Source organism: Strongylocentrotus purpuratus, unplaced genomic scaffold, assembly GCF_000002235.5.
Source record: "Strongylocentrotus purpuratus isolate Spur 01 unplaced genomic scaffold, Spur_5.0 spur5_scaffold_6, whole genome shotgun sequence".
NCBI lineage: Eukaryota > Metazoa > Echinodermata > Echinoidea > Camarodonta > Strongylocentrotidae > Strongylocentrotus > Strongylocentrotus purpuratus.
This window is the reverse complement of record NW_022145612.1, coordinates 9,956,890-10,245,247: the sequence shown is the minus strand read 5'-3', so window position 1 is coordinate 10,245,247 and position 288,358 is coordinate 9,956,890. Positions and strand designations below refer to the sequence as shown.

Sequence of the window (288,358 nt, the reverse complement as noted above, 5' to 3'; positions counted from 1 at the left end):
CCTCAATGAACGATTCTTCAAATTAAACCCAACCTATTGATCACCAAGTAAATACAACCTACAGTATGTATATTGTACTTGTTGCATACAATGCGCCAATGGCTGACATAGGTCTGCGTCAGCTGGTGCGACTTTTGACGCAACGTTTCATACTGCCACCATACATAAAAGTGAACGCAAAACATTAGGACGAACAGTGCGTTGGATTACTGGCGCATGTACCATTACTAACAGTTGCAATTGATTTAGCGCCTGTCCCACTGGATACGAAGCACTTTGAGATGCCATCCATCCATTTGGAATAGACATGTCTTCACACTCTGTTTGAAATGTTCAACTGTTGGTGAGGACTGAGGAGGGAGCCTGTTCCGGAGTTTGGGCGTAGTGGAGGAGAAAGTTGCATCGGCAGCTAATTTGTTGCTAAGTGGTTGAATGAAGGTCACTGAAGATGTTAGACGAGAGCCTTCATTATGCTTGGTTAGCGTAGGAACGGTAATTACGCAATCGAATGACACCTCGTGTGCAACCTGCACACTATCTTTATAGAGCGCCAGTGGAAGCGTACCGCTAAACCCAACTCCAGAGGACTATGACCCTAGGGTCTCTTGCCTCAAATGCACTTACCTGCCATACGTACCATCACACACTTATCGTGTCATTAAGCAATATTTCACAGCAAGTTATGTGACGCTATTATGACCAATATGTGGGCACATAATGTATTTTGTCTGCACCGAGACGGCTATATCGAGAATAAGGGCGGTAGGCTCTCTGCTATGCGATTGCGTGAAGGTTATGTTGACTCAAATACAACTGGTGTATTTGGCAGCTTGCGTCTACTGTATACATTTTGAGAGAGTTTTGACTGTAGGCTGCAAACCTGTTGTTAGATAATTATAAAGTTTGGCGTTTTACTATCTACTGCATTATTGAGCCATAGTACTGTATTTGATTTTATTTTTGTCTGTTTCATTTTTCTGAAAGCGAAGTGCAAAAAAGTAAACAAAAACAGGAACTATTTTGGAAACTTTAGGATACCTTTATCATAGTTACATCTTTGCATCGAAACTTGGAACAAAAATCATACTACTAATAATAATACAGCATTTGTAATGCGCCACCAATCTAGTAAACTATTATGAGGCGCAGAGGGAGATTATTACCCTTGCTTTAGCACTCTAGTTTTTCAAGGAATTAATTCCTGCCAAGTACCCATTTACATCACCTGGGTTGAGTGTGGCAAATATAGATCAATCTTACCTGAATATTGAATATCAATGAGCTCTTAATGAAACACATTACACCTAATGGAGATCGGTCGTAGTCGCTGTTTGTTAAGTAGGCCTGATTTAAACATAAAGAAGTCATCATATATTCAGCTCTAATTGGTTTGATGTAAATACAGTCGCTGAGTGGTCGTGAGTAGCCATCCTCTAAAAAGCCTCAAGGCTTGGTTTTTCAAAACTGAAGGAGTGAGTAAAGATTTCTGTGTACTTGACCCTCAGAATACATTACTTCACCATTCCAATAATTACAATAAAGTTGAAAGGGAATATTTGCAAAAATGCATTTGCGTTGCGCTATCACAATGGCATGGTCAAATTAAATAATCCATAGGCCTATATAACTTATTCATATAATTTTTACTTGGTGGCCTAGTGGTCTGCTACTGCAGCATACACTTTGAATGAGCTAGGATTCCTCAGAGCATGAAGGGTTTCTTAATCAAGATCTGTAGATCTAACTAATAATTTGACAAACTTTCAAATTGCCTAACCTTGCCCGCACAAAGGTGTCGGTCCGGATTCTGTAATGGGGGAGGGTTCACCGAAGCCCCTGACAAGAACCTTGCCCGCACAAAGGTGTCGGTCCGGATTCTGTAATGGGGGAGGGTTCACCGAAGCCCCTGACAAGCAATATCGATTTTTTTTTTTTTTTTTTTTTTTTTTTTTTTTTGGGGGGGGGGGGGGGGTACTTTAAAGTGTACCGGTGGTTGTGCGTCATTAAATCTGCCAGTGTGTAAACTGTGCAACTATTTCACTGTACGGATGTGGATGAAAGCTACTTTCAGTGATTTAGAAACATTAAATATGCTGGATAATTTAATTAAAATTGCTTGCAGCAGTGCAGCAGTGGACACGACTTTAAAAAAAATATTGATAAGAAATCTAAATTGTTCACAATATTTTCACAATTATATTGCGAATGACCTTCTCTCTGACCATATTGTACGAGCCCACGTAGAATTACAGAGAGGGAATTACTTATAAACCGATTTTGTTTAGATCTAATGAAACTGCGGCGCTCATGGGTAATTTCACATCGTACGTAACTGCATGCAAAACAAAACGGGACATGGCCTTATCTCAATTCTGTAATTAAAGCCTAGAGAGCAATTCATGAAACCATTTCACCCAATTAGAGTACAATTTCCTGTTTTACCACAATGCCCATGACCGCTGCTCTGGTGTGAACGGCAATTTAGCCATCAAGCCACCAAGAAATGTGAGCCCAGGCATAGAGGAAAGTTCAAGGGAGAAGATAGATGACCTAGCTATATGTGGTAGGTTCAAAGCCTATACTGGCATGATAAATTATGCTATAAAGTTAATTAACAGCTCCAAAACAGTAATGTGTAAGGATGAATATCAAACCAGAATTGAATGCCTTGTTTTTTCTTTAAACAAAACATTGATAATGTTAAGAAATGTTATGCAAATTCCGGGAGACGAACATTGTACATGTATTCATATGGGCCTAATTGGAAAGGTAATCATGGTAGATTTTTAGATGTTAAATGATTATGGGGCCGCTTGACCACTTTATGGTATCGTGAATTTGGTATTACCATCATCCCTTTAATGTAAATATGATGTGACAACCATAAGTAATATACAGTAATATATATGTTTCATTAATTCGTGAAATGTTTGATGTGGCGTTTGACGTTGTGGCTGTTGATTTCGTGGAAAGTTTGTAAGAGAATAGCAGTAGGCGTGGTAATAGTGATGAAAATAATTGTTGGCTAAAGTCAATAGGTATAACGGTCAAATATATTCTTGTAAAGGAAATAACCGTTCTACAGCAGGACCCTGAGTATTAACATTTTGAACATTTAAAATTCCAGGTGTAAAATCTGATTAAATTAGAAGAAAAAACACGAGCAAGATCGGGTGTCACTAGTACAGGCTTTAATATTCAATCTGTCATAATTTTCGTTAGAGATATCCAATTCCTATATAGATTGAATTTACCTGCGCTTGTCGAAATAATCAAATCTATAATCAAATGGTTTATATTAAGTCGTTCATTTTCTCTTTATGTTTGTAATATTGTTTTATTTTTGGATGCATCTTTCATGATTATTGTGAATATATCTAATTAAGCCCCGGGGATCCGGTGCGAGTTCTATTGAATCATAACATGCTATTTTTTCTTCAAACATTTTTTCTTCTTCAAACGTATGTATATAGTGTTTCTTATATCCACTAGGAGACAATGTTGCCAGTGGCAAGAGTAATACGACACGAAATGAGATTCCTTACCCCATTCCTATTTCTGGTTGTCATGGTAATAAATATCCCAATCCTCCTATTAGTTACACACTGAAGACAAACATACTTTACTTTAGAAAAGTATAGATGCCTTGCCTTTTGGAATACTTATCTAGGTATCTGTAATTGACAATCACCTCTTTCGACATGGTGGTATCAAAGTACTGTAATGCCTATACACAGAGGAATTTTATGTGAAGGCCATCGTCGATTTGAAAATGTAAATTGGTACTTTCATGCTAAGGTTTCAGGAACGCAAAAAAAGCATACGAACCAATACGAAACAATACAAAAGCTTGATTTCATTTGCACTTTAAGGAAATAGCTGGAAAGCTCATGAATTCTATTTGAGATAATTGATATATTTATACAGATAAAAACTGATTGCGTTTAATGTTCTTTACACGTTATTTAAATGACGTCTTACTTAATTCGAATACTCCTGCACGTCATTACCCATGTTACTTTCAGGCCTCGAGGAGTATGCGTACAACAAACAAAGTTTCATGTGCTGAATTTACGAATTCCTGCGTGATTATGGCGTAGTAAATTCAGCAGTAGGTGGAATTTAACAATCATCTGGATCTTCAAGGTCCTCACAGATGTTTGCACTACATTCCACGAAAATAAACAACTTATAGATCAAACGTAAAAGATATATTAGGTAGTTCCATTCCCGTACAGTAACACAAAATAATGTACACCAAATATAATTTGGTATACTTTTGTGTGATGTTATGGGAAAGGAGGTACCCCTACAGGGAGCCATATTCCTCCTCCCCTCCCCCCGTAGTTCCACAAGTGAACCTTACTTTGAATAGAGTTTTTAAACTTGTTATAATTTTTTATATAATTGTTGGATTTACAAACATATAAATATTTTATAAATATTTATAGTTAGAGAAATTGAAACAATATTGACTATTAAGTTGTATGTAAAATAAACAAAGGGGCTTTAATAGAAAACAGTAGACTGGTAACCGGTCAATATTACCCACATATGCTCTGCTTTTGTGTGCAGGAGATTTAAAGAAAACCGAGATTATGCAAACCGGGTATTCGATATCTTCATTTGCCTGAAGGAATGGCTTTACCAAAGACGGTTGGGTAGTGCCAAAAGGTGGTTAAAAGTATATTCTATGTAATAGAGTTAGCGCCCTTTGGCACGCACTCGAATGACTTTTTGTTTGGAAACATTATACATAGGGAGATAAAGGATCGCTCCTGAGAGATGATACAGAGATAGGTTCTTGCTATCTCCAAGACACATATCCCTTTCTCCCCTTTTGGATTGATGTGGTATCATGCACCTGTACCCCGTAGATGTGATTATCTACCATACTTTGTTACATTCCCGGGCGGATCAATCGTATTCCTCTATCGTATCCTTATTTAAATCTCGCTTTCCTCTTTAATAACTGTATTGGTTACTGTGACTAGGCCTATAGGTATCTTATTAAATCCCCCTCTTACAGTGTTGATCCCTTCATCATCAATCAGGAGAGAGCCGGGGACAATGGAAAGTCTCCGTTTAAAGGGACAAGTGACGTATCATCCCGTGCAGGGCTCCAGTTTCCAGTGGGACGTGTTCATCGGTTAACTAGGCGTTGTGGCGTGCGCCTGTAATCCAGCTAAAAAAGTGGAAGTTACGAACTGATTCAGCCGAGGACACAGGTTCGAAACTGAGTCACGTCTTTCGGATGGTGACGTTTAAAGGTCGGTCCCAGACGTAAATAATCATATCTGATTGATACACGTCTGTAAAAACCCAATACACACACACACACTCCTTTCACTCACAATATTTTCACAGTAATGCAAGTAATTTATTATACTGTAATTTATTTCTACATAGGGTTTTACATTCGTCTTCAACATGGTATAATAAAGCAAAATTAGTCATTAATTTCCAGTATCATTGCCCATCGAATCAAGATTTGTATTATTGATATGAACAAATTTGTTTCAGAAAAAAAAAATCGATAATGCAAATAACTAACTATACCTATGACGCACAAACTCTAGTGATTCATGGATCAGCAAATTTCAAAATCCTATTCCGTGAGCATAAAACTTAACACACATAAAAAGCAAGTCATCACTATCAATATGTAATATTTTACAATTGTTAAACGAGAAAATTAAAATGTAACTAGACTTTAATTCGTCACTTTGACGAATTAGGTGATACGTATGCTAATGGTTTACATAATAAAGAATGCATTACACGATATCATATTATTTCATGAAATGCTTCATCCATTAAGATCTATCCATATGTCAAGTTTAAATTGTGTCCCCTTGATCATTATGGATCTAGGGAAGATAGATTGAAAAAATATGACCATTGACCCTGCGCAGTAACCAGTTACACCTTTGACTCTAATTTACATCATGAAGATAACATTTTGACGATTTTATCTTATTCAAAGAAATGAAAATGTAATTGATAAATGATTATCATCATTATGATAATGATGATCATGATGATCATGATGAAGATCATAATCATGAGCGGGATCCTGACATCTTATTGACAAAATGAGGGGTAATTTAGATAGCACATAGTCTTAGCTACAGCATACTCAAAAATCAACAAAATCCAAGCAGAAATAACGGCGATATTGCTCGCAAAAGACAGGAATGTAGAATCCAGATTTGAGAAAAAATTATGTCCCACAGGGATGGATTAAGTGAAAATAGGGAAACAATAAAGTAAATAGGGTTGTTTATTACATTATTTGCGATTCTACGTGTTCGAATAATTAAAGGAGATGGTACAGTGAAAGGTCAACAAGAAAAAAAAAGTTCAGAATTTTTTTGGGGGAGACACCCGGACTCGAACCCGGGATCTCAAGGTCGGAAGTCAAGTGCGTTACCGATTTACCAAAACATTTCCCATAGCGATTACACGTAAACGAAAATGGAATTCTAAAATCCCACTTTGCAAGTAAAATATGAGCATGATCCCGGCATATGATCGAAAAATGAAGTACACATTGGAGATAGCTCATTGTCTCAGCTACAACATACTCGAAGCTCACCGAAAAAAAAGTCAAAACAACGGAGATGTTGCTCGCGAAAGACGGAAATGTAGAATGCAGTTTTGAGAAATAGTCATGTCCCATAGACAATACACGCAAAATGTGAAAAATTGACATGCCTCCTTTAATTGCAAAAATACGCCATGATACCTTTGTCAAACAGGAAAATTATGTACACTATATTTGTAGGAAATTATCTCAGCTACAACATATCAAAATTTTGAAGAAAAACAATCGATATTTTCAGAGATACAATCAATTTTCCAAAAATATGCAAACGTCATAATATGCAAATTTAAATTTTGAGTTCGGAGGCCATTATGATGACATCATGAGTTAATTGAGGATCAAATGAGACATGAAATCATATCTCCAACTCATGATTTATCAACATATGAAAACATATTGGGAGTTCATATCTATTCTGAAGAGTTACAATGAATTTTGTATAGGTATGTTTTTGCCCATATATTGTGGATAAAGATAATGCAGATCCGCGCGCGCTGTCAACTTTGACGGACGCTCATTGCGTTATTAAAAGGTGAACAAATTATCAAAATGCTTGGAAAAATGTGCCAAATACGCTGAAATAGAAAATTTGGCAATTCTATGTTACAAAATGCTAGTGCGCACAAAAAACGCGCGCGCATGCGCGTGTGCATGATTTTTTGTCAAATGCTCCATATGGCCTGAAACGTATGCAAAAAAAATTTGAGATGATTTAGAGCATTTTTATTTTTTGCGCGCGCGTAAACGCGCGGACGAACGCGCCCGCGCGCATTTGCGCACGTTTATTGACCTGAAATTGACCGGACGAATATTGATCTTATTCATGATAAATATGAATGAAAAATTACTTTCCGTTATGAAGATATGATCATAAGTTGATTTTCACAAAATGGCGCCTAGATGACGTCATAATGACTTTGAGTCTTTGAAAAGTCAAGCAGTTCTAAGTTAGACTAAGATCTATCATCATGGCAAGTTTCATGATAATGGCTTTATTCAGTCTTGAGATATCCTGCGAACAAATTCGAGGAAGAATAATAATAAATAAATAAATAAATAAATAAATAATAAAAATCTTGACGAAATCAAAAGGTGATACGTCTACGTACGTATCACCTAATTAAAAATAAAATGTCATTTATTATTTTCTTCCAATTTGAACACGATAAAGAGGTTGATACTTCGAGATTGATGAATCGAGCTGATGTTTTTTCGTGATGGTGTAACAGTTGTCGGTGTAGGTTTGTTTCATTGTGTTGTGTTGATTACGACCGCACCATGTTATTCTAATATTCATATTTACCTACATTTTATCCTCTAAATTTGCTTTATTACCACATAAAATGAACAATTCAAATCAAATTTCAGTGCGTATAAAGGATCATCTACGTCACACTTGCTTGCTAAGACTTCCGACAAAAGTCAACTCAAGCCAAATACAATAACCATGTCCATTACATTGAAATGTGCAAACATTGCAATGATGTAATTAGTAACACTAACATTATGCAAAGAGGGTAATAAAATCGCCCTAAAGTTACCCCTATCCTCTGTGGCCATTTATGACAGAACTATGTATGTTCACATGAAAGGATAAACGAGGGCACAGCTCCGTTGAGAACCACACACAATGTGGGCGATCTGTCAACATCTAGTGAAGATCATCTCTGACCGCTATCTAGTGTACAATAACATCGGTGTTCCTATTAGCTAGAGCTTGGGTTTTCAGTGTAAACAAACTACCTGTGACAAGTCCGGCACTTCAAACTACCTCCTACTACGAGTGTTGTCTAAATCATATACAGTGGTCGTCCAAGTAGTCCTGTGGTAAATGGTCACACACTCCATCATACATTTACACTGCGTCCCTTTTCATTGAGCCTTGTTGGTTGTAGACAAGTCAAAACAAAAAAATACCTTTGAGAATATTCTTAACGGCATGACACATCAATTTATTATAATTTTTTTCATAGCAATGACACTGATGCATGGAAGCGAACTGATAGGGTTGTAAAACCCAACGACAAGTACAGACACACCTATAATCTTCTTTGCCAGACATTTTTTCTACGGGTCTTCTTTGTATCTATGTAAAATAATGTAGGTTAATATCAGTTTCCTTCATTAACTTATCAATAATAACGTCATGTATAATCCTATCGTCCATGTCCCTGGTCGCGTGATGTATTGTTTGCCCACAAGGATACACTGTTATAGAATCTTGTTAAGTTACTATTGTGTCCCTAGACGGATCATTTCAACAGATGAGGCCGTGACCTCTGAGGGCCTAATACTAGGATTACCTTTGCCCTAGGTATCTTATTATCATGGCTCCTTTGATACGGACAAGACTATTTCCTTCATAGTTTCTGGCAGCATCTTTGAACTACCGCAACCCGTATGGGGTCGGACAGGGTTGAATGTTTGACCTACATATCTTTCTCATCTATTGCCTTGAATTGCAGCAGTTTAATTTTTGTATAGAGAGTACCCTATGGGACTCATTTTAGGACTCGTATGTGTTCCAATACTGGCGAATGCCTCTGGTCGTTGGCAAAGCGTGCCTCCGGAAAAAGAGTGTTGGCGATGTATCGTATGATTTTTTTTCTCTCTCTCTTTCTCTTTCCCTAACTCTCTCTACCACAATCTCTATCTTTTTTTTCTCTCTGTCTCTACCTTTATCTTTTTTGTTTCTCTCTCTCTCTCTCTGCCTAACTCTCTCTATCTATCTTTTTCGCCCCTCTATTCCCATCTCTCTATTTCTCCCTCTCTCTCTTTCTCTTTCCCTCTTTCTTTCCGTGGCCCCTCTGAAAGTGAGTCGTCCTATCTACTCGATCACTGCAAGCGCCCCCACCCATTCTCCCTACGCCATTGGTTTGCACTCTTGAAATGCAGTGCCTCTCGTCACTTACGCCTTCTGCTTTAAGTACATGAGGCCTATTATACGTTTTTACATCGTATAGTTTATTTTCGGCTGACCTTGCCCACGAAGGCCAAGATAAAAAAAAGGTTACCTTTTCTTGTTGTCCAAGACATCATACTAAGCCTTACATCATCAACAAGAAGTCCTTTAATCTTGCCATCTTTAGATTCCCTACTAAGTGTAGGTGCTGGGATGGTCAGCATGAGCTTGGTCACACTGTCCTTAGAAAACCTTAAGTTGAATCAATCAAACTCCGATGGTCTTGAGAAAACAACGCCAGACCCTGCTCTCGCTTTAAGGACGAGCAAAGCCAGAAAGAAACAATAAATTGATTGATTTATTTTGTTATTGCTGTTGCCTTCGTCTAGAAGGTTATCGCACTGTTTACCGACTGATTGCCAATAAGAAAAGGTTGTGATTCAAGAATCAAATGGTACAAATACCAGACTGAACTAATCCCGCAATTTCTCCACTTCCTATTTGTACGTGATCTTCTTCACTAGACAAACTGAATTTAGCCCTATATGCTATCCTCCCTTTTAACCTCTCACGACCTTGTTCTTTCTCTCCTTCACTGGGCTTTCATGTCAAAATCTTGAGTTACATTAAAGATGTGCACTCTTGATCTTAAAGAGAAGTATGAGTTCTGGTAACTGTGAAAAATTAAATTGTAGGCTTTCTAATCATTTTTATTTCAATATGGAAACATATCATGTTAAAAAATGTCTCTTGAAATGGGAGCAATCTTCGAATGCTTCCATGATCGAAATATTACCACGAATAGCTTTGAACTCTTGACCAAACTTCTTAATCGCCTGTATTTGTAGAGCCATTTACCCTTTTCTTTGTGCAATGCATTTCACTGTTGCGATTTCCAGCAATTTCTGATCATTTTTTGATTATTTTGGTATTACCTTTATAACTTTAGTTCTCATGTATAAACCGACCTCTTCAATAGATAAGACAGTTCTATCTTCATAGAAATGGTATTTAGAGTTAATCCAAGCATAAGTAAATGAACCACCTTAGAAGATTTTGTGTAATCATTATACTGAAGGACATTTCACCACTTGAGCTCGTTTTTCATTTCTCTGTCCAAGTCTCAGTTGTTATGCCAATTTAGAGCTTTAATTGTGAGATGCCATTGACCGTGAAAACTCAACGCAGCTATTTTGACTTCGACTCAGGTGTGCCGCTATATTTGATATCATCATACTAATTACTACCCCCCTTGACACTCGTCATAACCGGACAACTACCCCAAGTCAATGATCACACGAATACGATAGGCCGAATGAAATCCAACTCTCTTCTTTCTTGAGCTTTGAATGTTGTTTGCTTGGCTGGGATATCCTGGAGCTTTAAGTAGAGGGGTAGGATGAAGAGAAAGAAGCAGAGGATGTATCGATCAAGTGTACATCTTCACATCTTTGTGCCAACAGTGTCAGAGAGGAGCGCGGCGGAAAATCCCTTTAGACGTATCGATTGCGAAGCGATCCGAGCAAATCCGCAAGACCATTAGGGAAAGGCTATGCTCTCTGCCTGGAACACATCAAAAAGTAGTCTGACTTGCAGACCAAGCCATATTTGATTCTGTGTCTATCTCACGTGAAAGTTTAAATGAAAAATGTTTACCAGGGGACATTTTCAGCAAAGATAGCTAAAATGGGATTCTCGCCACATCCATGTAGTCTGTAAATAGGATTATCCTAGTCGAAAGAAATTATATTCTTGAGTTCGCATTAATTGGAGATTATATTTCAAAAGTTTCAGCTCTTAAGAAGACTACTTCAAAATTTTGGCGCAATATTCAGTAATTTAGCAGGACATTAAAAGAACCCGCCATGAACTGAGGCATGTTTTAATTCTAGGTGTACACACGGGATGACTGTGTCGACTGACGTGTTTGTACGCCTACGATCAATCCTGGTAGCCCGCAGAATTGGACTAGAAAACAAGAATGAAGTGGATTCCAAATTCGGGTGCATATCTCTGTCAAGTTTACTGTACTATCTGGTCATAGGAGGCGTTCATGTTTGTACCTGGCTGGGTGCACGCAAATCAACGTCACACCGGTATGGAACACACTGCGAGATGGCTTAATTACGGGCCGGAAAATGAAACGTTATCTTCGGAGTAACACCCACCTTAGGTTGCAGGCATACCTCCAAGCCCGATCCCGCGGCAAGAAAACACCACAATGAAACAGAGGAGAAAGAATCCACACGAATTGTATTTGATGGTGACGACAGATGAGAGTCTATTTGTGCTGACCCCAAATTTATTAGAGCTGAGTGTTTGGCAGCATGCTGTTGTTGCTGAATGCTTGTCTGCTTTATCATAAAGATCTATCCGTCCTAACGTTGTATACAGAGCAGAACACATCTATATAGAAATGCTTATTACTTAATTTATAAGTATAAATTTACATGTAATGTGACTGATTGATTCGTAATATATTTTGAAAATTTGACTACAATATGTGGTACGACTCTAAAATGATTTAAATAGTTTGAAGAAGAAACAAATCAGTAAAAACTAACATTTTAAACGTAGGACTCTTGTTTGTATATATCCGATTTGAATCTCGCCATAAATGTCCCAATGGGGACGTGCCGAACCATTTGAAGGTTATTTTCTCTAAAAACGGAAACCTGTCAACGCCATGTTTATTCAATCAAACTCGGAATATTAAAAATACAAGATATGGAAGTATCCGTTTTCACCTTCAGGTGGCCATCCTTGGCAATGTAAAATGATACGAGAGCAATAGGAATTGTCAATCGCCAATGGTCACATGTACGATCAATATTTGAAGGAAACCTTCAACTACAAACCTGTACATATTCTTGAGGACACACTGAACTTGGTAGGTCGAACGACGTTTACAGATTGAATAAAGGCCTTTAAGTTGTCAAACAAATAAACAAATAAACAAAAAAACATTTAGATTCTTGTACAGGTACCAACTCTGTTCGCCCGTCACATTCACTTCGATTCAAAATTGCTGATAGGTCCTTGAAATGCCTAATCCAATATCAATACTACGTTTTAATCACGATTTCTTAAGTATCATACAAGTCGTTGAGTATTGTTTATTATTGTTATAGACATGCCAATACTAAAGTCTTCCACATAGAGTCAAATCTATATCATTTAGAATTCATAGATATGTGAAAACTCATATATATTTTCAATATCCATCATTTAAACATAAATGTTCTTCAACATCAGATATCGAACAGGAACTGGTCGTTATGTCAGGATTAAATTCATTAATGTTGACGTCTTGTACATAGGCTATTCATGGCGCCAAACAAAGCAGGATGGTAAGTCATCAACAGGGGGGTGAAGGTCAAATGCACGAAGGACGATGACCGTCTATTCCCGGGCAGTGGACGGTTATGAATTTGTCATTTACAATTACCGAGTCCCTTTGAACGGTGAAAATAAATTGTCGATGCAAATATAAAGTGACTTTCTATTCTCCTAAATGTACTTTGTTACTTTGAATGGGGAAATAAGGCGCCACAAGAAATGCTTTGTCGTAAATGGTGCATTCACTTTATCAGACAATCGTTAGATAAAACACAATCGTATACTGATGTCTTTCAGAAGTAATACAGTATTTACTTTTTATATTCAACCTATTTTGCCAATTTGTTGGGTATAGGTCTAGCATTTAGGTCGGCCAATCACTTTACATCCAAACACAGTTGTATATTCTAGAACATGTGCTCGATGTTTCGTTTCTTTTTTTGTCATTGATTATCTAAGAATTGCGCGCGCTCGTTCGTATTTGCAAATTTGATGGGCACAAAGTGCAATGGGGAAAATCGTTTGACGTTATCACCAGTAGTATATTCACCCTCATCAGAAGGGGTTCAGATTTGAAAAGGAAGAAGTGGGGTGTTGGGGGAAGGGGTGTCGAGATTGAATTTACCAGTGGGGATAGAGTAATGATATCAAGGCCGATAATGAAATGTAACGAACACAGAGGCTACCTCAGATAATTTTATAGCTATTAGCATTTTAAACCCCGACAGTTATTCTGATTCATCGAAGGAATTATAACCCCCCCCCCCACCCCTATACGGCACAATCCTTTAAAAAAACATTTCATAATTATAAAACAAGACAAGCAGTAGAAGTATAAATTATAGGCACCTTTTTGACGTGTGGCATCATTTTTCGAAACTAAGATAAGTTCCATGGTGTCTACCTTCTAGCACATTGCGGCTAAAAGTATACTTCCGTATGGGTGAAGCTCGAACGTTCAAATGATTACGTAATGATCTACGACTGCTCACTGCTCATTGAGTGAACATATATCTTAGCTTATGCAGAAAACATAATTTCCCATTCTGTTTTCGGAGATGCAGTTGTTGTGAACAGAAAATATATAGACAATATTCGAATCGACAACAGGAACATATACAAAATTTGTACCGATTTTCTGATTGCTATTCATCGTGCATATTTGCTTTTCACGCAAACATCATGAATCACTGTAAGTGTGCCCTTTAGTACCCAGTCACGACACATTAATTTAGCGATTATCGGCATGCGAACCCTCTTTACTTGGAGGCACCCTTAGCTACAACGACAGGTGGGCAAATATGCTTCTGACATCTGAATGAACTGACGTGGACTGTGACAGATCTTAGTTGAGTGTTAGAGTGACTTTTGACTCATGGGCCACTGGAGCATATTATAATAGGAGTGACATTTTAAGCAACTTGACCACGACTAACAGAAATTACCATGGGATTCAGTTGCGCAGCAAGAGGAGTAATGGGGACACGTGCCCCTCTCTCGGCTCTATCGAGCGGCGAAAAATATAAGCATATAACAAGAAAAAAAGGCGAGAAAAGGGAAAGAGAGAAAAAGGAGAAGATAAAAAGAACTAGAAAAGAAGGCGCATTGATCAGCTCCCACACCATTAATCAGAAGCGTTAAAGATGAAGTTGAGTTCTGGTCATGCGATTGCATCGTGAAAGAAACGGTGTGGAACCGACCAGAAAAGGTTGATCATCTAGCATATAAGAATTTGTGTGTATTGCAAGGTTCTGGAATCATCAAAATGATAAGAAATTTGGCCAAGTCTTGGTAAAGTTACAAACACTTGCACAGAAAGATGTATATGGGACTACACGAACACGTGGCGTAAAAAGCCGGCCCCCGATTTTTACGATGTTACATGCATATTTAGAATAAGAAGGCATTTGAAGAGCCATGCTTTTCAGGGAACATGTCTTAACTGATGTTCTTCCACACTTGCATAATAAGAATGAGTAATGCTCACAAATTATTTTTCACCTCTTCCCAGAACTCAACCTTCTCTTTAAGTTCGCATTCCATCTTCCGAGAAAGACCGGTGCTCCCCCACCCACCTATTGTTCCAGTGCCCCTCAATGGATGGATTCACTCTACGCCCCTGAGTGGAGTTAGGTACGGAGATTCTTCCCGAATGAGGTTCCGAATCACGTTATATCTATATAACATGGTGTTGGGGGCATTGCGGTATTAAACATAAAAGCCCCAAATCTCTGCGAATCGTACTGACCTCACTGAATCACAGACTGGCCACAGGTATAATAAAGTTGATACCTGCACATTTATCATTAATCTCCACCCCAAGTTAGCATAAATATGCAAGAGGGAGTCTGATTTATCTTTGAGTCAAGTTTAGCAGTATTACTCAAATCAATAATAAATTATTTTTGTACTGATGTATAGGCTTACCTTTCCACATTTTGTTTTTCCCCCTTTAATAACAAATATAAAGCTTCCAAAAAGAATTGCAGAATGAATTTTTCATGATCAATGTATATACGCACTCTCACTGGGTGTGAGTGTGTGTGTTTGGTGTGGGTTCGATGTTTCATTGCTAAAGTGAATCCATTATTAATCCAAAGGTCCACAATGGGCTGAAATTTGATGATGGGAAATAAGAACTGACAGCCTCGTTTATAGAGAGTAGAAAATGTCGGAAAGTTTCACTTGAAACGAATTTAACGTCAACATCATTCAATTCTTGCTGCATTTGAAAGGCCATTCAAATGTACCCAGTGGCGTTATATAGAGACATGTGATTTGTTTGTCCTTTCCTTGGTGTTCTGACCTAAAAAAATGAAAAGGTGAACCATTTGCCTTGACGTAACACTGTTCGTAATGACGTAGCATGGGGAAAGCCATTGAGGGTGGGGGAGGCACTGAAGTGATGGGGGGGGGGGGGCAGAGGTCTTTTTTTTCGGAAAATGAATTGCGAATTTACAAGGCTACTGATTAAGGAGAGAACGCAGGAGGTGATCCTGTCATCTTGTTTTCTCGGCCTTCTCCCTTCTCCCTTTCGCTTTCTCTCCCTTTGTTCACAATTCAGTGGGGGAAGGGGGAGGGCACGTGCCCTTGTGAGAAAATGCAGCTACGACACTGTCTGTTCATATTTTACGGGTCAGATGCTCCGCCTCCCACTCGTGACCAACATCAGGAATGATACATAATTAAATATACTCTGCCGGAACTGAAAGATGAGACTTTAAATCATCATTAAAAAATTATGAAACATTCTGTTTCATTCTAAAATTGTTTCTGATCTTCTTTGCCTCGTGAAAATTAAAATGCATTAGACGATGAAAAATTATTTCCAAATTGCAACTATCAAGCAACGCGTTATAACGAAATGATGTACTTATCTTGCATGTCTGCGTGAGGGTATATGTCCAGCACAAACTATGTTATTCCCATGCAGATGGCCACAAGTTGCAACAAACTGTATCAGCTTGCAGAAATTGATATTATCCAAGCTTCAACATGATATACATGCATGTATCATTTAACGCAATACAAATATTGCCTTTTTGATGGGATGAATGTTAACGATAGCAAAAACAAGTAACATTCTTGTAAAATTCTATTTACTCATTGCCTACTGGAACCGGATGGCTATTGTATTAAACCTGTAAGGAATATGAGAATTCAGAAGTCAATGTGTAAATTAGGATACTAATTTTAAACATTCCTCAAAATTTGCTTGGTTAAGAATCAAGCTGGACAATATAATTGGTAAATCGCGATTTAAACTTCTTCTGGGCACATTCAAGCATTCTCTTGCAGCCACATATTATGACCGTTGTCGTTGTTAAGAGGTATTTGAAATATGAATAACTTGTCACTCTTTATTTCAAATATTCCTTTGTTCTTTATCGTCTGCAAAGTGATATGCGATCTTACTTTGTAAAAAAATGACTGTTACAATGCCTTAAGGAATGAACACAAGAATATTCGTAGTTAGTTGTTGTCCAAATCTCAGATCGTGTTCTCTCGTCTCATTTGGGACTACGACGCGATACAATGTTATAATCAACAGCAGACTACAGGCGGTCAAGATATGTTTCACATCTGAAAAATAAGTCTGTGACAGACGTAATCACACTTTTTCATTCAAACTATGATGGATTATACTCCCGAATCTGAACAGGGATGACTTTTATTTTTTGAAGAGCTGGAGTATTATTCTAATCCATGAGTTCTTCGGTGTATTACTTTTATCATACTTCATCAAGCATAAATATTATCGTACTTAAAAAAAAAGAACGAATAATTATGGCATCGCGTTTCTTCTTCTCCTTGTTTTTTATTATTCTTCTTCTTCTTATTTCATGGATGGGTCTTGGTATAGTGGTTAATACACTTGAATCTCGGTCCAAATGTTGGGGTTCGAATCCCAGCCAGGCACCAATGCCCTTTAACAAGACAGCAATCCTGATGAGGCCACCCTCCGTGAATAAGACCCAATTACTATTTTCATTATTTCTGATAAAGTGCTGCTCAGGTGGTACAGGTAATTGCACTGTTCTAAATTTAAACGAATGATACTTGTCACAGAACACCCTATTGACTTGTGATCCATAGACGGACAATCAGTGCTACACATCATTATGTAACTCCATCATGTGAAATGGGCATTATGTCAGATTTTTGACTGGCATTTTATTGCACGTTTATGAGCACGGGTGGAGGATTACATGATCATATCACCAAGATTTAGCTTTAAATACGTTTACTCAGTACAGCCCCGCGGAGGAGGATGGTTCACTAGGGGGCTAACGGCACGGACATGACCTCTCTCTCGGGACAATTCTAAACATAGCAGAGACGTTGATATCAATATTGCGATGATAATGACATAAATGTAATGTGTAAAGAGGCTCAGCATTATCTAATGGAAATTGTGCTCAGAAACGTTTATTGCTGATGATCATATCATGATGGTCCCAAAATCCAATTTGCCGGAGACTATTTCAGATGACCGATGCTGTGGCAGGAAATCTGAAAGGAGCATTCTGGTAAATATCTTACCAGATGCACAAGAATAGAATATTTGGAGAAAAAAAATGAAAAATTAGATATTTTTTTTCTCTCCTTTAAGTTTTTCTGTTTTGTTTTTGCCCCCACTAATGTTGACTGTAATACAACCCAGTTCCCTGCGAACAAAACAATTTAACAATTATATATTTTGTTTTAGTTCGTCTTGTGCCCCCGATATTAGATTAACAGTTCGTTTGCTCGTTCGCACTGCACAAAAACATAACCAACAGAACCGGGATCAGATCCTTGCGGTGTAGGTCTACACATACTCATCTCGGACATCAAAAAGATATTTATAAAAAAGAACTGATGTAATATATTGATTACGTTTGTAACCAACAGTTATTTGCCCATTGTCTATAACCAAATTGTGTATAAGTGTCTATTTGTATTGCAGAAGTGCACGTTTGTCAATTTTAAAGATTTCTCATAATCTCATAGAGGGAATAATTATGACGTCATCTACCATCGCTGCAACAGCCGAAAGGGGATAATTCGAAGTCCGACATGTCTAGAACTATGACAGCCCACTTATGGTACGTCCTTGAACGCATATCGCTGGCCGCCATTTCTAGAAAAATCGATAAAGTACGTGTGATGGAGTTAGAAAGTTAGGTTTGTAGACAAGAAGCTCCAGATCGGTACAGAGAAAGAGAGATAGTAAAATAGAGAGAGAAAAGAGAAAAGTGAGAGAAGGAGAGAGAAGGGGGGGGGGGGGGAGAGAAAGAAGCTTTCATATATTGATTTTAACCTCCATACATAACATTATTCATTTAGCATACCATATTCCATAAGTCGAGAAAAACGCAGGTGTTCGTAATGGCTTTTCTTTTTGCAATCAAAATGAAATATGATGTAATATTCACAAAATGTTTATACTATTAATACAAGATGATTTATTATCTAAATTTATGCTTTAATAATTAAGTAGCATTATTATTTCTTGTATTGCGTCATTGGAATAATGTTGCATATACCTGTCTAGGCGACTCATGTTCTCTCATCCTATTCCTTTTGCCCCCCCCCCTCATTTACCCCCATCCCCATCTCGTAGATGTAACGACACCCCTAATTTTAACGGGGAATAATACCAACACAGTAAAGAGACAAACTGACAATGGAAAAATCTATATTACTACAAATCGGTGTATCGTTTTCCCTACAACTGTCTTCAACAAAACATCCGAATAATAACGGTTAGGAAGAAAGAAAATTGTGTGGGCGATAGCCTCCCCCCCCCCCTCATCCTCTGCCCCCATTATAATGCCCAGTTAAACATAATCATAATCAATAAAAACTAGCAGTGGGCCTGCGATACCGACGGGTCTCGACCTGCCCTGGCTGGTTAACTCTACCTTCTCGTCTGAAAGATATTCCACCCACCTGTATATCAATTTTAGGATACGCCATTGTTTCTGCTATTAGAAGAAGAAAATACTAACCTTGCCCTAACCATAGCAATCGGCGGGAAAAAAGAAAACTGGGTCTCTTTAATGTATTTTCCTAAAAACATCTGAATTTATTTTCTTCCTTACACCCAGTGTTTCATTTCAGAAGCATCATAATAATGTTGTATTCAATATTCATTGAAAATTCATACAAATTCATAGAAAATTCATTAAAAGATCCTTTAGATTTTTGAATTTATTTATTCAAATATCTTACTAAAATATCCGTTTGTCATGTTTCTTTGTGAAAATACATACTTTGAAATCGATTACCTTATTAAAGCGATCTTAACATCATTAAAATGTATTTTTCTATTTCCTATGAGCCAGGTTAGCTGTCTGATTTTCCTCAAATACATATAAATTGGTATTTGTTTAATCTGATATCTTGTAATTTCTGTTTTTATCGAAAGCAATTTATTTGGGTATCCATTCTCATTAAACTGTTTTCAGCCTTGGCGCTTGGATTGTAAACACGACCTCAAATGATAGGCATGAATTAAATGTTAAATGTGAACAGATCTTAAAAAGGCAATCCAGTCCCTATGAACCCGACTTAGTTTGGCTCTTCTTCAAAATGAGGCGAAGGAAAAGCGACATGATACACGGTAGTCAACAGATCCTTGTGACAAATGTAAAATGAACTTGGTTAAAAGCTGATTTCCGCTGTTTTATTGCAGACGTCGGACTGAAGTGATGCTTCAAGGTGAAGAGAGAGGCGTGACCAGACATTTTCCCCATGAGGAGGAGGAGGAGGATGACGGGTAAAAGAACACGCGGAAACGACCGCAAGAAGAAAATGCGATCACGGTAAATAAAAGATAGGGGAAACAAACCCCAGCTTCTCCGCATAGCACACCTTCACTCCATATGTTACCCTCATGGACGCTGCGAGAAAAGTGCATACTACTTTTCATCTCAAATGATTAGTGGAGACAATTATATAGAGCTCTGTTTAAGAAATGATTTAGAATAAGGTATAATTAAATAGGACCTTGCACTTCAAATGCGACGTCATTGTATGTATCAATACAACCCTGGATTTAAAGCGGTTATCCACCCCCCCCCCCCCTCCTCCATCTCTCCCCTCCCCATTTGGCTAGTGTGAAAAACTGCACAGGCCAGATTTTAAATTCGATTTGATAAAAATGCACTTATTGAACAATGTCTTGTCACAAACGCAGCCTAACATCCTTTCGCTATTTTATCTTCCCCCCTCTCTCTCTCTCTCTCTCTCTTTCTCCTTATCTCTTCTTTGCATTTTAATACTTTTCGGAAAATAAAATATATGATTTTGTAACGATGAAAGTATTTCCATTCTTTTCAAGGTCCGTCTCTCTTTTTCTGTGCAATATTTTTCATCAATTAAGCAAACGACCTGTTTCTGTTTAAAAACTCCGCCGACAAATTCGTTGCACTAACCATACAAATATTATAAATAATGCAAATATCAATTTTTATTTTTATTTTGCATGTTATGCAGCTTGGAAGAGGATTGTTGTCATGGCAACAGTGACTAAAAAACCTTTTAAAGTGATTAAATCAGTCTGATTCATAGAATAGGGATTTTCAATGCATTTCCGAAGTAATCTGTATTTGCATTAATTTCACTTTCAAGATACGAAGCATTTCACAATAATTCAGAACAAAAAATACAATGCACCCAGAACATTTTGACCCAAACTATTCGATAGAATAAGAGGAAAAAGCGAAGCGAAGGAGAACAAAAAAAAATCGAGCATACAGTATTGATTATTGTCATAGAATTGATTGGAACCTATTTTCTACATTCATCATTTATTGCTGACGCGGGACTCATTCTATTGTTCCTCGTGCCCCGGCATTGATTAAAAACCTACTTTCAGGAAGAAGGGTTGATGGAGAAAAATATAACGATATTATTAAAATTTAATATGCAGAAGAGGCATGACAAAAAGAGCGTGTACAAAAATGTGAAGAAAAAAAAAATCATGTTTGCATACAGGTTATTACAATTATTATGATTATCTTTTTTTTTTAAAGAATTTTTTTGTTTTTGTTTTGTGAAAACTGTATCCAGACCGTGTCTTTGTTCGTCTGTAAACATGGTAAAAGTCACTGAATACGTCATCATATACATTGCTCGTCGATATTCGAGCAAACGATTGTATTGTCACACGAAAACAGGTCACAATGGCAAGGCGAGTGTTGATACATATTGCTTGTTATCAAAAGAATGCCTTTCTTTCATGTTGCTATTATTGCCGCCATTAAAAATGAAATTCAGGAAAGTTTTTTTTTTCTTCTTCGTATTCCTTTGTGACTTGCGAAAACACATATTCCCTGAGACTTGCCTTTTGTATTTGTTACCTGAAAATAGTTTCCCTATATTATTGAATCACACACGACATAAGAGAGGAAGAGAGAGATAGAGAGACTAAAAGAGAGAGAGATATATACAGAAAGAGAGAGAGAGAGATATATACAGAGAGAGAGAGAAAGAGAGAGTCAGAGTAAGAAAGGAGAGAGAGAGAGAGATATATATATACAGAGAGAGAGAGAGAAAGAGAGAGTCAGAGTAAGAAAGGAGAGAGAGAGAGAGAGAGTAAGAAAGGAGAGAGAGAGAGAGAGAGTAAGTAAGGAAGGAGAAGGGGTGGGGGAGAGTGACGAAGGAGAAAGAAAGAGAGCGTCCACTGCCAGATAAAACAATGCCTTGAGGGTTCAAACAGGTTGATCAGTTGGTAAATAAAGGGAGTGTAGCAACCACGAATCTGACCCTTAAATGCACACGCACACATCTTGTTCGATCGTTCATACTGACGGACGAGCAAATAAAAGGCAACTTTCCGAAGAAATCAAGATATAACGTTAAAAAAAAACATTTATTTGTATCATATGAATATTGTTTTATTGTGATTCATTTTCTATTTCAATTTATCGTGTGACATGACAAATCACAGCGATATTCATTATCATTTTCTTTCATAATTTGCCCATGACAGTCAAGAAAAGATTTTTTTTATTAAGAAAAAAAGAAGAAAGATTTGGGTCTTTAAAATAATTTGAAAATTTGCCTGCAGTCTGATATTTTATAAAATGGTTATATAGTATTACGCTATACAATAACTGAATCATATACGTGTAATTCCGTGGAAAATAGATATTTTAACCACATACCGATTGTTTTAACAGTTGTAGAGTAAATTCTTGAATGTTATTTCGAAACGTTGAATAATAATAATAATAATGTTCAATTCTTATATAGCGCATATTACAAAATTGTCTCTATGCGCTTAGATACGAGAGAGAGAGAGAGAGAGAAGAGAGAAAAGACATGAAGAATATTGAGCTTTCACCGTTTAGCAATTACAATTATCAAATCAATTACAAAATTCACATGTTTACTATATAAATTTAAATTTAAGACTGGCATGAATATTTAGGGTTGTGAAGCCAGAAATCCGATGAAACTAAAAATGGTCGATCCAGCAAAACCATCTAAAACAAAATTGGATGAACTCTTCCGATTAGTGGTAAATTGATCATAACACATTACATACAATATTTGACAAATATCTTGCCTGAAAACCTTGCTTAGATGGATAAAAAACGAAGGTACTAGGAGGTTCGGCAAGAGGCAAGGTCGAGTGTACCCTCGGCATATTTCTGATCTCCCCAATTATTTCACATTGCGAGTTGCAGATTTTACTTGATAAACTCATTAAAAAAAAAAAAAAATGTCTGCCTTAGTCCGTAGGCCTATAGGTAATCGAATTTGATTTGTTCTATCGCCTGGTTTGGGATGATATAAAAAGGCTAAGAACTAAATTACCGTGAAAGAAATGGTAATAATATTATTATCCCAACTCCTAACTTATAATTTGGCTCGTATTATATTAAGCGGCTTTTTTTCCTTTCGACCTTGTAAGCCTCTTGTTTTAAAATACATATTTACCAGTATGGGATTGAAAATGAAACATCCACACAATAGAATTGGTTTTTAAATCACACATCCGTTGTATAAGCCCCCAAAAGGACACTAACAATTCCCTCTTTTCTTTACGTGTGTATGTATTCATCGATATTATGTGAAAACCTCTGTATTCACTTTACCCCTTCTTGTTTTTGTAAAGGGTCTGTTTATATTAGAAAATAAATATATGAATGTGACAAAGTATCTTGTAACTTTATTAGCCTAGATGTTTGATGGATGATCAATAAAATTGAATTGAAATTCATTTAATTCTTAAAAGATGCGTGAATATGCACAGCCCTTGGCAAATTGGTCCACATTTAGGGGTAGCTATTCAGACAGGGTTAACTGTAACATATTTTAAAACCTACCGTCAATTCTAACTGTACAACCATACTTATATTGGTTAGGGTCATCCCCACCTTTTATCTTCAATCATGTAAACACACCAACGACTTACCGGTCCGATTTCACAAATCCCGGTTTATTAAGGGAAAAGTTGTGACACGATTTATGTCCCATTTTGTTGAAAACATTTCAATCTACTATTTCGTTAGAAAAAAACATGCAATTTATACTAGATTAAATGTTTGCTTTCGTCATGTGTTGTAATGCATTTGTTTCTATCTTCTTGTGCGTGTGTGTGTATGTGCGCGTGCGTGTGGGCGTATTTATGTGTGTGCGTGTGTGTGTGTGTGTGTGGCAGGGGATGTTTCTTATGTGCATCATACCCTTGTCACTTCAAGCGATCCGGCATGTCAAAAGCCGTGAAGTATACATGTACTTCCCACCAGACTGAGCTTGAGTAATATGTGACTAGCTCTTGTAACACGGTACGTTTGTTTGCAGCAAAACACTTCAGAGACAGTTCAAATTTAGTCGCGTCGTCTAAACTTTAGACATGGTTGAAAAATAAAGACACTTCACGGGCTTAGGTCATATATGAAGTGTCTTCTCAAAGATAGAATGACTGTAATGTACGAGACTTTCAGTGTACAAAACATTTATTATACTCGACCTATAGAGCGACATAGTTGTTGTCCTCTCATTTATTCATTCATTTATCATTCCATCTTCATAATTATGTCTACAATAAGCTACTACTGTATATTAATCCACAAAACTGGATACAAAACTCGGGCCAAAATAAATTCAGACCATAAAAATTATCGTAGTCATATAGATTACCACTTGTCTACATTTCGTCCCTATTTTCACGAAGTGACGGTATAGTGAGGAAAATCGTCACGCAGATATATTTGTAATTCAAATAATGACCTCCAATTCTAAAATATAATCACATTAATCATTTTTTTCTACGCGCTCAAAGGTCATTAATCATTTTTTTTATTGACAAAGTGACTCATCTAATACCGGATATATTCGTAGGCAGGCGCGTAGGCAGGATTTTTGCAAGGGGGGGGGGGGGTAAGAGGACACATTTTTTTTTTTTTTTAATTAAAAAAAAAAAAAAAAAAAAATCCAAAAGGGGGGGGGGGGGGGTTTACAGAAGTTTAGGGGGGTTTACACACAAAAAATTACCAAAGGGGGGGTTCAACCCCCCCCCCCCCCCCCCCCCCCCCTGTGTACGCGCCTGTTCGTAGGTATTGATCAGCAGCTAAATGTTAACCCTTGAATCTCCAAATTTGCTCGATGCGTGCCCCTCCTCCCAATCATGAAAATAGAGACACGTTTTTGGAAAATTTGTTGGACACTAACTGCACGCCAAAATATTACCCTTTGTTTTATATCTTGCCAGACGTGCATACATGGTCTGTAAATAAATGCATAAACATATAGCTAGTAGAGTAGAAATAGTTACGTGAAACGGAAGCCGCGCTTGTTTAGAGGTCAAATTCATGGAGCACCGAAAACCATCCTCCCTTTGAAATTGTATGGGGAGGGGAACTATTTGACGCTCTATCAATTGACCTTTGAGCGCGTACACAATCACGTGCCACAGCTATCTTTATCAATACGCTATGCATAATTCGATCAGTCGCCGCCATTGCCTCAGGGGTGACAGCACATTATCACAATCCCTCAATGAATGAATAACTGGCTCTTAAAATCCAGACAAGTCAGGCTTTTAAGAAAATCGATCTTGAAGTATTTTTTAAACATCTATACATAAATGGTTTCATGGCAGCCGGCTGAATGTGAAATGTGACATGAATGTAATACCAAACCATGGCTCTCCGGGGCATGCTGTATCTTCTCGCCATTATTCAACTTAATTTAATTTTTAAAAAATTGTCCCCTCTGTCTCTCTCTTCATGATACAATTTTGAATACTAGATAACTTTCACATGTTGCGAATGTTCTAAGATAACGAGTTCCATAGGATTTGTCCCCGTTTAGGTTCGTCACGATTCATTGCATGTTTATTTTCCATAGAATATTAGAATATTTTTTATTTCTTATACGTTGAGATATTGTATTGTCATCATCTCTCCTTTTTTGTATAGGCTTATGCATGCTTATGATAAACGAAGGCCAAGGGGTTAATGATAACATGTATCAGTGAATGAAGTTACATAATGCAGCGAAGAATCCAAGTAGTCGGTGTTCTAGGGAGCATATCCCCTTCTCCTTCGGGTCGACAGGCGTGCGATATACCCGATTCATTTCGCTTCCATACTAATTAATTTCTGAATATGCCATTGCACTTGTATCCTTATATCGTTTTGTTCTGCATCTGAACTTAAATCTAATCATAAGACTATTCGTGCATGTGTGTGTCTTTTGGTTGTATATTTGTGGTAATCCTCTTTCGCAGAGCAATTATGCTTTAACGGTAATTTCAAGGTAATACTTTACGTGGATCACATGATTTATGAATGTCTATAAAAGAAAGTTATCATCTGTATATTCAACTCTGTTAGAGCTGTCTTATCCCAGGTTTTGAGTTGTTGCCTTCCATATATCACATCAAGGTTAATTATTGTTACTTGACTTTTCGATTTAAATTAATGTGATGACAATAAATAGGTTTTATTGATGTTAAACGGCTTATTCGCATGAACAAAAACATTTTCAGGAATACAGGATAAGAAGGTCAATTTTTTCATGAGAAAAAATGATGTGTCTTCTTTAGTTTCTTTGTGCGGTGACTCTGGGTCACGACAGGCCAGTCGGTTAATAGGATAAGTGGACCACGGTTGTCACTCGTTGGGCCATCAAGTCCCCCTTTTTCCTGAATAATAAAAGGTGTTGATTACTCCCCCTCACATCAGCCCTCAATTCATGCCTGCCTGACCTAGCTGATAGCATTGCCTCCATCCGATATCCCTCCGAGATTAACAGTTTAAGTGATTGAAGTACGTGAGGGATAACATGTCGCCGGCTAGAATACAAATACACACATACACTGAAAGGGTGATTGCAACAAGTGCATATAGCTGTTAAAATTACATCATGGACTTAAAGAGAAGGTTGAGTTCTAGCTGGTAGGAGTGAAACATATTTCGTGGGTTTTCTCTTTCTTTATTATGCTAGATTGGAAAAATATCGCTGAGTATGTCCCCTGAAAGGATCGCTCTTCAAGTGGACTTATATCAGAAATGTGATAAGAAATATATGAAAAGTTTGGAGCAAACTTCCGGGCCACGTGGGTGTGGAGTCGCATATACCTATTTCTGTTTGCAGTGCATGACTGTGATTGTCAGAAATATTGAGAAAAATTGTTTTCATTATTATAAGCATTTAAAAACCTGCCGGTTATACATCAAATCTTATGTACAGCACTATCAACCTTTCCAGTCTGGTTCCAGACAGTCATTTACGATGTAATTGCATGGCTAATACTCTACACTGTCTTTAAGTCGAAGCAGAGGGCCTCACCAACATTCCCAATAAAGTAAGTTGTCCGAGTATTGTTGCAAGGGTTACAGCTTACTTTACATTGCGATAGTCATGCCACTTGTAATATGTTCTTTGGCGGGTATGTGATTTCATGAATTTTTTAGCCAATATTTAGTCGAAAATGACGGTCCACATACGCCTTATAGAGTATGTTGCAACAGTATACTTAAATGAGGTTATACTACGACAAACAGTTTACAATTTTTTTTTCTGGGCTAAGAATTGTCAGCAAGCATTGAAGGGCGATACAATCTGAAAAGCAAGCTGCTTGGTGAAAAATCAGAGGAACACATTGGTGAAAACTAAAATTAAATCAAATTATCAATGAGAAATGTACAATCAATAATGGCTAGGAATAGTGCCTGGGAGTTTTCCCGAATAGGGAATGTCATTGTGATGTAGAGATAGCTTTAACATTTGCTCCTTCATGCACAATAGTTAAAATAGTTTTCCTGAAATTTCACTAGCGTTGAGGATTTCTTTGTATTATAGAGAACACATAACATTGCGTAATCGACAATTATTGGGATAGATCTCATGAAAAATTTACTCAGGATAAAACTGAAAATTCATGGTGTTCTTTATTGCACAGGAGGTGAAAGAGTTAATCCTAAATACATGAAATACGTCTCCGTCGAAAGTATCTCCCAACTTTATATTAACGTATAGATTGGAAAACTTAGCTTCCAAGTAATTCTTAAATTTCTTCATAGTCGTCCTACTTTAAACTTCAATTTTTTTCTTGTGTATCTTCCTCCTCTTCCTCCTGTTAAAAGGTTGGATGGCCTTTTGTCGACTTTTTTCTCAGCGAGCAGGTTCACCTGAATCTTAAGTGATATTTTCTCCATAACTATATTAATGTTCGGCATACAAATTATTTGCTTTACTACCGCGATGTCACTGAAATGATTTCCGAATGGCATATCCATTACTCAAAACAGACATGGAAGAATAATTGCATTATAGATGTATAATATACACGTATATATTTCAATAACAGAGAATAAGGAAGAAGAGTCAGAGGAGCGCGAAATGGTGCAACTATTGGGATATACCGATGAAAATGTTCATATACCGAGAAAAAAATAGTAAGATATATGAATTTAAGCAAAAACATTTAACAGAAATTCTTTTAATGCTAAATATACAGAAAATTCTTTGTCCACGTTTGTGTTATAGTAGAATCTACTCGATTGTTGTAAAGAATTGGGGGGGGGGGGGCTTGAACCCAGAAGATAGAAATCGCGTGCTCGATTTGTAATTGAAAACAAGACAGAAAAGGTCTTATGGAACCCACGGGAGTTGAACCTTCCATGTACTGCTTGGAAGGCAGCGACTACAATCGGGCAATAATCTACTCGTTCATATATGCGTTGCCACATTGAAAGGGAAAATACTAATGTCCTTTCTGGTAATCAAGGGCATTCGGATTACCCTGACAATTTTTCGCTTTTTCGAATATGACTTGGTAATTTGAGATAAGTGAGAAAGTGGTACTCATCATCAATACATGGAGTAGGTCAGAAAACAAAAAAGCATCACAAATGAATGAGGGAACTAAAACTTCAAAACAGAAAGGTCATGAAAAACAAATGAATAATAACATGATCCCATTTATTTAAACATTTGCCATCTTACCTTTACTTTCTAATGAGTCTCAGATATTTTAAGTGATGGAACCCCTTGTAAAAGAGTAAACACTTAGCTGTTCTAACGTTTTCATCGATCATGAATAATAATAGCCGTCGCTAGATCAATTTCTTGAGTTGCTTTCATGATATTGTTTGCCAGTGACTCACCCCTTTTATGGGAAATATTCAACTTTTAGAATTGGATACTTTTTCCAATGTTAGTCTTATATCTTCGTTCTTTAAAAAAGAATGAATGCATAATATGTATGAAAAAACACTTGAAATTTGAAACGATTTAAGATAGAATTTACTTTCATCCTTCTAGTACTAGAAAACATTACAGCTTTCGCTACCGTAAAAGGCTTTTGCGATACAATGTTCCTCGTTTTCTCTTTGCAGCTTAAAGGAATTGAAACCCAACAAAGCTTTGTTGATAAAGCCTTATTTATAATTTTGAGTCAGTTATAAATATTTTTAAGTTACTTCTTCTAGATTATTTAGCAACGAAATAAATCTCTCCATAAAAATCACTTTCCTTGCTAGACATTCTCCTGTGGGAGTCGCCATTGTGATTAAAATATTGATGTCAGTTGAGTGCATCTTTTGAAATACCCACTGACCCGTAGTTTAGTTACAATGTAGGGCACTAACCTGTGAATGCATGATAATGTTCTCTCATAACTTATTGTGAAAACATATTTGATTTAGTTGTTTCAAACAGTTGAACAGTTTCTTTTATTTAGCAATATTTGGCATGCAAAGGTTGTTGCTTGGTCTGATAAATCTCTGCTATTTATTCACAATGTAACATGGATGTACATGATTATGTCATCATATCTTCTGTTATTCGTATTTTCCAAAGTCTTTCTATTTCTTTTAACTTTTCTCCCCTGTTTTCTTGAGGCATCCTTTGTTTATTTTGCCTTTAACATACCTCTTCACCTTGTTATTTTACCGGCAATATCACTTGATTGTAACGGGATAAGAGGTTTGGAGATACAATCGTGACGTCAGGAATCCAAAATAGAAATGACCGTTGATCATTTAGTTTTGCTAGAAATAATCCATACGTTAGAAAATGTATTGATGTGTTTCTACATGAACCTAACTTTTTATTTTAGATTATGACAAGACATAACTCTAAGTGTCTGTCGGCGATATTGTAATTTAATTCATGGGTGTCGATCCCGGGGGGATGGGGGGATATATCCTCCCCCCCCCCCAATATTTCAGGTGGGGGGTGGCCTGTACAATCACCCCTCCCCCCCCCCCCCAATAATTCACCATAAAACTTTTTTTTTAAATGAAGAGAAAAATTAATGATGAGAGTCCGATGAGAGTAGTTAATGGTTAGCCAATAGTTATTATTCGCAAGATGACCATCAATATACACATTTTGCTATCTCATTTTCATAATACATACATATTTAGGAAGTTAATAAGACAACCGTATATGAGACAAGAATAAATTGAATTCTCGCTCATACGGCTTCATCAGGAATTGATGAATTTATTCAATTTGTTCAATCAACAGCATCATAGAAATGCAGTGCGTCAAAAGCAACGAGCTAAATGTTAAGCGCGAAGCACAAAAGTAGCAATCTGCAATGCACATCAGACAATCCTGGACAGTGTAAACATAGATGAAGTCTGTGACGATTTCGTGATGAGATCGGAGACAAGGAGAAAGATTTTCGGACATTAGTATGACTTATAAAATAGTTCACTAGTTGATATGTCGTTTCCGTTCACCCTTTTTAAAATTCACGTCATTGTATCTTTATTCTTATTTTTTTCACTCATTTTATTTCCTGATATTTCCTAAAACATTTTTCATTTTTGGAGAAAGATAATTATGTCACAACTTATTTGTGACACAACTTATTTTCAGTGGGGAAACTGAATTCAGACAAGGATTAATATAGAGAACAGTACAACGAATCGTCTTCTTTCTCTAATAATTTAGCGAACAGGGCAAAGCTGTTAGGGGGGCTACTGAATTCAGACGTGGATTAAGAGTAATAATCAAATGAAACGTGAAAGCTTCCGCGCTACGCGCGGAATGGGCGAAAATTAATACAGACAAGGATTAAGAGTAATAATTTATTGAAACATTAAAGCTTCCGCGCTTCGCGCGGTAGGGGGGAAACTGAATTCATGAAGGACACGATACAACAAATCGTCTTCTTTCTCTAATAATGTAATAAACTGTGAAAGCTTCCGCGCTTCGCGCAGGAATGGGCAAAAATGAATTCAGACAAGGATTAATAGTCGAGAATGGTACATCGAATCGTCTTCTTTCTTTAATAATCTAATGAAACGTCGGAGCTTCCGCGCTACGCGCGGAGGAAGGCGAACTTCATTCAAACAAGGATTAAGAGTCGAGAATGGTACATAGAACCGTCTGCTTTCTTTAATAATCTAATGAAACGTCAGAGCTTCCGCGCTACGCGCGGAGGAAGCGCAAGGAAGGGGAACTTGATTTAAACAAGGATTAAGAGTCGAGAATGGTACATCGAATCGTCTTCTTTTTTTATAATCTAATGAAACGTCAGAGCTACCGCGATACGCGCGGAGGAAGGGGAATTTGATTCAAACAAGGATTAGGAGTCGAGAACGGTCCAACGAATCGGCTTCTTTCTCTAATAATTTAGTGAAACGTCAAAGCTTCCGCGCTTTGCGCGAGGGGGGGACTCCCCCTCCCTGCACCCAACCCCCTAGGAACCGCGCTTCGCGTGCTCACTACCGCTCCCCTAAAATTAAATCCTGGCTACGCGCTTGGGAGGGGGTGCAACTTGCCACACGCTTCTACCACTTTGGTTGCTTCGATCCATTGCCGAAAATATTTTGGCACCTATCATCCCCCCCCCCCCCCCCAACCACGGATACAAATCGACACCCTTGATGAAATTCATAAACTCTCAGAAGTAAATGAATGTTAAACTTGTCTTCAAATAACCATGTTAGCCCCCCCCCCCCCCCCCCAAACAAAAAACCAAATCCCTTGAAAATGCTTTAGTACTGAGAATGAAATAATAATTCTATAGTATTAGGCAAAGAGAAGGAAGATACTGATTGGGAATATGTTAAAGATTTACGTGCTTTAGTATTATTGTAAGAAGTTGAAGGTCCTTTATTATTTCAAACATGTTGGAAATGCATCTTTAGTATTTGTACTACTCAGTACGCTGGAAACAAGTACATATTCCTTAAACCTGATGATTTTATTTCTTTAGTCTCTCACTTTCTTCGATTTTGTCTTCAGGCGATTCCCAAGATCATGAATAGTCATTCGATACGATTGCAGAAATCGGAGAAATCAAGAGGCTACATTATTCACGTAAAGCACATTATCCATTCCGAAGCTGGTTTTGATGCACTTCCTGTCTCAGTATCACGTTTCTTATTTTACTGAACGTTTGGAAAGGTTGCGATGTCATAGATTGGATAGGGTTTTATCCTGGTGACACACTGTCAAATATAAAGATATTGAGCTGAATGCAAATAGCTCAACGATTTAGAAAGGGGGAGCCCCTTCTTAGCACACTCCTATTTTTTTCCTTCTGTTTCTCAGTAATCATTTTGTATAGACAGTTCCTACATTGTCTCATGACCACATGAGATTCCTTGTATACCATCAAACCTCTCTCTCTCTCTCTCTCTCACACACACACACACACACACACACACACACACACACGCCCACGCACACACACGAACATCCCACACACACGCGCACACACACACGCACATCCACCCACAACACATCTGTACTCTCTCCCTCAATTCCTATACTCGCCTGTCTAATTGTCGCTGCCCCTCTTTCTTTTTCTAATTGCCCCCCACCCCTCTTTAAAACAACATGCTAAGAAGGATAACAAGCTGAGCAATGTGCGTACAGGCTATGACTATTTTAGGGCTTTGTTTGGATTAATAAAATTGTCATCATTGTCATGTAGAGATATTTTAATCGAAAAATTAGCTCGATCGGCCGAACGTTGGAAGAATTCATTTCAGATCAGATTCTTTTTTTTAAACTAAGCTAATTTAACTCTTCTGTAATAATGTTCCTTGAATCATATCGGTGCTGGCGCTCCTGCACTTTCAATGCATTATCTGAACGCAGAAAGCCACTCGATCCGGTTTTTTTTTTTACTGCGGTACTGTACCTTCCTGACATGAAAATGAATCACTGTGAAAAGTAAAAGATTGATGATTATGACCCGATTTATATGTTGATTCTTTTTGTGAAATGTCCAAGGATGAATGCTAGATTTACTAGGTTCATCCATTTGTCTTCCTCTGTCTTGTGTGTCGTTTCAATTAAATTGTTTCCATGTTCAACCATTCGACATGCATTGTAGACGAGAAAGGATACAGTCGCAACAAAATGTAGTTTCCAGCAACTTGAAGAAAACAATTTGTCTCTGGAGGCATACACAGAAGACCAAACTCGATGAATATGATAATTATGAAATATGAAAGAAAAATGTAGGCTAGCAAAATAGAAAGAGGAATTGAGGAGTGAAAGCTAGGAAGGGAGATGGGTATAGAGAGATACGAGGGAAAGAAATAGAGAAAGAGAAATGAAGGAATTAAACAAAATACAAAACGTATTACCAATAACATTATTTACCGTAATGAAAGGATACTGGAATGTTGGATAATATATAACTTAATAAACAAAATCCTGCTTAGGTCTCCAACTTCATCAAAGAACGAGAAGATGGACGTTTCTAAATATTAAACGTAGGAGAATTTTCCTGCTTACTCTGTCTTATCTCATTTATAGATGTATTTGGATAGTGTTTCATCAAAGAGAAGGTTGGGCCCCATTTCACAAAGCTTTTCATCAGTGAGAAATGACAGTTTTTGTTATGAGCTAGTGAAATCCTTGCTTCTGATTGGTAATCAGCAGATTGTCACTGTTTTTTTGTCATTTGTCAATGAAAAAAAGCTTTGTGACATGGGGCCCTGGAATTTGTGAGGAATGACTTGTGAGCTTTCTCATCTGTATGTACATGTGCATTCAAACAATATCATAGCAATGTCCCAAGAAAAGGATTATTGCTCTTAAAGGGCTCTAAAGTTTATAAAAACCCCTAATAAAAGTAAGACGCGTGCCACATGTCTTTTGTAGTTCCTAGTACCCATATGTATTAGGCCTACTGTTAATAGTTTGTGCTTTCAGCAGGAGATAGCCAGTTTGTAATAGCTTTAACGATTCTACCACCTTCCAAGAGGCATAGACGGCATTTTCCTGCTTACATCATCAACCAATTAGAATCACTTGAAAACTGTTACATTCACAATGTACTTGCATGACCCGTAGGCCCTACTCAAATTCATCTTTTAAAAATGAATCTCCAACTGTCTAAAAAAACGAATCGTGTCCCAGGCGAAACATACACTTAAGTATGTATGTATGCAGATCCTATACATTATTGATGAGGAAATAGAAGACAAGTATGCTATGGTTAGAGAGAATTTATATTTCATGAAACATAGAGAAAACAATCATTGGATTACATCCAACCAACTATTAATAATACAGTGCCGAGACGAAAGTATGAAATTGATATGACCGAGACTGCAAGGCGTTAGTCGTGGAAGGGCATCGAACGAGTGAGAAATTCTTTCCCAAGTGAAATGTTTATATGGCACATTGTCATGATAATAAAAGGTGGTAAAAATAAAATAAATAGTGGCAGACAGATTATGAAAAGAATTACGACTGTACCGACGTTGGGAAACGGATCATCATAAAGCATTATTACTCTATTCAGGCATTAAGGAGTGAAATTGTCTTTAAAAATTGAAATTGAAATTTTGAGGGATGTGGTTAAGGAAAGTCTGTAATAACACGATCACAAAGAATTTCGGACAATCAACCCAAAGCAATTCCAAAAGTTTATCCAGCACTTATTTTAAAAAATGCGAAAAACTGCAATAATGTATTAAAGAATCCGAGCATAATTTCTATGGGTAATACAATAGGGTATTGAAATTAACCTTTAGTTGATAATTCTTGGGATTGCTTTCCAAGGGCGTATCCAGGATTGTTTTAAGGGGAGGTGTTTTTTGCCCAATTCGTAAGAAAATATTTAGCGGCGAATCAGCCAGCCGGTGACTAAGCGGGGGGGGGGGGGCGAAGGGGGTAAGGAGCTTAATTTTTTTTGTTTTTTTTTGTTGCCCAATTCGTGAGGAAATATTTAGCGGCGAGTCAGCCAGCCGGTGAATAAGCGGGGAGGAAGAGTGGGGGGGGGGGGCGTAAGCACTAATGTTTTTTTGGCTCAATGGGGGGGGGGGGGGTGAACACCTTTCTTTTCCCTCAACATCCCCCTTTGGGAATTTTTTATTTTATTTATTTGTTTTGCCAGGGGGGAGGGGCATAGATAAAACACAGATCATTCTAAAACAACCCCTGTTTGCCAAGGGGGGGGGGGGGGTTGAACACCTAAAACCACCCCACCCCCTTGATACGCCAATGTTGCTTTCTTTAAGAATATTCTCAAATGATCAACAAAAACACTAAGTAGAAGATGTAATTGAAAAGAAATTTTCCGTGAAAGTCTGTTTAGTAGGGTTGCACAGAGTAGAAGTCATCAAACCATAGAAAGCATGGGACAAGTCTTGTATTCGTGTTCCGAGTTAGTATTTTTAATCAGAGTTAACATATCCTACAAAATTCAAAGAATATTGCAATGAATGTAATTTAGTATTGTTATTGTTGCGTGTTTATTATTATAATAACACTATACAAGAAATATTTAATTGAACTTTACTTCAAGTACTCGCCTGACTTTTTGAGGGGGAAAGTTGGATAGCCACCAATTGAATTCCGTTGTTTTCTTGAGGCGATATATGTTCCTTCCGTAACCTTAAGTTCTCGCCATTTTAATGATCGTCGGTATTCAAATTGCCAGTAACACAATCCCGGGTGCTCACTGATTGCAAGACCTATCTGACGTAAAATCAAATATGTTCGAGTTCTATTTGCAAATGCTGACACCCAATACTTAATTTAGACGGCAAGATTTCGATTGTTTGTGCAGACATCGCTTTATTGAGAGCGGTTGCGTTGTTTATTTTTAGGAAAACTATCCCTGACAAGGTTTTTTGTGCGGAGGAATTAATTCAGGGGCGGTTTAAGGAAAGCGGACTGGTCTGGAGAAGGTTCCTGTCTTGCAGCCCTCTGATATTTCCTGTGGGGACCGTGATAAGTCATACATGGTGGCTCCGACTTCCTGATACAAAAGTCATGTTCGACCAAACACGTGGTTAAGACTGGAATCCAGAAAGGGTTGACGGACGCTGCTTCAAGCAAGGGCACAGAATTTTAATCTTCCGACCAAAAAAGTTGTGACGAGGGCGAACCAGCCAGCCTTGATTAAACTTCACCTTGTTTGGCTCAGATCACGCTATCTATCGACTCCGCTTCTCCGATGTTCATTCCACATTGCCGTCTAATTCGACGGAGTTCATTATAAGCAGTCACCTATACCGGTGACACCAGGGAGAGAGAGAGAGAGAGAGAGAGGGAGAGAGAGAGAGAGAGAGTTTGGGGGAGAGGGGATAGAAGAAAAAGAAAACAAGGAGTGGGTTGAGAGATGGGAAGGGGACACAGGGAGATAGAGAGAGCATCAGAGAGAATAGAGAGAAGAACAGCAAACAAATATTGCTCTTAAATTTCGGTTAGTTGTAATAAGATGTTTGGAATTCAGTTAAAACTAAAATGAGCGTTAGTTAGTCAACGTAAAGGGGAATTGTGCCACATTATGCAATTCAGAATATTGAATTTCCAAATGTTTCATAACATAATGATTCAATTGTGGCCCCTCTCCAGTCCTAAACCAAATAGACTCAGTTTCTAAATATAAAAAAAAAAATTGAAATTAGAACAAAAGTTTGAATATGATGTTCTAATTATCAAGCTTTATTTAAATTCGGATCCCCAAGCTTCGTGCAGAAGGATTTTTTTAAATCTCAATACTTGTGATTCTGTATAATATTATGAATATAACATATAAAATCCAGTTTATTACTTTCCACATTTCTTGACCGATATTCGCATTTCATTAACCCGAGAACTGCAAAAGGCCAAGGGCACCGCCGCAGGTAGTATAAAAGAATTTATGAAATAATTTATAAGTACCCGATATGTGGGCGAGCGTGTGTTGAAAAGAGGTAAAATCACATTTTATGCCGTGTTTTTTTTTTGCTATCTTATTTTAACATGAACATCGCATGTCATCTGAACGAGTCGTCTCCTATCTCTAATTGATTCTCTTTTCCATACATCATCAAACCTTTGTAATTAAGCTCGTGATAGAGAGGCGGTTCGAGGGTTTTGTGAAAGTAGGGGGAACAATTAAAAAGAATGCACAATTAGGATTAAATTGTTGTTATGTTGTCGTTGTGTATTTAGTGTGCCAAAAGGAGGGGGCAGGGTGGTTTTACTGGTTAGGTGACACTCGGTGAATTCAGTAGCTTGAGAATTGAAGATCAATTCATACCGACGTTACTCGCGTTATAAAAGAGAAAAAGCACACTTCATTTAATAGCCAGTTAAGTCTTCATTACATGCATCTAAATTATCACGAATACATCGTCTTCAAAAAAGAGCACTTCGAATTTGTGCCAATCCTCATTATCTAGCCCCTTCTTTACCTTTATTCCGCCGTTTTTCAACATTAAATGTGTATGACTCAAACAAATTATCGATTGCTTCTTTGATGCACAAGTTTTTTACGAAACACCTCCCTCCTTTTCTTATTCAAATGTTTTGTTTAAACGAAAATGTCCATGCTTACTCTACTCGACAGTCGGCCAAATTCCGTCTCTGGAAAACAGAAACTAATATACTTTCAAAATCAGTTCGTTACCTTGGCCCCATTATCTGGAATTCCTTGCCTTCTGACATTCAACTCACACAATTCAATGCACTCTTTAAAAAACGAATGAAAAGATTCCTTCTCTCTAAATGATCAAATTAAATAATGTCAATTTACCTTGCTACTCAGCTTTGTAGAGTGCTGGAGTGTGGCGTCGCAACGGTCACACCCCTCCGGCTGTCGTTAGCATTATTCATAATTCATTTGTAAACAACTACTTTTTTTTTTTTTTTTTTTTCTTGTTTTGTTTTTGTTTTTGTTTACCCTGGTGATCCCCTCCTTACAAGCCCTTGAGGCTTTTTTCGGGACACCCTTTTCTTTCATTTATTTGTATTACTAGCTCTTATGTATGTATTACTCTGTTATTTTGATGTAAACATGAAATTATGCATGACATACTGTAAACTTGTTTGATTTTTAATTGTACATATCGGAAGAAATAAATGAGAGCTATATGCTCTCTCAATCAAGTCTCCCATTTTCCCCTTCAAAATATGACGCTGCTTGGGGAAAGTCTTCATTGACTTTCATCTTCTTAGCATTATCATTAATCAAACAATATTCACTATAACACAACGCATTCACCTTAAAACCTTATTTTCATAAATACTATCGAAATGTTAAACGATTTGTGTGTATATTTTCTTCTCGACCATGTTGTCTAGAATGATGTCCAAGTTCTGGACTATCATGAAACATAGTGACGTTAACCACCCTCATATAATCAGTGACCGTGGGTGAAAGCTAAACTTAGCTATATTGCTCGCGTCCCAACTCCTCTGGATGTTTTGAATGTCAATATGAAGCGGAGGTGGCAGAAAATATACTAGAACGAGGCAACAAGGTGTTGTTTTGCTTTGACCCATCAAGGTGCAAGGCATGTGAAACACGAATTAAATCAAACACACAGTCATAGAATACGGATGGATATATTGGAAGTACAATCGAATGGTAGGCCGAATTGTTGTAGGTCAATGAAGACTGTTAAGACTTAATTTTTTATACTGATTATAGGCTATTAATTTTAATTTGGGATCAAGAAATAATTTAAAAGAATTGACAGTACATCAATGCTTACGAGAAGGGTAAATCACTTGGGAACGCCGCGACTGTGGCGTAAGCTTATTGTCAATTGTGTGTACTTTATGGGTGTTCAAAGGGGAAAGAGAGGGGGGGGGGGGTGGTGACGCCCCATTTATTCTATAAGACATAAGCCATTAAAAAGGACTGCCCATACAGTTGATAAATCTTCGACACGTTTGATTGTCATTGTAGCCATTAATTGAACCCTTTTGACATTAGGTCAATAAGCGCAGATCTCACCCATTTTTCAAGCGTTCAAGTATTTTCTTTACGTATTCAAACCCCTCGAGTCTGGTTTTCGTCTCTGATCTTCAGATCGACGTCACATGTTTATGACATCATGCGGATAGCATCACTAGCAAGCAGTAAACACATAGTGGGTGGGAGGGATGAGTCAGATATTATCAGACAACTGTGATGGTGATTCAGCTCATGCTCTACGGCCCATATTCTTATCATACTTTACAACTTTGCTTAAAAGGAATTGCATTTGGGCCAGGGGCCTACGTCTTTTTATTCTGCGTTTGCGTGTGAGTGTGCGTGTGTGCGTGTGTGCGTGTATGTGTGTGCGTTGCGTGTGTGTGCGCGTGTGTGTGTGTGTGATTTTGTTGTGTGTGTGTCCCGGGTGTGTGTCTTTTTTAGTTAATTTTTTTATCTTAGGGAGGGCGCAAACTGAGGCACAATATAAATGAGGTTTTCCTCTCTTTTTTTTCGTACAAGGATTTTCGAAATAATGTTCGATAAATGAACTCAATGAAAAAAATATAGGTAGGCGATCACTTAGTTTTTGTCGCAACTGTGTTTTTCTTCTTCAGGCTGTAATACATTGAATATTTTACTAATACATTTTGGTTTGTTTTCCTACTATTTTGACAGCGTCCTTTTTCATCATTTTTTCTCCTAGTTCAATTTATGCTCCGCCTTCGAAATAGAGTTAATTGGAATGTCAAAATGCCACTCCATTTATTTTACGCAACAAGTATGTTACCTTCTTGCTATAATTCATCCTAATTTGTCTCTACACAGAAATAGAAATACCCCTTCACATCGTGAAAACTGCCCGGTTCTCGAGCGTGAATTGTATGACCTGGGGTTATTGGGTTGTAATTAGGACCCGGTGACGTCTTCTACCTGTCTCGTCAGAAGGCAGAAAGAGTCAAAGAGGGGACGGGAAAAAGTGTCCATGTCCAAAAAAACGCGTAATTTGATTTTCCCGCGAAGAAGACTTTTGCAGCTGCGCGCTCAAACGTCACAGCACTCCGGCTAAGCCCGTAGCATGCAAGTCAAAGGAAGAAAAAGAAAAATTTAGTAGACTTAATTTGGTTGAAAAAAGTGGACATCCTTAAAAGTCACGCCCTACTTCTGGGGGTTTCCAATGAAAAGTAAAGAGACAGGACAATGCCGGACCGTGGAGAGATCGCTTTCATTACTTAGATAGATCTTATCGATGGACCTGATTCGAGTGATTGATTTTTAAACATCTTTCCAAAGCATGCAGAACATGATTGACACGAAGATAAGTAGCCTATGGGACATGTGAGAGGTCAGCCCGGACGTCAGAAGTGCATCCTGGCTAACAGATTTTAACCAAGAATTCTGACTTGCTATGCTGACCGGAACCATTAGGAATAGGCCTATTTAACATTTAACTCTTAATTTTCCAAGAAAAGAAAGGAAATACAACGGGTCACTGTGAAGGGGGCGGGGGAGTTATCAATCGATGAAGATAGAAGTGGTGTATAAAGATTATATAAATCATAGGGTGGTCATTTTCCAAACGAGGGGAGGGGTAGGTGGATGTAGCTGGGCAGTCCCGATTCCCTCCCTCTCTCTGCTCCTCTTTCTCTCTCTTTGCCCCTTCCCTCCCCATTACCATTTCCCATTGCGCTATTGCATTGCTTTAAATTGATAAATGAATCAATCGACTCATCTTGGGAAAGGAAAGAAGCAAAATCCCAACAACGCGTCAAAAATCGAAATACACCATCCCCGAATTGTTTGGCCACGATTATGTGACCCCATGATTCGGAGAGGATTTTGTGAATTTGTAGGGTTAACATAGGGGGCAGGAAACAGGATGAAGGGGGTTGGCCGATCAGGAAGCGAGGCTTTTATCGAGTCATGAATATTTCATAGGGGGTATGAAGGTCAAAGATTAAAGGCCTCCGAGTGTTTTGATGAGATTGCCGTGTTCTGTTCTCCGCCCCACCCCTCTCTCTTTCTCTCTCTCTCTCTCTCTCTCCACTTTCTCGTTTTTCTCATTTCTTATCCTCTATATATTTCTCTTTGAACGTAAGTATGTCTATTTTCCTCTTTCCAAGTAAGTTTCATGCTACGCTTCTTTGAGTAGGCCTATGATGTATTTCAACCGGTTCCCCGAGATTACGCGCTTGATTCAGAATCTAGTTGAGTTCATGTCATCCTATTTTAGACGCTCTAGATATAGGAGGATGCATAATAATTGATCAAGAGCGGATCTATGGTTCTTTAGGCATAATTCATAAAATTTTCTGATAAAGTAATGAAAATTTTTGTATTATGCCCCACTGGCTATAAGAGGGGGCTCGGATAATTGATTAATACCTCTTCCCTAAATTTGCAACTGTAATAACTATGCGGTGAGATACCTAAAAGACTCCTGAAGACGAAGTACGTGACATTTGATGGCTGGCTACCTAGTACCTAGCCTCTGCAAGATGATTGAAAATTACCGAACTTGATTGCAATAAAACGTGCTCCTTACCTTAGCGGGGGAGCCACGTCAATCAACATGTAACTAACATTCTGGAAGTATGTACACTCTGTAACGTTTTCATCGCCAGGATTACAAAGTAGTACGTTTATCCAGGAGAGAGAACTGATGAAGGCAAGTAAAAACGAGATGGAAACTTGGGGCTTTTTAATAAACATGTCGACTCGTGAAGATTTTTTAATGCTCATTAGCTCGAGTGATATACCCTTGTTTCCCACCCAAGGCCATTCAATACTTTATCTTTCTCTTAAAGGTTATGTTTCCTATTGAGAGGGAAGGGAAGGAGAGAGAAAGAGAGAGAGAGAGAGTAGGAGAGAGATATAAGGAGACAGAGAGAAAGGGGGCTGAAGAGAATAGTTAGATATGAGTTTAGTTTAACGATAATCAGGATATACAGACAAAGGGAAAGCAAAAGAGACAAGCACACTAAAAGAGAGAAAGAGAGAGAGAGAGAGAGAGAAAGAGAGAGAGAGAAGGGGGCTGGAATAGAATAGTTTGAGAGAAAGAAATGCATTATTTCACATTAATCAGACGGTTTGGATTTCACGATCTTCAGTAGATGTGAAATGTGCATGACGATAAACGGGATAATAATGCAGAAAGAGGGAAAGCTAGAGAAACGGGCAGAATTAGAGAACAAAAGAGAGAGAGAGAGAGAGAGAGAGAGAGAGAGAAACACACACACACACACATAAAGAGGGGACTGGAAGAGAATAGTTTAAGAGGAAAAAAAATCATAATTATACATTAATCAGAAGGTTTGGATTTTACGATCTTCAGTAGATGTGAGTTTAGCATAACGATAAACAGGATATACAGACGGAAAGGAAAAGCTAAAGAGACGGGCATACCAAAAGAGAGGGAGAGAGAGAGATTCAGAAACAGAGAGACAGAAATAGAGAGACAGAGAGGGGGCTGGAAGAGAATAGTTGAAGAGATGTAAATGCGTTATTACATTAATCACAAGGTCTGAATTTTATGATCTTTAGTAGATGGTGATAAACGGGATATACAGACAGAGGGAAAGAGAGAGAGAAAGAGAGAGAGAGAGAGACAGACAGACATAAATAGAGGGAGAGAAAGAGAGAGAGAGACATAGATAGAGGGAGAGAGAGAGAGAAAGAGAAAGAGAAAGAGAGAGAGAGAGAGATGGGGGAGCTGGAAGAGAAAAGTTTAAGAGAAAGAAATGCATTATTTTACATTAATCAGAAGGTCAATGAGAAATGTGCAAGACGAAGACAGGTTTTACAGACAGAGGGAAAGCTAGAAAGACGGGCAGATTTAGAGAAAGAGATAGACATAGAGAGAGAGAGAGAGAGAGAGAGAGAGGGGAGAGAGAAAGAGAGAGAGAGAGAGAGAGGGGGGAGAGAGAGAGAGAGAGAGAGACAGACAGACAGAGAGAAGATATTTAGAGGACATCTAAAGATATTCAACAAATATGAACTTGACAAATTACTCTGTAACCATCAGTTTACAAATTGATATGGAGCAATCAAATATCTGATTCAAATACAAGCAAACAATTTTTTTTTCATGCTTTCAATGTCATCCGTTTCGCCTTTCTAAAAATTTGTTGATGCAATGTTCCCTTAAGTGATAAACAATGCACAAATGCCTGTGAGAATGACATTAAAAACATATCATATTCTGCCGACAGCGTACGATGTTTCTCTAGAATTTGAGCAGTCCACGTGCCTTGAAATATTTATTACGCCATAATATTGAATGTTCAAAAATAGAATGAATATTTTTCAGTACGAAATGAGAGACTTTTTTTCATCTATCTCTCCATAACTATGTACTATTTCGATGATAAATTCCTTATTCAAGGTTGTTTCTTGTATTCTAAATTTAATTGTGACATTTATGACAACCGCTCGGATTTTATCGAGATTCTATCGACCTCTTTCTGGAGAGCTAGATCAGTTTAGAGATCTACACTAGCGTTTTAATGGGTGATAAATTGCTTCTCGAAATATCTTCTTCTACTTTCGAAGGACAGCCATAATATAATTTCATATCCAAAAGTGGTGTAATGAAGAGTCATTGTAGGACATAAAAAGACACACGGTCTGAATTTCTTTGAAGATTCTTACAATTTTGCTAATATTCGATATCTCAGTTGTAAAAGTGCACAGTAAAAATTGAATAGTAACATCTATCATATTTTGTTGTGGAACAGAAATAGTTTACACTTTGAAAAATCAGTTCAACATTTTAACATCCTTGTACATATTTCTGGGAAAACATAAAAACTAGATGGACAAAAGCAAAACTGTTCCCTCATTGAAACGAGTTTTGACCCTTTTTTTTGGAGCAATTACGAATGTATTCCTTGTGATAATGTTGCACCGTTCGTGTTCTTTTTTAAACATCAACTTTGTGATTTCATAACAAAATAGCTGAAAAAATAATTTCTTTTATAAGAAATGTATTTTGATAGAGGGCAATTATGCGCTACCCTATGTTTGAATGAACATTCTACGTTAATGACTTGTTGCCGTTGACAAAACAAATTGAATTTGGTTAATGGACCTACTAACATTACCTTGAATGAAGAGAAGAGTGGACTTGCCCTTTGTGTCATTCTGATGTACATGTTTCTAGTCTTCATTTTTATAATGATGTACAGTACCTACAATTTTGTTTGTCAAACTAGTTTTACATCCATGATCATCAAATGAGATATCAAGTTCTTTTTTTTTTGTGGGGGGGGGGTGTGTTGCTGTTTTACTCGTGCTCAAAATATTGATTTTTAAAGTTCACAATTATTTTTAAATTCTATTGAAATATGTCAGAGATTTAAAAAAAAAAAAAAAAAAAAAAAAAAACTTTTGATCATGTGAGTTCACGGTATTTTCACAATTTCAGTAATAAGTTTGGTTGTTGTTTCATGTAATCAATAACATGTAATCTTCACAAAAATATATTATAATGCTTATTAAGGTCTTGTTTCCTTTACAGCTGTGGATGAATCCGAGTAAATACTACTCTTTTTCGAAGTCAATCTTTCTCACAATCCCTTTAAGATAATGATATTATCTACGTCTCAAGTACTACAAGATGACCTCTACAAATAGGCGGAAAAGGAGGAGGTAGATTGACCTGACAACACTCCCATATCATAAGGCGGGTCGAAATTCAAAGAAAAGTTAACGCTTGGTTAAGTTCTATCGAAAAACGTTTGGCGCGCAATCACGCCGGCAATCACGAATTGCCCGTTCACCGTGAAACAATTAGCTCACTCTTGGCGTTTAACCGCCTTCCCACACACACGTGATTGTCAGGAACTATCCTTTGAACACCGTATCTCTGAAAGGGGAAAAAGACACGGAATTTTCTCTGTTCTTTTTCAAACAAGAATTCGTATAGTGTCTGTAAGATATGGATATTTTGTTTAAATGTGAAAGTGATATGATGTAGGTCACCCGTATGCACTAGTAACATTTAGTTTTATATTTCTTGTTTATTCATGTTTTCTTTGATTTTCTCATTTAAGGTTTCACAAGGACCTTGTGAGTATATTTCATTTTGAAAATGGTTCTCAAGAAACAATTTACATTTTTAACATCGAGGTCGATATAGTGATTCTCAAGAAAACATTAAAAACTCGCATAACCAATTATATTGATAACTGTGTCACGTTTTTTCTTTAAATCTACTACTACATTAATGATATTGCATGGGTTATGGTAGCACAAACATGTTTGTTCATGTTTCATTTTGAAAATGGTTCTCAAGAAACAAATTACATTATTAACATCGAGGTCGATATAGTGATTCTCAAGAAAACATTAAAAACTCGCATAACCAATTATATTGATAACTGTGTCACGTTTTTTTCTTTAAATCTACTACTACATTAATGATATTGCATGGGTTATGGTAACACAAACAACAAACACCGAACATGCAGCCCAAAAGCTGAAACTGCTCAATTTACATCGAAATACATTGATGTGCAAATGAATTGAAATTGACATGCTTGTTTTGTAAGATATTAATTACTCAACCATATTGAAAACATTGTATCATTTATTAGCTTGCTCTAGACAATGATGAACAACTTTTAAACTAAATTTGGAGTCTATTTTCAATACGTGCAAATTTGTTTTGTCAATGTACATACCGAAAAATCGCATCTACGAATTCTTTTGCAAACCATCGATCAACGCTTTACCCTACATGGTGTAACTAAGTCAAATGACAGGTGTTAACCTTAGATCAAGGCGATAAGTGAGATAATTTTCTAATTGATTTGAGAATTGTTAACCCTTCAGGTCCCTTATTTCCCTACCCGACTCCGTATATACAGGGGCGGATCCAAGAGGGGCTTATTTTTCCCCAATAATTCCCCCCCCCCCGCAATGTTATTTCGGGAATCCCGTGTGCCCTTTCAGAAGAGCACGGTCTGAAAAAACACCTTTGTCAAGCGTAATATGATATAAACCAAAGGAATTTTACAAGGGTTTCAATATTTATTTACAAGTGTTATCACCAGAAAAATATCTTACAGTCCTCTCGAGTCTCCAAAATGGGGGAGGGGGCGCCGTCGGCCTTTTTACCACTTAAAAGGTTGATTTTCTAATGCCATTTTCATGGGGCTGCATATTCCACCTCATAGATCTACCTTAATGATTTTATGTATGTAAGTACTATACATTTCTTGAATAACACGATCGCTAAAATATTCAAAAACTCAACCCAAATGCCATCTTGACAGCCTTAATTATCGATCACTTTTAGAAAGTTTCGAACCTTACGATAAAGCATTACGTCCTCCGAACCTTATTCTACTGAAATTGCCCAGGAACTGATTTCTTGAAAGTCTTTACGATTTAAAGAGGGGATATGAAATACATTCGTCCATCCAGTTTGGACCTTGAACTTTAACCTTTACATCAATAAGGTTCGGGTCACTGAAATTAATTCAGATAAAGGAATGAATGAGGAATTTATACCCGATCGACATAGTCCTCAATGCCTTCCGAGGAATATTGAGAGGAAAACAACAGATAATGACATGTTCAGTTTTAATCTGTGGGGTCCATCGTTATGGGTAATAAAATACTCCCTGTCAAACCGATTATGGTCCTGTCATCCTTGCTTTGTATCAATCTATTGATAGAATGATGATGGTGAGTTCACAATACGGAAAAAAAGACCCTCTGCAGAATAACAAATACTACAGACCTTTTTCTTTATTTTCACTGGCCCATTGGATTATGTATGATTTCAATTACTGGGGAAAAGTAACTCATATCTAAAGGGATTTTAGATAAGATAAAGCAAGTTGAAGCCTAGGAAATAGCAACACACATGCAGCCATTCGCTTCTTTCATGGGCCTTAAGGACTAAAAGATATTACAAAACACACAATAAAATACCTTAAAGTACATTTTTCTTAAAACATAGAACATATTTCCAAATAAATTTCATAGAGGCAAGAAACTGTACAGATGAAGCTAAAGTTTGTAGCTATACTATGAAATTGAATACATGTATCTTTTTTAATTATCGACCTATATCTATACTCCCTGTTTTCTTAAAGATTTTAGAAAGAGCTGTTTGTAATCGACGTTTTATGTTTTTAAATAAGTGCAATATTATCACAGAATGCCAATATGGTTTCAGACCTGGGCACTCTACATCTAATGCAATTATGCATTTTATTTATAATGTATTAAAAACTTTTGAAAATAATTATATTTTAATGGGCCTTTTTTTAGACTTAAGTAAAGCATTCGACACATTAGACCACACTATTTTATTGAAAAAATTATATTATTATGGTATTCGTGGAGTAACTTTAACATGATTTGAAATTTATTTAGAAAATAGAAACCAATTTGTACAAATATATAAAGATAAATCTAATACCGAAAAATGTAGATGTGGAGTGCCTCAAGGATCCATCCTTGGACCTCTCTTATTTATTATTTATGTTAATGACATGTGCAATATTTTTGATAAATTGAAGTTTATTTTATTTGCTGATGACACAAGTGTTTTTATGTTTCATTCTAATGTCCAGGTTTTACAAAATGTTTTTAAGCAAGAAATTTTGAAACTTTCTAATTGGTTACATATAATAAATTGGTTTTAAATTATGATAAAGCTAAGTATATGTTTTTTACAAATAAAAATATTGATTTTAACAACCTTCATTTGGGAGTAAAATAATCATAAACTTGAACGTGTAGATAATCTGAAGTTTTAAGGTATTGTAATTAATCATAAATTTAAGTGGCATGAGCATATAAATGTGGTGTGTAATAAAATAGCCAAAAATATTGGTATTTTATATAAAGTTCATTTTTATCCCTTAAATATTCTGAAAATGTTGTATCATACTTTAATAACACCATATTTTAATTACTGTATAGTTACATGGACACATTTTAATAACAATAATATGTTAAGGTTACTTAAGCTTCAAAAGAAAGCAATACGCAATATCACTCATTCCCAATATTATGCTCATTGTAATCCTTTATTTTGTAAACTTGGAATTTTAAATGTTATCGATATGCATAATTTTTATATTGCATTTTTCATGTTTTAATGGTAATTTGCCTACTCTTTTATCAACATGTTTTAACTTGAATTGTGATGTGCATAATTTTAATACTTGAAATGACCTAAATTATCACCTCCCCAAGATTAGAAAGACATGTATGAAAAATTCGCAATTTTTTAAAGGACCATTAATATGGAATAGTATACCTCAGGAATTCAAAAAATGCAAAACCCTCAATCTTTTTAAAATTGAATATAAACAATTTCTGTTAAATAAGTATAATAATCAGTATTAATAGTATGGGCAAGTTTGACACTTTTTAAAGTCTATTTGTACATAACAGTATGTTTTTTTTAATGTTCTTTTGTTCATGTTTCTTTTTTCCTGTATGTATGTATTTTGGGTATAGGCTTTCATATAAGGAACCCTTCCTTTCTGCCTATCCCAATCATTCCATTCTGGATTTGTATATGTTTTAAATGTTTTTATGAAGAGTGTTGAATAAACTTTGAATTTGAATTGAATCTTTAATACATCATTTTTTCATGTAACCTCAGAAAAAGCAAATGAAAAACTTGAGAGGCGGTGGCGTTCTGATGCCAAACAGGCTGTTCTTTTCAATGTAAGAGTTGGTCTCAGTGAAGGTTAAGGATTTCAATCATTGAATTGAGTAATAAAATATATAACACAACTGTCATAGTATATAACAACAATGTTCATAACCATTTGGTAATATAGACTATTTAGCTTGAATTTAAACACTACCTAGCTTACACCTTAATCATGCCTATATTAAGGTCACCCAAGCATGAAAAAGGACTGGCAACTGTCGGAGGAGAGAAAACTATCCCCGGGAGGCGCTGACCTAAAAAAATGCACTCTTGACCAAGAAATCCGCCATGATTGGCTGGTAATTATTGATACAGGTTTGTAACTGTTTGTTTGCTTCAGGGACGTAATGCTACAGTCTTTCTGCGGTCAGTCAATCTCACTCCTCAATCGGAACACGGGTTTGAAAGGCTTCTGTAAGAACTGTCTTGTGTTGACATATCCCTTTCTCTAAGATTACACCTTTTAAAGACCGATGGTTTGATATGGCGGGTCATGTGTCAGATCAACGTCGTATAATAGATGTAAAAATCGATGATTGTTTTTATTCAATAATGGTACTGAATCTTGTTTTATTGTGGTAATTGGAAGGTTAGTCCGAAATTTCAATCACGCTCATACACAGTCATGATATTAGTTTTGTCAGCTATACTAAATCCCTACTCTGCCAAGTGCTAACACAATAATTTGTTATGTGGCACCGTAGATGTTTCGATCAAATTATTCTAATGAAAAGAAAATCAAATAAAAGGAAAGTATTCCCTTCTTTAGGACAGATTACTCATTTAAAAATATCCACGCCACCTTCAAATTCTTGCAAACATGTATCTGTGGTAAGGTAGGACTGTCGAAATAAAAGTTGAATTAAGTGTATTAATGTAAAAAAGGTGACTGAAATCATGGAAGTTTGTATCTAATAACTAAATAGGAAGACGATTTCTTGAGACTCATTCTTGAGGCTCTTTTAATTGGTCCCAGATGACATTTTATAACACCCGGTATCTTCATCACCTGTTAATAATCTTATAATATCCAGTGAATTGTTCTGTTATTAGATACCGCTTTATCCTTCAAGTTGACGAACAGTATGTAGCGTGAAGGTCTTCTAAATGTGACACGTTTCTTTAATACAGTAATTTTCGACCCAGGCATCAAGATATCAATAACATCACGTACTCTGACATAATGGGGTAGACTGAGTGAGAGTTGTGTAAGATTATGTCAATCTTGATCAAATATACCAATCACACCTAATTCCTAGTAGCATGAACTCTCGAATCACCTCAAAGTTATGTTACATTTTTAGATAATCGTAAATGTTGATTCATTTTTAAATAATCTTTTGTAGAAGAAATTAAACCAAAACAGTTTGAATCAAAATAATCTGAATTCAGCTCTGGAAAGGGAAAAAGTGATGTAGATTCTAATAATGTTTGTATGGTATCTTACAGGTTGAATTCCAAAATCGTCCAGATTTATCATCGTCTGCAAGTAGATATCATGATACTAACTGTACAAATCATATGCATATAAAACTTTGCATTTATCACAAACGATGCATAATCCAAACTGTATAATACAGCTGTTTTAAGTGAATAATGAACCAAAATCACATTATTACTTTTCCGAAAATGCAATACTAGAGAACCGTCAACAATTTGTTTGAGGCTGTGAGGAAGAAGAATTATACACTTATGTTTGGTACACGCATTTTTAACTCGAGGATTCGTGGTCATTTTTTCCCGATGGTATGTCATTGATAGTGACAGGTTGTAACAAGGTAGTGGGCGCACCTTAATAAACCAAAACGCGTTACAGGACCATGCAGGAATGTTCCGTGATGCCATCCCAAGCAAGTCCGATGGAAATAAACAAATTATCTTGATGTATATTTTTAAGATTATTCAAGGGCGGAACGAGGGATACCTTGTAAATCTAAAGCCTATATCTGTAGTACTTTTGTCATAAATTACGATAAGCAAAGTGCAGAGGCGGCAATCCCGGGAATACAGAGAAAAACGCGAGCAATGTATATAATGAAGTGAAATCGTTTTAACCCCCTCCTCTGTATATCATGGAAAGTCGCTAGACATGAATCAATGGAAGATAAACAAAATCATGATGATTCAGCATCAAAATGTTACACTGCGATTTCCTTGTCAACTATATTTAAGAGCAGTGGTCTATTCCATATAATGAGTTGTGAAAGAGTTAGAATTATGTTGTCGTCACCAACATTAATTAATATCAGACTAGTTTTCTTTTTATTCTGATATGTTAAATCTATTCATTTATTCTTTCGTCCATTTACTTATTGGATTATAAGAATTTGGCCACAATGGATTAATTGTTGACCTTTCCATTTCAAAAAGATAAATATATATTTATATAGTAAAAACTGGCACATCATTCTGTTTGCCAATGGCAGAAGCTCGGCTTAATGCCACGCTACTTTTTTTTAGACGAAAAAGAATTATTCTTAGCTAAGCTGGTAACACATCGTTTATGCTTTCGGCGATTACGTGATGTAGAAATTTGAACTTTCAGGAGCATGAAAATGTTTCTTGTCATGCTTATGAGAAATAAGATATGACTAGAACATTTTCAAGGCTATATGAGACGGGATTTCCCAAATATTGACGTGGGAGGGAAATACGAAATTAAAGAGAAGGTGTGGATCTTCAAAGCTGAACATTCATGTGTGAGCTCTCTCATACTTTGATATAAATAATAATATCAATATCTGAGATTTGTAAGGCGCCGAATCCCCTTGAAATCAAATGATCACGGCGCACTTGTGAAACAAAAACAAAAGAGATCACACAAAGGCATATGCATTACAAATAAAGGAACAGAAGTAACATAGAACTTACACAAATGACGGAACAATTAATTTTATGCTGAATTTAACATATACGTTTTGAGATTATGTTTAAACACTTCATCTGATCTGCTATTACCAATCTCTCGGATGAAAGCCACTTTAGGAGAATATCATTGTAGAAATGTCCACTGAAAATAATTGCTCTACAAGGCTATTATATTAGAGAATGGAAAAGAAATATCTGAAAGGTTTGGACCAAACTGACATGCAATGTGTGTGCAGTCCCATATACCAATGTCTGTGTGCAATACATGTGTTTCTCAGCAAAAGTCATTTTATTCATTTTATATCATTTTATTCATTCCATAATTTGTCCTACAAATCATCCTTTCCTAAACACGATCGCATTCATTTTGTTATTCAAGAGTTCAACTTGGGCCAGTTTCAATACCGTATGTATTGCTTATAAAATCATGTTCTGTTTATGTATTGGGCTTACATCATTGCCATGTTCATATATTTAAATAAGTGGGGCGCAAGGCTGTTGAAATTGTCTGCCGTTGATTTTTTTTCGAAGGTTTTTTTCGATTATGTTACTAGTTGTGTCCAGACGATTTCTATCTCAATGTACTCGAATGCCTAGAACTCAACTTCATCTTGAATAAAGATACATGTAAGGGAGACACTGCATGATGGTTTATTAATAGTTTTTCGATCAAGAAATAAACTTTGGATTCCATTCTTAAATGAATTACTGACAATTGATGGCGAGGTGTAATGCTGAATGTCAGTATTGCACTGTTGCTATCTTAGGATCATGTCAGCAAGCCCGCCAAAAACGGTATCGATGATAGATCGTGTGGGTGGGGCGATGCCTGTGGAATACCAATGTGTAAACCTTACGTCCTGGGGTACTAATTTGAACACGTATAGAAGAACAGGCTGTCGATCACATTATATAAGTGTTTAAATATTCCTTCCCAGGTATCGAGAGAGTAGACAACTCATACAATTATTTCAAAACACGCTCATAAAATGATTTTTCATTTTATTCACCACTATTATTCTGCAAAACATGCATTAATATTAAGTTTTAATTTGAGAACAGCAATCAATATTTTATTCGACATCAAAAACAACGAATATAAGTGTTAACTGGTTAAAATGTGTGGTTAAAATTTGATGTTTTTCATTACCATTCCTTTTATCATTCCTCATTCTTGTTTTGTAATCATTTGTCACCCTTCTTCATATCTTCTGATTTCCTTCTTACAACTTTTCGTTCATATTCTCGGTTTTTCATCATATATCAGTTATTAATCTTTCCATCTTCTTTATTCATAAAAGTGAATAATATTTTGGTTTGCGTCCAGTCTATGCCCGCTGCCTTTATTTGTTGAGGGAAGGTCAATATCACACTGTACAGGCCTACATTATACTGATCTTCAAATCGCTTCCAACATGAACTAGAAATATTTGAACTTTAAGAAAAGAGCATGATTACCTCTTCATTATTGATATTTCCTGTCCAATTTAAATGAGCGCGGGTAACCATTAGCATGAAACTGTTGTACCAATATGATTGTGTTCCAAAAAGGAGGGAGTTTGTAGTCTTAGATTCACAGCACTAAAGATACAAGGTATATATCCATCAGTCTTATCAGTTTCATATCATATGTGACATATGATTACATTCACTCGATGGCTGTAGAAATCATTACATCATGGATGCGCCTTTTTTGTGGGATTTTTTCTTCTTCTTCTGTACGATTCTTCTTTTTTTTTTCCTTTAGTGTTCTTTTTTTTACATAGCAGAAGAGCATTGCCTCCTTATTTTCCTTCTTTATTTAGACATTCCTGCTTCAGGCGAGGGCCTTGCAAAAAAAGTTTAAGCTGTGTTCTATATGACATTTTAACTATCTCTCTCGTCAGTTGCAAGAAGTGTCATATAGGACTGTGTCACCGACTTACCCCGTGTTTAAGGCGCCATGTGATACTGATATCGTATACAAAGTGTATATGCATAATGAACAGAGCACACACTACGTTATATTAATGGCGCATGCATGCGCTAATTGCCTTCACGGGTAAGATTAGCGCAGGTATTGACGCAGTCGAAATAAGTCCTCGCGTGCAACGGCCATGCATTCATTCTGCCCGCCCCACACAATTTGTCGTCTACTGACCCAGGACTGCGTCAGCGACTTGCCTATGCCTATGACATTTCGTGAGAGAATGAGCGCAAAGTGAACAGTGTTCATGTTCTTTGGAATTATAAAAGGCTTCTTTAGGCTCGATGAGCGTAGGTTGTAACGTCAAAATGATGCCCTCAGAGTGCAACGAGCATTAAGTTACAACTGCATGAACGCGACGGCACATAATCACTTTTTAAATGCTCTTTAGCAATTTTGCTGTTGTGCTGTATAAATACAGTGAAGGTGGCCGGTGCTATAGGGGTTACTAGTCTGTGAACAGCATCGAAAAACATGTCTCCTAGAAACAACAGTTATTGCAACTTGGATTGAAGGATCCTGAAGGCTTACACAATACTAACAGAAGCGGCTGATGGGTCAATGGTGGGCAACAACCCTCTGTAGATTTAAAAGGGAATTTCGCCTCATAGAAATTTGACCGAGGTATAAAGAATCGGGAAAACAAGTTAGGGAAATTTTGGAAATGTTAGGAAAACTAATGTACTCAGTTAGATTTACCAAGTAAATATCCTTCAGAGAAACATGTAATTGAAGATGTGAAAACTAAGGACAAAATAGAGAGACTTTTCAAAATTTTACCAAGCAACGATCCCTCCATGACCAGGATTCTCCCATTGGCAATTTTGATAACGCAGAGACATAACGAGTGATGTCACAAAGGAACATTTTTTATGTTATTGTACACAAGTCAAATTCAATCAAATATCAAATTCATACAACGAAGCATTACACGGTAGGATATAAATAATTACTAGATATTGAGTACACGTGTTGGAATATATCAGCATTCAAGATATTCGTAAACTAATTAATTCTGTTGAAATGTAAGCATGCATGACGCGGTGGAAATGAATGATTTATTCGCTTTACTGACAAGGTACACAGTCCATAATACAATGTGCTACATTTGCTCAACCAATATTTAGAGTCGGGAAACGGATTATTGAGTGATTTTACAGACAGAGAGAAGGTGACAGTTTTTACTGCATAGTATAGGACATCATACATCATGATTGAATTGCTAAACAATTATTGAATATCATGAAAAGAATAAGAACATGAAAACAGAATAAAATACAGTCAGGTAAAACTCAAAGAAAATACGCATCGAGAATCAAAAGAAGTAATAGAAATAAGAATAAAACTATAAAAGTATTCATCTTCTGAAAATATTCCGGGACAACAATTATACAACTTCTGTATTGGACTCGACTCTTAAGATAATATAATTGCGTGGTACCTCACATACTAACTTATATCTCACTTTTCAATGAGAAAATTGTTTGGTGTAAGCGGTTTTAAGTAAAATATATTCGATTATAAAAGACAATGAAACTTTAAGAAAAAGCTGGAACTCATCAACCTTTGAGTTTGCTTTTTTTTCCTGTTGAAAATACACATTCACACAAATCCCAAAACCTAAGTGCTTTTCATTTTTTTCTTCTGTCGTATGACTTTTGACTGATTACAGTGTCTATTTTTGTATTTAAACTTGGTTTAAACTTTCAACTTGCGTGAAGAAAACACAGGTACGTTATGCTCATTGTAGACTTTAAGTATTAACATGTAAAACCGTAGAATATCATGCAGCCCGTGTACTTTACGTTATACTGTTATAGGGAAAGAGAGAACGATATGTAGATATGGAATGATAGAGGCCGGCCAGGAGGGAAAATGTGATAGAACATGAATCGTTTTCTAACCGATTAAATGTCTAGTTTGTATATTAGATGATTCATCATGTTCCCTAGAACTGGATCAATGCAGTGCTGAATGATAATATCAATGAGAAGACGAGGTTAAAAATAGCATGAGAAATTCTATTAGTACTTGGGGGGGGGGGGGGGGAAACAGGGGGAAAAATTCAAAGGTGTGCTCACGTGCATACAATGCGAATAATTATGTATAACGTTTGCAGAGGTACCGTGGTCTAGTGGCTAAGTCATGGGGCTGTGGATCAAAATGAAAGGTCCTCGGTTCAAGCCCTGCGCTCATGACATTTGACATCCGATGACCCTGGTAATAATACACTGCAAATACGTAACATAAGAATATGGTTAGTAGGAGGAGGAGGAGAAAAGAAAAAGATTAGAGGAAAGACGGCTAGGGAGGTAGAGGGAGCTTATCCCCTCACTCTGGTAAAGAACCAGCCCATCACCATGGTGACATGTCTCAACAGCTCCCAACCAACATGGGGTTGAAAGGAGGACGTTTTCTTATATTTGCCATCATTTTCAGTTTCATGTTTCTTCTTCTTCTTCTTCTTCTTGTTCAAGATATCAATCATTCATTGAAATTGCTATAAATATGCATAACTGTACGAAATGAGTGTGTACAATGATTTGTTTGTCCGATCCTCAATCAAGTTGATTTTAGGCATCTTTATGTCTTTGCATTGATAATAGGATGAAATAAATCTTTTAATAAGTCTGAAATTGTCTCAGGGCTAGAGATTCGCTTGGACATGGTTGCTTGACGTCCCCCGTTTCAAGAATAGTGTCAACAGCTTGATGATCCTACGGCATAAGTGCTGGAAACACACATAAGTCAATCTTCATTTCCGAGATGTTTTCGTAAAATCAACGTGTTTCAGGTACTACAACTTTTTCAGAATCAGGCTCACTTGTAAAACGTATGTTGAGCGCAAGAAAGGCTTACCGTAACCTTGTTTTTGTTTAAGTATACAAGTTTTCATCCTCTGGTTCGCAAGAGACAAAAGACCATGTCAACATTACCTCCACGTGATACACTCTGCATTGTGTTTCGTATTCAAATTAATTTCGTTATTAAAGGTATTACAAAGTTTTGGGAAATTTTGAAAAATGGGTGGATAGTGATTGTTTACAATTTGGATGTATTTGGATGCCCCTGTGGATGTATTAAAAACACTAGAATCTTTAGTCCCTAGAACACTTCTGCTTTCGAGAAAATTTGAATATAAAGATTTAACGGTGCTCCCGGTAAATTTTGATAAATTTCAAATAGCTCCTACGGCCGTACAATGGTAACTGCGACCATGACAAACTCAGAATATGTAATTGTGGTATATAATTTCCGAACAGGAATAGCTAATCGGTCAATTTTAGTCAAGAAACATTGTTTTATAGCTTAATTAATATCTTGACCTTGAGAGGGAGCTATAAAATAAGTGTTTATTATTTACAACTTCATAACTTTAGAGTCGATTTCGACCGCGACAACGATCAGTGAATATTGTAGGATCGCATATGCTTCCAATATGTTCATTTGAACCAAATTCACGACCCCATACCAAAACTTTGTATTACCTTTAATTAAGCTTGGAAGTCAGTATGAACCCTTCATGCACCGTATGCACGTATACCTTGCCTTTGCTTGTTCAAATCAAATGATTTTCGTCTTTGAATTCTCGAGCAGAGCTACATAAAATGCGAGGTGTGTTTACATTTTTTTTCCTCGTTATGTCGCATTCTTTCAAAGGTTTTTGGAGGATGACTTCCCTGAGGAACATGTCCCCTCCCCTGCTAATCACCCATGATCTAGTGTTTTGCTTCTTTTGTTGATGCATATGACGTAATTGTGTTTCTTTGAATATCTGAAAACTATAGTTCAGCTGAGACATGCGATATGGAGCCGTTGCATTTAGAATCTACATTTGACTGACAAGCTAAAAACCTCTTTCAGTCTTATTTAATCCCCAAATTTATTGTGTAATCACCTCACTATAGATTTTAACAAATGTACGCGGGCACCTATAGCCGCCAAATATTATATGAATACATCAATAACATATTCTGTCATATGAGGCTTTTCGGGAATCTTGCTTCAAAGATTTATCAAGTTTCTAAAAGTTGCGAGCGGGTGAAGCGAAGTCGTGAGCTTGGTAATAATGTAATTTCGATATAAAGATAATATATTCGGGAATCTCCCTGTCAAATAGAAGGATGTTCGGGCAACTCTTTGCCCAAATATAAAGGTATTCAGAATCTTCGCTGCCTGGAATCATCCTGTTTCTAAATGTTGCGAGACAGCGAAGCGAGCGAGGTAGAAAATGACTTAAATATATTTAAAATGCTATTTCGTCATGAAATTTAACTCTAGTAGTTTCTAATACTTGGTTTCATGAAATCGACGTTATGCCAAAATGATTGTTTTTATATAAATAAAAATCTCTCGCGGCACCCTGATTGAAAAACGTTGGTCTAGACATTGACTTTTATGTCTATACATTTAAATCCATTCAAGGTGATTTACCAAATGGCCTCACTTAATAATCAATTTTGATCACATATTATGATAATTGAGCCACAGTCAACAACACAGGCTTCATTCAGTAGTCCTTGGCAATCTGTGTATGTATTTGTTTAATTATTTCATAACAAAAACATGTTTACTTCTTTACTGTCTTGATCATTACAAAAGAAATAAGTGAGATACATTCACTGTATAATTGTCAGAAATTATGAGAGAAAAGGGGAGAGTCACAGAGAGAGAGAGAGACAGAGACAGAGACAGAGAGACAGAGAGAATGGGGAGGCGAAGAGTATACTGTGTATATAGGGTGGGTGTCTGTAGGAGTGAGGAAAGAGAGAGAGACAGAGAGACAGAGAGAATGGGGAGGCGAAGAGTATACTGTGTATATAGGGTGGGTGTCTGTAGGAGTGAGGAAAGAGAGAGAGAGAGAGAGAGAGAGAGAGAGAGGGGGGTGGATGAGAAGAGAGGGAAACTGAATATGAAAAAGAAAGGGGAATGTGATAAAGGGAGTCACAAAGAAAGAGAAAGTGAGAAATGAGCTGACAGAGGGGAGTTTGTAACATTTCAGAGAAAGGCGTCAAACCATCTGAGAAAGTAAACATGTGAGAGAGATACCACGGGAATGGAGAGTGAAGGAGGAGCAGAGAGAGAGAGGGAGAGAGAGAGAACACAGAGAAGTGTTGGTCAGAGAGGAAACGGGGTATAAACACACACGAAATCAGACCGAATGCCACATGGGAAATTCAGGATAGTGCACTAAGAATTCAATTTGGAGAAAAACATGCATTTTACAACTTATTGGAAAGTCAGAGTCGACTACATGGTCTTCAATCTAAATTCAATTTTGAAGTGATCCATCTGGACAAATCAATATACACTGTATCTCACACCCGGACATTCATCCCCCAAAACTCCTTTCATGTTATTTGTAGAAAAACAGACATTACACAGCTATATACCATGCTTAAGGCCACATATGACAACACAGTCAATTTTTTATATGAACTTCAGTATTTTTACAGCTTTCTGACGCTGCAAACAAAATATGAGCATAGCACTGCAGGGCATGCCTGCATGGAACAATGTTATTCATTTTGTAAATAAACGTCCTTGCTACATCATGTAATATGATTCGAAACTACATCCGGCCCACAGGCGAGAGAGGGACAGGGAAAAAAATGTTGGATGAACGTCATGATTTTTTCAAAGTATGTTATTCTAACTCAGCACCATTTGCCAGTTCATTAACCCTGGAGTCTAACAATATACAAAAATGCATTTTAAACTAAAGTTCCTATGCCTATTCTGAACTTTGAAAAATATGCCTTTTTTAAGTCAGAGCATATCACATAATTATAATAATTAGTGGGTCGAAAACAACCTTCAGTCACGAGAGATTAAAAGGTTTTAAAACATAAAGTGCACAATATCATTTGACGGACATGTACATCAAATGCACATAAAATAGGAACATAATGACAGGAAGTCTTATAACACTCTAAACATGATTTTCATACCCATGGACGATAGAGTCAGTGAACTGATGGCGAATAGTCTACTGAATGGACATTAACATAATTTCCCTTTTTTTTTTCTTTAAAAAAAATGTATCAACTCTGCATATCACAATTCACACTTTCTTCACTTGCCTGTGAAAACATTGAAATACACAGTACCCGTCCGCATCCCATAAATAAAACACATGTAGCTCATTTAAAGTCACAGAATGCTTTATTATCAATCACACATAATTATTACTGCACAACTTCAAGGCTACAACATAAAACATAGTACATGTACTTTATTTGAAACATAGAACATAATGCCCAACACTTTGATTTTTTTGTGTCACTAGATTCTGCCAGTTAATCGACATTCTCTTTGTATTAGACTTTAATTACATAACTTCTATGAATATGCTATCGTTTCATATCAAACTTTATTATTTATTAAATAATAATTTCAATTACAGTAATATCATATGAATGCTTATATTACATTGTGTGATTATTGATTATTTCTTTAATGTGTAAGAGTGTCAGAATTTTTTAAAATTGGACTTTACAAAAATATACTGATTTATCAAAACACGTTATAAGAGAAAATATATGAATCAGAAACAAATATCTGACGAGTAAGCAAGGCACAAAAGTCTACTTTGAATTCTCTTGTATTTGGAAGCTATCACATCATATATCACAACCTTTCTTCAATAACATAGATACATACTCCATTCCTGTCAATACAGTGTGTATCAGGCAATCCCTAAATCTACTTTGTCATGATGGGGACATCATATGATAAAAATAAACATCCCATTTCCTGGGGATCACCAAAATGGGTTTCTTCCAATACTGTATCATGAACGAAATGTGAGCTCCCTCCATCCTTATAAAAACATTCCCAAGTATATGAATATAGCTTTGTTTTCAAACCATTGATTTATATTGCTAAAACAATGTAGTATGATTGTACATGTCCACAATAAAAATGTGCTAAATGTGGAATTTGAGCTCCTGAGGTGATGAGCTTTTGAGAACCATTAGCTGGGAGCTAGAATGGTGCTAACCCTGTGTTAAAATATAGGAGTCAACGCCCTACTGGCTCTCAACTGATAATTAAAACAGATATTATAACTGCATTTTAATAGAGAATTACTGGTAGGCTATAGCAAACTTGCAGTCATACATAACCTATTTCCATTGCCTTTTTTCTTTGATTACAATATCAAGACAACCTTTATTCCTCTTTCTGTTGGAATACATTCACCTTTTAATTTTCCCATAAAATGCCGTCCGTCGATGTTACCTCAATAACTCAATTTCTAAGGCTTTACTTCAAAAGATATAGGAATTGTGCTCCTCATGTTATCTGGCAAACAACTAACCCTTGATATGAAGTAATTCAAATCACTCATATCAATCAAATTCAATCACATAATTACTCTACCCTGTCAAGCTTTTCTAGTCCTGAGTTTCAACATGTTTTATTGTCTGTGGTGCTGACAAGTGTAAAAATACAACTATGGGATACATAAAACAAAAACAAAAACAAACTAGTTGTTAGTTGAACAATAGTTAATGTGCATTGCAGTTACCTAAAGTTAGGTTAACTAATAGAGAAAAAAAAGTATCAAAATTTGAAATACAGCCTGAATTGTTCCATAACCATAAAAATGTTATATTCATGATGAAAACTATAATTTGCTTGCAACTGGCAAGAATAGAAACTATAGAGTAAATTAAAAGGTTTGAAAAACAAGTAAAAAAGTAATGATTACAGATTTTAAAGTGGACATACTATGTTTTATTGCATTCATCATAAAGGTCCGTCTTATAAACAGTTGCGATTAATCTCAGCTTATTTGCAATTTAATATATCAATCACAATTGTACATAAGATATAAGAGAGTGTAAACTTGTAATTGATTGGAGGACTAGGAATAGGAATTGATTCAGATCAATCTCAACTCTTTATAAGATGGGGCACAGTATATCACAAACTCGACACTTACTCCCATGCAATGTATACTATCTTTTATTTTAAAGAAAAAAAATGTAATGCTTTATCACGGAAATATCGAATCCACAAATGTTCAGGTTGCGTCTCCAGATATCCAATAATAAACAGGGAATAAATGTTTACAGTCATTTTATGACATCATATCCATACTGCGAAAATATATCTGTGAGAGAAGATATATACTACACAAAGGCTTCTCTTTACACTTACACACATCATTTTATTGCAGGTGAACAGTTATTATGATGGACTCAGTGACAAAGACAGTAATGAATTATCTATTTTTGAATTCAGTATCACAAATTAAACAAATACATGTACAAGGATGGAATACATAACAAATCCTGAAGATAATACAAATACTTGGAAAAATGCATACATACCATTCTCTCAAATACCGTGCTTCAATGGACAAATCAGCCAAAGTCCCCATACCCTAGGGCAGGATTATTATTTGATTATTTTTTTCTTTTTCATTTATTTTCTTCTATTCATTTTTCTGGGCAGGAAATCCTTAAATGCAAGACATTCATGTATAAGTCATCAAGCTTAAGATGCTTAATTGATTATGGTATTCTATACCTCTTTTAAACGTAACATGGTAAACCAACTCTCAAAAAGTTGGTGACAAAGTAAAATGACATTAAGGTAGTGAGTGCACTTCCCATTTCTGTATCTTCCATCCAAGTCACACTGCCAACCAAGACTAAACCAACTCCAAACAAAACTCTTGGCCATTTGGGGGTAATGTCTTGTTAAGTTTGGTCTATTGTGAATCAGGTATCAGTCTCATCTATGCTGACTGAGTCATATAACACAGATATGAGTACAGTAAATATGCTTAGGAGACTTCCATGTGCATACAGCTACTTTTTCTTTCATTTCCACCTGCCTTTTATAGATATCTACACAATTGTACTTATTGTGTTGAGACAAGTTTGTATAATGATAACAGGGATAATCCAAGAGATGGAACGACTAATGGATAATTAAAAAAATCCTTTTGTTTTGTGCAAATAAATACGACACAAGTACCCGAGAGAACAAAACTGCAAAACATATTATACAAATATTGTATGATCACAACAGTGAGAGTAATTATGTGAATTAGTTTAGAGCCCTGATTGCAAAATAAAACATTACTCACAATTTCACCCCACTGCACAAAAATAATGATGAACATGATACATATGAGCATGCCATGTGCAGGATAGAGACAATCAATCCACAATATGAAGAAGAACAACATTAAATGATAAAATAACTTACAACGCAGTTTCTCCTGAATCGGTAGATCATACAACATTAGAGAGCTTCTCATTCATTTCAAATGTAACCATCTTAGACACTAAATTACAACAAAAATCAGCGAAATTCACTACCTATTTGCAATATGTGTACCTGTACACATAACAATTGCCAGAACTTCCACACATAGGAAACCGGCTAAATCAATGACTTATGCAACCAAACTGTTTCATTTGTCTTTATTCATTAAATTAAATGATGAAATAACTTTTAAAAAGCAGCATATCCTAAATCGGCAGATCATACAACATTGAATAGCTTCTCACTCATTTCCAATGTAACCATCTTAGACACTAAATTACAAAAAAAATAGTGAAATTTACTACTTATTTGTAGTATGTGTACCTGTACATAAAACGATTGCCAGAACTTCAACACATAGGAAACCAGCTGAATAAAAAAAATTATGCAACCACACTGTTTCATTTGCCTTTATTCAATAAATGTTATCACTACAAAACATTTAATGAGCACTACATTTCAGCAATAGTTTCAAATAAATATTTCCTTGTTCATTCAAATCTTAATCCTAGACTTTCCCTTAAAATCAAACAGAAAAACACATTTTATATCGGCAAGCCTTTTTCAAAATTGTGTGCTTTCAACAACAGGAGATGGCGCTCTTCCATTTTCCTTCTGATCCAACATAGAGTAATTGTTTGCATCATCATTCTTCTCATCCCCGTCAAATGCATTTCCACTCCTTTGGTCAATCTAGATAAGAGATGGATGAATGACAAAATAAAGAAAACATTAAGAGTAAAAAATATAGACAAAGTCTGTACAAGTTCCAAAAATAAAAACAAGTATGTATCACTGAAATGTTGACCTCTCTTTTACATGCTTGTCATACGTTAAAGAGTACACACATCATACTGTCTCACATTCACACTGATTACCTCATCAAAGTTGACTCCACAGTCGAGCTTCCTTCTACAGTTAGCAGGGAAGCAACAGAAGAGCTTCCTTGAGATGGGGCAGATCAACCTAGGATCCAACTCACTTGGTCTGGTTGCACCTGATTGAACAAGAGAATTATCAAAGATAACAGATTGAAGGCTGTGGTTGGTACATACATATCTATCTCATGGAGTGAATTGTGCACTGGGTTTTTAAAGAGTAACCATAAAAGATAGTTTGTAATAGTAACAGTGAAAACAGTGACCCCTTTCCTGAAACAAATTCAATATTTTGCACAAATTAAAATAAACGTAGCTATATGGAGGTTAGCAGAATGGACTTCTCAATGTTATACATAATATTTTCAGGCTAAAATATGAAGGAGATATTATACGGTTATGTACTTTACATTTCAGCATGATTAAAAGTGAGTAAGAATACGGAATCATGAATGATCCTCGCTGTCTGCATATTTTGTTAATTAAGATCCCTTACATGTAAATCATCTGACACCATTCTTCTTAAAGTGAGCTGATTCCTGTTTAATGTAAAAGTATTTTGTACTGGTGGTGCCCCCCCCAAAAAAAAAAAAAACAACAACAAAACAAAACAAAACATGTGTAAACTTTGTACTACAAGCATTGCATTTTTGCTTATTGCAGTTTTTCAGAGTTTAAACCTATACACATTAAGGACATATATCCACAAAAAATTTATCTTGCTTTGTGATATTAAATACCATTGACTATGTCACAAAATGCAGATAAATTTTCTAGATATCCCTTATTCACTCTCCACTTTTTTTGAAGCAACTGCTAATCATAGGTAGAGGGGTACTAAAACCTCATATCATGTGATTAGATCCAGATACCCTATCCAGCGGTTTCTCACTCCTGTAGTAGCTAGCTTACCTGTGAGGAAGCTGGTTAGCAGACCAACAAACAGCACCACTGACATAGCAGTGAAGCTATACCATAGATAGGATATACTGTAGAACTTGGCTATCCGTGGGCTAACATTCCAGATAAAGACAAAGAAAGAACATGGAATAATTGAGATCAATTACAAAAAAGGGTGAACTCGATACATATTTGTTTGATTGCAATTGAGTAGCATAATCAAATAATGACTTAGAAGAACGAGCGCTTGTCATCATTGAACTGTCACAATTCTAAACTTCATGAAACAGTATTTCCTTTTGTGACTGTACAGAGAAACAAAAACAGTTTACAACTTTTTTTCCAATCAATCTGGGGTCTACTATTGTACTTCAATAAAACTCCCATTTACTACTTCCACAACAACTTAGCTTCATTCCTCTGACATAGCACTATGATAACATACACTTTAAGTATTTTTTATTTAAATCAATAAATACAGATTTTATTAACATTTCACATGACATGAATGCCCGAGTGGCATATTCACTGGTGTGAAAATAGTGTCAATAGGCATACACAATAAGCACCAGTTATCACAAGGATTTGCACTGTCTATTACAAAAGAATGACATAACCTGTGTAGGTCTCAACCCATTGGCTACTGAATTCTTTCATTTCCATAGGCTAAATACAGAAACCACCCAGTTCCAGTAGACAGTAGGTAAATTGGCTACTAGACAAAACCTCTGACACCTGTATGGAGTAGTTTTACACTAGATATTTTAAAATCCAATGATAAATCCACCCCTTTCCACCTACAAAATGTGGCAGACAAATTTCATTTGAGTGGCATAGCAAAGAAAGTGAAATAATTTAAAAGAATTACAAAGAAATGAAAATATGCTTACTATGGTTCAGGTACCATGTCAGGAAGTGAGGTAACATTGGCCAATAGATACAAAGGAATGTCGGTTGTTATGTCAGTTATGTTGGTCAGAAAACATCCATCAATAGATGTGGGAAGCTTGTCGGCCATTGGAGGATAGACGTAAGCTCCAATCCCAATCCAGAAAGAGAAGGCAAAGCCAGTCAAACCACCAACAATAGCACCCTGAAAAAGAGGGATAATAAAAACATAGATTATAGAGGAGCGGTCACAAAATTATACATATTGAGCATATCATTAGAATACATGAACTTGGCCATGCACCATAGAAAATATGCAAGTGGTTAAGGATTGAAGAGCCAAAGAAGGGAAATGACTTCCCATTTCATATTTACATGTACACTCACTTGGAGTTAACGTTGAAATGCATGTGTGGGCATATTGGTCCAAAATCTTTTTTTTTACTTGTTTGACATCGTGTGCAGTATGCTTCTGATTTACAGAATAAGATCACTTAAAAGAACCATGTGATCTGAATTTACTCCAATACTACAATTAAAATCACTAATTAACATACAATAATTTACTAATCATAATCAAGAGAGTGATTGGAAATAAATAACTTTCTTCCTCCATAAAAAGAGTCCACTTTGTTCCAGATCATCAATGTATGAATTACGGGTACACGCAATAGGCCTTGTAAATTTGATCACTAAAGGCTTGTTCAGATATGGCGAGCCAAACTGCCACAAAAAAGCTGTGGCGTTTAAAAAAAAATGTGTAAATGAATGGCAACTGCGCTCAACAAAGGACTTGCCTTATTCACCAAGCTCTGTGTTATAAAATACAGTAATGTAAAGCATATTACACTTTATGTCATCATTAAAAACCTGCTGTGGTTTTGCCACATTCAAGTGGAGTCTCAAGGGGAACATTGTCAATCAACAGGATTAGCCTTCAATTTTAAGACTATCAAGCTTTATGTAATGCTCTGACTTTTCCCCATTTAGTAAATTCCCTATCTGACATTTGCACTATTCGAAAGTGCTCTGAAAGACAAGGAGGTATTTGTTGAATGAACTACGAGTTTGCTGTGTGCAGACTTGTACACCCATTAATGGTATTCCCACCATGTCTGGTGTCAGGGAGTTATGATCTTCTGCGCATGGAAGCTGCCAACCCACCCACTTTAAACGTCAAGATCATACGTTGTTGTTGTTGTTGGTTTGAATGGCGTTTTCCAAGGTCGTTGAATGTTGCTCATACTCACTTTATTGTTTGACCAAGGGAAGACAATGCCCAGTGTAAACATGCCTAGCAATGGTCCTCCTATCATGCCCATCAAACCGATAGCGACAGTGAGGAGAGGGCCCAGCTTGGATGCTACAAAGGCCATCCCAATGGCTAAGAGTCCATACAGGATTGCTGGAAAACAAAAACAAGAAGTATAGATTGTCTTGTGAATTGGATATGATTATTTCTATAGCAAATTTCTCTTTGATGTGGATTTTAAATATAAATATAACATACAAGCCAAAGAACAACAAATGGAGGGGTAGGGTATGCGTAAACAAGTAAAATGTCATACCACACCTAGGTCATTCATTGAGTAAGAATATGTCTGTTTTTCCTGTCTATTTTTTTATATATTTTTTTATTTAAATATATTTATTCAGGATAACAAGAATCAGATATACATTGTAGATACAAAATCTGTTTTACATCATGGTCCTGAACAGGATAAAAATGTAGTACATGGAAATATAAATAATGAATATCACCAAAGCTCACAAGCAAAGGTAAGAACAGTATAAAACTAACATATAAGAATAATACACATAAAATCTAACAGAATGCTAGACTATAAGATTGGAGAGAAAAGGAAAGAGAAAGAGAGAGAGAGAGTTCTGATGAGTTGAAACTTTTTTGTAATCAAGAGTGAGAAAATAAGAAAAAAAATTGGTAGATGTGATTTCTCCTGATGGAAGTTCCATAAGATTTTAGTATCTGAACCTACCAAGGATCTTCGATATTGTGGTTCTCTTTGCATCTGAGAGATCTTTCTTGATTGGTCTGATGATGTCTTCAACTGTCACAGCAGCCAATGAGTTGAGACCAGATGATACGGTGCTAAAATGGAGAGAAAAAAAGCCAATATTTAAATTAGTCATTTCATTTCCAACAATTGTCACTCAATCTTTGTTTGAAATCAATACAGCCATTTTGCCCACATTACTTTGCATAGGACTACATGTATATCATATCATAAAACTGTATTATACAAAAGTTTACAATGACATTTAATCTCATGAACCCCAATGCAAAATACAATATCCCTACTGCTAACTTTCACAATTTGCAAAAAAATTGTTTCCCACAATGTTACGACGACTAACCTGAGAGTTCCACTGAAGATGGCTGCAATAAAGAGACCTGGTAATCCATGTAGAAAGCCTAGCTGAGTCACAACGTAGAAGGGAAGGAGCTGCAAATTGGATGGTGATAAGGGTGTTTTCATTATAAAATAAAGAAGTTTGTTTTGTGTTTGTAGATGAAGGTTTACTTTAGCTGAAAATAAAATTTGGATCCCATGTAGTGCTGATTTACTGTTAATGACAAGATATTATACAAATGTTCCAGTGTTCAATATAACAAAATATATGAACCAACTTATTCAGATTTTCCTGAGTGATGTAATACTTTACCAAGGCCATAGGCCAAGGTTGAAATATAATGGCACGCAGGAAATTCTTTATCGGAAGTTGGTTGGTTGGTTGGTTGGTTGGTTTGTTTTACTTGACTGTTAAGAAAGCAATGAAAGTAATGTTAAAGTCCTCCCCTAAGGACTTGGTAATGAGGATTAATGCCTTACCAAAGGGCTCCTGTGCATCAAATCGGTTTTGAACCCAGGACTTCTCGGTTACAAGACCACTGCTCTATCACTGAGCCATCGGGGCCCCACTTACTGGAGGTGAATATATGTTTTATTGAACAACGGTGCATGCAATATTTGTTATATGAAAATTGAGGGTATTTGTGATCCCATGCCTTGTCTAATTCACTTTTGTACGCATTATAAAGTGCAAAAGAGGTTGTTGATTGCATGTTTGTGCATAACAAATGTAGAGCGTTATGCGATACCTTTCATGCTTTCATCTAATGGAATACTTACTAACAAATACTCTCTTTTATTTCTTAAGATATGAAGTAATCAAGGATTATATTACATTATAGGGTCATGTCTGTACTTAGGAAACCACTCTTTTATTTTGAAGAAACATCTATTCTAAGCTGAATGGCTCAAGATTACATCAGTCTGGTGTTATAACTACCTCCAACTATTTGTTTAGCAAGAACAGTAGTTTCACAAGACATTAATAGCTCTTCTTTTCCTATCATTGTTCCCATGCTGTTACTGAGTACTTCCACAACCCATTTATATCAGACCTTATGACCCTGAAGTAAGACATTTCTGTAGCCATTAACAGGTCTAGAGAGGATTTGTACAAGCATTAGGTTTGATAGCACCTATGTAAAATAAAAGTAAGAGGTTACTGAAAATAGCGGATGTAACAATAAAATGTGGTACTATCAGATTGTATGATTGGCAAAGAGATTGTATTCAATTCTTGATATGAGACTTCTGGAATTCCAGACTTAATCTGACATTGTAAATAAGAAATCTTGTTTCAACTTGATGAATTTTCAAGTAATGTGATTTTGAAAGTTTTAATTGTACTTCCCACAACAATGAAGCTTTCAAATATCAACAATAAACATAAAAAATATAGCTTTCCAACAAATGTTGGTACTTGGAAAGATTACTAGTGGAGTCTAACATCGTTCTCTGCAGTGGCAAGCCTAGAGGTCCCGCCTGGATTACAACAAAGGCAAATCAAATGAAAACCTTGTTGAAATTTGCCAAACTTAATTCTTCCTAATCCTCTTTCGATCTCAATCTTGGATTTACCTGATCGCCATTTGTAATGTAGCCAGCTTTGATAGGGTCACAGTCAGCAAAGACTGCAAACATCACCAGACCGCACATGAGACACAGAGATACAAATATAAACAGCATTGGGCAGTTTAGGTAGATGGACCTGTAAAGTGAAAGATAGTTTGATGAAAGTATGTCATAATTCTGATGAATTTACACAAAAATTTCAAACAGGGCCTTAGTCCAAGTCTCAATTAAAGTAGGAATAATGCAATTATCAGAAATTATTAATGCAATGTATTGCAGACATTCGTATAGTCAGTAGACATTATCGCTGACAAATTAAAAAATATATCCATATGTTGCTATTTCTGGACCATGAGCACACGTACACATTCACAGTATTTAGGCATCAACTTTGACTTTGTAGCACCAAAAACAAATATTAATGTATTACCCTATGTCTCCTGAAAAGTAACCTTCCAATCATAACAACAAAAGCAAAAATAAAGAGACTGCATATAAGTCATTATACATCTATGTAAAATTCATTAAGTTTTAAAATCATGACTGAAAATTTATAACGCCCAGTTCATATTGATCTGTCAAACATACAAATATTCAGTGATGAACATGGATAATCATTTTTTTTTGTAACTATGTATATCATCAATCTATGATTGGCAATTAGAGCTATTCCAAAGTTTGCTCATAGATATGAACAAAGTCATTAATCACTCTGATTTCAACTAGTATTTCTAATCAAATACACCATTGGGAAAAAATAGATCATGGTCTTGTTGCAAAAAAACTTACCATTGATGGTAACCTTGCCATTAATGGTAACTTCTATGGAAATCTTGATTTGATTGGCCATTGAGTGATGTTGCCATGGTAGTTAATATTGACGGCAAGGTTACCATCAATCGTAAGTTTTTTGCAATAAGTCCCTTGTTTCCTTGTAAGGTTTCAGTCTGTTGCAAAACAAAGCCAACCCCCATAATTATATCGCTACGCATTCATAATCTCCTTTCTGCATACCATTTGGCCGCTTTGAGGGTGGGGCAGCTCAGGTAGCGCTGGACAGAAGCCTGGTTACAACCAAAGGTAGCCAGCCAATTGAATGTAGCACCAAATACCAGAGACCATACAGTGTGACGTATGGTAGGGTTTACTCGTATACTGCCAGATATTAAGGGAAGGGAAGGGAAGGGGAAGGAGGGAGTGAGGAAAGGAAAGACAGTGAGAGATAACAAACATCATTCAATAATCCAAGAAAAACTTCAGTAATAAAAATTCCAAGTCACATCTCCTGGTAAAATCTAATTCACATGTACATTATTTTCATTAAAAAAAGGAAGTTATTTCAAAAGTAAGAGTTGTTTTCATTTCCTATCAAAAATAAAAATAAGTACAGGATTATTAGCAAAGTGTAGATAATGTAAAACTTGAACCTATAGACCCATAAACGAAACAGTGGCCTTTCACTGTCTACCACATACAAAAACAGAAAATCAGTAACTTTCTAGACCTAGCATCTCTGGAAAGAAATAACTCACATTATCAGACCTCATTGGACAAATGCATCAGGCAAAATGAATTACATCTCAAACAAGAAGAATTTCAATACTATTTTATATTATTCACTCTCATTTTTTGTCTCTTGCAAGAAAAAAGAAAAACTTTTAGGTCAAGAAAGTGGACTTACTCATCAAAGACCACTCTACCGCCCTCATCGTTGATGCGCCAGACATTACCAAAGCCATTCATCTTGACCGAACCATGGATGATTACAGCTATGAGACAGGACACCATAATAAGGGTCTGGAAGACATCCGTCCAGATCACTGCTTTCATCCCACCCTAAAAAAAAAAAAGTGAATTAAGAAGTCTCTAAATTGCAACACACACACAAAAAAAGTTGCTAACACCTGGGGACGGGAGTCACATCATCACATGTATAGTCTACCTTTATCACATTATCTATCACATATCGTATCAACAACAAATCCTGCTATTCTCTTCAATGTTAGACGACATTCCAACAAAAATGCAACAATGAAAACTACAAACAGTTGGCCTTCACATAAATTACTCTAAAACAGATTTAGAATCCTAACTCATTGTTATACCTGTAAGAAACCAGTTGTATTCACCTGTACATTACCTTACAAAGAAGTCAGTGGCCCGTGGGGAGGAGTATACATCGTATGTATGGGCACATGGTTTGGAAAAACAAGGATTAAGCACAAAATACAGGCTGCTAAACAATTCTACACTTTAACCATAAATGCTACACAATTGAAGGCCTAGATAAGCTCTTTCTTCTCCCTTTTCTTGATATATTATGATTCCCCTGACATGACAAGGGTATGATATTTCACAGAGCCATATATTTGCATATATCCTAGTGTGTATACTTACCAATGCAGTATAGAATGCACACACCAGGCCAACAGTGAGAACAGACCCCCACAGAGTAAAACCAGTCACTGAACAAAATAAAAAATAGGCATTAGACAATCTGTGTGAGTATGATTATCGATGCAGTAACACTCATGCTCAAACGCCAGAAAATTGTATAAATATTAAATGCCTGTTATTCAGTATTTTAAATGGATGTAAAAGAGATGAGACTACATGTACATACCTGCGTTTACAGCCAGAGCAGGGGCATACAGCACTATGGACATGTACATCACCTAATAATAGAAAATTAATATCAATAAATATATGTGTATCAAATCTACAATGCTATCTACATGTAAACAAATTGTTTGTGTTGTGTTTTTAATTCACCAAGAACATGTTGAATGTTACCAAAAATATATCTCTGTATTGGAATTTGGCCAAAGTACATTTAATGCCTTTAAACGTATGGAATTAATACAAACACCGAATAATACAACAAACAAAAAAGCCCAAATTGCGTTCAGTGCGAAAAAAAAGAGGAAAAAAATACAAATACAAACACGGAATAGGGAGTCAACACAAATAATCTCTCAATAAATAGGCTTTTAAAAGCTGATGTCATTCTAGAAAGAAAACTTCAGATGTATATTTCAAAAAGAGACAAAGCTGATGATGACTACATGTACTAATGCCTGGAGCAATAACAATGATAATATATTTTTCCAATACACATAATTGGAAATCACAATCGGATCTGGATCATACATGTAATGCTGGTAAGGTGAGATATTGCAAGTACATGTATAATTGTATATAGACCTGAACTTCTGCAATACATACATGTAACATGATTTATAACTTACCATGTATATTACAAAACCTGTAGTCCCAATAAGACGGGCTGCGACAGAAAATCGCAACTCAAGATACTGGAATGAAGAGGGAAAAAAATTGATCACTGATTGAAACTGACAAATGGGAGGGACTGAAAACATTCAAGAAAGTAATGATTGTATTGTTAATTTTATAATGTGAAAGAGATGCATAAAGAAGAATATGAAATTAAGAGAAAGACAGAGAAGAGAGACAGACAGTTGTATAGGGAGTCAGGGACAAATGGAAAAGAGACACATGTAGGCCTATGCTGGAGGAGACCAAAAAAGATAAACTGTGGCAATCTTCTGGCAGATACGGGATACACGCAGGGAAAGGCAGAGAAAGGAAGATACAGGTACATTTATAACCATCTATCAGATGTATAGAGAGACAGAGAAAGAAACTGATACATTAAAATGTAGCTCCAGAGAGAGAGAGAGAGAGAGAGAGGAGAGAGAGAGAGAGAGAGAGAGGAAGGGGAGAGAGAGAGGTGGAGGGAAGAGAGGGGGAGAGGGGGAGAGAGAGGGGAGAGAGAGGGGAGAGAGAGAGAGAGAGAGGACGAGGTTAAGGGCAAGACAAACAAGGATGGAACATGGAATCTAATTACTCAGTACGTCACACAGTTATTGATCTTGTGAGCAGGTGAAACTATACTGGGCTTTCTTGGATCAATAACCCTTCCTCTGTATACTGTACGCAATCAGATCTTAACCTGACCATAACCTCCCTCTCTCTCTAAAAAAGAACAGCTTCAAAAGTGCTTCAATATTTCATTAAAATTTCAAGTGAGCAAAACACTCTATAATGTTCTAGTGATCTGGCACTGTATTCCCATTTTTTTAAGACCTTTCTCTTACATTTATACTTTAAAATGTTGAATTTGCATGAGCCTTTATTAAAGTATAAGGAGGTCTATCACACTTATAAAATACTGTACCCCGTAAAGTAGTATCGCTTCAGAAATAGTCATATTATCACACAGAACTGATTTCTAGCAACCTCTTGTGAATCCAGTTAATAAAAGAATTTACAGTCCTTATCATTCCTAAATACTACATTATTTGCTTTTTGATAAAAAACCAACTTGCCAATTCATAGGCTAGGGGCAGTTGATAACAGTGTTGACATTAACACAACTTACAAAACAGATTATATGACTTCACGAGTATAAATCTCATCCATCCCGAGCTACGTTCTCAGTCTTTCATTGGACAAGGACATGTATTCAGCAATGCACTGAACAATATAGTATACTTGTGGAGTATATTGTTTTCTAAGCACAAACTACTTGCATTCAATTTTGGGGCTACAGTTAAAAATGTATCCAAAAGGTTGGAGACATTGATATAAAACATATAAAACTGTACAACTTTTTCAGTATACAAATTGTAGTCTTCTCTCTCCCGGCCCGGTGCCCTAAATTTATGTTCTTCTGAACCTTTCTTTTTTCTCTCATTATTCTAGCCCATGACATAAGTGTATGTAAGCATGGAACAAAGTGAGTCATGGATGAAACAAAGGGGGCAAATTTCTCATTTGCCTTCTTCACAACAATCATTTTATTTTTAACCCGTTCTATAAATCTAATTTCTAACTCGCATCTGATGCTGAATTACCACGCTAGAATATGATTGTACCTTTACGTTTAACAAATGAATGCTTGAAAAATTACCTCATAGACACTAGTGAGGCGAAGATTATAAAATGTTGGGATGAATACATTTGCAGTTATGATTGACATGAAGATGTAACTCCCTCCGATATACCAAAACATGGTGCCGTAAACATACACCTCGGAAGGAGTTCCCAGAAGTGCGATAGCAGACATCCAGCTGGCAAGCAGGGAAAATCCTACTGGAACAAATGGCATCTTCCTGTCTGCCACAAAGAATTCTTGAGTGGTCTTTTGTTTTCCACCTGTACATGCATGGTAAATGCCTATAGAAGCCGATATGACCAGCACCATCACGAACACAACATAGTCAACGACAGACAGCCTAGCGCTGCCGTCGGGACCGGCGAGTCCATCTCCCGTTCCACTCTCAGCCGACATCTTTTCTGAATGTTGATTGTAGTGTAAAATCGGGGAGCTTCCGTCAATAGATCTACTTCTTCTAGAATAAAACTGGCAATCCTTGTTTTTATCCTTATAAACTCTAAGATGGGGTGGTATGTTCTGTCATGTTCGTGAACGAATGCACGAAATAACAACGCCAAATATTGGCGACAATGACACACAGTACTACTAATACGGCTTACAAATTATAAAACACATGCGATACGCTACGGTGTATGACGTAATCATACATACACGTGCGGTCGTAGTTTGTGTGGCGGATAGGATCCCGATACCGATAGGATACCAGCAGAAACATGCGGGGAGGGTTGGTGGTGAGGTGATGGTGGTGGTGGTGGGTTTTTCTTTTAGGGGGGGGGGGGGGGGGGTGGGTACTTGAGGATTATGCAAATCAAAAGACTTGACCCTTTGATCGCACTTATCGTTATTGTGGCATTGTATTCAGTGGCGTACGCAGGATTATTTTAAGGAGGGTGTTTGAAAATTTGGAAATCGCGCTGACCGATATTTCGCTCATTGGGGGTAGGGGGGGGGGGGGAGGGGGTGAGGGGTTGGAGGGAAATTCATTGGTGTGATGTGATGTGATCATTGTGGTTCTGATGCGATCCTCTATCATATTATTTAATAGGATACCTATCAAAAGAAGTACACACTTTGTAAATATCCTCACAAATTGTAATTTTAAGATATCTGCATGTTTTTTTCGTATGATTATGGGTGGGGGTCTATTCATTTGGATGGCATTAAAAGTATTGACAATATTTTACGCTTGAGTGAACACGGGATAATTTTGAAAGACATGCCATAACTGCCTAATTTGCAATTTGATCCAATCCCAGGCTGAAACATTTTTGCGCTTAACTTTTGCGAGTAATTCAAAATGTGTCGGTCCTCGCTCAAGCGCAAAATAGTGTCAATACTTTAAGTGCCATGCGATTGAATACAGTGGACCGTCACCCATAACTTCATTTTTGTTTAAATCATGCAAATGTCATGACATTAAAATTTGAAGGATATTTTTTAGTTTATACTTTTTTTGATACACACTCTACTGAAGCAGAAAAATGACAGAAACGGATGAGGAGTTGAGGAAACTTAATGTAATCAATCTAACAGAATCAGCAAATCTCAATTCCTTAGAAGGCATTTCTCCATGTTTGTAATAACTATTCAATTTTCTCCAAAGGAAATATTTCACCAAACCTGTGCCCCAGATAAAAAATTATTGCACACATTTTGTACAGCCCAACACTAGGAGATACATAAAGTCCTTTATCAACAACTTAAAAGATGTTTTTAAAACAGATTCTCAGTATAATACAAATGGATGGTTTCTCAAAAGGGAATTTTAAAATTTTCCCAAGCAACTTCTCCTTAACTGATATAATTTTAATGAATAAATTTATCCTTTACCACTTCTTCCTCAAACATTCTCTTGACCATGCTCTTGACCATTTCTCTCACTTTTCTGCACTAGCTTTCTACCTTGGGTGGACTTCCCCATTAACAATATCGATTATCTAAATTGATCTAAAATGGCATTTTAATTGTTGTTATATAACAGTTTCATTGCCATGACTAAGCAAAAGGTAATTAACAGCCTATGGCAAATTTATAGTAATCCAAATGAATCATAATTATATCTGAAAAAAAAAGAATAGGCCTGTCAATAAGAAAAGCGTGCTTGTAGATTCTCTTTGGGTTCTTATGATTGAAATTACAGAGACATATTAAGCTATTCAAGTTTGAGTGAAAAGTTAGTGAAGTTAAAGCTTTTTAAAACATGATATGAAAACAATTTTTAGAAATTGATTTCAATCCATCATTTATGACACACCATCAGAAAGCTTTTCAAAAAATTAACCTACAGGGAATTTCAGTAGCCCTTTGCATGTACCTTTTGAAATGAGCAAACATGAAGAGCATGATATTAAACATGAAATTGTGAACATTATTTATACAGTGCGTCCCAGAAAAAACGAAACCGAGAATTATCGATGTTTTATCATAACTTAATCACATTTATAATTAATAAATGACACTTATTTGGAAAGCTTAGATCCTCCTCTTTCATTTGATGCAACTCATTATGATGCATATTTCACGCATGAGTGATTAACATCCGTTTCGTTGACAATCAGTCATGCATGAAGTCTTTCGTCTACGGCTGATTGTCAACGAAACGGACTTGAGTCTTTTGTTAATTTCGTTTGTTGATACGGTAGGCAGCCTAGCTCATTTTTCCTGAATGAGGTGTCATATGAAAGGAAAGAAACTCAACTTTCTAGAAAAGTGATTTTCTCTTTGAAATTCAGATACCGCCCGCCAAACGACTTGTCGGTTTCCTCTCTTCAAATTGATTTTAATCACTCATGCGTGAAATATGCATTACGAGTTGCATCAAATGAAAGAAGAGGACCTAAGCTTTCCAAATATGTGTCCTTTATCAATTATAATTGTGATTAAGTTATGATAAAACATCGATAATCCTCGGGTTTCGTTTTATCTGGGACGCACTGTATAGGCAAAAAAAATGGTATTGAAACTGCCTTTTGAATTCATTTTTTATAAAGTCCTTGAGATAATGTCACATAAAAACACACACACCCTCACAAAACATCAAATGAACCTCCTTATGTACTCTTCATATCTTTCTTAGTGTCATCAAGGCTCTTTGCAAATATTATTATTATGGGCAGAATTTTTAACAGTAAATCAAAGAGGACACAATTCAAAATGACACACTAAGAGATCGAACTATGCTGCAAGTCTTCATGTTTTATTTTGCTATAAGACCTACATTTTAGTATTGATACATACGTTTGAAGCCAAATAAACAGCACAGTCTGTCGGCTTAATATGCCACAGGTAATACTTTCCATTTGATCGTAGAAAATAGCATGATACATTTGCTAAGCAATAAACTACACTTACAGTAACTATTCATACAATTTTATCTCTACTCGGATACAATATCATTGATTGTTCATGTTAGATTTAGTACAAGTCCATCACACAATACATGATTTTTTTTTTTACTTCATACAAACAAAAATAAACAAAGTGCTTTAACTCTTCACTTTAGAAATAAAATGTGCTTCACAAGCAACAGATATTTTCGGTAGTCATAATCTTGTCTTAATGTGGAGAGAAAGTAACAATCACTAGCCTACATAGATATTTCTAAATGAGTGAAACAAATCTTGCATGGCTCGAATTCCAAAATAAAAAGGAAAAAAAAAATCCAATATACCTATTCCCTCCTTATATTGAAGAGAAAAATAGTCAAAATGGGACTGCAACATGAATACAAGAAAATGTTGACGGATTGGACAACAAAAGGCAAAATACTCTAAATGTACACTACCCTCTATACTTCTCTTTTGTATCCATATATGCTCACAGCACTTTGTGATGTGATATAGAAGTTATAGAAGACTTCTAACACCTGGGGATGTCTAAAGGCTTGTTCACATACGCTGCAGTAAACCATGTTTTACCGTTTTGTTTAAAGCATAATAAAGTTTTGTATTCTATAACACCCAGATACACGAGTATGCCTAGCACCTTGTTGCATACAGCTACATTTTTCATCCCCACTTGCCTTTCATTTAATACAAGCAGAACCCCCACATATGTGCAGGACACCTGAAGGAAGCTGATAACATTCATTATTCAATCGCCAGTAGAAGAGAATTTAATTTTTCTATGCTTTTCAGAAGGTTAGATTCTAACAAAGTGGAGGACAGCACCATTCTAGTTTCTATAAAAATATTCTGGCACTTTATGACATGGAGTAAATGCCTTTCTGTGATCAACATGACGTGACATGATAGCAAATTATGAGATAAGTTTTACTGAGAAGGGATTCGTTATCCATATTCATTCAGGGAAATGAATACAAATGTGAATAGAGCACATCCTCTTAACTCTAGCTTGCAATAGTTATCATGTCATGTTGGCTAAAAAGCTACCGGGTATTTCAATCTTAGCTTCATATCATCTGTGGTCTCTTCTAGGGATACCACACAACTCTGCAATAACTGGTTCAGATCGCAGTCTATGCAAAACATTGTTCATTAAGTTGAATTTATCTCTATTAAACTTACATTCATATGTCTTTCAATCAATTCTTAATGGAATTTGTCATTGTTCGGGGTATTCACCTGTAAAGGAAACATAAAAAATATACCTGATACAGATTCAAAATGAGGTATACAGATATAGTACATTTTTTTGACAAACAATGCTTTACAATGAATATCTTACACTGGCAACTTTAGAATTCAATTTGGGGAATAGGCTGTGGCAGCAATATCATTATTATCTCATGATCAAATGGCAATACAAAAAGGAATCATCTGAATTGCATTTCAGGTCAATTTTAAATAAGGTCTGTAAGTGCTTTCTTCCTCTAGCTACATGTACATACATAATTGTTAAGATTCTGAGTATAAAGAGGTGAACATGTAACATTACCGAGAAGGTTCTGGTGCTTTTTACCATTTTAGTGTGGAAGAATATCACAAAAGAGATGTTCCTTGTCAAGGGTTGTTTCTTTGCTCTTAAATGTCCTCATTTCTTACACGTATGACAATAGCTGAAAAGTTAGGACCAAACATTCACACCACATGTGTGTATAATACTTATACAAAAAAAGTAGAAAAAAGGAGACAAATGTAGATAAGGGACTAGACCCATGGAAGTCAAACAATATTCAGAGTCTAAACATTTTCAGAAAAATTGGCACAACACTTTGGAAATAGAGCTATGATTTAGTATTTAATGAACATACATGTATATGAAAATATGTTATACAATATACTTTTTATCTTATTTCCCTGGTGCAAATACTCCATATTTTTCCAAATATAAAGCTGCAAGATGGTGAACATTTTCAAAGCTTTTAAGCCAGCTTAATGTTTCAACAAATATATAAATGATGGACAGAATTCGAATCAATTTTTCTTTGCTTTAATTGCAGCTTTATATTTAGATAGGCAATGCTATAAAATATTTAAAAGAATAAGTTTTAAATTATAATTTCCAATCACCCTTTTTTATGTTGTATTAATCTGTGAAGTGAATTCCAAAACTCATTCCTAAACTATACCCATTGATTCCATAATCTATTCCAATATTTTCAATTTTGACTGAAATCTAACAATATCACCAGGTTGCATAAATGTTAAATTTCTAATTTTTATCTCTGATTTAAACTGGATATCAAATTTACCCTGTGATATTTAGAACAAAAGCTGAACAAATGAAAATATTTATTGGTAGACTTGATAGAGGTTTGAAAACTGCACCAACATCATCAAAGGCTACATGTTTCATACAATGAATACTGATTTAGGATGAAAATGAATAAACTAATCTTACTTGCCCATGAACAACGTACAAGATCAAAAATAGCCACAAAACACGAACAATTTGGTCAATTTAAAGGATTATATACTCCACTCAAATTAGTTTGCAATGTGCTCATCAAGTGATTATTATTATTAATAAAGTTGGTCAAAATTTTCAAATAGAAATTAAAGAATTAGAAATTAAACAACAAAAAATGACAATGACAATTACTTTTTACAACGATTAAAAAATATATCACAAACAAAACAAATGAAAATTCAAACAAAGAGATTCTATTATCGCCTAAATTTTGCCATCAATGTACATTACCAGTCAACTTTTAGTGCAAGATACGAATTATGTCACAATGAATGAAATATTTTTGTGAGATCAAAGTGATATTGATATGTTAAAAAATCAAATCAAGTCATTAAATTCATTGTGATTCAGACACTGACTTTTGTGTGCTTTACATCACAAGTTGAATCATAAAAAAATATGTATCCTCCTCCCTTTTCAAAAATCTTAATGGCTAGGTCATAACACCGACTTCACAATACATATAAAGCAGCATGTACTAGTGTAGCTGCCAAGCTTAATGATGTATTACGTGTACATTTTGTGAACAGATCAAGTTTTATCTTCCAATTTAACCCTAATGCTAAAATATATTTATATTTGCATCTTTCTCCTCCACAAACCCACCCCCTCATTTTTCCAAAGACGTCAACAGTTGAATGCTGTTTCAATCTCCTTGTAGTACTAATAATACAACCACATTTGCAAGATTTGAAGCTTGCTAAATCACAAAATATCAAAATATATGTTCACATAACACTTGTGTCATCTTTTCTAAGCCTTTAAAATTACCATTTCTCAGTCGTTAGTGATTAACATTTTTCATATGTACACATTTTAATTCATGCATGCATTTCATTACACAAGTGTAGACTAAGTATACTGATTATCTATGTACAATCAAACAAGAACCAACACTATCCCATGAATGAAAATGACATCAGGATTCGGATGCAAGTTGGACAAGAGCCATCCTCGACTACAGTCATTAATCCTCTGCTCGAGCAGTCATTGTCTTTTTCTTATCGAGTTCGTTATCATGAGAACAGCATTGGCTCGGGATGTGTCACGTGTCTTTCCTTGCACGACTACCGACACCACCACCCCCACCACCACCATCACTGTCACTTCTCTCTCTAGTATCACCGTCTCCTTGCTTCGCCTCTTCTCTCTGCCACGTTTCTTTCTGCGGGCGGGCTTGGTGGGGCTCCAGTCTATGACGTGCTTGCGCTCCACCGAAGAAGATCCTCCATGATACCGGCTTGTGGGTCGTCGTAGTCTTCCAAGATGGGTAGTTCCTCCAGGGGACTTCACAACAAGAGTAACGATAAATAAGGAGAGGAAAAGAAAAAAAACATAGAGAGAACATATATTTTTTTCAAATTCTTTTTTTCCCTGTTCATTGCAAGATAGCAACTATGATGTGGGGAATATATATATATACATATTTTTTAATACAGAAAATCAAATCCTTACAACCAAACAAGCTTTGGAAGAGTGTATTTCTAATTGGTTAGTTGTTTACTAAAATATAAATTTTGCCTCCCGTTTTCAAAATCTTTGTTTTGTGGTGATGGTAGTGTACATGTCCAAAATTATCTGGGATGTATGAAATTGATTTCTGTTCTGTAAACCTCAAGGCACAAATCAAAATTACAGGTAAAATGTTATATGTTTACACAAGTGTACAATACCAACAAAGAAACAGAAGGAATTGATTGTGTGATGCATGGTAATGTATCACAGGAGAATAAAAATGAGACAGAAAGTGTTACTTATTAGCTTTGTATATCATCCGCTTAGAGCCAGAAGGGCATTAACTCTGTGCTAGGTACCCTTCTGGCACCGAAAAGACAATACGAACATCAATTACTGACAAAGATTAATGTTATTGACATGAAAACAGACATGGCTTCTTGATCAACCACAGGAGAGGATACATAGAGTCTGAATGTGGGTATGGATATGTGAATTTTGAGATTTTCTCCTAACGCTCCAGATACAGTTACCTATATTTAGTTCTTTTTTTTTTAATTCTAAAGTGGAAAAATATTAAAACAACGGTCAGTATGATTTTTTAAATAGATTTTTTTTTTTTTTTTTAAATGAATGAATAAATAATGAAAATACATAAGGGACTTTAGCAAAGCTAGGCAAAAGGTGGTAAATTTCTTTTCATTAGAATTTTAAGCATCATATATATAAGGAAAAAGGACACAACAGACTACGGGTAGCTAGGAAAAACAGTCTCTGTCCTCATAGGCCTTCTTGCAGACAGGTTTCTCCCAGTGTGTCTGTGTGTGTTGTGCCCTTCTTCCATACACAAGCCCCTCAGCATAAGCATTGGTAGGACGAGTCCCTATATGACCCCCGAACTCACCAAGAATAACATGCTCCAGTGAGTTGGGCAGTAATCACTGACCTTCGTCCAGTTGATCGGTCACTGTGAATCTCTAGCTAGAAGTCACCGGTCTCCAGAAGGGGGATTCCGTTCCGCTTCCCGAGTTAACTTGCTGATCGCTTTCTGCTTCAACAATTTCTTCCAAAAAGTTTTCTCCCAAGCCCTTTGGTCAAGACACAGTTTGGACAGCTGCTTTTTGGAGTTGTGCAAACAGTCCTAGATGACTATATGAAATAAACTTGCCAAAATTTAATCTGGGTTGTTTCTAGGTCGATGTTGACAGAAGGCTATGAATATGTGATATGGTGCACACTCCATTCATCTTTAAAGTCCTTCAAATCGCCTCAGTCAATGAGCGGTGATTGACCTCTAGCTAGAGATCACAGGTCACCACTTGGTCAAAGGTCAGAGCTTACTGAAAACACTGCAGATAAAAAGACTTCAGAGAAGGTTAAGGACAAGGAATTCTGCTTACATCAAAGTTTTAAACTAATCATGTATAAAGTAGTATATGTACAACATGTAAATAGAAAGCTGCAAAGATCATAGTCTGAATGCAGCCCACTCTAATGACACAAAAATTCCCAAATTGAATGCTCATTAAATTATAAAAGCTTCTACAAAATGCATTTTTTTTTTGGCTGTCAAATAATTTCTTCAAGAATATTTTCTTTTCGTTTGAATTTCATTCTTTATTTGTAAAACAAATAATAAAAATAAATTATAATATAAATTTAAAAAATGACCTTTTATTAAAGAAAGTCATTCATTTATACATTATGGAAAATGGGAGATTTGAACTATATCACACCAAAAAGAGAGTAAAATATTCAGAAACACTTTCCCTATAAAAAGCAAAATAAATAATTCTAAATTTTGAAGATCAAATAACAAGTTTAATAGTCAAATAAATGTAGCGAAAAGGATGGTACAAGTTCAAAACAGAACACGCTCTGAAATAGTTGTCTTGAAAACAGTTTAATACTTGCACATAAACACAAAAATTAAATAAGCCTTCATAACAGTATGCAAGATATCAAAGGGTCATAAAAGATTGATTCCTAGATTCTCATCTGGGCATTTTAAAAAAGGAGCAGGTTATCAATTATCTTATTCTGTTCAGCCCCCCCCCCCCCCTTAAAAAAAGAAGAGAAAAAAGATGGGTACTGAAATTGAAATAACCTTAGTTCCTTATTCAAACAATCAGGAAAATTCCTATATTGAAGATGACATTCATTATCATAGGAGTATAGAGAGAAATTTGAAATACGAATGATGACCTTGGAAATTTAGTCTAAACTTGGTGTACCGTAATAATCTACTCATCATGAATTATTTTTAAAGAACACTTGTTACTTGAATAATACATTATTCATAAGACAAAGGATGAGGAGCTTGACAAACAACAGACAGAATAGTATTACTACTGAACCAAATGTTTTGTGGTTATTTTTTTGTATTCATTGATTACTACATATTCTATCTCTACAGGAGTGTCCAAGCAAAATGATACCACACTACTGAATACATACACAGAGCTCGTGAATATAAAGATATTTTGAGTTTGAATATTCTGTAGATGTAATTGCACTTAGCAGCACCTATCACTTAGAAATTTGATATAAGACAACATTTTTTGTTAAACCTCTACAATAGAAGATCCTTTTCGGCACAAATATCCCTTTTGTGAATACATGTACATCAGATCTATCCATACTTTTTTCCTACAAATTGTGTGCTGGTAATCAATGATCTACTTTTTCTTATACATATATATACCAGATGAAACTCTAATATGAAACACTGTTTTTTCTATGTCTTCTTTCTCTGAGCAAACCTTTCAAAAAGAGAATAATAACAATTGATAGACTAATCTCTCGCATAATTCTTATATGTATCTTCAAAACGATGTCATGTCAACAACTTACTATGAAAATCATCAAATAACTGATCAGAGCACTTTATCAAATTAGAATTATGATCCCTCTATTTGCATTTTGCCAAAATAAGTATCATTATCTTAATATCTAAGAACATACATTAAGCACATACAAATGACAAAACGTACTAGGACAAACATGAACACAATTTTAAGAGGAAGTGGAATTATATTGGTATCTAAAATCCTATATCAATAACATTTTCAAGATCATTCTGGAAATAAATATTATAAAAGAAAATATTTTGTATTTACTTCTTGCAACATTCGTGCAACAACAATGTTCAATTTCATCAGCTCGGCATGAAGCCAAACAATATTTAAAGCTTTCAAAATCAGGGGTAATACACTACTTTAACATCAATCGTATTGATGAAATTCAAATATTGTGAAGAAGGGTAGTCATTCTTGATAAAAGACTGAAATTTAATCTAAACATGTATTTAATTTACATGTTAATATATATTTAAAAAATACATGTAACATAGCACTCACATATATTCTTTAAAAGGTTTTCATAAATGTAACATCTAACAAAAAGCATTCTTGTTCATAACTCAATCAAAGGAATAAACATGCTTTTCAACAAGCTTTTAGAAGAGAATTCCACTTCATCTTTACATGCAAATTAACAACAAAGTGACCATGAGTTGAACACATACAAAACAAAACATATAATATTCCCTGTTCAGACATAACATGATAAATATCAAATATCAAAGGCAATGTGAAACATACATGTAATCAGAGAAACCCTACAACATCATAAAATGAATGATATAATTATCTATCTGCATTATTTTTGCTTAGTAAAGTTTAGGCAATGACATGTTTGCTATCTTAAATGCATTATTCAATAGCAGTTTTTTGAAAGATAAATTTGAAAATGTAATCACATTCCTTTATTTTTCAAATTTTCACACAATAGAGAACAAAAAGTTCATAATATCCAAATATAGGCTTAATTTCATGTACTGTACCATGGTCTTTCAAGGAATTTAAGTGCAAGAACTTGGCAAAGAAATCAATAATTGATTTTCTGTATATATTTCAGACAGTTTGGTAAGCAAGGTGTTAAAACATCATGTCCTTAGATTGCTATGCATACAATATTATTTGGTATAGGTATGGTAAACAAAATTGCACAAAGCACACTTAATTTTAAAGCCACAAAGGCAAGAATGGTGAAAAATAATTAATATACTTATTTCATTTTCTTGATTCGAAATAGATTATCATATGAAAAAGGAGACAGGCAATTACTAATTCAACACTTTTGCCAAAGCCTTCTCAATTAAAATCTAACCTATATATACTAGCATTATTAGCTAGTTGATAATAAATATATATATATCGAAACGATTGCATCGTATGATAAATAGATGTGTATAACATTTTGTCTTGATATACTTTCACATAAAAATTATATATCTTCAATATTTGTCAATACAGCTGGCTAATTCAATTTCTTATAGAAAAATATCTTTTGGAAAAATATCTTTTGGCTACATCATGCAAAAAAATATACAATATAACAACTTTTTTTCTAATATTTTTGTAGTTTCCTAAATAGATTCTTTTTATATTTCCCTACACATTACTGCAGCAAAAATGCATCATTTGTATCTTCTACATAAGCACATAACAAAATTTGTTGTAAACCCATGTATGAGGGCATATACTTATTACTGTAATTTTCTGAATTTTCCATGAATTCTCAACATGCAACTTAAAAAATGTCCATTAATTTGTTTTCCCAGTAACATTTGGAACTTACAACTCCTCTAGTCCCTTGACTAAGATAATGTGCTCACTACTCGCACATTTTTATAATGATTACAAGTGTTTCCTTGATTGATCATGAAGTTTTCATCACTTTTGGTAAGTTTCCTTTTTTCATGATCAAGGCTAGGAATATGCTTTCAAAGTTCCTGGTTATTTTTCCATGACTGCAGAAAATCTTGAGAAGGTTGGCAAAGGGCCTACTTCCTTGGGCAATTTTTCCAATTTTTATTGTCTTATCTTGTCTTGGAAATCAACATTTTCAAGACCTTTTCAGGTTTTCCATTACCGCATGTGCCCTCTAAAGGCTGTCCAAGGGACGTCTTTTCTCAAGTAATTTTTCCTTTTTTGTGACTCCTCCAGTCCTGGAAATTTGAATTTCCAAGATTTTTCCTGGTTTTCCCGAACTGTGGGAACTCTGTGAAGGTTGGCAGAGAACCTACTGACTAAACTACATGTAATTCTCCTATTTTCCTTGACCTATCAAATTAAATTTTCAAGACTTTTCCTGGTTTTCCACGACCAGGAAAACCCTGTGCAGTTGGCAGGAGATCTACTTCATAAAGTAATATTCCTTTTCTTTCAGATTTATCCAGTCCTGGAAATTGGAATTTCCAAGATTTTTCCTGGTTTTCTGTGTGAACCCTGTGAAGGATGGACAGGGAGGGGGCCTACTTACTCAAGGTTTTGGTCCATGGAGGTGGTGCCCACCATTCCATCACTGGACGACACCCTGAGGGATGAAGAGGTCATCAGCTGCTGGGATGGGGGTGACATGGGCTCACGGTTGCCCATCTCCTGGCTGTGGTGTTGGGGTGGTCCACTGTATCAGGAAATAAAGGAGAGAAAGGTTAATGAAAAGATATTTCTGCAAACAATCACAAACAAGAACAACTTTGTTATTCAAATATGCTGTAAATTTTTGTACATGTTTCTTATAGATTTAACAGTGATTTTCAGGTCAAATCATTTGCAACAATTGAACTGGCTTTTGCATATTTTTATCCAAAACACAAAAACAAGATAATAATGCAACAGCAGTGTTAGCTAATTAAGATAAGAAATGACTGCATTCCCTTATTTGTCTACACATCTCAATGCAGTTGTAACCAATGTGTCAACAAAAGGCTGCAGGACTTCAGAACATCATTAAGTGAAACATCTTTTGTTTGTTGGTACTATCCCAAATTCAGTAGGGGTAAAAGTTAATTCAGTGGCAGGAGGATAGTAAGCAAATATTAATCCACTACGAGGGTAATGGTACAAACTATCATCGCCGAGGTGATCTCGGGGGGCTACTATCATGATGGTAGCCCCGAGATCACCGAGGCGATGATAGTTTGTATCCATTGCCCAAGTAAAGGAGGTTAATGTTTGTTTTATATCCCACATCGGCAATAAGGTCTATTTAAAGTGAATTTTATATAATTAAAAGAACTGATTCTGCAGACAGTTTAACTTCAGCTAGATTTTACAAAGCGCAACATGCATACAATGTAACAAAGTCGATGCGCGCTCATTTGACATTGACATTTCGCGTAACCTACTTTGCTACGCGTATTCAATAACAAGTGGGGCAGCAGCAAAAAGTTCCCTTACAACAGTCCTATCGCAGGTAGATAGTACTTATCTATCTTTTATCATGTGACCTCGTTTAGACCGATCAGATTGCAAGATTCTTAGTATGCAGGATATAAAAATCAAATATACCATCCACTGAGAGGCTCCTGTTGAATTATGGATTCTCTGAGATGACTGGCATACTGCTATTTTCTCTTTTTTTTTCTTCAAGGGCAAAGTATTTTAAGTCACATAAACCATCTGTGGCCAATCCTTGCACTGGATTTTTTTAAATATAGGAAATACAACTTGTGTAGTGTAGTATGAAGCGATATTCTTACCCAGGCATGTGAGGGATATGGCTGACGAGTGAGGTGGGGACATAGCCACCATCACCCTGTGGAGGTACCTCAGCTGAGAAGAAAAACAAACAAAAACACAAATAAAGCAACTTTACAAGATCAAACTATTGCAGAATAGGTCTACAATGATCACTCTTTCATAAGTTTTGATACAACATACAAATGCATTGAGATATCCTGGCAAGAAAAATAGTTCTATTGAACTGGCTCTTAAAATTTGAAATACCTGGTCTTATGCATTTTGAATCACATACTTTATGAACATCATTTACCTACCTATGCCAGGCCAAGAAAGGAAAACAAAAGGATTTTAAATATTATTGAAAAACTAAAGAGAAGCACAAGAAATGAGGTATGTCCTATGTCATACATGTATTATCATCAATTTAATGATATAAATTACAACAAAAATGTCAATGGAGAATAATCAGTTCATTTATTAATTAGTTACTTAATAGTTTTTTTCTTACCAAAGCCTAGATAAAATACAAACATATAAGTGATAACTAGCCTTCAAAAACATTGGAAACCCTGTAAAGAAAGACTGTATGTCAACTTACGATCAGTGGTGTAATACTGTCCAAAGGCTGTGTCCTTTGGTTTGTCAGGGTAGAGGTGGGTCAGATGGCTCAAGTCATGGATGCGGTCCGCTAGAGAACGGATGTTGAAATCATCTGCAGTGAATGGCTGCAGGTTGTAGACCTGACGCTCTCCTGTAAAGAAGAATAGGAAAAGATGACCTACCTCTTTCTAGACATAGGATAATGACTCAATGAGTATCTCTGGCAGGATATTTTACAAGTGGCGATTCTGTATTTTTACTTAAACCGTCCCTGCATATTGAACAACACATGGTTGTGCAACAATTGCTTCATAATACAATTTTACCACTAGCCAAACTCCATACCTGACTTCCTTGTACTTGAATTTGCCCTTCCTAACTACTGCGCAACACATGCTCTAGTGACAGTTGCTCCATGACAAATATCTCACCCCAAACTTAGATTCTGGGCTCATCACTTTAACTAACCAAACTCTAACCCTAAACCTAACATAAATCCCAATCAAAACCAAAGACCTAACACTACATTTGTGAGAAAATAAAGCACAAAAGAAAGTTACCACAAAACATGTTGAATCATCTCTTCCATATTTTGTTACTGAACACTATTTACATGCTTTTTAATCTAATTTGATTTGATTTTGATTTATTTACCAACAGCTATACTTTTACATTTTGTACAATGATTTTACATATACAAGAAGAGAAACTATTGGTTGGTAAAAGGGGCCAGATAAAAGCACATGTGCTAGTAGAGCCTAGCCCCTTAAACAGCTAAAAAAAAAGTATTTTGGTACAAATCAGTTTAGAAAACGTAACAAACAAAAAAATAATGAATTTACTATTACGATCAAAACTTTAAAAAATAGGAATACTCAACAATGTCCTACAATATACAGACTAATAATGTAAAATATAAATCAATATCTAACCTGTATTGGCATCTTCTGCCAGCCAAGCTATGGTGATGCCTCCAATCTCCGAGTCACTGAAGCGTAGCAAGAAGCATCCTACTTGCTGGGACAGGAGAAGATCGTGAGCCATGCTACGAGATACAAAGCCCATGATGGATCTAAGAAAAGGAAGGGGAAAACTAGACATGACACATGTATCTGGTTTAATTGTACATTGGTGAGGAGAGGATGCAATGGAGAGAGGGTTTGCCAATGTCTAGTTCAGAGATGTGAAACATGTAGTCAAAATGATTTGAATCACCCATATACCCTAGTCAAATCTTAGTTCAAATCGACCAATGTTTGGCAACATCTGTGACTACATGGGATAAAGTAATTTTTTTCATTCAGTGTATTGTTGTTCTGGTATAAGCCACATTAGTGGGACTGCGGTATAAAGATTCTCTGGAGCTCAAAAGACATTGTGACTACATCACATACCCTACATCGTAATAGCTACAATAATTAATCTTATGACCTAAAATTTCAACAGAATAGCAGAGATGGTTACATGTCCCAATACGGTGAATAACATTTTTTTTTAATTAATACAAAAGTGAAATAAATAAAACCACAGAATACTTCCAGAATCTTATATGTTTAGAGATCATGTTCTTAATGCACCCTGCCGGACTTGCAACTAAACGAAAACCCTCAAACTTACCCATCATTCCATGGCCCTCTCAAGTGCTTCCGGGTCAGCTCTAGTACACCATGGAACCAGCGCCAGAAAGTAAAGGTACGATTTGGCAAAGGGTCCTAATAAATCACACAAAAAAAAAATAGTACGATACAAGTAAACAATATTCTCTTCTCGTATAGCACAATCATATTATTATCTCTATGTACTCTTAAGGGCTTCAGAATTGTCGGATATTTAGCCCAAGCAACCATTGTCATTGCCCAGTGTATTCAAGTTAACCGACTACATACTAGAGTTGAGAGTAGCACATGTACATGTCTTGTCAAGTGACATTAAGTGATGTGCCACAAACTCTGCATCTCCAAGTTAGCGTTTAAATTACTCAACTAAAACACAAGCATAACAAAATATCATCAGGTAGTTCCATCTTACAATGTATATAATACCAATTGCAAACTAATCCAAATGGGGAAAAAAAAATCTAGACTTTAAACATCGTTGGTGAAGATGCAGTGCTACCAAGGATAGAGGACAAACATTTCTTTGACAGTGTTTAACCAGCTCTTACATCTACCAGAGAAAGACATTGATATTAACTGTCATAGTTAAGACCCATTACAAATTGATTCTCAATGGTTGATTAACCATAAGGTATTTTAATCTGAGGCAAAGTAACTCTTTAGAGAGGGTTTCATGTTTCCATGTAAACATGCTTCAAATAGTTTTCATCCTGAGCTACATAAGTCTTAAAGGGATTGGGTATCTTTGCCTTAGATTTATTAAAAATTTTGGATTTAGCTCATACTGCTATCATAATTATAAACCTTTAGGTCAGTCAGGAATCCCATGACTTTTGCAAGCCAATCAACTGTCTGATTATCAAGATATTTATGATTGGAATTAAACATTTCAAAAACCGTTTTCCCAACTGTTTTTAGAATATTACAGTCTAATGGGGAAAATGAGTATGGTGAAACCGGTCACTCAAAGATGTTTACTTTTTTGAGGCACTTCTTGGTCATTATGAAGCACAATTTGTTTAGGGCTTCAATATTACACCATATCACAGACAGTGATAACACTAAGGGCTGTGCATCTCAGATTTAACATTGTTAAATGATGCCATTAATACTCGACAGTTGAACAGAATTCTGATCACCACTAAATGGATGAACATTATCAAGGACTCTCTCTTAGTCTTACCCTGTTGAAGATACTCCATGTGATGTAGACATTGGAGAAGTCCTCTGTTTGGCCAACATTGTGGTCTGCTTAAAGGTGGGCAAGGAGATGGAGAGAAGATAATACATCACCTAAGTACATGAACATCATGTGATCCAGTAGACCAGTTACAATATTGTAAGAATTGTATCTCTACTACTGATTAATTGTTTCAATTATTTTCCATAGTATAACGATTTAGTAGAAGACAAACATTAGAAAAAGGGGGGGGGGAGCCGGGAATACATTTCTAACTTCACCACAAATTTGATTAAAAATTAAAATAGCTTACTGCAGCATCATTTACGGAGACAGCTTTCATTTCTCTACAAGGTTTTATTAAAAGAAGGAATTAATGCACATGATATAACATTTTATTAAAAGAAGAAATTAATGCACATGATATAACATCTGTTATATCATGTACTTCCGAAATTTGATTTTCTATTTCTTCCTCATTAAATTCACAGGATATACATTACAATTCAAAGATTTGTAGTGTGGGAAAAAGACTTTGGTGAGCCAAGCTCAAGTCCTGAAGAATCCCATATAACACTTACGACTAAAAGCTTTCTGCGCCAGATAGAGCAGATTAGCATCACTCAGGCTACGCCCGTTTGCCAGCATAAACTTGGAGTTGAGGGCTCGGCCCATGTCTGCGAAGGGAACACCATCGGGTACCACAAAAGGGACTCGTCCCTAAATAATAATTAGACAGAAAACATTGATTTCATGCAATCCAATTTAAACAATCATTTCAGAGGCATCAAAATGCTGTAAACCAAAATCTTTTGCAAATTTTAACAATGCTAAATTTCAAGGAAGAATGGTTTTAATTCATTGTCCTGTCTCTGTTAAATTTTGTGGCATAAAATCTATGCAAAACTGAACCACTTGGAATTTGTGTGAGTTTCATACATGCAAAATGTTCTGGTTTTACAATTAAACGAAAAAATTAAGGACCAGAAATAATTCTAAGGGGAAAATAAAAATAATGTAGGTTTTGGCACTAATTGGATGTGCAATTACAGCATTTGCACAAAAAAATGTCTCTGCATAAAGTAATGAACAGTGTAGCAAAATACACTGCAGCTATGGCTGATAACAATTCTGAATGTAACTTAGATTTCATAAATGTTACTTTCAGGTCATGATCTTTAAAACTTGGAGAAATCTGTATTTTGTATTAGATATCACTCAACCAAACAATGGACAATTCAACAAAAAAATGAGGGCAAAAAAATTGAATGACATGATTAAAAAGAAAGACTGAGAATGATGGTACACTGTACTTACCTTTTTTTATGCACTTTCGGTTTATTCACAATTATTAGCAAATAGAGCATGCATAGTTAATAAACATGTGAATATTCTTTCACATAACCAGCATCATGCAACAATATTTCAGAGCTTGCTGCTAAACTGCTAATGAATGACTTTAAAAACTCATTGAAATGCCTTCATCTGATCTAATTTGTTGTCACATGAATAAAGACAGAATTCATGTTGTAATTTAATTTCTTTAAAACCAGGTATTTATTTCCTTTGTTGGAAAACAGAAGACTGCCTCTCGTATCATCTTTGGATGGCATAGGCATTAAAAATCTTTTGTTCAATATTTCAATGACACAAATACATATGCTTTTTGGGTTTAATAATTCTGCGATTACTTTAAGATCTGTATTTCCTGTTCCTCTCTAAACATGGAAGAAGAATACTAAATGACTTGATCATAGCTTGATACTTACAGAGCTGGCAAACGCATTGTCCCACAAAACTGTGGCAAGCGCATTTGACTCCTGGTTTCCATGAACTATGACAACCACGGGCAGTGACATAGTCTGATCATGCACGCAGAAGATACGGTTGCCATAGCGACACAATTAGCAGCGTAGATGGTGGTGGTCGTTTGGAAAGGCACATAGGATGAATTGGAGGGTAAGGGGGGATGGCAAGTGACAACAAAGTGTTAAAATATACATCATGCAAGGAACACGAGGCAGAACCCGTTCCTCAATGTTTGCATTGACTGAAGTCAGTCTCACAAAACTCACTTTACAGATACATTATGTTTCATGGTTATAGAATTAAGCTGATTGACATACATGTAGGACTCCATGCAATGGCAACGAAACGTGTCTAATTGGGGTGGAATTTCTTGACTTGTTACTGAAAGGGTTAGTAGAGGTGTTTACGCTGAAAGCTATCCATACTCATGTGTTCCCAAAATGGACAAGAAGAAGAAATAAGAATACAGGAATGAAGAGAAATAATGTAAAGGTGAAACTGCAAATAAAATCACCATGCGTCCATGCAAAACTGTAAGTAGAAAATAAAACTGAAGGAGTAGTTGAAAGGTTTGGAAAATTCTGTGGATACAAAGAATATTCAAAGACATTTCAGAATTGGATTTTGAAATGCCACACGCTTACAAAAAATTGAAGATAACAGAGCATACTTTTGCAAGCCAGTGAAAAAAAAAATATAAGATAAGCTTGATAATATAAAAAGTAAAGACATATTAAGTAGATTATGCTGCATCCTCTTAAGAGTAAATGCAGATTATTTTATTTTCTTCAGACCCCAACATTAATAGGGAAAAAGATATAAAATACTTAATAATTGGACGAAAAAAGGGCTAAATTAGATTGGCTGTTACATGTCTGGCATTTCAATACCCAATACTGAATGGTACAAGCAAATGAAAGGGAAATGGTAGGCTGCTCCACTAAATGGATGGTAAAACAAAAGGTAAATGGAAACATATAATGAAGACTAAAACCCACATGCAAGATGACATCACAAAACACGTTTGATCCACAAAAATCTACTACAAGCATTTACAAGGTCACATTCACAAAGTCATTCACAAGGTCACATGTGTAAAGGTCCACGGAGGTCATTCCCCTGAACTTACTGATTCACCAAATGCGTTATCCCAGAGAATAGTGGCAAGAGCATTACATTCCTGGTTGCCATGGGAAACGACAACAACTGGAAGTGACATAGTCTGATGCCAGAATGATATGGAGTATGAAATGAAAGAGTTATGATTGAGGATTTTTTTTAGGATGGGTATTAAAGTAGACACAAAGATAGGGGACCCATTACAATCACACAGGTATAACCAATAAAAAGGTTAGGCAGGTTTTTGTACAAATGAAAGGTAAATAGGATTAGTTCAACATGGGGGGGGGGGGGGGAGAATGAAGATGGAAGACAATGGTACGATATGATAGAGGAAAGGGGTCAACATTAAAACAAAATATATCATAGAACAAAAAAGATATGTGGGTTAGTGTATTACATATTAGAAATAGCAACACAAATATAAACAGGTTAGGTAAAGATATACAGATAAAGATTGAATCTCATGCAATTGAGAATGAGGGAGTTAAATGAATGATATGAATTAATGGCAGTCACATTTAACATGAAGGGAGAAATGATGATTTGGGGAAAAGGAAGAGAGGGGGGAGAGAAGGCAAAGAGAGAAAAACCAAAACATAAGCCAGTGATGTTCGGTAAAAGACAGCTTTGAGAATGAAAAAAAACTAGGGCTCTAAATTCTTGATAGAAAACTGTTCACTTCTACATGAGTGAAGAGCAAAGGAGCATGAAAATCATTGTCAATGGAACTTGTGGAAGGGAGAAGAAGTATTTCCTTCAATAATACAAGATGTTACAACAGATATTGCTAGTAAGTAGAGAGTAAGTAGAGAGGGCGCCCTATTGAAATCTTTGTACAATGTGTAGTATTGTATACTAAATTCTGGTTTCACAATATCAACAGAGACCTGTTTGAAATATAGATTACACTTAAAGTAGTTTCAAAATGACAACCCATGCCACAATTCACATCTTTAAATCATAATTTGGGGGGCTAAATTATTACCAGTGGTTTCAGGTCATACCAACAGGTAATTTCCTAAGTCATTGGTAATCCAAACAACTAATCCAAATATATTTATTTATCTATTGCTTTGCTTCCTTGGCTATTCCTCTAGACTGTACTTCATAGTATTTTATTTTTTTCTCAGAAAAGTAAATGCTTTTTATTTGTCTACACTTAAAGCTTTGCTGGTTGACGACTTCCCTCTAAATACTAGCAATATCAGACCTCAAAATAAAATAATCAGAGGGGAGACCAAGCCTAAAAGTACCTCTAAAAGGGAAACCCCAAAACAAAACAGGAAAAGGTTCTTCAAGGTAGAAAAGGAGGAAATGCAACACACATTTCCTAAAGAAAACATCCCTCAAAACAAAATTGTGCGTGGATGATTAATCATCTGTTTCTTTTAAGCAGAAAACCTGAAGGTCACCATTGAAATTAAACCAAGAAACTACATGTTTTCCCATAGCAGTTAAGTGTCACCTCTTAGTGACGTTTTTTAGTTATATCTTGAGCTAGACTGATATGAATTACACTTTATACATGAGCATACAGAGTCAAACGTACAGACCATTTCAAGTCTATTCTAATGAAGTATATTGTGCCATTCATGAATAGGATTTATTTAATTGTAAATAATCATTAAATCTTGAGTTTGGCGATGCAGTCTGAAATTTATAATCATTATTTTGGTGTAAAAATTGGCTTTTTGAATCAATTTATACACATTCATTCAAATGATTTATATTTCTTTTTCTTCACTGTAGGGGTGAAAAAATAAGAATTGTGGCCACTTTGAGGATATTTAGACCTGAAGACAACTCTGAACTGCTATGGGGTTAGGGTATAGAAGCCTTACTCTGAAATAGAATAGCCCAAACACAGTTGTGGGAGAGTGTTAAGGATTTAGAGCACTTAGTCAACCCACACCAATGATTATAAGTCATTTATATTTTCTGCTCTTCTCTAAACCAAAACACAGTAAAGGGATTTGCCATTGCATGGAGTCACTAACAAGTACAATTATAATATTTTTAATGTGCATTGAAATATCACTTCTACTAATCTAATCATACACATTTGAATACACATTACAATATCAATTACAAATTGTACAAGATAATTTCTAATCATTATGTTGGTATTTCATTTCACATAACATTTATATAATTCACTGAAATTTGTCACTGAAAATTTGTATTATCGATTGCCAAAGTATTGTCAAATACATGTATATTAAAAGTTATAATGAATATGGTCAAGTTCAACATTAATAGATTCAGTCTAGATAAAAATAAATATCAATTCCAAATACACCTTGAAAATCCCCTTTTAATCTACATTTTGTAATGTTAATAAATATTAAATCATATAACTCATTGCAATCCATTTGAGAGATTGTGCAATCAAGTGAAAAATAATGTGCACTAACTTTTGGTGCCTTCTTTGCAATATAAGGAAACCAAGATGAGTGATAACTAAATAATGTGAAGAACATTTGCTTAGTCTTAAACTAACCCCTTCTGTGCTACCAAATTTTGGACAAATACCATGGATGAATTTTCAAGAGTGAATGCTTATTTTATTGATAAATTGGGCATAAATATTTTTCTTGGAACTCAACTTCATCTTTAAATTCCTTAATTTCAAGGCAGAATTTGCTGTTACAGCACAGAAAGGGTTATCGCCCATCATGAAGTATCCAGAAAACAGAGAAAACAATCCTTTCTCTATTTTGAAGTAACTTTGTTATAACACAAAATAATGTGGAAGCCAACTTACCCTAACTTGGAAGACAAGTTCACCACTCGCCACAGAAAATTGGGACTGGAACAGGATTGTGAACTTCTCCTCGGTAACAAACTGTAAACAAAAAAAGGGGGGGGGGGGAACAATATTTTAGGATGAATCAACCACAATTTTCCCTGAATGGCAGTGAAATCATGACAAATAATTTACAACCACAAGAGCTATTTGATCAACACGATGATGGCTCTCCATGCCATGGATTTTTATCTTTTACTGTCATAAATTTTTTGTTTTAGTAACAGTGAAGGTGTCCTTATATATTTTATTAAACACATTTGTAATTCAGACAATGGCTGCCATTCATAAATTGTAATAAATCATGAATAAACATCTCATCTTCATCTAACAGGCATATAAATGGGAAAATGTAGTGGGTACTTTTTCTCTCAAATATGCTAATTAATCAAATATTATTTCCTGTTTAGTATCGGTATGCATTACAATGATTATGAGGCTGCCAAGGAAATGCAGACCACAAATTTTAAAAAAATATGTTTCTCGTTCATTGATTGTTCTTCTGACGGGAGTGGATTGTGCAGTTGACATACCAGGTACTTAAATTATTGGCAGGGCCTAATCCTGTTTGTCTTTTCTTTACATTCATGGGTATCAATGTATTAAAGCTCGCAAAAAGCATAACAATCTGCAAGGGAACAATATGTTGTGAACATCTTCTCTTACCTCAGATCCCCTTCGATCTGCTCTGCGAATTCTCTTCAGTGACTGTGCAAGAAAACAAAATTAATAAAGTTCATCCACTGACATATATCACACAAACATGTGTTTTCCCAATATTCATATGCAACTCAATAGCATCTACATGTATGTATGTATGCTAAAGAACAACATACTAAGTCCCTAAACCAGCAAACCTATCTGATATTTAATGATAACTTGAAAGAGCAATTTCCTTTTAATGGATCAACTCTGTTTTAATGTACCAGCATATTGAAAAGGACTGGATGTGCAGCTCCACGTATACTTAACTCTGCATAAGTTGAATCTGTTGGGACTGCAAAAAATGAGTTCGACTTATGCAAACTTTGACACAGGAATTGTGTTTAACCTGTTCTGCATAGTTTGGTCTGAAAAAATGTATTCGATCGTTGAGGAAAAGTTTGACTTGTGCAACTTTGAGTAATGCAAAGTTTACCGTATTCAATTCTAAACTGATGTCGAAAATAAAATGTTGCAATAACATCTACACATTTGAATTAAATGTTAAAATGATCAGTACATTTTAGCTGATTATATTAAGATAATAATCAAGATGCGCTGTGTTCGCACAGGTGTATCTTACCATGTTTCTGAAGGTGACATTGAGCACTCCGGTCTCTCTATGATACTCCATCACACCACAGTTGTTCAAGATGTCTCCGCTCGTCTCACTAGAAAATACAAATTTATTTCAAACAAATCAGGATTGAATACTGCTAATCACACATAGCTATCAAAGCATATAATATGTCTCTCTTGTTTCCTCTTTCAGTAGAGAAAGTTATACAGTCAAACCTGTCTATAGCGACCGCTCAAGGGAAACACAAAACATGGTCTTTCTAGACAGGTTCCTTTATTACATGTTTCAATGAGAAACCATTTTCAAGGGGAACAAAAAATGTGGTCTTTGTAGACAGGTGGTCACCAAAGCAGGTTTGACTGTATTATAGATGTATTTCATGCGTGAAGAGACTTTGAGGCACTTATATTTGAAACAAAGACATGAGAACATTTTAAGTTCCTTTTCTAATTGGAATCTTGGAATGACCAAACATTTCAGAACTGGAGTTCCAAATGTTGCATGGTGAAGTCATTTATAGTTTTGTGAAATCAATGTAGAAACCAGTCAAAATTTCAAGCACTTCATTCATCTATTATTTGTTACTTAATGTGAGGTTATCAAACTGTTCTACTTACTTCCAACTTGATGTCTCACTAGCTAGCACCGCCTTTGCTTGAGATTCACTGTGAATGTTACAAAATATATAATACAGGTCGACAGAACAAGCTACTCGCCAACTATCACTCTTCATTTTGTCCAATGTTATTTTTGATAAACCTAACATTTCTTCTCTTGGTCTGCTTAGATAGCTAGCAACCGTAGTTTAATCAGTGGCGCGTAATCAACATACATTAATACAAACTTTTCAACTAAAAAGAGCACAGAATGCACGGTATGAAATGATATCTGTGGGAAAACCATATAATAGGTAAGCTGTCACATTGACAAACTGCCCTTTACATACAAGTATAAATGAGAAAGAATTAAAGGTAACAAACATTGGTAGACTATAAAGGGAAAGCATGGATCAGAACAATCAATGCCCAGGTGAGGTGTCTATTGATTGGCACAAACGATGTTCATCTTCAATTTGCTCAATAATGACCTCAGTGGTAGATAGAAAAACAGATGATTTATATTTTACCTGATGATTGTAGCTTTGACTTGAGGAGGGTTCATGTGTACATTGAGCTTGCCACCAACTAACAATCTGAAAAACAAAGATACAAAATAAACATCATATTTACATTTACTCATTTAAGAAGGAAATGGAGTTCACTGCTACTGTCATCATTATTTGCTTAAAGCCTACAAATTCATATTGTCACTTAATTTAGTAACATTATAAACACTTACATGGTTTCTACAACATATGTACTACTGCCATTATCATAACTTTGATCACAAAACAGCATAACTATCATGACAAGACAGAAAGGAGATCAATATTTACCTGACAGATGCTGAGAATCTAGTCTCTTTCTTCAAAACCTGTGGGGGCTGCTTCTCAATGATGAATGTACTGAAAGGAAATCAAGCAAAACAAAATGAAGATATAAAGTAAGATTTATTGCTGCATGTACAAGCACATATTTCTTTGTATTCTCTTGATTGATATCGATATCCCTTTTGATTTTGTATCAATATCTTAATAATCAAACAAGAATTGTAAGTGCTTTGTATCTCATAAATTTTATCTTCATAAACAAATCACACTTGAGCACTTATTCTCTAAATTCAAATTGCTTCCTATAAACTGGGTACAACATAGTTGCCCCCAGCTCAATTCATAGTAGGCAGTGAAACCCACTCCACTTTATAGAAATCCTGTCACTGATTGCTTACCTAGTAACAAGGGTTGAAAGCTGAGCCATGAAGCAGCGATTAAGCTCTGGTAACAGGTCTTGTCCATGAGGTACAGGAATTGGCAGCTGTTGTCTGAGTAGTTCTACTTTCTTCACTTGTTGTCTGTTGTGCCAAATCAGCTCAGCCAGAGCCTCACACCTAGAAAGTCACAGAACAGGAGGGATATCATTAGGTGTACTTTGTATGTCAAATCAGGTCAGTTATGTCTCTAATCAAGGATTTCATCTGATTAAAAAGCTAACGTAATGTATTGATCCATCACTGCCACACCTGAAACACCTCATTCTGTGTGAAGACTAATATCTTTGAGTTTTTCATAAAGTGATTGATGACTTCAGGTCCAGACATCCCCCCCCCCCTCCTTCTATTTAGTAATTTGAATTCAAGATTCAGCTAGTTCTTACCTCCCAAATGCCCCTCAACTCCCTTTCCTGTCTTTACAGCCCCCTTTATAGCTCCGAAGTTAATGTATTGATCCATATCACTGCCATACCTGATAAATTAGATTCTGTGTGAAGACTGACACCTTTGGTTGTTTTTAAATAATTGTGTTGCTTCATGCTTACCAGCACTGTTGTTGATCAAGGGTGCCCTCTGGAGGTCCACCAATACCAGCCAGCTGTTGCTGTCTCTTCCAACGGATGAGTTCATCTTCCAGAACTCTGCTCTGCAGGATCTTCAAGCTGTACAATGTTTTCCTGTGCTTTTCAGCCAAGTCCTGCCATAACACAAGGATGAAGATGATGTTAAGATTTGTTTAAAGACAGTAACTAGTGCCTTTACAAGAATTTCATAAAATGATCAATCAATAATTTCATATTAATTTGATATAACGTTCACTATAATATTTATATAATGTGTTATATGATGGGAAAATATTTAAGCAGATAGCATTCAATCCTTTCAAGGCCTCACAATATCGCTCTTTCCATCTTCACTTCGAGACACATGCATTTATTTCAAAGGAGCTTTTATACACACAAAAGTCCTGTAACTTTCATAATATAATTTTGTAAATCTAAAAGATTGCCCATTTTTGGTTACAGAATCATGACAACAAATATGTCAATAATTATCCACAAGTTGCATTCTTCACAGAAGTATTTAAGGTTTATTGGTATGTATATGGCAGTCCATTACACTTTTAATAAACGGTATTATCATTATTATTTTCTTTATGCATCATAGCTCTTAAAATGTGAAAGTAATTTTGTACTTGATGTCCCTGTCATTGGCACCTACCATTCTCATTCGTAGCAGTTCTTGTGCCTCTGTCTGTAGCACCTGTTCTACTTCAGCTTTTTTCTTGCGTAGAGAGACTTCCTCTGCTCGTCTGTTAGGATCACTCTCTGCCAGAGAATTGGCCAGCTGGTTCAAACGACCTGATTGAATGCAATGGAATATTGTAGCTTTAATATCTCTGTCAATGTGATTTAATGATACTCCATTTTTATCAAAGCCGCTTCTCTTTCAATGGATTTGGTCATTAACAAGCCATTTGATCTTTATCATAGGCATGAACATAACTCATGCATAGATTTCAAACTATGTTGGTATAACTTGGTGGACAAAAAAAAAAGAATGTTTAACATACTGTTTTTTTAAACATTTTTTTAACCACCTTGAACTCTATTCACGTTTCAATGCCTCCCCCATTCCCTCAACTTACTATACAGTGTACCTTCTAAATGAAGAAGAAAACAATGACTTTTAAGTCATGGAAATAGCACATTGAGAGGTGCCAAACATTACTTTTTTTTAGGTTACTAATATGCATAACAAAAAAGCATAGTATTGGAAACATCAAATGACACTTATATTCCATCCATATTTTGCATAAATGAACATAGCACCATTTAAAACAGCAATATTTACTTTGGAATGAACCATTTGAAAGAGAAAACAGAAATGTCAATTATTCTCCAAACTTTACCTTGAAAGCGCAAATTTTCCTGGTATTGAAAGACGAACATTTCCTGCTTCTGTTGGAGATTGCTCAGGTCTTCTTCTGTTTTCTGAAATAATTAAGCATATTTAATCCATTTAAATGCCACTTTATAGTGCTAGTGGAAAATAACTTGAAAAGCATCAAAAGTTTAAAAGTGTATTGCATTGTATTGTTGATTTTTTTCTTAAAGGAGAGAAAGCACATCGTCAAGTACATGTATATAGTTGTTTTCAACTCCATTCTGATTACTTGTCAGACCTAATATCTGTCTCATCAGCTAAAAATTGTACAATGAAGATGGGTCTTTTCGTACTCATTTTTGTAAGAGAGAAAGGATGTAGTCTTAAATACAGGAATACATAAAAACGGGTTGTCTTGATTAGCTTGTAACATATCCCACGTAAACCTACATATTTCAGAGAGCCACATATTTTGAACCATATGAAGCATGAATAAAAACATACAAAAATGCTAGATGTTTTTCATGATCCAGATCCATTAGTAAGTAGGAGTTAAAAAAAAGTTGCTTGACCCTTGTCATTAATTTTTATTACTTTTAATATACCATGTCTTTTAGGAAGAAGAAATTTCTACAGGTAGGTACTTGATGTCAATTTTAACCACAAAGCTGTCTTGTTGAGCACCAAAGACAATTAATCATTTATGGGAAAATTCCAAAGGAATCAAACTGAGTGTTGTGTATTTAAAGCAACAACAAAAAAAAGAGAACATTTGTGAACACTGCATGTGTGTGTGTGTGTGGGGGGGGGGTGGGGGTGGGGGGAGGGGGTGGGAGGGATAGGGAGAAGTCACATGGCTGATAATAATGATAACAATCTTTAAAATAGACTTACCTGTGTCATCATTCTTATGTTGGTAATGTTTTCTGTAATATCTTTGTTGCATGGTGGGGCTTGAGGAGATTCCACAGTTCTGTTCTGCTGCAAAACAATAAAGAACACCAAAATTACACACATACATGTAAGCCTTTTTCCACATTTCTGTAATGATGAAGCACTAAAAACTGAATTGAATCCTAATTTCATACAACTTCATTAGATTAACTCTCTATGATACAGTATAAAGTAAATTATACAAATTTATATGGGCCACACTTTTCTCAGGTTGCATCAGCAAAATTTTGGAATAAATTGAAAAACTGTTGACAATTTTAAAACATGTCTGAAAACATTTCTTTTTTAGAAACAATTCCCAATGCCAACTGCAGAATGTTTCTCACTTTTTTCAATTCTTTTTCTTCTTTTTTCTTTCTCTCCATTACAGCCCATAAGGATATATTTGTGATATATAAGTATGAGCTATAAGTATGGTATATCATTATTATTATATTTATCACACAGTTCTCCAAAGATCTACATTGTACTTACCATTGAATTTTGTACCAGTCTCTCCTCACTCTCTAAACAGTGGTTAATAAGCCTGACAAAGGCGAAAGGCTGGTTACTGAAACGTTTCTGTTAAAAGAAGATATGAATACACAGTTTGAGTTTGGTATATACTATATAGATTGACAAAACTTATAATACCACTTATAAAGTGATCAAGAAAATACTCTTAAAAATAATGGCTGGATCTCTCTTGTAAAACTTAATGAAGTGGTAGATGACATGTCTGTTCTGTATTTAGAGTACTTGGAAATGTGCATTGATTGGAATTTGCAAGCAAATCTTATGTAAGGACAGTTTAATCAAAAGTTTGTACAATTAATGCAAAATAGTTGTACATACATACATGCATTCATTCCTTTATCATAAGTACCATAATGTGACATGAATTATTGTTTGAGGCATGCTTCCTAATTTGTTCACATACATGTAGTCAAGTGGAAGCAAGGTATGTTTGAGTGACATTTTTATTATAACTACAAATATGCATGTATAATGTACATGTATGCCTAGCCAAAGACTAGACCTCCTGAGTCATTACATGTTTTGGGGCCCTTTTCCTTACTTTTTATTTTTATTGGAACAATAATTCTTCAAAGATGTCACCCAATATCACTAATGATTATTTTTCTTGTTGAGAGCCTCAAGGAATAGTACTATTATTTGCATTCACAGCATGATAATCCCCTTTGAATCGCATCTAATGACCACATAATCCCAAAAGGCCTGTCTTCATCAGCTCGAGTTTGCCAAATGATCTGCTATTTGAACTATCCGGACGCAAATAAACCAGTTAATTTACGTCTTCATCAGTCCGCAGTTGCAATTAGCAGGATATTGGGTCAAGAAACCATCCCGAGAAATCTTGGTCTTGTTTCCAAAATATCCTGCTATTTGGGAAATAGCGGGCTAATTTGCACCCATCCGAGCAAGTTTGTGATGAGCGTATCGGTCTGGTGAAGAGGCAATTTCGAGCTTCAGGATAATATTGTGTCTGAAAGTAGCAGGTGATTTGGCAAACTCAAGCTGATGAAGACAGGAGAATTGTAACATCCATCCTTAGCAGGAGCAAAAAGGTGGAGTACACATATCTAGAAAATACATCATCACAAAAACATGATACCAGCATGTCTCCTCAATTTCTTGTCATCATCCAAGTAGGACAGAGGGACCATAATAATAATATTAATCACAAGTACTCAAGGTGCAATGGGGAAGACAAGTTAAAACAAGGAAATATACAATGGCTGAACAACTCAGGATAGAAGGGAAATATACTGGAAAACAATTTTGAGTGAATGAGTTTTGAGGGTAATTCCAAAATAATCTACATCTGAAATCTTGCAAGATGATGTTTCCACAGGTAATTTGCAGTACACTGTATGTGCAAATGACCAAAGTGCCCCCAAGAAGATTTAGAAAAAGATGATTGTACATGTACATGTAGGTTACTGTTTGGGAGGACTGTAAAGCACTTGGGTGTGTATCCATATCTTGACTCTCTTAACATAGGTTCCCCAGTTCCATCTTTGCTTAGTGCTTACATCCTGGAACAAGGTGTTTTGTCCACTTTTGTCTATTTTATTCTTAATCTATCTTAAAATGGGGGTAAATGGCCACCTAGCGATGATGGGGTAATAGTTATTACAGGACCTGCAGAAAGACCTATCTAATACCCTTTTCTAACTGCACCGATTTTCATCGGATGCATCCGGACGCATCCGATGAAAGTGCCAGGTAGAAAGCAACAGAGGAGAAAAAGGCGATTAAATAGCCGATGAAAAGAAGAGAAATAGGCGATTAAATTCTCCTGCTCTAGAGCAGGAGAAATTCTCATTCTATCGGTGTGACACCGATGAAACGTGCAGTTAGAAAACGTTCGGGAGAAAAGGGCGATTAAAACAGCGATTAAAATGGTCAAAGGTCGCAGTATACGCGCACTTTACCGTAACCAGCTGTGTTTGTTGACTTATGGTTGAACAAGCTGCATGCTAGCTAGATGGAGCACGGGCTTAATAATTACGTAATAATTCTTCACTTCCGGCAAGGGCTCGCCACAGCGAGTAAATTTTACCGGCAGTTAGAAACCGACAGGGGGAAAACTGCGGTTTCACCTTTGTTTACATAAGGAAAATTCAATCGGTATTTTCATCGGTGTGACTCCGATAGAGTGCAGTTAGAAAAGGGTACTAGAGAAATAGGACTGATTAATTAATAATAATTATCTACCAAATGAACATCATACTCCTAGGCAGAGACATGTTCGTACATGTAGTTGGGGAAACATACCATAATACGGTGAAATCTGTATAGACTAAAGACAAGAAAAGCAATCTACACCATAGACAGGTGGTCCTCCTATGCAGTACATGTAGGTCACTAAAGCAGGTTTCACTGTAATTCAAAAAATATAAAGCAGAAAGTGCGTCTTACATTCAGTTCTTGTGTGAAGTTATTGAGCTTGAGCTTGATAGGGAACATCTCATCATCAGAAAGCTCTTCAATCTTTGCTTGGACCTGTTTGATCATCCCATGAAGTAGATCAATAGCATCAGGCTCAAACACTGGGTTATCAATGTCAATTGAACTCCTATGCGAAAATAAGAGAGAAAGGGGTAGGGGTAAGAGGGCAAATACAAATTGAACAGGGAACCATTCTATACATGTACAGACATTTTGAAAGACCCCCCATCCCCCCCAAAAAAAAAAAATAAAAAAAATGAATAAATAAATAAATAAATAAATAAATAAAACAAATAAAAAATATTTTTAAAAATATTTTAAAAAATATATATATAGCAAAAAAAATAAAAAAAATAAAAACAAATTCAAAAAAGATACTTCACGTTTTTCTTAAAACAATGAAACTTATTGAAAACCATTTTCAACAAAATAAAAAAGACAACAAAATGAAAAAGACAGCATTTGAAACAAACACAGGGGGAACACAAAATATTTTTAAATTGGGAAATGTGAAGTCCAAATTACAAAGAATCAGGATAAAATTGATTCTAACTTTTTAATATTCAAAATATGTTTTACAAGTTGGAAGAAAGTTGGAATTAAGGCGGAGATATGAAAATTGTTCTATTGCTCTGTAAAAGTATGTACATGTCCTTGTACTTCCATGTACATACATCATGAATATGTACATTGCACATTATGCGATTACATTTGGAATTAGAATCTTCATATGTACAAGGGTACACTTAAAATTTAAATTTAAAATAAATGCAAAATAGCACAAAAGTAAAGTTGGAATAGCCTGTAAAGTAGAAATGCGCATATATAGAAATACGTATATATAAATGTTTTAGTAGCCTACCGGTACAAGGTACGGTATGCTAAATTACAAAACTACATGTGCAATTGTGCATGTGCAGTACTACATGTACATGTGTAAGAAGAAGTTCATTTTGGAGATTATCAGAAAATTGGACTTTATGTTGTACATTATGTACATACATATTGTACATGTAGTGTACATACATGTATTTGAAATTCAGATGTGCAATAACAAAATTTACATGATGACATTTTAATCATTTAAATTTGGGTTCAGCAGACCACACATAAACCCAAATTCTAATTGCTTGTCTTCAGAACATCCTGTGTAAGTTGGCCAACAAACCCCCAAATGCTGCCAAATATTGACTACTCGCACCGACTAGCAACAGGGATTTCCCCTGAAGCCATGCGGTTCTAGGAATCCAACAAAATCAATGAGTGTCAATTACACTGGACGCTTGCATAGTAATAGTATACTGTATCTTATGTTAATGACATACTGCATACATGATTGTAGCATGTGGTACATGTTGTAGCTGGAAATGTGTACACTGTTCATGTACATGTACTGTATGAACAATAAATGCAGATGATATTTCAATATTATTTTTGAGACAAACCAGAAAAAAGAAGTTAAAATGTTTCAGAATGCAGGAATTCAAATGTGTACTAAGTATACAATTGTATGTTGTTTGTAGTCATATTTTCTCATGAAATTGAGTACACACTTTTAAGACATGTGAGATACACATCCACTGCATTATAAAGCTCAGCGGGACTTCCATGCAAAACTCGTTTAAAATACATTGTACCCCATACAATATGCATGGGATCAGTTGGGGAGCTCCATTAAAATAATTGCCCACTTCTCCCTACTTATACTTGCTGGTAATGCAGTTTGCATAATTAGGGGCTTTCAGCCATACTGGAGGAGAGCAGTAAAGTTACATCAACTCACCAGTTCTGTGCCTCTATCCAGTGTGCACAGTAGTATCTGATCTCCATAGGGAACTCCAGGTTCTGGTAGAGACCCTGGAGCTTCTCCAGGTCTCCACCCTGGAGCTGCTGGAGCTTCATGATAAGAGACATGATGGCGGCTCCTCAATGCCTCCTTCTCTACCAAGTGGATCTAAACAGGAAAACGTTGAACCTGTAGAAAGATATAATGTACAGTGTACAATCATTTAAAAAAAACTTACATGTAGTGTTAATTCTTTCAACATAGTTTTTGTCCAGTGAAGATGGATTGAGTTTAACCTGCATTTGCAACGAGATTCATTTCAATTTTAACAAGTGAAATACATAAGTTATGACTCATGCAGCTTCACAGTAAACAATACTTGGGTTTTATGCCGGTAATATCAACTTCTTGTCAACATGTACAGTATGTACATGTACACCATTATAATTAAACATCCGTTCAACAAAAAGTAAACTTATAAAACAAATTACAGTGTAACAGTATGTGTGCTATGTTGAACAAAAACATATACATGATACAATGTATCTGCCTAAACAAGAGGACTGATGAGTGATATTCTTTTTCAAGTTATCAACCATAAAGAATAATCAGTATGTGTACAGTCCAAAAAGACTCCAAATGAATAATTGATTGTCTCTGTATTCTACTCTAGGTATACCATATTATTATCTTCTTTTAGGTTTTGTTTTGTTTATTTTTGCATTATTTTATTTCTTTCTTTCTTTCTTTAACCATGTAGTGGTACAGTAACAAGTAGCCATGTTTGAATGCTTAGCTCTTGTCTAAATGGATCATCAAGTCACATTGTCACAGAGCTTTTTGATCATGTACATGTACCCTCCTCGCTTCAATGTTATTGCATGTAAAGTAGCAAAAAGGGGCGCAAACGCGTAACTCACCAAAAAATGAAAAAACTAAATATCGAAGACTGACATTTTTTATGGGTATTTTCAGTAGTGTACATCTATAACATGCATGTAAAATTGTAAATGGAATTTAAAAAAAACAATTTTTTTTCAAATGATTTCCTGCAATGTTAATGGGCCAACACATAAAGTTCCACTTCCTATAAATTTGTTTTTTAGAGTTTACAAACCAGGATAAATGTAGGCCTGAATATATGCATACACTGTACATGTAAATGATGATGATGATGATTGGTACATTAAACATACATGTACATGTAGGATAGATACTAGTAAGTAATTAACAACATGTACTGAACATGCAACTACTTGCCATGATGTACACATTGTGTACGTACATGTACATCGTAAAGTGGATTGAAAGTTATGTCACAATGCAAATGTACAGTACATGTACAATATGTACGTGTCGATCATATCAACTATGAAAGCACTTTTCATACCGGTACATTTGAAAACATACTGTACTACATCATTCTACATACACTGTACATGATTGTAGCTGTTATCATGCAAAAAAACCATGAATACATTACATCATGGGTGATCATCTAATAGTCGAAAGCCTGAAAGGGCAAGGCATCTCGATGTTTAGCAACTGGAGCAATAAACAGCTCATGAATAGATTCATGAATTTTATCTGAATCAAACACAAGAATATTAGTCTCCACAGTTTTTGGTTTCAACGAAAGCAGAACAGCTAACAGATTATTAAAAGATTCTATTTCAAGCACTATTTACTTGATATCTTCCTTTGCAGGAAATATAATATAAAACAAAGGATTACTAGGACTAGTGATCTATTTTTTGTTTAAATCTATGATATTACAAAAAGATCTGGTAACATCAAGGTTGATTGGATAAATTGTGCATACATGTAGATCTATTCTAGAAGTACATGTAGAATGCTATCATATTTACGTATGCAAATTTGAAGTTTCAAAGTTTCAAGTACAGCATGTACAAAATAAAGAGATTTAATACCATCATTCACAATTTCACTCATTCCTTCAAGCAAGTTTCAGAAGCATTTAAAAGTAATTAAAACTGCAATAAAGCTGAGCAGTATTAACAGCTGCTGGTTGGCAATTGATACATTAATTTGTAGTATTGCACACTGTACGCTCATGGCTGCATGTTACTGCAGTGCACATGTCTTACATGTACACTGTACAACCTGTGCCAGTGAAAAATTATAAATACAGTACGCTGTAGATGAAGAGAGTCAAAAGTCAAAAGAACTCTGGTGAAAAGATATACGACACAAAGATCTTTTCCAAGGGCATCTCACTTTTGAATCTAAAAAAATGGTCCAATGAACAAAATAGCACTTTGTTTGTACACTGTACCACATACATGTACGTATACGACAGATCACGATAGCAGTAGGCCTATCCCACAAAGAGTTTGACAGCTGAGTAAATGTCTTAAGAACTCTGTGCATTCATAGAAAGCATTCACTTAAACAGGCTACCAGCAAAGTCGAAGGAAAAAAAGAGTGTTTTCCCTTGGGGACATTCCCTGTAATTTGCTAATGAACATAGAGAGGTAGGAGCCCAATAGAGTTAATCACCTAATGGGCAACCTTGTTAGCAGTGCAGCGCCTTCTTCAATTAATCATTTCATGGAGCCTGAATCAAGTGGAACCTGACATGCTCCCATGACGATTGCTCATGCAGTGATCAATATGTACTTACAACCGCAAGTCTACAATCCTGGACAGAACATCAAATGTAACCCTAACCCTGAACCTAACCTACATGTAAAGCATCATTGAAGAAAAAAATATGCAAATGCTTAAGCTCATTCAAATCTACCAGTCTGAAGAAATAAAACCTGTACATGTCCACTGTACATGTATGTCAGAGCACCCATGGCGTGGTCCACACATAAAAAGGGGCGTTTACAAGTTGCAAGTAGAAAATGTTGGTTTTTCTCACATTCTGTAAGAAAATTCAAATAAATTACCCCATTAGGAAATGTCCCTGTTCTCCACTCCATATTGCAGCCTTTATGCAAGCTTCAAGCAATTCCAAGTACAGTCCTGGATTCCTACCATAGGCTAAAACCCTAAAACGTAAATCGTAACTGTATTAAGAAAATTGTTATTGTACAGCATTCTCTTGCTACACGTACTTGCACAGTATGTAACATGAACATGTAGAGTGTACATGTGCTACGGTGTATGTTAACGACTGTGAAAGCTCAAAACTTTCAAGTACCAGGCGCATGGCTAAGGTACAATAAGGTTTCATCCTTGAAGCCTAATTTGAATAAAGTACACAAATTGTTTATGCTAAACTGCTACAAAAGAGTCTCAGCTAAACGGTAAAATCTTGCTTTAGATACCACCAAATGAAATGATTAAAATGTCAAATTAAAGAAGAGTTGTTCTACCCTAAAATATTCCTAAATATCCAAAACTTCCTAGTACCTGTAGTGTACAGCAAATTTGAGTACCCGGTAAAGTATTCTAAAATCGAACGACAAGCTGACTTTACAATAAAAGAAGGAGTAGCAACAATAACTCTACAGAATGTGGCTAGGAAATGCACTGTTTGTCAAGCATAATGCCAATATTGATTTGGGGTAATACTATACCGGTAGCCAATAAAATATTGATCAATGCTTTCAATACTACTGAAGGATGTCAAGAGTGTCCATTCACATCATAAAGGTGGGCAGGTAAAACAAAATGGGCAAAAACCACAAGTTTGAGGGATTATATAATTAGTGTGCCTACCGTACCGTAAATCTCTGTGTATAAGACGCACCCCTATTTCTTAGACACTTACCGGTATAGTAGCAGGACGTCACTGCACAATTTATTTTGGGTTCTTGGGACTCTGGTACAATTCACATCCTTTGTGAAATGTAAAATGTAAAATATTTTGGAAAACAGCCCATCATCAGATTAGCAACAATTAATTCATGTACTGCTCATCATTAAATTATTTGTATGATAAGCTGATGTCCCATTAAAGGTACTATGTCCCTTTTGCAGCCAACCTCAAATGCTGTAGAACTTTGCAGGAATTATGAATATGTCATGTATGTCCTATCTATGAAATTTAAACGTTAGCAGTGTCCTCATATTCGAATTATGCAAGGAAACCCGGTTACTTGCTAGACTTCACTGTCAGACACTATTGAGTGACTGACTGGCTTTTTTTCTTCTTTGGTAATAACATATATGAAAAGAGTTGTAAAGGGTACATGAGCATTTGTCTACATCAATAACCCACTTCTTGTGATGGCCAAGATTAAACTGATTGAAACCTAAAACGTATGACTATTCGGTACAATCGTCTGAAAATCAAGACTATTACTTTTGGGCTCTATAGCCCTAAAGTCGATTTGACAACTAATAGTCGTTATTTTCCCACTTGAAGACGTTTTCAAGCCCCACATTTTTTTGGGAAGTTCTAAATTAGTATTATCTTTCAAATGCAGTTGGAATTTAACTTTTTCATTTTTTTGGCCTGCAAATGGGACATAGTACCTTTAAAAAGCATGTATTGTGTCAAACCCACACTTTGATGGGATGCTGGGGAACTTATGAGTACTGGTATCATGAAACAATATCCAGGTTGCCAGGAGGCCATCTTGATATGATCCCCCTATACTCATAAGATTTGACCCCTCAAAGTTACTTAGAACATCTTAGATGGTCTGATGTAACTCATTGACAAAAATAATATAAACCTTGATTGTACATGTAACTCTGCAGCAGATTCCTGCAGGAGTTATGATTGAGATGAAGTCACCAGTGAACCCTCTGTGGTTCGAGCAACAAGGCCAGAATACTGCCTATTTCGGGGGAAGGCTGACAAAGGTCAGTTTCATGACCAACTTGTTCTCAATTTGTCAAGTCGACTCTGATGCCGAGTTACCTCACATAAATATGTGAACAATTTTGAGAGAAGGTGACATTCAAATGCTCCAACTTTTTAAGAATTTGATGGCACTCACAGTCTTCCATACATTGTAGGTACCGGTAGAGGTCCAAGTATGAATGCACAATTACTCAAAGAGTGACAATAAAGGGGAAATCCACCCTGATATTAATGCCTCCGTCACATTTGCTCTAAAGCTAGGAAATGGCAACCATGGGCCCCCGAAATTGATACATGCAGCAGCCGCAGAGGATCTGCAAAATGGCCTCAGGGTCACCCTAGGCCTAGGGCATACCCCTATCTTTTACAGGCCGTAGGGGTCGCTGTGGGATTATAGCAGAGTTATAACTTTTTTCATTTGTAGGTTTGCCGGAGCAATTAAACACGTCGTAGCCATGCCGTAGAGCGGTCCCAAAGTGACCAACATATAACATACATGTACATAGTGCGTATGGTAGCCTTGCCTTTACGGTGCGGCAGTGCGGCTGCCCTAGGGTCTTATGAATTACATTCAACTTTTGCTGACCCCCCCCCCCCAAATTGAGGCCACCTAAGGAATTCCACAGGCGCCAAAGGGCAGCCTTAATCCCAAAACTTGATTTGCCCATGCCTTCACCCTGGTTAAATGATTTGTATGATATTGAGTGCATGACATTTCACAAAATCTTTTATGAACATGTACTTTGAATTTTTTTTTTCTTCTGGATATTGTATATTCATAATTATTGATCTTTATATAAAAAATCTATCAAACTTTACATTCTTTATGATTTAACTAAAAAAAATTACCAGTACTCTATATTTGTATTTTGTGCACCCACACACCACCATAATACTATCAATATAACTTGGATGCTGGTGTGAAGAAATAAGATTCTTAGGGGGGAAATGGGAAATTTGTATTATCAATATAAAGAAAACAATTAGACCTAGTGGATAGTGAGGCAATGACGTCACAGACTCATGAGTGAGTTGTAAGTAAGTTATTTTTGGAACGGACTTGGCCTTTAAGTTTGAAAAATACTCATTTTCGTCATATTTAAGGTACAAACTTGCAAGGTGTACTGAAATGTTCGTTGATTTTTCTATTTTCCTAGTGTGTACCTATGCTAAATGTGCGTCAGTATGTACGTAAATAATGTATGTAGGTCACCTGTTTAAAGCATGACATGTCAGTGTGTTATGTAATATTATGTATTGGCAGTGCCATCGCGCTTTCTGCTTAACTTAACTTAAGTGAGCCCTCTCTCGGATCGACCAATCGGAGCGCTTTATTTGCCGTTTTCTAGGTGTAGGGTCTATATGAGCAGAACCATGCGTAAAGTTCTATGAGACTAACAATCAAAAACTTCAGTCTAACTACGGTCACAAAGTGTGGACAAACGATGCGTTTGTACGAATCTCCGTTTTTCCATTGTCTGAAAATCGTTCGTACGGCATTCGTAGCAGTTCGTAATGGCAATGGTGACCGAGGCTTAAAAAAGTTAAAGCTAAGCAGTCCATAGAATTACAAGAAAAATAATCAATAGCATTAAAAAAAACTCAGTATTCAGCAACAAGTTTAGTGAGACTAGACTAGATCTAGATTCTAAATAGAGATTAGAGAACACCAAATCACCAACAACTGAAACAAGTTAAAAAAAAATTAAAAAAATTAAAAAAATGTTGTCAACATTATTACGGTAGTCATGGCCTAAAATTAATTTTTTCTAGATCTAGGATTATCTAGATCAAGTTACAAGGTTAGTTCAGTTTCCATTATGATGATGAACATGATGAAGAAGCGTGCTACTCACCGCGATCGCGCCTGTCTTTGGCCGATGCTATTTCGCTTTAGCAATACTGCCTCTGCAAGTGCCAGGATCAGGAGCGGTAGAATCTCCTGACCGTGTCTCGGACGCGGACTCACTCGACTCACACTCAGTCACTCCCGTATAAAGTGTGACACAACACTTGTTCAATAGAAGTCTAAGTTAGATCTAGTAACTGGGAAATGTTACTGTTACTGTTAGCCAAGGCAGATATGTGATTCTGACTCCATCAAAATATCTGTAGAGCAGCACAAGCGTTACTCATTCTGAAGAACTGGCATCGTCTTTAAGTCGAGTTTCGCGGTATCTCATTTCCCAGAACACGGGAATCAACCGCCATTGGAGCGGCGCACTCAAATCACCCTTTGGATGAACCAAGGTCACACAAAAAACGTACATAATATGCATGCACTGTATACTGCATTCAAGATAGGTCCAGGTACCGGGAGCGTAGCCGTACGATTCTCATGCACCGCACACCTCGCCTCGAAGTTAAGTTGCGTCGCGTCGTACGCACTGATTTTTCCGTAGAGATCAGTGGTCGTACGTGCGCACGTACGATCTGATATCGAGGTACACTCCCGATCACGTGACCTGACTTATGGCAAGCGCAAAATAACGACAGGTCTCGGCTTCGAGGGAAGGCGACGGCGCAAAGAATGTTCGTGGAGGGGGGGGGGGGGGGGGGGGGGTGGGGGTGAGGGGAGGGGTGAGGGGGAGGGGGTGGAAGGTATGACACCGACACCCTCAATGTCCGTTTAATTTCATCCTTAAAATTGTGGGAAATTGATATACTAGAAGCATTTTCAATCTTTGTGCTCGTTATAAAATAATCACGTTCAATGATATTAGGGCACTCAGTTAATTAATTATCATGAAACTTGATGCCAATTAATTCACGACCTTATTTTTTCTTTTATAACGGTGTTTTATCAATGATTATTTTGCACGGTGAGAATCTAACAGAATAACACCCCCCCCCCCCCATGCTCTGTACATGCATAAGTTTACTGATTTTGATTTGTCTCTCTCTTTCGATCGATCTCTCTTCTTCTTCGAGTAGCTTGCGATCGAGGTCTTGAAATTCAAAAATTTCCCCGATTAACTTTTAGTTTGAGCACTTTTTTGATAATTGGATCTGAGGATAATGGTAGGTGGGGGGGGGGGGGCAATTTTCAAGTGACTTAATTGTAATAATTTATCCTCCATCAATATTTTACCCAAATGAAAAATGTTCAGGCATTTGGTATTTTAAATCACCTACAGGTTTTCTCAGGGTAGTAGGGACCAGGGGCGGCGATTTCTTTTCATGACCGGGGGGGGGGGGGGAGGGGGTGGGACGAAATGCGAGGGATGAGGGAGCACTGTTAGAAAAAAAAATTGGGGGGGGGGAAGAAAAAATCTGCATCACCTGCATTGCTCTTACATGTTACATGCAGTCCCAGCGGAACGTTTTTCAAAGAAGGGGGTCGGGGTGGGGCTAAAGTATTTACGATCAGGTAGCAAAGCGAGCAAAACAAGTGGAGTGTAAATTGGCGTGGGGTCAAGGGGCGGAACCCCATGAAGCTCAAGGGTTTGAGGCATTTCATTACGGTCAGATGAGCATCCAGAGGGCGGAGCCCTGGAAGCTCAGAGGTTTTAGGCATTACGTTCAGATGAGCATATTTTAATACATACCTTATTTGTGACACCGACGTGCAGGTCCAGATGAGTACCCAGGGGCCGCCTTATAGCCCTTGGTGGGATCTTGGTGGGATCCGGATTCAGCAACATGTGTAAATCACTGGTATCGAATTAGAAGGAAACAAACGTTTGGTAGCTCCCCCCCCCCCCAACAGTAAGCCAGTGCAAGGGAGCATAGTGAACGAGAGGGGTGAAGGTGACGGAAGTGACTACCCCCTCATAGGTGTTTGAAGTGTTGTTGTATTAAAATATTACATTAATTAGCAAAACTATAGTATAAAAACAAGCAATATCCTTTTTTCACACTTCACTTTCTACAACTTTTACTTGTACCTTTTTATGTGAGGGAGCGTAGCTACCGAGCGAGAAGATTTGTGCATTTTTCATATGTCTAAACGCTGCACTCTTGGGCCACCCAGAGCCTAAAAGTGTGTTGCAGTCTTAAGTCATTATTTGCTATACACCTTATTTTTTCTTTTTTTAGGGGGGGGGCACTTTTTCATATTTTTCGGGGGGACGATCCCCCCTGCAAAAAAATTGAGAGGGACACCCCCACACACACACACACACACACACACCAATGCATGATGGTTCCTAATCATTTTTCTGAATATGAATTTCAAATTCCCCCCCCCCCCTCTCCTCCCCCCCCCTCTCCTCCTCCCCCCCTCTCCTTCCCCCCTCATTAGAGACGACGAGAATGATGCTGATTTGTTAATCTCAAAAATTCGGCAAGAAAAAAGAAATAGATAAATAAATGAATAAATAAATGAATAAATAAATAAGTAAATAAATATTTTTAAAAAAACATGAAATTCAAACTGTTCTTTGATACAATACAAGGAAGGTAGGTAGATGAGGGGAAAATGATTTTTTGGGGTATATATAGACCTATCAATTGCTATAGTCAGCAACCTTTTACTGTTAATCATGAGTTAATAATATACGTATGTCATGAATTTCAACATGATAATTTGTATGTGAATTTTAGACTCATCCAGAGAACGTCGGCTCATGATCTGTCGTGGTATTTTAAAAGAGAAATTCCCCCTTTATACTATTTGCTGTGTTTTATGAAATGCTTTCTTTTCTTAATTAGAGAACCCCCCCCCCCCCCCCCCCACCCCCTCAGCCTTGAGACAAAATGGTATGAAGTTTGTGCTCCCACCCGGTGCGGCAGCGCACCGTGGTATGTTACAAGTAGCGTTCCATAATGAGTATTATGACTTCCGATTCTCGGAAATAATTATCATATCATGGCATTTCCCTTTCGGAGAAACAAGTACGCACGTCACATGCATTGACCAAAATATTCTTTAAAAGAGTCAGGCGGATATATCCACCGTTCCATTTACGCTTTGACGTAATGAAAATAATTTGTTCTATTCCGAGAATCGTTTAATTGTATACGTTTTGGCAATAACATCAGCATTTGAAAAACAAATTATAGACTAATTTTAGAATAGTTTGCATTAGTTTAATTGCAATTAATAACAGAATTTTTTTTTCTCGCTATTCCACTAAAGTAGGCCTAATTTTATCTCAAAATGGGGAAATTATACAAAAGGGGGAATACTGGGAGAGGAAGGTGAACTCGGCACACTCGAAACTAGGGAGTAGGGAACAAAAAGAAATTATGATGATGAAAAAAGGGGGGACGGCAGAAGAACTATAGGAGCCTATCTTAATTGGCACTTGGGGGGGGGGGGGGGGGGGGAGAGGGGGGGTCATGGGTGGCCTATAGCTAGGCTGTTCACATACAAAGTTTGGTCTTGATCAGTCATATACCAAACGCAAAAGTCTTTAAATTATTGATCGTTGTGTAGCAGGTCCTGAGCCCCGCCTCCAACTACATGTTTATAGCTAGGTTTGTGGTATCCATGTATTACAATTTTATTTCACAAATTTGCAAGTAGATTCAGTCGTGACAAATAAATGGGGAAGGTGAATCCGGCCCCTCCCGATGCAATGGATGGATCACTGCATGGTGATGTATTTTGCATATCTTATGGTCCTTTCTCTTCCATCATGACTTGTAACCAACGAACTTAACGCCATTATTTAGTTTTCGAATTGTGTTCACCCTCCTAAACACCCTGAATGATTTCTCAATTTAATACTATAGATGACGCTTTGATTTTTTATTTTATTTTAATTTTATTCTAAAAGTGCAAATCATATTAACCGCATATCAATTTGTTTTTAAATGACAATGAAAAACAAACCTAAAATAAGTGGAATGATTTTGTTTTTTTAAAGGTCATGTATAAACGTGATTTTTAAGAACAACAACAAATGTTGTTTTCTTGTTCGTTTGCTTGCTTGTTTATTCGTTTTAAACGGATGTTGGTATATTGACCACACATGCTATATTATACTAAATCTTTCATTTTCCCCCTCAAAGTTAGGTCATGTCATATTGTCATTGCATATGCAAGCGCACTTAACTCCTACTCAACCTTCAACGTCTACCCTGGTGGCGGTTGATTTCGGGGAAAGGCATAGAAAAGATAGAAGAAAAAGAGAAAAACAACCACGTCGCTCAGCGAGGAAAGTAGGGAATTCATGACACACGTTATTCTCCCCACTTATGAACAAATTGATTCTCATAGTTTTGATTATCACTGTGATGGATGAACACCTCCATATGATAATATAAATCAAACCTGATCCAAGTTACATGTATACTGTACTTAGAAAATGATCTTTTGGTAAATTTCCAATCCTATAACAACCCTCCCCATCCCACTGGTCCATGGTACATCGACTGATTCGACTCATATTCTTTTTTTATTGAGTCAAAGCAGTTTTGACATTGAATGGAAGGAGAAACAAAATAAGCATATTAAAAAGGAAAAAATGAAGAAATATTTCTTTGAAAGTATAATAAAGTTAAGAAGAGAGAGGGAGAGGGAGGGAGAGAGGGGAAAAGGGGGGGGGGGCGGGTGAATGACAAAGCAGTAATAAGATTGGAAATAATGTACATGTACTTCTGTGCCAATTTCCGATGTGCATCTCCCTCTCGCTCTCTCTCTCTCCCTCTCTATCTCTCTCATTATTGTCCTCTCTGCCTTTCTCATCCCAAAACCATTTTATCCCCCATTGTGCTGCATGGTTCTCTAGCATCACTTCCAATTGTCTTGTTCTCTACATTTTACAAAATCAAAACAATAACACTTCCAATAATAATTACACTTGATGCATAATCCTACATTTGGTATATTTAGTGAATATATGCATTTGTATTGGTTATTACCAGATTTATTATCAGGACGCTTAGAACTGTTGTATGCTACACGTAGGAGAAATGCAAGCAACTTCAGAAAATATTTCATTCATACTTTGGCAATTACTGGCATCTTGTGGACTGACAATTTTATGATCTAATACAGAAAATTTGTTTTGTGCAGACATTAACAGTTGAAAGAAGCATAAATATAATGAGCTTTGGTATAATGAGGTATTGGTAACCAGATAGACATAGAATACTGGGTTTACTAAATAATATTCATACTTAAGAACTTTAGATTGTCTAAATAGAACAAAACATGATTAAAATATGTATAAGTCATTTGTCTACATTCTCTACTTATCTGAAGTCACAAACACATTTTCCCAACAATCTAGACATATTTTGCAACATCATTCATTATAAATCACATTCTTTCCATTTTTACTTCCTCATATTTTCCTCTGTTGTTCTTTAGCAAATACTTCCAATACTTCTCATCCTTCCTTTGTATTTTTTTCTATTTTTAAACACATTTTTCAATCTTCCTCTCCCTAATTCCTCAATAACTACTGATAAAGCAGGGAACTTGTACAACAGTATGCATTATAGGAAACATAAAAGGTTTTCAGATACACTTTTTAACACATTACTTGAATCAGAAATATGTGAATCGAAGAATGCAGAAAACTATCAAAATTTTGTATTAAGATGTTGGTAAATATACCTGGAATTTTAAAAGTCCTAAATTGTTGAGCTTTTTGTTTGAGAGAGCGAAGGTGTGTTCATAAAGAATACAACTTCTTGGAAGCCTAATCAAATGAGTGCACAATCTACTTATGAATAAAAATTGATCACAGAATCACAGAAGGGCAAAATCATACATGAGCCATTGGGGTAGTTCTCAAATTTACTTATTGAAGTGCCATCACATCTATGGAATAATTCATATCATTTCATGATTTCTTGTAAATGCATGTCATAAATGATTCATTGGTTGATAAATGTGACATAAAGATGCATATAATAATATGTATTTTTATCATTTTACAGCAACATGGCAATCCACAGTCAGTAAATTGAAATATGATTACCGGTATGTCATAGACAGATGGATTCTATAATCTACATGTAGATTTCAAATTCTCAAACAACACAAGGCAGCTTCAATTGTCTATTTCATCCACAGATGTGAAAGAAAATCATGGGGTAAATGCATGTCTTTATATTTGCATTTTGAAAGATTGTCAATGTTTGGTAGTACCAAAGAATACCCTCTATTTCCCTTACTTCACATGGCAAAAAAGTTTAAAACAATTGATGGATGGTTCATGAAATAAATTGAGTTGAATGAATATTCTTGGAAATTAACATGACCAAATATATTGCTTGGTCCATACCCTGCATACTGATTGTCTTGCGAGCATCTATCTTACAAAAAATAAATCTCACTTCATTTTGGGTGGTAAAATTCCACTGTATTTAAATTCACAAAATAAATAAACAAATATTGTTCAATATTAGAGTAGAAACATGATCCAATACAAACCAGATGCAATTCATTATAGGATAGAAAACAGGTTCTTGATTGCCATGATATGGTACATGTACTGAAGAAAGAAAAGTATTTCTACCAGTATTTAGTATTGGGTTTCAGGATGTGATATGCTATACTTAGATTTACACTTCACATGGTGCTTCAATAAGTTCAATGCTTCATGATTCCATGAACTATTCACAAACTGTTCCACGAATAGCAAACACAGACTCAATGGACGAAAAACTGTCTCATACATATTTTCCCCCAATGCATTTTATAGAGTACCGAAGTGCGACGACACACTGGCAAAGTTGTCAAGGTTGCTGGTTCCAAACAATAAAAGTAATATGTGCTAAACAACGGTTGCCCTGCCCCAGCCCGTTGCTTGAATGATTTTGTAGTAAACCTCATGCGCAGGCTATGTTGTTTAGAACCAGTAACCTGGACGACGAGCAAATGTGACGTTAGTACTTCGGCACTCTATAGTGTTCAAACCAGGATTATTCAAAAGAACACAGTCAATCATATAAGACTAAATATTTGGAGTTGATCATTGAAGCTTTTTCTTTAAAAAAAAATCCAATGAAATTCAATTATAGAAAGAGGATAGGGGTAGTCTCATCAACTTTGATAATACATGTTACAATGGGTTCAATGGGTATTAGATATTGGGGGATATGTAATGTAATGCAAAATAAAAGGAGAGGAAAACAAATATGAAGTCAAACACGTGATGAATACCTGGCAAACACTTGAAATACAAAATATTTTTTCTGTTGTATAATATATGTATATTTCCACATAAAACAGAAATCACCCTTTTGTCAAAAAGATGATAAATAGACAATAGATGCAAGCCATGAATACAGTTTCAAATAATGTGTATAAAATATCTACCATATTGTAAACATTCTTAGTATCACATTGCAAATAAAGCCCAAAGCAGTAGACAGATTAAACAAATTAAGATTAATTGAATCATTATACCCATCGTTAATCTTTAAATCATTAAATTCTGTACAGATGAATGTAGGTATCACAAAGCTTTTTGTTGAAAAGATACAAACAATTGTCGATACAGGATAACATATCCACAATTATGGAACATTTAAACTTGTCAATACAACTGGGACAGTTCTGCACTCCAGTGACAGCCTACATAACAAGTTACATTCTGCTTCAGATTGTCAAAATTTAGAATTTGCTAAATATAGAGCAAGCTTTGAAGCTATATAGTCAATCAGTCAAAAAATAGTATGAATTTGGAATAAATGTTAGTATCTCAACATTCACATCAAAAACATTTACAAAAAGACTGCATAAATGATGAGCTGGGAATAGATGGACGAAAATGCACTTAAAAATAAAAAATTTACTGGTATTTGTTTAAATGGAGATAAAATATTTCATAACGTTTGTACTTCACACTTTTCCTAACACGTGTCAAAAATATATACATGTACATGTACATTAGTTGAGTGAATATCAAATGCCTCGAGTCCTGGGCCCTGTTGCATAAAACTTTTGACTTACCATAATAGTAACTCCCAGAGTTATTATTATGGTAGTTACCATCAATGGTAACTACCATCTGAGCTTAATGTCTGTTGCATGAAACCGATATTAACTAATATAAGAAAAAAACATGAAAAGACTTCTTTAACGGGACAGAAATTTTGGCGCATGCGCAATGCTCATCGTCTGCTATATAAATCGGAGACGGTAACTAGAAGGAGCTCTGCCGGGAAACGATTCAAACAGTGGTATTGGTCCTATTTTTTGGAAATCTAAAAAAGTACTTTCGACTCGTCTTCGACTATCCTATTTCAATAAAGAATAATCTAGAGAAGCCTGTCAAGAAAGAGTATTGAATTAAAGGGGTTTATTATTAGGAGGCTCAGTTGGTACCGGTAGATCGAAACCATGTTGTCGATGTACTAGTGCCCTTTGGTAAGGCATAATTCCTCATTACCAAGGTCCATTTGAGAGGACCTAAAGCCGTTGGTCCTCTGATTGCTTACTAACAAGCATTTTCGCTTTTTTAGCAGTCGGGTAAAATAACCACCACTAGACCACAAAACACAACTTATTTTTGTTTGGTATGGGCTATTAACCATCATGCCTCTCCTTGACTCTAAGAACTTCCAAAATACCCATGTAAAAAACAGTAAATAATTCTCCAGACCTGTGGAAGACGTGTCTCAATCTTGATTTCGAAGAGCGCCCTCGGGTGGTCAACATAACACTGACACTTTGAAGGTTGTCAGGGAAATTAAGTCATATGCCGTATGCAGGAGCCACAAAGCTACTGGCCCAAGCGGGCGACACGGGCATGCATGATGGTGGTGGGATCAAACCTGTTTTTCTTAAAAAAACAGGTATGTACCGATGGAGGGAAAACCACTCATACACAAAGAGTTGTACAAAGCGCTATACAAACAGCTAGGCTCTACAAAAAATCTGAAAGGCCTGCAGAGAATAGGAGGCCTATGGAGGCTATGATTTTGATGATAGGGTAGACAGAATTGCCCTCATTGCATCAAGCCTTAGCATAAGAGGGATGTCGGCACCGATATACGACTTGAACCCGTTTCCCTCAAATACATCATTAAAAGTAATTGTGAAAGATATTCCTTTGTCGGTGAAAGATAAAGTGATATTGTACATGAAATTGCAAAGAAAAATAAAGCTAAATCATTAGCAAATTGAAAAAATGAAGCTAAGGGATAATGGCCTCTTGACAGAGTGTTACAAGGGGGACAGAATGCTGTTCATCGTACCCCCCCCCCCCACCAAACCCCTCTCACCAGTGATGAACATGGGATCCTTCAAAGCTCGTATCTACCATGAGAGACAATGAGCTCCCAGATTTATTGCAAAATTTCTACTTTTCAGACAACGGTCGGTCTTGCATCTCGATACTTGATATTTTTAATGATTTTCTTAGGGATAGACTTCTCAGGAGAAGCATTTTTATTCCTGCAGACAACCAGTGAGAGTAAGAGTTTTTTCTATACATCTCTACCGTACATTACATACACCGTGCGTTACTACATGTACACTACGTACAATCATGGCCACTGCCCCAAAGAAAAAATTAAATCTTACAATGCCTACAGAAACGGAAATGCTGAAAGATATATGGCAAAAGGTGCCCATTCTCCATACTTTGCTTAGCAGTGTACAAGCTGTGGTCAAAAGAAACTTACTGGACAGATGATATTTTGAAAATCATTCGAAACAAATGAAAAGAACATCGTTTCCTTTTTTAACGGATCTAATCATATCACAGGATGTACCTACTGCTGTGAAAATTATTATTTATGGGCAAGAAGGACGTGCCATTATGATAAATGCTAAATTAAGCCATTGTAATGTATGTATTGTAAATATTTAAGCACCCACTGAAAATAAATATAGAGAACTTTTTTTTTTAATCGTTTACATGGATACAGTCATGGATACTAGTAGTAGACTTGTCTAGATACTTCTTTCTTCTCATTGATTAAAAAGCTCTTTGGAATCGGTCAAGAAATAAATATAAAGTGTGAGATTTTGGTAACTGAGTGAATGCAATTTGCTAATACCTTCCACTTGTTCCTGATGATAATTAGTAAAGATGCGATTTACATTACATTGTCAGCCAAGGAAAGGGCCAATCTTGTAGAGCAGTGTCTGGTTGGTTTGAAAGATGTTTGTTTACAGTACACTGTGTCTTGCTCACTTGTGATGGCCCATCTTGTCATTTTACAATGCTTGAGGCACTTAGAGCATCAATGACTCTTCCAAACCTAGAGCCTTCATTCAGCAGACAACAGTCATCATGTATTTGTTCTGTTAGACATATGCCATATGCTAAAACTTATAAGGAATACTTTGGCATCAGGTCAAGTAATTATTTCTCCCGTAGGACAGAAGATTTCATGGACAGAGCTCTATAAGGTGCAAGAGGAACAAGGACTACGCCATGTGAACAAACTAAGAGCTTCACACATACAATGGAACAAGCAAAAAAATGAAAGACAATCAAGCGGCCCAGACGCAATCGAGTTTCGTGCAAAAGATTTGAAGCTTTCCCAGTTTAGAGGGTCAGATGCTACAGTAGACATCAAAAGAATTATGGATCAAATTTTTGATTTGATGAATTCTCGAAATCCTCTAGGTCCCCACTACAAAGCACCTCTGAAGAAGGAAAATGAATCTGAATGGCGGGACTTCTTAAAACAAGCATACACCTACCTGTCTCAACTAACACACAACAATGGGGAGCCAATGCATTGCTCACGGAAGAAGATGCCTTTCATTGGGTTCATGGCTGGCATTTGTAGTATGCAAGGACTGTTCGGCTCAGTCGTGAAATCTGAAGCTCCTAAATTGAAGTATCTCCTGACTTACAAGCTGTCTCAAGACCATCTAGAGCTCTTCGCTTGTGCGGTCAGATCTGCTAATGGAAGCAGCAATAATCCCACTGCACGTCAGTTTGCATCGACCTACAAGAGGCTCCTAGTTCGTCATGAGATACAAGGGCAAAACGGAAACTGCACAGCACAAAGCAAGACACCAATCCAGTTTGTATCCAGTGCCAAGTATCCATGTATCAAAGCAGGAAACCTTGACGAGGAACTGGTAGGCAGAGACATGCTACTTCTCCACAAGTATGATCTTGAAGAACGCCAGCCATGCAAAGATGAACATGATTACTGTGACGTACCCAACATCTCTGAACTGTCATCCGTTGACCATGCAGCAATCAAGTATATCGCAGGGTATGTGCTACGAATGGCTAAGCGAAGAATAACATGTCCTGAATGCCAAGCTGCTCTGACGTCAGACAAGGTGAATGCAGGTGGTGGTCTGCTGACAAGGAAGAATCGAGGGGGGCTTATCAAGCCATCAGAGGATGTTGTAAGAGTATTCAGAGACTTTTACACACCACTCAAGGTGCTTTACCCCAATCTCATGGCATTTCATTTGCCCTGGCAACAGCTGTTCTGCACGAAAGCAGATATTTGTCCAGCTGAGTAACCATGTTTGATAGTCGCAAGTATCAAGGACTCAAAGTCGGCTAGCAGTGTGACCAGCTCTTTGATTGAAACAGCAGCAAAAAAGGCTGAATTAAAGGCTAAACTAGAACGTTTGAAAGTAAAAAAGGCCTTATAAAGGGAGGGGCAAAAACTGGGAAGGAGAAAAGAAGAGTTTGAAGTAGAGACATGACCAGCTGCAGCCACGGCGATTTCAAGATTTTGGTCAAAGAGAAGGCGGAATGAAAAAATTTGGCTGAGATAAGAAGTTGGGGTTTCAAGTTTATGATAAAACTGTCAGTGAACTGCTAAAAGATATGCAGAAATTATTTATTTGAGATGTAATTGCATAATGCTAACACCGACATTACCCTAACAAATTTTTTTTATAGAATTCTATAGAACTTTTAAGGATTCTTTATAGAAATCGGTTTCTGTACAGAAAACATATCAAAATGTAACTGTTGTTTTATACTAATTATGATAATTTGTTTGTTTGTGCTGCAGACCTGCAAAAAGTCATGAACCGTTTGGAGGACTGCACAGGCATTTTTTAAAAGACTGTGTCCCATAAACCACCTACAACTCTGAGCTACAGGCCTCCAGCCAGCTTGGGATCGTCGATGCCACCCCCTTGATCATCAAGGCCGACAACTCCCATCATATCCACTCCGGATACTGTAAGGAAGAACCCTGCTATGGTAAGATTTGTAGTCTAATCCTATAAGGCAGCATTACTGGGTTGGCAGCGCATTCATTGTAGCACGTAGCATTCATTCTTGCATGCACATGTGCATTTTACAACAAGTCACAATGCTCCACTTATGTAAGAAGTGTTTAATGCGTACATGCGTACAACCACTGCAGTAATGGCTTCTACTACTGGTGGCTGCATTTATAGTCAAATAGTCTGTTGTCTCAAGTCTGCTACATGTAGCATACTTAGGGTTTTGAATTTTATTTGTGTGTTTTCTGTTATCCAGGTGGACATTGGGAATGGTGTGCTGTTGGAGAAGGTGAAACTGATGGCTGTTCTTCAGGCCAGCGACTCTGCGACAAACCTGGCTAGGAACCTTTTTGTTGCACTCTTCAGGAAAGAGGAAGTGATCAGACGCAGCCTGATGGGCAAGAAGTCCAATGCTCACACATCTTACATCGAGAAGGAGCGGCTGGATCCGGTTCGAGTGAATGGAATCATAGTGTTTGTTTTTGTTTTGTTCTTTAGAGGAAGGGGGGGGGGTGGAGGGTTGGATCGTAGTGAATATTGACAATTGTTTGTCGGCCTACTTGTATCTTTAATAGTTATTTTAGTAACTGTATGTTTTGTATATGTACCGATGTTGAAATAAATGTGCATGTATTATTGTGTTGAATGTTTTTTTGTTTTTTTAACATGCAGGCGGTCGTAGAAAACACCGAATTTCAAGCTGTAGTAATGGCTGTCTCGGATGAGGGGTATGTACATTAATAATGTTTCATATTTATCTATGCTTATAAGGTCACAGAGCTCTCAAAACAATTTGGAAAATGAGACAAACAAATTTCAAGAATATCGGGTCAACTACAAAAAAAAGGTTTTTAATGACATAAAAAGCTGTAATCACTAGCTAATTGCAATTTTATCAAAGCTTTGGCATTATTTTAAGATGTTGATTATTTGAACACATTATTGGTTTATTTATAGTTACTGTATTGTTTTAAAAATTCCATTTCTTTTTTAATATTTTATTTCTTTTATCTTTACTGAATCGATGTTGATGGTAATACATTTGTAGAGTTGTTTATAAAAATATTTAAAAAATTGCTTTACTAAATAAAAAGTAATTGTATGGCATCTTAAATTCATATTCATTCAATATTAATATTTTATTTTGTAGAACCAATTTTAAGATTTTAATGTACGCTTTTTTGGTGGATGCATTTGTGATCATGTTACTCACATCAAAACCTGGCTAAAGGTATGAGGATATTGGATTCTCAAAGGGAAAATATAATTTAATAAAATAAAAGGTATACGCTATAATACAATTTATTAATGTCATTTTGTAGCACTCTCACAAATTCTCAACGTTCTCATATAATAAGATAATTGATGACTCGTAATTTACTGACACACTACTGATGACAGAATTGCCAGTTTTGAAAAATGATACTTGATATTTTAATTTTGTTGTATGAAATAAGAGGTAGGAATCAAATTGGTGATTGTCAAACATGTTTTTTTGTGTAATTTAAAAAAAAATTGTATTCTTTGTTTGTTCTCTTCTTTTTTTGCACATACAGGCTAAACATTCCATATGATGTAATTGCTGAGGACTCCGAGAACGGAAATGAACAAATTTTAGAGCCACATCAATCATATCTGTTGACCTGACAACGATTCCGTGCTCAGTGAAAGTGATGATTCTGTCTGAAGGCCTCAAGAAAATAGTGGTCAATATGCAGGCTGCAGATATTTCAACAGATCTTTCAACAGATCTGAGCGAAGTAGAATAAATCCAGATTTGTGATGTTTGATTACTTTTGCCTAAAAAAAACATCTTCACTTCTGTTCGTAGAAAAATGCGACATCTAACATCTTCATCTTAATCTCTACTTGTATTGTCCAAGAAACATTTCAAAGAAATTTAGTAATATGATTTCTTGATGAGATGAGATTTTATTTTATTTATTATGTTTAGCAAACTCTTGAAGCTTGTCAAGTATGCATCAGTGTGCAATCCAATATTGTTTAAAAAGTGTTAGCTGCAAGCATTATTTCACTACATGTCATGTACATTAGCAAGTATTGTGAAGTTCTAAACATAAATGGACTTCAGACATGTCATTTCACCGTATATTTGGTCTATTTCGACTATTTCAACACATCGACTATTTTACAATTTGTTTTATGCAACATTCTCCAGCAGGGAATGACAGCTTAGGAGTTGGAGTTGGGTCCACGCCTCTTGCCGAAGGTCTGAACAACGTTGACGAATCGGCGATTGAACTGCATGCGGCGCTTGGCATGTCCGACCTTCTTCTTCTTCTTCTCCTAGGGGTCAACCTTGGGGGTCTGACCTCGCACTTTACCAGCATGAGCGAGGGAGCCGTGAACTTTTCCTCCGAGCAGACGTCCAGAGAGCTCAAGGGTCATGAGGTCAACGAGTCCATTCTGGGAGAGGGTGATGTCCTCATCCAGGGGTGTGCCACAGCAGGACAGGACCTGCTCAGAGGCTGAGAAGCCGGACAGAGTTCTCCTGGATTTTAGCCTTCAGATCAGCAATAGATTCTTCACCAGTCACCTCAAGGGTGTGGGTCTCGTCAGCTCGGACAAACAATTGCATCTTGGTGCTTGGGTAAACCACGATGTCGCACAAAAAAGAGCTTTATATATATATATATATATATATATATATGTATATATATATATATATATATATGTATATATATATATATATATATATATGAGCTTTAGTAGGGCTATTGCCTTGATTAAAAGAGATCACAAGGCTAAAATTTGAAATGTGCTACTCTGTACTGCTCTACTTCTTACTACCACTGTACCATAGACAACAATGAGCAAATGCATGGTTCGATTCTCAGCAACAGAGGGCAGCACATAGCCTGCTAGTCTAATGTCTAAGCAGAACCACAAACAAAAAATCACTGATAGCAGTACTGCATTGATTATCAATTTTGTTTTAAATGACAGCACACATTGTCTTGAATGTTATGATTCCTAATTTGGCTTGATTTGAGTAATCAATATTGCTAGTACTCATTTTCATATTTTGTTTGTGTGATCAGGTGTATTTTGTGCAAAAGCTATATACATCATACTTCATAATTGTTTTGTTTTTCATTCTTATTGAAATCTGTTTGTCATCAAAACACAGATAGGTGTCATTTAAGTAATTTTGTTTGTATCATATTCTGTCATCAGGTGTATTTTGTGCAAAAGCTATATACATCATACTTCATAATTGTTTTGTTTTTCATTCTTAATGAAATCTGTTTGTCATCAAAAACACAGATAGGTGTCATTTAAGTAATTTTGTTTATATCATATTGTGTGATCAGGTGTATTTTGTGCAAAAGCTATATACATCATACTTCATAATTGTTTCGTTTTTCATTCTTAATGAAATCTGTTTGTCATCAAAAACACAGATAGGTGTCATTTAAGTAATTTTGTTTGTATCATATTGTGTCATCAGGTGTATTTCGTGCAAAAGCTATATACATCATACTTCATAATTGTTTTGTTTTTCATTCTTAATGAAATCTGTTTGTCATCAAAAACACAGATAGGTGTCATTTAAGTAATTTTGTTTGTATCATATCGTGTCATCAGGTGTATTTCGTGCAAAAGACATCATACTTCATAATTGTTTTGTTTTTCATTCTTAATTAAATCTGTTTGTCATCAAAAACACAGATAGGTGTCATTTAAGTAATTTTGTTTGTATCATATTGTGTGATCAGGTGTATTTTGTGCAAAAGCTATATACATCATACTTCATAATTGTTTTGTTTTTCATTATTATTGAAATCTTTTTGTCATCAAAAACACAGATAGGTGTCATTTAAGTAATTTTGTTTGTATCATATTAGGTCAACTTTTGTGATATTTTGCAATATATTAATTATGCTAACATTTGACTGTTCCAAATAATATGTAGATAGATATTCATATAGCCATTTGTAAGCGCTTCTGACAAAATCATGCAGAATGTAAGATTTGTAATCGTAATTATATGTCTCAATGGCGAATTAAATTTCTAGTTATTATTATTATTACTAGATATAAAAAATTAGGAAATGCACCTCTCACTCCTTAAGTCTATTTGTTTCTGTTGAGTAACTGCATGTGTTTCGATTTCAAACAAATTTTGAAATTAGTTTGCTGAACAACCAGTGACATTATTATTGAGTTTCATTGCATTTCAGTACAGTCAAGTAAGATTACAGAATGGCAACCATGAAGGGTCACTGTACAGTGTACAGTGTGTAGATAACCTCGTAGATGGGGGAGAAAATAAACTCAGCAAATTTTTCAAAGATATCAAATTAGTGAATGTTGCCTTTGGTAAGGGTTCTCTTACCCAAGAATTCACAGGCAAGGCATATTGTACTTTCAAATCAATACATGAGGCTGGTCAAGCTTTAGCAATAGACGGAAAGACATGTGAGGGAAAAGAGCTGAGGAAAAAGAGCTAAGTATAAAAGAAGTACTGAGATCAGCTCTAGTGCTCAATACAGGAGTAAAAGCGCATAGTTCAGGATATGAATACACAAGTAGTCCTACAAACTCCGGAGAAACTATCTCTGTTCTCTGGGGATACCAAAATTAAAGGAGGGGAGGTTCCCTTTGAAATCTGGAAATACAAAGTAGAATGCTTGTCACATGACAAAAATTACAATGAAGAAGCACCCGGCCTCATGGTTAGGCACTCACTCAGGGGTGAAGTGGGCCAAATTGAAATACACATGGAGGCTAGGGCCACAGTGACTGACATTGTGGATAAGTTGGAAGGCCTGTATGGCACTGTAGAGTCTGGGGCAGTCTTACTTCAACAATTGTATGGGGCTAAACAAGGACCCCTGGAATCGATTGCTTTCTATAGTGGAAGACTCCAATTAGCAATCCACAAAGCCGAACAGAGAAGGGGTATTTCCCCGACAGCGCGAGAAGAGACCCTCCGTGTCGTATTTTGGAAGGGTTTAACCAATGATAAGGTGAAACATGCAATTCGCCATAAGTATGAAACACTATTGGACTTTGATGAATTAATGAAGACAAGGGAGGGCAGCAGAACAAGAAGCTGAAGACTTTGACAAATTTCACTCCTCCCCCACACCAACTCCCAAAAGTAGACCCCCTAGCAACCAATTCAGGGCCCAGGCTTATTCGAGTACCACAAAAGCAAGGTAAAAGAATTGGAGAAGCAACTCCAAAATATAGAAAACAGGGAGGCAGAGTAACTACAACCTAAGGCAAAATAGTCCCCGTTCAAATAGAGGCCCTCCTAGACATAATCAATGCTATAATTGCGATTTGCTAGCGAATGCCCACAACAATGGACAGCAGCAACGGCGACCCCACAAAGGCCTACAGCCCCACCAAGACCTACCCACCCTCCACCTTCTACCGGTACCCCCAACAGCCACAAACCCCTCCCTTCCCATATAGACCTAATGTTGATTTAAACATCGACAGACCTCTGGCTTGCAGAGTGCATTACTGCATGACTTTTCATGTCCTGTTGCCAAGTTTGAACTTCACATTCTTGGCCTTCTATACAAACTTCTCCCGAGTGCGAGGCGCAACAAAGGACTTTATACTATGGAAAGTTTGAGGAGTTAAAAAGAAGTGGGACTTACCGAATAGCTTATTGGAGAGAAGGAGAGACTGATGAGGCCAACGCAGAAGATTACAATGTATCAAAGTAAGACCATGCTGCAGATCTCATCTGTGGAGATCTCGCCTTATCATAAATCCTTTCAATGGTCAAGATTGGGTAAAGATTGCAGGCGCCGCGCACACGATCATCCACCATCATGCTCCCCCAAAACACACAACCGCTCAAAGAATACTAGTATTAAAACAATAATAATGGCGGCAGCGTTGTTTCGGAATTAAACAAGATGGCGGCGGACGGTCTGCTGGTGGCATCATAGACTAAGTGCACAATAAGCGTGTAGCGAGCGAAAGTGACCATCCAATGTAGTTAAATTCAGTGAACTTGTGAGTGAATGCGTGCGACATACAGCGCCGTACAGAGCTGTGTACGGAGGCCATGTGTAGATTGACGGCATACGTTATAATGTACTTATTTTTTATCGTTTCCCGTAACCATTTGGTTGTTTACCGTAACGCCAGAACAAGAGCTAAAGGTTGGCATCTTTGATATTGCCATAGTCACAATTAGATTTGTTAGAGATATCAAATTTGTTAATGTCATAAGTCAAAAGTTTTATGAAACGGGCCCCTGGACCTATAAAAAAGTAACTTACTTTTAAAAAGCCTTTACTGCGGGTCTATCACATTTCATTCTGCACTTAAATGACAAAAATTTCATATTAACTAAAGGCTTTTAAGTCTACATCATACATTTGCAATAACCAAAGACCTTTATAAGATTTTAATCCTCTCGGACACGTCACAAATACATAAATGATTTGGTGCTGTCACAAACACAATATGAACTCAAACTTACTTGCATATTGATTACATCAACCTACGCCTCAACATGAGGGTACAATATGCACAAAAATTGTTTCTCCTATGAAAAATCAAACATAAAATGTAAGAATCCGACTGAAATACCAGACACAATAAGCAGCACCGCAGTTGACGCAACAACCCTCCACACAATACCCTGGAGATAGCGCATACCCCAGTCATGCACATAGCCAGGATTGCGACGGGACGCGAGGAAGTCCACCTGGTTGCGGTTGTTCTGGTAACCCATACGGTACCACGGAGGAAGGTTGGAGTTGCCCGGTAGAGGGAAGGAGCGGTTCAGAGTACGACGTTCCATCTGGTGCCGGTTCTCAAATTGGCGAGGGAAGAGCTGTTTCACAGCGGATGTCAGTTCTGTGGTAGGAAACGATAATCACAAAGGATAGCAGTACAGCCTTATTCATATAAACAACATTCAAGTAAAGGACTACTTGATCCAAAATCCTAGAACTGGCATACACATATTAAGTCCAAAATAAACTAATTTAAAATTTAGTTGTTTTTAGTTGCATTAAAGATATCTTTTTATACTGGCTGCCCCTGGCCATCAAAGCTCTGTTACTTTGCCTACCAAATTGCAGGTGAAATAAGCCAATCTAAATAATTGTGATCATACAAATTTTCTTCTATGCAGGGATAAGATAGAGAAATTTGTGAAAAGAAGGTTATGGTATCATATTTGAACACAACTTGAGAGTGATACTCACGATCATGCAGCTTAACGTTCCTGATGGTAGTCCGGCAAAGTGGACAGGGGGTGACCACCGGGTGGAAGCGTGTCACCTGACGCAGGCAGGGCTCACAGAAGATATGTTCACACGGGAAGCAAGTGTGGGGCTGGTAGTAGATATCCAGACACACCGAGCATGTGGTGACCTCCCGCAGTGAGCTACCAGCACAACGTGGTCCAAGCAGTGAGTACAGGCCTGCTGCACTGATGTCCTAGATCAGAAGATATCAGACCAATGATAACAATGAACAAATGTGCCCCATAAGATCAAGCTGAAAAGTAAAGAATAGTATTTCATACAGGTACACAAATATAATTATTCATCTTCAAGAATCTCATAGGACAGAATTTGTAATCTAAGCAGGTGGTAAATCCATTTGATAACTGACCTTTTTTGATTGTTTAAAATGATAATGATTATGCATGGATCTTATTAAAATTGCCAGTAATCTATAGTACTCTAATCTTTATTTCATAATCCTACACATGCTTGGTGTTGCATGCTGAACTAATTTTCCACATTATACAATTGGTAAAATTTTATGTTCCATTAAGATTTTCATTTTTCAAGAGTGCGAAGGTTGACAAATATCTGATTACTTTGATGGGCATGCATTAGTCTTTACCTGAATGGCTGATTCTTCCTCAGCTCCAAGTGTCTGTCTTTCCAACCATCTCTCGTACCTCCTCTGTTTCCTTCTCTCCTTCTTCTTCCTGTTCCTTTCTCTTCTCTGCTCTCTAGGACTCCTCTGCCTTGCACCACTTAGTGGTGCTACCATGATATCATCTTCATCATCTGAGTCTCTACCAGATGTGCCTTGGGCGGCAAGAGACATTTCTCTCTGTGTGGGTGTGGTTCTGTCAGGTTGTTCTGAAGATTGAAGGACTGGTGAGTAAAGGCTTGGAGGTGAAGGAGTAGGAATCCTGGTTCTATCTGAAGAAAATGTACTGGTAATGAGTGGCCTAAGGAATGCTGGACTGTTCTTGAAGATGTTGGCAGAAATATCAAGTGATCTGGAGTTGGAGACGATTGTAGAACTAGAACTGCCACTTGAAGATGACTGACTTGGGCAATATTGCACTCTTTCATCATGGCTATCATCATCATCAAGCTCGTCTGAATGGTTATCATATTGCCATGTCTGCTCTTGCTGATTGTGTCTTTGGTTTTGATTTCTATAAGGACTAAAATTATCACTGGATGTACTGGGTTGGGATGCTGTCAAGAGGTTTTGAGCCACTCTATTGTTTAGTCTGTTAGTGCCTGCAACATAGGCAACACTTCTCTCTTTGGGTGAATTTTTCATTGTTGCATCAGAATCATTTCTTGCATGTCCGCTATCTATTCCAAATGGAACATACTTATCAACAGGAACAGTTCCTCTGTTTACCCTACAGCGGACACCATCAAGATCACCTGACTGCAAACTGAAAATGTTTTGTAATGATCCTGCAGTAGGTCTTCCTATTCTACAATTAGAAGATGAGGGTTGACGGGGTTGTTCTGCTGATGAACTTGTTGTGCGGCAGGTGACATGGTGTATCTGCTGTTCCAAAGGCTGGGATAAAGACACAGCTCTTTGGTAGTTGGCTGAGACGGGTAGGTTTGACAAAATCTCTTCGTCTGATGCTGAGGAGAATGTTTCTGGCAAGAATTGTCTTGAGGTTTGGTCTGTTAGCAAAGGCAAGAGAGATGCTGAAGTGACAGGGATGGCTGAATCATTGTCTGATGGATGCGGGAGACTCTCTGCTCCTCCTACTGATATTTCTATCTGTGCTGAAGAAGTTGTTTCATCAGGGTCGTTGCTCTGGCTAACATCTCGTGGGTTTTGAGGCATGGGACGAATCCTGGCAACAACGGGTGAGGAAGACTCACAATCCACTCGACTCCTCATGACGTGAATGTGAGATACTTTTTTACTGCTGTCTTGTAGCTTGTAGGGTGTGACAAAGTCAAATGAACCGAGACGACCATGACATTTAGGGCACGACAGCTTTCCCTTTTTCCACTGGAACTGCAAAAAATTATGCCAGAGAAATCAAAGAATCATAGAAAAGTCATAACATTGCACTTATTGTGTGCCAGTTGTTTCCTTTTCATATTTTGCAGAGATAAGAAAAAAGGCATAAGACTAAAGATTGTTATACTAGCAAAGACAAAACTATTAAAAAAAAATAAGCAGGGCTTACCCTCCTTCCAGCATTCAGATACTCAGATGAAGTCACAAAGAAGAATGAAGTGATATTTTCAATCCAAAACCTTATTGAACATCCTCACATTATGTACAATATACATGTATATGCACATGGATTTCCTGATTACAAATACTACAAATACAGTACATGAGCATTAGGGAAATTTCCCATTGCTCCATATTTACTGATGCAGAGTGCTTGGCATGTAGATGTACATGTAATTGACCAAGAAGATACATAGAGCATGAAGCCCAAGAGAGAAGGTGCTGCCAAAGAACCCTACTAAAAAGTGATTTGATACTCATATGGGAGGGCATTATAAGTCCCTTGTACCTTTGGGTCAGGAGTGAATGACTTGTCATGGCTACAAGAATCGGTTCAGACATATAGATGTTTATGTTCATCATTTTCTGTGTGAAATTTAATGGGCACTTAAGTAACGTGTTAAAAATTATTTACTGATCTCTATTCTTCATATTTTCTTTGGAAACAAGGCTAGGGATTGTCCTTTCAAACTTGAGAAAATTTCAGATTTATGTGACAATTGTTTTAGCACTTATCTCCCCAATTGCCTGTACCGGTAGTTCACTATTTATCAATAAAGATATTTTGTTTCTTTTACATGAATGAGCTAAAGAAAAGGTAATACATTTTTTCTTCATTATACCAGGAGGATCTTAATGTCTTTCACATACACTGTAAATGATTTGTTTTTACACTCGGTGCACATGTAGGTTACTAGGTATGAGTACATACCATTAGTTGTCAAATCGACTTAAGTGATTGCAATCATCTAAATAATAGTCTGATTTTGAAAACCTTTTACTGAATGGCACAAAGATTCAATCAGTTTAATTTTGGCCACTACAAGTAGTGGGTTATTGATGTAAAAAAAATGCTCTAATAATAATAATAATAATAATAATAATAGCCTAATAGTCCACTCCAAATTTTATTAAACCGAAACAGAAATTCTTTTTGCCCAATTGATCGTGAGCCCGGCAGCCACTGAGCAGCCCCAGATTATGTACCTGTTTCAGCTCATTGTATGTATGTATGTTATTGACAAAAAAAGATAGATGTCAGTCAATCACTCAATAGTGTCACAGTGAAGTCTAGAAGGTAAACAGGTTTCTTGCATAATGTTAATACAAGGACACTGCTAATGCTTAAATTTCACAGATAGGACATACATGTACATGACATATTCTTAATTCCTGCAAAGTTCTACAGAATTTGATGTTGGGTGCAAAAGGGACCGTATATTTAATACAAGCACCGTAACTGATGTGTGTATTGATCGGAGATTTCAATCTTAGATATACTTTAAAACACTATAAATACATTCACTTAAACTTTGAAAGTTGAAAAAGGAATGGCATAAACTAAGGTTGCCAACATATAGTAAGCTTTTTACAGTGTGGAATGTCATTCATGTGGTATCAGAAATCAGATCATGTGATAACTCATTACAGTATGCTAGCTGCTAATAAGAAATACGAGGCATGCAAGTTCCATGAATTGGTCTCTTAAAAAGTGAAATTTATATAAGTACAGACAAAATCAGACTATTATTTATGATTGCAATCACTTAAGTCGATTTGACAACTAATGGTTGTTATTTTCCCACTTAAAGCCATTTTCAAGCCCTTTTGTTTTGAGAGAAGTTCAAGATTAGTACTGTCTTTCAAATGTCGTTGTAATTTAACGTTTTCATTTTTTGGCCCGCAAATGGGACATAGTACTATTAACAGCTCATCTAAAATAGATTTTCAGTCGCAGTAATACAAGGAACATGTGTGTGGCACTGACGAATACTAGCCTAAATAAGTCAAAGGTTAGTAGTTCAAATGAAATGCTGTTGTTTACATGTATATGAAATATGAATGGTGAAATAAATAATTACAAACCTTATCCAATGTTCTCTGAACCCAAGGAGGCGTTGAGTCTTCCTTGATGAACCATAGTGGGTTGGGTCCGGCTAAGACCGGGCCATATGGAGCAAGTACACCATTAGACGACCCACCTGTCTTCCCTTGGGTGAGGAGTGCATTGAAGCTCTTGGCCGAGCCCTGCATGCTGCTGGCTAGAGACCATGTCGGAGAGGCTGCGGCTGACTGGCCCAGTAGACATTCTGGTACAGAGCTAACTGCGTCCTGGTGATGATAGGTGCTTGTATTGAGGACACAAGAGCTATCAAACAACTGCTGTCTACAAAGTCTACACCTGTATGTCACCCTCTCCCCTGTCCTGTCCATGATGCCTTCCTGAAAAATAAAACAAGAGCAACACCGTTCACCGCCCTGCTGTACTAAGACGCTTTCTATAACCACATCTACATGTCATATAGTATTTGGGGTGTAACAACAGAGTCGTTGGCTCCACACAATGCAGGCTTTATGGTAATTGGGTCAAGGCTCCCTACAGGAAGAGTACACAGAATCCATGGGTTGAACTCTATGAACTTGGCATTGCTAGGGGTATAGACTAGGGGTATAGACTATAGTGTGAATCATCACAGGATACAGGCCAGTAAGACAAGCTTGGAGGAAACATCTATCTCAAGTATGTAAGACATACAGACATGGAATGGATTAGAGTTGAAGAGGAAGGGCAGTAGGAGGGCATACATTTGTATGTACATGGATTTTTTCAAGCCATCCCAATATGGTGCGGCAAAGCAAAATAAATGTTATTATTGACTGTCCCACACACAAATGTGAAGTACTACATCTTGTACTTCATCTGAGGCTTTTTTTTAGCAGAATAGATATGCAAATTGTACCATATACATGAGGGGATAACAAGGAAGGCTCCAGCATTTACCTCCTTTTGACAGCTTGCCTCTTCTCCAAAATTATTGATGACAACAATAATGATTATAATAATAATATTAATACAAGAAATAGCAATGTAATACAATTAACTACATGAAATGACCAAGGGTTTACCATTAGTCTACATACCGGTATGTGTAGACGAGTTTGATGTTTAAACATTTTACCAACCAGTATCAAATGTGCAACTTGGTTGTTACTTGTTTTTTATTTTTTTATTTCTTTGTTTTTAACCAAAACCAAAGTGATTAAAAAAATATATATTTCTCTCAGATCAGTATGTCATCGGTAATTGGGCCTAGAGGTGGTCTAGAAGTGGAATTGTAGTTTCCCATATCATTTTCATCATGAATTAGACATTTCAGGAGTGACACATACTTCGGCACTGCTGTGAGGCACAATAAATCTTGTAAAATTAATCGCCCCTTTACATAACATTTTCAAAATGCACTGCAACTTTCATTTGGTTGGAGTCATGACATTAGAGTCATCAAATTCATGCTTGTGATCCTAAAATACAGAAGCCCTTTAACACATTTATAGGTACCAGTACTTGCATATTCACTGTATGAGGTATTTGTTGGATAAAGTTTCATTTTTTATGTCAACACTTCATACATGTACATGTACACGTTCAGTACACCTGTACATGTGAGCATAAACATATAATTGGTTAAAATTACACTGCTGTCTTTTCTTCAGAACATGACACTGTTCTTGCTATTTTAGTGAGATCGTTTGAAATTCACTACAGAAAAGTGTGATCATAAGAGTAATTCACTACAGATACAGAAATACACAAATATTTTATTTTAATTCAATCTACAAAACTGTATGGTCACAGACAGTAGGGCTCTGTATCACAAATTGGCAATGTTAATTTGATAAAAGTTTGTTCTAGTTGCCTGAGCACTAAAATACATAAGTGTGTGATGCTGGGGAAGGGGGAGGGGGAAAGGGGAGCGGGGGATAGGAGGACAGGGGAGAGAGGGAAAGGGAAACGAAAAAGGGGAGGGGAGGGGAGAGGGGGAGGGGGAAAGGGAAAGAGAGAGGGAAAGGGGAGAGGAAGGAGAGGTAGAGGGAAAGGAAAAAGAGGGAGAAAGGGGAGGGTAAAGGGAAGGAGGAGACCCCCCTCCCCAATGCATTTTGAAAATTGTATTCAACATACTTATTCAAGCAGCAATTTCTTGTCACATTTTGAATATGATAACAAAGCAATCCTTTTCAAGGAAACATTTCTATTAGTGTACTATACTCTTCCATACCGTACTTAAATATATACAAGGCTGAAAGAGTGCAAAAATCATTTTTCATCATTATCAGCTCTCAATATTCTCTTTAAAACTCCTAGAATGTTTTACCTAATCTGTTTCTTTTTAAAATTCTTAGAAGCTGAATGCGAGCGACGCGGATGGAAATTTCCAGTCCCAATGAGGGAAACCGTGGTAACTTCATTACTAAACGAGAAGTGTTATAAATACATTTGGCACAAACATACATTTTCATCACTCAACTCTTCAACAATATATACCGGTAGTGCACATGCACACATCCACATACTGTACACAGTGCAAGTGTCAAAGACTAAGCAAAAATGGGGCTGTTTTTTTTCCTCACAACTTCATTTAGGGTGCTAGACTGGGTTTTCCATCTTCAGGTTTGTCTGTTGAAATATCAAATGTATGTACACTGACCTACACTGTATACTCACAACTTTTTTTAAATTGTTCTTTAAAGTTTTCAAGTCCCTGTCCTTACAATGAATTATCAAAGTCATGTACATGTACAATGTAGACTAGATCTTTCAGATGGCATTAGTTTAGGAGGGCGGTTCCTGTGCCCCTCCCCCCAACCTACAAGTTGAAGTCTCCCTGTTTTGTGGCCACACTAGAAATATATAACAAATTACTTTTCTCTACATTGTACTTGCATAAAATAATACAAGATATCTATAAGTAAAATCTGTTGTATGTAGGTACAGTCCTCCAAACTATAACTCTGGGCCCAAAATAATTTCAGAATTTTGACAGAGGGCTACTGAATACAGATCCCTCAAAAATTAAATCTGGGCCCCAAGAGAAAATTCAGTTTTGAGCTCTAAAGTGAATGTCGAAAAAAAAGTTTACCCAACTGTGGTAACTTCTAATTAAAAAGTTATAACCTGTATGACCTTGAATCATATTTTATTGTAAAGAAGAACTTATACCCTGTCTAATGATACCATTTTCAAATTGTGCTGCCAAGGATGACTGAACAGCAGGATTTTCAAAAACTATTGTCAAAATCCTCTTGTACTAAGTCCGGCTGAAGCAATGAATGTGGGTCAAAGCTACATGTATTATGTGTGTTTTCATTCCAAAACAATTGCTCTTTTATTTACTTTGACTATAGGCAGTTAAAAAAGTGTAAACATCAACTCAAACTTATCTCAAAGAAATGCTTATTACAAGCAAAATTTATTTATGATTCTTTTCGTTCTGATGATTACAATCTTGACTTCATTCGCATCCCTTGTTTCAAGAAACCTTCTTATAGAGTGATACAAAGTGGATCAAGTTTATCAGGATTTTTTCTTTTTAAATCTAAGTCTGCTGTCAATTTTTTATTTGACGCATATTTTTATAAATATTTTTTCTTGCCTTTTGGGTTAAGTACATAACCTTTGAGTTTTTGATCGCAATTCAAGATAAACACCTTTAATATCCCCCTTATGCATGTTAAATGGCGCAGTGTACAAGTGAGCAGAGAGAACTTGGATATCATGACACAAGAAGTTAGTAGGCCATCTAAAATAGTTAAAGGTTATCCTGTCTATAGAAACAATGTTCTGTGAAGCCTAGTTACATTGCATCATTTTAAATAATGAAATACTGAAGCACGAAGCACAATTTAACTTTTAAAAGGATTTAAGACCAAAGAAGCAAATGCACATTGCCTGACCCACATTGATTCCAAACTGGAACAAGGCAATTTTGACAACACTTTTTAAAGACCCTGGTGCTCATTCCCCCATGGCAGAAATATTATGACAGCACACCAAGCCACCTGGAGGCCCAATTTTAATCCCGAGTCACATGATTCACCATGCTGACTTTAACTGCTATATGTTGATTAATCAGAGTAAAAATACTTCTAAAATTTGCAGGAGCACTTTTAGAATATGGTGTCATATTATGCATGCAATTTTCTCACATTAATATTCTTCTTCTTTGGGTAACGTCTACATGTACCTCCTACACAGTTGAAGATTCTTGCAGACTGATATTAAGTATCTATATATATATGTATTCAATTGTTTTTTACCAGAGCTCTGTTTCAATTTACCAGAGTACTTTTGGATCTTTTGAGAGCTATATAGCCTATATTGCTCACCAATCCCATGTAATTTTTTTCACAGTGATAAACGCATTGTAAAAACTCCAGCCTCCAGATTACATGGTATCCCTGGTCCTCGTGCATACATGTACATGTACTTGCATTTAATGAAAGCAGAAATTCAGAGAAACAAATGGCAAAAATAGACAGTTACAGAAATATCAGACAATAAGAAAATCATATTTCATATTCTGATTAACAATAATTTAGGAAACTGAAGGCAAAATAACGATTAATTAAAGTGTTTCTGATGTCAATTCCTCACTTTTCATCAATTGTTATTATAATTTGATTTCATAAATTCCTTATATTGTACTCTGGCAAAAGATTTTGTCATGCATTTGTAATGTATTTATGCACCACCTTCAAAAAATAAGTTGATCTGCATGTACATGAGATGGAAATCCTTAAACATAAAATATGGCATGGATTGTCATAAGACATCTATATCGCACATTAATTTTTTTTAATTTGACCACACATTATGCAAACAGACTCACAAACTGTCTCTATATAAGTCAACTCAAACAGACAAGTCTATAATGTATAAAAATTTTAAAAATTCAAATCGGACAAAACGTTAAATTGAGCCTTGAGGCCCTGTACAGAGGAGTCACCACCCAGTGGCGGGCAGGTAAAAACATGTTAATGTTAACTCTATTTGGAGACGGGCCCCCTCCCCTGGTGCTCAAGGGGGGGGGGGGGGGGGGTACGATATTTAAATTTTTGAGGGAAAAAAAACAAATTAGTGCTCACAAACACCCCCCCCCCCCCCAACAAGCGAATTATCGGCCGACGCAATTTGCAAATTTTCGGGACAAAAAAAAAAAGATTGCTCAGGTGACGCAAAAAAAAGTAAAAAATACATGTATTAAAGTCCTAGACTACATAGACTAGACCTAATAATAATATCCTTTAATGATTGTCCTTGTACATACAGCTCACAGGGGTACGAGAATATCACTTTTAGTTTTAATTCTGGGGGGGGGGGTGCAGAATTTAGTCTAGATCTAGAATTAGTCTAGATCGAGATCTATTCTAGACCTATCTGTTCATGGGAGGATGATGGGAGGATGATGCAGGATATTTTAGGACAAGTTTTACATGTCATGTGTACATTGTTTTGTAGGTCCTCCTAGACGAAGGAAAAAAACCTAATTAAATGTAGGTCAGTGCTATAAGTTTCATGAAATTGTCAAAAGACACACATTTTTATGTTCGACCACACATGATGCTGCACATCCAAATTCAAAATCAACAGACACACATCCAGACAGACACACATCCAGAAAGTCACACACAAACTGTCTCACAAAGCTGTCAACACATTAAAGAAAATAATAATAATTTAAAAAAATAGGTCTACAACTAAATTACGACTAGACTTAGGCTTGTTACTTACATGCACAAGGCAAATCAAGAAGAGAAGACAGTTTGTGCCATTGAATAAGAGCTAACACTGATGAAACTTGTATTTTCTGCTCTAGTCAGAGCCAAAAGAGAGAGCCAAAAGACAGACGGCGCGGTGGTGTGGGTCTAGATTTGTTGTTTTTTTGCTCTCGATCTCTGACAATCACCCATCTCCAGATCGACCAATAGACAACCCGACCCAGTTGACTCCCTCCAACACACCTGTTCGACCCAATCAACTTGAGTGTATATAGCAGAACTCCCTGCTAGTAGTTTTATCGGCTCAATTTACTGTTACATTTTCATGTATTTATCTAAAACGATTTGTATCATCATTAAACATAGGAGTTTAGTGCATCTGTTGAGCTCGGGGACTTTTTGACCTTCCATTAATTGATATTAGAGAAAGATAATTCGTTGTTCCATTCTCGACCCTCAATCCTTCTCTGAATTCAGATTCCCCCCTCCAGCGCAAAGCGCAGAAGCTTAACATTTCATTAAGTTATTAGAGAAAGAAGACGATTCGTTGTACCGTTCTCGATTCTTAATCATTGTCTGAATTCAGTTTCCATACCCCTCCCGCGCGAAGCGCGGAAGTTTGACGTTTCATTAAATCATTAGAGAAAGAGTACCGTTCTGGACTCTTAATCCTCCCCCCCCCCCCTCTCCCGCGCGAAGCGCGAAAGCTTTGCATACATGCCAACATCAGTTGAAAATCAGAAATCTGTACAAATTATGCTATTTAAAAAAAAAAGAGGAACAATCCTAACTCTCCTATTCAATACTACAGACAAATTTGTACAGGAAGAGGAACACCTGCATTAAAATGATAATTATCTTCTCCCAAAAAGAGGAATGTTCCTCTTTAATCTGAAAAGTTGGCATGTATGGCTTTAACGTTTCATTAAATTTTAGAGAAAGAAGACGATTCGTTGTACCGTTCTATGTTGTTAATCATTGTCTGAATTCAGTTTCCCCCCTCCGCGCAAAGCGCGGAAGCTTTGACGTTTCATTAAATTATTAGAGAAAGAAGATGATTCGTTGTTCCATTCTAGTACTCTAAATCCTTGTCTGAATTCAGTTTTCCTCCTCCCGCGCATAGCGCGTAAGCTTCTCACGCTTCATTAAATTATGAGAGAAAGAAGATGATTCGTTGTCCCATTCTCGATTCTTAATCCTTGTTTGAATTCATTTTCCCCCTTCCGCGCGAGGCGCGGAAGCTTTGACCTTTCATAGTTTAATGAAATTATTAGAGAAAGAATTCGTTGTTCCATTCCCGACTCTTAATCCTTCTCTGAATTCAGTTTCCCCCTGCAGCGCAAAGCGCAGAAGCTTAACGTTTCATTAAATTATTAGAGAAAGAAGATGATTTGTTGTACCGTTTTAGACTTTTTCTGCTCCTTTTTTCGTCCTATGTCCTCTTACTGCCCCTATACCGCCCCTAGCTACGCATGCTTTAAAGGGAAATGAAACAATCATGATATTGATAGCATACAATAATTAGGTCAGTAGAAATGAAAGGGGAAAAAAAGTTCTATTTGTACACCAACCATGAAATAATCGCGACCGGGAGCGTCATATCTTAGTTTTGTGTTATCGGGCGAGGGGGAGGGGAATTTATGCGGCCGGCCCGGCCCCCTATTCAATAACGTTTCCCACGCCTTCTGGAATGACCCCAAATCTCCCGATTACAGTTTTTCCCTTATTCGTCGTTACTGTCACTTAGCGCCATTTTCTTGTCTTTCCCCCTTTCTCACCCGACTTCTCTCTTCCCCTTCCCACCCCCCCCCCCCACCCACTCAGTGTTATCTAGGGTATGCGCATGTACTATGTTCCCTCTCTTAGTTTGAAAGCACCCCTTTATCTTCGGTGTGTTAAGTCAGTGCGGGCCGGATTTGTGTGTATTACGGGCCGGACTTTGTTGCGTGAAAAGTAACCCTTTATCGGAAATTTTGGGAACACAAAATCGGTCCCTCCGACCCCGGAGTGGGAGTGAAGTGGGGGGGGGGGGGGGGGAGATCTTCTTCTTTTTATTTCTCTCTCTCTCTCTCTCTTCTTTCTTTTCTCTTCTCTTTTCTTTTCTCTTCTCCTTTCTTTTCTCTTCTCCTTTCTTTTCTCTTCTCCTTTTTTCTTCTCTTCTCCTTTTTTTTTTTTTTCTCTTTTTTTTTTGCGCCGCCAATAGGGAGGGCCGCGGCCGTTTCGCCCCCCCCCCTGGATCCGCCACTGGCCTTTGAGATGAAGCGAGAGGAATATAAGTGAGCAAAACATAGCATCAAAAGTATCACCTACTTCAAGATAAAAATGGCATTGATACCAGTGGAGGATCTGGGGGAGGGGGGGGGGAGGGGGGAGGGCCCCCTCCCCTGGCAAAAAAAGCAGGTAAATTTAAACTTTTTTTAAATAAAAAAGAAGACGGGCACTCCCCCTGGCTCAAGGGGGGGAGGGTGGGCGGCTGTTGATTCTGCCTTAAATATTTACTCCCCCCCCCCCCCCGCTTATTCGCCGGCTGGCTGATTGGGCTCTAAATATTTTCTCACAAATTTGGAAGAAAAAAACAAATTAGTGATTAATAGGATCTTGATTGATAATTATTTGCAATCTAAACAAACGAAGAAAAGATTTAAAATTATACATGCTTTGCTATACAGGATTATAACAGTTGTTCCCTTCAAAGATCTTCTTTCCTCAACATATACCCTTTCGTACTTTAAGACTAGCTAAGCAAAGGCACTTTGTGCACTGTCTCCAGCATGTCTAGTGGGTATCTGAAGGAGGGGGCATTGGTGGTAGTACGTGTCATGGGCGGCCCTCGGAAGGAGAGTGGAAACTGGAATGGGTTGCAAATTAAAGAGAGAGGGATGCAGGAAGTGATCGAGAGAGTGAGAATAGTAGAAAAGGAGGGTAACATGCTTCTAATTATAAAGTCTGTATGAAAATTGTCCCTGATTAATGAGGCCTGCACCCTAAGGAAAAATTATCCATGACAATTACCCACCCCCGCCCCCCCCCCCATGATATGAAAATTTAATATTTTTAAAATTATACAAGTGGACAAAATATCTGAATGGGCATGAATAATTTTGTTCATTTCAAATATAGGGACATATTGACTACTTTGCAACAAAATTGATGTGATGTCGACTGGTACCATCAGTATTCCAATTTTTATGCTTTCATAATTACTGCCATGATTCTATGCGCTCTTCCCGTCCGTCCTCTTTATTCATGTTTAGAAAAAAGTGGCGATTTTGGGGGTAGACGAATATTTTTTGGCCGATTCGTCTAGCCACCTCACGGGACTCGCAAATCATAAGATCTTGCTACGGCCGAGCGCCAGAGCGGCGGCCTCCGCTGCAGGGCTAAGGGGAGGCTAGGCCAGGGGGAATCGTAAGACATCGTACTAGTGTAGTCATACGTGTATATGCATATTACGTAAGCAAGTATTGCCGAAATCTTCACAGCTCAGGCAGTCACACGGAAGTGTTGAGGAAAATGGCTCTACTCAAGCAATTGTTTGCATTTCGTGAGTTATGAGCTGTGATTTAGACCTATGTATTGTACATTTTTGCTGTGATTTACATATAACTTGTTCGAAAAACGGCTGAACCCGGAAAAAAAAAGTTGCATAATTTTATCTTCAGTCCCACGCTATTCTAATTTGCGTTAGTTAATTAAGGGGAAGGGGACCGGGGGTTGGGTGTTCAAAATAGTTTGGGCAAGCGCAAGCTGCATTACTATCCTGGCTGTGTATTAACCACTGTACACAACTCAACTGATTTCACTAAAAATCGGTACTTTAGTGACAATTGATGACACCTAAATAGCAGTAAAATACAATTTTTACAACTTAATGATGTTAGAATCTTAGAATTAGACTCTAATTCTAAAAAGAATAATTTAAAAAAATTCAAATTGTAAGTCTAGTGTCAAATTAGACCGAATTTTTCTGTCTCTTTCGTTCGTTAGCCTCTGATTTATTTAGGTAGGTCAGCTCTCTTTTTAGAGACAGAACATCCCTATACGCTGTAGTGGACGTGCGTTTGTGTAAAGAAACGTTACACAAAACTTGGCCAAACTTAATCCCTAATTTTGATATTTTACCGGATGCATATCCGATGTATTTATATCCCTAAATTATCTACATGCTTAACTACTTCGGTTCCACTTACCAACTTGACTACTTCGATCCGTTTAATGGTCCCTTTTCAGGAAATTATGGGTCAAGATCGACATCCATGAAGAAAATCTTTACCTTTACCTTTACCTTTACCGCAAATACTGGAAGAATGCTGAGACAGCAGTCGAGCTTCCAGGTCTATCTTCTTGGTCTATCTTCTTGAACTCATACTCTTTAATAATAATTCTCATTATATGCAAGGGAGGCAGAGGGGCAAGAGGTTGCATCTTGACTGGACAATGTAGCCGGGTTGCGTCTCTTCTAGTCTACGCCGAAGGCAAAATGATTATAACGGAAAAACTGCATGTCATTACGAACTCATAGCTCGTGCACAGTTTTTCCTACCCAAATCAGAGGCTAACGAACAAAAGAGACAGAAAAATTCGGTCTAGTGTCAAATTTGCCGATCAGCAACATCGGTTCTATTTGTGTGCAGTCTATGCAATAGTGTGTGGTGTGTGTATTTGTGTATTATACCTGCCTCTCAGCAAGTATGCAGTGCTAGAGGTCAATATGCATTAGCATTGACTCTCTTTGCTTTGGTGGAGTGTGGGCAAGTTCGATCAACTCGGGATATGATCATGATGTATTTGTTGCTTTTACAAAGTAATATAGGCCCAGTCCATTCCAAAAAATAATTTACTTTCAATAGAAGCAGAAAAATCTGACTAACCAATCGCAAAAAAGTCTGTGCAAAATCGGATAACTAATAAGAAAGTTAAGAATTTTTAATGACATTAAAAACTTTGAAAATCACTAGACAAATTACGAACTCACTCATGAGTCCGTGACGTCATGTCCTCACTATCCACTAATTATTTTCTTTATATTAATGATATAAATTGTCTATTTTCTCCTTAAGAATCTTATTTCTTCACACCAGCATCCAAGTTAGATTAATAGTAATATGTTTTTGTGTGGATGCACTAATATGATGTAATTGTTTCCAGTTAAATTATCAAAAATGTGAATTTTTATAAACTATTTATATAAAAATCAATAATTATGAATATACAATATTCAGAAAATAATATAGATTCTTCAAAGTTCATAAAAGATTTTGTGAAATGTCATGCACGCAATATGACACAAATCATATAACCTGGGCAAAGGCATGGGGAAATCAAGTTTTGGGGAATAAAAAGGGAAATTAATGGGATTAAACCATATAGAGCAATTGATAAATAGTGAGGACATGACGTCACAAACTGATCTTGGCGATTTGTGTCGTGATTCTCATTGTACCATAGTTTTAGATACTTTTTCAAAAATTCATAACTTTCTTATTAGTTATCCAATTTTGCTCAAACTTTTTTTGATTGGTTTGTCTGATTTTTCTGCTTTTATTGAAGGTACTGGTAAGTTATTTTTTGAGTGGACTTGTCCTTTAACTATTATTATTAATAGTAGTAATAGTAGTAGTACAGTAGATTTAGTAGTTAGGTTTATTAATCATTAGATCTAGACTAGATCATGTAGGCCTAGGGCTAGGCCTATTTAGAATATTAATGTTATAACTATTATTCAATATTAATTATAACATATATTATGATTATTATGATTATTATCATCATCGTATTTAGGCTCCTATCTCTATTTTTCATATTATTACTAATATTGATATTAAAGATCCTTTTGTATACTAGTTTTATTGTTATGATAAATATGGAAAGTATTGTAAAGATTTAAAATGTTCGCAGAGATTTTGAAAATATTAGAAAGTGTGATATTCGATCTATGTTTTTGGTGTTCTACACAAATTTATTTATTTCAACTATTATTAAATGGACAGCAAAGTTTTTTACTACAAATGGGTTCAACTAGAAAATTTATTGTCAAAGGAATGCAGAGATACCACTTTCTAAAGGGTGCGCGCTGCAACTAATAAAGTCATAAAAACAACGATGCCTTACTTCAAACATGCGCACAGAAGTTTACAGCTGATTTATTTTTAAATGTGATCCATCAAAATTAAGGTAATTTCATAATTTGCCAGGCAAGATATCATACAATCAGATATTACCACTTCTTACTTAAAATTTTGAGGATATCTGATCTCAAAATGAATATTTCCAGACCCTTATCAGTAAGTTAATAACACTTTTTTTAAATTTTTTTTAAAGGGGGGAGGGGGGGGGTTTGCTAAAAAATACACACATAATACACGCACAACATAAATAGAGGGGAAGGGTTTCACGCCAAACCCCCCCCCCCCCCTGCGTACGTGCCTGACCATAGCAATTGTTGAGGGTAGAATGAGGAACTGTATATTTTGTCCGTCATGATCTTGGTGACTACTACCCTTCCAGCTAAATGGGCTTGGTGATTTATTAAATTTAAAATCACAAGCCTAATGGCTGGCATGTACCTATCTACATGTATTTGGAGACCTGATAAAAAAAGGGTATTTTTATTAAGGATTAGATAACCGTAAACCCATCTACAGATGCAAAACCAAAAGAACTGGCTTTGGCATCTGCCAATACGCTCCCCTTCCCATCCGCCGGAATATACACACAATCGCGGAATTAGAAGAAAAAAATTCAATAAAGAAGAAAAAATTACCACAAACGATATATTGCTTTGCTTACTTTGCTGTTTTAGTGCGTAGTGTAACATAAAGATGTTTTGATTTTGGATGCTTTATTTTAGTGCACTAATTTGTTCACTTCTTGCATGTTCAATGCTTATGCCATCTAATCAAGTGAACTGATTAGCACACATTTTGTCATTTTCCTTTCTTTATTTTATGTTTGTACATACCTCAATCTTGTTATGCAGGACCCAGCATGCTCCAGAGATGTGTTGGTGGAATGCTAGTACAGGAGTCAAGATTGATCTCCACTTCAGTTTGTCAAAGAGCCGATGCAAGTGGCCAGGAAACAAGCCAGTAAGTTGCTACCACACCATTTATGAATGGCGCTATGAAACTATTTGAATTAGAAAGAAAGGTTGGTATCATATGACCTACCGTACATTCAAGAAGTAATGCTCTTCTAATATTGATAAGCAATGCCATGAACCACTTATATATTTGAATTAGGCAGGCCTATGTACAAAACATTTCTTTTGAAATTACAAGAACACAATTTCCACTTACATTGTGGAGGGGTTTTGGGCAGATATTTGTTATCTTTTACAGCTGTTGTACTTTGCTCAAGATGTCTGAGGAACAAACTAATGGAGTACTCAAAATGTTGATTTTATTTAGCTCATCCAGTGACACTATAATATTAGTCTTATCTTTTACAAGATATGAAAAGCTTGCTTGGATTATATGCCGCCCCAGTTTATTATAACTAGCCTTGTTGAGTTTAAACCACATTATTAAATTTCATATTTTGTATCAAACATCATGTATTTTATTTTGATTGTAGGAAAGCCAAGACAGGTATCATGATGTTGAACATGGGTGGTCCAGAGAACACTGATGAAGTCCATGACTTTCTTCTTCGTCTCTTCATGGACAAGGATATCATTCCTCTACCAGCTCAGAGGTAGGTTCAGGATACTGCTAGTATTTGTAGGGTGTAGTAACACCTGACTTCATTTTGTTTGTTTATATCTAGCGTTTCATGTGTAAGAGTGCAACTGAGTTTTAGGTTTGGGTTAGGGTTATGGATAGGGTTGCAACTGGGTTGTAAGTTAGGGATAGGTGTGGTATCGGTCAAGTGTTGAAGTTAGGAATTCTAAGATGGCAGAGAAATTATTGCCAGAGCAGGTGTCATAGAGCCACATTTAGGTTGGAACTTGCATGATGATTTTCAAACACATATTCTTTGTGCTTAACTATGTAAAGTTGTAAGCAATGAATGCATTAAGGAATCAAGAACTACCCTACGGTTTCCCACCTTTTACTTGAAATGGAAGAGAGAAAAAAGCTATCAAGGGATGTGAAGGTCAAAGATCAGAGGGTCATGTATGTACCGTAATTAACGGTGTATAAACCGCCCTCGTGTATTAACCGCACCCCTCTTTTTCGCCACATTTTTTTTTTGCTGATTTTTTTTTTTGCCGACTTAAAACACAGTAGAGGACCTAGGATAGAACCTTGTGGTACGCCGTGTAATAGAAGAAAAATTGGAGGAATTATTATTATAAACTACATATTGAAATCTATCAGAAAGATTACTTTCAAACCAAGATGACAGACAAATTTGAGTGTGGTTCTAGTTTCCGAGTGGTGAGTCAACACACCGATAACTGAGCTGGGAGACATTGCCAGGCATAGCGCCAGGTGGAGGGGCATAAATCGAAACTTAATTATTTTTTTTTGTGTACCGTGTATAAACTGCACCCCCGACTTCGCATTTTCTTTGGGGGCAAAAAGGTGCAGTTAATACACTGTTAATTACGGTATATGAAAAAAAAGCTTGTAATCACGATATTCTGAGAACCTGTTAATGAATGACAATAAAACTAGAATTTTAAAAATTGCTTCTGTTTTGGTTTGTAAAATTGCTCTATGGCAGAGGCATCATTTTTGACTGCACGTAGTTGAAGATCCATCTAGTTTATCTTAGTAATATTTGTTGTCTTTATCTATTTATCTAGTAAATTGGCACCCATCATAGCCAGACGAAGAACTCCCAAGATCCAGGCCCAGTACAAGAAGATTGGAGGAGGTTCTCCTATCAAGAAATGGACCAAGTTACAAGGAGAAGGGCTTGTGAAATTACTAGACAAACTATCACCTGAAACAGGTAAGCAAATGTCTTCTCCTCCCTCATTCCAAATGAGTGAAAAGATAGGAAATGGTAAATGCATTTGAGTTCTTGTTACTATCTATCCGCACTTGAGTTGAAGCTGTATGCATCTACCACACAAAGCCATCAGGCTTAATATGCACCCGCAGAAAGCGCATTTAACCTCTCCACGCACTTACTGCGCATCGTGTACTTAAAAATAATAATAATAATAATAAAAACGTTACTTATAAAGCGCTTACCACCGAAGTCTCTAAGCGCTATACACACAAAATAGACTGATATACAATTACATCTTATACAAAACTAAAAATGCAAATAGACATACAAATTACAATACATATGGAATACACGTCAAAGTGAACAGAGTTAATTAATCATCAAACGCAATTTTGAATAAATGTGTCTTGAGACTAGTTTTGAATAGGTTAACAGTTTGACAGTTTTTTACATTTAAAGGTAATCTGTTCCAAAGTTCAGCAGAAGCTTTGCGAAAGGAGCGATTACCATAAGAAAGAGTTGACACAGAAGTAGATACAAGGTTTAATTGTGAAGATGACCGTAAACTGCGTGAGGGTTTGTATTCCTCAATTAATTCTTGCAGATAAATTGGTGCCAATTCATGAATGCATTTATAAGTTAAAACTAAGATTTTGTACATAATGCGGTACCTCACCGGCAACCAATGCAATTCGCGAAGTACTGGGGTGATGTGTTCACAAGAACGCATGCGTGTTACAAGCCTGGCAGCAGAGTTTTGGATTCTCTGGAGTCTCGCAATGTGCGAGTCCGGAAGGCCATAAAGAAGGCTATTGCATTGATCAAGATAACAAATAATAAATGCATGTATAAGCGTTTCGGTAGATTTTTGATCAAGAAAATTTCTAGTACGACCTATCTTGTACAAGGCATATGAAGCTGAGCGACAAATATTTTTTATATAATCATCCATCCTAAGGTCATTTTCAAAGATGACACCAAGGTTACGTGCACTTTTGACAGGTTGTATCGGAACATTAGCAATTTCGACAGATGGTAAATAGGAGGACTTTCTGAATCGAGATGTTTCATGTATAACCTCAGTTTTATCCTCATTTAACTTCAAATCATTAGCAGTGGACCAAGCTTTGATATCATTTATACATCTTTCAAGTTTAGTAATAACAGAATGGTCAGAATCACGTTTCAAAACAACATAAACTTGGGTGTCATCTGCATATATCATTCGGCCCAAACCATGCGCTTCAATAATATCTTCAAGTGGTGCAGTGTACAGAGTAAATGATAAAGGTCCGATGACGGAACCTTGAGGAACACCTTCAAGTGGAACATGAGGTTTGGATAATGAGTCATTAATGACAATAGATTGTGAACGATTCATAAAGTATGTTTTAAACCAATTCAAGGCAGTACCTGATACACCATATCTATTACGTAAGCGATCAAGAAAAACATCATGACTGATAGTATCGAAAGCCGCAGAATAGTCTAAAAGTATTAAAACAGCTTCATCACCTTGGTCCACAGCTAACAACAAATCATTATATACACGTAAAAGAGCAGTTTCAACACTATGAGAAGATCTATAAGCAGATTGCATTTTACTACACAGATTGTTTGATGATAGATAGCCCTGAATTTGAGAAGCACAAGCACGTTCAATTGTTTTAGCAAGAAACTTAAGGTTGGCAACAGGCCGATAGTTTTTCAAAATTTCACAATCCAAATTTGGTTTCTTCAAAAGAGGGGTGATTTGTGCCGATTTCAAAACATCGGGAAATTGACCACTTTGAATAGACATGTTTATAATTTTGGTAATGACTGGTAAAAGCTCATCTAAACAGTTTTTAAGCAGCCATGTCGGCATTGGATCGAGACTACATGAAGTTGATGGAGACTTCATTATTATAACTCTGACAGTATCCTCTGATACTGGTGAAAATTCAGAAAATGAAGAATTGCATGAATCAAGCATGTATATGGAAACATCCGTTTTTGATGAATCCTTAAGAACATTTTTGATACTCCGAATTTTGCCTGTAAAAAAGTCAGAAAAACGTTCAGCAAGTGAAAGATCAGAATCGCCAGAAGGTAACACCTTGGATACTTTTGGTATGCACAATTTGTTGACTTTTGAAATAGCTGCTTTGAATTACAGCCTTCAAATTGTTTTGAATGATGGTTTTGTTTAGATTGTTTGATCATGCGATTATATTCATAACATTGGTTTTTTAAAATTTGTCTGTCAACTTCTAATTTAGAAGCAATCCAACGTCGCTCAAGGCGTCGTAAGATCCGTTTCATTTCATGTAATTTTTCATTGAACCAAGGTGCGTTAGGACGACACCTGATTGTGCGAGTTATTAAAGGTGCATGCTTGTCTTTAAGGTCATTTAGAACAGAGTCATATTGACAAACAAGGTTGTCCAATTCAGATGCGGGAGATTTATACAGAGGTGAATTTAATATATCAGTGCGAAAGACATTAATATCAATATCGCGAAATTTACGAAAAGAGATTTTGATTTGATTTTTTATGCCTCCGCCACCGAAGGTGGTGCCGGAGGCATCATGTTTTCGGGTTGTCCGTCCGTACGTCCGTCCGTACGTCCGTCCCGTTTGACCGTTATCACAATATCTCAAGAACCATTTAAGATTTAAACTTAAGACTCGGGAATAGTATTTATCACCATAGGAAGACGATCTGATTAGATTTTGGAGTACGTAGGTCAAAGGTCACAGGTCACAGAGGTCAACTTATGAAATTCCTTGTATTGAGTTTGTTAGCGCGATATCTCAAGAACCATTTGAGATTTAAACTTCAAACTTAAGGATAGTATGTATCACCATAGGAAGACGATCTGATTAGATTTTGGAGCACGTATGTCAAAGGTCAAGGGTCACAGAGGTCAACTTATGAAATTCCATACATTGAGATTGTTATCATGATATCTCAAGAACCACTGGAGATTTAAACTTCAAACTTAGTGATAGTGTGTATCACTATAGGAAAACAATCTGATTAGATTTTGGAGCACGTATGTCAAAGGTCAAGGGTCACAGAGGTCAACTTATGAAATTCCATACATTGAGATTGTTATCATGATATCTCAAGAACCACTGGAGATTTAAACTTCAAACTTAGTGATAGTGTGTATCACTATAGGAAAACAATCTGATTAGATTTTGGAGCACGTAGGTCAAAGGTCAAGGGTCACAGAGGTCAACTTATGAAATTCCATACATTGAGATTGTTATCATGATATCTCAAGAACCACTGGAGATGTAAAAACTTCAAACTTAATGATAGTGTGTATCACCATAGGAAGACAATCTGATTAGATTTTGGAGCACGTAGGTCAAAGGTCAAAGGCCACAGCGCACATTATGAATGCAAAAACAGCTTGTGATCGCGTTATCTCAAGAACCGATTGATGGATTCATGCCAAAATTAGGTCATGTTTGTTACTTGCAGAGCCAATGAACTGAGTAGATTCTTGGTTCATAAGGTCAAAGGTCAAAGGTCATGGGCCCATTATGTATGCAAAAATAGCTTGTGAACGCATTCTCATTAGAACTGACAGATGGATTACTATTTAACTCAGAACATCTTGCAGAGCCAATGAACTGAGTAGATTTTATGGTCATGAGGTCAAAGATCAAAGGGTCATATATGTATATGAGAAATTGCTTGTAATCACAATATTCTGAGAACCTGTCAATGGATTACCATTGAACGTGAATTCAATTTTTTTTTTTCTGTTTTGGTTTGTAAAATTGCTCTATAACGGAGGCATCATTTTCGACTGCGCGCAGTCGAATTCCATCTAGTTTGATTTTGATTTGATTTTGATTTTGATTTTGATCGTTGAATAGTTCTGAAAACTATTGCACGTTGTTTAATGAAAAAACGGTGATAGTGTCAGTAAATGATCAACACGTAATCGCGTTTGACTCATCATTTGTATAGGATCTAGGAGTGAGTTGTAAAAAATCTTAATGATCGATAGTAAAAGTAAACATAGCAAAAATGTGTCATTAGTCAGTTTCTAGTGCTATAGTCGGTTCTCACTTTCAATCCTCGATCCAATATTATACCTAGCCCCTAACCATAATCATAAATATAACTTAAAACCATTCACAAAGTTCAAGCCCTGACCCTACATTTGTATCTGAGCTTTAACAAAACAAGGGCAGGAGCAAATGTCACCAGAGATAATTTTGGTTCACTTAGGTTAGGTAATGAAGTTTAAACAAATTGTGTAATACTGTTATCCGTTTAAAGAAAAATGGTATTACTTGTATACTTTTACATTGTAAACTTCAGGTACATGTATGCATCAGGACCCTTTTTTCTATATAGATTCTGAGGCTATAATAGCGAGTGTATAATATACACTTGCTATTATAGCCTCAGAATCTCAGAATCTATATATAGAAACAGGCACAATACATATTATGTATTGTACCTGACTACCTGTAAATTTTACAGTATATTTAAGTGTCGTTGTTGTGTATTGATTAATTTGATTTTAGCAACTACCAAGCCTTTATCAACAAATTTCAATTAATAATGGGCATATGGGTACCACACGTTCTAAATTTCAAGGTCATCGTATTATTAACATTGTGGTGGCTGTCTTTGCCTATCCTACTCTTATCCTTCTTGATTTGAGAAAGCAACACAAAATGAAGGTTTGTTTTGGGAATAGTACGCAAGGATTATATTCAGAAGAGATTGGTAGTGTTGGAGTAAGATGGTGCTGTATTATTATATTTTTTACTTAATTTTTTCTCAGGTTTTTATGAATTCCTCCATGATTTGAAGGCACATAATTTTAGGTTCCAAAGCTATAATTTCTAATTTTTTCTATCAGACTTTCAGGTTCCTGACCCATTGTATTTGTATGGGAACTGGAAGTGCACTCTACAAATATACCCATGGCCAGTGCTGCCCTCTATGGCCGAATACCGTAGTTGTAGTAGCAAGAATCGGATCATCATCATGTCTTTCGTTTCTCCCGTAATTATTTTGTTCAAAAAATTTGTGAAAAGGGTAATTTGGTCCGGTGATTAGTGGTGGATAAGAGTTGAAGAATTCCAAGTTTCTTTTCAAATCTGGTACCCTAATACATTGTAAATGTCGTTCTTTTTTTCTCCTAAGGAGGTGGAATTTTAGAGTAAAATAGAGATGTTTTTTTATTATGTTCAATCTGTCGTGCCTGGAGAGCGTAAGAACAATTTAAAAATGAATAGAACTTTAAACATTTATTTTTGATTTGTCTCTCAAATCTTGTCTTTTATGCTACACAACATTACCAAATAAACAAAAATTGTATTTGAAAAGACTTTTATACCGGCACTCCTTTAAAAAAAAGGCTCTTTTGTTGTTATGTGTGAACTGTTGTTCTTTACTCAGAATAACAATAATACAAAGTTTGGAACTCACACTTTCTTGCTCATTCAAAGTAGATCTAGGATAATCCCAAGAAATCCGAATAGATATCAGGTAGAATGCTGCAAACTACTCATGACTTTAATGAAGAACTTTTAGAATATATGATCGATGAACTGTCAATTTTCTGGTGATTTCTAACTCTACCTTAGATTGAAACTTGAAAGCAAACTAATAAAAAGTTAATATTCTAACATTGATGCTACATACATGAGAGTGTAGAAGTTGGGTTGAGTGACAATCCAACTGATTGTATTTTAATAGGTGTTTGCAACAAAAGGAACTCGTCACTGAACTTTACCCTAGACTTTCCACATGAATTCATCCGCGACATAAAAGGCTTTTGATATCAAGATCTTTGTGTGGGCTGCAGTTATTGAGTTTTTGTCTGGGTTTTGGTGTTGTTCGGGGTCCCTTGAGAGTTGATTGTCTCATAAACAATGAGAGCTTTTAGTTTAGAATTTTCAAGGTAATTTTTTCATCTTGATTTGATTTGGGAAACAAGATAAGTCTAGACAGGCTTTCAGTAAGGTTTCAAAAACATGTTCAAAAACATAAATTTTAGAATTATGCATACTCAAATATCAAGTATGGGCATGAAATGAATCAGAATGGAAGAATTGGAACTCTATTAAGATTCATTTTCATACAGTGAGCCTTTTCTTGTATACTTGTTGCTTCTCTTTTTAAGGAAAACTTTTATCTTATTGATATTCATTTGTCAAACAGAAACATCATATGCCATTTCTTATAAATAAATTTCTCCCAAACCAATAAATCTCTGTTTTCTTGTTTCATTCAGCTCCACACAAGTACTACATTGGTTTCAGATATGTGAACCCACTCACAGAAGATACTATAGACCAAATGGAAAGGTGAGCTTTTGTTCATACATATAGATTACCCTTCTGTACAGTGTACACATGTATGTTTAACTTGGGGATCCAATATGTTCTCTTGCATTTTGGGCTATGTTTTGTTAAGGATGTAGAGTGAGGACTTTTTTTAATTTTGGATTTAAAGTTAAGTTTTAGAGTAGTTCTTTCTGAATTCTTGCTTACATGTATACTCAAATTGAAGAGATAAAGATATTTACTAAAGATAAGAATTGTGATTTTCTAACTGTGTCTTAAATAAAAATCTAATTATTAGTTATGAACTGTAATAGATCTGTTGTAGTGGTTTTAAAGCAGATCAGCTATGACATAGAGAGTTTATTATAAGCACATTATATACAATATACAATACATTAAGATCAAATTTCTGACCTCTGTACCTTTCTGCAACATTGTTTTTAATTCCCCCCCCCCCTGTACATTCACACTTCTGATGCTTTCTTTCTCTTTTATCAGAGATGGCATAGAGAGAGCGATTGCGTTCACACAATACCCTCAGTACAGTTGCTCAACAACAGGCAGCAGTCTGAACGCAATCTACAGACACTATGCCAAGAACCCAGAGATGGTGGCTAACAGTACAATGAAATGGAGCGTCATAGACAGGTGGCCAGTGAATGCAGGGCTTGTAGAGGTTGGTAGCTGTAAGAAGTCTTAATAAAGCAACATTCAAATTGTTAAGCCTGCACATCAGGTTGTAATGTAGCTTGAACTCAGATCAGTCACCAGACTCAAAGATAGTGTCCCAGCAAGAAAATAACCAAGCTCTAAAATTAATTTGTGAACGTCTTTATTGTTATTATGCAAGCGTGGAAGAACATCAGATAAAAGATGTTCCTGAAAAGCATGGCTCTTCAAATGCCTTAATATTTTAAATATGGCATGTAACAGCATAAAAATCGGGACAGATTTTTATGCCACATGTTTGTGTAGTCCCATATACATCTTTATGTGTACAGTGCTTGTAACTTTAGCAAGACTGGGCCACATTTCTTATCATTTTGATGATTCCAGAACCTTGCAGTACACACCAATACTTATATGCTAGATTGTCAGCCTTTTCTGATCGATTCCACACCGTTTCTTTCACGATGCAATCGCATGACCAGAACTCAACTTTATCTTTAAATCTTTTAGATTCTTAGTTTTAGTTTATCTTTATACAGCCTTGACTCTTGGAAGCTTTTAATATAGGACTACTGGAGGCATTTCTTTCTCCTCCGTTTAAAAAAATAGATATATATTTTTAGGTTGTACAGACAATTCTTAAACTTACCGGGTAATGATTTCAATGATGTCCTCAGAAAATATAATTCATAGGAATCTTCAATTTTCATTGATTTGAATTATTATTTCATATGTCCTGAGCACTGTTTTGTTTTCTATTCTCAGGCCTTCAGTCAACATGTACAAGCAGAACTTGAAAAATTTCCTGCAGATGTAAAAGATGATGTAGTCATCCTGTTCTCTGCCCATTCACTTCCTATGTCAGTAAGTATCATACAAATACAAATTGTTAACATACTATGTGATATGATATGATTTATAGTTTACCAGACTGCTATTAAAGCAGATATTACGCTTGTAGATAGGCAACCAGCCTATGGCTTTACCAAGGAGCTTGGTACTTGAGGATCAATGCTTTATCAAAGAGCACAAGCATCTACTTGGTTTGAACCTGGGACCTTGTGGTTAAGAGCCAACTGCTCTACCATTGTTGTGTCATGCCCCCATGGGCATTGACAAAGTGTTTTAATATAAAGGGGAATTCCATCCTGATACTGAGCTGGTTTTAATAGAAGCAGAAAAATGAGAGAAACAGGTCATGGAAAATTTGATCAATATCCAATAAAAAGTAGCAATCGATCAAACACAAGTTGGCAACTCTGTGACATATCTTATGAGGTCCCCTATCATTTGTTCCTTTAAAAGAAACAGGTACCTGCTTGTGACAGTTATTCCCATGGAAGATACTTAAAGCAGTAATCAAATGCGTGAATTAAAACCACAAACATGATAATTATAATTCTTTTCTCTTTTAATCTGGTGATGCAAAAGGGGTTATTAGTATGATTATTATTTAGTGTTGAAGCCACAATGATTTTTTATGGTAATGGTAATGATTTTATTGAAAATTCATTTGCAGCCAGATGGCTGAATTGCAGAATTTTGTACATTGTGTAAAAACATAAATATTTATACAAACATAAATCATATTAATACATATCACACAGTGAATGAATTTTCTAACTACATCAGTGTACATATATATATATATATATATATATATATATATATATATATATATATATATATACAAATTAATAAAATTCATAAAATTTGCTTAACAGCAACTATTCCACAATCATCATAATCATCATAGGGCTTGAAGGAAATATAGAAGAGAGGTAGGGAGGAAAAAAGTGCACACAGCACAGGAGATCCAGGAACAGTGTGAAATAGAGAAAGACAGATAAAGCGAGAGATAAAGAGATATTGACTTATTGCAATTGAAGAGAGTGAGCTCAGTTGGTAGAGTGTATGCCTGTTGAATCAAAGATTGTGGTTCAAATCAAACCTATTGGGATGACTGAAGAGTTAGACAAAATCACTGTATTTAATAGTACACAGGTCTGCATATCTCAATCAATTACATGTGGATTGTACAGAGTAACAGTGATTCATTTTGCTTGAATAACCTTCCAGTGCCCTGAAGGGTTAAGCGAAATAGTAAATAATTTTAAAAAAAACACAAATATTTGATAACAATTAAATCCAAATATTTAATAATAATAACTCAATCCAAATGGTCATGCGATTACATTGTAAAATAAATGTTGTGGTTTTGATCAGAAAAGGTTGATCATCTAGCACAGGCCTGATCTAGCATATAAGCATTGGTGTTTACTGCAAGGTTCTGGAATCATCAAAATGATAAGAAATTTGGCCCAGTCTTGGTGAAGTTACAAGCACTGTACACAGAAAGATGTATATGGGACTACGCACACGTGCGCACAAGTCGTAATATCTATCTTGTCCAAATTGATAAAGTTAATTTACCAAATATATCAATAAGTAGACGGCTTCTCTGCAAAATTTGTATCATCACGTATTAGTCAAAACATATTCTTTCACATGATTGGTAATAAGAGCTACCATTTCATTTTTTGAGAGGGGGGGCGTATCCAAAACTGGTCTTTACCTTTAATAATAGTTATAGTTGCTATTTATGAACTTTAATTGTAGTTATTGTGTTTGAAGACCAAACACCTGTCCACTCTTGATTTTGTTGTGTTTCAGGTAGTGAACAGGGGTGACCCGTACCCTGCAGAGGTGGGTGCAACGGTCCAGAGGGTCATGGAGAGACTCAATTTCTCACATCCCTACCGACTAGTATGGCAATCAAAGGTGAGTTCATCCAATCATAATTTTAAAAAATAATAATATTCTGCTTTTATATAGCGCTCTATACATCTCAATACTTGCCGCACACACTGTGTGCACAATCTCCACTCCCTGGGGAGCATTCTAGCCAGGCGTTACTTGACATGTACATGTACATTCAGGATTACCACTGACAGCTTTTCAAAATAAAAATGATCACTTTCCATTACATTGGAGATATGCAGTGTACATACAGCACAAATATTAAAGCACTTTCACAGTAACAGGATAGAGACCTTCCAATAAAGAGTTAGTTTTATATGCATGCAGTTGTGTGTTAAGATTTTGGTGTACATGAGAAAGTCTGGTGCAGTGTCATGCAACATGGTTTTTATATTGTATTGTTGAGGTTCAACATACATGTACACACAATTTGAAATTTGGCAAAAATATGTGCTCAATTTCATATGAAATGCAACTACACAATAGATTTTGCTCTCACTTAAACAAAATTGGGTCTTTTTAGGAGGGGAGGGTGTTTTCTTTGTATAGGGGCGATAGTGGCTATCAAGTAACTTTGGCCGATAAGAAATCTTATCATATTGTTAGAAACTGGTGCATTATGTGTGATATAGGATTATAGTATTATAGTCTGTTGAAGGGCTATGGGATATGGTTTGATTTTGTGCAATGTAATGGCTTTGTATGGTACAATGTGAAAGGATATGATATTGTATGGTGTTTGAAGGGTACTCTCATGTAATATGGCTCGTTAAATTTATTTTTGTTATTAGGTGAGGTTGGAAGTCACTTTTTTTTTTCCATCTACTTTTACCTCATCAACAGTTTCTTGAATATTATTCTTTAAAAAGTTGCACATTTACTGCAGTTACAAAAACTGTTAAAGTTCTGTTAGACATGATAGATAGAAGCGATCTTTCTTCTCTTACATATTAACTATTGTTATGAAACAAAAATTCTAATTTTAACATTTCGATAACCTGTGAAAAGAAAGTATTTGCTTTTATTTCTACAGCAAATGATCAATCATATTAGCAGTTACTTAGAAATCTGAACCTAAATGATTGCCTTAAAAATGTTAAAAGAAATCAAGAAACAAGAATTATTAGTTTTGTTTGTTATTTAAGAGGTTTCTTTGTATTCAGTAGGAAATTACAGATGGGAAATGCTCTTTGTATTCTCTAATTGTTTTTAAACTGTTCCATCTGTTCATTTAAACCTGTTATTCCATTTCTTTCAAATCACCATCAGATATTAGCAGTTGCTTAGAAATCTAAACCTCAATGATTGCCATACAAAATGACAAAATAGATTAAAAATCAAGAATTAATAGTTTTGTTTGTTAGTTAAGAGAATTTGTTTGTTATTCAGTTTGAAGTTACAGATGGGAAATGCTCTTTATATACTCTAATTAGCTATTTGTCATGCCTGTATTAACTGTCAGTTTGTTTTTAAAACTGTTCCTTTTGTACATTTAAACCTATTATCCCATTTCTTCCAAATCACTGTCACTGCTTTTATTTAACCTACAGCATATGATCAATCATATAAAGCAGTTACTTAGAAATCTAAACTTAAATGATTGCCTTAAAAAATGTTAAAAGAAATAAAGAAACAAGAATTATTACTTTTGTATGTTATTTATAATTAAAGAGGTTTCTTTGTATTAAGTAGGAAGTTACAGATTGGAAATGCTCTTTGTATTCTCTAATTGTGCTATTTGTCATGCCAGTATTAATTGTCAGTTTGCTTTTAAACTGTTCCATCAGATATTAGCAGTTGCTTAGAAATCTAAACCTCAATGATTGCCATACAAAATGACAAAATAAATTAAAAATCAAGAATTAATAGTTTTGTTTGTTAGTTAAGAGAATTTGTTTGTTATTCAGTTTGAAGTTACAGATGGGAAATGCTCTTTATATACTCTAATTAGCTATTTGTCATGCCTGTATTAACTGTCAGTTTGTTTTTAAAACTGTTCCTTTTGTACATTTAAACCTATTATCTCATTTCTTTCAAATCACCATCACTGCTTTTTATTTAACCTACAGCATAAGCATTTACTTAAAAATCTAAACCTAAATGATCGCCATAAAAAATGTCAAAAGAAATCAAGAAACAAGAATTATTAGTTTTGTTTGTTATTTAAGAGGTTTCTTTGTATTCAGTAGGAATTTACAGATTGGAAATTCTCTTTGTATTCTCTAATTGTGCTATTTGTCATGCCAGTATTAATTGTCAGTTTGCTTTTAAACTGTTCCATCTGTACATTTAAACCTATTATCCAATTTCTTTCAAATCACCGTCACTGCTTTTATTTAAGCTACAGCATAAGCAATTATTTAGAAATCTAAACCTAAATGATTGCCATAAAAAATGTCAACAGAAATCAAGAAACAAGAGTTATTAGTTTAGTTTGTTATTTAAGAGGTTTCTTTGTATTCAGTAGGAATTTACAGATTGGAAATGCTCTTTGTATTCTCTAATTGTGCTATTTGTCATGCCAGTAACTGTCAGTTTGTTTTTAAAGCTGTTTCATCTGTACAATTTAACCTATTATCCCATTTCTTTCACATCACCATCACTGCCCATTTCCTTTCAACATTGTTTTTTCAATGAACACTGCCCTCTGGAGCATGAAATGTGATGCAGCCGAGCATCATGTGATCCATCCTGCCTTGATAGTTTGATACATCAGGCACCATTAGAGATAGCCAATTTGATATGCAGGGCTCACAGAGAAAGGGCACAACTGTATATTTAAAGTCATGAATGAATTGTATAAATGAGTGCCTTTTTTAGAGTATAGCATGTTCAAGCTTTTAGCAAGTGAGTCACTCACTTGACATGCTACATGTAGTTGGTTGCATAGACTTTCTCTCTTTTATCCCTCTCTTTCTTTATTTCTTTTCTTTTCTTTACTAGTGCCAAAGCATATGTAGTTTTGAAAATATGATGCAAAAATGCATATATTGATGTGTGTATGATATTCCTGGTCTATCACTAGCCATTTTCATGTATATGTATCATCCATTTGGAGCCAGAAGGGCACTAACTCATATACATGTACCTTCAGAGATGACCCTTTCTGCCTTTCAATATTGATGCTTGTCCAGGAAAATTTTCAACTGCTGCAAATAATCAATGCTCATTTTAGCAGAGATATTTTAATAATATCAAGCAGGCATTCATTTGCCTAAAATGTCTGTTGCAAGAATATGAAACTGTCGAGTAATTCAACACCCATACCTAATTTCCAATTTATTAAAGTTTGTGCATTGTGCATAGACATCAGCTCAAGTGAGGTGGCCAATGATTTGATAAAACAAATTATATACCTCACTTAAGAAATCCAGCCATCTGATTGGTCGAAATTGCATTCATAAACTTTAACTATTTCTGTAAAATTCCCAGTAACCATGGTTACCGGGAAAATAGTTCTGTCTCCATGGTTACCCCCATAGGTTTACATGTTAAAAAATGGTTTGAGCGATCGAGGATACCGTACGTGTGCGAAGAATTGGTCGGTATTTTCATACAAGACAAGACAATTCCAAACAAGACAAAAATGGCTAAAGAAACTGTCCCAAGATTTCAACTTATCAAATGCAAGACTCGCTGACAGCAAGAACAACAAAAAAGGTACATGAAATTATCCATAAACATTTTCGTTTAGTTGCTGAAAATGGAGTACCAGCATAGACGTAGACGAAAATAGATCTAGTTGTCAGGGTGTCTGATCGCGCACCCGATGTTGTGTGCTATATTCTTCCCATAGAGATTACACGCAATGCAGTCTCTATGCAGTCTACGTGCATTGCGCGACCATGCAAAAAAAGTCAAGTTTTTTTTTTTCAATTCGAGATTCAAACCTTTATCTATTGTGATCCTGAAGGTGATACTCAATAAGTGAGGTCTCATATGAAAGCGCAGGTTCTTCTCTCTATTCCCCACAGGGCCGGCCCACCCCCAAAATTGTAAAAATATCTTGCTTAGACTAGAATCTAGATCTAGTCTACTCTCAAAGATACACTCGTAAAAAACAACCGTGCAGATAAACTAGAGAAAGGCCAAGGTGGTGTCATTAGTTGACTCTTTTGTTTTCGGCATATAAAAGTATTAATGACTGCTTTAATATTCGAGAAATAGTTGTTTTTATACGCTCTCGGGAAGGTTACAATTGGGATATTGCCCTCGGCACGCCTCGGGGCAATAGCACAATTGTAACCTTCCCTTGAGCGTATAAAAACAACTATTTCTCTCAAAGCAGTCATTAATACTATAATATCATGGATTTTCATGCTTTTCAGCACTTCTAGCCCATTACACAAATCGGAAATTGTCCAAATTCAGACCATTCTACAAATCTAGGCGCATAAGTAGCGTGATAAAAAACATCATCACCTTCCACCCGTGACATGGGTGGACAGTCATCTGAATGCTAACCAGATCTTGCGTTTGTGTCCACTTCAGCAAATTAGAGCATTCAGGCAGAATCCAAGCATTGAATCCAATGACCGGGGTAATAGTATATTTGTAAAGCGCTTAGAGACATTGTATTAATTGCTATATAAAAGCTAAATATTATTATTATTGTTATTATATACGAAGTCCAAGTTACACTATCTAATTCACTAGCCATGAAACGCAAATAGAATAAAGGATGAGATGATTTAATATGCCCGTCTTCTTTTGAAGCACTATATTGTTTAATTCTTCTTACTCAAACTGTCACGGAAGCCTCTTGTTATGGACTTATTTAATGTAATGTATTTCTGGAATCAGACCAAATAGGAAATAAAATTAAATAATTTGAAATACAGTTCACTCTTTCTACTAAACAGAAAGTCTATTTCATGTGTTTAATACAATCTGTTCACTAAATAAGGTCTGTTTGTGTGTAGTTGAAACTAAAACATTTATTTACCAGCCTTGTCAAGACCCCCTGATCTAGATCTAACATCCACCGTAGGCTTTTTATACTTTTCTGTCAAACAACTTTGAAGAGCCCAACTGGGCTATCTTATGCCCCGGCTAGGGTCCATTAAGTTAGCGCTATGGCAGTGAAGATCCCATTTCCTCTTTTTTCTACATCTTTTTGGAAATGGCCAATGTTGCCTTTCAAGCTCTGTCAAGTTCCTAGATAATGATACATATGTCTAGTTTACCCAGGGTAGCCTCATCAGTAATAATGATGTTCTTCCCGAGGGACCTCCATTCATTTTCAGATAACTATAAATCACAAGAGTGAAATCAAAGTGACACAAAAGAAATCAGAATCATGAAAGTTGCCCATAAAAAATTTGATGAACCAAAGTATTATCAACTGCCCACCAACATAATAAAAAAATGTCTTGACAAATTTTACTCATAGATAATCTCAGTATATTGAGCCATATTTTTAATCTTTTCATCTTGGATTTTTGTTTCATGAGGAGCTTTTTTCAAAGTTTTGGTATCTTCATGCATTACTAACTTTTGTTATTGAAATTTTCCCCATCGTACATGAATAATGAAGTATTGTGTCATGTATATACTCTGCAATAAATGTTTTCAGTGTCTTGATAGAATGCTTGAGTATTACTGAGATTGAATGGACGTCACTCCTTCTGATTCGTGTGATGAATGAGAGATTTCTTCTCATAAAAAAAATAATGTTACAAGTCAACAACCTCTCTAAACAAAGGGAATACATGAATAAATAAATAAATTAAATTAATAATAATCAATAATAGTCCCTGTATGAAACTTTTGAAAAGTCTTCTTTTTCTTTTGTCTGTGCATGCCTTCTAAAGCTTCATTCAGACATGACAAGTAAAAACCACCTGAAAAAACATAGAAGAAAGTTGTGTAAATATAAAAGCCATTTTTTGTAAATAAATGGTGATTCGGGATGAAAGAAAGAAGAAGTATTAATAAATAAAAATGGGGGGTCTGTAAGCAAACCATACTCTCTTAATATCTTTGTGTTATAAGATACAGAAATGTGAAGAGCACTTGAAAAAAAGGAACATTAGAATGTGTATTACATGTATAAACAATAATGTGAAACCAACTGTGTTCTAACTCATGAGTTACAAAACAATATCATGTCACACAATTCAAGGCATAGTTTTCACTCCGGGATATTCTAGAGTAGTTTGCTATCAAGGCTTGGTTTCCCTTAAATTTTAATACTCTAAAGCCGTGTTCAGATATTCGGCAGTGTTTTTTTTTTAAGGTGACGTAAAGTGTACACATTTCCTATGTTATAACACAGAGCTATAAAATGAATACATTGTACCTTTCTTGTGCTTGGTTGCCATTCAACACATTAAACGAATAAATGCACAGTGGTTCACCCTCTTATATCTGAAGTCTTATATTACTGAACTAATAAAAGAAATGAAGAAATATGTCTTGAAAACAAGTTGCTTAATAGCTGGAAAATGATGCAGATATTCTCTTTTCATAGACTTTTGGAGAATATAAACTCTTTTAGTGTAGAGGCATAGCACTCCAATCTGTCCCTTTTATGGTGATTGTTTTTAGTCTGCTCGTGACATATGAAAATGTCAGCTTCATTTATTCCTGACAAAGAGAAAACGGTTGTTTGCAATGATTTTTTTTGTGGGACTTTTTTTCTTTTTGATATAATTGAAATTATGATGTAGCGTGAAATCACCATCAGTGGCGGTTTCCTTTGATGACAGAGCTACGCTCTAAAAATATCATGCGTGCCATGATTCTGTCCAAGGCCACTAAAATAACGGTCTGCTAATGATGCTCAATCGTCACTATTTACCTCATTAAATCCCCTTGTTGTGATGCTTGTTTGTCGTACGCCATCATCAACTCATTAAATCGTCAAGAAAAGGGCCACTTATTGATCAGCGTGCCCCTATATTTGTCAGGCTTCACTGTCTCTATTGACCTCTAGATACTCTACCTATATCACTCACTATTAGCGTAACCGATTGTTAACATTTTGCATCTTATATAACAAATAAACCCTTTGACTACATGACATTTTCATGATCCACCCAAGTTGATTCTTCTCTTCATTGCAAACATTGTCTAAAGAGTGTATGTCATATCTGAAAATATCTGAAAATATCTGAAAGTAATTTGATTTTCGATGATCATTTTGTTTTCTGGTAAACAGAAAGTTATGAGTTTTTTATGGAAATAGGTGTCAGATGTCATTAAAATGATTGGTGTACAATCGGATGATATTTGATTGTGTTTAGTCTGGAGTTTTTAGAAGTTTATTTCTCGGCAGATTCGTCTTAGATATTAATATCTTTGAAATCAATACCCATTTAATTTTATGCCATTTCAGTTTTGCAGAGAAGTGTTAATGACAGTATTTTAAGGATAAATCCACCCTGAATTGAGTTAAATAACAAATACAAAGCATTAGTGAAAGTTTAGAGCAAAAGCTGATATTACTAGGATTTTGTTTTTAAAAGGGAACACACTTTCCAATACAGGTATACAAAAAATCAGCTATATGGTTGTGTGCACCTGTACGGTTGCCCCCAAAACAGCTCTCTTCAAGTATAAAGATTTAGTGGATATTAGAGTTTGTCTCTCTTATCGGTTACTGTCAACTTGTTAATATTGTAGTCAGGCATCTTCTAGACAAATTTTGTGGATTGTTGATGTTGGATCTTGCTAAAATTTGAAGCTGAATTATTTTGAAGCATCGCCAGTTGATTTGTACAAAGTCTACCATTTTGACTTACATGTATACGCAGTGTCTGTAAAACCTGCTGTTGGAGTGAATAGAAACCACCTCATTCATGCTACAGCGAGGACTTAATCCTGTGAACACACAATGGCAAGGGGAAGGATAAGCCCCCTTCTTTACACTGCCCTCCTATTGACCCTGCTACACTGTGAATGTAGCTACACCACAGGCAATCCTAGTGTGATTAACTACAACATCAAATCAGAGCCATGTACAAGTATGTGCAACTTCGACACGAAGAAGTTCGCAGGAGCCCGCATAAGGTATTACAATAACTCTTGTGCAACTTTTCAAACTATTCTTATGACCTGTGGAGATGTTCATCCCAACCCGGGACCTTCCCTTGTCCAGCAGGAGAGTGGGTATGATGTGATGCAGGTACATAGGAAGATATATGATACCAACACCCTTCACACACTTAATCCCATTTCTGGTAACCAAAACCTTCCAAGACTTGACAAGGACGTCTGGAACACCATTCATGACTTGGGAATATCAAAGAAACGGAAAACACACAGGGGAAGAAAGCAAAGAAAGACCTATGACATCCCTGTCATCATCACAAATAGGACAAAGCAGCAACAGCTTAACAATACCCGAATTAGAAAGATTGATAAATCAGTGCTCAGGGATACATGTCGACCCACCACCAGGTCGTGTCTACCAGCTGTGATGCTCTTTAATGCCCGCTCTTTAGCCAACAAGTTTGGTGAGTTTGAAGCCACTCTTTGTTCAATGCAAAATGTTCCCCACCTCATTGCTATTACAGAAACATGGTTTTCCCAGGACAACCCGGCTTCTGCATATCAACTTTCATCATTTAAACAGTTCCACAAAGATCGTAACGAACGAATAGGTGGTGGAGTTCTTCTCTATGTGGACAAGAATATAAACTGTTATGAAATCTTCAAAGAACATGTACCTGAACATCTGGAGGTCGTGTGGGTTCGTCTACGATCATCTACTACTATCCGCCTATCAAGAGATATATATGTTTGTGTACTCTACTCCCCACCTCGGTCTCCACATAAAGACCAACTGAGTGATCACATCATAATGATGATTGATAGGGCTCGAACCCTGTCGGAGAATGCATCTTTCATAATCCTTGGTGATTTCAATGACCTTCCTACAGATCATTTGGAACAGCACACCCTCTTGTCCCAAGTAGTAAAAGAACCGACCAGGGGTACATCCATCCTGGACAAATTATTGACAGATCTCGGAGATTGTTATGAAGAGCCTGTCATTTCAGCACCCATTGCTTTAAGTGACCACTCTGTTATTACTTACTTTCCTCTGCTCCTTATTCCACCACGTAGCACTACAAAAATATTCTTCCGACCATTTCGTGATTCCTCCATCCGCGCCTTTGGGCAATGGATCACGCAGATGGACTGGTCAGAATATAAGGAATCCACTGATGGAAACAAAATGACTGCAAATCTTCACCAACTTCTAGACACAAAATATCGGCAATACTTTGATCTTATCACAGTCAAACGACGTCCCAACGATAAACCATGGATGAATGATGCCATCCGCCGGGCCATTACTCAGCGCAATATCAGCTATACGCGAGGTGATGACTCATTTCGTAGCGTAAGAAATAAGGTACAAAGAGAAATCAGCTCTGCCAAGAAAAGTCTCTATAGCAGGAAAGTGGAACATCTGAAACACAGTGAACCTGGGAAATGGCACCAGCAAATTCGCCACCTAGCAGGACTTAAGAAACAGTCTCTCAGCTTTCCAGCCGACAAATCCGATTTGGAGATTGCGAATGAGATAAACGCTCATTTTAGCCGGATTTGCTCGGCCCTTCCATCTCTCGACCTGGCTTCATTGCCGGATTACCTCCCTGCGCCGACACCACCTCCAATCATCGAGCGACAAAAGGTCTTTGAATGCCTACAAAAAGTCAATGTCTCCAAGGCTGGTCACCCGAACGACTGCCCAACACGCCTCATCAAGGAATTTGCGTACGAGCTGTCTGAGCCGCTCACCCACATTTTCAACTGCTGTTTAAAAAATGGATGTTTCCCACATATCTGGAAAAATGCATCAGTGTGTCCAGTGCCTAAGGTCCGGCCTGCAACGACACCTGACCAACTGAGGCCCATTTCTATCACGTCAGTATTAGCACGAGTGTTTGAGGGATTCCTTGCCCGTTGGATTATTGAAGATGTGCACCATGCTATTGATCCCCAACAGTTTGGGAACATGCCCGGAACATCAATTTGCCATTACTTAATCAGTCTCTTGGATAATGCTCATCGGGGAATTGACCGACCTGGGAAGTATGTTAACTTATGCATGATCGATTTCAGTAAAGCTTTCGATCATATCAACCATGTTACAGCAATCAGAAAAATGATTGACATAGGAGTTGACCGCTCCATTCTCCCGACTATCTGTAGTTTCCTGACGCAAAGAACGCAAACTGTTCGTTATCGCGGGGTAACATCAAATCTTTCCCACCTCACTTGTGGTGTTCCTCAGGGAACTAAACTAGGACCCATTATTTTCCTGATAATGGTTAATGATGCCGCGTTGTCTACAGAAAACCGCTGGAAATATGTTGATGATCTAAGCCTTCTAGAGGTTGTCAACAAATCGGACCCTCCGCAGTTACAAACACACATTGATTATCTTGTTGATTGGTGTGAAATAAACGACATGAGGCCCAATCCAACGAAGTGCAAAACCATGCTGATCTCATTCTTGCGTAATGCCCCACCTGCCCCCCATTTGGAGATCAATGGTAATCAGCTTGAAGTGGTATCTTATATGAAATTACTTGGTATAACAATCCAAGATAATCTTAAATGGGACCTACACATCAAAACCATCGTCAAAAACGCATCACGCAAACTATATGTACTGAGTAAACTGAAAAGGAACGGTGTCAACACTCGGGACTTGGTATTGATATACATGATGTACATTCGTCCGTGTCTTGAATTTGGTGTACCCGTTTGGTCATCTAGTTTAACTGTTGTCCAAGTAAACAGCATTGAGCGGCTGCAGAGGAGAGCATTGAGTATTATCACTGGTACATTTCCCGACACAATGTCTTATGCTCAACTTCTGCAGTCGCTGAGTGTTGTCAGACTGTCTGAACGACGCTCTGTTCTTTGCGAAAAGTTTGCTAAGTCCCTTCTGATCTCAGACCGCCACCGCCATCTTTTACCTGAAACCAGACAAACTATCTCACGACGCACTCTCCGCAACTCTCTCCAGCTCAATACCCCCAAAATGAGAACAGAACGTTACAGGCAGTCTCCCATTCCCCACTTCACACGAATCCTGAATTCAAATCTATAGATATTTTCACTCAATATTATGACCATATGTGACCAAGATGTAATTAATTAATTTCTTGTCATGCCAATTAATCAGATTAAATCAAATTTCATACTACCTGTAAAATGATAACACTATACTCTGTAAGTAAACATAAATTGTATATTTTGAGTATCATATCTCTCGGATAATCATCTATATATAAATATACTTTTAAAGAAATGTTAACTAGGTTTAAAAAAGACTACTTATTAATTTGAAAGTGTATTACAAAATTGCATATGACATTTAGAAAACGGTAACAACTTATTTTACTTTTTAAACGTTTTAATTGCACAATTAGAACATGTATTATTTCACGATTGTTTGAAATTAGTTGTTTAGTTCATTATAATCAGTAATTAATATAAAAAAAAGATTGCCAAAAGTATTGATTTCTTTATTCTTGTATGTATTTATAATTTGTAAACTGAATTGTATGAGTCTCCGGACTTTTTATTCAGTATGTTTTTATTTACAATAAAACCTGAATTGAAAAAAATCACAATTAAGGGAGCAATTTTTTTTTTTTTGTTGCCATGTATGCTTATCAGATGCCTTTCGAGTGTGAAGGGGGGGGGCATAAAGGCTGGTTTTGCTCCCCCCTCCCCACATCTTCCACTGTACGAGCACATTTAGTTACATGTCCAAGCATTTCCAAGTCAACTGCTCTCAGTACATTACCATTGCATCTCTTTATTACTGCAGGGCACCACAGCCACATTTTTGTATTGGGGTCTGGATTTAACTATTTCGAGTCTGTGTGCATGAGCCCTATGTATACATTTTGACATTTGGGGGTCCAGACCTACACTTTGGATACTCATATGTCCCTGGCACCTGTTGGTATTGAGCCCTGATTCATATGTTTTTTTTTCTCTATTAAAGGTAAAGACCAGTTATGGTCATGCGATTGCATTGTGAAAGAAACGTTGTGGAATCGATCAGAAAAGGTTGATCATCTAGCATCTAGCATCTGCAAGGTTCTGGAATCATCAAAATGATAAGAAATTTGGCCCAATTTTCGTAAAGTTACATACACTATACACAGAAAGATGTATATGGGACTACCCTATATCTCTCACAGACCATGAGAGAAACAAATTTACCAAATATATGAATTAGTAGGCGGTTTCCCGGCAAATTTGTTATCATCATGTATTAGTCAAAACATATTCTTTCACATGATTGGTAATGAGAGCTTCCATTTCATTTTTTTAAATTGGGGCATTTCCAATACTGGTCTTTACCTTTAAATGTTTGTAACGGGAGAATTTATCTCTCAGATTTTGTTGAGACGTTCTGAATTTTTTACCATGAAATATGTTAATTTCTTCCACATAGGTTGGTCCGCTACCATGGTTAGGCCCACAGACAGATGATGCCATGAAAGGTCTGTGTAAGAATGGCAAGAAGAACATGCTACTTGTTCCTATCGCCTTTGTCAATGACCACATAGAGACCTTGCATGAGCTAGACCTGGAATACGCCACCGAGCTTGCTGAAGAGGTAAGGGAACTTAATTTTTGTATTTACTCCAATTTATTTACAGGTTGAATTTTTACCGCTAGGTATTCTATAGTATTTAAATCAAAATATGAAATTTTCCTGTAGCTACATTCCAGATACTCACTGCCTCTCAATTTCCATGTGATTACACACCATCGTGGAAGATTTGGGTTTTTTGAAATCACAAAACATGATATATTGTTGATACTTGCTGTTACCATCAGAAGAAGTCTATGGGCAGATATCAGGTGAAAGAGATCCCAAATGTAGCTCACAGTCACTAAAAATCAATTGATGTTGAGCCAGTTGCAGATTTAGGATTATTTACTGGAGTGGGGGCACAAAATGAAATATATTCACCTTTTGTAGATCTATTTTATCTGAAGGAAAGGTACTAATTTGTCTCCAATGAGTAAATTTAAGCCTATTTTGCAGCTTGTTTGAAGATAGGAAACTTAAACAAAGGGGGAGGGGCATGTTATGGTATCTCTTTATTCCCCCTCCCCTCCCATTCCACCTCTCCAGGTTGATTTAAGTAGGTTATGGCTTAGTTATACTGTACATGCAGTGTCCTTGCCCTTTTTTGTAGTTCAAATGCATATTACATGGTATTAACTACCACCTCTCATTCAACTTTAATCAAATACTCATTATCAGAGTTCTTTATGACAGGAAAATATAAAAATAATTAAAAAGCATTATAATGCAAATGTGTACTTTACCAGGTCAATTGCACTGGAATTCTAGCCATCGTATAGGTGGTCTGCTACATTCCCAATGGCTTTCAAGGCCTCCATTTGAATATATCCATCTAAAGAAAAGATTGAAGTGGAGTTAGATGCATTCATTTGGATGTGCTCATATAAAATATATTAGTCTGTTGCAATTCATCAGACTAATTCATATCGCTCCTTCCTGCACGTCATTGTGATGAAAAGAATTTGAAATGAAATTACCAGGCTTGGTGTGATCATAAGAATTTGACCTTCCTATTTGTGCTTATAATCCATTCCCCGTGTCCCAGGGTCCACTACCGATACAGTAGACACTCGTTATGATGAGGGCGTTGGGACCATGAATATTACTATCTTGTAGTTGGGCCCCGTATTTAACACAAAGCTTAGCAATCGATCATACATGTACGATTGATTTTTTTATTAATCGCATTGATCACTAAGTGCAATCAGTTGCAGAAGTCAGTTGTCCGATTAATTGCTAAGCTCTGTGTTACGGAGCCCAGGTATCTTGTTATATCATGGTTTAAAAAAAAGAGCTGGGACCAGCAAAAATAACTTGCTAATGTTATATCAAGTATCTTGTCATATCAGCGCTCTTTATAACACACTTTCACTGTTCTAAATGAATTATTACAATTGTAAGTGAGTGTAACTTTAAATCATGAAAGATATCTTATGTACGCACGTAGGACATTTTCATTTTGAGTCCAGTCTCAGTGGATGGATTATGGAGGGTCCATATAATGTGTGAAAGTACTTGTTAGGTTTCATCAAATGAAGGCTAGTCTATAATGATGATTCTAGCCTTGTTGTGTATCAAAATTGTTAATAAAAATACAATAGTTTCATCTATGCGCAGTTGCATGATGCACTGATCTAGAAAACAGTTTGTCATTAGAACTGAAAAACCTCAATGTAACTGCACAAATGCATTCTATAAAACAGAAACATTTGACAAGGTGTAACAGATGACACAAAATTATTGGACTGTGTCTCTATTTTGCCCTACCATTAAGAATTCAAAAGAAAGAAAGAGTAATGAGGCTTTTTCTTTTCAATAGTGTACAATTTTTTTTTTTTTTTGAGGGAGGGGGGGGGGGAGGGTAGTGACAAGTAAGCTATTATTATGAATAGATATCATTCCATATGATTGCTTTTACATATTTTATAAAACACATCATGATAAAGTCAATCACTACTGACAAGTTAGACCCTGGGTAATTCTGGTAGGATACAAGTCACAAGCTCAATCAAAATTGTTAGCTAGTAATGGAATTACATTCAAAATACATGGATGGATCAAACTGGATTTGCCTTTACCATGTAGATGAAAGAGATCACCTAATGACCCTAATGGCAGAGGAGAGCTCGCAAAAAAGCCGAAGAAGTCTCAATAATTCATTTATTTTTTAAAATTATTTTCCAATAAAGATTGTCAACTACAATGGGAGCATGAATCTTTTACAGCATAAATCTTTCACAGGATAAATATTCAGCAGTTCATTGACGTCTTTGTTGTTCATATGCATGAATTATACATTTCATAAAGCCCACCACATCCGCGAAAAGCATGTGGCAGCATTAAACAATGAGATATTGATCTAGATTACTACTTTAATGACTGAGTGCCGCACAATCTAGAGTTAGTCTAGAGCTAAAAGCAAATATACATTTTAAATGTTTTTAGGGTATTTATTCAACAGTTGATAAATGCAGACATAAGTTTGAGGCATGCTTTAAACAGTGGTCTGATTAAGATTGAGACAGGTTTTACAAAAAATTGAAACAGATTCCTATAAAGATTTGAGACAAGTTATGCGCTGCAAAATTTTCAGACCGAATTTTACCGACAGGATCAGACAGGAACTCAGAAGTAATGTGATTTTTTGTTGTTGAATGAACAATAAATAGCCATTACTTAGTTGATTTTCCCTACACAATGTTCATCTTTGAATTTTCGGATAAAAATTTGCTCATTTCGAAAATTACAATTTACAAAATGGAGAAAAGGTGGCATTACACATTAGAGTAATGAAGATACATGTACATGAGCACTTCAGGCATTTAAATCCCTCCTGTGTTCGAAAATGAGCGGAGAGATAATGCAGATGAAATCTATGTTTAACAGCAACTTTCTTCTTTAATTAAAGGTACTTGTTATTGAACATCTTGAAATGAAAAGGAAAATGTTAGAATCGTGCTCAATCTATCTTCACAAAGAGTCCGTTTGCCACTCTCGACACAGGTGTAGTAAATAGGTATTCGGTAGGAAGAAATTACTTGAATACTTGTGCGCCTTATCATGATAACCATGCTAAAGCTGAGGATATAATTTGATTGCTGGGCCCTCAGGGAGAACAGTATTGATACTGATGAGTTTTTCTTTGATTTCTATATCCATTCAACAAATTTTACATGATTCAACCACATGCCTGTCAATGCCTTCCCCAGCAAACACAAAGGAATATATCGGCAAAATTAACAACGCATTATGAACAATTTTGAATGAAACCATTCATATGATGTGATCAGCATTATAACGTCATAGAAGTGTCTAATTGGCAATTGTCCAAGCCCATTTTAGGGTTGCCATGGACGTAATGATCAGGGGTGAATGGCATAAAGTTGTCAGGAAGATACTAATTGCCTTGATTAGGATACATGCTTGTTTCCCGGCTCAAATCGACCAAGTTTATTGCTGTATTCGGGAGTGAGAGTGCGAGTGAAGCGAGGAAGAATACATGTGATTTTTTTTTCTCACATCTATTGTATTTTGAGGTAGACAATATGTTCATCATTGCAGAGATCTAGTTCTTTTAGATGGATGTGAGAACGAAAGGAAAAAAAAGTCCAATGATTTAAGGGATAGCTACATTTACATGGAAGTTTGAACGCACAATTTTAATGTAAAATTTCACACATTATTAAAACTACTAACCCATTTTTATTGTTTTCTTTCAGAATTAGTGATCTTGCATATTTGTATTCCTTTTTTTGTTTGCCTGATTGTAGTTATGTTTGAACTTGGTATTTTTTATTTTGGTTTAACTTTCACAATATTGACAAATTTGTGTCTCTTACTTTAAAATTAATTCCTGAATTATTAACTGGCTTCAGAGTGATTCAGTGTTTTTTTTTTAATTTTTACTCTCATTTCTTAGGCAACATTTAAACGTATGCTACATATAATTACCAAAAGAAATACCCATTCCTTGGTATAAAACAACCATTACAAATGCATATATTTGTTGGTGTTGCCTGAATTGTCTAATTTATTAATTACCATTGGCAATATCTTTCAAATTCAATTTCTTTTATATATTTGTTTTAATAAAAATTATAAGTTATTCATAATTGTGTCAAGTTATTTATAATTGTGTCAAATTATTCATATTTAATTTGTTTTGTATGTGAAGAATCGTAAAGAGTTTTTTTTGTTATCCCTGTTTAAATTGTATTAGCTGGAAGCAAGGATAGGAAGGCTTGTCTAATTGTCCCCTTCATCAAATATTCCTGTTTTGCTTTTCTATGCAGTGTGGTGCAGAGCATGTGAGAAGAGCACCATCTTTAAATGATAGTCCTATCTTCATTGAGGTAAGATTTTATGTCCTAGTCAAATGTGTGATTGAACATAATTTTTATCACAGACTTTTCTGTCTATTTACATATGTTGTCTGGGAACTTCGTAAAGGGGCATTTTTAATATATATATATATATATATATATATATATATGTACACACATATGAATGAAGTTGAGTTATCAAATCTTGCATTAGTTGTCTCTGTAGGATCGATTTCAACAAAGATTACAATTCCTGTGGTACTAGTTGCACATCATTTCAACCTGCCCAGCGTGCCCAGAAATATTTGTAGTATTGTGGATAGGCCAAATTGAAGAAAAAAAACTCATATCCAAATGACAACAACATTTATGACATTTGGGTGGCTTTACCGCCCACTCAACTTTCTCTCAACCCTTTTTGATGACTGCTATTTATTTGCCTGCAGGCCATGGCTCATCTTGTGAGTGATCATCTCAAGTCCGGGCAGGTGTGTTCCAGACAGCTCTCCTTACGTTGCCCCATGTGTGTCAACGAAGTCTGCGGCAAGACCAAGCAGTTCTTTGCTTCCCAGAAGCTATGAGCAATGTGAAAGGAGCTATGAACAACGTGAAAGGAGCTATAAACAACGTGAAAGGAGCTATGAGCAACGTGAAAGGAGCTATGAGCAACGTGAAATGATTGCTCTTACTCTCATGTAGGGATTTAGCCAAAGATTGTATGTAGCTTAGGATTTGGGGGATGAGGTGTGCGGGGGCTCGATCGTCAACCGCTTTGAGGTCAGCTGGGCAGGAGTGACAGAGAGGTATAGGGGATGAGGAGGGATCTGTTTCCTTCCGTGTGCCCCGATTGGAACGAGCACAACTATATTTCTTTTGACATTGGATTGTAGGAGAAAAAGAAATGAATGTGTACTGTGTTAACAATATCAAGAGTATTTTGAAGCAAGTGAATCATGTCCTCGCTACAAAGTAGCCAGAGGCATGATCATTTGGGTTGTCGGTTCCTTTCATCCATGGTGATTTATTCTTCCTTGGTCAATGAAATCACATGTGAACTATTGAAATGAATTTAACCAAACAAGCTTTCAGTTAGAATGGGCATAGAAAGATAAAGGGATCGGATTTTGCTGCCACAGGCAAAGGTCAAATGTCATTAGGTCATGTACATTTTTATGTGTACATGGTAGTGGAAAATCTCGTCTTACTACAATAACTTGAGAACCATGAAATAAAAAATTTTCAAACCAAATTTGGTTTAAATATTAATAAACATGATAAGACAATTTGATTCGATTTGGTATCAGAAGGTCAAAGGTTATAAAATCATGTACATGTGTAAGTGTAAAGTCGTCTGTTCACAGCCAGAAGGGCGTTAACTCTGCATTAAACAACTCAAGGAAACAATTTTAACCAACTTTGATGAAGTATTGGTGAAGTTTTTTTTACATGAAGCAATGTTTCATGAACCACAATGTACTTGGAAACAGTATTTGTCATCATGCGTAACAAAAACCCCAAAGAAGCAACATTTACCTTTATAACACTGTGACCGACAATCAATTTGCTTGGAACCATTTCATTTTTTTCCAATTTTGTAGCTTTGATCCTTTTTTTTTGATTTTTTCTAAAACACAGGGTAGTCAATTTGTAGTAGGAGTAGAATTTAATTCATTTATAACATCTGTCTGACTCTAAAGGTGTTTTGGGTACTGTCTTCAGTATTTTCTTTCTAGTACTATAATAAATGATATTTGGGTTAGTTAAGGTAATTTATTCTTCAGTGCTGTAGCAATGAATTGTTTTTTGTTATATGTGGTAGTCGTATAAATTTACTTGTTTTTATATTCCTATTGTTTTTAATAATTTAGAAAAGGATGGAGAAACTGATGGAGAAATTTATGATTTTTAAACTCTGAATCAGCATCAAATTTCTTAAAATAAAAACAAAAAATTTCTTGCCCAGAAGACAATCCTAAGATTTACATTTCTTATAGGGACCATAATGGTTACCTTTGAAAATGAATGGGGCAGAAATATTAAAGTTTGCAGATGGTTTATGAATGCAATGTAACAGCAATAACAATGTTGTTGCAACTACAAAACTGTTATTCTAAGACTGAATGATAACAGGTTAATTTGAGAGCCATGTCAGTGATATGTATTGTCTTCTTTGTATCAAATTTGTTTCACAGTTTCAGAGGAAAACTGATTATATATATATTCTGTAATAAATGATGGATAAATTATCACACAGATTCCCTTTGGAATATTTTGTAGATTGTGAGAGAAAATAGAGTTGTTTTCACATTTCAACATCCTTCATTGCTTTTCTTAATTAGAGAAGAGCAGAATCATTGAAATGCCCCTTAGATGAGTGAATTTAATCAATGCATAATTATAAGTTTGTTATGTTTTACCTGACTTCTAAAAGGCATATGCATGCTATTGAGTAAGCAACCAGAAGACAGATAACTTGAATTCCTCTCCAAGGGGACTTGGTAAAGAGGATTAATGCTTTTAACATATGGCATAAGTACATCGACTCGGTTTCGAATTTGGGACCTCCCTGTTACAAGACCACTGCTCCACCACTAAGCCATCCTCCATGTATTCAATAAAAAGTGAAGTTTGTAGACTAAAAGTAATCCTTGAAAAACTTTGCTCTTGAAAGTTGTGCATTTTCAAGAAATTCTGTATTTTAGGAGTCGTTGGTAGCTGTTAGAGTATCTGGCATTGTGGTAGATTCATTCTATTGAAAATGTCCCACAGAATATAAAATTCTCTCTGCATTGATAATTCTTCAAACATATATATTCTAAATGGGTTTATGGACCTGGTGAAACCATCTGGAAGATTAAAAGTATTCTAGATCAGAAGCTTTCAAAAACATTTAAAAAAAGAAAGATTAAATCTTTTAATTCCTCCAAATACAAAATATATGGGTATTGAAAATCGAACATAAAAACAATTTCATACATAATGGCTATGGTGCCATGAAATCCAGGAAAAAATAATGCTAAGCCCTACCAGAAAACTGCACCTGACTATAAATCATTAAAGAGGAACATTGTATGTAAGGGGGAATTATGTTTGACCCAGATTTTGTTTTGTCTTTGGGAATTTTTTTTTTTTTTTAAAGGAGATACAAAAAAGATTGGTTATTATTATACATGTAGTATGAACCCGTCTATATGCACGAAGGAGTGTATACATGTATTTGATATTTGACACCTGTTGGCTTGTTGATCTGTCTGCTGTGTTATGTTTGTTTGTTTTTGATCATATGTTTTTTTGTTCTGAGTTGTGTTAACCCTGAAGAGAGTTGATGTAGTGTACATAGTGACTGTGACATTTTTGCTTCGTTAAACAGACGATGTTTGCTGATGATAATGCATTAGCTCTGAAAAGAGCCTGTATTTCATAAGTTTAATACCCTAAACTTGTTGGTTTGTTAAATCAGTTATTAACTGGTTTGGCGTGAAGTTTGAAACCCTTAACCTCGAGAAACAGACTGAAACCATGTGTTAAGAGAACAAATTCCTCTTTCCACTTGTCCGCTCCTATCTTGTAGTTTTTCATTCAAGTCTTTCATGACAATGTAAAAAAAAAGCTATGTCACTGGTTGCCAGAATCATACTTTTTCTGATAAAGGGCACCCATCATTGTATTCCCGCCTACAAATACGCTAAAGCGAAAAAGTGCTCTTAGCCTACTAGCAGCCTTTTCACCCTTCTTCTCCTTCAATTACATGTTATGACCAAACACTGTGTTATATGTAATACCATTCCCAAATATTTCCTCTCCTTTCTCCAAGTAAACACCATTTTGAACTGCTTAATATGGAGTAAAACTCAGTTATGACATGTGTCCATTTACCTGCATTTTATCATATTATGAAAAATGTAATATACAATATAAAAAGTCTCATTTATCATTTCATTTTGACACCTTTGCATTAAAAAGCGAGCGCATTTTCCAAAATCTAACGCATCTTGACTTTCAACCAATCACATTCGTGTATTTACAACTTGCGTATGGGTTACATTTCGCCGCCAGCAAGATGACCCAATCAAAATAACTGACTCATTGGTTTTGATGCTGCAGAGATGTTGTCCCCCCCTTTTTTTTCTTCCAAAGGCATGATTTACCGTTTTAGATGAAAAATTTAAAGTTTGCTTTAGGCAAAGATCTATCCCAGTGTGCGTGTAAACATGAGTAATTTTCAAGGAATAGAATTCTCGTCTAGCGATGTTTTGGTTTGTTTGTACGAAACCGCACGAAAACAAAATAGTTAAGAATTTTTTTTAATGAAAGTCAAAATGATGTCAATCATGTTAATCGCATTTTTTTTCTTAGTTACCTCCATAGTCATAATAATTGAGATTTAGCGTCAAATCCGGTAAAAACAGAAACTGTTTATTGGTGGAATTCAAGAGTTTTGCTATTTACCAGTGGCTTAGTTTAGCTTTTATTACCTGAAAACGGTAAATACACAGGCAATGTTCTATTGTCTCAGCACACGAAACCTACCTTTTGTGCATTAGACGTGAATTCATCGAAAGTGATCCACTTCTCTAAGTTTGTTTTGAGCAATTAAATCTTTATTCGCAATCTAGATAGATCAATATTGACCGTGAGCAAATTCCAGCTGGTGATTTGCCCCAGTTACCCCCTCAAAGGGACCAGATGGAGAAATGCAATCTGTTGGAATATCCGTTTTACACCTCACGTCCTCAGTTGGAGGGTAGTGTTTTTTTTAAAGTGATAATCATTATTTGGTATCAAATAAGAGGAGTTCTTTTCACTTCCTGACTTCAGGAGGCTACTTTGACGTGACATATATATCTGATGGGGGCCTCTGACAGTTCTGGATTACTAAGGCTAGGCGATGATCTCCAGCCTCAATTATCCAGGGTTTAATAGGTGCCCCCATCTATCTCTGCCCCCTCTCTCTCTCTCCCTCTCTCTCCCTCTCTTTTTTGTCCTTATTTCCCCCTCTCCTTTATCTCTCTCCTCTCTTCTGTCTCTATCTTCTCGATTAGAAGAAGGATGCTGGTGTTGTCCCCCCTTCCCTTTCATTTCCTTTCCTTCAGAAGGCAATCGATTAGGGGAGGGATGTAGGAGAGGGTCAATCTTTCACTCCAGTTCTCGACCCCCCCCCCATTCTCCCTCCCTCCCGCTCTCCCTCTCCCCCCCCCCCCCTCTCTCTCTCTCTCTCTCTCTCTCTCCCCCCCTCTCTCTCTCTCTCCCCTCTCTCTCTCTCCCTCTCTCTCTCTCTCCCTCTCTCCCTCCACCCCTCTGCAAACAGAGCAAAGAGTATAATCACTCCATCTGAAAATGAGGATGTAACGTCAATGTTTAGTTGCAGGCAATAGCGTGTTCATTGTTATCTCTCAAATGAATTAGTGGAGCAGATGAAGCCCTGGAAAAAATATATGAAAGGATGCGTTTGGGCCATTTGATGTCATTAAACAGCACCACCTTATGATGTCACTGATCACGTGACTTGGTTGGCATGGTAATTGATTCCACAGAGGCATTAGCCTCTAGCCATAACTTTTTATAGACTGCATATCAAAATGAGTTTAATTTTTTTTAAATAGTTTTATATGTTTTTATGTCTTTTAATTTCTTTGTTTACGCGGGGAAAAAAAAATCGATGATAATAAGTATTGATAGTGCTCCAGTAATGGTGCTATTGCCCCTTGATTTGACTATTTCTTACGACTAAATTTTCAACCAGAATTTTACTGCTGCGGAGGGATAATCATGTAAGAAAGGATTACTTCTATTATTTTTTAAGCGGAAGTAAAACAGGATTTTATGTAATACAAACTTTGCACTAGTCTCGGGTTACTAATCTCGGGTTTCTTCTTCTCTTCTCTATCAATCCACCACTCTCTTTATCTCTCTCTCTCTCTCTCTCTCTCTCTCTTCCTCTCTCTCTCTCTCTCCCTCTTTTTCGCCGCCGTTGTAGTCTTTCCCTCTGTGTTGACGAGTGTGGGTACGAGTGGGCACCCTTCTCCCTTTTTCTTCTTTACCTCGCTTATAAAATTAATAGGAAAGAACGTAACACTCAAACGCCTCAGAGTATACCGAACTACTAAATGTCAGTATATAAGAAAATCACAATAAAATAAAAAAAAGTTTTTGCCATAATCTAATAGAATAGATAAAGTATGATTATGATTGTAATGATAAGCGATTATGATTTTGAAAAAAAAGGAATGATGATAGATGTCATGCTCATGAATACGTTGCCATTTCTGTTTAAAAAATAAATATTGTGAACAAAATGTGTTAAGACACGATAATGATTTCTTTGAAGACATTTATGGGGGAAACGGTTAATGATAAAGGAAACACTGCGCACTAGTTTTCATTGGAATATCTAGGTTACTGCTGTGGAATAATAGTATGCATGTATGTTTTTAGGCCTATAGAGAAGGTTTGGGTTGATTAAGGAAATTGTGAAAAAATTTGGAGCGTTTTCATTCTTTTTATGATAATGTGAAAAAATATCATCGAGAAGAAAAAGGTCCCCTCAGAAGGATCATGGTGGGCAACCGGGCATGGTGGCTCAGTTGTTAGAGCGCCCGCCTCATGAACGGGAGGTCGTGGGTTCGAACCCCGGCCGAGTCATACCAAAGACTTATAACAATGGGACCTTCTGCCTTCTAGCTAGGCGCTCAGCATATTAGATTGGAGAAGGGTAGTAATAACATATTATGTTATGCAGGGCCCGCTGGAAGAACAGTTTCATAACTGAAGTGGCTACCCTGGGTAAATAAAAGTTATTATTATTATTATTATTATTATTATTATTATTATTATTATTATTATTATTATTATTATTATTATATTATTATTATTATTATTATTAAGGATGTCTCTTAAAATATCCTCATATTCGACATTTAAAAAGAAATAACTAAAGCGTCTGGAACAATTTTTTTATGCCACATGTTTGTGTAATCCCACATACACATTGCTGCAACTTTTATAGCAACACTAAGTAAATTTCTTTTACTTTTGTATATATAATATACTACATGACCTTTTCCAAGCGCTTCCAGGCAGTTTCTTTCATTAAAAAAAACTTTTCTTAAACAAAAATGAAAAGCAGTACATTGTAAAACTTCATAAAAGATCGTTTGCATTCATTGGGCACAGATATTTATACAGATAATGTGCATGTCAAATTGATGCCTATTTCTTGTAGATATGTTACCATGAATATCGCAATTACTTACCCTATTTTAAACTGTGAAAAAAAGTGATATTAGCTAGGAGCCGAAAGGATAAAGGTCACCGCCGAATCCCTCTTTTGATTCGCCGGAGAGTAATCTAGCTTTTTCAAATCAGAACATCTTTTTGAGAATAAAAACTTACGGCGGTTTTGATGGCTTCCAGCCAAATGATGCCTTGCAGGATAGAAAATACATGCATTTGTGATTTTTAATAAGACATATCTGTAACCTGAAAGATTAGAAATATACTGGGAAATTTCTTTTCTTTTTTTAATTTTATACTCATGATTCTCTGTACATTTTAGGTAGAGAAAACGGCTGAAGGTACACGGTTTCGTGAAACGAGAGGCTTGCGTTGGGGTACGCCCGATTCTAATCAGACTTCTGGATCCTCTCCGTTCACCAATTTAGGTTTTTGTTGTTTTTTGTGTGTATTATTTAAGACCTTATTCACTGCAGACTCAAGTCCTAGTTTTGTCTGGATTACCTTAATGTCCGTACACACTGGATGTGTGATAAAAATCATCCGTGCCAGCAGGCGCGGATCCAGGGGGGGGGCCGAGCGGGCCTTGCCCCCCCCCCCCGCAAAAAAAGGAGACAGAGAGAGGGAAAAGAAGGGAAAGGGAAAGAGGAGAGAAAGGGGAAAAAAGAAGACGAAGACGAAAGGAAAAGAGGGATGAAGGAGATCGGGGAGGTGGGGCAAAAGGACTTGCCTCCCAGGCTGTTGCCTCCCCCCAATCAAAAAATAAAAATAGAAGGAAGGAAAGGGAAAGATAAAAGAAGAAGATGAGATAAAGGGAAGGAACAAGAGGAAGAAGAAAACAAAAGAAGGGGGATATCAGTTGCAATTTTCCCGCCAACAGATTGTGAATCGGGGGGGGGGGACAAAAGGCCCTTGCCTTAAAAGAGGAGGGCTAAAAGGGAACAAACAAGAGGAAGAAGAAAGAAAAAGTAGAAAAGAAAGGGAGATCAGTTGCGGTTAATCCCGCCAACAATGTGTGGAGCGGGGTGGGGCCAAAATGATCTTGCCCTCCTCCAGCAAACATAAAAGAGAAAGAAGGAAGGGAAGGGAAAGGGAAAGAGGAGAGAAAGGGAAAGAAAAAGAAAGAGAATGAAGAAAGGTAAGTGATATCAGTTGCAATTTTCCCGCCAACAAGGTGTAGATCGGGGGGGGGGGGGGCACTGGCGTACTGATAGGGGAGGGGGGGGGGGCTTTGGGGAAATAAAATTCAAACGTGGTTTATTTCTAATTCCATAACGGTGATTTACAAATAATGCTGAAATGACATAATTTTAAGTATATTATACTTTTTATGCGTTTATTGGAAAATGACAAATTCCCAAATTTACAGCCAGGCAAGGAAATGCTTCTTGAGATGCCTACATGTCAGGGCTCGCGAAACGGCGGGGATCGGGATCCTCGAACCCCCCCCCCCCCCCCCCCCCAAACCACCCACTTTTTTGAAAAAGTATATTAAAGAGAAATAGAAAGAAAGAGAGCAAGAAAGAAAAGAAATAATTAACTGCCAGTGTCACATTATAATGAGGTATCAAAATATGCTCATCTGACCATGATTAAATGCCTGAAACCCCGATGGCTCTGCCCCCTGGATTCCACCTAGGGCCCTAAGGTGGGCCCTTAGATGCTCATCTGTTGGTAATGTAATGCCTAAAACCCCTGATTTCTGTGGGCTTTGCCGCCTGGACCCCACGCCAAATAGTTTCCTGCCAGTGTCACAAAATAATAAGGTATCAAAAAATGCTCATCTGACCGTAATTAAACACCTAAAACCCCTGAACTTCCGGGGGCTCTGCCCCCTGGACCCGACAAAGAGCCCTAAGGCGGGACCCTTGATACTCATCTGACCGTAATTGAGTGTCTAAAACCCTTGGGCTTCCGGGGGCTCCGACCCCTGAACCCCACACCAATTAGTAACCTGCCAGTGTCACAATTAAGTATCAAAATAATGCTTATCTGACCGTAATTAAATGTCTAAAACCCACTGAACTTCGAGGGCTCTGCCCCTGGACCCCGCCAAGGGCCCTAACGCGGACCCCTGAGTGCTAATCTGACCATGAATTATTGCCTTAAACCCCTGAGCTTCCGGGGCGGACAAGGTATCAACATAATATGTTCATCTGACCGCAGGCGCGTAGACAGGGGGCGGTGGGGTGGTCCCCCAAAAAATGCCGGCCAAAAAAATAGAGGAGTGAAAAAGAAGAGGACGTATGAAGAAAAGGGTGTAGACAAAGAACATTTTTGATATTCAGACAAGGATTAAGAGTCGAGAACGTTACAACGATTGGTCTTCTTTCTCTAAAAAAATTAACAAAACGTCAAGGGGGGGGGACGACATTTAGACAAGGATTAAGATTCGAGAACGGTACAACAAATCGTCTTCTTTCTCTAATGATTTAATGAAACGTAAAAGCTTCCGCGTGAGGGGGGGGGGGGGGGGAACATAATTCAGAAAACTCGTCCCTCCCTGCACCCACCCCCTCCCCCAATTACATCACTGCTGGTCACCATTACGTACCAATATTTGGCTCGCATAATTTCAAATTTGGGCCCCCCCCCCCCTAAGAAATCCTGGATCCGCGCCTGGTCGGCCGTCTGGTTGCTTAGCAGTAAGGTAAATTAACCACCTAATAGCCATCAATGACATGGGAGATAAAGTAATACCATAATTATGGCACTTGTGTTTAAAGGAGAGTTGGTTTCTGTGGCCAAGAAAAGTTTTATCTATATGTAAATGAGACAAAATGTGAAGGTATAGAAAAATCAAATTTTTAATCAGTAAGGTAAAATAACCACCTAATAGCCATCAATGACATGGGAGATAAAGTAATACTATATGGCACTTGTGTTTAAAGGAGAGTTGGTTTCTGTGGCCAAGAAAAGTTCTATCTATATGTAAATGAGACAAAATGTGAAGGTATAGAAAATCCAAATTTTTAATCAGTAAGGTAAAATAACCACGTAATAGCCATCAATGACATGGGAGATAAAGTAATACTATATGGCACTTGTGTTTAAAGGAGAGTTGATTTCTGTGGCCAAGAAAAGTTCTATCTATATGTAAATGAGACAAAATGTGAAGGTATAGAAAATCCAAATTTTTAATCAGTAAGGTAAAATAACCACCTAATAGCCATCAATGACATGGGAGATAAAGTAATACTATATGGCACTTGTGTTTAAAGGAGAGTTGATTTCTGTGGCCAAGAAAAGTTCTATCTATATGTAAATGTGACAAAATGTGAAGGTATAGAAAATCCAAATTTTTAATCACGAGTTAAATTATATGTTGATATGTGTATGTGTTTTTACGCGTAGATCATAATCAAAATATTATTCACGGTTCAGCATTTGCTCAAAAAGCTATATAGACCATGATTAAAGATGAAGTTGAGTTCTGGTCATGCGATTGCATTGTGAAAGAAATGGTGTGGAACCGACAAGAAAGGGTTGATCATATAGCATATAAGAATTTGTGTGTATTGCAAGGTTCTGGAATCATCAAAATGATAAGAAATTTGGCCAAGTCTTGGTAAAGTTACAAACACTGTACACAGAAAGATGTATATGGGACTACACGAACACGTGGCGTAAAAAGCCGGCCCCCGATTTTTACGATGTTACATGCATATTTAGAATACGAAGGCATTTGAAGAGCCATGCTTTTCAGGGAACATTGTCTTATCTGATGTTCTTCCACACTTGCATAATAAGAATGAGTAATGCTCACAAATTATTGTTCACCTCTTCCCAGAACTCAACCTTCTCTTTAAGGAACAACGTACCATAACTCGACTGTCTCCAATAACATTGATAGCGGCTTCGGAGAGGATCTCCTAGTAAACCTATACACGACTTTTTGTTAGCAATGGAATCCAATGACCGGGGTAATATGTAAGGCGTTTAGACACATAGGAGCTCTATACAAACGTGACTATTATCTTTAAACTTGAAATCCATTTTACATAACCCAAGAAAATGTCAGACAAAATCCATTAAACTATAACTCCAAAGCCTGTGCCTAAATTAAAAACTTTAAAAACACCCACTAGTAGATAGAAACGCACTCTCTTGAATGCTATCATTATTTTTGTAATTAGATTATCCAAAAACTCTGTGGAAACAACATTTCCTATACGATGAGGTAGGGTAATTGAGTGCCTAAAACCCTTGGGCTTCCAAGTGCTCCGACCCCTGAACCCCACGCCAATTAGGGACCTGCCAGTGTCACAATTAAGTATCAAAATAATGCTCATCTGACCGTAATTAAATGCCTAAAACCCCTGAACTTCCGGGGCTCTGCCCTCTGGACCCCGCCTAGGGCCCTGAGGCGGACCCCTGAGTGCTAATCTGAGCATAAATTATTGCCTTAAACCCCTGACCTTCCGGGGGCGGACGAGGTATTAACATAATATGTTCATCTGACCGCAGGCGCGTAGCCAGGGGGGCAGTATGGTCCCCCAAAAAACGCCGACCAAAAAAATAGAGGAGTAAAAAGGAAGAGGACGTATGAAGAAAAGGGTGTAGACAAAGAACATTTTTGATATTCAGACAAGGATTAAGAGTCGAGAACGTTACAACGATTGGTCTTCTTTCTCTAAAAAATTAATAAAACGTCAAAGGGGGGGGGGGGGGAAACGAAATTTAGACAAGGATTAAGAGTCGAGAACGGTACAACAAATCGTCTTCTTTCTCTAATGATTTAATGAAACGTAAAAGCTCCCGCGTAAGGGGGGGGGGACATAATTCAGACGAGGATTATTTTTGGGAACGATACAACGAATCGTCTCCTTTCTCTAATAATTTATTGAAATGTCAAAGCTTCCGCGCTTCGCGAAGGAGGGAGGGGGAAAACTCGTCCCTCCCTGCACCCACCCCCCCCCCCATTACATCACTGCTGGTCACCATTACGTACCAATATTTGGCTAGCATAATATCAAATTTGGGCCCCCCCCCCCCTCCTAAGAAATCCTGGATCCGCGCCTGGTCTGCCGTCTGGTTGCTTACTTACAAGCATTTATGATTTTTTTTAGCAGTAAGGTAAAATAACCACCTAATAGCCATCAATGACATGGGAGATAAAGTAATACCATATGGCACTTGTGTTTAAAGGAGAATTGGTTTCTGTGGCCAAGAAAAGTTTTATCTATATGTAAATGAGACAAAATGTGAAGGTATAGAAAATTCAAATTTTTAATCAGTAAGGTAAAATAACCACCTAATAGCCATCAATGACATGGGAGATAAAGTAATACTATATGGCACTTGTGTTTAAAGGAGAGTTGGTTTCTGTGGCCAAGAAAAGTTCTATCTATATGTAAATGAGACAAAATGTGAAGGTATAGAAAATCCAAATTTTTAATCAGTAAGGTAAAATAACCACCTAATAGCCATCAATGACATGAGAGATAAAGTAATACTATATGGCACTTGTGTTTAAAGGAGAGTTGGTTTCTGTGGCCAAGAAAAGTTCTATCTATATGTAAATGAGACAAAATGTGAAGGTATAGAAAATCCAAATTTTTAATCAGTAAGGTAAAATAACCACCTAATAGCCATCAATGACATGGGAGATAAAGTAATACTATATGGCACTTGTGTTTAAAGGAGAGTTGGTTTCTGTGGCCAAGAAAAGTTCTATCTATAATTATGTAAATGAGACAAAATGTGAAGGTATAGAAAATCCAAATTTTTAATCACGAGTTAAATTATATGTTGATATGTGTATGTGTTTTTACGCGTAGATCATAATCAAAATATTATACACGGTTCAGCATTTGCTCAAAAAGCTATATAGACCATGATTAAGGAACAACGTACCATAACTCGACTGTCTCCAATAACATTGATAGCGGCTTCGGAGAGGATCTCCTAGTAAACCTATACACGACTTTTTGGTAGCAATGGAATCCAATGACCAGGGTAATATGTAAGGCGTTTAGACACATAGGAGCTCTATACAAACGTGACTATTATCTTTAAACTTGAAATCCATTTTACATAACCCAAGAAAATGTCAGACAAAATCCATTAAACTATAACTCCAAAGCCTGTGCCTAAATTAAAAACTTTAAAAACACCCACTAGTAGATAGAAACGCACTCTCTTGAATGCTATCATTATTTTTGTAATTAGATTATCCAAAAACTCTGTGGAAACAACATTTCCCATACGATGAGGTAGAGTAATTGAGTGCCTAAAACACTTGGGCTTCCAAGGGCTCCGACCCCTGAACCCCACGCCAATTAGGGACCTGCCAGTGTCACAATTAGGTATCAAAATAATGCTCATCTGACCGTAATTAAATGCCTAAAACCCCTGAACTTCCGGGGCTCTGCCCTCTGGACCCCGCCTAGGGCCCTAAGGCGGACCCCTGAGTGCTAATCTGACCATAAATTATTGCCTTAAACCCCTGACCTTCCGGGGGCGGACAAGGTATCAACATAATATGTTCATCTGACCGCAGGCGAGTAGCCAGGGGGGCAGTATGGTCCCCCCAAAAACGCCAGCCAAAAAAATAGAGGAGTGAAAAGGAAGAGGACGTATGAAGAAAAGGGTGTAGACAAAGAACATTTTTGATATTCAGACAAGGATCGAGAACGTTACAACGATTGGTCTTCTTTCTCTAAAAAAAATAATAAAACGTCAAGGGGGGGGGGGGGAACGAAATTTAGACAAGGATTAAGAGTCGAGAACGGTACAACAAATCGTCTTCTTTCTCTAATGATTTAATGAAACGTAAAAGCTTCCGCGTGAGGGGGGGGGGGGACATAATTCAGACGAGGATTATTTTTGGGAACGGTACAACGAATCGTCTCCTTTCTCTAATAATTTATTGAAATGTCAAAGCTTCCGCGCTTTGCGAAGGAGGGAGGGGGAAAACTCGTCTCTCCCTGCACCCACCCCCCCCCCCCGATTACATCACTGCTGGTCACCATTACGTACCAATATTTGGCTCGCATAATTTCAAATTTGGGCCCCCCTAAGAAATCCTGGATCCGCGCCAGGTCGGCCGTCTGGTTGCTTACTTACAAGCATTTATGCTTTTTGAGCAGTAAGGTAAAATAACCACCTAATAACCATCAATGACATGGGACATAAAGTAATACCATATGACACTTGTGTTTAAAGGAGAGTTGGTTTCTGTGGCCAAGAAAAGTTCTATCTATATGTAAATGAGACAAAATGTGAAGGTATAGAAAATCCACATTTTTAATCACGAGTTAAATTATATGTTGATATGTGTATGTGTTTTTTACGCGTAGATCATAATCAAAATATTATACACGGTTCAGCATTTGCTCAAAAAGCTATATAGACCATGATTAAGGAACAACGTACCATAACTCGACTGTCTCCAATAACATTGATAGCGGCTTCGGAGAGGATCTCCTAGTAAACCTATACACGACTTTTTGGTAGCAATGGAATCCAATGACCAGGGTAATATGTAAGGCGTTTAGACACATAGGAGCTCTATACAAACGTGACTATTATCTTTAAACTTGAAATCCATTTTACATAACCCAAGAAAATCCGGGGCTCTGCCCTCTGGACCCCGCCTAGGGCCCTAAGGCGGACCCCTGAGTGCTAATCTGAGCATAAATTATTGCCTTAAACCCCTGACCTTCCGGGGGCGGACAAGGTATTAACATAATATGTTCATCTGACCACAGGCGCGTAGACAGGGGGGCAGTATGGTCCCCCCAAAAACGCCGACCAAAAAAATAGAGGAGTGAAAAAATGGAGGACGTATGAAGAAAAGGGTGTAGACAAAGAACATTTTTGATATTCAGACAAGGATTAAGAGTCGAGAACGTTACAACGATTGGTCTTCTTTCTCTAAAAAAATTAATAAAACGTCAAAGGGGGGGGGGGGGAAACGAAATTTAGACAAGGATTAAGATTCGAGAACGGTACAACAAATCGTCTTCTTTCTCTAATGATTTAATGAAACGTAAAAGCTCCCGCGTGAGGGGGGGGGGGGGACATAATTCAGACGAGGATTATTTTTGGGAACGGTACAACGAATCGTCTCCTTTCTCTAATAATTTATTGAAATGTCAAAGTTTCCGCACTTCGCGGAGGAGGGTGGGTGAAAACACGCCCCTCCCTGCACCCACCCCCCTAATTACATCACTGCTGGTCACCATTATGTAACAATATTTGGCTCGCATAATTTCAAATTTGGGCCCCCCCCCCCTAAGAAATCCTGGATCCGCGCCTGCGTGCCAGTCCGCTGTTTTCTCTCTCTCTCTCTCCAGAAGTCGACCATTCTGGAAAAAAGTTCACTTGCGTTCCTTGTTATGACGCGCACACGCTCAAACACCCACACACGCGCACACACGTGCAGCCACGCACATACGCACACACACAATTAAACAATTTCTCTCACTCTCTCCCGTCTTTCATATCTCTCACGCAGCATGAAAATCCAGGAAGATTGCTCGCTTACAAAGAAGATTTATTAAAAGGGGGAGACACATCGATGGTGTAACCTTTCCCTTTCTTCAATGTCTAGGTTGCCACTTCTGATACGCCGCCCACATTCATCCTCCTCCGTTATTCCATTATACGCGCTCTGATGCCTCGCAGTTGACGCGAACAAAATGTTTTGTCCCCGGGGATGGAGTTGACAAAAATGCAATTATTGTACGGTTGCGGGTTACATTTTTCTAAGGACTTTATTATCTGACGTGAAAATCAGTTTCTTTTTATCTCTTCATGCACAGCCTGTTTACTGCTTGGCACTTATCATTGTGCTGAAAGAGCCGTTTTATTGTAATGCGTTAGTGGTTGCATTTCACTGAAGAAGCCTTACAAAACAAAAATACCAAAAGATTTAGGGCTTTGATGGTGGAAGGCGAACTCGGCTCACTATTAGGCACGGTTAGTGAGATTGTCAGGTGACGTATGTGTGACGTACGTCACCTAATTAGCTGCACGTCAATTTATATTTTACTTTATTTTTAGTCAAAGATTATGAGAGAAAAGTGCAAATAAATCACATCAAATTGGCATGTCAGTGATTATCTTGCTGGGAATAAGGTCAGAAATTAGGAGTGGAAAGAACATTCAAAACATGACAGTCGAGTATATGTAGTAGATTGACAAACCTATACAATGAAACTTAACTTGGAGCAAGCGTAGGCGTACGGACAAAAGTTTGCATGGGGGCCAAAGTTTGCCCGATTATCAACTTTCTAGTTTCTGATGCGAGGGAACGAAGTGAGCGAGCAAAAGTGTTTAAACTCTTTTTTGAAATGATAAAAGTAATTTGTTCATAAAAAGCATGTTGGATTAAGTATAAAATTTACTAATAGCCAACCTCACAGCTTGCATTTAAGGTAACGGTTGCCCGATTATTCATAATTTCAAAATATTCTAGGGAATGCAGCCCCCACCCTGCTTCATCCGTTTATACAACTCAAAGCAAATATACCATTCATTTGTTTCATTATAATTATGTTTTAATACAGGAAAGGCAAAAAATATCACTTTTGCTTGAAATTAAAACATTATTTTGTTTTTACCTGATCGACAAAATCCAACGTTATTCGCTGCTTATTTGTAAAATTTAAATTGCTATCAATAACACTGAGGATAAATTTCACTTTATAAATCCTATAAACATAATACCCTTGAAATGTGAAGAATTTGAAACCCAGGGCCTCAGGCATATATCAGGGACTAGATTAGACAAATATAAATCATGCATTTTTATTCTCTCGGGAGAAACGTGAATAAATAGGCAAAGAATATTTCATATCCTTTTTTACATTGTTAAGACTTAGTTTTATTGGCGCAGTTCCATCGCACGTTCCTTGGAATTCAATTGTTGAAAGCGAGCACACAGTACATGTGCTACAGGAAGCAATAAATGCCCATGCCATTTTCCATTATTTACATGCTTCGAGTCGCTCTCCTTGAGAACATAATTATGAAAAGTTATATATATAAAAAAAAAAGGGGGGGAGAGGTATAGAGAGAGAGAGAGAGAGAGACTGATAAAGAAACATAAAATTAAAATAAAACTGAAGAAGGCGAAAGGGAGAAGCTTGTGTATTTCTTTGATTTTTCATCTGTTTCATATCCAAGATATTATTTAATTTATTTAATTACTTAATATTCTAAATATTCGGATGAAGCCCAAATACACTACAGTGTACTACAAAGATCGGCTACCATAACGGTGACAAAGTTATAAAGACAGGAAATATTAAGTAGGTTTGTGTCCTCTGATCTCGAGAAATTTTCAGCGAAATCAAGACAGTCATGAAAAGATCCTTGGGGGACACCACTGTTGGATTCAGGTCTGATAGAAATACATTATCAAGTACTAATCTTAATTTTTAAGAGTAGGGGTCTGTTTGTTTACAAAATGGTTCGTTAACCTGCTTGAGTTACCCTGTAGGAAAGATGAGGATTCACCCCACGAAAGATGTAATAAATCTTTCACTGGTATCAAAGGTAAACACTCTTTCACACGTTTTATATTCACACGTAGTTTTGCTTCCTTATATTTTTGTATCAACAAATAATTTTAGGTGACAATTTGATGCGAATAACTCCATATCGGGTTTCACGTATACGGGTGATATAAATGTCGTAACCCCGTAAATCAATTTGTCGTTACTTTATCAAAATGGAAGCTGATGACGAGAGAGTTTACGATTAAAGTACGAAAGATTTACTTCTTGTAACCGCATTGTATACGATGATGGGCCATTCGCGTTGGGGCGGATCCAGGACTCTGTAGGGGCTGGAGTGGTACAATCCCGAAAAAACTTAAAAGACTTAAAAAACAAACACACACAAAAATAATTGTAAAGTTGCGTTTTCGTCGAAAATTTGAAAAGGGGCACAAACAAACACTGGGGGCATATTTTATCCTCTGTGTACGTACGGTATGTATCGTTGGGGTTTGAAAGGGGCACATTCTGTTTAGCCCCCTCCCCCTAACTCCATCCGCCGTTAGCTGACGTAATGTTCGCGTTGACACCTTTGGCATACATCCATTTTTTAAGTATGGCTTTACATTGATCTAACAAAACTTTTTCTAAGCAAAAACTATGGAGGTCATGCCAAAAAGAACTTAAAAAGGCCTTGAATCACAATGAAATACTTCATATTTTCTTTACAACCGTGAATATTAGGCCTATATTTTATTGGTCAATAATCGGTTGAAAATTCCGTGTTTAGATCTTGAACGACAAAAATTTTACAATCTCATTAATTTAATGCTGTGTATTGAGTTATTACATAGGCAGCACATTCGATTAATTTTGAACTACGAATTTGACAAACCGAGACACTGAATTTCCTGGCCAATCCAATGTATTTATTTAGAATAGTAACACATTTTCGTTTGATTTCCCGTTTTGTCTGCGATAAGAATAAGGAAGAGAATTTACGAGGAAATCTTTTGTTTGTTGCCTTTGTTAGAGGATGGTGCATATCGCTAAACGTCAACTATAATATGATTACATCCGAATGTCTAAGTACGTATACATTGAAAAGGAAGTATAATTTTGAAGAAAAAAAGGAAAAATAGGCGCACAATGGGTGGAATTCGATCTTCGGACGTGGAGGAGACAACACTTTCCAAAATGTAATCCAAAATTGTGAGAAGGAAGAACAAAGCAAGAAAAAATAAATTTAAAAGTTCATCACAAAAAAGAGGTTATCGCATTCTTGGGGGTGGGGCATTTTCATTAAAAATTGTCAGGCCACTGAAAGTATGATATACTGGAACTGTGGTATTAGGACAAACAGAAGGACAGAACCCCCAACTGCAACAAGCCTCGTCGTTAGAGAGGATGGTAAAGTTAACATTATCGAATTGTTTATCCCTAATGACATCGATAATGCAGTCAAGGAAAGAGACAAACGTTTTAAATACCAAGATCTGATAATAGAGACTGAGAGAATGTGGAACGTCAAAACAGAAGTGTTTCCAAATTCCAATACTCATCGGACACACAAATATTGTGAAGAAGGGAATTGAAGGTCTCATCACCAAATTCTACCCGAATCAACACGTCTACGACCTGCAGAACACAGCTATATACTGGGCACAACAAGACTCATTAGAAAAACAATTGGACAGTAGAGCAATAGAGTGTAAAATACAGTTGCACTTGATAGCACGTAGACTGTTTTTGTTGAAGCAAAGTCTTTCAAGAAAAAATAAGGACTTGATCCTGTTTTGCGGAATAACAATAATTATAATGATGATAGAAAATCCCTCGAAAACACATTGATTGATGGACCATTAATTTCACTTTTCTTTTGAAAGACTATTAAAAGAGTCGTGAGAAAAAAGACCATTTGTGCGTGACATGGATTCATCTCATTTGACGTAAGAGAAAGACAATCCTTTAGCCTCACAGAGAGACGTGCATAGAATGATATAGCAGGAATAAGGTCGAGATAAGATAACATTCCTTGGAAAGAAATACGCGGGAAGAGCGTTTGTGTATACGTCGTGGGAGTTTCTTTTGTATAGAGGAGTTTTTGATTTCGCAGATGTTGAGAAAAGTAATCCAAATGTTTGTCTCATTTGGAGGGCTTTTCCTGATAATGCTTTCTACACCTTTCTTCAGCGTATGGTACAAATGCTGTCCTTCGCATTACGTGTCCTTTGTTAAAATAATAGCTTTCGATATCTTCTTTTTCTAATTACAGAAGTGTACAGATTTTTCTCTTGCATGTCTTTGTAGGAACGAACTGTCCTTTATTAGCTCTTCATTTCCATTCCCCATTTATCGGTTTCTTGAAGGCTAAATCATAATTCTAAATGATTATCATGATGGTAAAAAACTGTAATCAGTCATATCCGAGTACTCAATAACAGGATATTTAGCCCTCGTCTCTTTCATATAAACGAGAGTTCTTAAAGCGCCCGGGAACCATGGCATAACATTTTTAATGATATTTCCAACACATTTTGTATATTTCTATTAATGAGTCACTAAAAACCATGATAATAACTAACATTATAAGTCTTAATTAATTTTTTCTTGTAATTGATCAATAATGATTATGATGATAATTACCCTTTCATCCGGAAATGAAAATAATATCAACAAAGTATTTGAAATGTATGGTTGTCTCTAAAAGAAGATTCATAATAAACCTTTAATGTTTAACAGGTCCATCGTACTATAAATCACCCGAGGTGTATAATAAAAAATCGGAAGCCTGTCAAACGCGTCATGAGGATCATATACAATATATAATTCATGGATTCAATCACCAAAACGTTCACTCACTAAAAATCAGATATGCTATATAACTTTTTATTTTTCTCAGAAGTTTCCGTACTTGAAGCATTTCTCCATTTGAAATAAGTGCTCAGGAGTTTTACTGTCACATTTTGCTTCGTGTCTCTACTTTCCCGGTATTTGCGGTCATCAGAAACTTGCAAGATGCAGACGGCGCAAACTTGAGTTCCATCTCATCTCTCTTTTTAGTCTCTTCCTGAAAATGTTACGATTTCCCGCGCGAAAAAAGTGACGAGCTCCATTAAGCGATGATCGTCTGACTTGTGTTATATCGCATGATCTAAGGACACATTCTTAGATTTCAAAGTGAAAGTAACTCGGTTTCGGAAGTGACTGTGTTTACAGGTTAAGACAAGTAGGGTGCCGTCTTTACGACCATATCATACAGATGCAACAATCTTAATTATCGAGATTTACATGTTGCTAATGTAGACGTGATTTAAATTCGAATGCAATCCCAACCCTACTAAAAGGCAATAGACCATTTTCGTAATGTAATCAAATTCAACGCACAAACCTTCGCTAAGTGCCTCGTTAAAAATTATTTCATTTACCTGTTGCGAAAAAATATTAATTGTTGCTAGATATGACAAACATTATGGATTTTCCTACATAAAAACACATAATGTGTATGCATGCAAATCGAATTCTGAATATTGAAATATAATTATTTGCAACGGTAAATGAAGGGATTTGTAACGAGGCACTTAATGAAGATCTGTGCATTAAATTTGATTATATAACGAACATGGCCTATTAACATCGACTCAATTCCATTTGATGTCCAAATGGAGTATATTCAGTTCGGGTTTGTTTAGGATAATGCATGTCTTCATAAACAAACTGTTTCCTTTCATCAACAAAATCATGAAATCCATAGCAAGCAATAAACACTGATTGAAACAGTAATACAAGGAAAAGTTGACGCTCTTCTCTTTTCAATCTGTCGATGTTTTTAAAGGAGGCAGGTGTTATCCCGCTTCCCCGAGCCTGTCATGAAACCAACGTGACCAATCACTCATTGTGTCCGAGTAGCCGAGAGATTGCCGCCCTCAAGCGGTTTTTAGGCAACAGGCTCTCATCAATCCCAAAAAAGAATGATTTCATATTTTATTTATCTGTTTAGCCTAGTCCATATCAAATCTGGGATAATACACACAAACTGCAGGATAACGAACTTAGATTTTTGTTTTGATATTCATTCGGGATTGGGTCACTCTGTGTCATTTTCTTGATTCCTGTATATTCAATCTTTGCCGATTTTGTTCAAGATTTGCAGAGGGCGATTTTTTTTTGGCAATGTGTCCTGTGCGACATCAGTTTTTTAATGCAGTCATTTCATACAAATATGAAAGTCTTTTGATTTGACTATCGACTCCTTCTAGTACTGGTCTGAAAAAAGAACCCTGTTTTATTTTCGGGACTACGAGCCTTCAGAATTGCGATCCTTCGGAAACGAAACATAGGAAATTATGAACCTTCGGAGTTCGGATAGATAAACGTAATCAACGAGCGTTCGGAATTAATATGAGCCTTCGGAAAAACGACATCTCAACTTGGTCATATGAAGAAGAAAAAAATTAATATGCGAAAAATGGATCCAAAAAGAAGATTTTGTATACGGACATAAAGCACGGAATCACCCTCTACAGTTTTATTCCATCCTGAGCGAGACACGAGGATGAATAGTGAGCCATTGCAGTAATATAATTACGTCTCTTGAAATGTTTCAACGTGAAGGAAAACTATAGAAATATAATTGATAGAATCATTGCCTTTCCATATTGATGATAAACCTATAATTTGTCGCAGCAAACATGATATTTCTTCACTGGTTAATTATACGTTTATTGTCGATGTTCCGATAAGGGTCCTTGCCTTCTTGTTTGCCTGTTATCAAAATATGGCTGCAAGCATTGAAGAAAAAAAATTGTAGTTCGGACCATACATTGAAGTTCATTCCAATCTTTCTCTCTAAATGTATATCCTGAAACACTTGGGGAAAACATAATATATTCGGTGCGTGGGAGGTCTTAGAATCTTGATGCTTGCTTTAAATATCAATTTATTGTTACAAACACGTCTGTATAAGCGAGTAGATTACATCAAGTACAATATTGTCCATTAAAGCGACGTTTAATAAGCTGTTCTTTGCAGAGTTACTGTCTTGTCGGTGTGGCGGAAATTCCGCTTGAGAAAGCTTGGTTTATTCAATTCAATTATAAATGGTTTATTAAAATACTTTCATTGCGGCAAAGCCGAATTGCGAAAGTTTACAATAACACAGTGACAATTATTGATAAAATGCATAAGGTAAAACATGGTAACATTACAATCAAACTATTATTCTTGATAAAAAGTACAATCAGGATGGGTGGAACAGAAAAGAAATGGGAAAAGAGAGAGAGAGAAAAAAAAAAGGGAGAGAGAACGAGAGACAAAACGAGAGAGAGAGAGAGAGAGAGAGAGAGGGGTGGGGAAACTGCAACTGGGATGTAGGAGACAGAAGGAGACAGAAGCTGTCCTAACATGGACGGAGAGGGTAGGGAAATAATGGTAAAAGGAAAGAGTTAAAGAAGGAGGATGGTATAGAGGGAATAGAGAAAGGGGGGAGGGTAGGGGAACACAACAAAAATGAATGCAGTTATTTATCATGATAAAATAGATTACACTACCTTCACATAAATATTAATATACTGTTATAAACATCTCAGCTGATTTATAATGTCAATTAAAAGTTTGAGACTAAATCATTGTTAATTGTCATTATATAAAATGAGAATTGTTTTTGTTTAGGGAACAGAAAAAATAGGGTATTTGGATTTGCAAACATATTGATAAAAATTGGCATTTTATAATAATTCTAGAAATTAAAGGAAAAAAAGATTAAATCATGGTACTCCAAATAAATAAGTAGTGCTTTCATAAATTTTAACCTATCCAAACGCTTTTGTGCAAACTTTATTTAAGCCCACGCATTAGGATTTCAATAGGGTATTTGGATTTGCAAACATATTGATAAAAATTGACATTTTATAATCATTCGAGAAAACAATTTAAAAAAAGAATAAATCATGGTACTCCAAATAAATAAATGGTGCATTCATAAATTATAACCTATCCAAACGCTTTTGTGCAAACTTTATGTAAGCCCACGCATTAGGATTTCAGTAGGGGAAACGGTTTCATAGAGAGATGAAGGACAAAATATGCAAAGGTTTTGTCATAATTACACCCTATCTCACTAAAAAGGCAATACTGGAAAAGGAAACTTCGAAGAGTGGCAGAAACTGTAATGCGATTACACTACATGTCTGCTGCGATCTACGTGCGAAGATGGCGATGGCGATACGAATGTAGAACGACGTTGCCACATCAACCCCCCCCCTTTTTTCTAGGCCGATGAGATGCATTGCTTCTGCAATCAAGGCGATCGTATTACGAGGCTCATACGCCTATGAAGAGTTCGATACAGTGGTGCTGCGAGCGGGGCGAGAAGATAGATTAATAGGGACTTTTAGATTTGCACGAAGACAACGTGGATTGCTACGATCGATGTCCTTCTAATGCATTGCCTTGAATGGACGTCACACGTATCAGTCCACGCAAATCTCAAAGTCCCTAATGCTGGGCTTCTGCGGCGATTCTAGGCCATCGGTATGTAAATTGGGGTACTCAATTGTATTCGTCAGTCGAGTGCCAGCCTCCGACCACGGTGGATGTATGTGATGAAAGCGACTCCATCGCCGCGCATTGAAGCGCGGAGGGTCGTTGAGCAATCGCCCCCAATCAACAGCAGCGCAGCGCTAACACATACAGGGGCGAGAGCGCCCCCACATCCCGCCCCCAAAAAAATAATGGTAGCGTCGTAGCGAAAGTGGTTTGAAGCGTGTAGAGCGCGAGGTGATCGCTTTGTAAACGAAAGTGGCGTGGTAGCATTGTGTCTGGAACGGGTAATACAAAATTTTAAAAAGAAGATCCACTATACGGTTTGACTATTTTGTTTGGATCACAGCGGAATCGTCTTTTAGTGAAGACTGTGGTATCATTACCCAAACATTCTTTGGTCTTCAAACCTTCCCCGTAAAAGATATGATACTTTCCACTTTTTCATATAAAAACATATCATTTCAGAAAAGGACCGGTGCCCCTCCCCTTCCCACCTCCCACGATCCCAGTTCTTCCTCAACTGCTGGACTCCACTCTACGTCTCAGTGAATGCGAGGAAATAAACTATTCCGTCTATCTCCTGTTAATAAAATATCCGAGATACTTTACTCAATAGTTTACTACAGCGTTTGGTTGAATATAGTGTGGATTCCAGTGTGGAATAATTGCATAATTGTTCCCAAGCAACTGACATCATTTGACTTAAATTTAGAGAAATCTGCTTTATCCTGTTAAAGTATACTATTGTTTACTTTATCCTTTCTCATGCATCGCTCTTAATCCGATGAAAGGTATAGTAATACTTATGAAGCGTTTATACACACATTGGCTGCATTAAGCTTTGTAAATCCAAGTTACTATTACTCATGAGCATAACAATTCAGTGATAATAATTTTTCAAATGCGGCTTACAATGTTGGTTTTTAGAGTGAATTTGTGCAGAATTTCTATTCAGGTGTAAAATGGATTTGATCTGCTTTTCAGTTGTAAAGATGGGATAGTTGTACCTCAGGCAACATCAACATGTTGATTTTTTCATCGATTTCACCCTGAAAATTTACGTTAAGAAAAGAGGAAAGGGGAAGCAACCCTAACGTCGTCGTATTTCCCTGGGAAGCAGGATGCCATCCGCATCATATAACAAAACCTGGAGTAATTTCTAGCTCATCAATCTATCTCTTTGATAACTATCTTTCTTAAGGGACTCCAGTTTCACCCGAGGACCTAGATCGCCCATCTGTTTCCTTGTCTTCCATAGGACCCATAGGAACGCGCCATTACGGTTATTGCCTTTCTAAATGCGTCTTTGGTTTGTCCCTACAGGATCACGGCCGATACGCGATACACGACAATCCCGTCATACACACCCCAATACGCAATAGTTTTGAAAACTAGCCTAGAAGATTTTGGCGAGAAAAAGTGTGGAAGTACAGAAAAAGAGGAGTTCAGGCAGAGGGAGGGGGAACAAGAGAGAGGGAGGAGAAGGGAGAGAGAAAGAGAGGGGGTAGGGGGCAGTGGCGGATCCACGTAGCGATTATTCCGGCCCGCCCCCTCCCCCTAGCCCCCCAAAACGATAAAAAAATAGGATAATAACGTAAAGTTAACTTTTATAAAACAATGAACAAAAGCGCCCCCCTGCTTATTCGCTGAGTCGGCACTAAATTTTGTATTAAGATTTGGCTACCCCCCCCCCCCCCTTGACGCCGTCTGGATCCTCTGCAGGCACGGATCCACTGGGGGGGGGGGGGGGACTGACGGGTCAACAACAAAAAAAATTAAAAAGAAAATTCTCACGAATTAGGTGAAAAAAACAAAAATAGTGGTCTCACCCCCCCCCCCCCCTCCCCCCTCCCCGCTTATTCACCGGCTGACTGAGTCGGCGCAAAATATTTCCTGAAAAATAGAACCCCAAAAAAGTGCCTCCTACCCCCGTTTATTCACCGGTGGCTGAGTCGCAACTAATATTTTCTCACGGATTGGGCCCCCCCCCCCCCTCTTCCCACCGGCTGGATCCGCCACTGGGGGGAGATATAAAGATAGAGAGAGGGGAGAATGAGCAAGAGAGATAGGAAAGAGAGCGAGAGAGAGAGAGAGAGAGAGCGGATAAAATAGAAAAGAAGTGAAGAGAGAGAGAATAAAATTGTTATGATGTAGAAGAAACATAGGTGAGGGGAAAGCAAAAAAAAAGAGACAGACAGACAGACAGATGGGGAGAATTATGATATCATGATTAATAACGGTGGAATTAATGTAAATGATAGTCAATGTCAGAATGTTTATCATTCTTTTTGTCGTAGACCTACTTCTTTTCATGAATTTCGTGCATACGACGCAATTAGTTTTAGAAATCGTGTCTTTTTATTAGATAAAACATGGTTCAGGTGGAGGCCAGATGATAAGATGATTAATGAATAATATTTCATCAAAACACAATCTCACTTTTAACTGTTGGAATATACATTATTTCCACCCTCTCCTTTGCCTTCTTCTCTTTATTTTATAAATAAAGTCGAATACTGCTAATCTGATTACCTCGTTAAACACTGTCTGGAATCAATTGTGAAAGGGTGTTTATGTGTTACATAAAGAAGCTTTGGAATGATCAAATAGACTAATACTACTGCAAACGGAAATGGTCTGTGACACACAATCATGTGGCCCGAAAGTTTGGTCCAAACTTTCACACCATTTATAATCATAATTATTACGAATATGAGGGCATTTGAAGAGCAGTCTTTTCATTTATACTTTGATAATCTTCCAAACTGACATACGAAGAATGAAAAAGCTTACATGTTATTGGTCATCCAAAGCAGATGTGAACCTTCTCACTAAGTATTACTTTCGTCATCCTTTCCGGGTCGAGTGTGATGTTTTAGGTGCTCTTTCAATCCACATTAGGCCAGTGAACTCTCCGTCAACTGTAGTATCTGTCATTCCAGTGGTGGATCCATGATTTTCTGCCCCCGGTGTGCCGACCACCCCTTCCCCCCCCCCCCCACCCCACGCCCCCTGGTTTGCCACTGCATTCACGAACGGCATGCTCTGAAAGTAAATCTTAATATCTAAAGTGGTATACTAAGGACTGGAAACATTTGCTTATAAACTGGAACAAAGCAATTAGTAAAAGTGAAAGCAAACTTCAACACGTAGAAAAATGAATATGTGTATTCAATCTGCTAAGTAGTCATGTAGCTAGGACTCTCTTATTTTCTCCCAAGTTTAGCCTCAATACATGGATTATAGAATGAACTTGCATCTAAATATCTCTGATTCTCATCTTTGCATCGGATCTTCTGTCAAATGACTACAATTTTGTGAATGGAGAGGCTTGTCTTATCATAGAGGTAGCATTTTGCCGGAGTCTTTTGAACAATTAGCTGGACAAAAAAAAATCTCAGATTTTCAAATGATAATGGTGATGGGCTGGTTCTTAATATAACCATAGTGAGGGAATAAGCTCCTTCTCCCTCCCTAGCTTTCTTTCTTCTCACCCTGTCCTCATTTTTCATTATACTCCTTCCCCCTTACCCCATCACCACCTCCTATTCCTCCTCCTCCACCTCCTCCACCTCCTCCACCTCCTCCTTCTCCATCATCGCCTACTCCACCACCACCTCGTCCTCTTACTACTACTACTACTACTACTACTACTACTACTACTACTACTACTACTACTACTACTACATGTACTACTACTACTACTACTACTACTACTACTACTACTACTACTACAACTACACGTACTACTAATACTACTAATACTACTACTACTACTACTACTACTACTACTACTACTATTACTACTACTACTATAAGTATTGTGTGTTTTGTGTCGTTAAATTATGGTGACCAATCTCACTGAAGAAAAAATAATCAATAACTACGACTCAATTGTGCATAATATATGATGGAATAGATGTAGAGAACGTGAAGCAAAACATAGTTTAAAGCTTAAGGAATTCCAAAGATCATATACCTCTGAAATATCTGAAGGGGATATTGTTCGACAGAGCCGATCGAAGAACGGTTGAAGGAATAGATGAATGTAGGTTAATGGCTTTTGAGATTATTAAGTGGGTAGGTGGACACGAATATAGCTACATCACCTTAGAGATTAGACACATATATAAACATGTCATATTAGATACTCCGGGAAATTTGGGGGAACATAATATATATCAGCTATCACATGTCCCTTTAAGCATTTATCTTAACATCATCAATCATAGATCATCCTTCTAAAATGCCTTCAAGAAATCATCCATACAGACTTGTTGACGCAGGAGATGATAATATGACAATGGTGTAAAAAAGGGATAAATGATGAAGGGACTAACATATATCTTTATGACAATGTGACGGCCCTGAAAGCAGGAGACAGCGATCAAGGTAGCCCACTCGAAAGTCAATAGTTCGTGCCCTTTAGGATTATAACATGTAAATCTACTCTTATTGATCGTGAGGCTAGTATTCATTCTGGTTATAGCAGTAATAGGAGAAAGCATGGTATTGAATTGAGAATGACCACGTTGATGATGATATGGAGATGGAGACGAAAAATTCTTTGTCCAGAAATGGTTCCCTTGGATACCCAATATTTCCTTCATTAGGCCAAAAAAAAATCATTTGGTTGTCCTCGACCGCCCGCTCGTCATTTTCGGGCCGCTCGTATTTTTTAATATTTTTTATTCAATTCTTTTTTTTTTCTTTCTTTTTTTTTTCTTTTTTTTTTTTTTTTTTTTTGGGGGGGGGGGGGGGGAGCAATCTTAAACGCCAAACATACTATTTTAAGCCCGTTGATAGTTTGGTCTTTTCAGTACACAGTACTGTATTTATTAAACTCGCCATTTTTATTTTTCTGTGTCAAAATGCCGTTCATTCAAATCAGGTTCTGAGCATTCTTTAATTCATTTTAAAGCAGAATCAGAAGCATAGTTTGAAAAGTAATAACAATCTTTTTTTGAATAGCACATATCAACGAAACAACGTTTTAAAATAATTTACAGTTACCATATTGGCATTTGCCTGCGCGTGCTTAGGGCATTACAAAATAAGCCAAATGAGGCACCCAATTACTACTCCACGAGAGAGAGAGAGAGAGAGAGAGAGAGAGAGAGAGAGAGAGAAAGAAAGAAGGGGAAGAGAGTGCCATGTTTCAGAACATACACACCTCTAACCGGTCAGGGGTTTAAAACCTAAACCCTCAATACTTCCACTGACAGTGAAGTTAATGAACCACTCCACCCAGTGAATCAAGTCACTGTGTCGAATTTTACATTAACCTTTAATCTCCAAAATGTCTTAAGTCTTTGTAGCTATTGAAAAATGTACATAATTCACACCGCCCCTCCCCCATCGGAAAAATGTAGTTTATCCTTCCTTTTCCGCCTTAATCAATATTCAAGTCGTCTTTTCCAGACACGTACTTGCTCTTCGAGAAAAGTATGACAAATAAAATCTTTGATCAACCCGCCTAGAGAGAAAAATAATTGATTTCTGATGTTATAGACATCTTTTTGGTTTTAGTCCCTGACTTTTACGCAACGATCTGACCTCTTGCTACATGATCGTCTATCAACGAATGCATGATCAACTCAGCAACGATCGATAACTTGTATTGTTCCTTGCGATAAATTACACGTCTATCGATCTTCATTTGTCAGAGAACAATAACGATTTGATGATACTCCGGGCGAAATGAAAAAAATAAAAATTACACTTATGAATATCCACCCATGCATGCACTCCATGGTCAGTGTATTAAATTAAATAGGCTGTATATATTGGCGTTCATGCTGTATAGAACATTGTTGTAGGCGTCTCTTGATAGAGTTTGATAGATGATTATCGGAAAAACATTCGTTGAATTCATCTTTGTTATAAATGATATGTCAAAAATACGTAATAAGTATTGTTGCATTAACACCCTTTTTCTTGTCTGTCTAACTTCCATTAACAACATTTATATACCAACTAAAAGCACATACCTATACATCAATAAATAGTAATCAGTGACCCTTTCATAAATGCAGGTATACATTAATAAAGTACAATTTGAGTTGTAATTCACAAAAAATCAGGTTTGAATTTGATATATAAATACAAATCTGAAGAATGTACCTCTCATCATGCTCAACATAAAAAATTATTCGATATCTAGAAAAATATGTCTCAAAATATAAACTGAATGTGTATCCATGTAAGAATTGGTGAACAAAAGGAGAATGATGATAGAGATGAAATCTAACGAAAACAAGAAACAATACTAAATAACACGCATGCAAACAACAACAACAGCTATGTACAAAATCAATGACAAGATACATGGTTTTTTATACAAAATAAAAGTGTTTCAAGGCACATTTACATCATTGTAGAACTGATACACTTCTTTTATGATAATTAAGTTTTGTTTATAACGGCGAGGTTCTTTTCGAAGATCTGCTCCATTAAACACAACTCCTCGAATGAATGGAACTGCACTTTTATTGTATTCTGTATATTTTATGGAAAGATCAGTTATTAATACTGCCTTTTGTTAAAGGTTGGATGCATGCTCATATAGAGACAATTAGACTGAGGCAGATGCTGACGATAGCAAAGCAATTTGTTTGATGAACAGATAATGGTATCCACCAAATTAAATGATGATTTGAGTCCGATTTGTTCGCTGGTACCGACAAACTATAAACACATACGTCCGTGAAGAACTATTTCATAATCATGTATTGATTACTTCAATTAATCTTCTTTTTGATAGGCCGCTAGCCGGCAGTCGACGTATACAATTATTCAGCTTTGCACTGTCGGGTTTTCTTATACTCCAATTAGCAAACGATACTAATGTGATTGTTCTATTAAATTTAGATCAGTAGTAGCCGTGATAGAGCTATTTTTGTTAGCTTCAAACGGAGTTGAGTGCCCGGTAAGATTAATCATTTTTGCGATGCCGTAAATACGCAAAATAATTAATTGTATAAATGTTCGACGACTGCATTAAATGTGTTATCAAAGTGGGGATGAGAGTGTAACATTTATGAGTTAAAAAAAGACCAAATAAAATCTAGCCAGACAATGATTAAGAATTGTCTTTACTGTTACAGTCATTTTGGTGCAATTTGATGTCTCATAGGGACAATAAACTATAAAACTTTTGAAGAGTGAGGTACCGAGTCAAGCGTAATTGTGTGCGAGGGGAAAGACAGAGAGCATACATTTCATTTGTAATGAATATAGCCTTTACGATGACAATATGGGTAAATATGGTAAATCGTCATAAATCCTCAAATCTGACATTAAAAAAAAAAAGAAAACTATACCGTGATGTAGCTGAAAGTCTGCAAATTCTTATCATTTCATCGGTTTTTCTGAATAATTTGTGAAACATATAAGGAAATAGCTGTAACGGTGATCTAAGTAATTTCCATCGACATATTTTATTGGCATTGCAAAAATATTTGGAATTTAATTTTAATATTTTGTTTAAATATGATCTATATATATGATTTTAAAAATGCCAACAAAATGAACAGTTTGACTTTCCTATATATATATATATAATTAGCTGAAATGACCTAATTTGCATATTTGATGAATATTCATAATTTTTTTTTTCTTAAAAAAAAATATATTTCCATACATGTCTGATATACATAGGTTTCATTGATGTATCATGTTCGGTTTTGATTTGATTACATATGCGCATATTAATTAGGCGGACTAAGTTATTTTCACAACTTGTTTATATCTGCAGATTCACAAAAATGGCAAAAGTGACTTATTTTGTTTGCTTCTGTTTTCAAAATGGTAATAGATATATGAATTTTCTTTTTTGTATTTTTTACCACAAAGATGATATTTTAGTGTCTGATAATTTAATTTATTATTTGTGTCCAAGAAAGTGATGAATTAAGTTGTCAACTTTGTCGAATTTTTGCCATTTTTGCCAATTCTGGCAGGTTTTTCGGTAATTTTGCGATATCAAAAAAATGGTATAAGTGACCAATTTCAATTCTGTTTTTTGTTTTTTTAAGCTTTTATAAAGCTAGATCATTTGCAATCATCAAATAACATGTGTTTGTTGTACTTATTTTTGGTGTGCTATACCTATTATTATTATTCAAGATGGATCTAGATATTTGTATACGTCTAGGATTAACCTTTAATATCACTGTCCTAAAGACGTAGCTCAGGCTCGAACTTGTGTCTGCTTTAAAACAGAACAGGATAATTGACCTCTATACCAAATAAAATCTTTCTTTTGCTCTTCTCCCATATATCACATTGCTTGTTAAGAGCCAGATGGTCGTTAAATCATATAATTTTACATGTAGAGTAATCGCATTGCTTTCTCTCAGCAGGGTTGTTCGACGCTTGCTCCTGCGATTGTAATTTGTCCGCCTCAATTTCATTCACTTAACGTTTTTTAACCTTTGTTTAAACCCTCAACCCAAGACTAACCCTAGCCCTTTTCCTAAACCTTTCCTCAAACCCAGTTGCAACCCCTTACCCTAACCCCATGGCTTTGACGAAATAACGCCCGGTGCAATTTTCGCATAAAAAAAATGTTGGGTCACCGTCAGCAAAAGAAGTGTGAGATCGTACCAAAAAAGACGACACCGCGTGCTTTAGAAAGCAGAGAAAGGCAGATACGGATAGACTGTTGTTGGTAGGGTGTTTTAGTATTATTAATTCCACGTCAAAGGTTTGTGAGTATGCTACACGGCTAAATATTGATCTTGCTGTTAAGAGTTCTTTTTGTCACTTAAATTTGCCGCGCAGAGTGTTATGATAGCGATTATATGCACCGTTTTCAATTATTTGCAATCGAATGAACACATGCTTCTCTGCTCTACCCGACATCCAAACATTAAACATGTTTATCCACCAATAGAAATTCATTGACCTTATCAACTGTTTTGATGTAGAAATCTTGGAATAAAAACACTGAGAGAGGATTTGCTTTTTTGCTTTAAAAACCCCATAATATTTAAGTCGTGGCATTACTAAGGAAAGAGAAACAACATGAAGACAATAATTTCCCGGTAATGGTTTTGGATTTTTGTTGACATGGAAACCTTTGTGTAACCATCAAAGGAAACGATATGCACAGTCTGCAATATCCATTCATCCATCTTTACAAAACGGTCGTGGTCGACAGACAGACACATAGATCGACAGATTCTTTCTGTGAACCTCGTAATAAAGTTGGTATTGGAAAATGAGACGGAAAGTGCGATTGAAATAAAAATGTGTGGTCTTTTAGCAAACAAGCCATCTCGATTTGTCAAATATGAACTGAGCGAGACACGAGGAAAGGAAAGTACAAATTAAAGGGGCAGTACAGTTAAAGACCTTATTCTCTGTGATATATTTTATGAAAGCAAATTGCTCCAACTATAACCTTAATTGAATACTGTTTTAAATTACAAATATTTGCAGCAGTATTTGAGATTATATCAGAGTTAACTCATGTTCAATTTTTAGTTCCTGAAACGAAAGGTGATTTATACAAAATTATGATGCAGAAACAGAAATAAGTAATTAAATTTTAAGCGCTGATGCTTAAGTTGATTAATATATCAATTTAATAATGATTTTAATAACATTCCTTAATTAGAGCAAGAAAAAAAAAGGCATTTTAAATGCTTTAACTGATAGATTAAAAAAGATATGGAATGAAATATATGATGCTTTAGTCGATTAATAATTAAGTAAAAGAATTTTAATAATGATGATAATAACATTTCTTAATTAGAGCAAGACAAAAAGAAGACATTTTAAAATGCTTTAATAATAATAATAATAGTGGGTTCTTGTATAGCGCTCATGTCTGTCAGACTTGACCCTCCTGGCGCTCCCAATTATTACCCTGGCGTTAGCACGGCTGCCATACGGCGCTCTGGCATTTCAAGGAATTAATTCCTGCCAGGTACCCATTTACATCACCTGGGTTGAGTGTGGCAAATGTAGATCAATGTTTTGCCAAAGGACATTAGTGCCGCGGCGGGACTCGAACCGCGGACCTTTTGATCGATTAAAAAGAGATAGGGAATGAAATAAATCATGAAATATATAAATTAGCTCTCAACCTTCCACAATTATTGAATGAACTATGCTACAGTCATTGTTCATACACTGTTCAAATATCATTTTAAACAATAATTGATCTAGTGTATGAATCACACCCTCTTACCTTGACCAAAACATTATATACTTTATTATACAAATTATTTTATTGAAGCATTTAGTTCTCGATTTATTCCTTACTATGCCAAGATGAATATTTTCCCGTTTTGTGTTTGGTAGTTCTACGAACAGAACTCTAAATCCTGAACATTACTGGCACTGCCTTGCGTCATTTTATCATGTAACAAGATCATGTGACGCACATTAATCATACGAGAAGACAACATACCAAATAAGAAAATGAACCATATCTTATTAATTCACTTTCTGATTGGGAAGCGTTCCCAAATGACTCGTGACTACAATGTGTCTTTAAGTCATGGGACTTAACAGTTCAAATGTTGAATCGTATTGAACTTGACGTAATACTAGCGCCGTAACACTCCAGGCGTATGTTTGGCTTGGCTGTACGATGGGAGAGTGGTGGGGTTAGAAAGTGCACGGTAGAGAACAAATTTATCCCTTTTTCGTCGGGCCTCTGAAGAAGCGACGATGTTTATTCAGTAAAGTGACACCAGAGCAAAGAATGCCGTAAAGGGTTGTTCCACTGCAGACTGATTGAATAAAGTCAGTGTCTGCACTGAAAGAAATCTTATTACGATTCGAGGCAATTTACAAATCAACTTTCAATTTCTAAATAACAATCAAACAAAGAATTTCAAACAATGAACTATTAGGAGAAGAAAGCAAGATATTTAGAGAGGATTTTTTTTCAATGAAAAAATAGCATTTGCATTTAAAGACAGTACTTTGTAAAGGCTTTACGAGAGTTCCATAGCTCTCGGTTGAATCCAAGGGCAACCTGAGGAATCTGTCCAGTGATGTAGCATTTGTGTAAGCATAAAACGATGCAATGTTGCAATGTTGAACATGCAATGTGCGTGAGTTCACGAATGTGTGTGTGGTCATGAGTAGAAACAGACGCAATATATATATTATGAATACAAATATATTTATGTATATATTCTTTTTCTGAGACTCGCTTTGTGTGCTTAGTGGCCAGCCAAATACACCTTTTCGCTTACCCGATTTGTTTTTCTTATTATGTTATTCTCTAAGGGCTTGCGACCGATATTGGTATACCTCTCATCGGTTTTTCCTCTCATATTGTATGTTATCCCTTTTATTAGGATTTTAATAAAGGTGTCTGACATTTTAGTTTTGTCCACACCTGCAATCTTTTATTTTATTGAAAATTGACGTCAGAAAATTGAAGGGGAACATTGATGGGAGGCCTGTCATTGTGTGCCCTGAAGTAAGACCACGCTAAATGTTATCATGCATGTCCACTCATATACTGTCATTGCAAAGGCTACATTTATTAAAAATGAAATGTTCTCTGTCCACAAAAGGGACGTTTGAAGTTATACCTTTCCATCTGTGCTATTTCCATTTTTTCTTCATGTTTCTGTGTTTGAAATCCATAACCTAGATATTACATACACTTACACCTGTATATTGAATTATCGGCGCAGTTTTATTCACGTTTCATTCGTCATTCAGTTTTTAGACCCACTTTAGACCTTGGTGTCACAGTGCAATCCTTTATCAAGTTTCTCCACCTTTTCTTCTGTTCGTGCAGCTTATTAAATGAATGCCGTAGGCTCATGCCACATAAACAAGAATGAAACATCGTGCGAAAAACGAATCACTGATGCTCAAACTCGATTTGTCTCTTTTTGAAGGAGAATACACTCATTAGCCCTTTTTGCTAATTGATAGAGTTTGCATGAAATACTTACCAGATGATATCTAAAAACAAGATACGTCTTTTGTCCATCTGCCCTGCTTCCCCTCTCTTCAACCTTTGTTTTTTTTCTCTCTCTCTCTCTCTCTCTCATCTCTCTCTCTCTCTCTCTCTCTCTCTTTCTCTCTCTAATCTTGTCTCTCTGTCATTCACTCTTGCTATCTTCGTCTTTTTTCCTCTTCCCCCCTCTGTGTGGCGCACACCTACAGGCACATGCACATCCGCGTTCGTGAACATTATGTGCCAGTGTGTGTTCGCGGAAGGGTGTGTGTTCCTGATGTGCGTGCGTGTGCGTGTGTATTATGAGGGTGTGTAATGGGTGTGTCTATAATTTTGTTGTACTGAGCGAGGCGGGAAGATTCGCCGGCAATTCGCTCGAATATATCACGTATTTTAAGCTCTCAGGTAAAATAGCGAGTAATCTGTAAATGTGTTTACAACTTTTCAAGGGAAATATTATGCTCTTCAAGTAATTTACGCATTTTGCCAAAGAAAAATATGATGTACACCTTTGAAAAAGAAAAGTAAGATTGACTATGAGATACACAAGCAAGTAGCTAGAATGATTACAAGCAGAGAAGAAGGAGAGGAAGAGAGAGAAAAAAAGAGAGAGAGAGGGGGGGGGGGGAGGGGGGGGGGGGGGAGAGGGAGGCGAACGACAAAAAAATGTGAGGACAGAATCAGTGGGTGTATGTGTGTGGCAGTTTGCCTGTGTATATCGATGTTTGGGGAAAGCAGAACGAATAGAGATTGAATGGGGATCGAGCTGTAAAGCTAATGAATTTGAATGAGCTTCGTGACATAATTCACTTAAGAACACGAATTAACAGTTACTGTGCGCCCCAGATATTCTGTGAATAGCAAAAATAACACGTATCAATTGACTAGCTAGCAATGTCATCAACAGTATCTCGTACTTATTCAATAATCTATATGTGTAGACTCGTGGAATCGGGGTCGAGAATATTAATTTTTTAAGGTCTTCCCAATTGAGAAAATTAAAAGCACGACATGGGGAGATGTTCTATCTTTGTTGAAGGAATTAGCTTGAGCCATGAGTATCTCAACATTTTGTTCTAGACTTAATGCACGTGAATTTTTGTCAGTGCAAATACACGTGCTACTCACCTTAAAGGCTGTATTATAAGGATTCAGTGGCTAATAAACATGTTGAATGTTTTCAATGTTCCTCATTAAAGAAGAACGGTCAGATCTGAGAGACAGATATGAAGCCTAAACAAAATCTGATTTTGGTCGATCTAAACCGTCATGGGCACTTATGATGAGAGAATTTGAAAGAACATGTTCATGTATTAGTGAACAATATTTGAGATAAACCAATGCAAGTATTAACTAGTGGCCTTTTTTAAAGAGATGGATTATGAAAATAGAACTTACTTTGACATTAGGTAGATATGATTAAACATGATTAATTAAATTGTATTTCTAACGTACAATATATCGATAGATATTAAACAGAGCAGTCTTGAACCATGTATACAGCTTAAGAGGAAACATCTTTACCCCTCGCTTACTATCATGTATTATATCCCTTATGAAAGGCGCTCTCTATACGTATCAGATTCCTAGCTTGAATACGATTACAACGTACTATTTCAGATCTGTGCAATATAGTGTGCATATTTGAAAACGTTTTCTTTGCTTGAATTGCTGATCAACTGTTTAAAATTCAAGTCGGGCTTCCTAACTTTAAACAAACTCCCATGGAGTAATGCTCTCGTTTCCGGCAGACGATGCAACTACAGACCCGTCACAAATTTGCAGCGATTTCCCGCCTTTTGGTTTGATTGATCCCAATTGACTCTTCTTTACACACTTTAACGCCTCTGATCTGCACGTATCTTAGAAGTACTGACCGTACATAGTAAGCACGCAGGTTGCGGGTATATCCATGTATTATGCATCAGTTACACCGCCACACCGACCCCACCCCAATTATAAACCTACCGATTCTTGGCCTTTCGAAGTAAGGTAATTTTATGTTCGGTGTGATTATCGGTCTGTTATCGGTCTGATATCGGTCTCGTTCGTGTAATTAAGCTATCAGATATGTTGCTGTGTGAAGTCTTCCCTAAAAAGAAGGAGACCCGACCTTTTTTTTAGATACTAATATCTAGCCTTTCAAAACCATATGTACATAATTGTGTGTCCTTTGTTTTGGTAAAGACGCAAATGTGTTCAAAGATAGGTTAACAAAATACAGATTCTCTGGGGCTATAGTTTTCTTATTTTGTTTCGAATCCTCAAAACAACACAATTCCGAACTACAAACGTTCGACTTCTTCCAAATATTGATCGCCTCGAGGGGAGAGCTTTATTGGAAACATCGTGACCATCGACTTACGCTACCAGACCCTTCTTTTGGACATAGGTTTCAATTATTTACAAGTGTCACGTTCTATAATAACGCTCGGTCATGGAGCTCATCGAGTTTTTAACAACTACCCCGCTATTTATCTACGAGGTGTAAGCGAAGAAGGTTGATGTAATGTTTTTCCCGGGGTAGACGTTATGTGTGACGAATTTGTTAATGCCACGATGACCGAGTTGGGTGGAAAGTAAAAAAAGAGGTTGCGGAATGTGTAACAGGTAGCATGTACACTACTAGCTAGTGAGAAAAGGATCGTGAAAAGAAGCGAGAGAATATAGAGCAAAGATCTGAGGATATGTGTCAAGAACATGGATATATGAAGGAAAAATATGTGATAATATTCTATTTGAAGCAGGAAGTGAAGAGGATTAGACAGGATAAAGGGGCATTAGAAGTTGTCATTACCACATATTGAGAAATTTCAACCATAACTATAACGTTCAAATGAAAAACTTCTGTACGAATTCCTATCCATGAGAAAATTCCTGAGTAACGTATCAAGATTGAAAATGTAAAATGCAAAGATATTTTTAGTCGAACTGTTAATGCCCATCAGTCGGCGTATTTCTCCGTAAATGCAAATTTGAAGCTAGCATATCCTTGAAAGGGTGACCGACATTGCCAAAGCATCCATAATCTTAATTTGTGGCCTAAGATGAGAATATTTTCTAGATGCATATACGAATGCCGGGGCTTCAGAGCCCAGAAATTCTATGGTAGCCTTAGAGAGTGTTAAAGACTGCGATTTAATCATTCATCTGTTAAAATATGATAATGAGTTATCGTAAAAGAACAGATGAAAACATTCAGAGTCCCGTAATCCTGATATTGTTTTGAGCTCGACGACAGGGAGCTCTTCCTATTCCACCATAGTTTTACATAACAGCAGCGGAGAGTGAATGATGGATGTTGTATGCAATGATTATGTAAAGTAGGCTTAGGGCCGTGGGTGGAACATTCAATGGACCCGGGACCTATTCCCGCTTCGGCGTGATCCATTATCGTTAAGAGATAAGACGTGGAAATACTAAGGAAATAATAGGTATGGTGATAGGTATACGATGGAAAGAGATTTTCTTTCAAATTATTATGTGAAGCAAGAGAGAGAATGTGTGTGCTTGCATTCGTGTGCGTGCGTGACAAAGAGAGAAAGAGGGAGGGAGGGGGAGAGAGGAGGGATGTGGAATGGATAAAGAGAGAAAGGGATAACTATAGTAATAAAACCCCTGGGTTGTTTGTATGTTGACGATAACATTAAAAACATAATTGTATGGAGGATGGAGCGAAATGGAGGGAAGATGTGGAAAAAGCAATATGAAAATGATGTATAAGAAATTATGGCTTTAGCATCCAGAACATATATTCAATGACATAATATGACAAAATGGAGGAGACCAACTGCAATGTTTTTCATACGACAAATTTAAAGCGTAAAGCCACTTTAACATTTCTCTTCTTCTTCTGCTCCGTCTCTTCCTCCTTGTTCTTCTCCTTGTTCTTCTTCTTCCAGTCCAAGTACAGTCATCTGGGTAAAGTAGTTTCGTAGTTTTGTACAGTGCCGGGAACTAGTGTGCAATACTAAATAAATATCCATTGAAGTAAATATTTAGGAAAAACAAGTAAATCATATTTAATAGATATAAACAATGTAAAGATAGCAGCGGCAACAGTGTAAAATACATAGTATATTTTTTAAAAGTTTAGATTAACCCACAAAATTCATAATTTAATTAGATCCTACTCCGATTTTAATGAGCCTTGAACTGACACCATAAATACATTTCATGAATTTATTAGTTAGATGGGATTCACTTACTTTTATATGGACTTATTTTAAAATATAAAGCACCTCTCTGCACGGAAGCTATTAATCGCGATAACTCTGTCCTTTAAATCCTTATCTGTTTTCAATCGTTTTCTTTGAGAGGATTTGAGAAGCAATCGATTAGCTGAAACAGTTCTCATTTTAATGGACCATACTATGTTGTCATCCGGCTGACTTGATCTCATTCTGATCTGGTAACTGATGCGGAATATTGAGAAGATTGACGTATTCAGATGTTGATCGGAGTGTGGGTGGTTGTGGGTGAGGTGCTTCAGTAATACAAATTGTTTTCTCGGCTTATAACGTCTTCGTTACACCGTTGACAAACAGAAGCCACTTTCATTGTAATTCCTTTATTTTTTTCCACAAAATGTACCTTAGTTGCGTTCTGTTTTAATCTCATAATGTCCACTATCACTTGTTTTTTTAAGCGTTACTCTAGTACGTCATAATTCTAAACTCATTTTATTAGAAAATCTCGATCTGTTACTTTACTTTTTTTCTTCTAATATCCGTTATCCTTCTTCTCATCGCACTCGCTTTCTCACTTCACATCTCAGCAATCTCAGAAGAAAATGTACATTCAGAAAAATAAAATAGTTTAATGATATAGCCACAGTGGCCTTGGCGACGATGATAATACCGACGAGGTAGATATTGACCAAATCGAGGAGTAGTCACGGCGGCAGCATTCCCTCAGTGCCCTTGTGTATGAATGCTCACTGACTCAATTATTACTATAGAAAGTGGCATTTTCAGTTTATCTTTCATAGGGGTATGACGTAGCATTGATGTTTTGGACATCGAAACGATGTAAATGAAGACGCCGCATCCAGTGAAGATCGCTAAACATTAATATGTCCACATCGGTCTTAACGGTTTGACGTGCTTGGAAGCAAACCCATCCTTTGTATTGTCAGGCGATGGTGCGGTTTTGTATAAAAGCTAAACACTGATATCTAAGAAATCACGTTTATATCGGGGATCAATGCGTATACTTATTGAGACGTTTATTGTGGAGACGTTACAGTTCCACCACCTATTTAAGAAAATCAGCTCACTGTTGTGATTACCTATGAACACCAATACCTCGAATCGTTAAAAAAAAAAACATTTGATCGAAAAGGTCACCCACCCACTCTGATGTTATCGTGTTTAGGTGTGTTTTTTAATGACACGATTGCGAAGACTTTCACGGATTAAAAGTAAGGCAATTTCAATAGCCTTGTGCGTCACATAGTCATGATGACTATCATATATTGGGTAATTTGAACATGATCTCTAATGGCAATGTGATAGGGTGATTAAATTGTCCTACAGTTGATTTGTAAAAGTCTTTTTATATTAGAGAGAGCGGATGTATATATCGGAATATTAATGATGTAATGTGCATATGAAGCAGCATCGAAAGTTTTACGATTGCAACAGAAAATTTTTGGAATGAATTTTCATTTTTTAAATGTCAAACGAAAGTATCTTTTTTTTCCTATTTTATCCCACACTAACTCCGTAAATACCACCATAATTTTTTTGTTTTTGTATCATTAATTAAATACTAAATATCAAATATTATACCCCGGTATTTTAATCCCTTTCCCTATCACCAGAATAACACTCCAGTTTCCCAAGTTTCTCCAAGTCGAACAATAATGCAATGTACCCTAATCCACGGCACCTTTTCCCGACGCAATTATCTTTATTATATTATATTATATTATATTATACCGGAACGACAATGAACTGATAATGTCATAACCGGTAGGAAGGCCAAGTTTAAATCAATGAAGATATTTGATAGATACCTGTGGACGATCATATCAACACCTACACTTCATCCAGATCATCTTTACGTCATCATAAATCAATAGAACAACGTGGCAAGCCTCCTATCCTCACAGTTACATTTATGACGTCATAGTAAAGATGGAGAACTGGGCTAGCTCTCGTGATGAATAAGAATACGTCACGTGGGAGTTTTCTGCGGCTCGAGATTGACAAAGGTTCAGACTGCATAGGAATCTCGGGCAACTTTGCTAAGCATCCGAGATTGAAAAGAAGGTTGCGTCATAGTTATTGAGGGTGTTTCACTCATAAAGAGCGAAATGGGCATACCGTGAGGTAAACCTGATTAATATATTGAATATGACAAAGCTCTATCACAACTTCCTGTAACAAATTTTCTATGAGTTTGTGCAAAGACCCCTAAAAAGGATTTTAACTATCTCTCATTTTTCGAATAAATGAATGGATTTGTTTAATCGCGTTTCTCTCTCATCCTTCATTTTTTTTTCCGTATTATGATTCATATGTTCATCTTTTTTTATATTCACAAGTACTGTATTATATATAGTTTGTTTGTATTTTAAAAGGGCTGAAACGAGAACCAGTGCTAATTGGGCAAATATCACCGTCCATAATTCATGTCATTCTTATTTCCCTTTTTAATTTCTTTTTATCCATTTTCTTTGTTTCATCCCCCATCCCCCTTTTTTTCTTCTTCATTTTCTTCTTCATTACACATAATCATAGTATCTCATGAGTGCATTTGGACAAGTGTTTCTTTCTTGAGTTTTATCGCGTTTTTTGTGTGAAATACATACGATTTAATAATCAAACTATGGCATAGTCCTCAAACTTGCTTATTCATACGATTCTTGATTCTTTCTTTTTTTAATTTCATAATTTCCTCCATACTTTCCAACTCTAAAATACATAAATCTGAATAGGGTTGTATTGCCATACATACTATGACATATCACATTCTGAATTATCGTCTCATACTCTCCCGAAAGGACTTTGGATATTATTACCCCTTCGTTAGCAAACTTAACGGAATGGCAGCATGATGAAAACCTAGGGGTGCACATGTGCACCTGCTGGAGTCTAGGATGTAAGAGTTTAATCCTAAAAAAGGTTCAAATGGTTGCGCCCACAGGGATGTTACTATTGTACCCGTCTACAAATTGGGACTTATATTTCTTGGCTTTATAATTCTTCATAATCTGAATGATTTGTTATATCTCATAATGCCATTCAACTTTTTCTTTTCGGCTAGAGGAGTGAGTTTGATTAATTGTACTTCGTCGTATTATGTTTCAATTGTTTAATGTAATTCAATCGAATTGTACGTGAGTTATGCAGAAGTGGTTTGTATTTCTAACACGCCCTTTTCTCTCTTCAAATGCGTCACATCTCAAATCACTTAATCACCATCATCAAAGCGCTGTCGGCACTATCATTCATAAAACTGCCAAAAATTATGGTGATGTTCTACGAACCCTCGCCTTGAAGAACCGCTTCCGTCATCTATGTACAAGACAAGGATGTATTCGCGAAAGAATGTATTCTCTTAGAGGAATCGTCATCAGAGAGAAAGAAAGCCTGGAATAAAAAGAAGTGCTACCGGTCGTTAATCATCCTATTGAAACACGGGAAAGTATGGTCAGTTTGCCGTTGCTAAGTAACAGAGCAGCTTAAGTCTGTTAGCTCAAGTGCTGTAGGAAGGTTTTCTCTGAAGTAGTCCGATTCACGACCGCTTGCCTCCTAATTACCCCCAATTTACCCAAAATGGGTACATTCCACATGGGTGGAGGTAACTTAACAGAGAAACATGGATATGCCTCAATCTACTTGAAGTACTAAATCAGAGATGCATTTTCTCTTCTTTCACAAATGTCTGTCACTCTCAATATGCAGCCAGTAGGACACAGTAGTATATTTGAGTGGTGTAAGAACATTTATCTTTATTTCAATTAATGTTTAATCGGGTGATGAAGAAAAAGATGCAGTCATCACCTTCTCATTCATACTTTGATAAGTCGAGAGCAAACTGATGGCTCATAAGTCTCTTAAAGATTGAGAAGGATGAGTTCACTCACAATGAAAACATACTTTAAAATACTATTCAAACACAGAAATAATTGGTCATAATGTAAAGTTACCAAGGGGATAAAATAGCACAATTTTTTGACAAAATTAAACTCCCACAATTTGATTGCTGTATCGGTGTGAAGTACTACTTTCATTGAGGCACTTTCAAACATTTTTTTTTTTACCGATTATCAAACATGTGAAATAAATGTGAATGGAATTTAAATTGCAATGGTCTATGTCAAAAGTAGTTGATATAAATCGGAAGTTCAAATGACACTACACTGCGTTTTGAAAACCCCATTTTCGTTTCCTCGCGATACTAAAAAAAAATCCTTGGTTACTGGACAGGATTGTGTGTACGCCTGCTCAATCCCAAATCGCAAGTCATCGCCGAACCATTATGGCGGTTTGATTGCCAATTTGGTGACAAACTGGGAACGTGACGATCGACAAGTTTCACCACATCTTTGTGAATTGGATAACACATTGGAAGGAAATGTCAGTGGGATGTAGCACATAGAAAATGAATGGTTTTAATGATCAATCAAATCAAAGCCAGCTACCGCACTTTCCACGGATAATCGGTCAGAGGCGCAGACGTTTCAAATTATTTCCACCGCGCAGGCAACGAGGCAATCGACTTGAATTACATCGAGTTACGAATAGCTTATTTTATGAGTGAGAAAGTAATATTGTTCCATGTTGCAGAATGAAATGTTTGAAATATTTGTCCTAGATGTATTTACCTGGGGTATGTATGAAAACACTTGATATCAACGATTTCTAAAGAACAATTACAGAAAGTAATAACGCTTAATTTTGCGTTTCATATCAGCTCCTAATCGATATCGTAGTCAGTCCTCACCTAGTAATCAAGGTTTAAAAAATATTAAAATAATATGAACATGAAGTAAAAACGTTCATCACAGGAGCATGATATGTTACCTTGGCAACACACCTTTCTCAGACATTTAAGTTTGTATTACATTTATGAAGAATACTTTATGATTCCTTGCTTGCCTATACAATTGAACTGGAAGCCCGGCTGCTGATTACACAGCATTCTTCCAGAATCTCGGGTAAAGGTAAAGGTAATACGTGTAGTTGCTTTGTAAAAAACTATTACAATAGTTTATGCCGGCCTATTTTAAATTAATACTTACGTAGGCTATATTATCACAACAGGTATCCGAGTTGAATGACTAGAAATATACCTATTTAGAAGACTTCAAATTAGCCTTGTTGAACAAAACTCTAACGACGGAACAATTGGCAGAAAAGGTTAATTAAACTGGATACCAAGTCTCTCGAACGAAATGAGCACGGATGGGATATTTTTAATGAACATCAAAATCCAGGATATAACATGACGTATAATCCTGGAGTTATGAGAGGACAAATTCTCTTTCCCCGTGGTAGCTTCCGTTTCCTCTTGACTCTAGAGGAATATTTCTCTGCTTCTCATGAGTATGATTAAAAAATACGACAAAATTCATCTTCACAAAGTCGACGTCACATCTATTGATTTAATTAGATTTTTTACGCCGGCAAAATGTGTCATTAAGCGCAGAGATATCGATCACAATATTTGATACCGAACTTTGGATGCAGGCAACGCTCTGATTCCCACATATAGTTCTTTGATAACTTAGTTTCATTCGTCTATTCCGTACGGAAATTACGACTACGTTGCTCAATATGTGACCTGAAGAGACTAAAGACTTGTTTATAACCACCTGATGGATGAAAGGTGATTACTTTGTTGTAATGACCTCATAACATTTTGCTTACAGCAATTAGACTACTTGTGACATACATGCGACGTTCGTACAGACGTACAGACCTAGAAGGTTGTTAAACGTTTAACCTACAGAAATACAATATAAAACAGAAAGAATACGATAAGAATACTTCAAAGAGAGTTTTATCTCGATTAGTTAATTTTTGAAAATCTGTAGGCCTTACATAATGATAGGTCGCTTTTTTAAAATTTTGCTGCGGCACCTAAAAGGTTACTTGGGGTATTATTCCTCTTTTTGTTCTTCGTATCGCTGTTCTACACCAAGATTGGTTGACACGTTTGAAGAATGAACGTGTTTACAAGTTCAACTCACCTCTAAATATCACTGTGTTACTGAAAACGCGCTGAATTAATCAGAATATTCGTAGGTCCCATCCCTCACGATCCATGCAAGTCAATTTAACAATCAACATTGATTTACCTGGTAAAACCAATAACCAAATGACAAGACCAAGCGCGGAATTTGGTCACTTGAGCACCAATTCGTCTTCATATCTTTTGCCGCCAATAATATCCATATGCACATATAGGTACAATGAGGTAGATATAAATGTGCCCCCTTCTCATCGAGTGGCGAACAAAATGAGAAAAACGAGAAAGAAAAGGGGAGATAAGGAGAGGACGAGAAAAGAAGACGCTTGGACACCTTTTAACAAACTCACCCTAATCAGTAGCCTTAGAATTCGCATTTCATTTCCCGAGCAATACCAGAGCCCGCAATCATTCTAGTGTCCCCATCAATGGGTGGACTCATGTCATACCGCTGGGTATATACTGTATGAATACAGTGTGCATAGGGTTCCGAAATATGATTATTTTCAGTTTTTTAAAAACTATGATAACAAAAAATCAACTATGTCAAATATAACTATGTGGAGAAGACTCATTCAACTAGACCATTAATTCGTTTCCACCATTTGGAAATTATACATATTTCATTAACGAGTCTTTGTCGCCACCGGTCGATAGTGAAGATGATAATTATGAAATGGTAGGGCAGATTAAAATCAACTAGATATTCATTCATCATGAGTCCTACGCTTAGGGGTCATCTTCCATACCTGTGACGTATTTTCCGGTTGTTAGTTTTGTCGGTTAAATCGATGCTGATATAAGCCTGCTGTAATTAGATTAACGTCTGCCATGAAATAAAGATGTCCGAAGTGGGCGCACGATGTCTTTGACTAGTCTTGCGTGGTCATTGGGAAATCCGTCCGAATCATCATCATAATAATTTTCGGGAGAAAGTTTGAGAGATACTCTCACATGGGCAGCAGTAGGGTGCGTGCAGGATCTCGTCTTGGAGTTCGTTCTCGTGCACGCTTTTGATGTCCTTTTTGCAAGAATTATAACCCTACCCTACGTTTATGACCACACTTAATCTTGTAGTGAATCGGTCTTTCGCCGGGCTCAAAGATATCACGTCAGCACTGTCCTGAAAGGAAAAGAGGTTCAAAAGATAAAATCAACCGTTAAATGCCATTTGATCTCCCTTAAAACCTCCCACATGATAATTATAGGTACTGTTTCAGATTCAAGTGAAGATAAATTTTTTCAGTTGTGCGTAGATATATCATGAAAGATAAAGTTTCATGCAAAATCGATATCCGAAGGGCCTAGGTGTTGAAAAAGAATTTAAATATCGTTTAATTTCATAAGTGAAATAAATGCATCAAAGGATACCCTGTTATTATCTACAAATGTTCTTTCGTTTCAAAATTTCCAATGGTGTTCATTTTCAGATCATCTTTGGAGATATAATACTTTGTACTGAATCTCCGTCACAGAATATGAGTTGGAAAGTTCTGATTTTACAGAGGAAAATACCTCTTCACAATTTAATTGCATATCAGAGCAATGCAAAATATAATAATTTTACCGGGGGATAAAATGTACATAATCCTATATTTCTGTGATTTATAGTTTGTCAACTCGAGCCAAAACAAATTGGAAACGATGATGATGGTGGTGAGGAGGAGGAGGAGGAGGAGGAGGAGGAGGATGGTGGTAAATACGATGATAATGCTAACAATTCAAATGATTTTGATAACAATAATAATGATAAAAATAAGAATGATAATGATGTTAATAACATTAAAAATTATAATATAAAATGTTATCACACCAATTTTGTGTCAATATTAGGCCCATATGATTTAATATCCAGTGACCATGTACTTGCCTATATAAAATAGAAGTTCTATTTGAAAATTTGAAAATCAATTATTTTCCATCAATCTTTAGTGAGTAAGGAATGTTCCTTTACGTCAAATTTGCAACCTGATATTAACTCCTATTAATGACAGGAAATATTTACACTGATTTTCACGAGATACATATTCTCTACTTTTCACTCATAATTTCCCATAAGTATAAAATATAATCTCAAAATTGATTAGTTCCTGTATGCGTAGTATATAAGTATTCGCCCAACGATTCTTTGGTGATTCGATTCTTGTGTCTATTAGGTAGAAAAGAAGAAGACGGAACGATTTCGACCCTTTCATAATTTCAATCATGCCATTTTTCAGTAAATCGCTAGTCATTATGTTGAACAATTGATATTTAACATATTGATTGAGATTCCAGCGAAGTTTACTATCTAGAAAATAAGTATGCTAGCCTTTACATTATCGACCTTTACAACAAAAGTCTTGCTTAAGATACTAAAAGAAAGCCAAGACGTTGAATGTTTATCATGCTAAGATACATGTTTGTACCAGTCTCCGACTTCGATCCAGTGAAACACAATACAGTAAACCTCTTTATCATTGATTACTGTAACATTTACCTTGACATTTTGCAGATAAAGGCGGCGAGGTATGTGCTCTTACACAAATATTATGAATTACAATACGCCTTAATGGTCTATCCTCCGTTGAGCTCATAATATTACCTAGTCATGTGTCTGTTAGGTAGATACTAGATTTACAGAAGGTTTGTATATCCAAAGGTTTGTTTACCCAAAGGTTCATAATTCTGAATGTTAACTATATCAATGGATTTTATTATTCCAAGGATTCGTACCTGAAAAAAAAAACCTTTTCGGAATTATGAAACTTCGGAATATGAACCCATCTCATTTTTGGAACCATAAACCCTACTTTATTTTACGGATTGATGAACCCTTTTTCTTTTTCGGAAATAAAAACCCTTAATAAACCTTCGGAGTAACGAACATTCGGAATTATGAACCTTTGAAAATATGAAGCTTCGGAAGTACGACTTGTAACCGTCTATTAATAAAGAGGTCCGTAATTCCATCCCCGTGCTTTGTTGTTAACCAGTTTAATCCATGTCATGTCGACCACAGCTACACGGAAACGGTTGGGTTGATGTCCACATAATCTGACAGTGGTTTGGGAATTGAAGGAAGTCTGCCCGAGGGTCTTTATTGTCACAGAACCTCCTCAGGTAGTGATGATCAACAAGAAAAGAAACAGACGGTTGAGATTTGAAGATTTAAAGATAGTAGGAAAGGTTTTCGAAGAAAATGAAAGGGAGTTCATATCTGTAGTAGATTTCATGTGGTTGAAAATAGAATCAGAGTTGATACCATCCAAATACATTTATTCGTTACAACGACCCATTGAAATAATATACCGTGTTTTTCCCAAGTCGGACCACTCTGGTCTATAGGTATCTACACTATAGGCCTCCAATGCTAAATAAATATATTTCACATCACCTATCACCTTTCCTCATTTCAAGCTTCATGCATGACAGAAACTTTGGTTATTAAGAGAATATACCATTTACCTTAAAAAATAAAAACATTAGACCATAATAACCTATAAACTGCAGTCCGATAGAAACAAAACTTCCGGAATTCGAGTTAAAGCTCGTATTTCAGGTTATAAACTCTGAAATTAATCAATGTTGATTTATCTAGGACTGGGACTTGACGGCATCTAATAGAGGCTAGACGGGACTGACCTTGTTTCATTAGTAAATATAGCGGTGCCACGTTTATAATTGACCGTGCAATTTTCAAGAAGATTCGATAATTGTTGAACCGGGAAGTCGAAGAAACCAGCCTTTAAATAGAACACCAATGCTAAACGCCATTGCGCTCTAATCAGCGAATACTATCTTTCAAAATATGCTGTACTTATCAAATATCTTGATGTTACTGATACACGCACCAACGTATTAAGATAAAGCATAGGTGAGGAATTTCATTGTACAACTTAGATCGTGTCTTCTTTGTTTACAGTTGATGGGAATCTTGTTCATCTTGCGACACATCTGATTCGGCAATCACAGCCAATATCTAAAACTGACAGAATAGTTAACTCCAACTAATAACCTGATATAACCTTACCACTACGATCTCAAAGGTTTTTGAAAACTCATGTTCGGGCAATTTTCATAGCCTTGCCCATCACCTATAAAAATGTTCGAACATTGCAATGATGTATTAAGTAATCTGAACATGATATCTGTAGGATATGCAATACAAGATTGGAATTGGCCCCGAATTGATTTTTGCCAGTCTTTGGGATTGTGTTTTCCCTATTAACCTTCAATCCAACATACAATCCTTTTGAAACCCACAAACCTAACCCTGTTGCACATGCCAAACGCGTGATTGGTTAAAATATTCAATCCATATATCTATATAAATTGTGTTATTGAAAGCATTAAAAGAATAGTTTTATTAGATCAAACTGGATTGTGTCCCTACATAATCGCTTTTCGCACTATTTCAAACACCACCTGCTTCTCTTATACCACTAACAAAAGGAAATTGGGCTTCCTGTAACACCTATTGACAAACGTTTCTCTGACGTCACATCAAAGTTATCTATTATTTGTAGTCGTTCAAATGCAATATAAAAATTATCTATAGGAAGCGATTTTATGATCTTGAAATTGCAGATCATGTGATTTGAAAATGAAACCGCAAATGTGATCGCGTGTCAGCAATTAATCCTTTTGTTTCCATCTATTCATAGAACTCTTCAACCTTTTTTCTCTTCCCCGTTCCCCCTTTTTTTATTAAAATGATCAGCGGTTACTTCAAAAGCAAGCATTAAACAAACGCTTATTAATACATCTCCCCTAAATGAGACACAATTTCTGGATAATTAATTCATCTATAGCCGGGAAACGGGAGGAGCTATAAAACCACCGAGCTCTGGGAAACTCAGCATCTGTCCCGCCTCACTATCATCTGATCATAAAAATATAGATAATTACCAGGAAACAGTAGGAGTTGCTAATTTGATATTATAAATGGGAGACGTTAAAATGCTGTCCGTTGAAATAACCGCGAAAGATAAATTGACCTATTATGAAATTCCATCTCGGTAAATCTTAATGAAAATAATCAGCGACCCCACGTACTTTATATTTGAATATGGACGAAGGCAGACCGCATTGAGCTATAACACGGAAATATCAAATATGGCAATATAATGTGAATGACATGGACAGCTAGATGAAGTTTACCAATCATACTGAGTTGCTCAGGCAGTTAGTAAATATAACAATCAATCATTTAATGACTACTATACAACCGGATGTAAAATGTCATAAAATCTTTTTGAGAAATTAATGTTTTGAAAATGAGAAACAGAAAGAATTATTACATAATTTATATAAAAACAAAACCATTCAATCGATTTCAACATTTACCGAAACATAATAATAATTATTTCTGTTTTTCATTTATTATATAGTGGTCTCTCCTTTTTAAGAATGTTTTGTCATAACTGTAGCGCAAAGGGATTAATCTGACAAATATGCTATTAATGTGATACATTGGCGCAATTAGAGAATGAGTATTGGCCATCTGTTACAATGAATGCCATTCACTTCTTTTTTGAACTGCTAGATGACGAAACATTGTCTAAAAGGAGAGACCACTATTATATGAAAAACAGAAATAATATTTATTATAAATCAAAATAATGTTCGGTAAATGTTCAATTTTATCTGAATGGTTTTGTTTTTCTCCTTGAAAGATCGTTGAGTCGATAATATTTGAAAATCCCCCCATTACTGGAAAGAATCAACAAGGCTTGAAGTACTTAAAAAAAACTCAACCGTACTTCCAACTCATGTCGTCATCCATTAAATAAAGAGAGAAAGTCTTGTCTGTGCTAGCTGCCTGGCTTGTATAAGTTAGTCTGTAAGAATAACGATGCAAAACACCCATTCGAGAAAAAAAATGTAAATATTCTTTTTGCGTAGTGATGTTCATACCATAACTGCTCTGGATCTCACAAATGCTTTTATTCCATCTTCAAACTAAGCTTCCAGACAAGAAAAGAAATACATTCGTTCAAGATCAGGTCAATGTTGATTTAATAGAGACATGTATTACTCAATCAGTTAGTGCTACTCGTCCTGTACCGGTGTCGCTAAATTGTTGAGAAAAGGTAAACCCAGTTTCTTTTAAAAATTTATCCTAATGCAAAGCTATACCCACACAAAGAAATAGTGACCGACGGGTTCACTTAAACGGATTGGGAATAGGATAGGTTTGTCAGGTCCGATACAAGGAGAAACTGTTCGCATCATGGGTCAGTATAGAAAACCTTCAAATATGTATATGGCCTTCCTCCACCGATGTAACTGAGTAATAAAATCATGCAAAGGATTGTTTCTTTTCCCCGCCTTTTCTTGTTGCTAACTTAAGTTTTTTGTTTGCTCCACTACAGTGTGAGTCAAAAAAAAGTTTACACCTAGAAAATTGCTAATTATTCAAAAAAAATCATCGATGGACATTAAACTGTTATATGTCTTATGAAAGAGTGTTTTATCCCAAATCATTTGGTACCATTTTTGTGTGGTATGTGTTCACGCATAGATGAACAGGAAACATTGTTTGCGAGAGTGCAAAAATCGAATTGCGCCAAAGTTGCCTATATGATGTTTGAACAAAACAATTGGGATTTGGGTATTAATTCGGTCTTTGCAGATCCAAATAACACCCCTAACAAAATTAATCATGCCACAGATATCAAATATCGAATATCAAATATCAACGAACATTTCTGCGCGTGTGTGTGGGTGAGTGTATGCAATGCATTTCATTTGATAAGTTCAATCCATTCTCTCACTCCGCTAATCCGAACATAATACATACTGAAGGCATCACTTTGGCGCAAGTCGATTTTTGCACTCTCGCAAACAATACCACCTGTTCATCCAAGCGTGAACACAAGTCATACTACACAAAAATGGTACTGAATGATTTGGGATAAAACACTCTTTCATAAGATGTATAATAATTTACTGTTCATAGATGATTTTAAAAATAATTAGCAATTTTTTAGGTGTAAACTTTTTTGGACTCACACTGTACAGTCAGGGGAGGTAATCCAGGGAAGGGGGGGGGGGGTGATGGACACATTTGCTGGAGAATGTTCAATGAGGATCATCCCCTTCGCCCCGGAAATTTGAAGAAAAAGAGAGAAACTGGGGTTCACTTTATTTCAAATTCAGATGCAGACGAGTAAAATGAGTATCTGTAAAGCAATTTTGCATAAAAGAAGAGACCGTCCCCGTAGCATGAGACACAGAAAACAAGCAATTAAATACATTAATGACTGCAAGAAGTGGAATAAATCCGAATTTAATTCAACTCTAAAGATCTTTCAAAATACTTGAACCAGATTTTTTTTTCTAGGCCTATCCTTCAGTTCTGGCTTTGGTTGCATGATTACACGGCGGCAAATATCAGATAGCGCGCATTGTCTTGTCGTGCGTACACCAATATGGTAATGGGCACGACTTTCCGGTTTCAATATAAAAGAGGCATCTTCGAGAATTCTTGTATCAATTTGTTATTCTCATTCTCCACAAAGAATAAAAAAAGACGGTTTCAACGCTCAAGGGAACCGACTAAAAACTAAAACAATATTTACAAATTCCATTTTTTCACTTGCCTCTTCTTATATTTTCAAGGACTAGCGAATTTCTGATTTAAAATGATAGATATGGATCGCGAAATAGTACATAAAAAAAGAAGAACAAAAAGAATTAGAGAACAAAAGAGACTCTGGAAATACAATAATGGTTTTGCTACGAATATTTAGAGATAGTGCACCAGGCATATACGCGGTTCCTCTCCTTATATGAAGATAAAATGTATACGGTAAGGGTTGCGAGTAAAAGAATATGAGCAAAACAGCATCACTTTATGCCTTTCTACTTACATGGATATATATTTCTGGGAATTGAAAAGGTTCATATTATAGTGGATATGTTTTCGCCGATAGCTAGTATTATGATATAAGGGATGGTTAAATTTAATATGTTGTTCTGTATGTAAACAATCTAGATGTTGTTTATAAACAAAAGCAAATAAAACAACAACGAAAACAATATACATATAGTCATAAAACATACAATTTTATGTGTAATGTCGTATGGCTAGCTAAAACTTATGATGTAGAATGAAGACAGGTGTATAACTTACAGAAAACTCTTGCCGTGCTTGCTAAAATTAGCTACATGATTCATGTATTATTTGCATACCACCGTAATAATTGTCATCTGAAAGTCTGTTTTCATGTGTCAAAGGGGTACACTTGTAACAAAAGTTTTTCCTTGGAATGTTATAGGCGTCGATCTGGACGGATTAACTAGTCTTCATTTCATGAACCCTGCTCCCCCTTCTCTCTCTCTCTCTCTCCCACACTCACTCACACACACACACACACACGCGCGCGCGCGAGTGCACACCCACCTTTCAAAAACATAAAGGAAAACATTTTGAAGGTCAGTCTAAGTACCAATGCCATCGTTGAGCAAAACAGTGGTCAAAACAGTAATAAATGGATTTGCACTTTTCAAACAAATCTCAATAATGAACATCTCGGTGAAATCTCATTAAGTGAACATACGACATGTTTTTCTACACAGATCTGAAAGCTTTTTGATTTTTAGAGAAGATATATGAAGCTCGCTTTTTCCCATATCTTAGGATGCACGATGACGCAGTGGTAGAGCCGTGGTCATAGAATCGTATGATCCCGATTCGAAATCACCTCGGTGCTTTCGTGCATTTTGAATGGACCCTTAATCACCTAAATCCTTTGATAAGATGTAAGGCCTTATATCCCCAGATTGTAAACAGCTAAGTTTGCTATCGTTAGTAACGATAGCAAATCAATGAAAACATCAACATGAAACATGAAACATGTTATAGACCTTCTGTAGAAAATATATATATACAGAAAGATGTATATGGGACTACACGAACATGTGGCGTAAAAATCCGTCCCAATTTTTATACTGTTACATGCCATATTTCGAATAATATGGCATTTGAAGAGCATGGCTTTTCAGGGAACATTTTTAATCTGATGTTCTTCCACACTTGTATAATAACCATAAAAATGCTCACAAATTATTTGTCACCTCTTCCCAGAACTCAACCTTCTCTCTAAAATGGCGGTCTCCTGCAGTTTTTAATTTTGAAATTATTTGTCAGCAATGAGTTTTTTTTAAAGGTATAATTATTTAGTTGATTTATTTTATGACTATATGATGCATTTTGACTTTTATTAATATAATTTGTTTGCCTAGTTTGTACATTGCTTTTTATCATATTGACAAATGCAAAAAAATCAAATCAAACAAACAAACAAAAAACTAAATACTCAAGTGACAGCATAATGGTGTAACGAATATGATAGTAGAAAATTCAAATAAATTGATCACCGTATATAATTTTCTTGAAGGATGTGAGATGGAAAAGACCTTTTCTGTTTGTCAAATATTTGTAACCTTGGCTCAACAAGAGAAGATCAGGTGTTTGTCTTCATTGACGTTTTACCACCAGTGCCACTTTAGATGGATTATTCCTTTCATATGGGCCTACCACGTTGAATATCTGTACCTATACATAGGTTCACCAGGATTCTTTATGATATAATCCCATTTGTTAGTCTATTTCTGAGACGTTCACAGAATATGGGAGGTCTTTAATTCTTGCCAAGATTGTACTTTCCTTCATACACAATTGATGTCTCCTGTCACTTCGTAATGGACCAACGTCTCATAAAAAGGTCACTTTCACTTTCCCAAGTTGTTTCTTGCATGCTAACGACACCTAATTTGTTACCTAAAGCTCGTCATTTTGAAACAAATCTTCGATCACACGCGCACAAATGTGACACATAATCAATCGGAAGAAAAATTACTTTTAAGCTTGTCACGTAAACGAAACATTTCGTTTCATTTCACTGAAGAAAATGTGCATCGTTACTATTTGCTCAAGTCATTTCAAATTGATTAGTCCTATTTCCATTTAAATGGCAGCCTTAGAGACCGGAAATAAACAACAGTGATGTATTACTTTGATGATAAATATGATTGAGCCTCTCCTTAGAATATCAATTATCTTATTTCAAAAGTTTTTTTATTAAATTTACGTCAATTAATTGCTAACCTTCACTGTCTCTTTATTATAGTCGATTTTTGCACTCTCACAAACAATGTCTCCTGTTCATCCAAGCGTGAACACATACCACACAAAAATGGTACCAAATGATTTGGGATAAAACACTCTTTCATAAGACATATAACAGTTTAATGTTCATCGATGATTTTTTTAAATAATTAGCAATTTTCTAGGTGTAAACTTTTTTTTGACTCACTCTGTAGAGAGAATGTAATGCTTGATCAAGCCGATGTTGTAATGCTTTAAACAAAATTAATTAACAAACCTATGACCGTCTGTACAGGTATTTTATGATTTTTTTTAAAAAAAATATAGCGTTGTTACTGTTGTAATTTTATGACATCATGTTATACTATAATATCAGAACACCAGCACTCCAAATTCATTGTATCTTAAACGAAAATGGAATATTCTGTTGCAATTGTCCATAAACTTAGTGCGATAATGTATCGCATTCAATGTTGATTTAGCATCACTGTTTGAAGCATATTGTATCATAATTATATACACACTTAAGGCATTCTAGATCCAGACAATCTACAAAACAGACTCGTCAAATAGTAAAGTAGATGTATGAAATTAAAATGAACCATTACACGTGTTGTTTACTTAAAGCATCATTGAAAATTCAAAATTTTCTAATAATTCAGGTTTCAATTGCACGATCTATGCATTCATTTTCAGGGAATATTGGCCTGAGTGGAAAGATATTGAAATAGAATGAAATTAGAGAAAAGGAGGAGCAGAAGTTAACAAAAATCAAAGAAGAAAGCAGTTTTCACCTTTGGAAATTGAAGATTCATTTTGCGATTCGGTCATTAAGTGTGATGTAAAGCGATTTAAACCTTTTTCATTTTTTCTGCTTCAACCCCCGCAACTCCTTTAGAAGGGATGTTTCACTTTAAACAATCTTGTGAAGATAATCATGAAATCATTGCCATTTTGGCTTTCCTATCTGGCCTCCCTGTTTCTGTAACTCCACCTGCAAACTATAAAGTAGCATAGATATGTCTTGATCTTCTATTTGTTGTGCCAATTCCGCCCGTTTCTGTTACAAATTTGATTACTCGGATCCGAAATAAGGTCATTCTTGAGTAGAAAAGATGTTGAACTAGTTTAAACTCTGATATCGGCTTGATTTTTCCGGGACATTTGCACCCAAGTTAACTCTTTTTATGCATAGCATCAGCACGCTGTAACGCGGATAATGCCAATGGCCTTAGTCGTTTTTCAATACATTTGACAGGTTTGCTAAAGGCAGTGTATGTTGAAAGCAATATTTATATTGGTTATTATAGACAGCAAATATGGCATACGGAAATGTTCAGTTCAATTTGCTTGATGGTTCAGCAAATAGAAAAAGAACATTCATCTTTTTATAAAGTATCGAATCGAAAATTCTGTTAATCGTGAAACAACCACCATGTCCATCATTTGATAAACTGAAGTGCCTTATTTGAAGAAAAAAAATGTTATAACATCATGTAAATGCTAGGTAATATAATATGATGTGTATGTATATATATATATCGTAGTATAATTTTCGTACAATTATGTGAAGAAAGGAAGAATTGCAAATAAATTTCAGTCAAGATTTAGGCTTAGACTTTAGGGTTAAGAAGAGTATTTAGTTCACCTTATACATTATAGTCTCAATTCTCAAAAGTAATATTTGTATGTCGAATACTCGTAGTGTAAATTTGTTGAATTCTGAGGGTTTGTTTTTCATTAATGCTAAACTCTGGACTATACCTTTAAAGGATTTTCAGCAACAAATCAAACAGACATATGAGCTTTTGCTAAACTCAATACAAATATAGAAGCCTACTAATTTCAATCTTAAATCAGTATGATGATATGACTGCTGGGAAATTAAAGATTACTCTATTCAACAATTCAGACCTTATGTCTGGGTACGTTCCAGTCCTTTAAACCGTAAATCGGATGTCTGAATTCATTGACAACGGGGGCGAATTTAGATTTAATCAGCAAATGAGAGCTTTTGAGTGATCCTCGACCTCGTCTACGTATTTGTACGAGCCTGAAGTCGGCCCGGAAATCGTGGTATATGTGCTGTTTAAAGCCACTCGCCCTCTTTTAACCAAAAAAAGTACAGCACGACTTTGTAAGATCGGGGGTGGGGATACCTTCGTTTTTTCCGAAGGTTTGTTAGTTTTCTCCCGAAGATTCGTAATTCCGATGGTTCATAATTGAGAAATTTAAATATAATCATTATTTTGGAGTTGCAAACTTTTTTCATTTCGGAGTTAAAAACCCTATTTCGTCTCGGAGTTCGAATCTTCAGGAGCAAACCTGCGTTTTGAAGAACTTTCGGATTAACCAATCTTCGGAAATATGAATCTTTGGTATATAAGTGGACATTCTAGTCCTGACTTGAAATCATCAATTTAGATTGAAGGTTGTCTTAATAACGAAATATCTTTCAAGAAGAATTCCATATGATCAGAAAGATATGTGATATTATGAAAATCTTTGGGATTCTGTAAATATAAATATTTCCTTATATAGAAACATACACGTACGTGTTCATGTACTGTTTTCCGCCCCAACGTAAAGAGATTTAAATTGAAAATGTTTTGTGCAATGCTTGGTCGGGACAAGTGATTTCATTTTGCGTTCGTTTTCAAATACGTCATTCGTTTACTCCCTTTAGAAAGATGTCTTCCTTTGGATAGTATCTATCTAGTCCATGCATAATGGATTTAAGCGGTTAGATATGTACATGATTGACTGAAATTGCATTTCCTTCTTTCTCATTTTTACCAATAATTTATAAGATAAAGCACAGTCCTGTGACAACGAATGACCGTATTTGTAGTGGGTGTAGTATTCTTCCCTTTTTAAAGTCTGGAAATAAAAGTAAAAACCGTTTGGCTTCCACATTTTCTCTCCTTTTAAAGAAGCAGGACACCGTAATCATGGTAATAATAATGGATATTTCATATGCATCTTGTCTGCTTTGAACTTTTTAAATCTTGGACAATTAAGATCTAAATTGACAAATACATTCTTTAAGATGGAAAAGCGGAAGCTTTGATTAATATTTTTTTTTTTTATAGAGATTTTATCACAGATGACCCAAAGTTATCATCTAAGATCGTTCTTTTCCCCTATTTTTTCATTTGAGAGAGGGGGTAGGGCAATGCGCCTTCAGCTATCCCCTCATAGCTGCCTACGTATTAAACGATATATTGTCTATATCTTTAGTTAGTCTTAACCACCCCTTCTCCCTCTCTCTCTCTCTCTCTCTCTCTCTCTCTCCCTCCCTCTTTCTCTGTATTTATTTTGCTTATTTGTCCTTCTCTCTCTTCTCTCTTCTTTATAACCACTCACTCTTTCCCCTCCCATGCCTTCTATCTTTATCTATACCCCACTCTTTCATCCACATCCTCATTTAACGATTAGCCTTTAATGTTATATCTCCGTTTCTAAAAAAAATGAATTTGAAATAACTACAAATTTAACAAACACAAGTCAACCATATGAGCTACAACACTAACCTTTGAATGACCCTCAAATCAACTCTATTTCTGTTTTTGGTCTACGTTATATTCGTAACATCATAACAATCAATATAGTCCTACCTGATTATTCCTTATCAAATTGCGCAATTAATTATTAATACATCGATTGCCGTAATTCCATGAAAACTGAAAGTGGTTCACATCCTCTCAAATAAAACAAACGAATTAATTTATACGGTACCCATACCGACCCTTTATCTTTATAATGATCTTTTTGCTCAAATCGTATACTATTAAAGCATAAAAGGGTGAAATTTTAAAGCAGCCTAAACAATTACCAGGGATTACAGCTAATGGTTTTTAATGATAGACGATTGACAGGAAATAACAGTCTAGTATTACGAGGTTTGTATTTCCATACACACTCCCGCGTTTTACTGTTTTGGGGTGAGAATGCCGGACTGTTTGGTGGCAAATGGATACAAATAGGTTTTCATCATAATGTATTCTAGTAAGAAGCGCAGAAAATGGCAAAAGTCGGTGTTGTTTGATGCCCTTTGCATTTAACGCCCTGAAGTCATTCAGGATGCCCTTCACTTTGCCTGTCCATTAGAGGTTAACAGGTTTTTTTAGTTCTCCTGATGGATGTCGAGCTTATATGCATCTCATCAACAACAACAAAATAAGACCGAATCTTGCTCATTCACAACACGACATCGTCTCATTTAAACTTCTTTTTGTATGAATGCTACGAGCAGAAGACGTAGACCTTGAAAGAAAGTAAAAAGGTCAAGGAGATACAGGCAACACCGATGTTTAGGCGTTAATTCACTTGGGTTTCATTTGACGTCCTTCTTTGATGCATATTTTCTGTGTAGACTATGTGTTTCATCTCCACTTGCCTCTCTCTATCCAGGGGCCCGTGACACAAAGCTTAGCGATTGATCCCATCACTGATTTTTTGCGAATGAGTGCACATATTGATCAATGTAATCAATCGCAAAAAAATCAAATGTATGATCAATCACTAAGCTTTGTGTTACGAGGCCCAGGTGCAGCAGTATTAAATGGATACGTGTCAGCATGTCATTTCGCAAAGATTGCGAAAGCCTTTTCTTGAAATTTCGCCTTTCAGTTCAAAGCTAGTATAGTATCCTTACGTTGATGAAGAAAATATAAATTGATAATAGAGGGAGAAAATAGAGAGCACGCGATCATGCAGAGAGTGGCAACCAAGCAGGGCTTTGACCTTTATTCTAATGGCCGCAGTACATTCTATTTGGAGAATACTCATTCCAGATAGTGGGATAGCTTTTATATTTCCAGATTTATCACGGTCATAATGCTGGAGAGAAACAAATCTAGGATTTGTCCACTCTTTATGTTCTATTGTTGAATTTAGTGGATTTGTGCATAATTTGTCTAAAAGCTTTATCGCTTTTTTCATAATCCAGGATTATTCTAAGAACTACTTACCCTAATTCGCACACGATGTCATGGAAATATGTCAAAACATTCCCGACGAATTTTAATTTCAATTAGATGAGATTGTAGCCATGTTGGTGGTGGTGGGGAGGGGGGGGGGTCATATAGAATGACGTCAAGGAGACCATAAAGGGGCAGGAGAGTGGGCTTTTACGGAACCGTAATTTGGGCAAAGAAACGGGTTAATTTTACTGCGATTGGATGAGTATCAAATCATGAAATATTGGAATATATGAAATTCACTTAAGATTCTGTTTCTCTTAAAAATGTGGGTTTTCTTAGGTTTACGTCGAAGGTTTTTTTCAATTCTGGAAAAAAATACGACCCATAAATATCAATCAACTATGAAGGGAAAATATATATTTGAAAAAGGGAAAACGATTGTTCAACAGATAATTTGTTCAAGAAATGAGGTCAAACGATTGGTTGACGTTAATACAGACATATGACAGCGATTTACAATTCAAGACTTGGTCGAGCAATCCATCATTTGTATTTACGCTATCATGTTGGTATATCACCCCGCTAGAATGATTGGCCTTATTGCAAATTAACAATCTTGTCACAGTAGCAGTTGTACTTTGATCGTCGGCTGCAATTAACATGAAAACATATTTAGTTGTGTAGATCAAATAGGCTCGTGACGCCATTTCACGGTGGGAGAATTTAAAGATTAGATAGAGAATAAATTGCCTGGTGATGGGGGACACAATAAGGTTGCCAAGAGTACAGCAACATAATTATTACGAACTAATGTCATTTTCTAAGAAAGGACGCATTCCATCCATCCATCGAAATAATTCTATAAAAAAATAATAGATAGAGAGTAATTTGAAAGGTGCTTACCCATGTTTTTTAAAATTCTTTATTTGTTTTTCCCAATATTCTAGACTAGCTATTGGCTTTTCTACTAGATTATACGTTAGGTTATTATCTTTCGTGTTAGGATTAATATACTATGTTCAGATATTTTCTTAGTAAAAGGTATTAGACGCCAATTAATTATGAAAATGGTCAAATTAGATTATATGTAGATCAGACCATATCAAAATTATTATGTGTGTGAGGGTGCGTGTGTGTGTCTTATCCACAACGAATAAACTGTTAAATCACTTGTCAAGAAAGAAGGCCTCTTTATTTATTAGTTTCGATCAAATTATGCCTTAGTTGAATTATTCCAAATACATAGTCTTGTTTCTATTCAATTATGGAGAATTCCTCGAGAGAAATAAAGAACACATTATAAACACTTCTTTATACATTAATTTTGTATCAGTAACAAAATTCTACAGCCACTAGTGGGCGTCTCTTTGTTAAGAATACTTCTATATTCACATATTATGACGACAGCTCTTAGAGAGTGTTAAGTGCTTGAATGATATTTTGTAAACATAGCTTATCGCTCAATCCTCATATTTATTCCAACAACGTAAAGTTCAAGGGAAGAAGAATGGTTCACCGTTCATCCGTATTGCACAGCAGGCGCAGTCTGCTTCACAGGAAACTTTCTATATCAGGGTTGGGTTTAAAGAGACAGTGTCGAGGCTTACGGGAAGGAGGCATCTTCAAAAGTCTGGTGAGAACCTAAAATAAAGTAAGAGAAATGCTTTTACACTTCTTCCATCCTCCATAAATTAATTAAAGTGAATTTGTAAAACAATTGGTAAACTCGTTTGGAGACTTTATCATTATTTTCATCATCATCGCCGTCATAATCTGTTGCAGTCTTCATCAACATTATCACCATCATAACTACCACCGCCACTTTTATTCCATTGTCATCATAGAATGCAATAGCTTGGCTGCATATTAACGAGCGACGGCCTCTTTTTAAAGAAATTTTCGCCCACTGAGAGCTTCTTTTGCAATGTGTATGGAGATGAATAATTATGATCATAACTACTGACGAAAGTTCACAATAAAGATTGCAAGGAATTTCCATGTTTACTGGGGGTGTGGGTGGGTATTACGTCACTTATCAGACTCTTTACGTATGAAAACCGAAACTCAAAGGACAATGTGCCCCATTTAATGTCTAGTTTTAAAAAAAAATGTTTAGTATTTGTACAAAGGAATATGGAGATTCTAGGGTATTACACATGTGTTTGGTGGCCGTTTAAAATAGTAACGATGCAATAGATCAACATTTTCTTTGAAAGTGATTTCAAAGCGAGTAAATCATTCATCTTTGAAAATATAGACATCCATCAAAGCCAGAATAAAGGGATGTCGAAATGTGAAAAGGGGGCGAAAAGAAGTATACTTTCTATAGCCTGAACGGCAGGATTCGAACCGCAAACCATGTGCTCCACAGTCCGGTGACGTATCCACTAGACCACGACACATGTGCAAGCAAACCTTTTCACTAATACTAACAAATGTGTATTTTACAATTGGAATATCCTTTGATTTCCTGGGGGGCTTTGTATATACATGTATATCGATGCGATGAAACAGGTGGATGCTTATAAAGTTAAAAAAAATTTGAATAAAGTGCATGGACAGGAGTGTATTATTCTAAAGAATATTAGAATTAGCTGAGATTATTACTGTTTTGGGTCACGAGTGTTTGAATTGTTATGATAAAAGATTTTCTCTGATGCGTTCACAAAGAATATCATACTCAATTTAAAATCTATGGGAAAATTAGGGTATTTTTACAAAATTTTGGTGAAAATTTCTTAAACAGGTGGACAGCCCAACGACCTTGATTCAATTCTAAATATACATCACATTCTTCTTCTGTCCCCTATTGTGTTGACATGGGGAATAGGACAATCAACAGGAGCGGGTTAGCGATGGTCGTGTACCCCGTGACAGTGGGCTGGCCCAGGGTCAGTCTCATCGCTCGGTTGTACTGGCTGAAGACTTTCCGGGTTGGAACGTCAATTAGAGACGCAAATTGGGCTTGTCATTTTACTTCGGCCGCCCACTCTGGTAATAAGTATGGCAGCGTAACGACGACTCTCCAGGACTCTGCGAGGACACCCACTGATCTAATCACTGATGCTGCCGTCACTCATTCTGACTGAGGCCAACGTTATCCGCGACATGCGCTGCCTGGACGTACTCTATATCTCTCTCTCAACATTGTCGTCATCGTAATATCACGAGATCTACACTCCTTTAGCAGTGTTCAGTTCAAGTAACGACCCAAGTTTCAGGTTTAGTTTAAAAGCACTCTCTGTCTAAATGTAGAGGAGTTGAAACCACTTTTGGAGCAAACTCAAAATAGTGGAATCCACTCCCAAAACATCAAAGAATAATTTGAAGTCGATTCTACTATAATTTGGATCAGATTCAAGTTCATAGGAATTGGTCCCTTATATGACTCCTAAAAACTGGAATTCTAATCCTCTATTATACACTAAGGGAGGATGTTTGAAACAAAGGTTTTAACCACACCGTGGATTAGAATAATGCGTAGGCCTAAAAAGCATATCTGCCCGCTCAATCATGGACATGAGGCAATGGTCTTTTACAACATGGGTTAGATTTCAAAACTCTTTAATGTCCGTGTGAAGTTACCTTTATCTTCTATGTTTTAAACTCAATCCCTGTTGTTTATTGTTGATATTTCACTTTATTGTTTCACCATAATTTCAACAGGAATTGAAAACCAAAGAGGAGGCTTGAAAGACACGTGATAAGTCAAAATCAAATATGACAATATAAAGTGTTTCCAAACACTATTAAACCAAAATATATTTACTTTGGATTTGTTTGACATACATTTTGTGAAGAGTAGCTAAGACTAAATTGGGTTTTTTTAAACAATATTTTGGTGTAGATGTCTATTTAAGCTTAGATATTGCATTGGAAAACAAAAATCCTTTGGTGAAATAAAAGCAAAACGAATGTATACAGGTTTCAGTTCACATGTGTTTCCATTTCCTTGCATAACATCACGTGATAGTCGCAAATGATCTGTCTGTCGTAATGGAAGAGTGCTTTTCTCGCTATTAAAAAAGATTATTCATGTTACGCAGAACTCAGATTAGTTGGTTTCATGATTGGAGTTGTAATATCTACCCGACATTAGCATGTTAATGAATATAAGTAGTCTTTGAGCATCTCCCTAATATTAAGGGTTTAACCCTTTTGATCCTGGGAAGTATTAATTCCAATGCGTATTTTTCAATTGGGGAATTTTCTTGGCAACATTTCAAATCCGAAGGGAACTGTGTTAGGAAAGAAAAACTTATGATGTGATTTTGTATCGCTATTTCACCCATTGTAAATATTTGTCTATTTTATAATACAAGATACAAAGTAAACAATTAGGGATTCTAAATCAAGTAATGGTGAACTTTTTTTAACATAATTAAATTTTCAACAACCTTAATCGACTGGTCATTGCAAACTGTGGAGTGGTTATAAGGAAACTGGAAAAAAGAAGGAAATATTCCTTTATCAAATCACATTGTAATCATCTATATCATAGTGATGATACGCACAGGAGAAGGTGCAAAATTGCACCCTTCACTGGTACCTTTAAAAGTGCACATTCGCACCTCCTGGGGTTCAGTTTACACTCTTGTTTGTCGGGTTTCGTCCTTGGTATATGGGGCCTACATTTAAATTAATGCAGCGCGTAATAACTGTACCGTAATTTGCCACCTATTTCAGGGGTTCTGCTGTTATACCGTTTGTGATACAAACTTGAAACCTCACTTCTTATTGCGTATAGTGACATAGTAACCAAAGGTAAAGGGAACATTACCTTATGCTAATCATAAGTGGCCGCTGATAACGTTAGAGTGTAAGGTTGGTTGTACACCCTTGACAATAAATACATTACGTCGAGTCGTCGACGTCACAAAAGTCAAGTACCTTCCTGAAAACTTAAGATATGACATGGGAAAGCCTCGGTGGTTTTTTTATCTTCTGATGACGTAAATGTATACGCTTCAGACTTCTGTATCTTTTGACACAATACGCGCAAGTCTTATTCTGCACGCAGTAGCCGCTTCATTTTCACGTAAAAACACAACCGCGGCGGTGTTTAATGCGGTTTACCGAGCGTTATCTAAACAAGCCTTTTTAAGCCCACAATTTGCCCACTTACCAGAACGAGGACCCCGTTGTCTTGCATAAAATTTGATCAACATAATTTCTGTTTGGTTTGTATCGTTGCAAATCGTTCATTTTCATTCACATTTTCTTCAATTAGATAATTTGAATTTTAAATATCGTAATAAAGATACCAAAAAAATAATGTATAAGGGTTCATTGTCGAACATTTCGTCATTTGTTTGTTCAAATCACTATTTACTTGATCAACTATAGTTACATTCTTTTCCCCTTTTTCCCCTTCTGCCGTCCTACGTTAAATCTTTGCTTACTCGTTTGTAATCTTAAGATGTTATCATTATCGTCCATCCACCTTTCTTTTTTCCCTTCTACCATCTTCGCTTTTTCTTCTTCCCACTTTCACTACTCGTCATCGTTTCTCATCAAGCTTGTATTGAAATTCAGAAGGACATGACTATCCCGCCAAAAATCGACATTTAAGCGCATGGAGAGTTCGATTGATCGCGATAAAGAGTTACAAGAATCCGGCAGGAGAATTCAATATGAAAAGACAGTCAGATATACCGTCTCAAGCAGCCGAACGCATCTAGGGCTTTAGTCGGCTCCTTAATTTGATTTTAGTCCGAAATTCAATTAAATGAATACAGCGGGCAAAACATTGCACAACAATTTAATCGGGTACCTTATATACTGGAAAAATGTTTCAACGCGGTGCTAAATTTGGAAGAACAAATTGATAAATTATCATCTTAATATGTTCTTTGCAGACAAATGTAATAATTTGGTCTTGGTGGAACATTATATGTAAAGCCCACCGCACACTACACAATCGTTCTGCGATCCAATTTTCAAAGAAATGGCAATTGTATTAGAAAGCAAAAATCTAATGAAACATTATCTTCCTGATTAAGATTCTCTAAAATGACAAAAATACTAAAAACCATAATTTTAGTGCATTGAACTCTTCTAGAAAGAAAAAAAAAGGCCAAATCGGCTTCAAATCGTAGACAATCGCACTTCTGGTCTGACGTCACTAAGATTCTGAGCTGATTTTGCTTTCCCACTTCCAAAGAAGCATGAAATCATAATAAATTCATATCTCTTAATCATAATGATTATTCATATCCACGGTCATTAAGAGTTTACATGTTTGGATGTTCGCATCAAATGCTATTGCAAATTCGTCCAAAATCGGATCGTAATCGGATCGTATATTGTGCGGTGATGTTTCAGGGGAAATTGTCGCCTGAATTGAAATTAGTCAGAGTAATTTTGCACCTTTTAAAAGTAAATAAGCGTAGCAGTATCCTTTCGTGTACAAGATGATGTCATATAGAGACGCATCGCCTATGAAAGTTCAAAACGAGCTTCGGAAAAGGTTTTGCTTTTTCTAAAAATCAGACATTTTCTCTCATCTTTTTCAGAGTTGTTTCATTAAGTTGGCGTCATCTCTCCGTAACCGTTTGGTCACTATCCCAAATCACTATCCAAGCCAATTTACACATTTGAATCCTGCTCTAAAGACCCATTTTTAAATAAAATGCCAACGACACACGAACCTATATAGCAAAGAGAGTTAATGAATCTTTTTATTCGATAGGATCTCTCAAGATTGGATTATACTTGACATTTCATTCATTAGACAATAAGAAATAAACCTTAAGGCTTTTAATTCATTTAAAAATACTGATTCACTGTGAATATACTTGTCGACACTTCGCCGCGTATTAGCGTGGATTATAATAATAAAAAAATGAGGTGAGATTGGAAGGTCAGTTTTACTCCACAAGGATCACGTAAAGAACCGAGGGAAATTTATTTTGGAAATGTTTAACAGCTGAACAATAATTACTTAAGAGATCCATCTGTTAACGATTTGTATACCGTTTTTTTAAAACAAATTAACAAATTAATCCTATGCTTTTAACCCTTATGAATAACGATGATATTAAAGTCATGGATATTTAACGTTAAACAAACGTTTTATATGTATGCATTTCCTAAGAGATGTATTCAACACATCTAGTCTTTGAATAGATCTGATTTGGAAGGAACATTACAAAATATTCCTGGAGGATTTATAGCTAGAAGACGGTGGCAAAGCCATCGTAACCATCTGTTGTGTGATAAACATGATCGCAATGACATTCAAGAAATAAACTTAATGGCATTTCAATACTCTTTTGTATCGCCTTTAGAAATCATGTTTAGATTATGCAATATGTAATTATAATGTTACACATAACTATCATTAAGCAGGGTAAGTGAAGCCCAAGATCGAATGTGTCTTAATTTATGGAAAGTCATTGCGATCGTGTGATTTACGTTTCGAAGAGATCCATTTGCATGATATATTTTAGCTGTGTTTCTCATATCAGAGTGTATTTTTGTAAGTATGTTCATTTTCAGAAGGTTTTCTAAACAGCAAGAGAAATTAAAATGATGAATACCGACATACTTTTGAGACTCGATTTATATGAACAAAGCAAAATGAATAAAAGAATTAATGAATCAATAAGCAAAACAAAAATCTACAAATAGAACAGTGCAATTGTGATGATTCTTCTTTTATTCCTGCATATGCCTTTAATAATATATATAATGTCATTGATTTTGAAAAAGCATGAGAAATAAAAAGGAAAAAGTATCGAAATATATTTGAGACAAAAAAATTGCATTGATGTATTGGCAGTCCAATTCTTTTGAAGAACAGAACACAGATCAAGTTCATCAACCCAAATACGTATGCAAGCAACGAAGGTGATATGAATTTACATGAATTTCTCTTATTTTCCATAGTGGTAAACCGATTAAATTGCAACTAAACAGCAAGAGAAATTAAAATGATAAATACCGACATACTTTTGAGACTCGATTTATATGAACAAAGCAAAATGAATAAAAGAATTAATAAATCAATAAGCAAAACAAAAATCTACAAATAGAACAGTGCAATTGTGATGATTCTAAATTTATTCCTGCATATGCCTTTAATAATATATATAATTTCATTGATTTTGAAAAAGCATGAGAAATAAAATGGAAAAAGTATCGAAATATATTTGAGACAAAAAAATTGCATTGATGTATTGGCAGTCCAATTCTTTTGAAGAACAGAACACAGATCAAGTTCATCAACCCAAATACGTATGCAAGCAACGAAGGTGATATGAATTTACATGAATTTCTCTTATTTTCCATAGTGGTAAACCGATTAAATTGCAACTAAACAGCAAGAGAAATTAAAATGATAAATACCGACATACTTTTGAGACTCGATTTATATGAACAAAGCAAAATGAATAAAAGAATTAATGAATCAATAAGCAAAACAAAAATCTACAAATAGAATAGTGCAATTGTGATGATTCTTCATTTATTCCTGCATATGCCTTTAATAATATATATAATGTCATTGATTTTGAAAAAGCATGAGAAATAAAAAGGAAAAAGTATCGAAATATATTTGAGACAAAAAAATTGCATTGATGTATTGGCAGTCCAATTCTTTTGAAGAACAGAACACAGATCAAGTTCATCAACCCAAATACGTATGCAAGCAACGAAGGTGATATGAATTTACATGAATTTCTCTTATTTTCCATAGTGGTAAACCAATTAAATTGCAACATAAATTCGCCTTTATTTAACATCTCAAGTATCGAGGGGAGATTCATGTATCCCCTCGTTTAGATGAAACAAATCGTAATGGCATCATTATTTAAAAAATCGCATGGAAAGATTTTGTTTAAATCTCTAAGTTTCTTTTTTTAAAGCTAAGTTCTGTTTTATCTTGGAAGATAAGACGTTTGATCAATAATGAAATATACACAAAAGGAATCACCCCTTTTCAGTCACAACCTAATTGACCTGTATTAACGTACAACCGTGAAACCCCCTCCAAATAGATCATGAAAAATATTACGAGAGACACTGGCCAATTGAACGCACTATTGACCATCTCTAGAACGTTGTAAAATCATGGGAAAGGGTTTCAGCAAATTAATTCATTATTTTCGGTCAATTGGGTTAAAATGACAAAGCAAGAAAATTACAATTTACTGTTCTAATTTCCCACAACCTACAGCATCCCCAGAACACAAATATAGGGACCGATGTTCCAGTTTTGATGGTGAGTAATGATTGAATTAACCCCTCAATTTGGGCACTTTTAGTTCTAAATGGAGGGATTCATTTATATATGAGGCCGTTGACACAAGAAAAATTGGGTCATGTATGACATTCTCTAGGGCTCATAATCCTATGCTACATATTCTAAGGCATTGTATGTACCCTTATTAAAAAAAATGTAATCGCAATATTTAAAAATATTATACCTCTCGAGTATATTTTCTATTTACAGGATATCTGGTTCTTTCTAAAATTATTTGGACCTTACCCATATTGGCAACTTTGTTATTCTTCAAAATAAACATTAAGTGAACCAGGAAGGACAATTTAATCAAATTGTGGAGTTTAACTGATTGGCAACGACATCTATACTCTAGCGCAGCTGTAAATCACAATTAATCAATCATACCATTATACAATCAAAATGTTTACAATAGAATTAAAGCACATCGTCTGGCTTTTTATCTCGAACGCTTTGTACAAGATTTACATACAATTGTTTCATTTTCAACATGATCAATACTTACATGAGCAAAAAATAAGAAATAGATACATTTCCCCTATATACATTGAATATATTTGTAAATTTTTCTTTCAAAAAAAATTAGAATGAATTCGGGCTTTCTACTAATTGCATAACATTTGCTTCGAATATTGTTTTAGAAGGAAGAGATTTATAAACGTGTCAACTTCTATATCTGTTTCTAAGCCATATGCCATTCTTTTTCAGTACTTTGATCACACTACAAGACGGTTATAGGTTCAAGAAAAATTAAAAAGTTCCTGTCATATTCGCTATTTTGTGAGCTAATTTACTTTCATCATTACAATAAAAAGGACTGATATGCTCTTGTTTTATGGGCCTTAAAAACCGAGCTGGTACATTAAGACATTTGTCATGTAAAACGTGAAAGATTATCACTTTAAGCAATATATCCCTTTGTGTATGTTTATGTGAATACATACCATACATGCATGCGATGAATGCATTTCATTTTCTTTGTCATACAAATATAAATGTATGTGCATCATCGTTATCGTTACGTAACTAATTCATTCAATAGACATAATTATGATGATGATTCAAGTGGTTCCTTTGCTCTTACCCTAAAAGCAATTGTCATATTTCAGGAGAGCAAAAAAGTGTAATATTTCTGCAAAAATGTAACTGATCACAAAGTTGGATTACATGCCTGTTTCAAACTCCAAACAGTAGTTGAAAATATACATCAAAATCCCTTTAAAAAAGAAACGCAATAACAATTTTACTTCAAAAGTATCGATGATTTTTCGAAAGTATTTAAAGATGTCTATTATCAGTGTAATTTCTGATCTTGCCCATTCCAATCCATATATCATGATTATAGTTGAAAATACCACATGAGTCTGTAAATATTGATGTGCATCCCCTTTTTCTTTTCTCTTCTTTTTTTGTCTTTTCCCCCTTTTACCAATATTTTGTTCCTCCATATTTGTATTATTATGTATCCTTTGAGGGTAGTCATACTATCAAGCTTTGCTTATTTTGTCAACCCTCCTGTTTGATGTTCTCGATTAGTTACACCCAGCCTTACTTTATTCTACATATATTCTTTTGTCATGTGTAAATTTGCAATATTTGTTTGTTACATATTTGTAAAAATGCAAAAGAAAAAGAAAATCAAACAGAAGTAAATAAATCAAATCAAATCAAATCAAATCAAATACTTAGCCCAAATTAATCAACATTAAATGACCAAACTATGTCTCTAATTTATGATATGTAGATTACGTGACGTGCAAAATTAGCAATTCTTTTATAAAAGTGACACACAAAAGAATGTTTTTAGGGGAAAATACAGTTCTGTCTTTTTCTCTCAACTAACAATATTCTTCCTCTTAACTCTACATTTAAGCAAATGTGTATACAAGAGTCTTGAATTCATTATTTGGCTTCTAACAATTCTCTGGATTACTAAATAAGGATTACTTTTATATTTGTTTTGTTCACATTTAGATAAAACATATCGATGATTTTAGTAAGGACCAATCTTGTGTTTCATAAAAAGGGTAAAAGTTAAATTTTCATGAGAAGAAGCATGATAAAAAGGTGAAGATTGATCATTTTGTGATTAACTAGTTCAAATGCATAAGGAAAGTAGATTTTAAAAAGCCTTCGTGGTATCTAACATTATCCGCATACCCCACAGTAATCATTTAATAACTGATATGTAAATAAATAGATCAATTTCTAACGTGACAATTCAGTTGAAATTTAGGTGTTGTATACTACATCAACTAAATGTAACCATGAACCGGATGATGAAACCAAACCCAAACCGAAATGAAGGATGACTTGATGATCGCCAATTGTATGAGTGGGATGCTATCCACCGATTTTGTCTCATCAGTGAGCTGTAGCTGTCAGATTGGTTGTTCGACAGGCCATTATATCGCTGATCATAATCTGACATCTACGCGTAACACGACTCGGTCTCCCTGACTTGGTTTACCCTATTGCCTGAAACAGGCAATATGACGGATTTGGTCGAATCGATTAAAAAAGAAGATGTCAACGAAATGGCGTCTGATGTGACTCGCAATGTTTACGAAGAAACTGCGACTGTGTAGTTTAGATAAATAATTGTGACTCGTTATAGGATGATTAGGATTTCCAATTTAGAGGAGAAAGTTACTGGGTCGACTCAGAGGACATGTTGCAATGCTTGGCAGATCTATAGAGAAGTGTGACGAAAATGCGTGTTTCCTTCATTCACTTCATAGGTGTGATGCCATAGATGTTCACTGTGTTGGTTATGTCGGCATGGACGGGACTGTGTGGTGTGTTTTCTTTCTGCGAGATGAATTACGGTGGTCTAGTAGAAATAAACTTAGTCCTCGGGAAAAGGTAGCCCTGAAGAGACGAAAGAAAAGTGAAAAAGAAAGAACGTTATTATTGCACCACCCGTGGAACATACAAACCCAAACAACGATACAATACCGTACAAACCACATCATATCTTTGCCCATGTGTCTCATTCCGCCCCATCCTTCTCTCCCCCCCCCTCTCTCTCTCTCTCTCTCTATTTCTCTCTCTGTTTCTCTCTCTTTAACTTTCTTTCTTTCAGCCTATCCCTTATGGATGTATTCATTCATTCTCTCTCATTGTCCAATTCTGTCAGCCTCTGTCTGTCTATCTCTGCCGCTCTCTCGCGCTCTCTCTCTCTTTCTCTCTCTTTCTCCCTCTCGCTATGAATAAGATTTTTTAAGTTCCTGATTTGTGGAATATTTAAAAAGGGAAGAACGGAAGGCCACTATGAATAGATATGTATCGTCAGTTTAACATGGTAATCACTCGGAATAAATCAAACAGATCAACTAAAATCCCACTTTGGAAGCACCTGTGTGGACGGTATAATTTCGTGTCTACTTCCTATACTCATTGATATGCGGTATTGGAAATTTAACATTAAAAACTGGAGCAATCGAATACCCTAATTTTCACGAAGACAAAAAATCATCAGTGCTCTATTTGTCTTTTCAGAGACGCTTACATAGCACGCTTAAGATTGGGATTTAGAAATCCACTACGTCCAAACATTGGGGCAAGTAATAAAAGGGTAGTAGTAGTTTTTCTAAAACTAATGAAATAGGTGCAATTAAAATCAAATATTCCTAGACAACCAAACAGGGCTTAATTTGTCGTACAAAGAATACGTTTCTTTTTATCATAAATGGTATCTCTTGCTCTCATCAGCGGTGTTATTTTTTTGTGAGTATGTGGTTGTGTTCGTACTCTCTCTCTCTCTCTCTCTCTCTCTCTCTCTCTCTCTCTCTCTCTCTCTTGAAACCATCAAACAGAAGACAGAGAGTCGTGAAACATTGAAAGAAATTACTTTCTACATATTTAACACTTCGATGAAAGAAAAGCGTTCCACTTAAAATTCTTATTTCCCTTCTCTCTCATCCCAAACAGTTCATATAATCTCATGATTATTACAACTGGGAACGAAAAAAAAAAATAAAATAAAAACGGAGAGGGTAGCCACGTAGGCGACCAAAGCTAACATCCTCAGCCCGACCTCAGGTCTGTGAGTGATACATTACACTTAGGGGGTGTCAATAGAACATTGGCATGCATGGCGGAAACTAAGAGACTTGACAGAGATCCCTGACAAAATACCACTCGTTTGGACCTTTGGGGGTGTCGCCTGTCTCCTCCTCCGCACATTGTGATACACTGTCTATTTGTTCGAGGATATGTGATATTTGATGACTGATTAATCAAATCGCATCCCTTTTTTTAGATCACATACGTGCAGAAGCGGTGTGGTTTGAAGTTGAAGCTAAGGCCAGTTAAGGTAAGACAATACTGACTCGTCTGTTTGCCTCGAATAAAGGTGAAGTATGAAATTGCTCTCAATCTTTCTGCATGTGACAGTGTCAAGGGTATTTGAGTCTAATTTGTATAACACGATTAATGTTTGTTTGTTTGTTTTTGTTGTTTTACGTAAACATGTTCATTGTACCGAAGAGAGTGGACTGAGTAACAATCAGGGAATTGCTACTCATGTATAATTCGTATCTGTCATTCAGGAAGGCTTTTGAAAGGCATTATGCAGGCAGCGCGCGTTCATGCAGTTACGCTCAATCACTCTCAATTTCTGAACCATTCAAGAAGCCTATAACACCGTTGCAATTTGTAAGCGACAAGGCGTTGAGAACACTTTCAGTAAAATCAAATAAACACCCTTTGATTAACAGGTCATGCATATGAATTTGAAAAAAGAATAGCATCTCACCTTTTCTTATACGTTCTCCCCTAAAATAACTTTGCGCCGACAAAGGAGAGGACAAATTTATAGTTACATGTCCTTGCGAAAATAAAGTAACTTGTCGAAATAGTCGTATTCTTTAGTTGTTTTATGTAAATGTAAATGAACATATCTAAATTCTAGTCTTTGTTGAAAAGTATTTGCTTTATTGAAGACGATTTTACATTGTATACATAAATGTGTATCTATTTAAAACCGTATGGACGTGTACAAATAAGTATTTACATGATTACAGAAGCCATAATACTCATGTGCGGGGTTGGGGTCGTGTTAAGGACTCTTTCCGGGGAAATTAGTTGATGGTTTAGCTTGGTTGTTCATTTGATACGTGTTACATGACAATATTCTTTTGAATCTTGAGTAGAAAGGCAATAAAATATGATACACACGGTCAACGGGTCATCCCGTGTTTAAACAGCATTATACAACCCCTCCTATCTGTTTGATCCAAACTCTGGAACCCAGGAGTATTGTTTACCCATCTTTTCGCACAATCATCTCACGATATCTCTGGGAGTGTATATCCTTTTTCTCCGGGGGCGGGGAATCATCGAGCTCGCTTCGATTGTGGAAATCAACACCGAGGTGTCGGCCGTACAACAACACATGAACTCCAAGACCTAGACGACACGCATACCGAATCACACTCGTTTGCTATTTCACAGATAGCATCAGGGGAAAGCGGATTAGTTCAGAGTACGACGTAATCGGAAACAATCAAATCCTCAAGGTGTATAGTTTTGCAAATGTACTTTTTCTCCAAAGGTTAATTCATAAAGAAATCAATCATGGTTTGTAACTAAGTTTTTCTGATTCATTTCATGATTCTAATTGCCTTGGGGTAGATGGCAGCGTGATGAAATAATCTTTAACTCCAATCTTAGAAAATGATTCCTTAAGGTGATAATTTTTCAATCCAGTAAAGAATTCAAAAATCTACATCTATCAATTTAATATACCCTTCCCTAAAAAGATTTGATATTGCTTTCCCCAAAAGTGCAAACCTAAACATATCTTTGTAAACATTTAGGTTAAAATTTATGTGGATAATTTCAAAACAAAGTGACTTCCAAATGTGTGACGTCTGAAGTTTATCAATTTTCTTCATAAAGAACTGTCGCGTTTTCTCTATTCTTTGGTGTTATTACATTTTTTATTGTTTGTACATTGAAAAGGCCTATATTTGTCTCCGTCACAATTGCAATAAGTCTTTCTTAGATTCTAACATTTGATTCGTAACAAACATTAAATTGCCATGGAGGCATTTTCAAATGAGTGCAGCAGCGCTATGATATTGAAGGCGCTTGGAATAAAACGTGCCTTTCAATGATTTTTTTTTTGTTAAAGAATGATTACTTCTATAAACCTCATAGTTCAATTATTAGCTGAAAACCTATGTCTTTTATCCAGCTGATCGATTAATTTTTAATGTTTAAATGAAGTACTTAGTCCGTAAAACATTAATTTACTAGTGCTGTAATCATACCTACACAGAAATGTAAGCAAATTTGAACATCTTGATAAATCAAAACGAGCAAATCAAAACGAGCAAAGATATAAAGAACGGAGAAAGATGAAATTAAAAATGTATACCGAGTAAGCTTCCAACAGCCTTATGACAGCAAGATCTTTCTTCTTCTCTGAACTACCCTCGAGGTGTATTTGTTTTGATTAGCTTATGGCGAATAAATCGCATCGATTGGAATGGTGTAGGAGATGCCTGACGGAGTATGGACTTTGGGGGTAAATTGGCAAATAGATCGCTGAGAATCGAGACGTAGCTGGATTGAAAGAGCCCTAATCGTTCTTGAAATTGAGAAAGTCCCCGAGGTGTAGCAAGCATGATTAGTTATGAATATGGTGTCCTTTCATATTTACTATCGACGGCGTCATTAGAATTCGACTGTGCACCTCAATCATGGAGATGGACTCGGAGGGATTTGTAAAAAAACAAGACTTGTAAAGGTTAATTATGAGAGTATAGTTTGTCATGTTCTGTGATCTATTCTTTTCATATTTATGACTTGATGGAAAATATATTGAGCCTATTTACCTGTCACTTTTGAAATCCGAGACAGTTCATATAAAATACTGAAACATTAAAATAAGGATTCTTAAATGTTGCTGGTGAAGCAATTACCATTCAGCCGACAGTCGGGATTTCACTGATTTCCAGTGTATTTGCATTACCTATTAAACTGTAATTACTTATAATGCTGCTTTTTATATTAAAGAGAAAGAGAAAAAATAAAAGCAATTCCACCTTTTAAGAATAAATGTTTTCTAGTTTCATTCCATTTCAATATAGTTGTTGTAGTTGTTATACATTGGTTCAATTTTATAAAAAAATAATTACAGTACTACCAGTTAAAAATCGACGTTTTGATGTTCCTTATTATGTTAAACCGATTTCATTCACCTCTTTATGTTGTACTATTTGTGTAGACACGTCAGTCTTGGAGTCAATCTTCCAATAAAATTTAGAATGTAATACTCCAGATGAAAGGATAAGGGAGAAGTATACCTAAAACAAATTAAACCTTACGAACAGAGGCGGCGCTGCAGTAATCTCAAAGGGAAATGTTCGAAAAAACATTGCTTGATTTGTGGCATGTTTGGAAAATCACAGGGGAAGTATTTGCCCCCTACCCCCCCCCCCTCCCCATCCTGCTTGTAAATGAGAGAGTCTGTAGGGTTTCTAGACGAGATTCTTTTTGTACTTCGCACACCTGAAAGCTTGTGCAAATGCTTCGTCAAAATACCACAGGTGACATATTATACTAATCTTGATGAAGGGAGGGGGGGGGGGGGCAGGCTGAAGATGGTACTTTTTAAGTGAGCGATGACAGGTTGAATTGAAAGATCATTATAATATGCATTTCATACCAGGGCATAGTGCCAGCGAAGCGTCATTAGTGAGGTCGATGATTGATTTTTGTTTTCTACCCACGTATACACGCGTGCGTTCATTCTTGTTTATGATACGCCATATTATATAGGAAATATTGTTAGCACAATATTTTGAAAACGCCTAGGGGCTCTTAACATGAAAAGCAGTAAATTGGGGAGATGATTAATTATTTGACACCACTCTCATAATTTATGTATAAAAAAACTAGGGACATTGTCATCAAAATATTGTGATGGTGCTCAAATATGTTCCAGGCTATCCATAATGGTCTAATTTTGGCGCCACTGACGTACTATAACATTCACACCATGCATCCTGCGAGCTGATTCTACTATTGTATATAATTGGGGCAAACGATACATTGCCGCCATCAAAGGTCTTTCATATCCTGTATGCCAGAGTTGCCGTAGTAATTCTTTGTGTTGTTGTTGAGTGTATCACATTTAGGTATGTATCATGGTGTATGATATTAAATGTGATAAATATGTGAGCTTGCACTACGGAGGAGCTAGGTGTAAGGCATTTTACCTTCTATTCAATGGTTCCAATTAAATGTTAAGATGATGGACAGAACAGATCAGAAAATTAAATTGTCACATTATAATGTACCTTATAACATTTACCTGTAAGGTCTGGTGTCTGGAAGGTAAATCGATATTTGGTAATACTCCGAACACATTAAAAAAAATTGTGTTTATATAATCGTACATTGTGCCCTTGAAAAGAGTTCTTTATTGTTTAATAAAAGTATATATAATTATTAATCTTTTATTGAATCTTAAAAGCTTTGATATTTAGACTTTATACCACCACGCCTTCCCCTAAACAACATATAAACATCAGCCCTGCTACACTCACACACACACATCAATCCACACCACACCAGCAACTGCTACACAAATATACGCACAAACACCGCTTTATATTCGAATGTATGAATAAGGATCATACATAATGAAAATACCGAAACTGAACGTCCATCGTCCCTAGCCCTAGTCATTTTATCATCTCACTCTCTCTAAGTGTCATTAACTCGCCGACATATCCTAAAACACTATTCAGAATCGAACGTAATCTATGGTATAAGTATAAACTTCATTTTTTATACTGAAAGATAATCACACATCATCCATTAGATTTAATTTAATCATAACAAGCAAAATATAAATTGGCTTTATATTAAGAGGTTAATGGATTATCGCCCACACATTCTTCTTCGTGTTTGCTGTATAATGAATTTTAATGGGTTTTTATTAAACAGAGACAGAGTAGAACTTTTTAAATTTCACCTGCGTGAAGGTCATTACATGAAGGCATTATTCCTACACCTTGCAACACCTGCGCAACATTTATCAGAAGCCCTATAAAGTGTTTCAAACTTTGTTTGGCTACGTTTATCACATCATTTGTTATGAATAGCAATATTAAGTCGAACGAGAAGAGAGTGATTGGGCATTCTACATTAAAAACAACTTTGTCCACAAACTACACGTATTACAGACGCTTTCCGTTAAAATATCGAGATTCACAAAACACACTTTATAAACACATCTGATGTTAATATTTTACCAATAAATTCAAATTTGGCGTTTGGTGTATTTTTGTATGCGTCCATTTCTTTCCATCAATCATTTACTTAAGATTACTTTTTTTTTTAAATTTAGATTTCCAGCGTAAATTCTTCAATATATCTACTTTTAATACCAGGTGCTTCGGCACTGATAATGGATGATTGTGCTCTAACAAAATAATTATGAGAGGAATGTGAAAATTGTAATCGTGGAATCGTAAAGACATAACTATTTTACCGTCTAAATATAGCCCTCTCTCCGCACTTGATGTCTTTGTCTAGGATAGGACTGAGCATGAGGTATTTAATGTCGATAAATAATTTAATTTTCAAATGAATTCTACTTTCTGCGAAAAAAATGCAAAACTACTGCATAAGCACGTTTGCACCGTTGTTTAATTTCGAATTGAATAGCTTTGTCTATTTACTTAGCAAACATTGAGAATATTCCCGCGTTAGAAAATGTGAGAAAATTGTAATAAAATAATTGAGGCTATGAAGTGATCAAAAGAAATTTCATTCTATCAGTTTTAAAAGCCAAAGGTATTTAAATGTGACATCATTTCATGAAACTTCAGAATACGGCTGAGACTACATATGCACTTATTAAGATTTATGTTGAAGATTTGTAACTAAAAGACTTTTGCTTTGTCTTAGTAAATAAGAAGCTTTGTATGAACGTATTACATTGGTCATAAAGCTGTAAAGATTCACAAGACATGTTAATAAAAAACATGTACAAATTATCCTAAACCCCACTAAGTATAAAAAGTAAAGCGGATTACTTTAATGAAATATCAAAATAATCCTCGATAGTATCTGTTATGTAGAATAGATTTTTCTTTATCTAAGCTACGTTTCGTACATTGTCAACTTACCAGTTTCAAAGATTTAAATTCCATTTCAATTTATCTAGGATTTCCGAAAGCTTTCTCCTGACTTCATCCTCTTCACTTGGAAATGGCGTCGAACGTTCTGTGTTTTTATGTAAGAGTAGTCTAGCTGCGTTCCTGTCAAAATGAAAAGAAAATAAGAAAGATTAAACCAAAGAAAGAAAGCTGCCATGCACATATTTTCAATAGTTCATGAAGATGATAACAAAAAATCATTACGGATTACTGAACCTTTGTTCTTTGGATTTGGATTTGGATTTTTTTTTTTTAATTACAGATCATTATTAATATGCAACATCATTTTTAAAGCCTCTTGTAATAACATTATTATATCATTGCTGCTCCCACTCCCCACCCCTGCGCGCATCATAAATGAAAAACACGATTTATGGCAACCACAAAACTTTATCCGAATGTCAAATACCTTATAACAATAATTTTTTAATAATAATTTTATACTCCGAGAATATGATACAAATGTAATGTTTTATTATATTTCTGTAAGCATTATCTAATTTGACATAAAATATAAAGTTATGAACCTTGAATTTTGAAAAACCTTTGTATCCAAACTTATGATACGCATAGCGCTATAAAGGTACGTTTATAACAGTAATTGTGTGATCCTTGCCTCAATGGAGAGTACAGTAATGCATTAATTAGATTAGATTAGTACTTATGTATGCCTTTGAGGATGCATTTTAAAAATCAAATCAATCATTTTCTTACTGACAAAGTAGAATAGGGAAACAAATATGAATTATATTTTCATAGGTTATGAGAGACAGCATCAACACAGATTTTTTTTTTAAACAAATGATTTCATACAAATTCTCATGGAATTACTATATAAAATCGTATTGTTCATGCAGTAACCGGCAACAAAAAACTATGATTTATATTGGATTGAAAAGAGAAAACTGTAAGTAGCTCGTCTTGGGCTATGTGACACGCTGCAAACATATGATAATCACTGATAATTATTCTTTACACACATGATTTAAAGCAGTGTGAAACAAATTCATGATAATGCAGGAATTTTATTATAATTTCAACAGATACTAGTGTGTTCGAGTAAAATGTACCTCGCATTATCCATGGAAGGTAGATATTTGCACTTTGATTCTTACAAAATGAATAGCACATCAATCTTATATAATATTATCCCGTAAGTATATCCTCAAGAAGAAATATATAAAGGGAAGTGGAGACAGCAGAATAGGGAATACAGGCGATAGGAAAGAGTCAGAGCGCCAGAGAAAAAGAAGGAGAGATAGAGAGAGAGAGAGAGAGAGAGAGAGACAACGCCGGGAGGCAAAATATATTTTTGGCTCTGAATGGTTATGAAGGATTTGAACAGGAATCATAATGTAGTATAATATAAATGCTGATTAAATCAACAAAATAACCAAGAAAAAATGGAGATTATAAATAAATCGGTCGTAAATAATCAAATCTGATAATCTATCCGCGGGCAAACATGTAAGTTAGCTCGGAATGGATAAAGCAATAGATAGCATCGTGTCTGATACGTTTCCTTTTATTGGTTAGCTGAAATCAATATCTATAGTTCGCTTTCACTAGGTTCACACATCCTCTACACTTTTTCTATTCCCGGAACACGATCCTCCATAAATATCGATGGCTGGCCTGACGTGATGAATCTGCGCTCTGGACTACTACGAGTGTTTCCACACTTCTCTATTGTCACAAAAGTCTGACCTCAGGCGAATCGTAATACTGCCATACATGAATTATGACGTTCTGTGATAGATGGCAACTTCTCCCAGGCAACAAAGAAAGACAGATGAGGCGTTGGAGATGAACAATAACCGTAAAACGCCTACATAATGTAGCCGACCGGCCCGCTTCATGTTTTTGAAAAGCATGCCCTTAAGCCCTTCGATTTGCAAGCATTCTCTGGAGGGCATTAAAGGAAGAACCACTCATTTTGGGATCCGTTCTCACTTCACTCAGGAATCCGATCGGTAAAACCTGCATTGTGGCGATGCCAACGGTAGGCCTATGTCCGATAATTGAATCATATATATTCACCTAATGGACAAATATCGTTGATTAGAAATATTGCACAGAGTGAAGTTAAAAATTATATTTGAAGCGCTAAAAAATCTTGTTGCTATCTATCGTATATTTGTGGAAGGTAAACGTTTTGTGGGATCTATTGCAAAGGCTTTGTAGGAAGAAAGATATTACGTGACTTACTCTGCCCATTTCTTGGTTTGTGTTAATCATTCGATTTTTTTTATTGAAACAAATCAAAGATTGACTAGATACTTGCTCTTCTAGACGTATACAATGGCGTAGCTACGAAGGAATACGGCGATTTTACCCGGATAAAATACGATACACATAGAAAAACAGAGAACCGAAAATTGATGAAGACTAAAAATAGTAGCAATACTAAAAATTTAAGATTCACTTATGCAGTGCGCATTTTACTCATATCTATCCATCCGAAGACCTCTTCCTGCACCCCTGCATTATGTCTCTTAAATCGCATTTTATTCATCAGGTGAGACCGGAGCCCCCCCCCCCCCCCCACACACACACACACACACACACACGCCAGTGTCCTTTTCCAAGACTAGACACACACTTCTCCAGAGAAAAGCATGATACATTTTCAACACAAATTTGTTATTTAAAAAATCGTGACAAACACAATGGACAGAACGGATCTAAAGCACCGCCTACAAATGGTCTTCCATATCTTTTTTAAACTCTAGAAATATACAGAGTATAGTGGCGTGAAAATTCAAATCAATACCACGCTTCTTCCAAGTGCTCGCTGTTCAAATGGTACTTGCGTTTAAGTGTCTTGTGAAAATTCGGGAAATATGATGTTTTCCGCTAGTATAATTCGATTATCCTCCAACTGGGATTCCTTCGTGGTTTTCAGTGACGTCGTCTTGCATATATGAAAAAGTGGGCCGCTCTAGGAGTTCCGTTTCATTCAAAAGTTATAGTAACCTTTATTTACTCTCGAGAAAACACATATGCAGAGATTTTGCCCCCAATAGTTTACTATAACAGAAATAAATACATGTACATGCACAAACGACAACAAAGAAAGCCAAAACAGCTTTAAAAAAACATAACGAAATCTAAACGAAACAAGACCTGTCATGTAGTTTTCCATTATTGTATTCCGGTTTTTAATGATATCTTGTATTTGTAATTCTTCTTTACTTTATTCAAGATTTATAAGCTTACGAAAACTGTATTAAATTGAAATGGTTTCTTAAAAGCAAAGAAACACATGCAGTAAAATTGGCACCTCTTCAACGATTTGAAAGCCCAATTTTGATGAATAATGCATAAATCAAATAGAAGGTTGTTACACAGAGAGAGAGAAGGTTATTGTTCTATTATTCTTCATTATTTTGTCTATCCCATAAAACATGGGATCAAGTTAAGTGCACTTTGTAATAGCTTGTCGGAAACCATACATCAATGCTAAGTCTCTTGTTTCACATAACCTCAGAATAAATCAAACCTAAACTAATTGTAAAAATATGATGCGTTTTGAAATAATAAGAGAAAGATATCCAATGCTGTGACATAATATTACTAAATTCAAATAGAGATGCCTTGACAAGAAAAATCTTAACTTTTTTTGGCAAACACCATTCTGATGCTATAATTAGGAATGTCAAAATAAAGTGGCTAATTGCTTTCGTGAGATCATTAAAATTAGCCACGATGAAATAATGTTCCAAATTAGTAAAACAAATGCCATACAATGCTAATTTTTTTTATCTAATTGTGTTTTTAAGTCGTATTTCATAGTGGAGAGAAGACGCGAAGGTCAAAATCAGTAATTGCTTGCTGCATGAAAGCCATTTATGTAAGCTCTTCGTGTAATGGGTATCATGCTTTGTACATTTTCCTCGATACCTCGGATTTTATATCCAGCACCTCTTTCAAAATTGAAGGGAGGCAAATTGAAAATATTACCAACGGGAAGACATGTATTTCCAAGGATTCATGTGTATACAGGTGCAGACGGCATGCACATGGAATGTTTACCTGCCATTTGCCCAAGTTGAAATAAATTTGAAGCACGTGTAGGGGGCGCGAAGGACAATTACTCGAGTAAGAGTTGATTAGATTATTGGTCTTCCCGCATGTACCGGCCCTAACTCTCTCGCATGATTGGGGATGATGCATCTCCCTAGATAATCTCAATTAAAGAAAATACATGTCGATACACAACATGAACTAGTTATTGATCCCTGGTTATTTTAAGCTCAAGAGGTAGCATGGGAAAAAAGATGGGACAGTTCAAATCCAAGAGATTGGACATATCACGTGGTCATTTTTGTGTATTGGAGCCGAGCTGTCGCAAAGAGTTTAAATGGGTGTTTATTGATTGGTGTGCGTTAGGTTGCGTGTCTGCGTACGCAAAAGGTGGGGGGAGTGGGGTAATAACAGCAAACGGAAATTCCATGCATGGGCTGGGCAATGCATCATATTTAGCATTTGGTATATCAAACAAATACATGATAATGGCTTTGAGAAAGATAAGTATTGCAATTTGTTTACATTTTCAACCTCAATATTTGCAAATGAATCGGCTATTAAAGTGAAGATCTCGTTTCATTAAAAAATCAGGATTTCCAAAATCTGATTTACTGCCAATCACAGTTACCTATCTGTATCCTCAAAAATAAGCAGGATATCCGCTACTTAAGTGCATATAATCAGAAGTGGAAAGAATCCAAAGATCATTTTTTATCCCTGCGTAATAATTCATTTCAAGGGACTAATTTGTCAAGGATATATGAGGAACTCAACAGTATAAAATTCAAAGAGATATGCAAGTCAAAAAGTATTGCTGTCCTGGAATTGAATGACAGAACATGCTAGTCCTATTAATAGCACACTATTGGTCTTATAACCACGTCAAGTTAATATCCATCATATCAAAACGGGAATATATATCCTGAACCATAAAATATTCATGTTCATTCCGGTATTAGTGTTTACTTGATAAGAAAGTGCATACATCACGTATGACACGGCAAGGTAAAAGTTGACCGTTAGACAGCGCTATATATTTGCATCCACACCTTTTCCCACCTGTTTAACCTATTTGACTGGCAGCTCGGTTATTGGCTCCTCAAAATATTGGGGGCTCTGTTGTAATGGTGGTGAAGATCGTGTCATATCACTCATTAAGTGCAAATAGGCTTACTCCTATTATCTGGGTGCCCTTCTAAAATATTAGAGATGTATCAAGTTTGATCTGGAGTCGGGTCTATGACATTACGCTCTCTGGAGTAGCCTTTTTTAAGAATGTTTCAGTTAGGATCAATCTTCTTTTTTGTCATTCTTCCGACTACAAGGATATAAGACCACCTGGCGGAGTTACTAAATCGAGACATTAAAACAAAATTGAATAAATAAAATGAATAAATAATTACATAAATGAATAAATAATCAGTAAATGGGCACTACCTCTATCGAATATCTGCCCAGATATGTGATAATTATATATCATTTTTGTTTGGTTCTGTTCTTAAGTATTATGCCTGGGTCTTTATTTACATGAGAGCGAAACAAATACATCGGAAAAATATATGAAATTGAAATATACTATAGTCTCTTTATTTAATAACCTTCCAAAACCTCAGTTGAGTCTCCATTCTGCCATCACACATTTGGGTAGCAAGCTTTAAAACTGAAAAAAAAAAAAACAAAACAAAAAAAAATAGATAGTAAAAAAAAAAAAAAAAAAAAAAAAAAAAAAGATAAGTGAATGGGATGAATTGACGAATTTAGCGGTTTTCTTTTCCATTCGACCTTTTATCCTTATCCTCTTGCCTGCCGCCGCTAAAATTCAACTACCTACTTGAGGAAATATGCTACGTGTTTAGGTTAGGGAACTGGACAAACTCCCCTTTCCCGGCTTTGAAAGTGTTACAGATAAACTATTGAAAACAATTGTCCTTTCTTTGACCTGCTATTTTAGCGACACTTGTAGCTTTACAAAATACTACAAGCCCTTATCAAATGATTCTCGCAGAAACAAGTTTGGCGCAGAATCTTTAAAGATTCTTTTCCCGCCCGCCTCTAGTCATAATTCTCTTTTCGTAATCGCACTATCAATGTATCGTATATAATCAGATAAAATGAAAAATAGCGACGAAGGTTTTATTTGTTTAAATGCTTGATTAAGTTTAATGACTCTTTATTGTACATGTAGTTCTTCTTTAACTTCTTTAATGGTTAAAACAAAAACAATAAAAAAATTGTTAAGATAATGAATGTGAAAATATTACATTTAAATACGATTTAGTTCGTTTCAAAAGGCATACTAAAATGTTTTCGTGTCTTGTCTGAAGTTTATCGTTGAAAGTCCCAGGGAAAGCGAACGGAAAAGTAGAATGTCGGAAAAGCACTGAGTAGCTGTTCTAAAGGTTGTTTGAACCCCCTCCCAAAAAGTTTCTTGATTTTAGATTAATTAAACGAAACACGTTAAGAAAGCCCGCCCCCAGAGGGAAAAATCTTTTACACCTGTATGTGGAAAAGGATGTCTTTGATTGTCCTTACTGAAATTTAAACAGTGTCCTTCTTGTTATGTGTTCCGGCTGGGTCAAATTGAACACAACTCACTTCTCCAACCTTTAGCGACATTTAAGGTATGCTGATATGGAAATTTGATCTGAATCACATTTCAATCAAATGCAACATGATATGTTTACCTAGTATATATTCATATCTACCCCCGATCAGTGTGCGTTGTTTGCGTGGGTGTGTTTTACACTACCTGTATAGAAACAAAACGAGTTAAAAGAATTTTATCTACAAGGTTGTTTCTAAATGCATTCCGAATATAAAAAAAGCTTACCCTTTTTAAAGAAAATTTGTAAGACGAACACGTCCAGGTGGCTGTGAATGTAAATTGACTGGCCAGACTGAGAATTTGTCAAAATGTCAATATTTCGTGCGGGTGTGTGAGAATACTTTTAAAAGAAGGAGTTGAACCAGTGGTGTCTTTAGAAAACGAAATTTTGAAAGGTTTTAAAATGTCTTACTTCAAGTTTAACATTGGATTTGAAATACGTGGTTACATTAATGTAGGGTGGGTCACTCCAAAGGTGGGGCACGGTCTCACTCGGCAAATGATTATGCTTATTCATTAAAGTTGTGATTAAGGGTTGGGGTGTAGGAAGGGGTCCCATTATCTTGTGTTTTTCCTTGTCATTTACCACTTCTCTCTTTCTTTCTCTTTCTTCTTATACCTTTCATTCTTTTTTCTGTTTGTTCTTCGTCTTTCGATGAGGGGGAGGGGAGGGGAGGGGATGCATGTGCCCCTGTGTCGTCTGTAGCCATTATGTATTATTCTGGCTCCATAATGCATTACACTAACTGCCAAAGATGTCTTTATACATGTTAATATTATCGTAGAATAAACATGACAATCGTGGATATAATACCAAAGATGTGGTGTAGAGCATCACAAAGATAGACACAAGACAATGCGACAACAGCGGACAAAATCAGGAATGACTTTTAGTGAAAGAAAGACGCAATATAAGAAGGAAAAACGTGAGCTAGGATAATGGAAGATACGTAAACAAAGAGACAAGATTGATCATGCAGAAAATGATATACCAACTGCGCCTTTATGAAAGAGAGGATACTCTTTGAAGTTGTTGCGTGTTGGATAGATCGAGCTATGAATAATGGAAATTTGTAGAAGATGGTATCTGCAAATTTTATAGTTCCTGTACAACTGTTAGCATTCATTTCTAACCCTCAACAACTCTAGACAACTGTACTATCAAGGCGCATCTCGATTAGTCAAGCGACAAATTAGTCGAGTCGTAAAAATGTTTCCCTTTCTCGCTGCATTAATCGAGCATATCAGCCCCCGTGGAGAATGGATGGAACATGGGGTGTTTCTAGTACACGTATATCAGTAAGCATTCCGATAAGTGTTTGATTTGACCATAATACAGATGAGCCCGGTGTGATGGGTTGGTATGTGGATGAGGTAAACCCATATCTGTTCTGTTTGGCCTTGTTCGTCGTCTTCAAGTGTCGGTATCTTTGGTGGTAATGTCATTTATTGGTGGGTGTGTGGCTATGTGAAAGGGGTTAAACCCCTGTCTATTATGTTTAACCTTATTCGCTGTCTCTGAGTGTTTGTCGATACCGAGTTTTCGATAGCGTTTATTTTGTGGTGATGTAATTTGTTAAAATGTGTCTAGCTCATACGTGTAGTTCAACTAAGACGGAATCCTCCTCGCTAAAGTAATGAATACTGTAACTCGATTGTCTTGTTTTCACAGTGACGGCCCACAAGGCCGACACCCAAGAGACCGACGGAAATAAGACTGACCATGTCGTTACGGTGATATGTAATTTTTATTTTTTTAAGGGCTGAATAGATGAGAATGACTGTCGGTCTTTAATAACAGGAACAAGCTTCTGGTTAACGGATCCTACTGACAGCATTATCTCACTAAACATGTTGATCTTTCATCATTTTAGAATTAAATATATTGCACCACATCTGTAGGCCTATTCTTAATCCGTTAAATTATGAAATAATTTGATCTAATATAAGTGCAAAAACTAATCATTAAATCTTTTAGAAAGTGCTTTCATTTCTAAAAAGATACTGTGTATTTGCTCTTTTGATTAGCGATAAAATTGCAATTCAATTTCAGAGCTCTATGCGAAATCCACATTAGAACTGGTAGAATTCAATAACACTTTCGTATAAGCGGGTAAGAAACCATACGCTCGTATCTCCCCGTTGCATCTGCTAATCTATCTATTATCAATATTAGCGATCTCACTAGGGGTTGCATCACTGCTTTTTCGCAGGTATCAATATCCTGGAAATGATCATGGCACATCCATTCTAAACGGAAATCTACCTTTTATTGGATTCAGTAGCGGCTTATCTTCTCTTTGAAAACATGAAGCTGTTAAAAATCTCGTTTTTTGGAAACTGCAAGGCAATTAATTCAGTGAGATTAAGTGATTCGCACCATGGAAGATAACGTTTGCCGGTCGTATTCCCACAGCGATTTTCTGGCCGGTGTAAATAATTTATTGTTTGATAATGTTGATTGATCATATTCGATCCAATGTTTCTTTTGGAAAGCGCCACGTGTACTGTGTTCCTATCCTAACGTGACCAATCATGATAGAGAATGTACACGAAGGAACAGGAAATAATAAGGGAACGAAAAACATTGATAGATTTCGACTCTGGTTTCACCGGACAGCCATATTTATTATCTATCAGATATTACATTCTCTTCATCGCTCAGTTATTGAAAGGCTTTCTCCAAATTGCATCCACTATGTTGGTCCTAGATACTAAGTCTTGGTTGAATGGAGTCCTTTTCGAGTGCCAACCGGTGTACAACGTACCCCCTCCCACCCCCACCCTCCCCCCTCCACCGATGAATACCATGAAAATCTCTCGAGAGCATAATAATGACGGTAGGATTATCGGTGTCCATTTCGTAACTTTTGTGACACCATACATCCCATTCGTTCTGGGTAGGTGACGAGAAACATTATGGTGGTACATTAAGAGAAAATGTATTCTTGATCCTTTGGGGACGATATAAATATAGCAGGTCTGCTCCATTTCGCATGGATGCTTCAAGTTCAACGACTTCAGTACATTAACCCCATCCTTTTATTCACTCAATCACTCAGTTCCTTAATAATAATAGTCACTGGGGAGCTTAATGAAATATGTTGAAACTGCAATGAATAGGGTTGCAAAAGTCTTCTTAAAAGGCCGTCCACTAAGGTTAACAAACATAGAAGTGGCTTTAATATTCACAACCGAATGACTTAAAATGAATTAAAATTAAAACAACAACAACAACGACAACGTTGTTAGGTGGGGGGGGGGAATCAATGCATTGTGACGGGATCACAATCCTCGTCATTTCACCAACGTTCTTTTATGGACATTGATGTATATGTATTGCCACATTCAACACAAGCGTAGTAGATGTGCACCAGATAAGTACACCTTGCCTTGGTAATGGCTGCCGGAGCTAAACCAGGAGTAAACATTTTCAAAGGCTCTTTGGAAGCGAATTGGGACTTTACATCATAACGTGATATGCGCTACACATATCAGAACAAAGATAAACATCAAATTTGTATTCAATAGGAAGAATACAAACGAAACAAATTGAAAATACACCAGATTACACAACTTGTTATTTTGTGAGTGTAGAAAAAGATGGGTTTTGATAATTTTAAGTAGAAAGGCAACCGAAAATACGGTTAGCTTGAAAACGAAATTAAGGATGAATGAGTCAAAAAAATGGGCATAGCTCTCATGCAGCGAAAATTTGTAACGCAGCAATAACAGTGCATATAATTGGCTAATAAGACGCGGCAAATGCATCCATTTTTCGATGCATTGTTTATTATCGACTTTTCGTTTCATGGATTCTTGCACGCGGACCGCTCTAGATTTGCAATCGATGACGGCCGCCTGAGGGTTCCTCTCACTTTTTCTTCTGTCGACCCTCCTCTAAAATGTTATCAAAATCCAATTTCGGGAGCGCTACGCAAAGGAGCATATTTTTAGCATCCTTGAGACACAGTTTATCTTAAATTTATCACATTTAATTTCTTGTGAACTTTGTGAGTCTGATCTCGCTTGAAAATAGCGCTCATGTCCTGGCGGTCATTTCCTGGCGCTCCAGTATCATTAACCCGGTTTAATAGACGAGCCGCCAAATATGTATGGCTCAAACATAATCAGGTTTTCATTTACACCTAGGTGGGAAGTGGCAAATGATAACGCCGGGCTTGGGTTCGAACCCTCAACTTCTTGATTGAAGGTCAAGCAATTGAACTACTATACCACCACGAAACCTTTTTTTGTTTCTTTTCAAAAGATAGGAGATAATACATTAGTATAAGACTCGGATCGCTGTGATGTCAAAATCTTGCTGATATGAAAATGATATATTCTTGATTTACACCCACTATAGCTTTCGTTACGTGATCTGCCTGTCGGCAACCATCGTAGCTTAGAGATATCCCTTTCTTAGTTTACAAGTGTTTATACTTTACAAACGATGATCCGTGATGCGTTTGTGGAAGTTGACGCGATCACGTGAATATTGCTTTGACCGTCTAGAGGGCAAAAGGGGTTCCAAGATGGCGGGTCATACTTGGCAAGAAATCTTTCAAACTCTATTGGCTCTTAATCATCAGTAGATGGTTACCGACATTATGAGTATCTCCGGGTCGATGTCTTACTAAACCTTAGTCACGCTACATGGTCGGCATGACCAAAGTGCAGTCTAATATGATGTTGTCCTCCTTCGAAAGGTCACTTCTTGAAGATGCATTTACGTTCTTCAACAAAATATAGACAACATTCTCGAAAATAGTAACCAATTTATAGGTCGGAAGTGGTAGGGTTTACTTCTAACGTGGATATTGAGTCTTCCCTTTGCTACAAAAAAGGTTGCATCAGTGGATAAAATGTACTTGGAAACATGAAAAACAAAATTAAGTATAATGTGTTCGAATGAGGGATTCAAATTATGTGGTTTATTGCATTACCTTTTGAACATTAAACCGACTTCACAAACTGATAGGCCTATAGGGACTCAAACACATCCTACAGGACGTCACCGAACCTTGAAATTATATTTATCTTGAGGGAGATGGATTTTCTATCATTAAACTGATCTCGTGAGCGTTGAAACATACTTAGCAAAGGGGGTTCGTGTTACATCTCCTGTAAGTCCAATCTCTTCAATAAATAATTATTACATGAGATATTTCTATAATTTCTACAAAATACAAAACCAATTTGGCGTAACATAAGTTGACTGTAGTTTCAACATTTTCAATTAAGAGGCTGAATCTCCAGTAGCACCCCCCCCCCCTTCGGCATCGTACACCCATAATACTCCTGATGGACAATGGTGTTTACACTCTCTAAACAACATTAATTATGTTTGTTTTAACATGTTGTTTATTTCATTAATCACTTTCCATTGTTAGGCTTATTGTTTCCCTGTACTACTAGGTAATCATTACAGGAAAAGTGAATGACATCAACATTCGGAAGAAACACTTGGGTAAATAACAAACGCCAGACTCTTGTTAATAGTCGAATGATTGTACCTTCGGCAGAAAATCGAACATGGCATGTGACCAATCGTATTTTTCAAGAAATTCTGGTAAACTGCCACAAATCAAATCGATTAAGTCTGCGTTTACAGATCTTCTGCCGCCTTGTTAGGCTAAACAGAGCTGAAAACAGTAGAAGGTTAAAATGAATGCGGAGGCGTGATGGGTCGGTGGTAGAGCCAGGGCCGGAGCAGGGGGTGGTAGAGCTGTGGTCAGGTAACCGTCGATACGCTCGTCCTCTCTTGTAAGGCATTTTTCCTCAGCACCAAGTTCCTCCGAGGGGCCTTAAGGCCGCCTGTCCCTTCGTTTTTCACTTATTAGAATATGCATTCAATTGCCTTTTTATCAGCCAGGTAAAAACCAACAAACCAATCAACAAATTAAAAAGCATAATTTATTACGTGTTTTTTTTCTCTATATAGGTCTACAAAGTGTTGAGCCCAGTGGAAAAGTGTTTGTGAATAGAATATGAACACAATAAGCGTGGTCTTTTGAATATTATCACTGTTATAATATATCGTGATTGAACTGCCACTTTAAACCTCCAGAGCGAAAATAGATGAAAATAAACTTGTATCTTAGAGTTACGTAAATCGTAAATAGGGTGAATGAAAGTGGGAAATTTCACCTTTGACTTTATCATGTACGTAAATAATTGGGGAAAAAGTTATGTATTCTTATTTCAACAACACTATATGCAGCTGCATATGTGTGAAAACCGACGGCTGTATTAGTATATTTCTGGCGGTCATTCATGTTTCAAAAATATACTGACCATTTTAACCACATGCATCGAGGATTGTTGGATTGTACTATCTGGGAGAGAAAGGAACAGTGTTAGATCGGATGTAGCGGTGTGAGAGGGGGTGGTCTCATGCTTGCATTTTTGCCTGAACCGAGCAGGATTGTGCTTTCATTGACAACATTATAGAAAGTGTGATAAAAGATGCATCCTTTAATCACTGCTAAACTGTTGACATAATTATTTGAAAGCTAAATTCGTTACATGTGTGGGGTCATTGAACTGACGTAGCACTATATTTCAGGGACTGGCGCAGTCTTTAGCTCTTTATAACTAGGGGCATGCACCACTACCAGAATTGTATTTCATTTTTTAATTAAAAAAAAACAGCGCAGGTATTAATGCATGTAAATGAAAACCTGATTATGTTTGAACCATACATATTTATTTGGCGGCTCGTCTATTAAACCGGGGTAACGATACTGGATCTTTTGGATTTAGAACATTTGTGGATCATCTGCTTTGTCTTTTATTTCATTAACACACACCAGTCATCTGGGAAGGAAGCATCCATTAATTTGAAAACCTTTACTTGATAAACGACTTCGCATTGTCCGTCCATGTCGTGGTGAGAAACTGTACATTATTCTTGCTTTCTAGCCTTTCTCATAAACTTTAGTGGGGAATCTTGTAGATTAATGGGCAAGAATGCAATAAATCTATCTGAATGACTAGTTATTTCTTGGAGTGAGGTTTCCTAATGTGGTATGTTCGCAGGTTATATGAGATCCTTTTGAGTACCGTTTGGGTTTATTACTGTAATTATTCACCAACCGTGCAGCCCAGTCACTTTTAGGCGCCGTTGCCAATAATTGATTGAAAAAAGCGTTTTAATGCTTTAAGATTTTGTCCTCATATTCCACTTCTTTCTTCTTGTGGGTTTTCCTTGATGAATGTCCACTTGTGGATATGGATGATTTAATTGCAATACGACGTTTGTTAAATACAAGATAGGAGCGTCAGAGAAAACCACTTAACGAGAGGTTAAAGTATTATCACGCAATCGTAAAATTCCCACTTAAACAAAATACATGAGTGGGTCATGAAAGTGGGTTGGCGATTTAAGTAGTTGACCAACTCATGGACCAAAGTGATAAGCTACCTATTTTACAAATTCACTTTACCTTTGATCTTTTTAAAATATGTTTTAGTCATACTTCTTTCCACTCATCATTCCAATCAGGCGAGACAAAATGGTAAGATTACTCTAAGAACTTAAGTTGCAATTCTATATAATATATACACTTAGACGTTTGTAATTGTCAAGAAAAGCGGCTATAATTTTATGGGCGAATAGATCTAGCAGACTAGCTCAACTTTCTGTCCTACCACTTTCATCAAAGTTTTGTCTTTAATAAAGAATCATTTCAACGGTAATATGATTAATCTACAGCATATTACTTACTTTGGTATCACAACGTTGTATTCAGTGCATTATGAAGAAATTGTGGAACAGCGTATCATTGTTGCAACGAATTAAAAAAATCATATTCCTTTTGGCAAACATTATACTCCTGCATCACCTAAAACCTGATTTCATGCAAAATTCTTACAAAACTAGTGGCATCAACTAATTTAGTTCACTTCACATTTGACATGTTCTATGGATAGAAATTAATTAATTCTGTTGGATATTGATAGCACACTAATCATTTTACAACATTTTGGTAAGCGTATATATTAAAATGGATATACCGGAAAATAAAGGCTCTTCAGACGTCAATAAACTTCTGAGAAAACCTTTTGACTGTTAGATGAATCATTGAAAACAGTTTGTGTCAAAGTCGTTGAAGCTAATAATTCTCCATTATATTGCCGAAAAAACACTTTCAACCGGGAAAGCATCCAATCGAACAGAGTTTTAGATCTTCCGGTTGTAGTTTTAAAACATAAACGAATTGGGAAATCCCCCAGGAATATCGGTGTTTACGGAAATACCAATTCAAACTGCAGTAAGAGGGTATGCTCAGCTCCAATCTTATTAAGATGTTAAAGTCTAATAATCAGGAAGCAATGAGGTTAGAGTCTATAGTATCAGGGATTTGAAAACAACATCAATCGATATTTTTTCCTTGCATTTAACAAACTTATTTATGCATTACATTCAGAGACAGAAGGAGACTTTTAAAGTTGTTACGAGTGCTTTTCAGAGCAGCGGCGGATTCGAAATTGTTAAAGGGGGGGGGGGGCTCTTGGACTTTTTATTAGGGTCCGTGCATCCATTCACGAAATTTAGATGAATTATGTGAACGGGTAACGATGTAATTTGGGTAGTAAATTTTCGGAACGTAATCGTTTAATTTCTAGAGTCATTCTGATCTGTGAACAAGCCATTATTATGGACAATTTGAAAGTTCGGTCTCGTAGAAATTCCATGATACATAATCATTGAAAAGTGTTTACAAAGATTGAAACAGATAAATCCATGTGATAGTTGTGGAATACCCACCTCTTATCATTAATTCCCGGTATATTTTATCTTAGACTTTAGATATCTAAAAAGCGCCATTAACTCGGCCATATATTTGATTTCCAGTGTATTTGGAAATAAGCCTCTGCATCACCTCATCCACGTTCAGACACTGGGGGGGGGGGGGGGGGGGGAGGGGGTGGTGTAATTTTCTTTATTATATGTTTATTAGAAGAAACTAAGAAGGGACGAGGTGGAATCGATTTTTTAACGTAGGCGTAACGAATATCTTAGCGGTATACATCTTATATTGTGGTATATCATATTAACAGCTCAAGATTATATACAGGGGCTTAAGCTGAGTTTAGATAGGGGATAATGGAAAAGTAATAAAAAGTTCATCCTCTATTAAGTCAAAGAGTATTCAAAACATCTACTTTAACGAAATAAAGTACAAAATAGGTCTTTCTCGTCCGTTTTATCTTCCTTATTCATTTTGATCTCTCCTTTCTTTCTTTTTCTGGTTTAAAAGAAGAATAAAAAAAAGTATGTGTCAATAGAGATTGAAGATTCACGTGCATCTTTTAAAATTTCCGAAAGAATGCTTATAGAAATACAAAATGAAACATGAAACATCCTCGTGGAAATATACACCCAAATATGGCCCCAAAGTGAAGAAAGAGTAAAGAAAAAGTAGGGGATAAAGGAAACTGGTGAAAATTAACTGAATCCTCCTCCTCCTTTCCTAGTTTCTCGCCGAAATAAATAAGACCATAGCCCACTCCCCCGTAGGCATGCAAGTAGGGATAAAGGAAACTGGTGAAACTGAAATGAATCCTCTTCCTTTCCCTCGCATCTCGCCGAAATAAACAAGTGACTGGATCCATAATAAGCCCTGTTTTGTATGAATTGCACATCATGTTGTGAGTAAAAAATTATACCTTAAATAAGACACAACCTTCACTTTGCCTTTTTTTTTAACATCAGATAAGATGAAATGCTCTTCAAAATATCATGGAGCTCGGATTTTCCGTAAATGCCACATCATGTGAATCAATAAAATGATACGACTCATGCATAGTACAAGTGAAAGATAGTGGCACATGAAAAGAAAGAGATGCAATTTTATTGACACTACAGTCTCCATTGAGAATGATATGGTCAGACAGCGTTAACTTGTTTTACGAATTGACCTTATCACTCCGCCAATAAGATGACTTCTTAAGACGACGTTAAATACATTTTATTCATAGCCCCTGGTAGGTTTCGTCTTCCTCTTAGCAGACTGATCCGAGTTTGACATCCCCTTGTAATGGAGACAGACAATTTGCAATATCATTTAGAGCAAAGCTGCCACGATGCCTCAAGAGATCAATGAATTTATATTGTCGTTGTCTCTCTTCATTGGTATATTACATTGTCAATTGGGATGCGATATCAGGTGCAAATCGGGGGGTGGAGGGGGGGGGGGTAATGGGGTCTGGACCCCGCCCTTTCCCCCTTTTTTTGTTGCTTTTCTTAGGCTTTTCGTGCATTGGACGCCCCCTACTTTGTTTTGCCTGAAAGCTTCTTTTTTCTCGTTTTGTTGTTGTTGTTGTTGCTTGTCAGAATTTTGAGGGAATTAGACCCCCCCCTTTAATAATGTCCGGGTGCCGCCCATAGATCCTGCGATGGATTGTCTACTATAGCTTTTTCATTACATAATTTGTGTTCGTATGAATGCATATTACCAGTGACCCAATTTACATTTTATTACGGTATCCTGAAGTTGTCAAAGTTTTCTCCTTCAATTTACTGTTGAAATTTGGAAACGTTGTCATTAGTATGTCTCGATCTTTTAAAAGATACCATCCAAAACACATTGACCATTCAAATTTGGTTGTAAAATTGGATTGACTGTCATCACCCGAATATTCATGGTGCAGGAGGGAAAGGTGTGTTTAGAGAGGATGCCTGCCTTATTTATGCAATGGAAATATCACCAATAGTAATAATATTACCAAATATTATTCATTGCACCAATAGTAATAATATTACCAAATATTATTCATTGGTTTTGTCACTTTTTGTACAATATATTTATTTCCATATTTATTTTATGTCACATACAGCTTGTCAAATATCTTTACACGTTTATAATCATGACTTGGAAACTTGTTATCACTACTGCTAAGTATAATGCATTACAACCATGCCTTAAAGCTTGGAAGGGATATAATCCAATGCACATAACACGCTGTGGAAATTATATGTTTAGGGTAAACCCGCCTGATTTATGCAATGGATAATATTCAGTAATTGGTAAATTAGTTTTTGTGTTATATTCATCCCAATATTCATTTCCTGTCACTGACAAGTTATCACTTTTTATGATAACGACTTGAAAAAATGTTATTATAAATTTAAAGAAACGTATGACCACGCTGAAAGTTTATGGGGAATATCGTTAATAGAATATCACTGATGCCAGAGGGAAAAGAATTATGATTGGTTATTATTCCCTAAATAATTATGGCGCGTAAAAGACATTTTGTATTAAGGGGATTTCCCCCGCACAATTTATGCAACGAATATGTCAAAATGAAGTATATGAGGATAACCAGAGGATTTCCCTTTTGAGCAAATATAACCAGAATGCATGCATGTAATGCCATTCACATCATGAACATCAGAGAAATTGCCCTTCACGAGTGAGGATGTGGGATTGTATCGACCAAGAATAACTTCCATCGTTTGAAGATGCACAATTTAATAATTGAAATCACACTCTTCCAGAGTTATTACTGGGATTTTTCAAACGTGGAATTTAAAAAATTGGTTATGAAATCAGTGGTTCAAAATATAGCAAGTTATCTGAACGGAAGAAACGCGTGAAGCCAAGTGTATGGGTCCAGTCGTTGTGAAGAGGGCGGGGGGGGGGGGGGGGGGTTAGTAGGTGGGATGAGGGTGTGAATGGAGTGGGTACAATAGCCTTCTTATTATTTACCCCTCTCTATCTCTCTCTCTATTTCTCTCCCTCTATGTTTTCGCGAATCGATCGGGAGGATGTGCCTGTATTAACGCAACTTACCCAAGATAACTATTCAAGAGTGAATAGAAACAATGCAATGTTCTATTCTGCTTTAAAAAATGACAGCACTATGCATTTTGTGATTAAAGATCCTCAATATCGTAAGCCCCTTGCCCATTAGATCGGTAACCAATTTTCTCTACAGTTTTTCTTTTCTTTTCTTCTTAAACCGTAGTTACCAGAATAGTCTCTATATCACTTTTTGTTAGTGACATAGCACTTTGAGGAGTTAAAACCGGCCTAATGGTACTCGTTTCATTTAACGCTAGTCATCATCAAACAATACGAACAAAATTGCCTTTATTCTATTCTATTTAGTGATTGATGAGCCTATTGAGAGTGTTTGCAGGTCGTATTACATTGTCGTGTTGCCATTGTAGCGATAGAGAAAGATGATAATTATAAACGATGCAGCACATAATTGCTCGACTAATTGATTCGATACGTCCCTCATAAAACAGAATGAGGTATCTTTTATGGACTAAAAGTTGATCATATATCGTTAATTTTAATTTTCATTCATGAACAGACAATGACAAGCGCGCTTAACACCAGCGCAAACAATTAGTTGTCGATTAAAACATGGATGCATGATTGCGACAACGGCATTGCTATACCATGAGATCAACCGAGCACTTTACCAGCCTTCAAAGTTTGAAGTATTTTAACAGAGTGGAGTGGAGGAGAGAAGGGGAAGGGGAGCGAGAGCGATAGAAAGAGAGGTGGAAAGATAGAGGAGAATAAGAGAGAGGGGCTCAGAGAGAGAGAGAGAGAGAGAGAGAGATGGGGTGGGCGGGGTAGGGAGAGGGAAGAGGAGTCGTGGTGTAGGATGACATTTCAAAGGGCATTTTGAGTAGGTCTTCTAAATCATCACTATGATCATCAATCATCTTTATTTGGCAGCAATTTACGCCTGGGAGGGAAAAGACAAAATCAATCGCTGTGACCCTCCACGTTCTCTCTTCCCGATGTTATATATATATATATATATATATATATATATATATATCGGTGTTTTTGGATGGGCAAGGGCAAAACATATCCTATGCCCAAGTTTTAATAACTGGCAGACGTGCCGCTTCACATCGTAACCGAACCCGAGCCTGTTAGATGTGATTTCCTGAAATAAATATCATGGATCGCCCGTTTACCCGCCGCCCCTCCCCCAAAATCCAACGCTTTGCTAATAATTATGTTAACATTCTGGTATAAGTGATTGGTAAAGACGAAAAATAATTTAGAAGGAAAGCATAATGCAAATTAATATCTCCTTTTTAAATATTATTCAAAGGATATTATATCTTTAACCTGGTCTATGCAAATCAGAATGTTAATGAAACTGTAGAAAAGCAATATTAATTAAATAATTATAATTATGTTCAGTGTCATGATCCGTTGGATTTCAATCTTAATAGATTTACACCTAACACACTCAACTCTGTAAATATACAGGAGTGGAAATCCATTCTCTTAGGAATCATATTGGGATCACTTCATTTTGAAGTGCAGATCCACGCTCAAAAATACTCTCAAAGGAGTAACTTTGGATAGGATTCCAGGTAAGTTTGCAATTGCTTCAACTTCGAATCGGAATTAATCCCTACTACGACTCATAAAAGAGTGGTTTTCCACTCTTCTGTACTAAGAGGCTGGTTGTAAAGCACTTATGCAGTGGTGCCCAACGTACACAAATATTTTTAACGGAAGTGCGACCGACCCTTACGAAAAAGAAAAAAAATATCCCGAGGCAGAAGGATGACATTTATAACAAAATGCCTGCATGTCTTCATCAGCTCGAGTTTACCAAAAAAGAGTGACGAATGTTTAATGTAAAACACTTAAAATGTACAATATTTCATGTTGATCCTGATATTGCTTTGCTTCTCTCTTGATTGTGACATTTATCTTTCTCTTTCTATTTTTTAAACCTTATTTCGGACAATTGGGGAGAGGAAGGACACCGTCAATAGGATATAAACAAAGAAAACACCATTTTTTGGATGCTGGCGACGTATGTGTTTCGATGATAAAGCACGAATTTGCGTTGTCTGTATCCTGGGGACAATTTTTGGTCCGCGGTCATTATACTGCGTCCATCGAATTATTCACTTCAACACTGTCTTGACAGAAAACAGAAACCTAGCTCTAACCCTAACCCTTAACCTAAGCTAACAACCAGTTGCAACCCTCATACTAAATTAAAGTTTACAAAGAAACAATTGTAGTATATTATATCGTAACAACTTTCAGACGACAGTTAAGCCTGACCCCTTTCATTATTCTCAAAGAAATTATCAAGGTATGTATATTTGCACGATTCGAATTTTATCAGAATTAAGTCGAATACAGTATATTTGAAATCCCTCCTAGTCGCCCCTCTTCTCTCTCTCTCTCTCTCTCTCTCTCTCTCTCTCTCTCTCTCTCTCTAATTTATTTTGAAATGATTTTGGGGTATCGAGGGGCTTTTTACTTTTCAGAGAAAATCTGCCGGTATACAAAAATATGTTGAGGGTGACACTAATGTAGGAGTATATAAATTGTCCTAATCTCATTTTATATGATACATTTTATTATAATTTCTATTTTTCAAAATTTACGTATTCAGGATGACAGCAGTCTGTTATAAGAACGAGTAACATCCTATATGTTTTGTATATTGGTCCTGCAAGTTAAAATTCAGTAATTAAAAAAATGGAAATTAGTGATTTCTGATAAACCCCAAAAATGAAGGAGTACAAAAAAGAGAGACTGACCTGATATGTTGTACGAGTAGTGAATCTGTTGTTGACTTGGTAGATGTCAATGATGATGATGATCTCTTACCCCACCTCTGAGGGTTGACCTTTCCGGGGCACCCAATGGGCCATGGGGGACAGCCAGATTGTGATTGTACACATGCCAATGATAAGAGCAGGACGAATAAACCACCAAGTATCGTCACATTAGCCATACTGAGTCTATATCAAAGAATGATATTTATATCTCGAATCCAAGAAGAGATCAAAAAATAAAAAAAATATATATTCCCGGCCCCTTGCTGCTCGATCAGGCGCGCGGATCTTCTTTTCTATTTTAGCGCGATTTCTTCGTTTAAGCAGAAAATGCCTGTTTTCTCCGGGTGAGTGGATTGGTTAAGAGTTTCTGTCGTGGAGCAGCTGAAAGGGATTGCTCTGCCTCAGCTTCCAGCTTAAATCCAGCAGAGGAGACAGGAAGCAGTTGGCTCAGTGTTCCTTTTCTTTCTTATCCTCCTCCTCCTGAGAAAGCCTTCGACATCAAAATAGTACGCTTGTGAAGTGAAATTTCCTCTCTGTTTGCGATACCCAACACGTATACGTTTACGCTTTGTTGAGGATATCTTGAACGAAATTGCGTCACTAAAAGTGTGGAGAGATAATATATGCCTGGGTATAGATGACAAAATATTCAAAGGTCTATTGGTCACTCTAAGAAGTGATAACAAAATGTCAACTCTAACATGAAATCATAGACGAAAATCTAAAAAAGAATGCGATCTATCCTCGATCGCCGAAGAGCTCTTGCATCAATCGGCTCGTTTGTGCTCTCGAGAAAACTTCCAGCAGAATGATAGATTAAAAACATCCATTGGTATAGAAATCCAGGATGCAACTGTCTGTTTGCGAGCCTTCCCTTTTATCTCTTTCCCGCAAGCATGGTTGTGACGGCTAACAGATAAAATTGGTATATTGATGATGATTGGATAATTGCAACAGTACTGTGGTTTCGAAGTGGAACCTCAATTGCAGGTTAACACCATCATCACTATGTACAAAATAAAAGTGCAACACTTTGAGATGAAGCAGGGCTTCCGTTGACGTCTGGTTGCAAAGTTAAAATGAAGTTGAACTAGAACTGATCAATGTATTTCTAGGAGTCCGTCTTAAATAGGGGTAAGGGGAATGAAATGTCGGACTGGTATATTGCGCCAATTTATTTCTGTGCCGTGACGACATGCATGCGGGCGCTCTCTTGTTTATTCTACCATAAAATAACGCACCGGAAGATAAAACTCAGATGAGGACGGTTTCCAGGAACTCTGTTAAAGACCCTGTCTCTGAAGTTAAAAATGAAAAAATAGATGAATTACATATCAAACGAAAGCTTTTAAGCTATACATTGCAATCATATCAATAATAAGTGTCTGTCAGAGGAGTAACAGCTCTTCCTCTATCTCTCTCTCTCTCTTTCTCTTTTTCTCTCTCTCTCTCTATCTCTCTGTCTCTCTGTCTCTCTCTCTCTCTCTCGCTCTGCTGATGGCGCTTCAATTCAAAGTAGATACAGTACTGAAACATAGTAAAGATAAAGATACGTCACTTTAAAATCAAGTTCACAAGAAAGCAAATAATACTTTCCATAAAAGTAAGTCATTCAATACATGCACTTGAATTTTTTTTTATGCTTTATGGAAACCACAGACATTTAAATAAGTTTGAAGTACACACAAAAAATTGAAATCATCGAATCCTCAAACATAATAATTTATCAACTTTTTGGCTTAAATAGAGGGGAGGGAGATTGTATTACAAAGTGGGTTATGAGAAAGTAAAAAAAAAAAAAAAAAGGGGGTGGGGGTTGGTAAAACTCACTTCCAATGGAGTTAGAATTTAACTTTTTTTAATCATTAAAATGTACTTTCATCCCCTAGGGAAATTGGGAAGATTTCTGGTGGACGGATGAGAGTGATATAGTACAGATGGAAATTAGAACTCAGAACCGGTACTGTTTACACTGTACAATACTGGTCAAATAATTCTCATATTGATATTTAACAAAAATTATCATTCTTTAATTCCTTGTATTGATCTGCTCAGTTTTCAAAGATTTCTGCTTGAACTAGTAGCAGACGATATGACTATATTGATAGTCATCTTTTCTTTACCCACGAAATCACAGAAATAAAGATCGAGGGATGCATTCCAAATAAAAGCTTCCAACCGCAGATGGCGCTCTGGTAGTTTTGATCTTTCTACAAGATGGGCTGAACATTACATTATGAGTAGAAAGCGATAATATTCATGAGGCAGAAAGGAACCTTCAGCAGACACAATATTGAAGGATCATTAAGAATGTTCAACTTTATGTTCATCTTCGTTTCATTAATATCTTTACACATGTTTAAATAAGATGATGTACCAGTATCGGAAAAGTTGAACGTTCTTTAGGCCTGCGTAGCCCGTCGCCGTAATTCTCCACGGACACGATTTCGACATCATAGGCGTCGGAAGCAGACGCTCGAATCATCTAGTCCGGTCGATAAAGGTGACGTTCTCCGTGGTCATCGGGGACTTCCCCCCATCCACCCCAAGACTACATCGAGAACGAGGAGAAGGGTCATAGCCAAACACCTAGTTTTTAAATCCACATTTTCACAAAATACTTCACTATTCGGCTAACGGTTTTAATTTTTCTTGAAACAAGAAATGTGCAAAACGATATGTCCTTTATTTCTTTACGTTTTTTTAACTGAAAATTGTTAAATTTGTAATGCTTCGTGATTAATTTATCTTTGTTAATATTACTATAAAACGATTATCACTACTATATTTTTTTTCTATGATAGTTATTGCTTAGAGGATAGTGTCTAAACTTCACATCAGGAATTGCTTTATGAAGCCATCTGACATAATATTTATAAGAAATGTCATTTTGAAGAATATATTTTATTTCAGGAATTATTGTTAACATACATAAGTGCAAAATATATATGCCTGACAATATAGGCCCAACCTCCACCTTAGTAGTGATAAGTGCAAAAATATTTCATTCTATAAGAACAACAACTTTTCATTCGCTTTTCAAAGCGTTTCCGTTTTGTCAACTTTCCAATTTTTAATATTTCACTTAAGTTTTATTTAGTGGTAAAGGAATGTTTTGTAAACTGTTTCGTCACATTCGTCTCTTTAAGTGAAATACATTTCTTTCTCACAAAAGGTGCGACATCTGCCAATCTCCAGTGCCCCTTTCCAGTTCGTCAAACAGTGATCTCGTTTCCAGTCAATAGTACATGAACTGGATACCTTTACGTCCCTTGTGTGAGGGTAGCTAGCTTCAGTCTACCGTTGGAAACTGTGATTAATATTGCTTACTTTAGTGGGGGTGTGCCTTGAATGCACCCCCCCCCCCCATGGAAACAAAATTGGTCTTCATAACCGAAACGTCAATGCGTGTGTGATTATTTTATTAACTGACTCTTACAGTAATCATGATAATGATTAACATAATGGGTTAAAACCCTTTTATTAATCTTCGGGGCGTCCATCCACTCTCCTACCAAAGTGAAAAATAATGACACACAAAAAGTGCCCTCGGCCTCGAAAAAAACAGACACGACCCTTTGAACCTTTCCCCCTATTTTCTGCGTGCCTAATATTTTTGACACAATACTGAAATAATGTGACAACCTGTTTCTGCGGTTGTCTTGGCCCCTTATAATTGTCTTCCCCCTTTAAGAATACTCTGGCGCTGCCCCTACTGATAGCGTTTATCTGCTCTTTTGAACTAGTGTACAGCAGTCTACAAGGGCCGTATCCCAAGGGCCCGTATACAGGTTACCCCCGGTGTCGCAAGATGTACTCATCGTTTCTCAGGAGGAAGGGGATTTATATGCGTCAATTTTGACGCGTCAGCCGCTCAACTACGTCATCACTATGTAGAGGTGTCGTGGTCTAGTGGATAGGTTACCGGACAGGGTTCGGGGTTCAGGTCCCGCCGCGGCACCACTGTCCTTTGCAGGCGCGGATCCAGGATTTCTTAGGGGGGGGGCCCAAATTTGAAATTATGTGAGCCAAATATTGGTACATAATGGTCACCAGCAGTGATGTAATTAGGGGGGGGGTGGGTGCAGGGAGGGGCGCGTTTCCACCCACCCTCCGCGAAGTGCGGAAGCTTTGACATTTCAATAAAATATTATAGAAAGAAGACTATTCGTTTTACCGTTCCCAAAAATAATCCTCGTCTGAATAGAGTTCCCCCCCCCTCACGCGGAAACTTTTACGTTTCATTAAATCATTAGAGAAAGAAGACGAGTTGTTGTACCGTTCTCAAGTCCTAATCTTCGTCTAAATTTAGTTTCCCCCCTCCATCGTGATTAAAATTGTGGATTTTCTATACCTTCACATTTTGTCTCATTTACATATAGATAGAACTTTTCTTGGCCACAGAAACCAACTATCTTTTAAACACAAGTGTCATATGGTATTACTTTATCTCCCATGTCATTGATGGTTATTAGGTGGTTATTTTACCTTACTGCTCAAAAAGCATAAATGCTTGTAAGTAAGCAACCAGACGGCCGACCTGGCGCGGATCCAGGGTTTCTTAGGGGGGGGGGCCAAATTTGAAATTATGCGAGCCAAATATTGGTACGTAATGGTGACCAGCAGAGATGTAATTGGGGGGGGGGTGGGTGCAGGGAGGGACGAGTTTTTCCCCTCCCTCCTTCGCGAAGCGCGGAAGCTTTGACATTTCAATACATTATTAGAGAAAGGAGACGATTCGTTGTACCGTTCCCCAAAATAATCCTCGTCTGAATTATGTTCCCCCCCCCCCCCCTCACGCGGAAGCTTTTACGTTTCATTAAATCATTAGAGAAAGAAGACGATTTGTTGTACCGTTCTCGACTCTTAATCCTTGTCTAAATTTCGTTTCCCCCCCCCCCCTTTGACGTTTTATTAATTTTTTTAGAGAAAGAAGACCAATCGTTGTAACGTTCTCGACTCTTAATCCTTGTCTGAATATCAAAAATGTTCTTTGTCTACACCCTTTTCATCATTCGTCCTCTTCCTTTTCACTCCTCTATTTTTTTGGCCGGCGTTTTTGGGGGGACCATACTGCCCCCCTGGCTACGCGCCTGCGGTCAGATGAACATATTATGTTGATACCTTGTCCGCCCCCGAAGGTCAGGGGTTTAAGGCAATAATTTATGGTCAGATTAGCACTCAGGGGTCCGCCTTAGGGTCCTAGGCGGGGTCCAGAGGGCAGAGCCCCGGAAGTTTAGGGGTTTTAGGCATTTAATAACGGTCAGATGAGCATTATTTTGATACCTAATTGTGACACTGGCAGGTCCCTAATTGGCGTGGGGTTCAGAGGTCGGAGCCCTTGGAAGCCCAAGGGTTTTAGGCACTCAATTACTCTACCTCATCGTATGGGAAATGTTGTTTCCGCAGAGTTTTTGGATAATCTAATTACAAAAATAATGATAGCATTCAAGAGAGTGCGTTTCTATCTACTAGTGGGTGTTTTTTAAGTTTTTAATTTAGGCACAGGCTTTGGAGTTATAGTTTAATGGATTTTGTCTGACATTTTCTTGGGTTATGTAAAATGGATTTCAAGTTTAAGATAATAGTCACGTTTGTATAGAGCTCCTATGTGTCTAAACGCCTTACATATTACCCCTGTCATTGGATTCCATTGTTACCAAAAGTCGTGTATAGGTTTACTAGGAGATCCTCTCCGAAGCCGCTATCAATGTTATTGGAGACAGTCGAGTTATGGTATTTGTTCCTTAATAATGGTCTATATAGCTTTTTGAGCAAATGCTGAACCGTGTATAATATTTTGATTATGATCTACGCTTAAAAACACAAACACATATCAACATATAATTTAACTCGTGATTAAAATGTGGATTTTCTATATCTTCACATTTTGTCTCATTTACATATAGATAGAACTTTTCTTGGCCACAGAAACCAACTCTCCTTTAAACACAAGTGTCATATGGTATTACTTTATCTCCCATGTCATTGATGGTTATTAAGTGGTTATTTTACCTTACTGCTCAAAAAGCATAAATGCTTGTAAGTAAGCAACCAGACGGCCGACCTGGCGCGGATCCAGGATTTCTTAGGGGGGGGGGGGGGCCCAAATTTGAAATTATGCGAGCCAAATATTGGTACGTAATGGTGACCAGCAGAGATGTAATTGGGGGGGGGGGGTGGGTGCAGGGAGGGACGAGTTTTTCCCCTCCCTCCTTCGCGAAGCGCGGAAGCTTTGACATTTCAATACATTATTAGAGAAAGGAGACGATTCGTTGTACCGTTCCCCAAAATAATCCTCGTCTGAATTATGTTCCCCCCCCCCTGACGCGGAAGCTTTTACGTTTCATTAAATCATTAGAGAAAGAAAACGATTTGTTGTACCGTTCTCGACTCTTAATCCTTGTCTAAATTTCGTTTCCCCCCCCCCTTTGACGTTTTATTAATTTTTTAGAGAAAGAAGACCAATCGTTGTAACGTTCTCGACTCTTAATCCTTGTCTGAATATCAAAAATGTTCTTCGTCTACACCCTTTTCATCATTCGTCCTCTTCCTTTTCACTCCTCTATTTTTTTGGCCGGCGTTTTTGGGGGACCATACTGCCCCCCTGGCTACGCGCCTGCGGTCAGATGAACATATTATGTTGATACCTTGTCCGCCCCCGGAAGGTCAGGGGTTTAAGGCAATAATTTATGGTCAGATTAACACTCAGGGGTCCGCCTTAGGGCCCTAGGCGGGGTCCAGAGGGCAGAGCCCCGGAAGTTCAGGGGGTTTAGGCATTTAATAACGGTCAGATGAGCATTATTTTGATACCTAATTGTGACACTGGCAGGTCCCTAATTGGCGTGGGGTTCAGGGGTCGGAGCCCTTGGAAGCCCAAGG

General features: G+C 36.4%; 4 protein-coding genes, 1 long non-coding RNA gene and 1 pseudogene across 8 annotated transcripts; 1 reads left to right on the top strand and 5 right to left on the bottom strand.

The window, feature by feature from the left end:
- Positions 1-59,635: 59,635 nt before the first annotated feature.
- Positions 59,636-74,924, bottom strand: LOC582008 (sodium-dependent multivitamin transporter). The gene is made up of 14 exons (XM_781985.5): positions 74,318-74,924; positions 72,633-72,698; positions 72,008-72,059; positions 71,782-71,849; positions 71,066-71,220; positions 70,399-70,539; positions 69,391-69,520; positions 67,817-67,905; positions 67,438-67,550; positions 66,691-66,845; positions 65,443-65,645; positions 64,565-64,665; positions 63,653-63,771; positions 59,636-63,467 (listed from the first exon to the last, which is right to left on the bottom strand). Exons 1-14 carry the CDS (start codon positions 74,696-74,698, stop codon positions 63,339-63,341), a joined length of 1,902 nt encoding a protein of 633 aa, XP_787078.3. The 5' UTR covers positions 74,699-74,924; the 3' UTR covers positions 59,636-63,338.
- Positions 74,925-77,480: 2,556 nt separating this feature from the next.
- Positions 77,481-115,177, bottom strand: LOC576433 (signal transducer and activator of transcription 5B). Of its 4 annotated transcripts, none has more exons than XM_011683407.2 (24): positions 114,667-115,177; positions 108,025-108,216; positions 106,212-106,368; positions 103,761-103,847; positions 103,227-103,313; positions 102,358-102,439; positions 101,667-101,806; positions 100,991-101,142; positions 100,404-100,562; positions 100,012-100,080; positions 99,703-99,768; positions 99,194-99,241; positions 98,580-98,667; positions 97,961-98,002; positions 97,253-97,333; positions 94,496-94,588; positions 92,139-92,277; positions 91,561-91,628; positions 90,379-90,473; positions 89,694-89,833; positions 88,760-88,912; positions 88,179-88,251; positions 86,957-87,100; positions 77,481-81,463 (listed from the first exon to the last, which is right to left on the bottom strand). In XM_011683407.2, the coding sequence occupies exons 2-24, from the start codon at positions 108,153-108,155 to the stop codon at positions 81,370-81,372; spliced, it is 2,388 nt and encodes a 795-aa protein (XP_011681709.1). In that variant the 5' UTR covers positions 108,156-108,216; positions 114,667-115,177; the 3' UTR covers positions 77,481-81,369. The 4 variants fall into 4 exon arrangements, with proteins under 4 accessions (XP_011681709.1, XP_011681710.1, XP_011681708.1 ...); XM_011683408.2 differs by lacking the exon at positions 94,496-94,588 and adding an exon at positions 93,327-93,419 and having other exon boundaries at positions 103,227-103,310; XM_011683406.2 differs by lacking the exon at positions 94,496-94,588 and adding an exon at positions 93,327-93,419 and having other exon boundaries at positions 114,667-115,176.
- A 13,885-nt stretch (positions 115,178-129,062) lies between these two features.
- Positions 129,063-129,531, bottom strand: LOC582012 (annotated as a pseudogene).
- A 987-nt stretch (positions 129,532-130,518) lies between these two features.
- LOC100889919 lies at positions 130,519-144,094 on the bottom strand. The gene is made up of 5 exons (XM_003723373.3): positions 143,923-144,094; positions 138,219-138,575; positions 134,739-136,127; positions 134,090-134,324; positions 130,519-133,736 (listed from the first exon to the last, which is right to left on the bottom strand). The coding sequence occupies exons 2-5, from the start codon at positions 138,564-138,566 to the stop codon at positions 133,423-133,425; spliced, it is 2,286 nt and encodes a 761-aa protein (XP_003723421.1). The 5' UTR covers positions 138,567-138,575; positions 143,923-144,094; the 3' UTR covers positions 130,519-133,422.
- A 3,212-nt stretch (positions 144,095-147,306) lies between these two features.
- Positions 147,307-181,708, top strand: LOC582724 (ferrochelatase, mitochondrial). Its single transcript, XM_030971941.1, has 11 exons — positions 147,307-147,453; positions 150,889-150,997; positions 151,485-151,604; positions 152,662-152,810; positions 159,071-159,143; positions 159,621-159,798; positions 160,557-160,655; positions 162,465-162,572; positions 174,988-175,152; positions 179,424-179,483; positions 179,900-181,708. The coding sequence occupies exons 1-11, from the start codon at positions 147,423-147,425 to the stop codon at positions 180,032-180,034; spliced, it is 1,227 nt and encodes a 408-aa protein (XP_030827801.1). The 5' UTR covers positions 147,307-147,422; the 3' UTR covers positions 180,035-181,708.
- Positions 181,709-251,728: 70,020 nt separating this feature from the next.
- LOC105438715 lies at positions 251,729-282,625 on the bottom strand. Its single transcript, XR_971061.2, has 3 exons — positions 281,456-282,625; positions 260,235-260,366; positions 251,729-252,954 (listed from the first exon to the last, which is right to left on the bottom strand). It is a non-coding gene; the product is annotated as an uncharacterized LOC105438715 (long non-coding RNA).
- Between the last annotated feature and the right edge of the window lie 5,733 nt (positions 282,626-288,358).

Excerpts from the sequence above, each read along its gene's own strand:
- LOC582008 (XM_781985.5), bottom strand. The coding sequence starts at position 74,698 with ATGTCGGCTGAGAGTGGAACGGGAGATGGACTCGCCGGTCCCGACGGC. Across the intron at positions 72,060-72,632 it reads CAGGTTTTGTAATATACATG|GTGATGTACATGTCCATAGT; the intron begins GTAAGTTATAAA and ends TTCTATTATTAG. Across the intron at positions 63,468-63,652 it reads GTGGAGTCAACTTTGATGAG|ATTGACCAAAGGAGTGGAAA; the intron begins GTAATCAGTGTG and ends TCTCTTATCTAG.
- LOC576433 (XM_011683407.2), bottom strand. The coding sequence starts at position 108,155 with ATGTCTCTTATCATGAAGCTCCAGCAGCTCCAGGGTGGAGACCTGGAG. Across the intron at positions 100,081-100,403 it reads CTTTCAACCCTTGTTACTAG|TACATTCATCATTGAGAAGC; the intron begins GTAAGCAATCAG and ends ATTTCCTTTCAG. Across the intron at positions 92,278-94,495 it reads ATAACGCATTTGGTGAATCA|GGACGAGTCCCTTTTGTGGT; the intron begins GTAAGTTCAGGG and ends ATTATTATTTAG.
- LOC100889919 (XM_003723373.3), bottom strand. The coding sequence starts at position 138,566 with ATGGACAGGACAGGGGAGAGGGTGACATACAGGTGTAGACTTTGTAGA. Across the intron at positions 136,128-138,218 it reads TTCAGAGAACATTGGATAAG|TTCCAGTGGAAAAAGGGAAA; the intron begins GTTTGTAATTAT and ends AATTTTTTGCAG. Across the intron at positions 134,325-134,738 it reads AGGAAGAATCAGCCATTCAG|GACATCAGTGCAGCAGGCCT; the intron begins GTAAAGACTAAT and ends CTTCTGATCTAG.
- LOC582724 (XM_030971941.1), top strand. The coding sequence starts at position 147,423 with ATGGCTCTACTCAAGCAATTGTTTGCATTTC. Across the intron at positions 150,998-151,484 it reads AGTGGCCAGGAAACAAGCCA|GAAAGCCAAGACAGGTATCA; the intron begins GTAAGTTGCTAC and ends TTTTGATTGTAG. Across the intron at positions 151,605-152,661 it reads ATTCCTCTACCAGCTCAGAG|TAAATTGGCACCCATCATAG; the intron begins GTAGGTTCAGGA and ends CTATTTATCTAG.